This window comes from Jaculus jaculus, chromosome 12, assembly GCF_020740685.1.
Source record: "Jaculus jaculus isolate mJacJac1 chromosome 12, mJacJac1.mat.Y.cur, whole genome shotgun sequence".
Classification (NCBI taxonomy): Eukaryota; Metazoa; Chordata; class Mammalia; order Rodentia; family Dipodidae; genus Jaculus; species Jaculus jaculus.
In genome coordinates this window covers 24,844,928-25,132,673 of record NC_059113.1, presented here as the reverse complement: position 1 = coordinate 25,132,673, position 287,746 = coordinate 24,844,928, and the positions used below count along the sequence as shown (strand labels likewise).

The 287,746-nt window shown below is 46.2% G+C and overlaps 3 protein-coding genes and 3 non-coding genes across 16 annotated transcripts; 5 read left to right on the top strand and 1 right to left on the bottom strand.

Annotated features, from left to right (window-relative positions):
• The first annotated feature begins 51,899 nt into the window (after positions 1 to 51,899).
• On the top strand, positions 51,900 to 52,007 carry LOC123453848. The gene has a single exon (XR_006633026.1). It is a non-coding gene; the product is annotated as a U6 spliceosomal RNA (small nuclear RNA).
• A 51,489-nt stretch (positions 52,008 to 103,496) lies between these two features.
• Positions 103,497 to 103,572, top strand: LOC123453915. The gene has a single exon (XR_006633085.1). It is a non-coding gene; the product is annotated as a small nucleolar RNA SNORA8 (small nucleolar RNA).
• Positions 103,573 to 103,732: 160 nt separating this feature from the next.
• LOC123453914 lies at positions 103,733 to 103,810 on the top strand. Its single transcript, XR_006633084.1, has one exon. It is a non-coding gene; the product is annotated as a small nucleolar RNA SNORA8 (small nucleolar RNA).
• A 65,326-nt stretch (positions 103,811 to 169,136) lies between these two features.
• Positions 169,137 to 175,591, top strand: LOC105944994 (basic salivary proline-rich protein 1-like). Its single transcript, XM_012951936.2, has 5 exons — positions 169,137 to 169,338; positions 169,582 to 169,666; positions 169,725 to 169,872; positions 174,895 to 175,123; positions 175,242 to 175,591. The coding sequence occupies exons 1-5, from the start codon at positions 169,137 to 169,139 to the stop codon at positions 175,589 to 175,591; spliced, it is 1,014 nt and encodes a 337-aa protein (XP_012807390.2).
• A 217-nt stretch (positions 175,592 to 175,808) lies between these two features.
• Positions 175,809 to 243,187, top strand: Fgfr1 (fibroblast growth factor receptor 1). 9 transcript variants are annotated; one of them, XM_045131204.1, is made up of 18 exons: positions 175,809 to 175,954; positions 187,616 to 187,791; positions 221,326 to 221,592; positions 222,755 to 222,838; positions 223,118 to 223,290; positions 230,604 to 230,727; positions 231,644 to 231,834; positions 233,740 to 233,884; positions 235,909 to 236,105; positions 236,865 to 237,010; positions 237,432 to 237,553; positions 237,908 to 238,018; positions 238,388 to 238,578; positions 240,955 to 241,077; positions 241,299 to 241,369; positions 241,634 to 241,771; positions 241,938 to 242,043; positions 242,151 to 243,187. In XM_045131204.1, the coding sequence occupies exons 2-18, from the start codon at positions 187,701 to 187,703 to the stop codon at positions 242,325 to 242,327; spliced, it is 2,457 nt and encodes an 818-aa protein (XP_044987139.1). In that variant the 5' UTR covers positions 175,809 to 175,954; positions 187,616 to 187,700; the 3' UTR covers positions 242,328 to 243,187. The 9 variants fall into 9 exon arrangements, with proteins under 9 accessions (XP_044987139.1, XP_044987138.1, XP_044987137.1 ...); XM_045131203.1 differs by having other exon boundaries at positions 175,810 to 175,954; positions 235,909 to 236,111; XM_045131202.1 differs by having other exon boundaries at positions 175,810 to 175,954; positions 222,755 to 222,844.
• Positions 243,188 to 247,592: 4,405 nt separating this feature from the next.
• On the bottom strand, positions 247,593 to 286,754 carry Letm2 (leucine zipper and EF-hand containing transmembrane protein 2). 3 transcript variants are annotated; one of them, XM_045131209.1, is made up of 10 exons: positions 286,416 to 286,754; positions 285,651 to 285,729; positions 283,370 to 283,823; positions 279,522 to 279,665; positions 273,022 to 273,159; positions 271,028 to 271,228; positions 266,632 to 266,754; positions 249,623 to 249,736; positions 249,400 to 249,492; positions 247,593 to 247,879 (listed from the first exon to the last, which is right to left on the bottom strand). In XM_045131209.1, exons 2-10 carry the CDS (start codon positions 285,695 to 285,697, stop codon positions 247,826 to 247,828), a joined length of 1,368 nt encoding a protein of 455 aa, XP_044987144.1. In that variant the 5' UTR covers positions 285,698 to 285,729; positions 286,416 to 286,754; the 3' UTR covers positions 247,593 to 247,825. The 3 variants fall into 3 exon arrangements, with proteins under 3 accessions (XP_044987144.1, XP_044987145.1, XP_044987146.1); XM_045131210.1 differs by having other exon boundaries at positions 286,661 to 286,721; XM_045131211.1 differs by lacking the exons at positions 247,593 to 247,879; positions 249,400 to 249,492; positions 249,623 to 249,736; ... (2 more) ...; positions 273,022 to 273,159; positions 279,522 to 279,665 and having other exon boundaries at positions 283,317 to 283,823; positions 286,416 to 286,746.
• Between the last annotated feature and the right edge of the window lie 992 nt (positions 286,755 to 287,746).

Sequence of the window (287,746 nt, the reverse complement as noted above, 5' to 3'; positions counted from 1 at the left end):
AAGGGTGAAGGAGATAGACCCAGAGAACACTCAACTCCTGCCAAACCAGAGATCCAGAGAAACAGAGTCTCCCAAGACCTCATCACTGGAGTAAACCTAAAACAAACCCAACGTGGCTCAGGGAAATTTACCAAAGAGAGGGTGGAAAGATTGTTAGAGCCACAGCTTGGGACATTATGCACAGAGACACTGCCTCTTCCCCATAACTGATGGCTACCCCCACAAAGCACGATCCATAGTTCCCAAAGAGGAGGGTCCCTTCGGAAGGGGGAGGACCAGGAGGAGGCTAACGATGATGCCAAAAAGGCTGTTTACACAGTATGTACATAGCTAATAAAAAATAATGAAAAGAAAAATTTTTTTAAATAATAATAATAAACTGAGAAAACGTTCAGACTCCCAGAAAGTCACGGTGGCAAAAAAAAAAAAGTGGGGGGGGTGCTGGAGAGATGGTTCAGCAGTTAAGCGCTTGCCTGTGAAGCCTAAGGACCCGGTTCGAGGGTCGATTCCCCAGGACCCACGTTAGCCAGATGCACAAGGGGTGCACGCGGTTGGAGTTCATCTGCAGTGGCTGGAGGCCCTGGCACACCCATTCTCTCTCCCTCTCTCTCCCTGTCAAATAAATAAAAAAAAAATAAATTTAAAAAAAAAGAAAAATATTTTAAACTAAAAACACCTTTGCCCTCACTTCATGTAACCAACCGTCTTGCACTAAGGCTTTCCGTCATTAAGTCAGCCAGCACTGAGCTCCCGCCACCTCGGGCTAGGCCCTGTCTACAGACAGGGACGCACAATGCCAGACGGGAGGCGACAGCAAACACTGAGCTCTCTTTCTCGCTCCTTCCTCCCTCCCCGCCTTCTTTTTCTTCTTTTCCCTCTCTCTGTCTTGTCTCCTCTCTTTCTCGAAGCCCCTCCTGCTGCCCCTTTGCACCCCCATCGCTGGGCCGCTCACTACTCCGACAATGTTCTTTTGATGGCGCTGAGACTGTTTGCTTACATCTTCCACCTTTTGTCTTAATTTTATCCCGTGGCTCTGCACTGAATAAAGCTATCCGTTTTTTTTTGTTTTGTTTTGTTTTTTGTTTTTCCAAATGGCGGCCTTTTAAGTACTTGAAAACAGTAATCAAGTCCCACAGAGAGCTCTCTATAGACTTGTGGCCGCCTTGGAGGGAGCCTGGGTTGGCACTGCCCTGGGCCCGTGGGGGCCTGGGAGCCGGCGAGCCGGTGGGGTGGCCGTCCAGTGGCCAGGCGGAGCTGCCCGCAGCCTGGCGGCGTTCCCGGGTCGCCGGCTGGGCTCCGGGCCGGCGGTGCTGCCCCCGCGGCAGGTCGGGGAGCGAGGCCCCGGAGCAGGAGGAGGAGGCCCGGGAGCCCGCCGCCGCCGCCGCCGCCGCCGCAGCCCGGGAGGAGTGGCACGGCGCTTTGTGTTCTCTTTGTTTCAACCAAATGCAGTTTTCCAAGTCATTGCTGGCCTGACGCAATAGGGCTTGCTGGGCCTCCGGGGCGTAAATCTTCCTGTCAAGGGGCCAGTTTTCAAGCTTTTTCCTGCACGCCCCAAGCTCGGCTCCTTCTCCCCGCCAGCCCAGCGGGTCTTGAATTCATTAAGGTCTGGGCCACTTGGCCCAGCTTGCCCCAGTGCTGGCCAGCGCGGTGGGCTCCGGGCACAGGCCTGGGGCCCTTTTCCCGGGAGGCTGGGCTTGCCGCGGAAGAGAGGTCAGGGGGTGTGGAAGAGGAGAAGGAGAAAAGTTGATGAGGAGAGATGAGAAGAGCAGAAAAGTGACACGACCTTAGTTATCTGCTAGTGGGCTGGGCAGCTCGGAAAGGAGAGAAAAAGCCACAAAAATCTGAGTCTCCGAAGGACCAGGATATGGGATCGGCACGTAGGCTCGACCCCGCACAGCTGTGCGAGGAAGTCTGTTCTCAAAAAAATATTTTGATTCCCGGCCGCAGAGAGAGTAAAGTCCCTTTTTCAAGTTTAAAAAAAAAAAAAAAATCCTCCGCACTTTCTTCTTTCCATCCTTTACTCCATGCACTTGTTTCCATTTAAAATGTAGAGAAATAATTTTTTTAAAAAAAAACACTGTTTTTCTTCTCTCTCCTGCCTGCCTCTGGTTCTCCCTCCACCAGGTTCCCAAGACCCAAGTGGTTGAATACAAACCGCCTTCTCACTCCTCTTCTCCTCCTGCCTCATCATCAGAACGCCACCAGTCATCTAGGTACCCTAAGTGAACAAAGGGGACAGTACTCCGTACATCAGAAGGTCAGCCCCAGAGGTGGGACTCAGGAGAACTCTGAACTGAACACCCTCCACTGGCAACACCGAGACTCCCTCCTTGACCCTGTCTTCCAGTGGCTTCCCATAGAGGAAGGTCATTCAAAGCTGCATGTGGTGGCTCATGCCTGCAATCCAGCATGCCAGAGGCTGAGGGCAGGAGGATTATGGAAGTGTGGACCAGCCTAGGACGCACGGTGAAACCTAGCCTGTAAAGATAAAACACAGAACAACACTAACAACAGGCAAAATCTTCCAGTGGGTCCCCTTTATGCTCCTTTCAAGGCCATCATTAACCTTCTGGTGCCTCTACTAGCAAAACGTACCCTTAGAGGCAACCTTTACTTGGAATCGTTCACCTCTAAGGGTGAATGGAAAACCCTGTTTGGAAGCTGGGCACGATGATTTACACCTTCAATCCCAGTACTCAGGAGGCTGGCAATCATGGTTAATTTGAGGCCAGTCTGGGCTACAGAGTAACTTCCAGGTAAGACTGGGCTAGAGGGAGACCCTGCCTCAAACAAACAAACACCTGTTTTGGGTCACTCCAGGCCAAGTTGCCCTTCTGTCTCCCCTCACTGAAGGGGGTTGACATCACCAGAAGCGGCGTCCTCCGGGGGAAGGTGTGTAAGAGACCATGTTCTTGTCATGTCCCCTATGGACTCTTTCTAGACAGCTGGACCATAGCTTCCTCCCTCTCCGCCAGCCTAGACCACAGCCCGGGATGGAGAGAAGGCCGGGGAAGGCCACCAATGATGGCCAAGAGCACTTGTCACACCTTTGCCAATGCCCGTGCCAGACTCCAAGGGTCTGGCCACACAAAAGTCAAGGGTGCTCATTCCAAGCAGATTGGCTGGACACATTCCTGCGTGGGCACAGAATTCTGGTGGGGTGTCCCAGATGCCTTGACTGTGTGATTTCCCATGGAACCATCCCTAGGCTTCTGCCCATGCTGCAGAAACAAGAAACTGCACCTCTTCGCCAGACGTGATTGCCTGGCGGGAGGAATTTGTTGTGGACTTTATTACTTGTTTATTTATTGTTTATCGTCTATTTTTTTTTCTTCTGGTGCTGGGGATTGAACCCAAGGCTTCAAGCATAGTGGACAAAACACTCTACCACTGTGCCACATCCCAACCCCGTCTTGGCCTTATATGTGCACTCTCCCCCCACCACCACAAAGAGTTCTTTGGGGGACTCGGTTAACATATCACTATCGAATGGCATCTTTTCCCCATGTGTCCAGATGTGCATGAGGCTGAGACAGGCAGGGGACACTGGGTCACTCCAGATGTGCATATGGTGAGGACAAGAAGAGCACACTGGGCCAGGCCGCACTCCTGAGGCCTTGTCTGCATTCGCACCCCTAGGTGCTTGTGCAGTTGCCTTTTGCCAGCCTTTTCTCACTGCAGTAGTCTACAGGTGGAAGGCAAAGAGGCTTATCTTCTCTAACCCCACACAGAGGTCTTTGGGGGACCTGGCAGAAGCTGAGGCAAGCTCCAGTTTGGTTTGGTTGGTGGTCACTGCCCCAGAACTAATGTGCTGCAAACACGCCCTTCAAAGAGAACTGCTGTCTTTGAAGCTTATATAGACCAGCCCAGAATGCCACAGCCTTCCTGACAGGATCCCAGAGGGAGCCATGGGGCAGGAAGAAGAGTAGAGAGCAGGATAGAACCCCGCTGCTCTGCTCCCAGCCTGGGCCTCCTTGCTCAAGATGGAGAGTGGTTTTGCGAAGCACCCTACGTTTTGTGATAATGGGTACCATTTGGTGAGGAACGAATTCTGTCTCAACCTCTGTTCTAAGCACTTTGCATGTTGGATTTCTTTCATTCCTATTCCCAGTCTTATTTAAAGATACAGAAACAGAGAGGTTCTGCAGTTAGCCCAAGATCACGCAGCTGACAGATCCAGGACTCCACCCTAGTCTAGCTGACTTCCAAGACCACCCATTTTAACATATGGCAAAGTGATTTTACTTCGATGAAACCTTGGCAATAAGCCTTGATCTACATGTGTATGGGATGCATGTGCTTGGGGCCAAATGGAAACCCAGTCTATGTCTACAGTAAGTCATACTACAGGGCCAAGGAACATCTCTTAGAGAATAAGTAAAAGGAGTCCTCTCACTTGGAGCTTCTCCTCCCTGCTCCCCAGGTGCACGTGTGTTTGGTGGGAAGACGTCCGAGTATACACAGTGTCCACTTCTACCAAAACAAACGCTAAGGACAGTGGCTGGCCAGATACGCCTTCTGCTTCCCAACGGTTTCTGAGAACTGGCTGCAGGTCGTCCTACTTCATTCCTGCTTGAGAGTATTAAATCTAGAATGTGAGTATGAAACAGAATTAAAGAGGAGTAAGTTGTGAGCAAGATGAACCTAATAAGACTAGACTAAGTACATATCTAATGTACAAAACTTAGTGGAGGGAGGGAATATGAATGTATTGCTTCATTTTCTGTGACTATAAAAGAAAATACCAGAGGTGGGATAACTTTAAAAAATAAAATAATAAAAAAGAGGTTAGCCAGGTGTGGTGGTGCATGCCTTTAATACCAATACTCGGGAAATTGAAGTAGGAGGATCAATGTGAGTTCTAGGCCAGCCTGGACGAGGGTGAGATCCTGCCTTGATAAAAAAAAAAAAGTAATAATAATAAAGAGGGCTGGAGAGATGGCTTAGCGGTTAAGTGCTTGCCTGTGAAGCCTAAGGACTCCGGTTTGAGGCTCCATTCCCCAGGACCCACGTTAGCCAGATGCACAAGGGGGCGCACGCATGTGGAGTTCGTATGCAGTGGCTGGAGGCCCTGGCGCACCCATTCTCACCCATTCTCTCCTCTCTCTCTCTCTCTCTCTCTCTCTCTCTCTTTCTCTCTCTCTCTCTTTCTCTCTCTCTATCTCTATCTCTCTGTCACTCTCAAATAAATAAATAACAGTAAAAAATATTTTAAAAAATAAAAGAGACAGGGAAAGAAGAGTAAAGAAAAGAAAACAGAAAAGATTAGTTCAGTTTCGGAGGTCTAAGAACATAATCCCAGCACCTGTTACTTGGTGAAGAAGACCTCTGGCTACATCACAACCTGACGCATGGCAGAATGTGAAGGCGTGCGTGAAAAGAAGGGGTAACTCGGTGAGACTGGAAGTCAGAGATCTGGAGTCAGACTTGCTTTTTTATAACATCCCCCCCCTTGCAGAACTAACTTCGCAAATCCTTTCTGAGCCATTCCCTTAATGACCCAATTGCTTTCTACCAGGCCTCACCTTTTAAAGGTTCCTTTATCTCCCAATTTCACTGGAGTCCAAGCTTCTAGCCATGAACTTTTGAGATATATTCTCAAGTCATATCCAAACCATAGCAGTGTGTGTGTGTGTGTGTGTGTGCACATATGTGTGCACACGGGGGCATGCACATGCCCACATACCCTCACTGTGGTAGGCAGACTGAGGAAGGGAAAAAAACCCTAAGAAATTGAAGACCCTTGAGACTCTACTTGTGAAAAAAGGCAAGTGTTATTTTAAAAATAACCAGCCCAAACAAGTTGGCATCACACTGTTTATAAGTGCTCTATCCATTTTTGCCACCCTTGAAAGTTGAGTGCAACACAAGCCGTCCCTGGGAGACAGGGTGTACCTGTTGCTCATGCTTAAGAAAACTATAAATGAAGATGCAGTTTAAATCTGCATTTTCCACATACATGCACATACACGTGCACCTGCACACACATGAACAAACACACATAGAGACAAGCATACATATATGCACAAAGGGCTCAAAGGACGCTGGGGACCATGTAGATCAGCCCTTTACTTTACAGGCAAAATGACAGAGACCTAAAGAAATAAAGTTTCAAGCAGAACATGGTGATACACACCCTTAATGCCAGCACTCAGAAGGCTGATGATGTAGGAAGATCGCCAGGAGTTCACGACCAACCTGGGTTACAGAGTGAGTTGCAGGTCAGCCTAAACTAGAGGAAGACCTCGTCTAAAAAAAGAAAAAGAGCTGGTGTGTTGATGCATACCTTTAATCCCAGCCCTCAGGAGGCAGAGGTAAGAGGATTGCCATGAGTTCGAGACCAGCCTGAGACTACCTTGTGAATTCCAGGTCAGCCTGGGCTAGAGTGAGACCCTACCTCAAAAAAAAAAAAAAAAAAAAGATGAAAAGAAAAAGTGAGAAGGAAAGACAAAAAGGAGAAGGAAGGGAGGGAGGGAGGGAGGAAAGGAGGGAAAAGAAAACGAAATAAAGTTGCAATGGGTAAGCCGCTTAGCCTCTCGGCTTAGTGGTTATTTGTCTCCATGGAACTGGAATTACGTTGTAGGACAAGTTCTCAGCCTAAGAACATCCTTGGGAACCAGCCAAAGAGCCAGAGATGGTGACAGGAACAGCAATAAGGATTTGGGCCTTTGTGCTCTAGTGAATTAGAAAGGGACCAGGCTCCTCCAGTTATGTTTAGTGAGGTTCTATAGCTGCAAACAATGGGAAAGCGGGTGCTTTGTGAAGGGCAGGGAGTTTGGGGAGACTGTGGGCTCCACCTGGCTCCCCGGCACCATTCATACTTACTTCCCATCTGTATTATAGGCTGCAATGAGGTGAAACTTTGTATCACAAAATTCATCCATTTTAAGTGTGGTATTTGATGAACTTCCGTAACTGTATCTAGTTCTGTATCCAGCAGGACATCTTATAGTTGTGTAAAATGTAGACAGTTTCCCATCACTATAACATACCCACTACTATATAGATGCACCCCACCTTGTCCCAGGTCACCACTGTAGATGCGCCCCCACCCCCACTTTGTCTCAGGTCACCACTGGCCTATTTCCTGTCACTGACACTTTTTTAACATTTTGTATGCATGGAATCCTTTCTGACGTGGCAGATCTGCCCTGCTGCCCCATGTGTTAATATTCCATTCCTTTGCAGTGATGAGCAGAGCCTGGGCATGCCACAGCCGTCCATCCATAATGGTCTATACACACACTTAGATTCTTCCCAGTTTTGAACTTTTGAACACAGCCCCTACGAACATTTATGTACAAGTCTTTATGTGAACATATACCTTCATTTCACTTGGGCAAATATCTAGGAGTGCAACTGCTATGTCACAGTATATGTAAATGTTTATTTCATAGGATTTTGCCAAACTTCTCCATACAAGTTTGTATTTCATTGTTCTGCATTTTTCCCAACATGCCCTATTTGTTTTTGTGAATTTTATTCTTGTCTTTGTTGCTGCTGTTTTCTCTTTGAGGCAGGGTCTCACTCTAAGTCAGACTGACCTAGAACTCACTCTGTAGCACCAGACTGGCCTCAAACTTACAGCCTCCCAAGTGCTGACACTAAAGATGAGCGCCACCACCATGCCTGGCTTCTTGTTTTGTTTTGTTGTTTTTTATATATATAAATTTTTTATTTTATTTATTTATTTATTTATTTATTTGAGTGCGACAGACACAGAGAGAAAGACAGATAGAGGGGGAGAGAGAGAATGGGCGTGCCAGGGCTTCCAGCCTCTGCAAACCATGGGACCTGGGGAACCGAGCCTCGAACCCGGGTCCTTAGGCTTCACAGGCAAGTGCTTAACCGCTAAGCCATCTCTCCAGCCCTTGTTTTGTTTTTGAAACAAGGTCTTGCCATATAGACCAGGCTAGCCTTAAACTCAATCCTCTTGCCTCTAGCTCCTGAGTGCTGCGATTGCATGAATATACCACTGAGTCCAGTTTAATGCAGTTGCAGTCTAGTGATAGTCAATAGTACTTCATTGAGAGTTTCATATGTACTCATTAATATTGATGCTGACATCTCTTCCCATTGGCCATGCCTACGCCTCCTTGTGAAAAGTTTCTATTCATATTCTTTGCCTTTTTTTCTTTTTACTGCTTGCTGCTTGTCTTATGACTGACCTGTGAGTGTTCTTTGTATATTCGAACAATCTCAGTGTTGAATATACACTTTGCCAACACTTTTTCTTAGTCAGTGCCTGGCTTGCCTTTTGTTTTCTTAACTGTCTTTTGGAAAGCAAAAGCATTTCATTTTTCTGAAGATTCTTTTATATCTTTGTGAAATGTTTACTCTTTTTTTTCTTTGATTTTTTTTAAATCTTTTTTTTTCAATTTATTTATTTATTTATTTGAGAGCGACAGACACAGAAAGAAAGACAGATAGAGAGAGAGAGAGAGAATGGGCGCGCCAGGGCTTCCAGCCTCTGCAAACGAACACCAGACGTGTGCGCCCCCTTGTGCATCTGGCTAACGTGGGACCTGGGGAACCGAGCCTCGAACCGGGGTCCTTAGGCTTCACAAGCAAGCGCTTAACCGCTAAGCCATCTCTCCAGCCCTTTTCTTTGATTTTTTGAGGTAGGGTCTCATTCTAGCCCAGGCTGACCTGGAATTCACTCTGTAGTCTCAGGATGGCCTCGAACTCATGGTCATCCTCCTACCTCTGCCTCCCAAATGCTGGGATTAAAGGCGTGTGCCACCACACCAGCTCTAAAATGTTTACTCTTATATCTTCTCATTTTCTTTTATATTTCTTTTTACTCTTAGTTCTCAGATTTAGGTCTCTGATTCGTTTCAAGTCTGCTTTCCTGCGTGGTTTAAGGTAAGGAACAAGATTCAGTTTATGTTTTTTAGGTGGGCAGGGGAAGATACTAAGTAGTCCCAGTACCATGTGTTTAAAGGATTATCTTTTTTCTGTTGACTTCATTTTAGTCAAAATCCAATTTACAGGGCCAGGTTTAGTAGCACACGCCTTTAATCCCAGCATTTGGGAGGCCAGGGGAGGAGGATCGCCATGAGTTCAAGGCCACTCTGAGACTACAGAGTGAATTCCAGGCCAGTTCAAGCTAGAGTAAGATCCTAAAGTAAATAAATAAAAATTAAAAACAATCAATTTACAGCTGGGTATGTTGGCACATGTCTTTATTCCCAGCACTTAGGAGGCAGAGGTATAAGGATTGCTATAAATTCAGGGCCAACCTGGGACTACAAAGTGAGTTCCAGGTCAGCTTGGGCTAGAATAAGATCTTATATCAAAACAAACAAACAAAAAAAAATCAATTTACAGCCATGTAAGTTGAATGCAGGCACACATCTGTAATTTCAACACTTCTGAGGCCAAGGCAGGAAGATGGGTGATTTCTAGGTCAGCATGAGTTCCATAGTAAACCTAGTCTAAAAAAGGAAAGAAAGAAAGAAAGAAAAAATATCAGGGACTCTATCCCCCCACCCAACCCTCTGTCTGCTGCCTGCTCATGGGCAGGAATTTTCTGTACTGTCTCCTTTTCTCCTAATCTAATAAAGTCTCTATAAACCCAGACCCAGAAAGCCAAATGTCACATGTTCTCTCTCATATGTGGATCCTAGCTACAAACGATTGGACTTCTTTGTGAGTTTGGGATAAAACTCAATAGCAGAGGCCAGTAAGCTAGAAAGGGGATATAAAGGGAATAGAAAGGGAGGGGAACTTAAGAAGATAGCATTGTATATATGTAAGTAGAAGAACAGATTGATAGGGGTGGAGAGGCCTAAGAGAGGTCAGATGAAGGGATCGAGTAAAGGAAAGGTGAGGGAGGGCTAATCAAAATGGAAGAGGGTATGAATAATTCATATGGAAACCTACTTTTTTGGACAATGGAACACCCAGAAGCCATAGATTTTTACTAGAAAATTTTCAGTGCCAGGGATGGGATACCTTTCAGTGAGTTAGCTGTTGGCCAGGGAGGTCCCTGATGGTCCCTGATGTCCCCAAAACTTTACAGGTCATTGCCTAGGCCCTTGGTTTCCCACCATGAATAGATAGTAAGACCCTATTGCTGAAGACTCCACATACTTGGGCTTCAAAGTCCCTGAGAAATCTTGCTGGGGCTGAGCTGAGAAACTCCTCCATGTAGACCAGCTAACAGAAAGCTGGAAAAAGCTATGCTGCATGCAGTTCAATGGGAGAAAAAGTCATCAGTGGACACTGCAAGCCTTATGTTTGGCCAGCCAGACCAAATGAGCCAACAGGTGCAATAGTTGCATGTCTGTTATGGGGAAAACTAACTGCTCTCTATTTGGACTGGAGACCCACTCCACAGGAGAGAATACATGCCCAATACTGAAAACATGCAACATGGGTAGTCATGAACCTTAGGGGTCTAACATATCTGCTGGTATCTGACTAAATGTATATACTGTTCTTACCAAACTGCCTCATAAGCACTTTTCTTAATGTTCATATTAATGCTACTCTGCTTTTGGTTACAGAGGCTTCTCTTTTCAGATGGCACTGACCTTGGGTTGACTCAGAAGGCACCATAGTGCTGAGAAGTGACAGAGGAGTGCTCAGCACTGAAACATCTCTACCACACAAGGCTCAGAGTACATTGCAGAAGAGGTGGTGGAAAGAATATATCAGCCAAAGGAAGGTAGAACTCCTTACAATCATACCCAGCTGTAATTTTTTTTTTTTAGGATCCATGACCTCACAGCACCTGACACTATCTACACAAGACCATCATAAGAGGAGGAAAAGATTATGACATCAAATAAAAGAGAGACTGATTGAGCTGGGCGTGGTGGCGCACGCCTTTAATCCCAGCACTCGGGAGGCAGAGGTAGGAGGATTGCTGAGAGTTCGAGGCCACCCTAAGACTACATAGTTAATTCCAGGTCAGCCTGGACCAGAGTGAGACCCTACCTCGAAAAACCAAAAAAAAAAAAAAAAGAGAGAGAGACTGATTGAGAGGGGGAAGGGGCATAATGGAGAGTTGCAAAGAGAACAGTACGAGGGAGGGAGGAAATTACCATGGGTTATTGTCTATAATTATGGAAGTTGTCAATAAGAAATTAAAAAGTGTCTACAAACCTTAAAGAAATCAATTGACAATATTAGGATAGTGAAGCTATCCTGTATGGTGCTATGATCATGGATACATGCCAGTCTACATTTTGAAAAAAATGTGTGTGTGTGTGTGTGTGTGTGTGTGTGCGCACGCGCGCACGCGTACCAGAATTTCTTACCACTGTAGTCAAATAGCTGTTCAGCTTTATGCAGGTGGTTGGAAATTGAACCCTGGAAAGCAGGCTTTGCAAGCAAGCATTGAGACAGAGAGAGGGAGAGAAAGAGGGAGAGACGGAGAATGGGCACGCCAGGGCCTCTAGGCACTGTAAAAGAATTCCAGATGCATGTGCCGCCACCTGGTGAATCTGGCTTATGTGGTACCTGGAGAATCAAACCTGGGTCTGTCTTTAGGCTTCGCAGGCAAGTGCCTTAAGCACTAAGCCATCTCTCCAGCCCACAAGCAAGCATCTTTAACTGCTCATCCACTACAACCCCACCAATACACATTCTTCTCAAACCCACAGCATGCACACCACCAAGAATGAACCGTAGTGTGTGGAGCCGAGAATGACCTTAAACTTTTGAACTTCCTGTTTTAACCTTGGGAATGCCGAGATTATAGCTATATGCCAGCCCAGTTGTACATAGTGCTAGATATTGAACTCAGGGCTTCATGCAAGCCAGATAAGCCCTCTTCCACTTGGGCTACTTCCTCAGCCCCTACATTCCTAACATTTTACAGGATGCTTCAAGTAAACACTATGCCATCTCACATGTTAGGAAAACCTTGCAACTCTGTTGGCCCATATATCCTTGCCCCACCCCGTAACTATGTTCAAGCTGAAACATACATATAGCATTTCTTTATTTCCTGTAAATGTGGGTCTGCCGGCAGTGATTTTTTTCTTTCCCCTGAAAATGTCTGCTTTTAACTTGATTCTTGAAGAATATTTGCATTGGATATAAAATTCTGTATTTTTCTTTCTGCCTTTTAAAAATATTTCATTTAAAAAATATTTCATTCTCGAGCTGGAGAGATGGCTTGGCTGTTAAGGTGCTTGCCTGCAAAGCCAAAGGACCTAGGTTTGACTCCCCAGGACCCTCGTAAGCCAGATGCACAAAGGGGTGCACACATCTGGAGTTCGATTGCAGTGGCTGGAGGTCCTGGCACACCCATTCTTTCTCTATTTCTCTCTCTCCCTCTCTCTCTCTCTCTCTCCCCCCTGCTTATTTCTGTATTTCTCTCTCTCTCTCTCTCAAATAAATTAATTAATTTAATTAAATATTAAAAATGTATATTTCATCCTTATGCCAGGTGTGGTGGCACATACCTTTAATCCCAGCACTTGGGAGGCAGAGGTAGGAGGATCGCCATGAGTTCAAGACCACTCTGAGATTACATAGTGAATTCCAGATCAGCCTGGGTGAGACCTTACTTTGGAAAACAAAATACAAATACGGATATATATATATATATATATACATATATATATATATATATACACATACATATATTTCATTCTTCTAGCCTCTGTGTCTTCTGATGAAAATCAGCCCTGAGCTGTTGTTCCCTTTGGGTAGTATGTTATCTTTTTCACTATTTTCAAGATTTTCTCTTTCTCTCTAACTGTCCACAGTATCACAGTTTGTGTCTGACATGCTGGCCTCTGCACACCCATGTGAGGTGCTACATCTACACACACACGCGCCCACACCACATATTACACCACTGCCGTGCACATACAAAAAGTGGAAAAGTTCTAAGAGGCACAGGCTGGGGTGTCATGCCCAGAGGCACTGTCTCCTCCCAGTAACTGGCAGCTGCTCCCACAACACATAACCCACAACCTCATGTTCTTAAGAAACAAATAAAATATATAATAAAATAAAGAGGCAGGGAGTAGAATAAACCAAGAGTCTCTGATGGAGAGTCAAGAGTCAGAGCCAGGCATGGTGGTTCACATCTGAGTCCCACACTGGTAGAATGAAGCTGTGGGATCATAAGATCAGGACCAGCCTGGGCTGCACAGTGTGCACTATATTAACCCTCTACCTCACCCCCACACACCTAAGCACAGAGAGGGAGAGGGGGACAGAGGGCACGCTGGGTCACTCAGTGCATGTGCAGCTTCTGCAAGTCACTTCACCTTTCTTTATCAGTTCAGAGACAAGGCTGTCGTAGATACATGAAGTTTCTGCCTGGGAATGTAGCTCAGTGATAGAGCACTTGGCCTAATATATGCAAGGCTCTGGGCTCAATCCCCAGCTCTGCACGCACACCACAAAAAATTTCTGGGGCTGAGAAGATTGGTCAGTGGTTAAAGGCACTTGCTTGCAAAGCCTGCCAGCCAGGGTTCAATTTCCCAGCACCTCCATAAAGCCACATGCCAAAGTGGTCCATGCATCGGAAGTTCACTTGCAGCGGTAAGAGCCCCTGACGCGCCCCTACTCATTCCCCCTCCTTCACTTCTCTCTCTTCCTATCAAATCAATAAATAAAAAGATTTTTCAAAGACATTTCTAAAGCCAGGCATGGTGGCACATGCCTTTAATCCCAGAACTGGGGAAGCAGAGGTAGGAGGATCACTGTGAGTTCAAGGTCACTCTGAGACTACATAGTGAATTCCAGGTCAGCCTGGATTAGAGACTCTACCTCAAAAAAAAAAAAAAAAAGGGCTGGAGAGATGGCTTAGCGGTTAAGCGCTTGCTTGTGAAGCCTAAGGACCCCAGTTCGAGGCTCGGTTCCCCAGGTCCCACATTAGCCAGATGCACAAGGGGGCGCATGCGTCTGGAGTTCGTTTGCAGAGGCTGGAAGCCCTGGCGCGCCCATTCTCTCTCTCTCCCTCTATCTGTCTTTCTCTCTGTGTCTGTCGCTCTCAAATAAAAAAATAAAATAAAAAATAAAAAGAAATGGAAAAAAAAAAGCCAGGCATGGTGGTGCACGCCTTTAATCCCAGCATTCCGGAAGCAGAGGTGGGAGGATAGCCGTGAGTTCAAGGCTTTCCTGAGAATACAGAGTGAATTCCAGATCAGCCTACAGAGTGAAACCCTACCTCAAAAACCCAAAAAAGAAAAAAACAAAAGTTTCAAAAGTAAGGAATGTATTACCATGATAAGGTATTCACGGTGATTTTACATGGTTATATAGGCAAACATCGTTAAATTTTAATGTTTGCTATTAATCACAGTTAGATGTACATACATGCACATGCACAGGGACTATGGCGCCCGTGCGGAGGTCGGAAGGCAGCCTTGGATGTCCATCCTCACCTGCCACCTCGTTTGATGCACGAGCTGCTGAACTTGCCGGGCCAGCTCGCTTGCAAGCTTCTCTGCCTCTCATCTCGTTGTCGATGTGCAGGGAGTCAGTGTCTGGCTTTTTGTGTGGATTCTGGGGATCTGAACTCAGCTCCTCATGCTTACGTGTTACGTTCTTCATCTGCTGAACCATCTCCCCAGTCACTGCTATCTCAAATGTCTGGCAAGCAAGCCTGGTTTTCTATGTTGCTGAGGTGAAACTACGCAGCATTTTGAGAAGTCCTGACTGAAATAGAACTATGAGTAAATAATAGGACAGTTGGCATATGTAGATGGCAAAAGCTGTGAACGTGGTATGTGTAAGACTGACATTTAGTTAAACATGGAGCTATATATTCTACAAGAAAGTTCTTACAGATCAGAAGTGCTAGAATTCTGTGGGTCCATAAAGATGTTCACTAGACTGGCCCAGCAAGGCTCTGCAAGAGGATGGGGAGGCAGCTTGTGGAAGCATGAGAGAAGCTGGCGGCTCTGCAGATCCCAGGAGAGGAAGGAGGAGACCCATCACTCTTGAGAATGGCCTCTGGCTCCATGTCAGAATACCCTTATGTCCACTAGCCACTGTCTCACTAGCTCTTGGCCATGATATGTCCATCCCCATCCCCACCCCCAGTTAATCTCCTATGACAAAAGACCCAGGTCTTAATACACACACCACCTCCTATACTCAAGGAGTCAATGGTAATAACTATCAATTTGGGAATCTGCAGAATCTTACCATTAATCTTGGCTCCATTCTGTGTGCCAGTTTCATACTAGGATTTAATAGAAGGTCACCTTTGACCATAAGTGGCTGGTAGCAACTATTAAAAAGGCAAGGAGGGGCTGGAGAGATGGCTTAGCAGTTAAGGCACTTGCCTGAGAAGCCTAATGACCCATGTTCGACTCTCCAGATCCCAGCTAAGCCATATGCATAAAGGCAAAGGTGAGGCAAGCACAAGGCCACACATGCCCACTAGGTGGTTCAAGTGTCTGGAGTTTGATTACAGTGGCTGAGGCCCTGGAATGCCAATTCTCTCTCTCTCTCTCTCCCTCTCTCCCTCTCCCTCTCTCTCTCTCTCTCTCTCTCTCTCTCTCTCTCTCTCTCTCTCCCCTCAAAACAAAAAGAAAAAAAAATTAAGTGCAAGAAGCATAAAGATGCCAGAGACATAGTCTCACAGACACCCCCTTTGCACTGGGAAGCCCTAGAGTTCATCTCTAGAACACCCTGTTGTATGTCTCCCAGCTCCTATAGAAACAGATGCTTTGGTGAGACAACCCTTCCATTGCCAGGGTTACCAGCATTGATATGATGGGCTTCAGTCTCCCTCCTTGGAACTTAGAGGTCTTGACCCTCAAGCTGTCCTCTGCTTGGGTCCCTCCTTTTCGACATGGCAGGTGTCATCCACCCTTGTCACAGGAGAAAACTGAAATCCAGACAAGTTTATTGGGAGAGGAGATGCCCTTCTTTCAGCTCAGTAGTTTCCCACTGAACTGCAGTGTTTTGACCATGTTATTCTTAACCACCTAGAGCTGAAGGAACAAAAAGGCCACTAGTCCCCCCTTCCTGACAGCAGACTTTTCTTCCATAGCACAGCACGTGCATAGGTCAGCTTTCCCCAACTGTAACAAATGCCGGAGTTGAATCAACTTATAAAGAGAAAAGGTTTGTTCTAGCTCTCAGTGATTGCAGTCCATGATTAGGCATATACATGCATACTTTAGGCTCCTAATGGAGCTTCTGGAGCCTATCAAGGCATCTCATGGGCAGGAAGTAGAAGAAAGAAGATGGAAGCCGGGCGTGGTGGCACACGCCTTTAATCCCAGCACTAGGGAGGCAGAGGTAGGAGGATCGCCGTGAGTTCAAGGCCACCCTAAGACTACATAGTGAATTCCAGGTCAGCCTGAGCCAGAGTGAGACCCTACCTCGAAAAACAAAAAAAAAAAAAAAAAAGAAAGAAAGAAGATGGTACTAACATCCCACAAAACTCTTCAAGGTCTTGCAGTCATTAGGCCCCACTCTTAAAGTTTCTCTTACCTGTTGATAATGCCAGTCTAGTGACTGAACCTTTATCACAGGCACGTATGAGGGACTTTCCATATCCAAAGTATAGAAGTAGGTTTAATATGCAACAATGTTTCCCACATCTCCCCAACCTGTATGACAGTCTCACCATCCCCTACCAATCCAAGAGGAGCGAGACTTCTGTCCCGCTGTGAGCACTGACTTGCTGGAACCCGGATTACAACCCATTGCTTGCTCTTCTGCACTGAGGAACCCGATACACTAAGGACTGTTTAATGCTAGCAACCCTCACACGCTTAAACAGAGCTTGCTAACGGACACACAACTAATATTCCTTAGACTAAATATTGTCCATAACCTCCACTACTCCCCGAGGACATGGTTTCCAGATCCCTACAATGTGACCACTGTTGTCTTCAGAAATGATTTCATGTGGCTCTCGGAAGTGAGTACAGGCCTGAAGCTACCACTGCTGCATAGATGTACCCACCTTAGCACAGTAACCAGGAGAACTTCTCCTAGTACCATATTCTCTCTGTGAGCACCACAAGTCATTGAGTGATACTGGTAAATGTCAACGAAATGACCAGTTACGTACCTCAGTTTTTATGTATATTTGGTATGCTTTTCAACCTTGTCTTGTTTTGTTTGTTTTAGTGAGAGAGAAAAAATTGGCACGCCATGGCCTGGACAGTACAATCAAACTCCAGATTCTTATGCCACCTAGGGGGCATGCGCGAGCTTGTGCTTGCCTCACCTTTGTGCATCTGGCTTACATGGTTCTGGAAGCAGATTGAACATGGGTCCTTAGGTTTCGCAGGCAAGCACCTTAACCGCTAAGCCACTTCCCTACCCTCAACCTTATCTTTTAAACTCTTTGATGTTGATGTTGGTTACCTGCTTACCTCTCCATGATCTTTGTCCACATGCCTCTTGGTGACTGTAAGGCACATCCCAGGTTACCTTCCAGTAGGCCTAACTTTCTAAAGTTTTCACATGCTCCGGGTACAGGGGGCCTTTGGGGAATGTTCCAAATCCTGCCTGTAGAGTGTAGAGGTTTCAGCATATGAATTTGGGAGCAGCATAGTAGATCCAATGTTCAAGCAGTAGATCCAATGTTGAAGATCCAATGTTGAGGATCCTTGACTCAAACTATTCATACAGATGAGGAAACTGTGGCCCTGCAGCTCAGGCCACATGTTGTCAACCCACCTCTTGAGAGATTCTCATGTCAAGGGTACCAATCACATCTCGGGATTGATAGAGAGCTCTGTGACGCCCCCAGGCTAGGCTCCGTGCCAAAAGCACACATCGATCACCTCAGTCCTCTGCTCTTCTGGATCTCCCAAACTTCTGAATCAAGCCCAGTGGTCTAGTAGACCCTGGAAAGTGGGTACAGTTGCCAATCCTCAGATGCTGGAAGACCTTGCCATCTTGCCAGGAATCCATTGTTGGCTTGTTCTTAACTAAGTGGACCTAGGGTGGAGTGGGGCTGAGCACTCTAAGTGATGACAATGGTCTGAATTTTCATGCAACATGGGAGAAAAATGAAGTGCTAACATGTGTGGGATTGGCTCCAGGGTGACAAGAGCTCTGAGAAGAGATAAATTAGAGCAAGTTGGAGAAGTCATCAAGGAAGTTGTGGGACTGGGGTCAGACCTAGAAGGAAGTGTGAGACCTGGACATGCCGAGGGGAGGAAGACATCATGGGTGGTAATAAGGGTAGACGTGGTGACAGTACATTATGAGCAAAAGGATTAGAATCAACCCAGATGTGGGGTTGGGAGGGTGGGAAGGGGCCAGCATTTGTGTGTGGTGGCTGAAAAACACTCTGCCAAAGAGTCGCTTTGCTAGAACAAATTTCTCTGTCCTGCCTTCTGTCCTCCCCATTCAATTGGCGTAGGTGGGAAGACCCAGAGCCTCAGTAGTTTGCAGGAATCATCCCAACAATATTTGTTTGCAGATGACTTTTTGTCCCCTTCTTACCAGGTTTCCCCCATTATCGGTAGCCGGTTTTGGGGGTAGTGGCAGAGAATCCCACTTACTGGGTCCAAACGTCTTGGGCTCTGAGGTCTAATGCAAAGGGCTAAGGTGGGAGGGGAGGAGGCTTGGCTAGCAGGTCCTTCCTTCTTGGATCTAAGAAGTGGGCAGGTCCCAGGCAGCTGCACTGAACACTTAGATTGTGTAAAAGGCCGACTCAGCCCTCCTTCCTGCCAAGGACAGCAAGCTGTGCTCTCAGTGGTTTGATGGGTGGACTCACAGGAAAGCCTGCCCAGAGCACAGGCCTAAGCCTGTGCAGACCCACAGGAGCCAGCAGCTTCTGTTCTCCCTGGGCAGCACCAAGCCCCCTCAGATCTATATTCCCCTCAGCCCCAGGCCTCAGTCCCACTGAGCACTTTGTTACTGACTGAACAAAACTCAAGGAATAACATGGCAGGCCTGGGCTGAGTTGGGGTCAGGGGAGCATGGTGATGACATATACAACTTCCAGCAAAGCCCCAAGGGTGTTTGGCCCACTCACCCCCATCAATGCCACACTCAGCCACATCACACACATTCTCAGCATGCTACTAAGGTCACACTCAAGTGGACACTGGTTAAAGAGGATAGTAAGTCATAACAGGACACCCATATAAGACAGTTACTTTTTGGTTAGCAACCCCCCCACACCAGAATGAGATAAATTTGGGAATCAAAAATGTCTAATGAGCAGATAACCCTGCTATCTTATTTAATTTGTTCTGAATAGCTAGTTCTTGTCCCTTGGACTGCCTCTTTGCTCATACGAATCCTACCCATCCCTTAGGCTCATCTGTCTGGAAAGCACTCCATCTTCAACCATGTCTCAGAGGCATGGATCCCAAGCCTCACACTGCATGGCCCACCTGGCATCCAGTTGGGTACCACTGGATGAACCCCTCCCATGACCTCTGAGAAAGATGATTGAGGGTATTCACACCAGAGCACCTAAGACAGCTTGATTGTCAGGAGGTAAAGGATGACTGTAAGGAATCAAATAGCAATACCTCTCCCCAGAAGGAGGTGAAATCAAAGCTCAAGATGCATCCCAGGGACCAGCCCTGGGTCCAGCCCTCCGCAGCCCCCACACAAACAGAGAAAATCAGGGGATCCCCTTCGCTGCAGGTGGCATGAAAGGATATGACCAGCCGGGTGAGGCCTCCAACAGCCGAGAGTCTGCTTCTGAGCTCTTTGTAAGTGAGACTCAGGAGTCCACATTTAATTAGAATTCCTGCTTAGGATGAAGGCTTGCAGCTGAAAGCCCAGGCCTTGAGCCATTGGTCATGGCCCATAAAGGCCACACATGAGTCACAGAGCACAGGTGGGGTCGGCCTCCCTTGGGACAGGAGTCTCAGAAGTCGTTGTGATCCCAGCCTGCAGCCTCGGATTCCCCAGGGCTCTGCCAAAAGCCCCTCTCTGCAGGCCACATGTGCAATGACACCTGACAAGGCTCTGGGCCACAAGTGTCCCTTGGGAGGGGTCTCTCTCTCCCTCTCCCTCCCTCTCTTCCTCTCTCTCTCTCTCTCTCTCTCTCTCTCTCTCTCTCTCCATGCCTTCTGAGAGGCCAGGGTGGCCTCATCCCCCCTTTGATCCCAGATGTAGGGACTGCCATTCAAACCTGCATGTGTCCATAATGGCTGTGGGGGTTGGTAGAAATCAACCTGCCCCACAAGACCAGTAGTTTGAAAAGATTTATATCAAACAAAATTTGGTCTTAAAACTGTGAAATGCTCAGTAAGCCGCATACCAGGTTTTCCCCAACGATGGAGTCGGTGGCGGTGTGCAGCTGCAATGCTCTGCCGGGCTCCGTAGCACTCCCCACGGGCCCGGGCGGAAAGTCAGAACGCCAGAGGGAGGAAGGCTGCAGCTTCACCAGCTCCAGCACCTCAGAGGTCAGGCCTCCAGATGAGGGAGCACTGCCTGCACAATAATTCAGTGACCCCAGAGCCACTCAATAGTCACCCCATGACAGACATCCCAGAAGTCACCTGAGACACCACCTCTGATACTTCACCCCTTCCATTTAACATTCGACACCCCGTACCCATGTTTTCCCAGGAAAGTTACCCTTTAAAGGATTGTCAGTTATTTGTACTTTAGCGTGAATGAAATATATAGGACCTAACTACCTTAGACACTTAGGAGACAGGAGCTTAGGGTAGGAAGGTTCCAAAGAAGGAAAGATCAGGGGCTGGAGGAATAGCTTACTGGGAGAGCATTTGTCTAGAATGTTTAAGGCCCTGGGTTCAGTCCCCAGTACTGGAAGAAAAGATGGAAGATGAGCAGAAACTAGCCTCTGGCCTGACACAAAGACAAATTAAGTCATTTAAGTCAAAGGAAGTTCTACTCATGCATCGGTGACGTTTGGTCAGGGGCAGGTTTGGGGGGTCAGATTACTAGGGTGTGTGTCCTAAAGTGATCACTTACTAGCCACAAACTAACTTAGCTGTGTATCTCCCCACCCCCCACCCCCAGGCCCCAGCTGTAAAAGAAATTCTTGGCACCACCCTCCAAGGCTGTGTAGCAGGGAAGGACAGCGTGTGGTAGCCGTGCGCAGGAAGCACGTGAACTGCTACGACAACCTGCAGCGTGGGGGACACTCACGGCCTTCTCATTCCCCTGCCCCAGCATGCGGTCTTCCATAGGCAGGCTTTGAGAGAAGCATCCTCACGGACAGCAAGCACCTCTTTGCTTCCTAGAGTGGGTAGGCAGGAAAGTTCACAGCAAGCTCTGGAGAACCCGCCCCGCACAAGGTCCTCTGCCCCCACTGCTTCGCCTGCAGAAAGCCTCGGCATGGGATTACCAACTTTCTGTCTTGCGTGCAGATGAGGTGGCCTGCTAATCAATCAATCCCCAAGCACTAGGAGCTGGTACTAATCCCTCTCCCTTTTGCCCTTCCAGCCTATTGTGTGCTGCACTTAATTAACTAATAGCTGAGATTTGGGACCTCTGTCTCCTGGGAGACTCCTCTCCAAGTCCCTTCCCCCCCCCCCCCCAGAACCCTTCCTTGATTATCTTACTAACAGACTCTCAAGGTGGATTGGCCTGGCCAAGAAATGGTCAAGAAATCTAAATGTGGAAATAAGAGGTCACTATGCTAATGGAAATGAGTGATAAATAAATACATTCAATTTAATTAGCTAAAACAATCTGTCATTCCTCAAATGTAATGCCTCCCTATCGGGTCTAATCTTAATGCTGCTATTAGGGAAAGGTCAATAAATCCCATTGTTGATCTAAGAAGGAGGCTCACTGCTTGTTCTCTCTACCTGCTTACATAGTCTCAAAATGTTCAAATTCTTCAAAGTCTAAGCCTTCCTCAATCACTTCTTCATCAGTCATCCCACAAAATCATGTACTGAACACACGCCATGCCAGGCACACAGCACAGCAGAGGTTACAGCCTCCAGAAGGAATACTCCCTTGGGACACACAGCAGCAGTCAGCAAGAAAATATGACAGCTTCTGGTTCTGTTTATTTTTAAGCTTGCCTCTGTTGATTTCTATTTTTGTGTTTCCTTTATGGTGACTAATATATGGTTGCAGAAGTACATAGATATTATTTTTAAATTAATAAATATCAAACATTGAGGACACATAACTCAAAAAACATGTAGCATTCAGGATACAGAGTCAGGGGGAATCAAGAGTTTGAAGCTAGCCTGAGGTCCTTGTCATGAAAGAAAATTTATTCACAGTATATCCAGCAAAAGGCTTAGAGAACACCACATGTGTGGAGGAGATGCCCTGGAGAGCCTTTGCCATGGCATTGCCCATGACCCTGCCAGGAGCTATCAGAATCTCCAGAAACAAGGGAAACCACTCAAAATCCTGAAAAGCTTCAGGTACTGGTGATATTAATCCTACCTCTCCCTAATGCCCAGTGGCAACTGGCCACTCTGACTTCTGGACACTCTCAGACCCTTTGCCAGCCTGTATTTCAATGTCCTGAGGACACAGCAGCACCCAGGCTGACCTGGAATTCACTATGTATTCTCAGGGTGGCCTCACCTCTGCCTCCCGAGTGCTGGGATTAAAGGCGTGCACCACCACGCCCGGCTCAATTATCTGGTACTTTAGAGTAGACTAAAATGCAGATTGTTGGAGTCAGGTTCATATTTCTGGCAGAAATCACCTGACCAAGAGAAGATTTGGGGGGAAAAGAAGGTATTTTGTTGTTGTTTTGTTTTTGACTTAAAGACTCGAGGGGAAGCTCCATGATGGCAAGGGAAAACAATGACATGAGCAGAGAGTGGACATCACCCCCTGGCCAACATAAGGTGGACAATAGCCACAGGAGAGTGTGCCAAACACTGGCAAGGGGACATAAGCCCGCCCCAGCAATACACTGCCTGCAAGAGGCATCTATTCGCAAATCTCCATCAGTTGGGAACCTAGCATTCAGAACACCTAAATTTATAGGGGGACACCTGAATCAAACCACCACACAAATTATACTGGGGATTCTTCGGGATAGATTTTTATTTCTCCCTCCTGAGCATCTCAGCTCATCACAGGTCAGTGCTTCCATGCCTGGGATGATCTAAAGCCAGCTTCTTCTTTGAGAAAAAAAGAAAAAGTACTTCTGAACTTCTCATTCTCATACCTTTAAAATTATTTATTTACTTAAAAGCCAGGCGTGATGGTGAACGCCTTTAATCCCAGCACTCAGGAGGCAGAGGTAGGAGGATTGCCGTGAGTTCGAGGCTACCCTAAGAATCCAGAGTGAATTCCAGGTCAACCTGGGCTAGAGTGAGACCCTACATTGAAAAACCAAATATACGTATATGCTTATTTATTTGAGAGAGAGCAAAAGAAAGAGAATGGGCATGCCAGGGCCTCTAGCCACCGCAAACAAACTCCAGACGCATACGCCACCTTGAGCATCTGACTTTATAAAGGTACTGAGGAATCGAACCTGAGTCATTAGGCTTTATAGGAAAGTGCCATAACTGCTGAGCCATCTCTCCAGTCCCCAAGGCCCTGCTTCTTAAACTATGACTTACTGCCTCATATGAATGTGGGGATTGAAGAAAATTTGGCAGCAGTATAAGGTTTCTGGACCTGTAATGACCAAAAACTAATTCAAAATCAAATATACAATGGAACCATTAGTTCTGGCAGCACAAGCTGGTGGTCCATCAGAAGACCTCTCTTCTGCCTTGGTTCTGTGTGTACAACACACACAGTTTGTATCACACACACACGTCAGACTGCATCAACAAGTACTGCTTGAAACATCTCAGCTCAGATTTGTGACTATTATGTATTATGAACTATAGGGTTCTCACTGTGCAGGCAATTTTCTGTTCTTTTAGAAATATAATGATTTAGGGCTGGAGAGATGGATTAATGGTTAAGGCACTTGCCTATGAAGCCAAAGGACCCCGGTTCGAGTCCCCAGGACCCACATAAGCCAGATGCGCAAGGTGGTGCATGAGTCTATAGTTTCTTTGCAATGGCTGAAGGCCCTGGCGCACCCATTCTCTTTCTCTCTATCTGCCTCTATCTCTCTGTCACTCTCTCAAATAAATAGTCTTTTTAAAAAAGAAATATAGCTGGGCATGGTGGTGCATGCCTTCAATCTCAGCACTCAGGAGGCAGAGGTAGGAGGATTGCTGTGAGTTTGAGGCCAGCCTGAGACTGCATAGTGAATTTCAGGTCAGCCTGGGCTAGAGTGAGACCCTACCTCAAAAAAACAAAATAATAATAATAATGGTTTAATGATGGAACACAAGACGGTCAACATTTTCCCACCATAACTCCTCAGCATGTATCAGATTAGTGCATATGTTGGAAAGTCTGATTTTAAAAATTGCTATTTGAGCTGGATGTGGTGGTGCAGTCTTTAATCCCAGCACTCAGGAGGCAGAGGTAGGAGGACCACCGTGAGTTCGAAGCCACCCTGAGACTACATCGTGAGTTCCAGGTCAACCTGGGACAGAGTGAGACCCTACCTTGAAAAACCAAAAAAAAAAAAAAAAAAAAAAAATGCTCTTTGAAGCCACTGCCTCTTGGCTTAGTCTGCCCTTCAGAGGGTGTTCCACATGCTCACCTGCTAAAATGAACTTTGGCTACCTGCTGTCTCTGCCTGTGCCCTGGTGGGAATTCTTCAGGGACACAAGACCTGAGACTGTGACCACAGGTGGAAGGAGGTGCCCCCCCTCTCTGGTTGAGAACACTGCGCCTCCTTTTTCTCTCTCAGCACTTGGCAAAGACACTCCTCACCTCCTGTCTCCTGAGTGCACTGGGTCTCTTCTGCTTGCTGCTGGCTCACTGCTACAGGAAGCCTGGTCTCTCCTCTCTGGCATGGGCAGCTTGTCTCAGCTTTCCTTTCTCTGCTGCCACCCTAACCCCGGCTTTAATCTCTGTCCTCCCACATATATCTACTTCACTTCTTTCTAACCTGAGGACTGCTGCTGCCTCCTTGAGTTCCCGTGAGAACCTGGGATGGCAAAAGCCCTTGCCTTCCCCCTTCTCCGATGGCGTTCCCTCAGAGAAAACCCTGAGCCCTTTTGTTCCCTTGTGACTGGTGCCTCCTGTCCCTGGCATTTTACCTGTTGTCAGATGACTGGGGAGGGGCCCAAGCTACCAGGACCCCTGTATTCTCCAAGGTCAGGTTTATATCACCTGGAAAAGGGGACCACAGTTTTCCAGGAGAAAATCCTATGGTTCTAGAGCTTATTTTGATATTGCATTGGCAACTGTCTGGAAGAAGAGTCTAGATATTGCAGGGAAAGAATTAGGAAAGGTAGAGATAATCCAAGGAGACCTGTCCACATTGGATCACAGGGCCAGTACCCTTCGGGACTTCCAGAGGGCTCCAGGACCATCCCACTCCTGAAGGACTGGACCACACAGGGGAGGTGTGAACACCCAGACAAGAATACAGGGGACACCTCATCACAACAAATTTCTAATACCACGGGAAATCAGCTCTTTGTTCCCATGGTCATGAGGGTGTCCTGTATAAGAGAGCTTCCAAAGGTCCAGCCTGCCACTAGCCATGTTCTGTGAAAGAAAATGGGTTTCCCTCAGACAGGAACTAGAAGCGAGGTGTTTGTCATCTTTGTGTCACAAAAATAAATAAATAAGGAGAAAAGTCAACTGAAATATCCCTAGTCACTTGGCCTGGTAATTTTTAGACATATAGAGAGTCAGAAAATCATGGTAAAAGTACATAGTGTAGGAAATCTGCTCACCTCATGGGGGTGAGAGAGAGAGAGAGAGAGAGACCAAGAGCGAGCGCCAGCCAAGCACTCAGTGTTAGAGGGCTTGGTTCACATGCCCCAGATCTTGGGCTCGATCCCCAGCACTGCAAAGAAACATCTGGAAATGGACGATGACACTATATCAGTTCCCTGGGGCTGCAGCAATAAAGCGCCAGAGACTAAATGGCTTACTGCAGCAGAAATGCATTGCCTCAGAGTCTTGGAGAAGTTTCGAGATCAAGGCGTCCCCAGAGGCTTACGGAAGAAGTCTTCCACGCCCCTGCTCAGCCTCTCCCTGCTTGTCAGACCTCTTTGGGTTCTTTTGTTTGCAGAGTCATCACGCTAGTCTGTCTCACTATTTCACAGCCATTTTGCCCATGTTTGACTCTTCCTATAATGCCATCATACAACAAATTACATATGCAACAACCCTGTTTCCAAGTAAGGTGGCATTCTAAGATAGTGGAAGTGAATATTTCAACCTGTGAGGTTTTTTGGGGGGGTGACACAAAATTCATCCCATAGTAGACACTGCTTCCTGTTTCTCGATCAGGGATTTCCAAAAGTTCAAGGCTTACTGGGCTGGCCAGCATCATCTAGGCTTGAAGGAAGGAGACGTAAAGTGCCCGCACCTGCCACCCTTCTCCCTGTGTCTGTGGCTGCTAGAGGCTGTCACGGGGACCTAGAGTGTCCTGTGGTTGTGCAGGAAGAATTATGTGACTAGCAGAGGAATACAAACCCCCAGGGCTCTGGGGTAGCCATACAGCCAGGTTGCAGGACCCACCAGTCAGAAAGGCTGTTCTTGCCCATTCTGTGTTGTTACGACAAAACAACCTGAGTTACCCTGAGGGTAACTTCCAAAGAGGATCATTTTGTCTCAGGATTCCAGGGGATGGTCAGAGCAGCATGGCATCAGCATCCTGACCAGAGCCCCCTGGTGGCATCGCGTCATGACAGAGAATTAGAAAGGGAACCAGCCACATTCAGAAGGGACCTTGCTTTGGAACTCCCCATTCTTGCAGAGCTAGTGGACTCACAGCACCAGAACAAACCCGACCCGATTACCTTGCACTGGGTCCCACCTCAGGTCTCATCAGCTCAATACCCCCACATCAGGGACCAAACTTGTGGTACATGAACCTTTAGGGGACACACCTACCCAAACCACAGCAGTGAACTTACCACACCAGAAACTCTGATGCCCCCCACCCCCCGAAAGGCAGTGTCTCACTTGGAGGAAAGCAAGGAAAAACTTCAAGAAGGACCTCAAGCCTTTACCTTGACAGGGTGCGTTCAGGTGAGGAACTCCACTTCTGTCTTTCCTTTCTGCTCCCCAACCCCTTCTAGGACAAAGAAAGGGAGGCGGTGGGGTGGGGGGTTCTCCTTGTAGCTGGGAACCACAGCTCCCACCAACTCTGCAGGATGGAGGAAACAAGCCTTGCCCTTTGGGAGGAAGTTTTGAACCGTGAAAAGGATTTTCTTAAATCCTGGGATGAGATTGAACACATGATTGAAAGCAACAGGAAAGACTCAGCACCCATGCAGGAGGTGATTAAGGGATGTGCTAACCAGCAGGTCCAACAGGTCATATCATTAAATAAAAACTTTCAAAACATGCGATTTCAAGATCACACTCCAATAAATTAAGACTCCTCCAGCCACGAGTTATAATGCATTTCTCTGAATGTGATTTGTAAACATGTCACAGCCTGTAGATAGGCAGTGCCCTTCATGAGCCTGGGAGCCCAGCTCAGACAGCTGGCTGTCTTCCTGTAGCCATGATGTGCCCAGGTGAGAACAGGGGCCAGCCCCTATCACTCCAAAGCCAGCCATGGAGGACCCTGGCAGTGGTCCATACAGGTCTTTGACAGCATCAATCCTCAGAGGGTCAGCACCCCTCCCTTCAGACTGCAAGTGTCAAAAGTCAGAGAACTTTCTTCAAGAAGCCAAGACTAGGGGCTCAGCAGTTAAGGTGCATGCCTGCAAAGCCTACGGACCCAGGTTCGATTTCCCAGTACCCGCGTAAGCCAGATAGATGCACAAGCATATGTGTCTGGAGTTCGTTCACAGTGGCAAGAGGCCCTGGTGCACTCATTCTCATTTCCTCTCTCCCTCTCTCTCTCTCTCTTTCTCTAATAAATTAATGCATTAACTTAATTAAATAAAAAAGAAGGCAAGACTAAGGGAAGGAAGGCTGTCAAGCTAGCATGAAGCCACTCCCATTATGTTATATACAGGACTGTGCTTTGCAGAATAACACAGATGAAGGAGCAAAGAGCTTGGGGCGCTTGATTTCTGGGGCGGGTGCTCGGGATGCAGCCTGACAGATGCCATACCATGGAAGTGAGTTGGAAGAAAGCATAGGAGGAGGGCTGGAGAGATGACTTAGCAATTAAAGCTCTTGCCGACAAAGCCAAAGAACCGAGGTTACAGTCCCATGTAAGCCAGATGCACAAGGTGGCACATGTGTCTGGAGTTCATTTGCAGCGGCTAGAGGACCTGGTGTGCCCATTCCGCCTCCCTCTCTTTCTCTTTCTTTTTCTCTTTCTCTTTCTCTCTCTCTCTGTAACATTTTTAAAAGTAGGAGGAGGAGCTTGCACTTTGCTGATGGTCGACAACAGCAAAATAAAATTGGCTGGAACACAGGGTCAATTCAATGAGAAATAACCTGGGGGCTGGAGAAATGGCTTAGCGTTTAAGGCATTTGCTTGCAAAGCCAAAGGACCCAGGTTCGACATGTATCTGGAGTTCATTTGCAGTGGCTGGAAGCCCTGGTGCGCCCTTCCCCCCGACCTCTCTGCCTCTTTCTTTCTCTCAAATAAACAAATAAATAAAATATTTTTAAATAAAACAAGGTAAAATGTACTTGGGATTTTTGTGATTTGTTTTTCTTCTGGTCGTGATGAGAATTAAACCCAGGGACTCACACATATTAAGCAAGCACTCTACCACTAAACTCGATCCCTAATACTTCTGATGCTTTATTTTGAAAGTGTCACAATCCTATAGTCCAAGGTCACTTTGAACTTCTAATCTTCCTGCCTCAACCTCCCAAGAAGCTGGGAATTCAGGCATGGGCTAACATGCCCAGCCTGGGATTTTGATTTTATTCAGGTATGGTAAGACCAACAGATCAGGAGACAACTGCCATTCGAAAGATAGTTCAAGGCTGGAAAGATGACTTAGCAGTTAAGGCTCTTGCCTGCGAAGCCCAAGGACCCATGTTTGACTCTCCAGGTCCCTTGTGACCCAGCTGCACACGGTGACACAAGCATGCAATGTCGCACAGGCACACAAGATGGCACATGCATCTGGAGTTGATTGCAGTGGCTAGAGACCCTGGCACACCAATTCTCCCCCCCACCCATAAAAAAAAAGTAAAACAAGGACTCGAGAGATGGCTTAATGGTTAAGTCACTTGCCAGCAAAGCCTAAGGACCCAGGTTCAATTCTCCAGATCCCACGTAAGCCAGATGCACATGGTGGCACATGCACTTGGTGTTCATTTGCAGTGGCTGGAGGCACTGGTGCGCCCATTCTTTCCTTCCCCCCTCTATCTTTCCCTTTCTCCCTAATAAATAAATAAAAATAAAATAAAATATTTTTTAAAAGTAAAACAAAAAATAAAAATAAAAAGATAGTTTATTGCATAGAGTTCCCAAGAGGAAATTCACACCCACTGGAGGGCATACAGGGCCATCCTGGAAGGCCGAGGGACTGCCGGGAAGTCAGGGCGAGTGGGGCATGTTGGCCAGTTTGGTCGCCTTGGGAAGGAACAGGCAAAGCAGAGGAAGCAGCTAAACAGGTTTAGGACTGGATAGTTTGGGTAACTTGGGAGGGTTCCTCGTTGTCCAATACCTGTCCCGAGGTCTAATTTAGGAGGGGGCACCATGTCCTCTGCTGTGAGAAGCTGACAAAATGCAATAAGAACATGGACCTTGAACCAACTGGTTTACATAGGAAAGGTATGCTTATAGGCAAGTTTTTGGAGGGTGAGGGGACAGATTGGGGAACCCTGGAAGAGATAGGCCTTTCTGGACCCAAGATACCAAAGTATCATAAAATATAGGAAATAAGAAACATGATGAATACAGAGTCCACAATCCAATACAACAGCAGGCATGGTGGGCAGGCCTTGAACTCCTGATCCTCCTGCCTCCACCTCCCAAGTCCTGGAATTATAAGCATGAAAACCACACTAGGCTCTTTTCTTTCTTTCTATAATTTCAACTCCTCCCACCCCCAGGCAGGGTCTTAACTTCAGCCCAGGCTGACCTGGAACTTACTCTGTAGCGCCAGGCGGGCCTTAACCTGTTGGCGATCCTCCTACCTCAGCCTCCCAAGTGCTGGGATTAAAGGTGTGCAAGAGTATGCTTGTAAGATCATATAGCATTTGAAAAATTCTGATTTTTTTAAAATATTTTTATTTTTTATTTATTTGAGAGACAGAGGGGGCATACCAGGGCCTCCAGCCACTGCAAACAAACTCCAGATGCATGCACCATGTTGTGCATCTGTCTTACATGGGTCCTGGGAATCAAACCTGGGGCCTTTGGCTTTGCACGCAAATAGCTTAACTGCTGAGCCACCTCTCCAGCCCCCAAAATTTCTGATTTGACTAATGTGATATACTTAGATTTACTTCTGCCAGGTTGGCTTGTGTTTTATTTATTTATTTGAGAGAGAGAGAGACAGTGAATAGGTGTGCCAGGGCCTTCAGCCACTGTAAAAGAACTCCAGATACATACACCATCTGGCTTACATAGGTCCTAGGGAACTGAACCTGGGTCCCTTGGCTGTGCAGGCAAGCACCTTAACTGCTAAGCCATCCCTCCAGCTCTAGCTTGTGTTTTTTTGTGTTTTTTTTTTTCAATTTTTACTTGCAAGAGGACAGAGAGACAGACACAGAGAGAGAATGGGCACACCAGGGCCTCTAGCCACTGCAAACAAACTCCAGATACATGTGCTCCATGTGCATCTGGCTTACATGAGTCCTGGGGAAACAAACCTGGGTCCTTTGACTTTTCATGCAAATGTCTTAACCACTAAGCCATTTCTCCAGCCTTGGATTGTGTTTTATATGCACTGATTTTTTTTTCCAACTTCTTATTTTTTACTATTTTAGAATTTTATGCTTTACTTATTTTATTATTTATTTATTTACATACTTATTATTTTATGATTCTCTAGTATTTGTAGCATATCTCAAGTTTGGGTTCTCCAGGAAGCAGACCCTAGACGGAATAAGGAGTGCAAAGTGACTTTGGGGGAGGAGCACGGGGGAGGAAAAGGAAGCAGAACGGGGCTTCTGGGAGCCTTCGGACTGCAATGCAGGTCCCACAGTCGCAGCCAGCCTAGTGGAGAGCTGTGGAATCTCATATCTGGTGCACAATGTCCACCCCCTTACTGCTGTGAGAATAGTATGGCCCTGGCTTGGAGGGAAAGAGGGAGAGAGAGAGAATGGGTGCACCAGAGCTCCTAGCCACTGCAAACAAACTCCAGACACATGTGCCACCATGTGCATCCGGCTTATGTGGGTTCTGGTAAATCGAACCTGGGTCCTTAGGCTTCGCAGGCAAGTGCCTTAAGTACTAAGCCATATCTCCAGCCCCCTTCCTTCTTTTGTTCCTTTCTTCCTTCCTTCCTTTCTTTGATAGACTCTTGCTATAAATAGTTAATTTACAAGGGTACAGCACCACCAAACCCAGTGAAGTTAATTTATTCTTTATTTGGTTTTTAAAAGCAGACTCACTATGTAGACCAAACTAGCCTCAAAGTTATGATCTTGTTGCCTCAGTTCCCGAGTGCTGGGCCGACAGGTGTGCGCCGCCATCCGTGGCTCTCCTTTCATCTAAACACTCCTTCTCTTTTCCATTTGTGCAGCGAGTGCTTTCCGTAGTTCTTTCATATTGTTCATATTGATCAATATTTGTTTCTGAAAATATTTTTATTTTGTACTCATACTTGAATGATAGCTTAGCCAGGCATAAACATTTTTCACCCACAGTCTGAACATTTTATTACATGAATGTCAGGCTTCTATTATTGTTATTGGCAACTTGGGTAATAGGGGCTGGAGAGATGGCTCAGTAGTTCAAAGTACTTGTTTTACAAGTCTGAGCACCAGAGTTCAAATCCTCAGCACCCACATAAAGCTCAAATAGTGGTGCATATGTCTATAACAGCAACATTCCCACAGCAAAGGGGAGATGAAATCCACGGTAGCAAACAGGAGAGATCTTGTCTCAAACAAGGTGGAAGGCAAGGACCAACACACCAAGGTTGCCTTGAGACCTCCATATATGTGCTGTGGAATGCACACACACACACACACACACACACACACACACACACACACACGGTATCTGGTAATCATCTAATTGCTATTCCCTTGTAGACTACTACCATTGCTTTGAAGATTTCTTTTCCACATTAGAAGTTCTGTATTTTTACTACAATGTGTTTAACTGTGGATTTACTTTAATTTATTCTGCACTCTCTCATCAGCTCCTGAAAATGATCAACCGTTACAACCCTTTAAACATTGTCCTTCCCTCATTCTTTTTATTTTTCTTTTTGGAACGTCTGCCTTTTTTAAGTTTATCCCCCATGTCTCTTAACATCTTTTTAGTGTTTTTGTTTGTTTGTTTGTTTGTATGGGTGCATGTGTCACAAGCTTATGTGTGGAGATCAAAGGACAAAACTCTTTCCACCTTTCCTTTATGTTTTTATTGTTATTTTTCATTTGTTTTGTTTGTGCCTCACTCTGGCTCAGAATGACTTGGAATTCACTATGTAGTCTCAGGGTAGCCTCCAACTCAAGGCAATCCTCCTACCTCTGCCTCCCCAGTGCTGAGATTAAAGTCTTGCAGCATCACTCCCAGCTTCCACCCTCTTTTTGAGACAAGGTCTCCCTCAGTTTTTGCCACTGGGACTTGTGAGCTGGGGTCTCATGGCTATGCCTCCCATTACCCTAGGGGTGTTGGGATTACAGATGTGTGCACCACTTTGATCTCAGCTTTCCATGGGCACTGAAGGTTGAAATCAGGTGGGCAGGACTATACGCAAGCACCTTTAATCACTGAACTATCTCCCTAGCCCCTGGATTTCCTTCATTTTTTAATCTTATTTTTATTTTCAACTACTGACAACTTCCATATATACAGACAATATATCATGATCATAATACTCTCCCACCACCCTCTCTTCCTCCTCTACTGTCCTCCTGACACTGAATCCCTTCTTTCCAACTAGTCTCTCTTCTATTTTGATATCATCATTCTTCCTCTACTATTATGCAAGTTTCCTTTAGATACTGTTAACCACTGTGAGGCCATGAATACCATGGCCACCTTGTATTTGGGAGACAGCATTGTTAGGAATGCTACCTTTCCTTTGGCTCTTACATTCTTCCTTCCACCTCTTCTGTGAGGAACCCTGAACCTTAGAGGGTGTAATAGAGATGTCTCACTGTAGTAGACAGCTCCATGATGCTGGGACAAACACCCAACCAAACACAGTTTATGGAAGGAATGGGATTTATTCCAGCTCACGGATCCAAAGAAGGTTCTATCAATGGTGGAAGAAGCTGGCTCCCATTCATAAATCCGAGCAGAGAGAGAGAAACACCACCATCCAGCAAACACCAAAAGGCAGAAAACAAAGCCAGGCGTGATGGCATGTGCCTTTAATCCCAGTACTCGGGAGGCAGAAGCAGGAGTATTGCCATGAGTTTCAGGCCACCCTGAGAATACAGAGTTAATTCCAGGTCAGCCAGAGCTAGAGTGAGACCCTACCTTGAAAATCAAAACAAACAAACAACAACCAAAAAAAAAAAAAAGCAGAAAACAAAAATTCACCAGAACTTAGATTGCTCTCCAAACCTTTGGGCTGGAATCCAGATCTGCCCCCAGTGACACATTAGGGCTGGACTCCAGGATCCATCCCCCAGTGATACCTCCTCCAGCCAAGAGGCTGGAGATCCAAGTTACAAGTTTAATTTTAACACCTGAGTCAATGGGGGGGGGGGGGTATACATTCAAACTACCATACTCGCTTAATGCTAAACACTCCACTATCACTTCTTCTCAGCATTTTGGTGAGTTTTGAAAGCTTGTTTGGAGGTTCAAGCAGAGGAGCGCAGCTATTCATTTGCTTTTGACCAAAGACCTGTCCTCCTCAATTCGAGGAAGGTCGTCCTGTTTGACCTAGCAAACGGCTTTTGGAGGGACACACATGGAGGGGTGAGGAGCGAAGGTGACAGGTGTAGCAGCCAAATTGCCCTCACATCCACTTTGGTGAGTTTTGAGTCATTCCAGTGGTCACCACCATCTGAAAAGAGAAGCTTCTCTAATCACAAGTGAGAGTGCCATTAATATATGGGAGTAAATATAAAACTATTTAGAGGGAAATTTAGTGGGAATAATATGATCATTTAGCCAGACAAATAGTAGGAGTTTCCCCCCTAGGACTTGTAACCTCCTCAGGTTCTCAATAAAGGTAGAAATTCCCTCCTAGAAAGAAAAACAGTTGGTTTCCCCCATAACAGACATGCCACCATTGACCCAGTTAGTATATTGGGCCTGGCTGGGCAGCCATAGCATTTTAGTATTAAATCCTTTGTGGTAAAATCTGGACAGTTTTTCATCTGCAACTTTTTTGGAAGGGGTGTTTTTTGTTTGTTTGTTTTAACTTTCAGTTTATTATCTGCTATCTTGTATAAATATGCTCTTTCAAACTACTATTATAGTTTGATTTCACTCCTATATTTTTATATATCATAGCTGCTATTTTTTAACCACATTTTTTTTCTTTTTATGCATTTTTTAAAGACCTTTTTCTTTTGGTCTTTGGTTTTTCGAGGTAGGATCTCACTATAGCCCAGGTTGGCCTGGAATTTACTATGTAGTCTCAGGGTGGCCTCAAACTCACAGTGTTTCTCCTACCTCTGCCTCTCAAGTGTTGATATTAAAGGTGTACACCACCATGCCTGGCTTCATGCATCTTTTTTAACTTCATTTGAGCATGTTTTCAAGAATTCCTGCTTTGGGAAGCTTGGTCATGTTTTCTGACACTCATGAGATTTTAATTTTAAGCCCATCTTCAGAGACTCCATCTGTGGGGATTCTGTAAAACTGGGGTGGACTATGTCCTTCCAATGGGGTTCAGTCCCCCCAGGCTGTCTGGATCATTAGCCTACACCCACTTTAGTATTAATATCAAAGCTTGAAGACTCCAAACTCAGCTTAGGTACAGGCTGTGATTACCCAAGTCATTCCAGACAGGTGTCCATTTCTGCAGGCTCCTTCTGCTAGTAGGTGGACATGTTTTTATTATTTCACCAAGCACGTAGCCCAGAAGTAATCCTACCTTTACACAAGAGTCCTTGTTCCAAGCCCTGCACGGAAGGCTGTGTCTTCACAGAAGTGGAGACACAGTCCCCTGTGGTCACAACAGGATCCTAAGCCATCCCATCACCAGGGCCTGCTTCAGCCTCTGATCGTGTATTTGTCAGGTAGTGGTCTGGTTTCCAATTCACGCTTCAGTTTTGGCCCTAGAGACTTCTTTTACTGTTCTATGAGCTCGGTTGTGTGTTTAAAAGAGTATCTGTTATATCCAGGACGTCTAGGGAGTTTGTAGCAGAACAGCTCCCAAATTATATGAGCTCACTGCATTGACAAATTCAAGTCTGATGCTTTCCATTCATGTTACTTCCCCAAGTTTGCCTAGGTACTTCATGGACATATTAGTAAATTTATTGCAAAATAAATGGGATAGAGAGATGGCTTAGCACTTAAGGTACTTGCCTGCTAAGCCTAAGAACCCAAGTTCAATTCCCCAGTACCCAACATGAGCTAGACACACAAGGTGGCACAAGCTTCTGCAGTTCATCTTCAGTAGCTGGAAGCCCTGGCATGTCCATTCTCTATCTGCTTCTCTCTCTCTCCTTAAATAAATAAATCTATTGCCTACCTCTTGGCAAATGTTGGTCTCAGCTTCTTCCTGCTAAGTAGTTGTCTTCCTGTCGTTTGAACTTCCTGGGAACAGCTATCTGATTGGACCAGTTCATCCTGTAGGCGGGGCTTTTTAATCACAAGATTCCCATGGGCCTTGATAAGCCCATGAATTGGCTGCTTTTGAATCAGGTCCTATCAAAGGCAGCTGGAGGAAGAGAGAGAGGGTCTTACAGGATAAAACTGTGTCCCAGTATTGCATCAGTCAGGAAAATTTCCATCTGGCTTTCTCCAAAATGCCCATTATTAAAGGCTTGTCCCCAGGGAGGCACCATTGGGAGATGGGAAGACTAGAGAGGCCTAGTGGGAAGTCTGAAAGTCACTGGAGATTGTCCCTGAGAGGACTGTAGGAGATCCTCATCCCCTTTTGCTTCCTGGATGATGCAATGAGTAGTTTTAATCTGCTACATGCACCCACCATGATGCATGGCCTCACTAGAGGGAACCTCCACAACTGACCACATTGACATTTTAGCATCTCTGGCATTTTGTTAGAGTGATGGAAAGAAAGCTGAATAATACAGTTTCCTTAGCTGGACTGACAGACATCACCAGAAGCATTTTTCTTTTCTTTTCTTTTTTTCTTTTTTTAGTTTTATTTATTACTTTGAGAGAGAGAATAGGTGCACCAGGGCCTCTATCTGCTGCAAACGAACTCTAGACACATGTGCCACCTTGTGCATCTGGCTTACATGGGTCCTGGGGAATCGAACCTGGGTCCTTTGGCTTTGCAGGCAAGCACCTTAACCACTAAGCCATCTCTCCAGCCCACCAGAAGAATTTCTAACAGTCATATTCCCAGCACCATTAGAACAGCTACCTTCCTGAACACAACAGCATACTGCCCATGAGCAAATGAGCAAACAGCTACTTGGACAGCCCATAGCCAACTGTGCTGGTTAATGTGGGGTTCAATTTGAAAAACAACTCTAATGAACTGCCAGTCAACATTTTTGTCAATGGTTTACATCTAGGGATCAAAGGGTTATAAACTGGATTCATGACACAAAGCTGCAAGGGACAGAGAACACATTCCAGGAACAAGGTTCGAATGGTTTTAACTGATTAGTATGAATAAGATTAAATTTAATCAGGATTAGGCAAAACCCTGTAGTTAGGTCCAAAATTCCAATTGTGAAATGTAAGATTGCCACAGCCTGACCTGGAAGCAATTCATAGACAAGGACCTGGGTGGCAGGTAGGGACAGGGTCATTAGCCCTGCTCAACTCCTACTTAAATCCTCCCAGCCAAAACCTCCATCCCCTGTGGGCCCACATGATAAATCTCCTTGCTTCACCAGCCTCACCCTGAGTTCTGTTTCTGCCTGTGCTTTTCCCTGCCTCAGCTTAGCGCCTAGAATTGTGGGCTCCATTTGGTTACCTTGGACCTCTTCTCATATCTCTGGTCCTGAGTCATTTTACTTGCAGTTTCTATGTCTCTGAAAAACAGTTCATGCTAGGAACTTTGACAGAAGCCGAAGCTGCACGTCTCCTGAAGGAGAGATCACGGGAAGCGGAGGGCAAGAGGGTGCAGAAGGGCTCTGTGGCTCCAGCCAGAGTATCAGGACCAGAGTGGAGAGATGGCCGTTCAACACATGCCCCTCCGCAGAGTCCTTGCTGTGTGCAAGGTGAGAGGTGCATTTGGCCATACAAGAAAGGGCTGTAGTGATGAGGGGTCCCTGATGCAGCAGAGCAGATTGCCGCATTCTTAGTTAAGAGGACTCAGCTCATTCTACAGCAAATTCCCGTTCCATAAGGCTGCAGTCAAGCTAGTTATCTCTCCCAGGAAGGCACACAAACTAATCCTTTGGACTGCAGAAGAGGCAGAAGACCACAAATTGTCATTCCAAAGGGGTCAGAATGACATCCAACACCGCCAAATACTTTTATACCTGTCCTTTAGTCCTTTGAGCTGGCCCAGCCCACTCACAGGAGATAAAGGTTACCTGAAAACAACGAAACATTGAGAGCAAGTTCTCGGAACCTTGATCCTCTGACTTAGCTCTGGTTCCTTCTAATCTATGCCTGTCTCCTGGCTCTCACACCACCCCAATTACTTACACCCTGGACTTCTGATCTAATAGGCCAGGGAGGTTCACATCTGAGGGAGGCTCAGGATCACTTAAGGACTTCATAAGGTGGCTGCTGATACCCAGTCCCCAGAGTTTTTAATTAAGTTGACCTGGGATTGGTGCAAGAATTTGCATCTCTAAGTGAATCCCTCCTAGCCCCATTACTGTTGCCCTAAAACTGAAAATTCATACCATTCTAGTACTTTGAACAAAGTGACCTGACAACTGATGGTTCTTTTTCTTCTTTTTAATTAATTAGTTTATTTGTTTATTTTTAATTTATGTTTGTTTTTATTTATTTATTTGAGAGCAACAGAGAGAGAAAGAGGCAGATAGAGAGAGAGAGAGGATGAGCACTCCAGGGCCTCCAGCCACTGCAAACCAACTCCAGAAGCGTGTGCCCCCTTGTGCATCTGGCCAACGTGGGTCCTGGAGAATCGAGCCTCGAGCCGGAGTTCTTAGGCTTCACAGGCAAGCGCTTAATCACTAAGCCATTTCTCCAGCCCTTTTTTTTTTTTTTTTTTTTTTTTTGGTGTTTCGAGGTAGGGTCTCACTCTAGCTCAGGCTGACTTGGAATTCACTATGTAATCTCAGGCTGGCCTCAAACTCACTGTGATCCTCCTACCTCTGCCTCCCGAGTGCTGGAATTAAAGGCATGCGCCACCACGTCCAGACCCTTTTATTTATTTTTATTTGAAACAGAGAGAGAGGGAGAGAGACAGAGAGAGGATGGGCAAACTCCAGACACATGTGCTACCTAGTGCATCTGACTTACTTGAGACCTGGAGAATCGAACCTGCTTCCTTAGGCTTCACAGCCTAGCACCTTAACTGCTAAGCCATCTCTCCAGCCCCATGATGGTTCTTGAATTCCTTGGAGGTCTCTTGCCTCCTCTCCAGGAGCCCATCACCAAGTCTCTGGGCCGTTTCCACCTCTGGCTGTGGAACTCCAGTACTTAGCTCCGCCCCCTGAAAGGAACTGGCCTTGTTTGTCTTCCTATGAGGCCTTTCTTAGAGGCTGTAGTCCCACTTCGATGTTTTTGCCAGCCCATATCTATCTGCTAGAGGAGCATGATAGTAACGTCACTGGCTTGCATGTTGCTACATTCGACTGATGGATCAACAGTTACACTTTTCCCAGAAGTGGGTGCATCTTGGCATAGTGCTAGGGTTGGCAGATAAAAGTAGATTTGAATTTCAGATAAATAACATACTTTTTTGTTAAACACATTCTTTTATCATAAGTATGTCCCCATACAATACTGGCTACATACTTATACTTAAAAGCATTTGTTGCTACCTGAAATTCAAACTGGGAATTCTGTGTTCTTATTCATTGAACTTGGTAATGCTACATCAAATAATCCAATTAAATGAAAGTGACCAGTAACTATAAGCATCCATTTGGTCTAGCTTCTCTCTGTCCTGCTCCATGGCTAGGGACGACAGATATCTGATGAAGGGTCACAACTAACCAAGGAAAAACAAGTAGCTTCCCAAAGGCCATCCCAATGCAACTCAATAAATAAAGAAAAAATAGAATGCAGTCAAAAAGGTAACAAGGCCTACCTACCAAAGTTATCAAACAGCCTTTACACAGATGATACTGGACAGGTGAAGACTAGAAATACAGGCAGGGAAGTGAGGGTTGTTTTTTTTTTTTTTAATTTTGTTCATTATTTATTTATTTGAGAGTGACAGACAGAGCAAGAAAGGCAGATAGAGAAAGAGAGAGAATGGGCATGCCAGGGCCTCCAGCCACTGCAAATGAACTCCAGATGCGTGTGCCCCCTTGTGCATCTGGCCAACATGGGTCCTGGGGAATTGAGCCCTGAACTGGGGTCCTTAGGCTTCACAGGCAAACACTTAACCGCTAAGCCATCTCTCCAGCCCAGAAGTGAGGGCTTTAAAGGTAGCTCTTTCTCCATCATTTTTTTTTTCCCCCGAAGAAATGTTCCTAAAAGCAAAAGGAGAGTGAGGAGACTCAGGTCTGATCTACCCCAGAGCTGGTCATCATGCTTGGAGGTGAAGCTCTTGTGAGAGCCTCCCGTGCACTCCCAGGGTCTCTATTCTGCCAAGATTCAAAAAGGAAAGGTCTCCTGGATGCAGACACCATCTGAGCACCCAGAAGAGAAGTGTGGGAGACAATTAAGGAAGCCTTACAGAAACAGTGACAATGAGAAGTCTGCCCTAGAAAGGAAAAGACACATTAAAACACACTTTTAATTTAAAAATAAAATGTCAGAAACATTCACCAAGAGGATTTTAGTCAAACAATGCAGCAATTCTAAGGCAGTAATCACCATACCTTTGAAAGTGAGCACTGATTACCAGTTGTATTTCCAGTGGCCTTGGGGAAATCTCTCTGCAAATATTCCCTTTTTAGTTTAGTTTCAAAGACAACTTAAAAGAGAAAAGGAGGATGCCTGCAGGAGTCAAGTAACAATCGTTTGCCCTGGCAAGACAAGATTTCATCCCAGAACCCGGCTCTCATCTCACAGATGGGAGAGAGCCTGTGTGAGCAGTGTGAGCCACGGATCTGGTAAAGGACATGGCAGAGAACCAAGGTAATGAGTTGCCGCCCCCAAAGTCACACAGAGACACAGGTGGATTTACATGGCACTCCTGCCAGTTGTGACACCGCACAGCACCCCTTCTTCCCTGAGGAGAGCTGAGATCATTGTATGGAAGGTAAGCCGAGCCTCAGGGCCAAGGCTTCTATAGCTGAAGAGTTCACGAAACACCTGCTAAAAGGACGCACATCCCCATCACGCACCATGGGGAAGAGCGAAGATGAATGAGCAGACCCTGATCCTGCCAAGCGTGACGCGGGCCTCCTAGACAAGACTGGCTCCGATCTGCGGCGACAGCATAGAACTCTGAGACAACATAGGGTCTGTCAGCCAGGGCAGGGAGAGGTAGAGAGGAAGACCTGTCTGTGGGCCTCCAGAGAAGCCCTGCTCAAGAAAATGCAAAAGAGCCCTCAGGCCAGCCCTAGGCTGTTGGCAGAAATCCAGATTCTTGGGGGTCTTTTGGGAAAAAGAAAATGCAGAGAGGTTGTGCTTACTGTCTTCTCATTCTGTTTGGGGTTTTTCTGGTTTCCCAACCCACCTGGTCCTTTTTCCACTCCCACTTCTCTTCACAGAAGAAAAACTCATGATGAGAACCCAAGTCAAGGAGAGCAGAGCTGCCTCTGGGCTCTCACAGACTCACCAAGTTCTGGATACCAAGGGCTCCCACGAGGCTCCCTGATTTGGGGGGTGAGGTCAGACTGAGCAGAACAGAACCACTGGGCAGGACCACTGCATAGGGATGTCCAATCTCATTCTCCACATGCTCATGGGATAAAGGATTAGCCAGAGGTCAGCAGATGGCCACAACCAATAGGACCCACTAGCACAGCGATGGCCACCAATCAGCCTGGATCTTCTAGAGCAGTCTCCACTTAAAACGTCATATTGACTCCAGTCAGCCAAATGTCCTGCCAATTATTGCATTTTCATGTCCAGACTACAATTTCAAAAACTGTCCCTTCACATTTGGAATTGGCACAAAAACCTTGTACCAGCCCAAATCTCCCAGCTGTGTTGGTGTGATGGTTAATATTATCAGCTTGATAAAACCTATAATCACCTTGGAGAGCAACCTCTGAGCATGTATGTGGGGGAGTTTCTAAATCCTAAGGGCTGGAAAGATGGCTTAGCAGCTAAGGCGTTTGCCTGCAAAGTCTAGGAACCCAAGTAAGATTCCCAGGTCCCACATAAGACAGATGCACGAGGTGGCACATGCATCTGGAGTTTGTTTGCAGTGTCTAGAGGCCCTGGTGCACTCCTTGTGTGCTCTCTCTGTCTCAAATAAAAAAATAAATAAATAAAAATTAAATCAGGTTAAGTGAGGTAGGAAACTCACCCTAACTGTGAGCAGTGCCATTCCTTAGGCTGGAGTCTGAGACTGAATTAAAGAAAGAAGAAGATGGAGGAGGAGGAGGAAAGACACCTAAGCCCCAGTGTTCACTGTTTTTGCCTCCTGACTGTGGCTGCATTGTGACCGGCTTGCCTCACACTCCAGCTGCTGCAACTTCCTGTCGGGCTGGAGTGTATTCTCAAACTGTGAGCCAAAATAAATCCTCCTTCCTTGTTGGTTTGTAGGGCATTTTGTCAAAGCAAAAAGAAACATAACTAATACAGTTGGGAAACTAGGATTGTTATGCCTAAAAACTGGAAGGTAGGTGTTTTGTGTCTTCATTATCTTCATATGCAACTAAAACTGAGTAGTCTTCAATCAGTGCACCTGCTGGCCATTACAGCCTCTTCCCTAGCTGCTGCCTGATGAAAACCTGACTGTTAGGATCTGGTGGTAGGTGGGTGAGGAGGACATTGGGACCTGGTGGTAGGTGGGTGAGGAGGACGTCAGGATCTGGTGGTAGGTGGGTGAGGAGGACATGGGGATCTGGTGGTAGGTGGGTGAGGAGGACATCGGGATCTGGTGGTAGGTGGGTGAGGAGGACGTCGGGATCTGGTGGTAGGTGGGTGAGGAGGACGCCGGGATCTGGTGGTAGGTATGTGAAAAGGACGTCGGGATCTGGTGGTAGGTGGGTGTGGCAGATATTATGAGTTTATGTTCTCACAAGAGAAAGTCTCTTCAGACAAAAGAAATGAAATTTAATAGGAAGTTAGGGAACTAGGAAATGTGTGAAAGTATATAGGAGATGAAGGTGTTTCTGCAGCACCCTGAAGCTGGAACCACCACCTGCTCTGGCTTTTCCTCACCTGCTCGACTGCATGGAGAAGCACCTGGAACACGAATAAAGTACATTTCTCCAGTGACAGTGAGGGCGTTTTCAGAGAGGATTAATAAAAGAGGCAAAGACCCACCTGAATGTGCGTGGCACCATCCTGTAAGCTGGGGACCCAGAGAGAATAAAAGGAGGAAAGGGAGAAATCGCTCGGAGAAAGGCATCCTATGGCTCTGCTTCCTGGCTGCCCCAGCATGAGCCGCCGTGCTCCCCCACGCTCTCCGCCACGATAGGCTGGAACACCTGGGGCTGGGAGCCAAGAGCATTCTTTCCTCTTTAAGTTATGTCACTTATGGCAGCACTGGAAAGTGTGACTGCTGTGACTCATCAAAGTCCCCTGCCTCTGAGTGAAGGAAACTGCAGTGGTCATGGTCACAGGAGAGTAGGTAGCAAGGAGGTCTGAATGACCCTCTGGAAGAGTCACGCTGCCCTCTCTGAGAAGGGCTGCACACACTTCTGAGGGAGGGGCTGAGGCAGAAGCAAGCACCCTGGTGGCTCAGTGATCACCAAGAGCCCCTGGGCACTGGCTAGAAGTCTGTAGGTGAATTTTATCAAGTATTTTGTCACTCTATACCAGGGATAACGTTAGTCCTGCCCCCACCAGAAATTTATGCTGAGTGGCTGATACCACAGGAAGTCCCAAGGGTCACAGCCTCTAGAGAGCACAAATCACATCTCAGCCACACACAGTGCTAACGTTTGTGGCAGCTCTTCTGCAGAACACGGCCTCTCCCTGCCCAGCTGCGAGCTCGCCCAGCAGGAACAGCTTGCCATGGCCGTCCAAAAGGCAACTCCCAGGTGGTTCCGTGTTGCTGGCTTGGTCACAAGCAGCTCCCTTCCCCTGGACTCACTTCTCTTTACTCTGGTGACAACTGTCTGCCTTCTGCTTTGCCTCAGATTCCTCCAGGAGACATGTCTCACTGCGTTATTCTTGTGTCTTGCCTTTTACAGTGTTTCCATGGATAGATCAATGGTCATGACTCTCAACTTCGTAAGCCCTAGTAGGACAGACCTTACCTGCACCCCACAGGGAAGAATGTGGAGTAAGCCAAGAAAGAAAGCAAGTTCGTTGCCGGGCTTGGTGGCGCACATCTTTAATCCCAACACTTGGGAGGCAGAGGTAGGAGAATCGTTGTGAGTTCGAGGCCACACTGAGACTCCATAGTGAACTCCAGGTCAGCCTGAGCTAGAGTGAGACCCTACCTTAAACCCTCCCCCCCACAAAAAAAAATGAAAAGAAAAGAGGAAAAAGAAAAACACAAGAAAGAAAGAAAGTTTGAAGAAAAAAAAAACTATTTTCTTTGTTCTCTTTGCCTACAGAAGGTGGGCATACTTCACCCCTTTTCATCCTTCCAATAAAACAGAGTGCCTGGGCAGTCTTTGAAGAAAGTCTCTACAGATGGCTATCTCACCCTCCCATGTTTCCTCTGATTTTTTTTTTTTTCATAATGGTCTGAATTTTCCAGTTACACATTGATTCCTTTGATTTTTTTTTTCCTGCCAAAAATACAAAATAAGCCTGAGAAAGATAGCAGTTATATTTCATGGGGGGGAAAAAGTCATTCTGAGCAAGCATTTGGTAAAGAGAGAAAGAATTCAAAATTCTTGGAAAGGAAAGAAGTGAGTGACTTCAAGAGAAATCCCAGGGACTGGAGAGTTGGCTTAGTGGTTAAGGCACTTGCTGGCAAAGCCAAAGGACCCTGGTTCAATTCCTCAGGGCCCATATAAACCTGGATCACAAGGTGGTGCATACACCTGAGTTCACTTTCAGTGGCGAGAGACCCTGGTGTACCCATTCTTTCTCTCTCTCTCTCTCTCTCTCTCTCTCTCTCTCTCTCTCTCTCTCTCTCCCCCCCCTCTCTCTCTCAAATAAATAAAATATTTTAAAAAGAGAGAGAAGCCCCAAAGGAGAAGCCAAAGTCATAGTTGGAGAGATTCTACTAGGAAAGGGCCCAAGCCAAGCTGTCTCTAGAGGTTTGCATCCCCAAGTGACCCTGAGCAGGTCTCAAGTCAGCAAAGATGAGGGATGGGGTGGCAACCATGGGGCACATTCAGGTATTGGGTACAAAGACTTCCTTTCCCAGAGACTGCATATGTGCCAAGGATGAAAAATTTGGCAAGACCTCATTCCTGCCCTCAACAAGCTCACATTGTGATTGGAAGGAACAAATCTAAACTCATGATGTGGTTTGAGAGCTCTTCGGCTAAGTGGCAGCATTGGAGGAAGGGCCCAGGGAGAGACCAGACAGGACCCATAGACTGGCTGTGAAGAGATCAGGTAAGCAACCATGGGAAGGCAAGGGAATACCCTGCAGAAGACAACAGGCCCAGGGCCATGAGCACACAGGTTCTGCACGGGAAGACACAGGTTCTCATGAGGCCTTCTGGGACAGGAGGCTGCAGAGGTGTTTGGCAGTCAAGCTCTACAGGTCATGTTGAGAAGTTTAAGCTCTATTAGGAACGCAGTGAAGAGCTCCTGGCTGCGCTAACACACACCGGTAACGCCGGCACTCAGGAGGCAGAGGCAGGAGTTTCTACGTTTCAAGGCCGACTTAGGCCTGTGCTACACTGTCTGAGGCGCATAGAGTGAGTCTATCTACGTTAAGCAGGGGGCAACAGCAATGGTTTATATCTGGATGGGTCACCTTGAAGACAAGCAGACAGTGGGATAGACAGTGTAGCTGGTAGGAGGTGATGGTAATGGACTTGAGATGAAGGATTGATCCAAAACAAGGGCCGAAAGAACAGAAAAAGATGGAATGAAGCATCAGTGAGACTTGGGGACCAAAGCAGGGGCTGAGGGAGTTGAAGGGAGCAAAGATGGCACCTGGAGCTTGAGAAGAACCCCTGGTGAGAAACACAAGAAGGTGACTGCATCCCAGTCTATAAGGCTTAAGTGTGAAAGTAAAGCCACATATGAGCTGGATGTGGTGGCCCACGCCTTTAATCCCAGCACTCGGGAGGCAGAGATAGGAGGATGCTCATGAGTTCAAGGCCACCCTGAGACTACACAGTGAATTCCAGGTCAGCCTGAGCTAGAGTGAGACCCTATCTCCAAAAAACAAACAAACAAAAAGCTCATATGGCCAGCATTGTATTTGAAGGCTACTCATAATGTACCACAGACCAGAGAGACCTCCAAGCTTAGGCTGAGTCCCGTGAAGTTCTAGGGTTGTGTTACATGTGAAATACAGATCTTTATTTTTGTTTTGTGTGCTTTATTTATTTATTTACTTATTTGAGAAAGAGGGGAAAGAAGCAGATAGAGAATGGGCACACCAGGGCCTCCAGCCACTGCAAACGGAACTCCAGATGCGCGAGCCACCTTGTGCATCTGGCTGACGTGGGCACTGGGGAATTGGACCTGGGTCCTTAAGCTTCTCAGGCAAGTGCCTTAATCATCTCTCCAGCCCAAATACAGATCTTTAAACCCCCAAATCCCATTCAGCATGGAGGGAAGCCCACCACGAGAAAAGCACAAGAACCAAGGCCACCCCAAATAAACAGAGGGCTGCGTCTACCATGTTCTTCCTAGCCCAAGGCTGTCAGCACTGACAGAATGCCTGGCAGAAAGTCCCCATGCCACTGAAGCCAAGGGTTCTCAAGCTCAGCTACGCAGGGAAGCCAAGCACTGAGTTCCACCCAGCGAGTGTGAGTCCCTGAAGCACAAAGTTCGAGGCTTCTGGGTGATCAACGACACAGGCTAGTTTACATTGTGGGCCATGGGCTGCAACTGTGCTCCACCCTTCTCCTCCCTTGTCATATGAGTTCCTAGGAGACAAAAGACGGACTGCCTTCATTTTGGAAGCCTGGTGATGATCAAATGTTCAAGCAAAGACATTTTCTCCCCTCAGCTAATGACCCCTCTGGGGTTTCCACGTGTTTATCTACGTTGGCCAGTGCCTCTTGATTGCCGGGTACAGTTGCTGGGATAGGGAGAAGCTCTTGCAGACAGTGGTTCCAGACAGCTTGGCTCTGAGACAGAAACAAAAGGAAAATAGTCACCCTGCCTCTGGATCTGCTCGGCACTGGGGAGGTGATAGGGTGGGGATCAGGGCAGGATTTCAAACAAGGGCAGTATTTACGAGGCTTTTCTAACCCGCGATAGGATAGTTATTACTGCAAATAGCCATTTTGGCTGCTACAAGTGTGTAATTTCAACCTCTGAAGGAGCATGTTCTCAGAGCTTCTTGTATCTTATTTTGTTGTGCTGGTGCCCTAGCGAGGACCCGGCTCTGGCTCTTCAACATCCACATCCATGATTGGAGGAAGGAGGATCCTTTCCACCCTGAGTAAGGGTTCCTTTTTTCCCACCATGTTTCCAGTCTGCACCCCACTCCCAAAAGTGGTTAGTGTTTTTCTAGCCACCTTCCCTCAAGCATCTTTGAACCTCAAACTCCAGGGACCCCAGTGGTACTTACTTTTTCATTCTAATATCAACGTGCCTGAGCTCATGAGCTATGAAGAAGAAAGAAAGGAAACTCAGAGGTTAAGGCACTTGCCTGCAAAGCCTAACAACCTGGGTTCGGTTCCCCAGTACCCATGTGAAGTCAGATGGTGCGTGCATCTGAAGTTTGTTTGCAGTGGCTGGAGGACCTGGTGCACCCATTCTCTCTGTCTGTCTCTCTTTCTCTCTCTCTCTCTTCTTGCAAATAAATAAATAAATATATCTTTTTTTAAAAGGAAAGGTAGGAGCTGAAGAGATGGCTTAGCGGTTAAACGCTTGCCTATGAAGCCTAAGGACCCCGGTTGAAGGCTCTATTCCCCAGGACCTACGTTAGCCAGATGCACAAGGAGGCGCACACGTCTAGAGTTCGTTTGCAGTGGCTGGAGGCCCTGGAGGGCCCATTCTCTCTCCCTATCTGCCTCTTTCTCTGTCTGCCGCTCTCAAATAAATAAATAAAAATTTTAAAATCTTAAAAAAAAAAAAAAAAAAGGAAAGTTGGGCTGGAGAGATTGCTTAGTGGTTAAAGTACTTGCCTGCAAAGCCTAAGGACCCAGATTCACTTCCCCAGTACCCACGTAACCCAGATGCACAAGGTGGCGCATGTGTCTGGAGTTCATTTTCAGTAGCTAGAGGACCTGGTATGTCCATTATAACCACCCCTCTCTTTCTCTCAAATAAATAAATAAAAATAAAAAGGAAAGGAAGGGCTTAGGAGCTAAGGAAATGACTCAGTGGTTAAAAGTGTTTACTTGCAAAGCCTGCCCACCTGAGTTTGATTCCCCAGCCACATAAAGCTGGAATCTGAGTTGTTTGTCGTGGTAAGAGACCCTGGCACATCCATACACACACACACACACACAATAATTTTTTTAAGGGCAAGATTTATTTTAACTCAATTTTGGAGAATCTAGCCCATGGTCATTTGTTCTCATTGCTTTTGGACCTGTGGTGAGGCAAAATGTCATGGCGAGTACTGAGCACCCAGGCCAGCCTCAGTTACATAGTGAATTTGAGTCCAGACTGGGCTGGCTATATGAGACACTGTCTAAGAAAGAGGGAGAGAGAGAGAGAGAGAGAGGAGGGAGAGCACACCTCCAATGACTTAGTAAATTTCCACTAGACTCCACCACTTAAAAGGTTAACACATAAGGCCTGGAGAGATGGCTCAGTGGTTAAGGAGCTTGCCTGTAAAGCCTAACCATCTGAGTTCGATTCCCCAGTACACACATAAAGCCAGATGCACAGTGGCATATGTGTCGAGAGTTCGTTTGCATTATCTAGAGGCCCTTGTATGCCTATTCTCTCTCTTTCTCTCTGTCTCCTCTTTCTTTCTCTTTCTGCTTACAAATAAAATAAAATTTAAAAGGAGAGAAAAAAAAAGTTTAACACAGGAGACTTCAGGGACCATGCAAAGTCCAAACCACAGTGGAGACCAAGTCATTTGTCTGTGAGTCTGTGATGAGCTTCTAGCTCAGCTACCAGAGCACAGCTGTCCATCCGGTCCAGACTGGAAGCCTGAAAAATAGCAGATCTTCCTCTGAGAAACTCCATCCATCTGCTCTGACTCCCTGAACATAAGTAGAATATCCCCATGATGTTTCTGGAAAAAAGAGGTACATACCAGTATATGTGCATGTAAGAAGTACAGAGCTGGGTGTGGTGGCACACACCTTTAATCACTCGGGAGGCAGAGGTAGGAGGACTTCTGTAAGTTCGAGGCCACCCTGAGATGACATAGTGAATTCTAGGTCAGCCTGGGCTAGAGTGAAACTCTACCTCAAAAAAAAAAAAAAAAAAAAAAAAAAAGCAAAGAAGAAGAAGCATATCCCATCATAGGAGAAGAGGGACTAGGTGGGAAGAAAGGATTCAGCAGGAGGGGCAGGGAGACAGAGAAGGTAATGGGAGGTGAATATGATCAAAATACATTTTATACCATATAAAATGTCAACAAAAAATAATTTTTAGCTGGGCGTGGTGGCACACGCCTTTAATCTTAGCACTCGGAAGGCAGAGGCAGGAGGATTGCCATGAATTCAAGACCACCCTGAGACTCCATAGTGAATTCTAGGTCAGCCTTGGGTAAAGCAAGACCCTCCCTCGGAAAACCAAAGATTTTAAAGTATATACTCGTCTGTACACATGAGGGACACAATAGTATGTGTGTGTGAAAGAGATACATATCAGGATACATGTAAGAGATGCTCACCTAGAGGCATGCATGTAAGAAGCATGTCACTGTTTGTGCAAGAGGCACATACTATTAGGAACACTCAAATCCAATCAGAGTTCACAAGGAAGGAGGTGTGAGCTGGCATGCTGAACCACTACCTCCTCCCTAAGAGAAGACCCTGTGTGGTGGTTTGATTCAGGTGTCCCCCATAAACTTAGGTGTTCTGAATGCTAGCTCCCCAGCTGATGGAGATTTGGGAATTAATGCCTCCTGGAGGGAGTGTATTGTTGGGGGCGGGCTTATGGGCTTTATAGCCAGTTTCCCCATGCCAGTGTTTGGCACACCCTCCTGTTGCTGTGGTCCATCTTCTGTTGGCCAGGGGGTGATGTCCACCCTCTGCTCATGCCATCGTTTTCCCCTGCCATCGTGGAGCTTCCCCTCGAGCCTGTAAGCCAAAATAAACCTCTTTTTCCCAGAAGCTACTCTTGGTTGGGTGATTTCTACCAGCAATGCGAACCGGACTGCAACACCCTGCCTTGGCCCTGACTGTTTGCTGCTATATCCTATTATGAAGGCAGCACCTATGTGGAAGCTAACTGGTCCCTGGGAAGGTGGAGCATGGGTGCTGCCCACCAGTATTAGGCCAGCACTTCCACAGGGCCAGTCAGCCTAAGGCACATAGCTGACTGGCTTCTGCATTTACTACGCTGTTTGGGTTGCCACCATACTAGAAACAATGCTGAGACTGTATCTTTTCTTTTGTAGTTTTATCTACAAGCAGAGAGAGCAGGGATGGGGAAAATGGGCATGCCAGGACATCTTGCCACTGCAAACAAACCCAGATGCATTCTCCACTTTGTGCATCTGGCTTTACAGAGGTGCTGAATTGAGAAGTTGAACATAGGCCATCAGACTTTGCAAGCAAACACCTTTAACCATTGAGCAATCTCCAGCCCCTCTTTTATCTTTTTTTATAATTTGTTTCTTTTTAACTTTATATATTTTAATCATAATCTTCTCCTGTTACCTTCTCTTATCCCTCTTCCCCATTCCTTTTCACTGAACCCAATCTTCTTTCCAAGTAGCCCCTCCTTTTTTCTGATGCCTTTTTTACCAGCTCCACCATCCATGACAGAATATTGATGGGCTCAATATTGTGTGAGTCTTGTGAACTTGACAACAGTCACTGTGAGGTCATGAATGCAATGGCCACTTCATGTCCGGAAGACTCCACAGCACTCCTCCCCATCCTCTGGAGCTTACACTGTTCCCACCACCTCTTCTGTGATGTTTCCTGAGCCCTGGAGGGGGGTGATAAAGATGTGAACTAGCCTCTTCCAGCCTCAGGATGACTAGCATATGGGGATTCTCATTCTTGTCCTTTGGATACTCCAGACTTCCAACGGCCTCAGCAGCTGATTGCAGAATAATTCTTGAGAGAAAAGCAATTTGATACATTTTCACTTAAAAAGAAATTAATGCCAAATCTAGAGTACTCTGTGAGGGCCAAGAGGAGGGAAAGATGTCACACCATTGAAAGGTTTACATAATGTACTCTTAATGAGAATGCGTTTCTGCCAAGTACGGTGTCATGTGCTAGAATGACATACGGAAGTAAGACAGGGCCTGGACTTCTTCATGGTCTTGGTATTGGCTTAAAAGGCAGATGATTTGGTACTGTGTACTAACAGCAATGGCAGAGGTGACAAGGTAGGCCATGTGGAGCATCTAACAATGCCTAAGGATGTCATGAAATTAGCCATCATTCACTATGATCTAAGAATACTTAGTGTGACGAGATATCTGTGCCATTTTCCATTGCTATAAGATATCCAAGACAAAGCTGAGGTAGCATACCATGCTCCTGGACAGCCCTGGATGGCTGTGTAGTAGGTTCCAGGCCAGCATGGACAATATAGCAAGACCTTATCTTAAAAGAAAAAAAATAAAAGGCTGAGCGTGGTGGCGCACGCCTTTAATCCCAGCACTCAGGAGGCAGAGGTAGGAGGATCGCCATGAGTTCGAGGCCACCCTGAGACTACATAGTGAATTTCAGGTCAGCCTGAGCTAGAGTGAGACCCTACCTCGAAAAACCAAAATAAATAAATAAATAAATAAGATAGATAAATAAAATCCAGGGCTGGAGAGATGGCTTAGAGGTTAGGCACTTGCCTGTGAAGCCCAAGGACCCCGGTTGGAGGCTCAATTCCCCAGGACCTATGTTAGCCAGATGTACAAGGGGGCGCACGCATCTGGAGTTCGTTTGCAGTGGCTGGAGGCCCTGGTGCGCCCATTCTCTCTATATATCTGCCTCTTTCTCTCTCTCTGTCCGTCACTCTCAAATAATAATAAATAAAAATAATTTTTTTAATCCATAGAATACACAAGACTAGGCAACATATAAAGAAAAAGGGTGTATTTGGTACACAGTTCTGGGAGTCCAGAAAACGTGGTACCAACATCTGTTCGGCTTCTGGTGAGGACCTCGAGAAGAGCTATTGGTCATGGATGAAAGAGAGGCAGCGGGAGGAGCCAGGCTTGCTTCATATAACAACTTGCTCTTTGGGTAGCCAACTCGGTTCCCGAAAGCAAGAACTCACTCCCTAGAGAAAAGCACTAATCCGTCAGAATGACAGCCTTTGAAAGGTTCCAACACAGGCTGGGGATGCAGCTCAGTGGCAGAGTCTTTGGCCTGCATGTAGGAATCCCTGGGTTCCACCCTCAACCCTACAAATCTGCAAGAAAAAAGAAACCCCAAAAGAGGTGTTTGCTTCTGCAGCACATATACTAAAAGTTGGAATGATACAGAGAAGATTAGCATGGTCCCTGCGCAAGGATGACACACAAATGCATGAAACACTCCATATAAAAAGGGGGGGCCACCACCCCTGTCAACACTTGTACTGTGGACAAACTCCCAAAATGAGTCTGATGAGAACAAACCATGTTCAAGCCATAGCAGAAGGGCCAGCACCAGCAAAGCACTGTGGGAAAGGGACACCATCAAGAATCAACTTTTTAAAAAATATTTTATTTATTTGAGAGAGCAAGAGAGAGAAGGATAGAGGCAGATAGAAAAAGAGAGAATTGGGGGGTAGCCTCTAGCCACTGCCAATGAACTCCAGATGCATGTACCATCTTGTGCATCTGGCCTCACATGGGTCCTGGGAAATCAAATCTGGGTCCTTTGGCTTTGCCGGCAAATGCCTTAACCACTACGCCATCTTTCCAGCCCTCAAGAAACAACTTTAACATAAAAACATTTAAAAATAAATAAATAACTTCCAAACCCTGGACCCTTAACCTGCAGGCTTTTCCTGGCCCAGGAGGAGGTTCCTTTCCTGGTGCCAGCCTATTGAAATGTGCTCTTTGTCCCACACTGGGTCTGGGCACATATAAGCACAGATCCAGGTACGTGGCTTGGAAATCGCACACGTCATCCTCTGTAGGATGCTAAAAATAATTTACCCATCTGCTGCCTTCCATGTCACCTGCCCAGTCAGAATCAGCCAGGTAGGCCTTGCCAGCAAACAAGACAGACTTGGCAGAGGTACATGCCAGGCTCTACAGATTGACCAGCTCCCAAGTTTATCAGGGACAGGTGCCTTGCCACCCAGAGGCACTGCCCAGAGAACCCAGGAGGGCAAGCAGAGCCAGCCTAAGCTGCTGCTGGGCTCTACCGTGACGTAGGCATTCCCTGTGTCATCGCTGTCCCTGTTTAAAGAGGACCCTGACGCTCTCATTCCAGGACAGTGTCCCTGACGTTGAATGTCACACTAAAACTGTCAGAACCCCACCTCTACACGCATTTGTATGCGCCCACATACGTGCCCTCCCTCCACCTTTCTGGGGCCGCTGATGCTCTTCTGTCATTGACTGTCAGGGCCACTTTCCCGATCCATCATCCCTGGCTCCTCCTCAGCAGCTCCAGTTGTTAGTAGAATCATATGCAGACCAATTCCATAACAGTTTCTAGACTTGCTGAACAGTCTTTGAGTTATTAAAAAAAAAAAAAAAAAAAACAGGCAATTGGAAACAGTGGGGAATGGGGACAGGAGGATCAGGAGTTCAAGTTCAAGTTCTCAGCTACATAATGAGTTTGAGACTAGCCTGTGCTACATGAGACTGTGTCTCAAAAAATGAATATATATATATATATATATGTATTATGCATATATATACATATATATATTATTTTTGTTTTTGTTTTTCGAGGTAAGGTCTCACTCTAGCCTAGGCTGACCTGGAATTCACTCTATAGTCTCAGGGTGGCCTCGAACTCACAGAAATCCTCTTACCTTTGCCTCCCAAGTGCTGGGATTAAAGGCGTGCGCCACCACACCTGCCTTACTTTAAAATTTTTTATTTTAAAAAAATTATATATCCATTTTTTAGCTGGGTGTGGTGGCTCATCCCTTTAATCCCAGCAGTTGGGAGGCAGAGGCAGGAGGATCGCTGTGAGTTCGGGGCTACCCTGAGGCTACAGAGTGAATTCCAGGTCAATGTGAACTAGAGTAAGACCCTACCTTAAAAAACCAAAAAGAAAAAAAAAAATTAAGTAAAATTACAAATAATTAAAAGAGAATGAAGACTTATACACGACCAGGTCCCTGAATAGGCTGCAAGTGTGTGTGCTTCTTCCTAGAACAGTCCTCCACTGAAGGACACCAGGGGAAATGAATGTAAATGAATAAATAAGGGCTGCAGAGATCTCTTAGTGGTTATGGCACTTGCCTGCAAAGCCAAAGGACCCAGGTTCGATTCCCCAGGACTCACATAAGCACAAGGAGGCGTATGCATCTGGAATTTGCTTGCAGTGGCTGAAGGCCCTGGTGCACCCATTTTCTCTCTCTCTCTAAATAAAATAAACTTTTTTAAAAATGTGAGAATGAGGGTTGGCGGAGCTCGGCGGGGTCGTGCGTCCGCGCGGCAGCCTTCCCGCCGCCCCGAGCCTGGCGCTCGCCGTTCGAGTCTGCATTGTGGTGCGTGAGGCTCCAAACCCAAGGATCTCCAGCTCAAGGAGCAGCTAGAAAATGAGTTCCCGGGGTGCCTGGACATCTGTGGCCAGGGGCCTCCTCAGAGAACCGGGTTCTCTGAAGTGCTGGTAGCTGGGAAGTTGGTTCACTCCAAAAAGGAAGGTGATGGCTTCGTGGACACCCAGAGCAGGTTTCGGAAGCTAGCTGCCGTCATCAGAGTCGCCCGGCTCAGCGCCAGTGAACCCCGAAGGCAGAGTCCCCAGACCTTCATTGGCCGATCCCCCCCCCCCCTTGGCAGCTACTTCATGACAGGAAAGATCGAAATGTCTACCAGACCCGTGGTCTTTCCTCGATGTTCCTGTGGCCACCGAGTGGGAGCAGAGATCCGCGCCCATGGTCTTCGCCTCTGCATGGTGTGGGTGTCTATCCAGAATCCATCTTTGCATGCCACCCCACCCTTCTGCCCCTCCTGCCCTCTGCCCCTCCCCACCTCTCCCTGAGTGCCCCATGTCTCTCATCTACCCTCCTGCCTCAGTTTTCTTTCTCCAGTGGAAACTGCAAGAGATCAGCACAGTGGAACCTTTACAGCAACATTAGAAATGTTTGACAGAAAAAAAAAAAATGTGTCGGGCTGGAGAGATGGCTTAGCGGTTAAAGCTTGCCTGTGAAGCCTAAGAACCCCGGTTCGAGGCTCGGTTCTCCAGGTCCCACGTTAGCCAGATGCACAAGGGGGCGCACGCGTCTGGAGTTCGTTTGCAGAGGCTGGAAGCCCCGGCGCGCCCATTCTCTCTCTCTCCCTCTATCTGTCTTTCTCTCTGTGTCTGTTGCTCTCAAATAAATAAATTTTTTAAAAAATTTTTAAAAATGTGAGAATGATAAATTCATAACGCCCAATCCACACGCAAATAGCTCCATGTGGCCATAGGGCCTGGAGTCTTCCAGTGAGGGTCATGGTGTCCTTAGACCCCAGCACCATCCCCTTACTTCAGTGTCTCTGAAGCGCGTGGAGTTGCTGCTTACACCTCTTCTCGGTGTGACCTGACCCGGGGAGTCCACAGAGCACCTATACATTCAGTTCGCCATGTCCGACTCACTCACCCATTCTCTCCCAACCCCCTTCACAAACTGTGGCCTTCTAGCCCCGTTTGTCCCAGACCTCCTGCTCTTCAGAAAGCAGCCTTCTCAAGTGGTCTCTCCGATGTCACTCTCCTCCAACTCCAATTCCTCCCTCCAGTCCTGTAACGAAGCCGAGTGAAGAACACGGGAGTTCCACCTCGTCTCCCGCAACAGGTAAGGAAGCAGATGAGACCTGCACGTGCTTGAACCTGCCGAGCACAAGGGGGTAGAGGAGAGCTAGACGGCGGGATGGGAAGGCGCAGCTGGGAGGGAGGCTGTTGCAACAGCTGCTGGTGACATTTTCTGATGGGCTTTCACCTTTCCTCTCAGCCTCAGTTTCCTTTTCCATAAAAGGAGCATGATAAGACCTAAATGAAAAACTTATCAAAACAACCAGGGCTGGAGAGATGGCTTAGCGGTTAAGCGCTTGCCTGTGAAGCCTAAGGACCCCGGTTCGAGGCTCGGTTCCCCAGGTCCCACGTTAGCCAGATGCACAAGGGGGCGCACGCATCTGGAGTTCGTTTGCAGAGGCTGGAAGCCCTGGCACGTCCATTCTCTCTCTCTCTCTCTGCCTCTTTCTCTGTCTGTCATTCTCAAATAAATAAATAAAAATATGCCAAAAAAAAATTAAAAAAAAAAAACAACCAGCTTTGTGCCACGTAAATTACTTATTTGATCCTATACTGTCATTATTCCTTCCTGTGATTGTTTCCCCAATGAAGGAAGAAATTGGGGCTTAATGATTAAGTTACCCGCCCACAGCCACAGTCAGTAAACAAGGCCAGGATCCAGACACAAATTGCTCTTTCTCCACCACCTCTGCTTTCAGTCACCACAGGACGCTGCCTCACCCTTGACCTCAGACATTCCGGTGTTCTGTGAAACCATATCTTTGCCTCAGAGATCACAGCTCCAGCACCTCGTGTGGGGAGTGAAGTATTGCCTCTCCTAATCATGTCCAGGACAGACGTCTTCCCCACCCAGTCTTTCCCCCACCGCCACCCTTGATTCCCTAATGGATGAGCAGGGCAACCGCCTGTGGCCGGAATCGTTGCTTTGTCACTGCCCAGGCCTAGAAGGTAGTGGTCACAGCAGGTGTCTGAAACCAGTAGCCCCTATTCCCTCAGATGTGTGTCCTCAGCTCCATGGAGCATATGTCAAGTGCCTAATTAAACATCAGCTTTCGGTACATGAAGTGAAGGCATCTGCTGCTGCCAGGAAAAGGACCTGGCAGAAGACTGATGTGGGCACATCTCATGACCCAGAAGTGCCCCAGTTCACCACAGGATCCTGCCCTCTTTTATTTTTTATTTTTCTTATTTTGATTTTTTTTTTTTTTTTTTTTTGGTTTTTCGAGGTAGGGTCTCACTCTGGCTCAAGCTGACCTGGAATTCACTATGTAGTCTCAGGCTGGCCTCAAATTCACGGCGATCCTCCTACCTCTGCCTCCTGAGTGCTGGGATTAAAGGCATGTGCCACCACGCCCGGCTTGATGCTGTCCTCTAGAAGTGTGTCTCTAACAAATGTAGCCACAGAGGTCTACCTTGGGTCTTGAACCCTGCTCAGTTAGCCTATTCCGAAATTTGCTTTATGACATGCCATCAGAAACTAATCACTGATAGTCATACATGTACCAAAATTTTTAATAACTGCTTAATATTCTATCTGAGTATGTCAATCCCCATTTTAAAAAACTTCAGCATCCTATCAGCAGATATGTAAGCAGTTTTCACATCTGCTATTCTCAAGATAAAAACACACATTCTTATCTGATTATTTCCTTAAGAGAAATTCCCACAAGTGGAAACAGTGAGCCAAGATATTGCATATTTTATATTTTGTTGTCCTTATCTAGGTCACCTTCCCAAAAAAGAGGCCTGTTGAGTAGTGCATAAAGAATTGTCCTTGCTCTGTGGGTCTCACAGCCCACCGGAGCCGAGTCACTGCGAAGGCCGCGCTGCCTGTCCACATGCTTTCCCCTGGGAGCGGTACAGCTCGTGCCTCGTGCGATCTACGGATGACTGGTTATCTCCAAACGTAGATGTCATTCATGACATCTGAAAACAATTTTTAAAATAATTGAGAACACTACATGACACACACACAAAGATATTATGTTCCAGTTCCAGTGTGAGAATGACTGGAGCTCAGTAGCGGAGTATTTGCCTGGCGTGGGCAGGGCCTGGCATTCAACCCCCAGCACTTAAGAAAAGAAAGGGCTTGAAGACCAGAACTGAGTATGACTTGATAGGAATAACTCTCCAAGATTCCAGAGCCATGTACTTATCTCCTCTTCCAAAACCAGTTTCTGAACTTGGCATTCTAAACTCCTTTTACTTTTTATTTTTTTTTTTTTAGGCAGAATCTCATAACCTAGCCTGTTGAATTCTCAGTTCTTGCCCCCAGCCTCCTAAGTGCTGGAATTCCAGGTGCATACGCTGCTGCATCGTCTATCCTCCAAATCCTGTGAGCATAGCCCCATCATGAAACTTAAAAACTGTTCCCAAAATAAACTCTTTTTTCTCGAATGAAACAAACGTTTTTGCTTCTAAACACAACTTCCTGCTGTACATCTTTGTAATCAGGAATAAATAAAGAGCTGTCACCACTGAGGGAGCATCTGCTGACTGCCCAGCACTGTTCTGAAGAAGATCTTTCAAGCCGTCTTTATACCGTGCCGGTGGTGGAGGTTTCAAGCCATCTTCACACCATGCTGGGTGGTAGAGGTTTCAAGCCATCTTCACACCATGCTGGGTGGTAGAGGTTTCAAGCCATCTTCACACCATGCTGGGTGGTGGAGGTTTCAAGCCATCTTCACACCATGCTGGGTGGTAGAGGTTTCAAGCCATCTTCACACCATGCTGGGTGGTAGAGGTTTCAAGCCATCTTCACACCATGCCGGCTGGTGGAGGTTTCAAGCCATCTTTACACCATGCCAGCTGGTGGAGAATTCAAGCCATCTTTATACCATGCCAGCTGGTGGAGGTTTCAAGCCATCTTCACACTATGCCAGGTGGTGGAGGTTTTAAGCCATCTTTATACCATTCTGGGTGGAAAATGTCTTAGGTCACATTCAGAAGGCTATGAGTTAAGTACCATTTCTTCCCATCTTATGTATGAAAGGAGACTCAGAAATGTTAAGTGACCACAAACCACAAAGCTATTAAAAGTTGAGCTGCCATCCAGGCATGCCTTTAATCCCAGGACTCAGGAGGCAGAGGTAGGAGGATCACCTTGTTTAGAGGTCACCCTAAGAGTACATAGTGAATTCCAGGTCAGTCTGGGCTAGAAAAAGACCCTACCTCAAAAACACACACACAAAAAAAAATGAAAAGTAAAGAAAAAGTTGAGCAGCCGCTGGTCACTGTAAATTCCTAACACTAACACTCATGTACTCACCCCCTAGTCCACATTGCCCAACACCCCCACTTTCCAGTTTCAACAACCCAAATCCCTTCGAGATAGAGCACAGATCCCATCTATCCACCAGCTCTCCACCTTCAACCAACCATAACTTTCCTTTCCTCAATCTTCATCCTGTCTGAACTCTCAAGAACTTGGTGTCTGTCTTGCCAGCTTGCCATTGCTTTTCACTTTAATCCCCCACTCGGGTTAAGGTGCTTGCCAGCAAAGCCTAAGAATTCATGTTCGAATCTCCAGGTCTCACATGAGGCAGACGCACAGTGACGCGACCATGCAACGTCACACATGTGCACAAGGGAGTGCATGTATCTGGAGTTTGTTTGCAGCAGCTGAAGGCCCTGGAGTGCCCATTCTCTCCTCCCCCACCTCTCTCTCTCTCTCTAAAAATAAATGAATTTATTTATTTATTTATTTGGGTGAGAGAACTGGCAAGTTAGGGCCTCAGCCACCACAATCAAACTCCAGATGTTTGCACCACCTATTGGGCATGTGCGACCTTGTGTTTGCCCCACCTTTGTGTGTCTGGCTTACATGGGATCTGGAGAGTCAAACATGGGTCCTTAGGCTTTGCAGGCAGGTGCTTTATCGATTAAGCCATCCCTCCAGCCCCTAAAAATAAAATTTTAAAGAAAAATTAATTCCCTGCTCAGCCAACCATTCTTCAGTACCTTCTAGGTGCCAGACCTGGCAGATGACAAACCAGTGGCCCCAACCTTCATGAGAGAAGGTGAAACCAGGTATGTCTCCCAGACTGCAAGCACTGCTGGGACAGGGACCTGACGGAGGCCCCCGCAGCACAGGAAGCTGAGGAACCTTGGAGCCAGCATTTCTGGATTCATCAGAGCCTCTACATTAGCATCCCAGAGCCTGACCTTCACTCTGTGACCCGCCAGTGATAAGATTCATTCCTTCATGCCCCTATGCAGTTCTCCTCTCACCAGGATGTTGCTCTGGCCAGGGCCATTTATCTATGTGTCCTATCTTCTTGGGGGGGGGGGGGAGAACATGCTTTGCAGCAGGTGCTCAATAATAAGCACATTAAACCCCATCTCTACTCTCAACACAGCTCCCAGAACTGCAGTGTTTATTTTCCCTCCCCAGCAGCAGGGTGAAGGGCCGGAGTCTAACTCTGGAAGCAGACAGCAGAAAAGAGACCACCTGGAGCCTCCGGTCATGGGAACAAGCTATGCTGTTGCACTCAATGCTCCCAAAAGGATCAGAGTTTCGGTAGAGGTTAATAGAAAACCAACCTCTGATTCTACATCAACATGTCTCCTTCAACTTACTCCTCTGCCCACCCCCACGCTCCTCCCTCTATCTCCACACTGGAGTGAAGAAAAGCAGAGGGAGCTGTCTTGTATGGGGGGAGCTAGAGCTGGTGACCCCGCAGCCCCCAAGGTGCAACTCCAGATCCTCAGCAGAGCTTACTCCTCTTCCACATCACCAGGGTCTGATCGGTTTCATTTAGAGACCTCTTTTGTGAAGCAAACACTGGACAGCCAAGGCTAACTTCACATTCCTAAAGCACCCCATGCTTGGCTTAATGCTCTTCTGTCAAATCCTGAATCTTAATAAATTGTTAACAAGAAATGATGTGCTTTAATTTTGTACAGGTCAATTCAGACTATATAGCCAGTCCTGTGAGTCACAGAGAGCCATGTTCTTGGAGACCAGGATGAGAACAAAACAAGATATCCCTTGAGCTGAGAAGATACAGGGGCTGATGTGGGCTGATAGTGACATCTGAGAGCCACGACCAACTGTGCCAGCCACCCAGACCCAAGAGCACAAGAGGCTAAAGCCAGTGACAGCTGGAAGACTGAGGCTAGGCCAGATTGTTTGCTGCCCTTGACTAGCTTTTTCCAAGGCACCAGAGCTACTGGGTCCCAGAAAGGACAGAGTGGTGTCCCCTTCCCCCATACTCCTGTGTGCACCCAAAGTGGATGGAGGCACATCACCTCTCTTACATGGTTCTCTCATCCCCCATGCCCCTGGCTTGGTCTCACTTATACAAATCCTTCTGCTGTTGCTGGGGTCAAAACAATGATGACTAACAGGAAACTCTAACTGGAAGCCCCAGGCCACCAGGACTGATCCCTTCTAAATGTAACCAATTGGGGAGATCAGACAGACCCAAAAACTCATTAGCAACCTCATTCCCAGCAAAGGTTTGATTCCTCCTGGCTGGCATGAAGTGAGGCCTTCCTCAAGGCACAGCCACAGCCTCATTCGCTTTGCATCCCAGTGTCAAGTGCAGGATCTAACCCAAGTTAAGCCACAGAAAGAGGGAGGGAGGAAGGCAGTTTGGTCCCTAGGAGACCCTCCTATCTTGTATGTTCTCCAACACAGACTGTCAGATCAACTGATATCATTCCATTCCTTAAAGACCCTTGTCCTTGAGAGACCTAACAAAGTTCAAGTATCCCTGGGAATGGTAATTCTATGATCATATAAAGGGTGGGTGTTTGGGGACTGATGAACATAGCAGGAAGGCAGGGAGGAGGCCAGAGGAAGCAAGGGAACAACAGTGCTGGCAAATACAGCTGATGCACAGTGGGCCCTAGGGGAGGGCCCTGAGCTGAGCAAGAGAGGCCAGGGTACTGGGGAGGAAGGCCTGGGCCTATTAGGAAGAGGCTGGGTCAGAGGGCCCTGGACCTAGTGGGGCAAGGTGGGGGCAGGAAGACCCTGCACCTAGCAGGAAGAGGCCTGGGCAGAAGGGTCCTGGGTAGAGGAGGGAGAGGCCTGGGCAGTCACACAGGCTGTGTCCTAAGGGTGCAAAACAGACAGCAGGCATTCTCAGTGGCTTTGACCTGCTTCTTGCTCGGTTCTGTTTCTCCTGAGGTCTTGTCCCTGCTAATTGAGCCCTGCATCCTCATTTCTCATGTAAACATATGGTCTCCCCTGCTAGAGATGTGGTTCCTTACATAGTAGGTGAAAATGGGGGTGATGGTGGAGTGCAGATGATGGTGGAATGGGGATGATGGTGGACTAAGGTAATGGAGGAGTGGAGATGATGGTGGAGTAGGGATGATGGTGGACTAGGGTAATGGAGGAGTGGAGATGATGGTGGAGTAGGGATGATGGTGGACTAGGGTAATGGAGGAGTGGAATGATGGTGGAGTGGGATGATGGTGGACTAGGGTAATGGAGGAGTGGAGATGATGGTGGAGTGGGATGATGGTGGACTAGGGTAATGGAGGAGTGGAGATGATGGTGGAGTGGGATGATGGTGGACTAGGGTAATGGAGGAGTGGAGATGATGGTGGAATGGGATGATGGTGGACTAGGGTAATGGAGGAGTGGAGATGATGGTGGAGTGGGATGATGGTGGACTAGGGTAATGGAGGAGTGGGGATGATGGTGGAATGGGATGATGGTGGACTAGGGTAATGGAGGACTGGAGATGATGGTGGAGTGGGATGTTGGTGGATTAGGGTAATGGAGGAGTGGAGATGATGGTGGAGTGGGATGATGGTGGACTAGGGTAATGGAGGAGTGGAGATGATGGTGGAGTGGGATGATGGTGGACTAGGGTAATGGAGGAGTGGAGATGATGGTGGAGTGGGATGATGGTGGACTAGGGTAATGGAGGAGTGGGGATGATGGTGGAGTGGGATGATGGTGGACTAGGGTAATGGAGAAGTGGAGATGATGGTGGAGTGGGATGATGGTGGACTAGGGTAATGGAGGAGTGGAGATGATGGTGGAGTGGGATGATGGTGGACTAGGGTAATGGAGGAGTGGGGATAATGGTGGAGTGGGATGATGGTGGACTAGGGTAATGGAGGAGTGGAGATGATGGTGGAGTGGGATGATGGTGGACTAGGGTAATGGAGGAGTGGAGATGATGGTGGAGTGGGATGATGGTGGACTAGGGTAATGGAGGAGTGGGGATGATGGTGGAGTGGGATGATGGTGGACTAGGGTAATGGAGGAGTGGAGATGATGGTGGAATGGGATGATGGTGGACTAGGGTAATGGAGGAGTGGAGATGATGGTGGAGTGGGATGATGGTGGACTAGGGTAATGGAGGAGTGGGGATGATGGTGGAGTGGGAATGGTGGTGGACTAGGGTAATGGAGGAGTGGGGATGATGGTGGAGTGGGGATGATGGTGGACTAGGGTAATGGAGGAGTGGAGATGATGGTGGAGTGGGATGATGGTGGACTAGGGTAATGGAGGAGTGGAGATGATGGTGGAGTGGGATGATGGTGGACTAGGGTAATGGAGGAGTGGGGATGATGGTGGAATGGGAATGATGGTGGACTAGGGTAATGGAGGAGTGGAGATGATGGTGGAATGGGATGATGGTGGACTAGGGTAATGGAGGAGTGGAGATGATGGTGGAGTGGGGATGATGGTGGACTAGGGTAATGGAGGAGTGGAGATGATGGTGGAGTAGGGATGATGGTGGACTAGGGTAATGGAGGAGTGGGGATGATGGTGGAGTAGGGATGATGGTGGACTAGGGTAATGGAGGAGTGGGGATGATGGTGGAATGGGGATGATGGTGGACTAGGGTAATGGAGGAGTGGAGATGAAGGTGGAGTGGGATGATGGTGGACTAGGGTAATGGAGGAGTGGAGATGATGGTGGAGTGGGATGATGGTGGACTAGGGTAATGGAGGAGTGGGGATGATGGTGGAGTGGGGATGATGGTGGACTAGGGTAATGGAGGAGTGGAGATGATGGTGGAGTGGGATGATGGTGGACTAGGGTAATGGAGGAGTGGGGATGATGGTGGAGTAGGGATGATGGTGGACTAGGGTAATGGAGGAGTGGAGATGATGGTGGAGTGGGATGATGGTGGACTAGGGTAATGGAGGAGTGGAGATGATGGTGGAATGGGATGATGGTGGACTAGGGTAATGGAGGAGTGGGGATGATGGTGGAGTAGGGATGATGGTGGACTAGGGTAATGGAGGAGTGGAGATGAAGGTGGAGTGGGATGATGGTGGACTAGGGTAATGGAGGAGTGGAGATGATGGTGGAGTGGGATGATGGTGGACTAGGGTAATGGAGGAGTGGGGATGATGGTGGAGTGGGGATGATGGTGGACTAGGGTAATGGAGGAGTGGAGATGATGGTGGAGTAGGGATGATGGTGGACTAGGGTAATGGAGGAGTGGAGATGATGGTGGAGTGGGATGATGGTGGACTAGGGTAATGGAGGAGTGGAGATGATGGTGGAGTGGGGATGATGGTGGACTAGGGTAATGGAGGAGTGGAGATGATGGTGGAATGGGATGATGGTGGACTAGGGTAATGGAGGAGTGGGGATGATGGTGGAGTAGGGATGATGGTGGACTAGGGTAATGGAGGAGTGGAGATGATGGTGGAGTGGGATGATGGTGGACTAGGGTAATGGAGGAGTGGAGATGATGGTGGAGTGGGGATGATGGTGGACTAGGGTAATGGAGGAGTGGAGATGATGGTGGAGTGGGATGATGGTGGACTAGGGTAATGGAGGAGTGGAGATGATGGTGGAGTGGGATGATGGTGGACTAGGGTAATGGAGGAGTGGAGATGATGGTGGAGTGGGGATGATGGTGGACTAGGGTAATGGAGGAGTGGAGATGATGGTGGAGTGGGATGATGGTGGACTAGGGTAATGGAGGAGTGGAGATGATGGTGGAGTGGGATGATGGTGGACTAGGGTAATGGAGGAGTGGGGATGATGGTGGAGTGGGATGATGGTGGACTAGGGTAATGGAGGAGTGGAGATGATGGTGGAGTGGGATGATGGTGGACTAGGGTAATGGAGGAGTGGAGATGATGGTGGAGTGGGATGATGGTGGACTAGGGTAATGGAGGAGTGGAGATGATGGTGGAGTGGGATGATGGTGGACTAGGGTAATGGAGGAGTGGAGATGATGGTGGAGTGGGAATGGTGGTGGACTAGGGTAATGGAGGAGTGGAGATGATGGTGGAGTGGGATGATGGTGGACTAGGGTAATGGAGAAGTGGAGATGAAGGTGGAGTGGGATGATGGTGGACTAGGGTAATGGAGGAGTGGAGATGATGGTGGAGTGGGATGATGGTGGACTAGGGTAATGGAGGAGTGGGGATGATGGTGGAGTGGGATGATGGTGGACTAGGGTAATGGAGGAGTGGAGATGATGGTGGAGTGGGGATGATGGTGGACTAGGGTAATGGAGGAGTGGAGATGATGGTGGAGTGGGATAATGGTGGACTAGGGTAATGGAGGAGTGGGGATGATGGTGGAGTGGGATGATGGTGGACTAGGGTAATGGAGGAGTGGAGATGATGGTGGAGTGGGATGATGGTGGACTAGGGTAATGGAGGAGTGGAGATGATGGTGGAGTGGGATGATGGTGGAATAGGGTAATGGAGGAGTGGAGATGATGGTGGAGTGGGATCATGGTGGACTAGGGTAATGGAGGAGTGGAGATGATGGTGGAGTGGGATGATGGTGGAATAGGGTAATGGAGGAGTGGAGATGATGGTGGAGTGGGATGATGGTGGACTAGGGTAATGGAGGAGTGGAGATGATGGTGGAGTGGGATGATGGTGGCCTAGAGTAATTGGTGGAGTGGAGATGATGGTGGAGTGGGATGATGGTGGACTAGGGTAATGGAGGAGTGGAGATGATGGTGGAGTGGGATGATGGTGGACTAGGGTAATGGAGGAGTGGAGATGATGGTGGAGTGGGATGATGGTGGTCTAGGGTAATGGAGGAGTGGAGATGATGGTGGAGTGGGATGATGGTGGAATAGGGTAATGGAGGAGTGGAGATGATGGTGGAGTGGGATGATGGTGGACTAGGGTAATGGAGGAGTGGAGATGATGGTGGAGTGGGATGATGGTGGACTAGGGTAATGGAGGAGTGGAGATGATGGTGGAGTGGGATGATGGTGGACTAGGGTAATGGAGGAGTGGAGATGATGGTGGAATGGGATGATGGTGGACTAGGGTAATGGAGGAGTGGAGATGATGGTGGAGTGGGATGATGGTGGACTAGGGTAATGGAGGAGTGGAGATGATGGTGGAGTGGGATGATGGTGGACTAGGGTAATGGAGGAGTGGAGATGAAGGTGGAGTGGGATGATGGTGGACTAGGGTAATGGAGGAGTGGAGATGATGGTGGAGTGGGATGATGGTGGACTAGGGTAATGGAGGAGTGGAGATGATGGTGGAGTGGGATGATGGTGGACTAGGGTAATGGAGGAGTGGAGATGATGGTGGAGTGGGATGATGGTGGACTAGGGTAATGGAGGAGTGGAGATGATGGTGGAGTGGGATGATGGTGGACTAGGGTAATGGAGGAGTGGAGATGATGGTGGAGTGGGATGATGGTGGAATAGGGTAATGGAGGAGTGGAGATGATGGTGGAGTGGGATGGTGGTGGACTAGGGTAATGGAGGAGTGGAGATGATGGTGGAGTGGGATGATGGTGGACTAGGGTAATGGAGGAGTGGAGATGATGGTGGAGTGGGATGATGGTGGACTAGGGTAATGGAGGAGTGGAGATGATGGTGGAGTGGGATGATGGTGGACTAGGGTAATGGAGGAGTGGAGATGATGGTGGAGTGGGATGATGGTGGACTAGGGTAATGGAGGAGTGGAGATGATGGTGGAGTGGGATGATGGTGGACTAGGGTAATGGAGGAGTGGAGATGATGGTGGAGTGGGATGATGGTGGACTAGGGTAATGGAGGAGTGGAGATGATGGTGGAGTGGGATGATGGTGGACTAGGGTAATGGAGGAGTGGAGATGATGGTGGAGTGGGATGATGGTGGACTAGGGTAATGGAGGAGTGGAGATGATGGTGGAGTGGGATGATGGTGGACTAGGGTAATGGAGGAGTGGAGATGATGGTGGAGTGGGATGATGGTGGACTAGGGTAATGGAGGAGTGGAGATGATGGTGTAGTGGGATGATGGTGGACTAGGGTAATGGAGGAGTGGAGATGATGGTGGAGTGGGATGATGGTGGACTAGGGTAATGGAGGAGTGGAGATGATGGTGGAATGGGATGATGGTGGACTAGGGTAATGGAGGAGTGGAGATGATGGTGGAGTAGGGATGATGGTGGACTAGGGTAATGGAGGAGTGGGGATGATGGTGGAGTGGGGATGATGGTGGACTAGGGTAATGGAGGAGTGGAGATGAAGGTGGAGTGGGATGATGGTGGACTAGGGTAATGGAGGAGTGGGGATGATGGTGGAATGGGAATGATGGTGGACTAGGGTAATGGAGGAGTGGAGATGATGGTGGAGTGGGGATGATGGTGGACTAGGGTAATGGAGGAGTGGAGATGATGGTGGAGTAGGGATGATGGTGGACTAGGGTAATGGAGGAGTGGGGATGATGGTGGAGTAGGGATGATGGTGGACTAGGGTAATGGAGGAGTGGGGATGATGGTGGAGTGGGGATGATGGTGGACTAGGGTAATGGAGGAGTGGAGATGAAGGTGGAGTGGGATGATGGTGGACTAGGGTAATGGAGGAGTGGAGATGATGGTGGAGTGGGATGATGGTGGACTAGGGTAATGGAGGAGTGGGGATGATGGTGGAGTGGGATGATGGTGGACTAGGGTAATGGAGGAGTGGAGATGATGGTGGAGTAGGGATGATGGTGGACTAGGGTAATGGAGGAGTGGAGATGATGGTGGAGTGGGATGATGGTGGACTAGGGTAATGGAGGAGTGGAGATGATGGTGGAGTGGGATGATGGTGGACTAGGGTAATGGAGGAGTGGAGATGATGGTGGAATGGGATGATGGTGGACTAGGGTAATGGAGGAGTGGGGATGATGGTGGAGTAGGGATGATGGTGGACTAGGGTAATGGAGGAGTGGAGATGAAGGTGGAGTGGGATGATGGTGGACTAGGGTAATGGAGGAGTGGAGATGATGGTGGAGTGGGATGATGGTGGACTAGGGTAATGGAGGAGTGGGGATGATGGTGGAGTGGGGATGATGGTGGACTAGGGTAATGGAGGAGTGGAGATGATGGTGGAGTAGGGATGATGGTGGACTAGGGTAATGGAGGAGTGGAGATGATGGTGGAGTGGGATGATGGTGGACTAGGGTAATGGAGGAGTGGAGATGATGGTGGAGTGGGAATGATGGTGGACTAGGGTAATGGAGGAGTGGAGATGATGGTGGAATGGGATGATGGTGGACAAGGTAATGGAGGAGTGGGGATGATGGTGGAGTAGGGATGATGGTGGACTAGGGTAATGGAGGAGTGGAGATGATGGTGGAGTGGGATGATGGTGGACTAGGGTAATGGAGGAGTGGAGATGATGGTGGAGTGGGGATGATGGTGGACTAGGGTAATGGAGGAGTGGAGATGATGGTGGAGTGGGATGATGGTGGACTAGGGTAATGGAGGAGTGGAGATGATGGTGGAGTGGGATGATGGTGGACTAGGGTAATGGAGGAGTGGAGATGATGGTGGAGTGGGGATGATGGTGGACTAGGGTAATGGAGGAGTGGAGATGATGGTGGAGTGGGATGATGGTGGACTAGGGTAATGGAGGAGTGGAGATGATGGTGGAGTGGGATGATGGTGGACTAGGGTAATGGAGGAGTGGGGATGATGGTGGAGTGGGATGATGGTGGACTAGGGTAATGGAGGAGTGGAGATGATGGTGGAGTGGGATGATGGTGGACTAGGGTAATGGAGGAGTGGAGATGATGGTGGAGTGGGATGATGGTGGACTAGGGTAATGGAGGAGTGGAGATGATGGTGGAGTGGGATGATGGTGGACTAGGGTAATGGAGGAGTGGAGATGATGGTGGAGTGGGAATGGTGGAGGACTAGGGTAATGGAGGAGTGGAGATGATGGTGGAATGGGATGATGGTGGACTAGGGTAATGGAGAAGTGGAGATGAAGGTGGAGTGGGATGATGGTGGACTAGGGTAATGGAGGAGTGGAGATGATGGTGGAGTGGGATGATGGTGGACTAGGGTAATGGAGGAGTGGGGATGATGGTGGAGTGGGATGATGGTGGACTAGGGTAATGGAGGAGTGGAGATGATGGTGGAGTGGGGATGATGGTGGACTAGGGTAATGGAGGAGTGGAGATGATGGTGGAGTGGGATGATGGTGGACTAGGGTAATGGAGGAGTGGGGATGATGGTGGAGTGGGATGATGGTGGACTAGGGTAATGGAGGAGTGGAGATGATGGTGGAGTGGGATGATGGTGGACTAGGGTAATGGAGGAGTGGAGATGATGGTGGAGTGGGATGATGGTGGACTAGGGTAATGGAGGAGTGGAGATGATGGTGGAGTGGGATGATGGTGGACTAGGGTAATGGAGGAGTGGAGATGATGGTGGAGTGGGATGATGGTGGACTAGGGTAATGGAGGAGTGGAGATGATGGTGGAGTGGGATGATGGTGGACTAGGGTAATGGAGGAGTGGAGATGATGGTGGAGTGGGATGATGGTGGACTAGGGTAATGGAGGAGTGGAGATGATGGTGGAGTGGGATGATGGTGGACTAGGGTAATGGAGGAGTGGAGATGATGGTGGAGTGGGATGATGGTGGACTAGGGTAATGGAGGAGTGGAGATGATGGTGGAGTGGGATGATGGTGGACTAGGGTAATGGAGGAGTGGAGATGATGGTGGAGTGGGATGATGTTGGACTAGGGTAATGGAGGAGTGGAGATGATGGTGGAATGGGATGATGGTGGACTAGGGTAATGGAAGAATGGAGATGATGGTGGAGTGGGATGATGGTGGACTAGGGTAATGGAGGAGTGGAGATGATGGTGGAGTGGGATGATGGTGGACTAGGGTAATGGAGGAGTGGAGATGAAGGTGGAGTGGGATGATGGTGGACTAGGGTAATGGAGGAGTGGAGATGATGGTGGAGTGGGATGATGGTGGACTAGGGTAATGGAGGAGTGGAGATGATGGTGGAGTGGGATGATGGTGGACTAGGGTAATGGAGGAGTGGAGATGATGGTGGAGTGGGATGATGGTGGACTAGGGTAATGGAGGAGTGGAGATGATGGTGGAGTGGGATGATGGTGGACTAGGGTAATGGAGGAGTGGAGATGATGGTGGAGTGGGATGGTGGTGGACTAGGGTAATGGAGGAGTGGAGATGATGGTGGAGTGGGATGATGGTGGACTAGGGTAATGGAGGAGTGGAGATGATGGTGGAGTGGGATGATGGTGGACTAGGGTAATGGAGGAGTGGAGATGATGGTGGAGTGGGATGATGGTGGAATAGGGTAATGGAGGAGTGGAGATGATGGTGGAGTGGGATGATGGTGGACTAGGGTAATGGAGGAGTGGAGATGATGGTGGAGTGGGATGATGGTGGACTAGGGTAATGGAGGAGTGGAGATGATGGTGGAGTGGGATGATGGTGGACTAGGGTAATGGAGGAGTGGAGATGATGGTGGAGTGGGATGATGGTGGACTAGGGTAATGGAGGAGTGGAGATGATGGTGGAGTGGGATGATGGTGGACTAGGGTAATGGAGGAGTGGAGATGATGGTGGAGTGGGATGATGGTGGACTAGGGTAATGGAGGAGTGGAGATGAAGGTGGAGTGGGATGATGGTGGACTAGGGTAATGGAGGAGTGGAGATGATGGTGGAGTGGGATGATGGTGGACTAGGGTAATGGAGGAGTGGAGATGATGGTGGAGTGGGATGATGGTGGACTAGGGTAATGGAGAAGTGGAGATGATGGTGGAATGGGATGATGGTGGACTAGGGTAATGGAGGAGTGGAGATGATGGTGGAGTGGGGATGATGGTGGACTAGGGTAATGGAGGAGTGGAGATGATGGTGGAATGGGATGATGGTGGACTAGGGTAATGGAGGAGTGGGGATGATGGTGGAATGGGAATGATGGTGGACTAGGGTAATGGAGGAGTGGAGATGATGGTGGAGTGGGATGATGGTGGACTAGGGTAATGGAGGAGTGGAGATGATGGTGGAGTGGGATGATGGTGGACTAGGGTAATGGAGGAGTGGAGATGATGGTGGAGTGGGATGATGGTGGACTAGGGTAATGGAGGAGTGGGGATGATGGTGGAGTGGGATGATGGTGGACTAGGGTAATGGAGGAGTGGAGATGATGGTGGAGTGGGATGATGGTGGACTAGGGTAATGGAGGAGTGGAGATGATGGTGGAGTGGGAATGGTGGTGGACTAGGGTAATGGAGGAGTGGAGATGATGGTGGAGTGGGAATGGTGGTGGACTAGGGTAATGGAGGAGTGGAGATGATGGTGGAGTGGGAATGGTGGTGGACTAGGGTAATGGAGGAGTGGAGATGATGGTGGAGTGGGATGATGGTGGACTAGGGTAATGGAGGAGTGGGGATGATGGTGGAATGGGAATGATGGTGGACTAGGGTAATGGAGGAGTGGAGATGATGGTGGAGTGGGATGATGGTGGACTAGGGTAATGGAGGAGTGGAGATGATGGTGGAGTGGGATGATGGTGGACTAGGGTAATGGAGGAGTGGAGATGATGGTGGAGTGGGATGATGGTGGACTAGGGTAATGGAGGAGTGGAGATGAAGGTGGAGTTGGATGATGGTGGACTAGGGTAATGGAGGAGTGGAGATGATGGTGGAGTGGGAATGGTGGTGGACTAGGGTAATGGAGGAGTGGAGATGATGGTGGAGTGGGATGATGGTGGACTAGGGTAATGGAGGAGTGGAGATGATGGTGGAATGGGATGATGGTGGACTAGGGTAATGGAGGAGTGGAGATGATGGTGGAGTGGGATGATGGTGGACTAGGGTAATGGAGGAGTGGAGATGATGGTGGAGTGGGATGATGGTGGACTAGGGTAATGGAGGAGTGGAGATGATGGTGGAGTGGGATGATGGTGGACTAGGGTAATGGAGGAGTGGAGATGATGGTGGAGTGGGGATGATGGTGGACTAGGGTAATGGAGGAGTGGAGATGATGGTGGAGTGGGATGATGGTGGACTAGGGTAATGGAGGAGTGGAGATGATGGTGGAGTGGGATGATGGTGGACTAGGGTAATGGAGGAGTGGAGATGATGGTGGAGTGGGATGATGGTGGACTAGGGTAATGGAGGAGTGGAGATGATGGTGGAGTGGGATGATGGTGGACTAGGGTAATGGAGGAGTGGAGATGATGGTGGAGTGGGATGATGGTGGACTAGGGTAATGGAGGAGTGGGGATGATGGTGGAGTGGGGATGATGGTGGACTAGGGTAATGGAGGAGTGGAGATGAAGGTGGAGTGGGATGATGGTGGACTAGGGTAATGGAGGAGTGGAGATGATGGTGGAATGGGATGATGGTGGACTAGGGTAATGGAGGAGTGGAGATGATGGTGGAGTGGGGATGATGGTGGACTAGGGTAATGGAGGAGTGGAGATGATGGTGGAGTGGGATGATGGTGGACTAGGGTAATGGAGGAGTGGAGATGATGGTGGAGTGGGATGATGGTGGACTAAGGTAATGGAGGAGTGGAGATGAAGGTGGAGTAGGGATGATGGTGGACTAGGGTAATGGAGGAGTGGAGATGATGGTGGAGTGGGATGATGGTGGACTAGGGTAATGGAGGAGTGGAGATGATGGTGGAGTGGGATGATGGTGGACTAGGGTAATGGAGGAGTGGAGATGATGGTGGAGTAGGGATGATGGTGGACTAGGGTAATGGAGGAGTGGAGCTGATGGTGGAGTAGGGATGATGGTGGACTAGGGTAATGGAGGAGTGGGGATGATGGTGGAGTGGGGATGATGGTGGACTAGGGTAATGGAGGAGTGGAGATGAAGGTGGAGTGGGATGATGGTGGACTAGGGTAATGGAGGAGTGGAGATGATGGTGGAATGGGATGATGGTGGACTAGGGTAATGGAGGAGTGGAGATGATGGTGGAGTGGGGATGATGGTGGACTAGGGTAATGGAGGAGTGGAGATGATGGTGGAGTGGGATGATGGTGGACTAGGGTAATGGAGGAGTGGGGATGATGGTGGAGTGGGAATGGTGGTGAACTAAGGTAATGGTGGAATGGGATGATGGTGGGAATGGGTATTATCGTGCCAATGCTGCAATGTCAAAACCCTTGCACCCAAGGTAGGCTGAAATACAGCTCTTGGCACATTCTCATTCAGAAGTGGAATGAGGGAGGGCTAAATTGCTGTGAGAGATCTTAGTTACTCAGTGGGAAGCCATTCTGTGTGTGAGGAATCTGACCCCACTGTGAGGACTACTGAAAGGATTACACGGCATGGGATGTTTCTATTATATGTTACAAGCAGTTATCATCATAGTTCTATCTCACAGCTCACAACTATGCCCACTCACCGGCTTCAGCTGCCCAGAGCCAGCAGTTTCGGGCTCTTCCCACTTCCACTCCTACCCTGAGTCCACAGGTTGGGGGTTCATGCTACTTTTGGGGCTCCAAACCTGTATAAGAGTACCATGGAGCTCTTGCTGCCTGAAGGGTACAGCCCATGGTGGGTTCATGGGAAGGGAAGCAGCACCTCACAAGTCAGAACACAAGAAGAACAGAGAGGACAGCCACAGCTATTCTACCCTCATAAACACCTGCCCATATTCCCCAGCCTAGCCCCTAGCAGCCTAGAAGTTTCCCTACGTGTGCCCAAAGCAGAAAAAGCATTTTCTTAGAAATCCTAGGGACCAAGGTAGTCTCAAGTATCCCAGAGTTCCTGAGTAGACTGTGTAATAAACATGAAATATCCCATGGGCTGGAGAGATGGCTTAGCAGGTAAGGCAAATGACCCAATTTCGATTCCCAGGACCCACATAAGCCAAATGCACAAGGTGGCACATACATCTAGAGTTCACTTACAGTAGTCGAAGGCCCTGGTGCACCCATTCTCTCTTCGCTCTCTCCCTCTTCCTATCACTCAAATAAATAAACTAAAATTTTTATAAAGATTTAAAAAAAGAATGAAACATCCCAGTTCTACTTCACACTTCTGACCCAGAAGGCCAACCCTCAGGACCTTCCACAGCTCTCTCCAGCTGCATTAACATGAATGGAGGATCACCTCCTTAGAATCACCTCCTGTGATGCCTGGAAACCTGGGGAACCATTCACCTAGGAAGCCCCTTACATACTTCACAATGTCTCTCCTACAGAGGAAACTCATCTCAGGACCAGATGGGGAAAGTGCTACAGGGTGTGGGCTCTAGAGATAAGATCCAACTCACTCCCTCTCTCACTAATTTGTTCAGCTATTCACCTGGCTGAATATTCACTGAGCACTCACTACCAGTCAAGGGCTGTGACAGGATTAAAGTCACAGTGGTAAAGGGCACAGCCTCCTTGCTGAGCTTACAAAATCCATACAACATGGTAACATTTAGAGAAGGGTGCATCACATGTGTTCATGGACAACCAACCCAGAGGAGCACCTCTGCCCAAAAACAGGAGCTTGCCTAGTGTGGTGGTTTGATTCAGGTGTGCCCCATAAACTTAGGTGTTCTGGATGCTAGGTTCACCAGCTAATGGCAATTGGAAATTAAAACCTCCTGGAGGCAGTGCATTGTTGGGGGCGGGCTTATGGGTGTTATAGCCAGATTCCCCTTGCCAGTGTTTGGCACACCCTCCTGTTGCTATTGTCCACCTTATGTTGACCAAGGGGTAATGTCCACCCTCTGCTCATGCCATCATTTTCCTCTGCCATTGTGGAGCTTCCCCCTCGAGCCTGTAAGCCAAAATAAACCTTTTTTTCCCCATAAGCTGCTCTTGGTTGGGTGATTTCTACCAGCAATGCGAACTGGACTGCAATAGGAAAGTGGTGCCGAGGAGTGGGGTTGCTGCTAGACACCTGACTGGGTGGCTTTGGCTGATTTTCAAGAGGAATGTGGGAGCTATTTGAAACCTCAGCCTAGGAGATGTCTTGCAGTGCTGTAAGTAGCTTGATGAAATACTTTGGTCAGAGTTGAAAGGCCTGAATGCAATAAGAGCTATGGACTGTGAGGTGTGGCTTATGAGGGTGAGAAAGAGCTTTGCTTGGACAGGGATAGAAGCAGTTTGTGTGAAAAGCTTGCTGTTATGCCCTTGTTCTGAGAACTTGTGCAGGGTTGCAGTGTATAGAAATGGACTGGTGTGAGCAGAGGGATATGGCACAGAAAAAAAAAAAAAAGACATCTTTGGGCCTAAACTGCTGCTGGTTCACCTGCAATTGTTTGAGAGATTACAACCTTTGAGATTGGGCCAGCTGACCTGCACTGGGGCAATAGAAAGAATGGAGACTCTTTTGAATGGGCCTGAGTGCTCAAGGAGTGTCCTGTTCTTCAAAGTCTGCTTTATTCCCCCTGGATGAACAAATTGGCATCCTACCTAGTATTGTGGAGTATAAAAAATGCAAGAAAGAGAAGGTCATTGAGTTTGCAATGTGGTCTTGTATTTTGGAAATGGCCATGGGCAGTGTGAAGCAGGTTTGCTGGATGCCTACATGGAGAGCTGATGGAGCCCTGAGGATGAACCATGGACTGCAGTGGAGACCCAGTAGAGATGCCCAGACCACAAGATGGCTGCTGAGAACAGCTGCCCACCCCAGATGAAGTTTTCCAGGATTGTGAGTAGCCTAGCTGGAGGGGCAAAATTAGAATTCCAGAAATTTGTTGCTGGTTAGAATTATCGAACATAGAGATTTGTCACTGACTAGAGTTGCTGGCCTAGAGTTTGGTGTTTGCCCTGGTTGTTTTAAATCTTGTATTGGTTGAATATTTCTTTGCTATGCCCAATGCCATCATTTGCAGTGTAAATATTTATTCTGTGCCATTATGATTTTGGAGGGGGGGATTTTTTGTTGTTATGGCTCAGTTAAAAGATCTTGGGGGCTGGAGGGATGACTTAGCAGTTAAGGCATTTGCCTGTAAAGCCAAATGACCCAGGTTCAATTCCCCAGGACCCGTGTTAGCCAGATGCACAAGGTGGCGCATGCATCTGGAGTTGTTTGCAGTGACTGGAGGCCCTGGCCTGCCCATTCTCTCTCTCTCCCTCCCTCTTTCTCTCTGTCAAATAAGTAAATAAATAAGTTAAAAAATAAAATATTAAGAAAAAATATCTGAGGCTATGGGGGTGTATGAACAACATTGGAATTGATTTAAAAAATCTATGAATGGAATTTCAAAGGGGAAAGTGTGGAGGGGAGGGAGGGAATTACCATGGGATATTTTTTTATAATCATGGAAAATGTTAATAAAAATTTAAAAAAAAAACTATGAGGACTTTTAAAGTTGGATGAATGCATTGCATTTTACATCATGTATGGTTCTCAGTTTATGGGGGCCGGGGCATAATGTGGTGGTTTCATTCAGGCGTCCTCCATAAACTTAGGTGTTCTGGATGCTGATGGCAATTGGAAATTAAAGTCTCCTGCAGGCAGTGTATGGTTGGGGGCCAGTTTCCCCGTGCCAGTGTTTGTCACACTCTCCTGTTCTTGTTGCCCACCTAATGTTGGCCAGGGGGAGATGTCTACCCTCTGCTCAAACTATCATTTTCCCCCGCCATCATGGATCCTCCCACTTGAACCTGTAAGCCAAAATAAACCCTCCTCCCCGCCCCCCCCACAAACTGTCTTGATTTCTAACAGCAATGCAAACCTGACTGCAACACCTGGAGAAAGGGAAGCAGAGAGGTGGGAGGATCACTGTGAGCTTGCAACCAGCCTGAGACTACACAGGGAACTCCAGGTCAGCCTGGGCTACAGCGAGACCCTGCCTCAAAAAAAAAAGGCCAAGAAATGAGATAATCCACTGAACCAGTGTATGGAGACCAGGACAGGGGGTAGATCAGATGGGATCAGGAAGAATGAAGAGAATGGGGCGGGTAACTGGATATGGGGGATGCAAGAAGGATGATGACACCGGCTTCTGACTGGAACGACAGGAAGGATGGATGAGTCATGAACAGAGGGAGGGAATACAGGACATGGAACAGGTTGATGGTGAAGTACTGAAAAGTTTAACTTTGAGTTTGGGGATGTAGCTCAATGGACGAGTGCTTGACTAATGTGCACAAGGCCCTGAGTTTGATTCCCAGCACTGCAAGAATGATAATAATAAAAATTTGACCTGTGATATTTTGAGCAGGGTGTGGTAGTACATGCCTGTGATTCCACACTTGGGAGATGGAGCCAGGGAACAAATGAGATTACAGAAAACTTAAGAGATTCTTGCTTAGACCTTGGGTATTAAAGATTTGGGAAAAACTACAAAATGAAGTCATAAATGAGGTCATCCTGCCTGTAAATGACAACAGAGATATGAATCACCAAGTAGAGTTGGGTGTAGCACATAATGCATGAACTCGGGAGTTCTGCCACAGGTTTGAAGCCACATAGCTAGTTCCAGGCCCCCCGGGGCTAACTAGAGTGACCCTGCCTCTCAAAACCTCAAAGGGGTTTAAAGATATATGTACCTGGAAACACAAGGCCAGAACTGCTCCCGGGTGACATTGAGGAACCAGTCTTACCACGTGCTCTGGCTCTGCCTTCTGCAGGGTTAGGTTTACTCTGAGTCCGGTGACCAAACCCCCAGGTTTGCTTTTTCCCATCCAAACCCAGAGGGAAGAAGCCATCAGGCTCAGAGGTCTCCCACAGACATAAGGAACCTTCTTACCCAAAATGACCAGCAAACATTTTCCCAAGACATTGGCTTGGCTGTGGTCCCACCCCTGCCCCCCCCCCCCACCACCACCCTGGACCTAATTTTAGTGGTTCTGCTTAGCTTAGGTCAAAGCCGTTTCCCAATACTTAGAGCTTGGCAGGGTGCTGGCTCTCCACAAAGTACACAGGCAGAGGAATAGATTCCTGAAATAAAAAACAGGGTTGATGGGCTGGAGAGATGGCTTAGCGGTTAAGCGCTTGCCTGTGAAGCCTAAGGACCCCGGTTCGAGGCTCGGTTCCCCAGGTCCCACGTTAGCCAGATGCACAAGGGGGCGCACGCGTCTGGAGTTCGTTTGCAGTGGCTGGTAGCCCTGGCGCGCCCATTCTCTCTCTCTGCCTCGTTCTCTGTCTGTTGCTCTCAAATAAATAAATAAAAATAAACCAAAAAAAATTAAAAAAAAAAAAAACAGGGTTGCTGCCCTATTACCAAGAGATAGGGAGAATGGGCATGGGCACTGGGAAGATGGCATAGCTGTTAAAAGTGCTTGCTTACAAAGCCTGTGGGCCCGTGATTCAATTCTCAAGCCACCCACACAGGCAGCACACATGAAGTGGTGTAAGTGTCAAGAGGCCCTGGTGCACACACACGCACACACACACACACATGCACACACATACACACGCACACATGCACGCACACACGTGCACACACACACACAAATAAGCAATTAAAAAAAAAGAATGGGAGTCTAGAGAGATGGCTCAGCAGATAAAGGCATTTGTTTGCAAAGCCTGATGGCCTGAGTTCAATCCCCTAGTGCCCATATAAAGCCAGATGCACAAAGTGGCCCATGCATCTGGAGTTTATGTGCACTCTAAATAAATAACTATTAAGGGGAAAAAGAGAGAATGAGTATTAGGGAGGCAATCACAGTCCATCCCAAAGGAACGTGGCGAGTGAGTTCATGAAAGGCAGAAGGCTGCCAAAGTGACAAAAATCAAAGGAGGACCTGAAAAGTGTATTTAGGGTATTGGTGGGGGCAGGGAAGAATTCTTCCTGGAAATTACAATCCTTGGGGGCAGTCAAGGGGCTTTACATGGCATGTGTACACATGTGTGACACCCCCAAACAGAAGTCTGGTGGCAGGGCCCAGAACACGTGCTGATTGGAAAAGCAGACCTAGGGGTGACAGGGGATGAGGAACTAGGGTTCTCAGAAGGGCCTTGCCAAGCCTGTTGGATGACAAAGTAAAGGCTGGGGGAATTGCTGGGGGCGTTCCAAGCAGTTGATGGCATAGCCACGGTGAAGCTTAGAAAACCACTTGGCCCCAGTGTGAGCTGTGGTGAGAGAACAAGAACAATGGGGAGAGTGGCCGGCAGCCCCATGGTCCCAGCAGAGGGCTAGGAACGCTAGTGTGAGATATTAAAGAGGGCAAGTCAGCAGGGCTTAAAGCAGGAGATGTGGACGGTAAGATGGGAGGCACTGCGGACATGAAGGCAGGCTGCATAGCCTCAGTCACCACCGAGCACGAAGGCTTTCCAGAACTTTCCGCCCCTCTCCACTCAGTACATCCACTTCTGAGCTGCTTGGAGTTCCGCAGTGCTGCCCCAGTCAGGATGACTAGCTAGTCATCGTGGAAGGAAATTGCATACACACGTGTGGAAAATGCTGTGCAATCCAGCTGGCTCCCCAGGTGGGGAAGGGGGAACTCCAAGAGGAAGGAACTGGAGGGGAGGGATGCCCCCAATGTAACAGAGCCTTGCTGTTTATAAAAACGTGAGGGAAACGAGCATGTAACCCTGAGGAGTGGCTGAGCAGAACAGGATCTGAAACCTTCATTTTGGAGGCAGACCTACAGTAGATGGCAATTTTTCTTCTTGAAAGTGAAATGTCTGCAGTTCCTGTCCCACTGCCTCTAGATCTTGGCTCTGGTTGAATGAGAGGTGCTGGAATCCTTTCCTCGGCAGGTCAGACCGAGTTGCACTCTTGGCTACACTTCCTCGGCCCCAAGCTATGGTCTTGGGGAGAAGAGGAATGGGTTGGGAGATTGATGGAGAGAACACGCCAGGGTAGGAGGCAGGAGGAATAAACAGCTTTTCCTAAGGCATCTGGAAGAAAGGTTGGGAAGGAGGTGCTGACTAAATAGCCAAGTCCTCAGACTCTGCTGTCTCACCCCTGTGTTCTCAAGCCTGACTCCAGGGGAAGAGGAGGAGAAATGTGAGCAGCTCGTTTCCTAGACCCTCAGCCAAAACCTAGACTGAGGTCTGAACAAAAGATACCCCTCACTGACCACCACCCCTGCCTCAGGCCACACAGGCAGAGTTGTCCCACTTGTCCGTCTCTCTTGGAGACTGACCACATTCAACCCAAGGTCTAAAGAAAGAGGACTAGGAAGCAGGAGTGGACAGGGTCAACCAGCAAATGCCAACGCTCAACGCCTGGGTCTTCTCCACCCACGGCCGCAGTAATCTGCAATCTTTGTCCTCAGAAAATGCTCAAGGAAGCCGCACACACCTTTAATCTCAGCACTCAGGAGGCAGAGGTAGGAGGATTGCTGTGAGTTCAAGGCCACCCTGAGACTACACAGTGAATTCCAGATCAGCCTGAACTAGTGTAAACCCTGCCTCGAAAAAAAAATTTTTTTAATTAAAAAATATATATATTAAAAAAAAAAAAACCTGCTCAAGGAAATCTCAGTCCCATAACCTCTCCACCTAGTAGCCAGGAAGGCTACAAGGTCAAAAGTAGCCTTTTGCTCTGACCTTCACCTTCCCTCCCCCTCAGTGAGAACCAAGAATAACCTTTCGCTGAGGGTGAGGGAGGGTAAAAAAAAGATTTAATTACAGCTTCTGTTTCTGGTCTTGATCCTCCACCCCCAGGAGTCTCCATGTTGCTCTGCTGCGCTGCGTCAGTGAGACGACACTGGCCTGTCTGCAGACCTCACAGGACTAGAGCCATCCGAACTGTCCTGGGGCTGGGAGGTGAGCCTCACAGCCACGCTCCTTCATCCTCAGGGCCACTCCTGACCAGCTCTAGTGACGTCAGAGACTTCAGTGTCAGGCTACCTTTTTACAATAAAGTGGAAGAGCCAGGCGTGGTGGCGCATGCCTTTAATCCCAGCACTTGGGAAGCAGAGGTAAGAGGATCGCCTTGAGTTCGAGGCCACCCTGAGACTACATAATGAATTTCACGTCAGCCTGGGCTACCTCGAAAAACCAAAACTAAGTATATAAAATAAAAATAAAATGGAAGATGATTCTAATTCTTTAGAAGAAATGGTAATTTTCTCCCCAGATGTTTCTACACCAGAACCTTCCTTTTCCAAATCTCACCCACACTGCCCACCACACTCCTGCTGCCCTGTGGCTGTGGCCAGGATCGCTGCTGTTGACTGCTTGCACACCTCCAGTCTCAATGACAGCATGTGACCTGCGCTTCATTGTGCCTGAGCCACACAACTTCCTTACATCACTGGCCACACCACTCTCACCTCCAGTTTCCATGGGCAAATTTAAAAGTTGAACAGACCTTCTGAGGCCCAGAGAACCATAAGGAGGGTTTGGGACCAGTGCTGAGAAGCAGGCACCCCAGGACAGCCCACCCTGCCCAAAGACTGAGTACACCATTCTGGGGGTAGGAGGTAGACAAGAAGAGCCCCCCACCCCGGGCCGCTCCAAAGCCTACTAAGCTAGATCACCCAAATCCCCTGCAGGCTTCCAAGAAGAGCCCTGAGACCCTTTCACAAGGGGTAAGCCTGGCACTGATGTTTAAAGTGCAGCATGCCTCGCCGGGCCCAAGCCTTGGCAGTGTGTGGCCGGAATGGAGGGGAGGGAACTTCAAACAGACCCATGGCTTCTGACAAAGGGCACACCAAAGCTGGGTTTGACTGATGTAAGAGAGAGGCAGTATCCAGACAGGCTTTGTCTGGGAACTGAGATGGAGCTAAAACAAACGTCGTACTTTCTGGCATTAACTTGATTTTGCCTTGTGCTGCTGAGGCTGGCGTTCCTGTTTCCTCTTCCTGCTGAGTGCCGGGCCAGACTTCCCGTTCCTTGCCCACATGGCCCAGTGCCTGGTGAAAGACGAGTGACTGGCAGACACACGTCGCGGACATGAAGGCAAGGGGACAGAGAAACGGCAGAAAGGCCTAGCTGGATGCCAGGACTTGGGAACGCGTTACCACAGCCCCTGGCAGAACCTGGCCCACTAGGGTACCAACGCACTTGGGGTCAGGAAGTGGGCAGCCCTCAGGCAGGAAAGAGGATGCCCCCTAGGCCTCTCCACCCAGGCGGGACATGATCCTGCCAGAGGAATCTGCAGAACCTGTCACTCTCTCAGTCTCTCTCTCTCTCTCGCTCTCTCTCTCTCTCTCTCTCTCTCTCTCTCACACACACACACACACACACACACATCTTGTTGCATGTGCCAAAAAAAACATACCAAGGCACTAAATCAGATGGCAGAAAGAAACCCTGTCTCCTCTTTTCCTGTCTGGCTAGATGTGCCACCGGCACTAAATCTAGAAAACCAAGTTTGAGCTTTTTAGCAGTGCTGGGAGCTGGGGTCCTGGGTCTCCCTCCCTGGCTCCGGAGAAGGGAGGCGGCCACCTCCTCCTGCGGGCAGTGAGTGGATCGGGCCTGAAGGCCAGGTGCCCCGGGGCCCTGCCAGCCTGGTGCTCAGCAGCCCGGGCTTACAGAGATGCTGGGAGGCTCAGCCTGGGAATTTTCCACTGCTGGCTTCCATTTAGCGCCGCGCCTGGGCTGTTTACAGTGAAAGCAGGGAGGTGGGGCGGTCCTGAGGCTGCAGCCTGCCTGGAAGGTTCTGTGAGTCCACCTTGCTGTGATGCCCCTAGCTCCTGCACCACCACCACCACCACCCCGTGGGGCAGGTGGGAAACAGAAGCCACTAAGCGGCTTCCCTCCCTCCTCCCTCTGGTGCAAGCGAGGATGCCCCGCTGGGTGAGTGCTCCCTCTCCTCCTGGCGCCGTGCCCTCCTCCCTCTCCCCGGAACTACCTCCCCCTCAGCCCAGAGCTACCATGCCCTCTGGGTTGTATTTTCGTTCCAGGCTGTGGATCCGGGCGTGGGAAGCAGGTAGGAAGCCATGTTTGGGGTGGGGTGGGGGAGGTGAAATGAAGAAATATATTTAGAGCTCACAGAAAGCCAAATATTGGGTTAGAAGCCAGGAACGGAGAGTAAAGGAAAAAACCAAAGCAAACAGCAGAGGAAAGAAATTCCTACCAAACAAGGTTTCTATTCATTCTTCAGACCCCAGGTGCAGAGCCTTCAGGATTGACGCCAGATGAATATAGGACTTTGATATGATTCCACAATGCCCATGGGACCAAAGGGTGTCAGCCCTCTTCCCAAAAGGCTGTTAATATTTGGATTGCCCACATCACCCTAGAGGTCACTGAGGTAGCCCTGAAACCCTTGGGGAGCAAGGGGTAGAGAAGAGGAAAAATGTAAACTGTTCTAGCTTGACCTTAAATAAGTGGACTCAACCTCCCCAGACCTTACCAATAGATTGTAGGGGTTGGATTATGATTCCACATGTCATAACATCTTATTCTTCGATTTCTGCCTAAAACAAGCAATAATGTAAGACCACAGCACTACCTGTTGTTGAAAGGTAGAGCCAAGGAAGGTAGAAGGATGTACTTCAGTTTGCTCCCTGCCCTCAGTTTACTGGCTTGGCCTTCCAGTGAGCAAATTTCTAGGGTCCCAGATGACTTCCCCAGAAACCCAAGAATCCCCTGATGCACTTCCAGAACCTTCTCAGATTACTTCTTAGATAACAGCTTGGCCCCTGCCCCCCACCCCCCACAATAGTAAAGAGTTCCATGCTTCCCAGAAGCCGTGGAGCAGGTAGGAGAGCAGAAGAGATGTCCTAGGTTTCCTGGACAGTGTTTGCTGAGCAGGTGGTTGAGAGAGAGAGAAGAGGTACCATTCCCAGAGCACCATCAGAAGCAGAAGTTGCTAGCAAGGGGAATAAAGAACTTAATTCTAAGAAGCCAAAAGAGTAGAATTCTTTTCCCTTGTGTCCGGGTCTCATGTCTCTCCTGCTTCCCCCAAGTTTTCTCAAAAGACCCCAAGGTTTAGGTGGAATCTGGGCACCTCAAAAGTAGAAAATTTTAATGTGGAAACCTGAGGACTGTCATTTCTTGTATGCTGATGACCCAGTTCTGAGAGACCAAGCCTGAAAGTGGTCCTATCTGCCAGTTAATTCCCTACTATGGAGGTTCCAACTCCCACCAGCAAGGATTCACACATGTATCTGTCAGATACTCATGGAACCAAACCTTGGAAAAGAATCCCAGAGCTGACCACTGACAAAACTGTCAAATGAGGTGAATCCCCCATGACTTGCTCTTTCCCCTGTGTTCCTGTAAGCTCTGCAAATTGCACCACCTTCCATAAGATTTCCTGAAACTTATCTTCACATGTATCTGATCAGTCACCTCTTATCTATCTGGCAAAGCTGACTCTCTGATCTTATCACCTCCACCATCACCACCCTGCGATCAGGAGACTTCTTTCCAGCTAGTCACCCTCAGTGGCTCTCCTTCAGCCCATCCTCTCTAGTCCAGCTGGTGGAAGATTTTTGGAGTGTTTCTATAAAATGTCATCTCACTTGCCCACATGCAGTTTTCCATCATAATCGTTCCAAAAAAAAAAATCTACAACATGTCCACTACCTGGAAGACACGAGTCTGAGTTCACTGTGGCACCTACAAAGGCTTTTCTCCATCTGATGCCAACCTATCGGCTTCCATTTCCCAGTCCTTGGTCTTAAGCACGACAGTCCATAAACAGGGGCTGCTGGACTTCCAGTCAAGATGGAGCTGTAATTTCTATGTTCCAGCCACAAAGCAGCAATGAGCAAAACAGTTAATAGTCCAACACACATAGTTGGGCTGAAAGACAAGGTGAATTTTTTATGAGGCAGAAGCAGAACAGAGTCCAAAACCACCAAAGGGCTGTGATGAGGTGGTGCTGGACTCTGGGTCCCCAAGGATTGTCGGGAATGGTGTTACCTTTGAAATAGAGTGACCAAGAAGGGCACCATGGGCCTTCTGGAGTGAATAATGCTCTCTTTATTACTCTGGGTTGCTGAATCCCACTCCAAAGAGCCCAGCCCCTTTATTAGACAAGAACATTCACCTTGGAGAAGCATCTAGGTATTTATTTATGATCTGGGAGCTTTTTTAATGTTCCTTAAACTTTGATGTAAACATTTTCTCCAAAAAGAAACATTGGGGAGGCTGGAGAAATGGCTCAGCAGTTGAATTCCCCAGCACCCACATAAAGCTGGATACAAACTGGCACATGTATTTACCACCCCAACTCACCTATGTCAGTGGGGAAGAAGAGCGAGGAGAACCTGAATCTTGTGGGCCAGCTAGTCTGACATTTCATGTGCAAAAGCAAGAGACACTATCTCAAAGAAAGCATAAACTGGGCTTAGTGGCACACACCTTTAATCCCAGCACTCAAGAGGCAGAGTTAGGAGGATTGCCATGAGTTCAAGGCCACCCTGAGACTATATAGTGCATTCCAGGTCAGCCTGGGCTACAATGACACCCTACCTTGAAAAACAAAAAAAAAAAGAAAAGAAAAGAAAAAGAAAAAGAAAGATAGAAAGAGAAGAGAGAAGAGAAGAAGAAAAAAAGAAAAGAAAAGAAAAACAGCCTCATGATGGGACAAGCCCCTCACCTTTCCACATCTGGACTAGTACTGGTCTAACACAGAAGATAAACCATGAAACAACACAGATTTTTTTCTGGAATGAGGGAACAACCATGAAACTTTTAACTGCTTGCTCAAGAGGAGGAAGAAGGAAAAATAAGAGAGGGAAGGAAAACCTTTCAAAATGAACCCTCAAATCAAAATTCCAAAATACATTTTAATACTGAAGAGATCTTGTTTGTAAGGTGGTAAAATGGATTAGCCACATATGTTACAGAGATTTGGAAGGTGGACTGGACACTATAGTCATTATTTTCAGGGGAAGCAGCAGGTGTCCTGGTCAGACATGGTTAATATGGAATCTGGCAGGGCTCTGTTCCACAGTCATCAACCCCAGAGCTACAGGGCAAGAGTGGTATCTGCAGAGATATCCTGATATCTGGATGTTAAGAGCAACTTCCTGACTCTCTGGGCCACAGAGATAATGGAGAGGAACTTACGTTCCTCCACCCAATTTTCCTTCCAGTGTTTTTGTTAACATCTGCTATGGTTAGAATGTATTCCCCAAGGGGACTGGGGAGATGGCAAAGAGATTAAGGCTCTAGCTTGCAAAGTCTGCAGGCCTAGGTTTGATTCCCCAATGCCCATGTAAATCCAGAAGTACAAAGTGACACGTGTGTCTGGAATTCATTTGCAGTGGTGAGAGGCCTTAATATGCCTATATTCATTCTCTTGCTCTATCAAATAAATAAATAAAGATTTTTTTTAAACGTGGGGGTTGAAGAGGTGACTTAGAAGTTATAGGTGCTTGGTCACCAACCTGTGACATTCCTGTGAGGCAGAGTATGGAAACTTTAGGAGGTGAGACCCACCCCCAGTGCCACACTTCCTTCAGCAAGACTTTACCTCTCAAAGGTGCTACCACTATCCCAAACAGTGCCACCAACAAGGGACTAAGTATTCAAACACATGAGGCTATGGGGGATATTTTACATTCAAACTACCTCACACATCATAATGAAATAATAGAACACTGGGGATCAAAAAATACCCTACAAATGTCCAGAGTAGAAAAATGTTATACTCAGTATGAAGAATCAGAATGCTTCCTAACTTGTCTTTACATAGAATTTTTTTTTATTTTAAGAATTATTTAAGAATTTTTTTACTTCTTTTTAAATTTTTTATTTATTTGCATGTATATGTGAATATATGAGTGTGGGAGTACCAGGATCTCTTGCCACTGCAAATACCAGTCCAGTTTTAAGTGGGTGGATGGGGAATTGAACTTGAGCCATCAAGCTTTGCAAGCAAGCATCTTTAACCACTGAGCTGTCTGCCCAGCCCAGAAATAAATTTTAAATTATTTTTTCTAAGTATTCTCTCTCAGGAAGCTACCAAAAATAAGAAAGCAAAGCAAGAAAGGGGAAGCCGTGGAATACAAAAAAACAATCCTGGAAAGAGGTGTGGGGAGATGCCAAGGGACAGCTTTTTAACAATCGTAGAAAGCACCCAGTCCAAACTGGAGCCAAGGGAATGCTCCAGCAAGGTTTTCCTCCAGAAGATAAGTGATACATTGCTAAATTTGGATTACTAAAAGGGGATTTTTATAACTAATATAATAATGTGTTTTTAAAATGTATCTGAGTAATAAAATACAGAAAACTGAGCAAATGGAAAAGGAAGATAAGGTGGTACAGACAAGGAAAAGTAGGGTACTACAGGGCTCACCTCTGATTTGTCTAATCAAGGGCATTTGTCTAATCAAAATATGGTCTTAGGAAGAGTAAGGGGCAAATGTATGCCTTGCCGTGACAGTAGAAAGACCTAAAGCATATTGTCCATAGAAGGACATACTAATAATACTGGGAAACAGGGAAGCAGAAATATAAGCATGTCATTTAGAGATACAGAGGGGAACACCAAAAGAACCAGTCAGCTCAGCTGAAAATGGTTGCTGCCAAAAAAGAAAATGAGAGGCTGGGAATATAGCTCAGTTGGTAGAGTAGCAAGTACCACTTCATAAAACTGGGTGTGGATACAAATCACATGATTACATCAATAGATGAAGAAAGGGCATTTGACAAAATTCAACATCGCTTCATAACAAAATTCCTAAAGTAATGAGGAATACAAAGGGGAAAGTGGGGGGGGAGGGTATTACCATGGGATTTTTTTTTTATAATCATGGAAAATGTTAATAAAAATTAAATTTAAAAAATTAGGAATAGAAGGAACATATCTCAACATAGCAAAGGCTATTTATTACAAATCTATAGCCAACATTATACTAAGTGGGGAAAAATTCAAAGCATTTCCACTAAAATCAGGAACATGACATGGATGTCCACTTTCCTCAGTTTTATTTAAGATAGTACTGGAAGTCTTACCTAGAGCAATATGACAAGAGACACAAAGAGATACAAATAAAAAGAAAGAAGTTAAATTATCATTATTAGCAAATGATACGATTCTGTACACAAGGGGCCTTAAAGACTCTACCAGAAAACTGTTAGATCTGATAAATGCTTTCAACAAAGTAGCAGGATACAAAATTAATACACAGAAACCAGTAGGCTTCCTACATACCAATTGAAAAATGTGCTGAGGATGAAATCAAGGAAACACTCTCATTCACAATTGCCTCAAAATAATAATAATAAGGTACCTTGGAATAAACCTAACCAAGGAAGTGAAGGATCTCGCCAATGAAAACTTTAAAACACTCAAGAGAGAAATTGAAGAAAACACTGGGAAATGGAAAGACATCCCATGTTCATGGATAAGAAGAATCAATATTATGAAAATGTTTATCTTAACAAAAGCAATCAGCAGATTTAATACAATACACATCAAAATTCCAACAGAATTCCTCACTGAAAAAAAATCCTAAAATTTATTTGGAAGCCCAAAAAATCTTGGGAGTAATTCTCAGCAACAAAAATAAGGCTGTTGGTATCACCATCCCTAATTTTAAGATATATTACAGAACCATAGTAACAAAAACAGGGTGGTACTGTCACAAAAACAGACAAGTCAATCAATGAAAGAGAATGGAACTAATTGGAAAGAAGGATTCAGTGGACAGTGGATTTGGGAGGGGGGAAATGGGAATAGTGGGAGGAAATTATCATGGTTTATTGTCTATATTCTGGAAATTGTCAATACAAAGTTTAAAAATAAAATTAAGAGGGGAAAACACAGGTGTATAGCCAGGTAGTACAACCATCTGATTTTTGAAGAAAATGTCAAAAATATTCACTGGAGAAAAGGTAGCCTCTTTAACAAATGATTCTGGGAAATCTGAATATCTATATGTAGAAAGATGAAAATAAATCCATATCTCCCTCCATCCACAAGAATGAGCTCCAAATGGATCAAAGACCTTAATATTAGACCTTAAACTCTGAAAATTCTAGAGGAAAAAAGTAGGGGAAACACAGGCAAAGACTTTCTGACAAGAACCCCTGTCACTCAGGAATAGACCAACTATCAACTGCTGGGACCTCATGGAATTGCAAAGCTTGTGTACACAAAGGACACTGGATAGAACAAAGAGGCAGCCTACAGCATGGGAGAAAATCTTTGCCAGCTCTTCATTTGATGGAGGATTAATATCCAGGATCTACAAAGAATTCAAAAAACTAAACAGTAAATATATATATATATATATATATATATGTTTGTTACTGTTTTCGTTTTTCAAGATAGCGTCTCACTCTAGCCCAGGCTGACCTGGAATTCACTATGGAGTCGCAGGGTGCCCTTGAACTCATGGCGATCCTCCTACCTCTGCTTCCAAAGGGCTGGGATTAAAGGTGTGCACCACCACGCCCAGCAAAAGTATTTTTAAAAAATCAAAAAAACAAGAGACAGAGGGCTTTATGCCTGCACCCATGGTACCATACCCACATGGTGGGACCTCTGGGTGCTTTTGCTAAGGACCACATGGTCTCTTACAGCCTGCATTGCCAGTGTGGCAGAGCAGATGGCTGTGTGCTAGGAGCTGGAGTTCTAGCTGAGGAAGATCAAAGCCCAGAAAGATGAATAAAACCATCCTTGGTCCATGTAATAAAGGTGTTTATTGTTTATGTTTTTAAAAAATCAAAAAAAAAAAACGGGCTACAGTACTGAATAGAGACATCTCTAAAGAAGAAATACAAATTGGCAATGCACATAAAAACATGTTCTACATCCGTAGCCGTCAGGGAAATGCAAATTAAAACTACTTTGGATTCCATCTTAATCCTGTCAGAATGGCTATCATTAAGAAGTCAAATAGGGGCTGGAGAGATGGCTTAGCGGTTAAGCGCTTGCCTGTGAAGCCTAAGGACCCCGGTTCGAGGCTCGGTTCCCCAGGTCCCACGTTAGCCAGATGCACAAGGGGGCGCACGCGTCTGGAGTTCGTTTGCAGAGGCTGGAAGCCCTGGCGCGCCCATTCTCTCTCTCTCCCTCTATCTGTCTTTCTCTCTGTGTCTGTCGCTCTCAAATAAATAAATAAATAAATAAATAAATAATTTTTTAAAAAAATGAACAACAAAAAAAAAAGAAGTCAAATAGCAATAAATGCTGGTAAGAGTGTGGGGAAATAGGGACTCTTCTTCATTATTGGTGGGAATATAAATTGGTACATCCATTGTGGATCTCAGTGTGGAGGTTCCTGGGACAGTCTAACTGTGGTCAGAGGAAAGTATGGAAGAGAGGAGGGGCTAGGAGGAAGGTTTATCAAAATTTAGTATGTTGGGCTGGAGAGATGGCTGAGCTGTAAGGCACCTGCCTGTTGACTAGCTGTTTGAATACTAGAAGAACTTATGCAGCCTGTTGCCGGAGAAAAGTCATCAGTGGTCTTAACCAGCAGTGGACCCCGCAAGCTTTACAGTTGGCCTGCCCGGCCAAATGTACCAACTGGTGCAATGGTGGCATGTCTGTTTTGGGGGAAACCAGCTGCTCTCTGGTTAGACTTTAAGCCTGCTCCATGGGAGGGAATTTCTGCCCAGTACTGAAAATCTAATCAAAAGCCTATGGCTAGGGAGATCATAAGGTCTGGGGTGGGGGGGAACTACTGTTATTTGACTAAATGGGAATATTATGCCCACCAAAGTGCCCTCCAAATACTTATGTTTATGCCCATATATAATGCTACTCTTTTTGGTTGAAGAAGCTTCTCTTTTCAGATGGCAATGAGCATGGAGGTGACTCAAAACTCACCAAAATGCTGAAACGAAATGACAGTGGAGTGTGCATCCCTAAATGAGACATTTCTATCACACCCTCCAAGGCTCAGGGTCAGGTGGGGAAGAGGTGACAGAAAGAATGTAAGAGCCAAAGGAGGGAAAGAATGTTTACAATATTGACAAATACTGACAAAGAGACCTTCATGACCTCACAGTGGCTGATGCTACCTATACGAGACCTGCATAATGGGAAGGGAGATGATGACACTAAAATAGAAGAGAGACGTGGAGAGAAGAAGGTGGTGGTCTATGGAGAGGGGATTCAAGAGACGCCTCTGCCAGAACTATGTAGGTGCCAGCCACGTGCCAAATGCCAGCCCTGCGTAGAAGTCAGATAGGTGCTGAGCGCAGGCTGTGAATGAGACTCCTCTAAAGCTCAAACCAAAAAATGCTCTAATCTTGTTTGTTCCACCATCCAAATGACCTATTAATTATAAGAAATTAACCTTTTTCTTTTGCTGGACGTGGTGGCGCACGCCTTTAATCCCAGCACTCAGGAGGCAGAGGTAGGAGGATCACCGAGAGTTCAAGGCCACCCTAAGACTACATAGAGAATTCCAGGTCAGCCTGAGCTAGAGTGAGACCCTACTTCAAAAGACCAAGAGAGAAAGAAAGAGAGAGATTAACCATATTTTTTAATCTCTCCTAGTCAAATGCCTTTATGTTTCAGATTACAGTGACAAGGTTAGCATGCTAATATGCTTGATTCCAACAACATCACTTGGCCAGCTGTTTTCTCTTTCAAAACAGGCTTGTCAAGGGTTGTATTAAAACCAACCTGTTTTAGTTCAGCAATGACCAAGTTCTGCTCTATTCTTATGTACAATCAAATAGTTTTTTAATATTTAAATTATTTTTATTTAAATATTTTATTTATTTATTTGCAAGCAGAGAGAGGAGAGAGAGAGAGAATGAATGGGCAGGCCAGGACCTCCAGCTGCTGCAAACAAACTACATAAGCCACTGTGAAGCTGGCTTTACATGGCTACTGGGGAATCAAACCTGGGTCGTTAGGCTTTGCAGACAAGCACCTGAACCACTGAGCACTCTCTCTAGCCCCTCAAATCGTTTTATTCAAGGTTTCACTTAAGTAATTGTCTTGATTCTGATTACTCAAGTTCATTGCTTATAACTCTCGAGATGTATTCTCTGCTCCAGAATACAACCACATGTGCAAACAGCAGTCTTCATCAGAGAGAAGTGATTTTGAGCTCCAGTGTTCTGCTTCCAGCCTTCACTGATCACTGATTTTCTGCTTGCCATATCTGTGTCGTGCTTCATGGTAACTTCTCACCTTGATTTTATGTATGATTTTTCTTTAATCTCTGAGTCCTTTATGATTTCTATTTTTTAATATTTTATTTATTTATTTGAGTGACAGAGACAGAGAGAGAGAGAGGGAGTGGGCATGCCAGGGCCTCTAGCCACTGCAAATGAACTCCAGATGCATGTGCCCCCCCCTTGTACATCTGGCTTCCCTGGGTCCTGGAGAATTGAACCAGGATCCTTTGGCTTTGCAGGCAAAGGCCTTAACTGCTAAGCCATCTCTCCAGCCCCTGAGTCCTTTACGATTTCTTAAATCCTCCCTGGTCTTTCATTTGAAGGGAATCATTTGGTTTTTATGTTTTGCCTTCCACTGTGAGTGTGTGTGCCTCCTCCAGAGCCCTGTTATCCCCAGAGGTTTCTATGTGATGAAGATTCTCTACATCTCATTTCCAGCTGGGCAAGGAGGAGAATTCTCCTCTGGCTTTTAGCAAACCTCCTCCCTGAATCATAATCCCTCCTATGTAGACCTCATAACTCACAGACAGGCATGATGGCACACACCTTTAATCCCAGCACTCAGGAGGCAGAGGTAGGAGGCTCACTGTGGGTTCAAGGCCAGCCTGAGACTACATAGTGAATTCCAGGTCAGCCTAGACAAGAGGGAGACTTTAGCTTAAAAAAAAAATCATGATTCATGATTTCTCTGTTAATAAAGTCAATAATTCATAATTTATCCTGCTCAGAGTCTGTTTTTTTCAATTATTTGCTAAAATAGATAAGGACCTAAAAGTTGTTCTTCACAGGCCTGGGAGACTGCCTCCTAAACTCCTAAATCTTGCATCAATGACATGTGCAGAGCTTGCTTTACCTAGCACAGAGGGTGAGAACTTAGCAGAGGCAGAGCTACAACAGGCTGACCATGAACCAACAATGACCAAGACTATGTAATGAACAAAGGTTTATTACATGTCTACTAACTTTTGTATTTATCTAAAATTTTTCTACCATGAAGAGATAAGCAAACCAAAAGTCCTTCATGACTTTAAAAGAAAAGATAATCAGAAGACAATATCCTTTACCTGACAAAAGTTAGCTATTGAACTTGGAGGTTAAATCAGTTTTATAGTGACATTTAAAAGCATTGTGGTTCAAGGCAAGAGCTCAACAAAGGAGCCCATTCCCATTGCTTCTACTCACCATTGTTCTGAGGTCCTCGTTAATACGACACAAGAGGGCAAAGGAAGTTGTTTAAGAATTGGGCAGTGAGGCTGGGGAGATAGCTCAGTCTGTCAAGCTGTTTACCATGCAACCCTGAGGACCTGAGTTCCATCCCCAGAACACACATAAAAACATTCTGGGCTAGGCGTGGTGGCACATGCCTTTAATCCCAGCACTCAGGAGGCAGAGGTAGGAGGATTGCCATGAGTTCAAGGCCAGCCTGAGACTCCATAGTGAATTCTAGGTCAGCCTGGGGTAGAGCAAAGCCCTACCTTGAAAGAACAAATTTCTGGGCATGGTGGCCCACATCCATAATCCCACAGCTCAGGAGGCAGAGACAGGAGAACCCTTGGGCTCACTGGCCAGCCAGTCTAGCTTACTCGGCAAGCTCCAGGCCAATGAGACTGTTGCAGCAAAGGTGAATAGCACCTGAGGAATGACCCTTGAGGTTGTCCTCTGGCCTCCATCTGCATACACACATGGGCCCTTGCACACACACGAACAACCTCACACACAAAAATAAGGGAACTGAGGGGAAGAGGCAAAACCCATCCTTATTTGCAAAAGAAATATGACAACATATATAAAATCAAAGCAGCAAACAAAACCTGATCAAGTATTAAACAAATAGACAAGCTAGGCATGGTGGCGTGCGCCTTTAATGCCAGCACTTGGGAGGCAGAGGTAGGAGGATCACGTTGACATCCTGAGTATACATAGTGAATTCCAGGTCAACCTGTGCTAGAGTAAAACCCTACCCCCCCCCACAAAAAAATAAATAAATAAAAATAGGGCTTGAGGGATGGCTTAGAGGTTAAGGCATTTGCCTGCAAAGCCAAAGGACCCAGGTTCGATTCTCCAGAACACATGTTAGCCAGCTGCACAAGGTGGTGCATGCATCTGGAGTTCATTTGCAGTGGCTGGAGGCCCTGGCATGCCTATTCTCTCTCTCTCCCTCTTTCTCTGTCAAATAGATAAATAAATAAAAATAAAATAAGAAAAAAACCTAGTAGAAAATAAATAAACAAACAAACATCATCCTGCCTTAGTCTACTAAGTAGCTGGGACAAGAGACATGCACCATGGTGATTAGCTACATATTTTATAAGGACTTTTAAAGGTCTATTTAAAATGCCCACCCTGGTGCCACACCTATAGTCCTAACTACCTGAAAGTTTGAGGCAGGAGGATCGAAATCAGACTTGAAAATCCAGAAAGACACTATCTGAAAAACAAACAAACAAGATCATTTTACAGAGGGTCCAGTTCTAGCCGATTAAGGTGATCATGCCTCACTTTGTCTTTCCCACTGAATGCCACATCCAAGCCCACGCAGCTAGCTAGTTGGCGCACTTCAAAGTAAAATGGCACAAGTTGGGGCTGGAGAGATGGCACAGTAGTTAAGACACTTACCTACAAAACCTAATGACCCAGGTTCAATTCCCCAGTACCCATGTAAAGCCAGATGCACAAAGCGGCTCATAGGTATAGAGTTCATTTGCAGTGGCTAGAGGCCCTGGTGTACCCATTATCTGTCTCTCTTCTCAATGTCTCTCTCTGCTTGCAAAATGAATTTTAAAAAACTTAAAAAGTAAATAGCACAAGTTAACAGGAAGGATTCTGGAATCACAGGTCGACCTAAATAGAGAGAGAGGGCTTTGGCCCAGAAGTAGACACCAGATGATGACAGAAACGGATCAAAAACAATCCTCCTTTTTAAGCCGGGCATGGTGGCGCATGCCTTTAATCCCAGCACTTGGGAGGCAGAGGTAGGAGGATTGCCATGAGTTCGAGGCCACGCTGAGACTCCATAGTGAATTCCAGGTCAGCCTGGGCTAGAGTGAGAGCCTACCTCGAAAAGTCAAAAAAAAAAAAAAAAATCCTCCTTTTTCTGATGTGAAGAAGAAGGAAAGAGGAAATCTGGGTCAGAAACTCCCTTATTTTGCGTTTGCTTTCGCCCATCCCAGCTGTGGGCCCACAGCATTAACAGAACCTAAAACTCAGAGGGAGACAGAGGAGCTGTGGTCTCCAGAGCGCAAAACAAGTTCCCAGTGCTTACAGCTCTGCTTTGAATGACTGTATTTCTCAACAGAAGCCATGGTTGCAAAAAGGGTGGGACAACATTTTTTTTAATCTATTTATTGAGGGGGTGTGGGGTGTGTGTGTGTGTGTGTGTGTGTGTGTGTGTGTGTGTGTGTGTGTGTAGGTATGTGCATTCCATGATGTACACGGAGAGGGTAAGAGAAGAAACCTGGTGTTAGTCCTCACCTTCCACCTTGTTTGAAGCAGGCATCTGTTGTTTGCTGCAGCCTGTGCCAAGCTAGCTGACCCATGAGGTTCCTGCGATTCTCATCTCTCTGCCTCCCACCTCTCCATAGGCATGTTTGGGATTACAGACCGCGCTACTGCATCCAACTTTGCTGGGCTCTAGGGATCCGAACTCAGTTCCTTACACTTGCTTGGCAAGTGCTTTATACCCACTTTGCCATCTCCCCATCCCTCAGTGCTGGAACAACACTTGTTGTTTATTTTGGTTTATTTTATTTTATTTTTTTTGGTTTTTCGAGGTAGAGTCTCACTCTGGCTCAGGCTGACCTGGAATTCACTATGTAGTCTCAGGGCAGCCTCGGACTCTCGGCGATCCTCCTACCCCTGCCTCCCAAGTGCTGGGATTAAAGTCGTGCGCCACCACACCCGGTTTGTTTATTTTGTTTTTGAGGCTAGGTCTTACACTTGCTCAGGCTGACCTGGATCTCACTCTGTAGTCCAGGCTGACCTTGAACTCATGGTAGTCCGCCTCCCTCAGCCTCCTGAGTGCTGAGATTAAAAGCAAGAGCCATCATGCCCAACTTGGAACATTTTTCTATTTCATTTATTTATTTGCACATGTGCGTGAGTGTGTGTGTACGTGGACACTCCAGGCCACTGCAAATGAACACCAGAGCTTGTGCCTCTTTTTGTGTCAGGCTTACATGAGTAGATTGGGAATTGAACCCTGGCCAGCAGGCTTTGTAAACATGTGTCTTTAGCCACTAAGCCATCTTCCTAGCCCCAGAATAACTTTTTTTTTTTCAAGGTAGAGTCTGTCTCTAGCCCAGGCTGACCTGAAATTCACTATGTAGTCTCAGGGTAGCTTCAAACTCACAGTGATCTTCCTACCTCTGCCTCCCAAGTGCTGAGATTAAAGGCGTGCACCACCATGACATTTTTAAAGACTGAAAAATAAAATAAAATAGGGCTGGAGATATGGCTCAGAAAGTTAAGGTGCTTGCCTTCAAAGCCTAACACCCTAAGTTCAATTCCCCAGTACCCATGGAAAGTCAGATGCATAGGGTGGTGCATGCACCTGTAGTCAGTTAGCAGCAGCTGGAAACCCTGGTATGCCCATTCTCTGTGTCTATCTTCTATATCTCTGTGCTTGCAAGTAAATAAAAAATACTTTTCTCAAAAAAAAAATACTTTTCTCTGTCTCTCTTCTCTCTCTGCTTGCAAAAAAATAAAATATATTAAAAATATAAAATAAACGTGTAATAATTCTGGGTCCAAGTCAATGAGATCCCTATCAAAATTCCAACTGCAGGTTTGAGAAATGGCTCAGCACTTAAAGGAGCTTGCCCGTAAAGCGTAGTGACCTGAGTTCAGTTCCCCAGTACCCACATAAAGCCAGATGCACAGCATGGCACGTGTGTCTAGCGTTTGTTTACAGCGGCTAGAGGCCCTGGTGTGTTCATTCTCTTCTGCTGGGCATGGTGGCGCATACCTTTAACCACAGCACTTGTAAGGCCGAGGTAGGAGGATTGCTGTGAGTGCAAGGCCAGCCTGAGAGTACAGAGTGACTTCCAGGTCAGCTAGAGCATGACCCTACCTTGAAAAAGCAAAAAAACAAAAAATCAAAAATTTAACTGCAATTTTTTGGTGCAGAAAGGCAGGCTTGTGGCTAGGAAGAAGGATCTCAGTTCGAGTCCCCAGGACCCACATAAGCCAGATATACAAGGTGGTACATATGCCTGGAGTTCATTTGCAGTGGCTGGAGGCCCTGATGTGCCCATTCTCCCTCCCCCCTCCATCTGTCTGCCTCTTTTTCTCTCAAATAAAAATACACTTTTTTTTTTTTTTTTTTTTTTTTTTTTTGGTTTTTCGAGGTAGGGTCTCACTCTGGCTCAGGCTGACCTGGAATTCACTATGTAGTCTCAGGGTGGCCTAGAACTCTCAGAGATCCTCCTACCTCTGCCTCCCGAGTGCTGGGATTAAAGGCGTGCACCACCACGCCCGGCTTAAAAATACACTTTTTAAAAAGTCAGCTTTATATGTGTGTGTGTGTGTGGTAGGCATACTTGATGTGGATGGTATATGCATGTATGTGTGTGTGCAGATAAACATGCCTCATTTGCACACATGTAGAGGCCAGAGGAAGATGTCAGATATCTTCCTCTATCAGTCTCCCACACCATTTCCCTGAGACACGTCCCTCCCTGAACCTGGAGCTCCCTGCTTTTCATTTAGACTAGCTGACTAGAGAGTTCCAGCAATCCTCCTGGTTCTACCCCACTCACCGCTGGGATTGCAGGCATGGGCAACAAGGCCCAGCTTTTCATAGGGGCTCAGTGCATGCATGCATAAACATGAGGACCCAAGTGAACTGGACAAGACTGCATGCGTCTGTAATCCCAGTGTGTCTGTACTGAGATGGGAGATGGAGATAGGAGAATCCCCAAAAGCTTGTAGGCCAGCTAAACTGGTATATGCAAGACTGAAAAGGAGACCCCACGACAGACAAGGTGAAGGGTGAGGACCAACACCCAAAGCTGTCCTCTGACCTCTGCATGCATCCTGTGGCACATACACACGTGTGTGTGCATGTGCATCCACACACACAAAGCAAATTGTTATAACAGCTATGGTGTATTGGGCTGGAGAGATGAAGAGAAGGTGCTTGCTTACAAAGCCTAAGGACCCAGGTTTGATTCTCCAGTACCCAGGTAAGCCAGATGCACAAGGTGACACATGCATCTGGAGTGCATTTGAAACTGCTAGAGACCCTGGTGCACTCATCCGCGCTCTCTCTCTATCTTTCTCTCTCTCTTCCTCTCTATCTGCTTCCTTCTCTCTCAAAAATAAATTAATTAATTTAAAATATATGGTGTATTATTCATGCAGTAGACTATCATACAGTGTCTTCATTATATAATTAGGATATTTCATGATATAGTTTATATAAATGAACCTAAGACTATGTTGAATCAATAATATAAAATGAGGCTGGAGAGATGGCTTAGCGGTTAAGCACTTGCCTGTGAACCTAAGGATGCCGGTTTGAAGCTCAACTCCCCAGGACCCACATTAGCCAGACGCACAAGGGGGCGCACGCGTCTGGAGTTCGTTTGCAGTGGCTGGAGGCGCACCCATTCTCTCTCTCTGTGTCTGTTTGCCTCTTTCTGTCTGTTGCTCTCAAATAAATAAATAAACAATAAAAATAATAATAATAATATAAAATGCCCTAACTAATGTTGAATGCTAAAGCGAGTTCATTAAATAATTTTGAAAATATGCAAGCATGTCATGTATTGTTGGTAGACATACATAATTGCTTCAGTGGTGTGTTGGTTATTTTGTCACTGCTGTGACACAATGCCCGACAGAAGCGACATAAGGTAAGAAAGGTTTATTCGGGCTCATAGACTAAGGGGATGTAACTCATCATGGTGACCATGGCGGGACAGCAGACGGCTCTGCGATGATGGGAGAACACAGCTGGGGTTCCTCACCTCTTCTTCTCATTTCAGGTGAGCAGGATGCAGAGAGAGGGGAATACTGACACTCAACTGGCTTTATCCTTTTTGTCCTTTTATTCTGTCCAGCATCCTAGCTCATAGGAAGGTGCCACCCATATTCAGTGTTGTTAATTCTTCCTGAAAATTCCTTCACAAACACTCTCAAAAGTGTGCCTCACTAATATACTAGGCATTTCTTAATCCAATCAATTTGACAACCAGAGCTTACTTTTACAAGTCCCTGTCCCTTGTCGACTTGACACCCAAACACATCACTTTAAACCATAATATTCGACCTCCAGAATATAGGCTCGAGACTATCTCACAATGTAAAATGCATTCATTCCAACTTCAAAACTCCTTATAAGAATCGAGGAGTGGTGGCGCATGCCTTTAATCCCAGCACTTGAGAAGCAGAAGTAGGAGGATCGCTGAGAGTTCGAGGCCACCCTGAGACTACATAGTGAATTCCAGGTCAGCCTGGGCTACAGTGAGACCTTACCTCAAAAAAAAAAAAAAAAAATCCTGATAAGGGCTAAGAGAAATGGCTCAGAGGTTAGAGGCACTTGCATGCAAAGCCTGACAGACCAGGTTCGATTCCTCAGTACATAAAGCCAGATATACAATGTGGTACATGTGTCTGGAGTTCATTTGCAGTGGCAGGATGCCCTGTCACTTTCTCTCTCTCTCTCTCTCTCTATCCTTGTGAATATAAATAAAATTGAAAAAACTCCTGATAGTCTTGATAGTGTCAGCACCATTCAAAAGTCCAAAGTCTATTAAGCCGGGCATGGTGGCACACGCCTCTAATCCCAGCACTCGGGAGGCAGAGGTAGGAGGATCACCGTGAGTTCGAGGCCACCCTGAGAGACTACATAGTGAGTTCCAGTTCATCCTGAGCTAGAGTGAGACCCTACCTTGAAAAACTAAACAAAGAAAAAAGTCCAAAGTCTATTATGAAAGCTTACCTCTTAACTGTGAGCCACTGTCTAAATCAAAAACAAGTTATGTATGCTCAGTATACAATGACACAGTGTAAATATTCCCATTCCAAAAGGGAGAAATGGAAGTATAGCAAGGAAAAGTTAGATCAAAGCAAGATGGAAACCGAGCAGGGCAAATCCCAAGCCCATCAGCATCTGGGGGTTTGGCGGCATCGTCTGGACTCCCGCAGCCTTGGGGAGCCCCACCCCTCCGGGTCTACTTGCAGCACACACAACCTCTTGCGGCAGAAGGAACTACTCTGTGCTGCAGCTTTCCCCGGTGGGCATCCCACAGTCCTGGCATCTCCGTCATCTTGGGGTCTCCACTGCAACTTAGGGTTCATCTTCACAGTTTCACACACAGCCCACTCTGGCATTCTGTTGCAGGAATCCAACACTACCTGGCCTCAGCAGCTTTCTGGAACTTTGCTGAAAGCCTTCATGACCACTCATTATGGCATCTAGCCTATCTGCAGAATGAGCACCGTGTGAATGACACCAAGTTCTACTGTCAGATCAAGATGTAGCCTGGCCACCTTGGACCACAACTACAGCTTCCTCTGGGTGCCTTTGAGACTAAACCTAGGAAAACATTTCTCTAGGCCACAGTTCAGGTCTTATTTCATATAAAATTTTATATTTATTCTTATTTTTTAATTTAGTTTACTTGATAGATAGGAAGAGACAGAGAGAGGAAAAAATGGGTGCACTAGCCTTTAGCCACTGTAAACAAACTGCAGATGTGAGCACCACCTTCTGCATCTGGCTTATGTGAGTCCTGGGGAATCAAACGTGGGTCCTTTGGCTTCACAGGCAAATGCCTTAACCACTAAGCAATCTCTCCAGCTCAGATTTATATTTTTGTAACCTAGAGCCTTCAACAGGTAGAATTGTGCTTTCCAGGCACCTTCCTTACTGTTCCTTTACTAAGTGTAAGATTTCTCCTAAATGGCACCAATCTGTTTGACAGTTGCAGGCACCTTGTCCACACCAGTTCAGTCCACCCTGTCTAAAACTTTACTGAATTAATGCTCTTTTCCTCACCAAACTGTACATTCTTCATAACTTCTTTTGAATTCTCATTATAAACCTTCCATAAACAGTTAACAATAACCATTCCACAGCCTGAATGTCATGCTATCTTGAAAGTTCCCCCACCAAATGATTTAGTCTCACTCGGGTCCAGGCTGACCTGGAACTCACTCTGAAGCCCAGGCTGGCCTTGAACTCAAGGTGATCCTCCTACTTCAGCCTCCCTAGTGCTGGGATTAAAGCCATAAAATACCATAGCTGGCTGTCAATTACTTTTGAATGCAACCTCATTCAAGTTCTATTCATTGCTAGAATGTAACACAAATGACCTATAGCCCCATTCCCAACAGAGTTCTTGTCGTCCTTTAAGACCTGGTAAGCGCAGTACTTGCTGTCTGTATGACTACAGGCACCTCAGACCTCATGCTTACACCAGACTGGCCCGTCCAGTTCTGCTCATAGCTTTCTAGAGCATCTCTAGACTGTAGCTCCAGACTCTTCCACATTCCTCCTGCAAACCAATACAATCAGGTTGAGCATAACAGCAAACCCCACTTCTCCACACTACCGTTCTGTGATAGTTACTTTTCTTGTTGCTGAGACCAAATACTTGACAAAAAAAAAAAAAAAAAAAAAAACTTAAGGGAAGAAGGATTGATTTTTGGCTCATAGTTCCAGAAATACAGTCCAACATGGCAGTGAGTGGCCCTGTGGCAGCAGGAGCATGCAGCTGGGCTCCTCACATCTCATAGGAACAGGGATCAGAGAGAGGTGGCTTTTTCCTTTTGCTTGCCTTACTCAGCCCAGAACCCCAATCACCTTCTGGGCAGACCACCCCTACTCAGTTAATCCTCTCAGGAAGTGCCCTCACAGACACATGCAAAACCTCCCTAATGCCTTAGGTATTTCTTTTTTTTTTTTTTTTTTTTTTTTTCCCCCAGAGGCAGGGTCTCACTCTGGTCCAGGCTGACCTGGAATTAACTCTGTAGTCTCAGGGTGGCCTTGAACTCATGGCGATCCTCCTACCTCTGCCTCCCGAGTGCTGGGATTAAAGGCGTGCGCCACCATGCCTGGCGCCTTAGGTATTTCTTAATCCTATTAAGGTGATTATAAAAATTAGCCAAACAGCATAAAATAGCATAAAACCCTCCAGGGAAGCACAGACACAAGCCAGGCCAGGTGCTACCTCTGAGACAGGAGGGCAGTCCAGGAAAGCGTATGCAAGGTCACTTCAGTTGTATCTGGATTTTCTCATTCTCCTTCTCCTCCTCCTCCTCTGTTTTCTGATATGGTCTTGCTATTGCCCAGGCTGTTTTTGAACTTGTTATAAAGCCCAGACAGGCTTTAAACTCAGAACAATTTTCCTGCCTCATTCTCCCCAGATCTGGGATTATAGGTGTAATCCCAGCTTCTTTTTTCTTCCTTCCTTTCTTTCTTTTCTTTATTTTTTGTTTTTTGTTTTTTTCAAGGTATGGTCTCACTCTAGCCGGGACTGACCTGGAATTCACAATGTAGCCTCAGGGTGGCTTCAAACTCACAGCAACCCTCCTACCTCTGCTCAGAAAAATTGAGCCAGGTGTGGTGGCTCACACCTGTAATCCCAGTACTTGGGGGATTTAGGTAGGAAAATTGCCCTGAGTTCCAGGCCAGCCTGGGATAGAGTGAGACCCTGCCTCAAAAAAAAAAATTAAATTAAATAAATAAAAAGCTAAAAGTTCAATAGAGATGAATGGTACATTCATGGAACTTTGTCATGGTATTATTTGTATTTTGTATATTTCATAATCAAAATAATAATTTCTTCTTAACACATTCCTGCGTGGTTGGTTAAGAGCCCTTAGATATGGGCACTAGAATTAGACAGCACACACTCTAGCTCCATTTCTACTACTCACTAATTCTAAGATTTTGGCAAATTACTTAATTTTTCTTATGTGCACTTTCAGTGTCCTTATCTATAAAATAAAGAAAATAATGGTGCTTTTGTATTCATCAGCTTCCTATTACCAAAAGAAAATACCCAGCCAGGTGTGGTGGCACAAGCCTTTAATCTCAGAACTCAGGAGGCAGAGGTAGGAGGATCACCATGAGTTTGAAGCCAGCCTGAGACTCCCTAGTGAATTCCAGGTCAGTTTGGGCTAGTGTGAGAGCCTACCTTGGAAAAAAAAAAAACAATTAGAAAAGAAAATACCTGAGGTGATTTGTATATGAAAAGGTTCAATTAACTCAGTTCAGAGGGATCCCCATCCAAGATCTAATAGCCTCATTGCTTTGTACCTATGGTGATAGGAGCACATCATGGTGTGAGAATAAGGCAAAACAAGCCACCTTACATGGTGAGCCAAGAAGCTGAGACAGGAAGCAGGCCAGGGTTATACACTCTGTTTTGGGGGCATGACTCCAATGACTGAAAGGCCTTCTACTAGGTCTGGCCTCCTAACCATTCTACTGCTTCCTAAGAGAACCACTCAAGACCATGCCTTTGAGATGCCTTTGGGGGAACATCCAACATCCAAACCGAAACAACTTTCCTTATAGCATTTTTGTAAAGATTATCTGAGTTAAAACAAAAGGTGCTGGAAAGATTGCTCAATGGTTAAAGGGACTTGCTTTCAAAGTCTGATGGCCAAGGTTTGATTTCCCAGTACACCCACATAAAGCCAGATACACATAGTGGTGCATGTGTCTAGAATTCATTTGCAGTGGCTGGACGTCCTGGTGTGTCCATACTCAATCTCTCTCTCTGTCTGCCTCTTTCTCGTTCGCTCTTGCGCTCTCTCCCTTTCTCTCTCTCTCTCTCTCTCTCTGTCTTTCTCTCTCAAATAAATAAAAACTGTTGGGCTGGAAAGATGGCTCAGAAGTTAAGATGCTTGGCTGCGAAGCCTAAGGACCCAGGTTCGATTCCCCAGTACCCATGTAAAGCAGTTGCAAATGATGGTGCATGTATCTTAAGTTCGTGTGCGGTGGATAGAGGCCCTGGCACAAACATTCTCTCTTTATCTGCCTTTTTCTCTCTCTTTCAAATAACTGAATGAAAAATAAAATAAATGCAAATGAAATAAATAAGAATAAAAATGTTAAAAGTAATAATAATTGCACTGCATGGTATCTGCACTCAGCAATTTATTCCTGCTGATGTGTTCAAAGGACAGTGTGATAGAAATTCAATATCTGGCCGGGCGTGGTGGCACACGCCTTTAATCCCAGCACTCGGGAGGCAGAGGTAGGAGGATCTCCGTGAGTTCGAGGCCACCCTGAGACTACGTAGTGAATTCCAGGTCAGCTTGAGCCAGAGTGAGACCCTACCTCGAAAAACCAAAAAAAAAAAAAAAAAAGAAATTCAATATCTGTTATCGTTGGTTTTCTTGGCTTTGTGCCGTTAAACCTGGTATTTCTATTGATACAGTTTTATAATGTTATACTAGAGTGCGTGCTGATAAGCATGATTTTACAACTTTTTGAGAGTGCCAGCAGTTAAGAAGCAGACAGATCAGCTGTCTTACATTGGACCTAAAGTAAATTGCTTCTAGGAATTAGATGTCAGAGGTCTCAGAACTTTGTCGTTCAACCAGAGAGAGACTCAGGAAATTATGGTATATGTCCAATTAATTGCTCAACTGGATCAGTTTTTGCAAGGACTGAGCTTCAGCAGAACTAAGGGGACCATGATGGACAATGAAGGAAGCACATGGGAAATCTCTTAAATAAAAGTTCATTGGCTTTTCACATATTTACAGTTTGTAAAATCAGCATATATTTCTGGCTTGAAGTCTTGCTAGCATTTTCTGTGGAAAGAGAATAAAAGTCAAATTTAGCTCTTTAAAAAAAAATGTGGGCTGGAGAGATGGCTTAGCGGTTAAGCACTTGCCTGTGAAGCCTAAGGACCCTGGTTCGAGACTCAATTCCCCAGGACCCACATTAGCCAGATGCACAAGGGGGCGCACGTGTCTGGAGTTCGTTTGCAATGGCTGGAGGCCCTGGCGCGCCAATTCTTTCTCTCTCTCTCCTCTCTGCCTCTTTCTCTCTTTGTCTGTCACTGTCAAAATAAATAAATAAAAATAAACAAAAAAATTTTATAAAGTAATAATAAAGCTGGCCCTCACCTTTAATCCCAGCACTCCAGAGGCAGAGGTAGGAGGATCACCATGAGTTCAAGGCCATCCTGGGACTAATTCGTGAATTCCAGGTCAGCCCAACCTAGAGCAAGACCCTACCTCAAAAAAAACAAAAATGAAGAAATAAGATACAGGCTGGGGAGATGGATCAGCCATTAAAGGTACTTATTAAAGGCTTCTGGCCTGGGTTCAGTACTCATGTAAAGCAAGATACACAGAGTAGTGCATGCATCTGGAGTTTGTTTGCAGGGACAAGAGGCCGTTATGCACCCATTCTCTCCTCTCTTTCTCAAATATTTATGTATATATATATATATATATATTTTTTTTTTAAGTTTTTTGTTTATTTTTATTTATTTATTTGAGAGTGACAGACAGAGAAAGAGGCAGATAGAGACAGAGAGAATGGGCGTTCCAGGGCCTCCAGCCACTGCAAACGAACTCCAGATGTGTGCGCCCCTGGTGCATCTGGCTAACGTGGGTTCTGGGGAATCGAGCCTTGAACCGGGATCCTTAGGCTTCACAGGCAAGCGCTTATCTGCTAAGCCATCTCTCCAGCCCTATTCGTTTATTTTTTTTAAACTCAATTATCACTCTGCAGAGCCTGTCCTGTGTCTGTCCTGCATCTTTGTGAAGCCTCCCCTCGCACTGTCTTCTCATCCACCAAGCTCAGGTCAGGAGACACCAGCCTCTATTCATCCTGGCTTTCTGTGCTTAACTGTGTAGCTTAGCCATCGGTCTGCTTCCTGACCATTCTGTTTTCTCATTTGTCTTTGCATCCCAAACACCTGACAACAGTGGGAAGGTAAGAATCTTTATAAATAACTAAAAGGTCAAACAAAATAATAAAGAAATGAAAATCCCTTCTTGGGCTCAGCTTGCAAGGCGTGATTGCGCAGGTTCAGTTCCCCAGTACCCATGTAAAGCCAGATGCACTGTTTTAAAAAAAATCAAATAAAAGAAGCTGAATGTGGTGGCACACGCCTTTAATCTTGGAGGCTGGTTAGGACAATTGCTGAGTCTGAGGCCACCCGGAGGAGACTACATAGCAAATTCCAGGTCAGCCTGGACTAGAGCAAGACCTTGGGGGGAAAAAGGAAGAAGAAAATCCCTTATTTTTCAATAAACTCACTGATATTGTTTTTCTCCCCACCTCCTTTCTCTTCTGTTACCAAGGACCATGAATTCCAGCAGACTGGCATACATTCCTGTAATCGTGGAAAAGCACTTTAACAAAGACTCCTGACTGAACAAACACTCTTCTGCTTAATAAAAGAAACTCATCTATAGAAGATAAGCTTAGAACAAAGGAAAGAGTCTCTCTAATGGTGAAATTTCAGATCCTAAGGCACCCTCCTCCATTATTTGTCAGCTCAGAGAAGCACTCACTATCTTAAGTGAGAAATATTGAAGGCTAATGCAAAAACAGGGAAGAAGTTGGGAGAGCTCTCTCGAAAAGTTGTGTGTGAGTCACATTTTTAAAAACAAAAATCATATTTGGACAAGCGAAAGAATGTTTTTAATTTACTGGAGAAGCTGGCTTGGTTTAAATCCTATTGTGAATTCTCTCTTAAGACTGGAGTAAGGAATTCTTTTGTTAAGTAAATATTCAGGCCCTTCCATGCCAAAAGCTTTTGAAATTTTTTTCATTAATTATGCTGATGTTTTCTCTGTTTTAGATGTTAAATGCCTAGAGCTTAATTGTTAATGGGTAAATAAGAGAAGCCACTAGGTCGTTGCCAAAAGAGGCCCAGTAGCTGAGGCTGGAGAACAATGGCTCCTCTGCAAGAGGAGGATAGCAGACCCAGCAGCAGAGCCTCTGCCCTTGGTGGTCTCAGCTGCCCCTGGAAGGAACAACGAAGAGACCAAGTGGGAACTAAGGCCACTTGTTAGTAGAGGACCTAGACCTGGACAAAGGTGTCATGCAGAGGTCTGGCCCATTTCATGACTCCATAGTCTGTGAAAGAGAATGAGGTGGTGCATGTTGAACTATGTACCAGAGAGCCAGGGCCATGCGTCTGGGCCAAGGCTGACCACCCAAGACAGGTAGGTGCTCTATACTAGAATTCCGTGACTACCACTGGGGACTAAGTATGTCACCTTAGGTAACTTATGTGACCTCACTCCTCAAGATTCTTGGTAGCAGTGTGAAGATGAGTGCCTGCTTTATGAAAGGTTTTATGAAAAAAGAATCTATATTGCAGAAAGATGCTTAGGCACAGAGTTAAGTTAGGCATGTAACAGTTAAATAAACACGTTAAATTTCCATGCATCAAATTTATCTTGGGGGCTGGAGAGATGGTTTAGCGGTTAAGCACTTGTCTGTGAAGCCTAAGGACCCCGGTTCAAGGCTTGATTCCCCAGGACCCACGTTAGCCAGATGCACAAGGGGGCGCACATGTCTGGAGTTCCTTTGCAGCGGCTGGAGGCCCTGGCGCGCCCATTCTCTCTATCTGCCCCTTTCTCTGTCTGTCGCTCTCAAATAAATAAATAAATAAAAATAAACAAAAAAATTATCTGGGACAGAGGTGCAAATAAGAGGATATGGGCTTAGAACCCTTGCCTAGCATGGACAGTACCCTGTGTTTCGTCGTTAGCATTGCAAAAAGCAACAACAGAAAACCATCTTTGAGTTGTAGATCTTGGCCAGTTTTCCATACCTATTTAAATAAGAGTTGTAAGTTGCCATATGTGTTTAATTGGCCCGCCTTCTCAACCGCGCATACTTAAATAAGCAGTTTTTCTAATTGCTGCATCACAATGTCGGAGACTCACAGAACATTGGGATTTGTGAGGAAACTCCTGTGTGATTCTATGCAACTTCGTGTTGAATAAGCCCTGGCTTTCCATGTTCGCAGGTTAAGGATTTTCTCCACTTCAGAAACGGGGAACCCCAGGTCTTGGTAGAAGCAGAGCCAGGCCTACCAAATCTTCTAGGCAATGTCTAAGATGATCTTAGCTTTTTTAGGCAAAATAATCTTGAACTAGTTAAGGAATAGCTGATTGTATCTTTACTGAGGATATGGACTTGGAACTGCCAAGGCAAGGTGGTACCCTCTTACTTCTACTTAAGTGGATATGTAGGAAATAAAATTGTCTAAGCAAACAGGGGTGACAGGACCCCGATGTTTTCTCTTGGCTTAATGCAGGAATTGTTCCTGGGCCTATGGAGGGAAATCCAGGTCGTTATACTTTCTTACCTACTGGTCACAAACATCAGAAGGATCTGATCTTTCCTTATCTCTGCCGCATTAGGGAGGCCTTCCTTCCTAGAGAATCAAGACTCCTGGAAAGATTGCTCATATCCAGAAACCCTGACTACAGACACCTGACGTCAGGACTAAACTGGCTAAACCAGCTGCCCATCCGGCAGGCGGGGGAGGGGGGCTCATAAAAACTCCAACCTGGGGGCTGGAGAGGTTGCTCAGTGGTTAAGGTGCTTGCCAACAAACCCAAAGGACCCAGGTTTGATTACTCAGTACCCATGTAAAGCCAGATGCACAAAGTGGAACATGCATCTGGAATTCCTTTACAATGGCTGGGGGCCTTGAGGCACCCATTCTCTTGTTTTTTGTTTTTTGTTTTTTTTGAGGTAGAGTCTCACTCTAGCCCAGGCTGACCTGAAATTCACTATGTAGTCTCAGGGTGGCCTCAAACTCCTACCTCTACCTCTGCCTCCCGAGTGCTGGGATTAAAGGCGTGTGCCACCACGCTCTCTGTCTCCCTTCTCTATGTCTGCCTCTGTGTTCTAATTAATTTTTTTTAATCAACCTGATAGAGAAACTTCTCTTCTCAGATTGTGGTGACCACTGGGATGACCCAAAGGCAACATCGTGCTGAGAAGAAGGGACAGAAGAGTGTCCAGCACTGAAACATCTCTATCACACCCTCCACGGCTCAGGATCCATCGCAGAAGAGGTGGCGGGAAGAATGCAAGAGCCAAAGGAAGGGGAGGACTCCTTACAATGCAACTGTACAGACAGAAATTGGCCTTGATATCTATGGCCTTGCAGTGCCTAGCAATACCTTCACAAGACCCTCATAATAGAAGAAAAAGATGATGGCATCAAAATAAAAGAGAGACTAACAGAGGAGATATGATGGAGAGCGGCATTGTGAAGGGGAAAGTGGGAAGTGGGGGGAATTATCATGGTTTATATATATGGTATATATGTAAGTATAGAAGATTTCAATAAAAAAAATAAAATAAAATAAAAACCTGAATCCTGATGTGGGCTTCTCAAAAACCAGTTTTTGCTTCTGTGGACAAGAGCTCTGCTTTGCTTCCTCCTAAATTCAGGGCTTTCCAAACCCTGTCTTGCTTCCTTGGGCAGGAGCTATGTCTTCCTTCCTTCTCTTAAGCCCCCTTCTCTTAAAGCTCTCCCTCCTAAAGCTAAGTTATAACAAAATCTTTTTAAGCCTTATCTTCTAATCTGTGGATTTTATTCTTCAAATTCATGAGACATGGATCCAGGAATGTCCCCAAATTATCAGTGCATTGGAATATATTGGTACATTGGAAGAGGAACCCCAATGCTCCTGAATCAGATAGAGTGGTCGAAGGTAAGGTTTTCAAATAAGTGAAGGGGGGACAGATATGCTGCCAAAGTTTGCCAGATTCAAAATTTTAGAGTTGAAATGGACATTTTAATTCCAAGCTATAAGCAGCTACCTGCTAGCTAAGCATGGCCATATTTCTAGACACAGAGGTTCCTGCGTCGTCAGCATCGTGGGACAGGCACTGTGAGGGAAGGGTGACCACATGGAACACTCCCTGGCTGGCATATATGTGTGCACGGCCCACTCCTGTTGGCTCAAGAGAGTGCTCAGCCCAGCGCCATGGGTCCAGAGCAGGGTCCTCAGCAGACTGTTGCCTGAAACCCTACTGTTACAGTCAAGTGGGACCCAGACCAGCTACCCAGCCAGAAGTCACCCCTGCCCAGGACAGAAATCCTCATCTTCTCTCAAACATGAGCTACCTATGCCCTTAGGCAGCTCCTCCTCACTGTTTTCTAAAAATCACTTTTGTTTCTACATCACTTTTAACTTGTCAAGGCCTGGCCATATCTCAGATCTCTTCTGAACCTCAAAAACACATCTTCAGAATAGATGGGAAGGGTTCTGTGGACATTTGATGACCCAAGAGGCAGAGAGAGACTCCAGTGAGTATTTGCTTACTAGGGCCATGGAGCTGTTAAGCTGAGAAGGCTCAGCGGCACCGCGCTTGCTTCGTATGCTCTGGGCCTTGCCTTCCATGCCCAGTGTTACAAAAATACAGTAAGAATAATTAACAATAACATATATAGAGAGAAAACTTAAAAGCAAAAACAAACAGTCCTAACCCCACCTGACCTGTGTCCTTCACACTGTGGTCTGCTATTGGCTCTCATTTGTGAGGAATACTCCAAGGGAAAGAGGAAAAGCAAGTTCTCTAAGCTATAGCCGGAGGTCAGATGCAAGCAGGTAGTGACCACAGTTTAAGCATGCTATTACGCATGCTCTTACACATGCTGTTCCTTCTCCAGCCTGATGCCTACTCTGGGGTAGATCCCTACAGGATCTGAGGCCCATCATGCAGGGACATGTGGCACCTTCCTTTCTCTGGTCTTCAGAAAAAACTAGTTCCAGGCTGTGAAGATGGTCCAGCTGTTAAAGACACTTGGTTTGCATAGTCTGTAGACTTCCAGTCCCCCAAATGGAAAGCCCAAAGTGGCATCCAGAGCCCCCTTGCTGTGAGAAGAGACCCTGGCATGTCCAGTTTCTCTCTCTCTCTTTCTTTGTTTCTCTTCCCCCACCCCCATAAATAAATAAAAACATTGAAAAAGAGAACAAGGAGCCAGGCATGGTAGTGCATACTCTTTAATCCCAGCACTCAGGAGGCAGAGGTAGGAGGATCGCCTGAGTTCGAGGTCACCCTGAGACTACATAGTGAATTACAGGTCAGCCTGAGCTAGAGTGAGACCTTACCTTGAAAAAAAAGAAAAAAAAAAAACAAGCTAGTCCCATTCAATACCAAGGTATTTTCTAGGAACACCAGCACTTGCATCTGCTGGACTGCTCAGGAGGTGGGGGTGGGGGGTGGCCCCCAGAGACCTAATCCCCATCCTCCAGCAGGGTCACCTTATCTATGACCCAACCTGTGTCCCCTTCTGCCAGGGCGGTATGAAGGCAGGCAAGCAGGTGGGGAAGAGCAGGACCCCCTCCCTCACACAAGGCTGAGGAGCTTCTCAGAAACAAAGCAGCTCGGGTTGTCCAGGGGCTGAGGATCGCTTGCTCAAGTCCAAAAGCAGCCAGGAAGGGAAATGAGGGAAGAAAAGGGTTGAAGAGTGAACACAAAGAACAGGCAGTTCCAAAGAGCCAAGAATGCAAATCATTTGCAGATGCCGGTGAGCTGCGGCACAGAGTCCTCGACCCCCCCCACCGCCCCCTCCCCACCCCGGCCCCGTGGGAGTGCCTGCCATCGCTGTGGGCACAGGCAGCCGGCCTGTGAGTGCCAGCCGCTGTGAGCGTCCTGCTGAGTCACCCTGGGTGTGCATGGATCGGGTCAGCAGCGAGTCACTGCGCGTGTGTCAGAGTCCACTGGGGTCCGCATGCATTCCAGTGCTGAGCAGGTCAGCTGTGTTTAAAGGACTGCGCGCTCCACGCACGCTACATGACACGCAGCACATTTCTGATCACATCCAAAAAGAGCCATCTGTCCCCTCTTCCTGCTGAACTCCAGACCCCCACCTCCACCCCTTATGGAGCAGCAGTGCTGAATTTTTCAGGTTTCTGGGGGTTGTTTTCAGTCTGAGAGGGCCAGAGGACTGCGGTCTCAGAATCCCACTCCCAAGCCCTCCGCTTTTTCAGGGGGATCACAGCAGACAGCTGGAGCTCCGGAGGCCCAGCGTGAGGGGCCAGCTCCCAGCAGACAGGTAGGCGCAGCGGGAAGGTGTCCTGACAGCCTGCACACAGTAGGTCCTTTCTCGTTTCCGGGCAGGAATGTGGCGACTGTACTCCTTTTCAACAAAATGAAAGGGCGGGCGTGGTGGCACACGCCTTTAATCCCAGCAGAGATAGGAGGATCGCCTTGAGTTCAAGGCCACCCTGAGATTACATAGTGAATTCCAGATCAGCCTGGGCTACAGTGAGATCCTACCTGGAAAAACAAAAACAAACAAACAAAAAAAAAAAACCCTAAAACAAAATGAACTTGGCTCTCCCCTCACACTGAGGGCCTGTTCTAGAAGCTGGAGTGGATGAGTAACTTGGAAGACAAAGCTGAAAAGCTGAGGTGTTTCTAGCCAAACAGTCATAGACCAAGACTCATTCGACCTCTTTCTACAGGCCAGCTCTGCCCCCACCCAACTTCCCTCAGCCAGACCTGCATGATTCAGAAGTGGCTTCTGCGATATCTCAGGAGCCTCCCTGATGTGTCCCTCTGTCCCCTTCCTGGTGGCCACTGCATGGATGGGTTTCACCCAGGACACTGCCATCACGGTGGACACAGGCAGTGTGTGAGTGTCCTGTAGCTCCTGAGGCCCGGTCATTGTGTGTGTGAGAGAGAGAGAGAAAGAGAGAGATTGCTGGGGTACACAGAAATGTGATATATACAGTGTGAGTGAAGTACGGAGTCCTTTAAAAGTAGGGGATTGACTTTAGCAGTTCTTTAAAAAAAAAAAAAAATCATTGTGGAGGCCAGGCGTGGTGGCGCACGCCTTTAATCCCAGCACTTTGGAGGCAGAGGTAGGAGGATCACCGTGAGTTTGAGGCCACCCTGAGTCTACATAGTGAATTCCAGGTCAGCCTGGGCTAGAGTGAGACCCTACCTTGAAAAACAAAAACATAAAATAAAATAAATTATGTGTGTGGCAGGGTCCTTTTGCCACTGCAGATGGAATGCCAGATGCACCACTTTTTTTTCTTTTGTTTTTATTTTTCAAGGTAAGGTCTCACTATTGCTCAAGCTGACCTGGAATTCACTATGGAGTCTCAGGGTGGCCTGGAACTCACAGAGATCCCCCTACCTCTGCCTCCCAAGGACTGGGATTAAAGGTGTGCTTTAGCTGCACCACTTTTTGGTGTCTGGTTTACATGGGATGGGTGACTGGGGAAGTGAATCACTGGTCAGTTGGCTTTGCAGACAAGTACCTTTAACTGCTAAGCCACCTCCCCAGCCCAACTTTAGCAGTTCTGAGAAAGGGCTGAACTGGCAAAGGGTCAGAACCTACTAACTATTGATGAGGTTTGCAGATGGTTGGTCAGTGCCCATTGTCTATTCCATTGGTTCTTTTCAGATGCCTCAGAGTTGACCCAAACTTCAGAGAGATCTCCATCACTGGACTGATTGTTGTTATTTCATATTAATTAAGCAGTTACACGCACACAGCACACTGCCCTGCATCCTGGAGAGCAGAGATTATTATCTCATTTGGTCAGACTCGATGACCTTTCGAATAGTTCCTTGTCACTGATGGTGGAAAGCTGTGGAGCTCCTCAGGGCATGGAGGAGGAGGGAGGAGAAAGGACCCGAGCAATCACTGCCCCAGGTCAGGGCTGGAGCCAGGCTCATCTTCCATCTAGTTCTACACATACCAGGGCTGTATTAAGAATATGCCCTTAGGGCTGGAGAAATGGCTTAGTGGTTAAGCGCTTGCCTGTGAAGCCTAGGGAACCCGGTTCAAAGCTCTATTCCCCAGTACCCATTTAAGCCAGATGCACAGGGTGGTACACATGTGTCTGGAGTTCATTTGCAGTGGCTGGAGGGCCTCATGCGCCCATTCTCTCTCTTTCTCTGTCTATCACTCTCAAATAAATAAATTTAAAAAAAAACATGCTCTAAACTGGGCGTGGTGGCGCACATCTTTAATCCCAGCACCCAGGAGGCCGAGGTAGGAAGATTGCTATGAGTTCAAGGCCACCCTGAGTGAATTCCAGATCAGCCTGGGCTAGAGCGAGAACCTACCCCGAAAAACCAAAAAAAAAAAAGGAGTAAAGTTCTTATATATCACATGTGGAGCAAGAGAGAAGGGGGATTAAACCTAGAGCATAAAACAAGGAGGCAGGGTGGAGCTCTTACCCAGAGACAAGAGGGTATCAGAAGCCCACCTGGAGACTCAGATCTGGGTTTTTTGTGGGGAGTGGCTACGTGAGGAAGACAAGGTCAGCAGGTTACTATGGACAAAGACCAGATTTTACAGCTTTGCCAGTAATCTCAGGTAAGGATCAGTTTCTGTCCTCTAGGAAGGGAGCAAGCTTAATCTAGAGATCTTTCCTGGAGGGCACAACATGCAGGCTTCTGCAAGCTCAGTGGCATGTCCTGCTTTTCGTCAAGGAATAAAAATACCATTTACTTTTCGGGTTCTGTTACCCTGACTGCCTCGCCAATTTCTGTCTCCTGTCAGCATGCCCATTTTCCATCCCCTCCATTTCTCCTCACATTTATATTTATATAAATAATTTTGTTTTCAAGGTAGGGTCTTGCTGTAGCCCAGGCTGACCTGGAATTCACTGTATAGTCTTAGGGTGGCCTCAAACTCTAGGTAATCTTCCTACCTCTGCCTCCTGAGTGCTGGGATTAAAGGCTTACACCACCACATCTGCCTAAGGTTTTTAAATTATCTTTTATTTTATTTATTTCAGAAAGAGAGAGAGAATGGGTTCACAAGGGCCTTCAGCCACTGCAAATGAACTCCAGACACATGTGCCATCTTTGGCATCTGGCTTACTTGGGTCCTCAGGAATCCAACCTGGGTCTTTTGGCTTTGCAGGCAAGTGCCTTAACCACTAAGCCATCTCTCCAGCCCATATATATGACTTTTTTTTTTTAATTAAAAGGAAGTTGAGTGTGGTGGTGCACACCTTCAATCCCAGCACTTAGGAGGCAGAGATACAAAAATCACCATGAGTTCTGAGTTCAAGGCCAGCCTGAGACTACAGAATGAGGTCCAGGGCAGGCTGCACTAGAGACCCTATCTCAAAAAAAAAAAAAGATTCCTGGGGAAGTGCTCACTGGACCACCAGGAAAATGTACCCGCTGGGAACAGAAGGCAGCAAGAACCAAGGAGATTAACCACCCCTCGCACATCAGCCAGGGCCCTGGTGAAAGGACAGAGGGACTGGCAAGATGACAAGAGGATCACTTCTACGGTTATCCTGACCACCTGCACCAGGGTGAGGGAAACAGACACTGAGGACACTCGAAACCATCAAAGCAGAAATCTAGAAATCTAGCCGCTGAGAGTTCAATACTAAAGTAGACTTACACCATAACCCACGCAAGGGATTTTGCAGAAGAGGAGGCAGAAGGATTGCAAGAGCCTCCAAGTGGGAGGGAGTATCCAGAGGCACTGCCCCCTCCAGCAATGACTGACGGCTGCTCTCACAACTCACAGCCCACAGCCCCGTGGTGGACACCAGCAATCCCATAAGGAGGGCCCTCAGTGGAGTGGGGGCAGGGAGGAGGGGAATGATAGTACCAACACATGATGTGTCCATACAAAGTTTCTACTTAATTAAAAAAAAAAATTAAAAGGAGTAACCTGTGTGTGTACACAAACACATATATGCATATAAATGTATGCGTATATTTCAAAACGTGGAAAAATGTCTATATGAGAAAATACATATATAGAAAACATGTGGAAGGATATATGTGAAACTAATTACATTGCTTATTTTCGTGGGTTACATTGATAAAAAAATTTTTGCATATCCTACATTGACAAGAATGAGCTTTTAGAATTTTAATAAGGAAGGAAGGAAGGAACTTTCTTTTCATTGAATTAACCAGTTACATGAAATTTCTGGGACAACTAGCTAATATGGAGGAAACACAGGATAGAATGAATGAGTCTTGGTTGACATTGGCTGAGTTCTGATCCCACTAAGCCAGAAACTGTCTACTTTTGGACATTTTTAGTTCTGAGAGGCAAACAAGTCAATGTTTTGTTTTGTTTTGTTTTATTTTTGCTGGCTGATATTAGGTCTCAGTCACTTAGAATGAAAGATCTTGACTAAAACCACTTCCTTTCAATCTTAGTTTCTACTTTTCAGAGCTTCAGAGCCTCAAGGTTGTTCACTCAAGCCAGACCACGCTAGCCAGTCTCCTAGCTAAGTGTGCAAAGGGACCCTGACATCACTACTGCCCTGACTGCTGACAGCCCTGGCTGCCGCCTTCCAGATTCCCTAGGCCGATGCTTCCCTCAGTCCAGAATGTCTAGCTAGTCTGCCAGCTCTTGCCTGATTTCCTTGCTTTATTTCCAGTCCCTGTGTGTGTGTGTGTGTGTGCGTGTGTACATGCACACTCCCTTTTCTAACTGGCAGGGTTAAGAATCAGGTGGGATTAGTGCTCAGCCCAGTGCTTATGTAAATCAGGATTTGTCCTTTGGGCTGACAGCCTTGTTTGGTTCTGAGATGCTGTGTCAGAGGCCGCATGTGCCACGTCCCCTCTGTGATGGCTGCCAGCTCTCCAAATGTAGAAAGCGATCTGGCTTTTCACATGCGGGCAAGTGATAATGTTGAGCGCTGAGATTACAGACATGCACCACCCATAAAATGTGGTGTTGGGGAATCAAACCCAAGGTTTAATGCATGCTAAGCAAGTACTCAAAAGCAGCCGATGGGGGCTGGAGAGATGGTTTAGCAGTTAAGGAGCATCCCTGTGAAGCCTAAGGATCCAGGTTCGATTCTCCAGGTCCCACGTAAGCCGGATGCACAAGAAAAGCAGCTGATGAGAGGGAAGTTTCTACTTTGGCTTACAGTCTGGTGGGTAGGGGGGGAGCTTTATGATGGTAGGGGGAAGCAAGGCATGAGCAGAGGCTGGACATGACCTCTGTCACAGCAGATGGAAAACAGTAGCAGGAGAGTGAGCCAAAGTAACACTGGCAAGCTAGGGGCTAATAAGCCTCAAGGCCCACCCCCAGTGACACACTTTTTCCAGCAAGACTCTACCTCCCAAGTTGCCACCGGCTAGGACCAAGCATCCAAAACACATAAGTCTATGGGGGACATCTGATTCAGACCACATGTCTACCAATTGAGCTATATATCCAACCCAAGAGAGCACTTTTCCCTACAGTTTCAGCTGAAGAGCTTGCAGTGAGTCCCGTGGGTCCATGGTAGTCAGGTGACCTGTTTGGTAAGGCTAGGCCAGTCCTTTCCAGATCACCTGATATGTTAGTCAGCTTTTGTCCCTATAACTAAATACCTGAGCTAATGACTTAGTAAGGAGAAAACATTGGTTTTGGCTCAGTTTTGGAGGTTCCACTGGTAGGTGGGCCAGGAGGTAATGGCTGGAAACATGCGGCATAGCAAAAGGCTTATATCTGAGTACAAAAGGAATTAGATGAGCTAGGGTCCTAAAATCCTCTTCAGGGGCACACCTCACATGACCTAAGGGCTTCCCAATGGTGCCTGTCCCTCAGAAGTTCTGCCATCTCACAATAGCTTCACCTGGAGAGTAGGCCTTAGACACAGGGACCTTGAGAATATCTAACATCCAAGCTGTAGCCCATGAACTAGAAACGGGAATGGACATTTCTTCTGAAAGTGGAAGGAAAGTATCAAAGGGAGAAGGGAAGGACGTGGGGCAAGCAGACGACAGGCATCCATCACAAGGCCACAGAGAAACCCACCAGGCCTAAACTGTTGGATGCTAGTAGCTGTTGATTGGTATCTTTTATTTTTTTAAATGCATCATCAAGAATTTTATTTTAAGCTGGGAAATGGAACCAGCCTAGATGTCCCTCAACTGATGAGTGGATAATGAAGATGTGGCACATTTATACAATGGAGTTCTACTCAGCGGTAAAGAAAAATGAAGTTATGAAATTTGCAGAAAAATGGATGGACCTGGAAAGGATTATACTAAGTAAGGTAACCCAGGCCCAGAAAGCCAAGCGCCACATGTTCTCTCTCATATGTGGATCCTAGCTACAGATGGCTGGGCTTCTGAGTGAGAATGAAAATACTTAGTAGCAGAGGCCAGTAAGTTAAAAAGGAGATATAAAGAGAAGAGAAAGGAAGGGAGGAGGGTACTTAATAGGTTGATATTGTATATATGTAAGCACAATGATTGAGATGGAGAGGTAATATGATGGAGAATGGAATTTCAAGGGAGAAAGTGTGTGTGGGGGAGGGAGAGAATTAACATGGGATTTTTTTTATAATCATGGAAAATGCTAATAAATTTTTTTTTTTTAAAGAATTTTACTTTACTCATTATCTAACAAGGGACGATGTTAGCACCAGTGCAAAAAAGAAGTGATAACAACACCAAAATCAAAACAAACACATATGGCTGGAGATGTAGCTCAGCTGTAGAGCACTTGTCTAGCACGTGTAAGACCCTGGGCTTGATCCCCAGTGGTTGGTGGTTATCTGTAATTGTTACCTTTTCACAACAATAAGGCACTTGGAAACTGCTCAACACGATGACAGATGTTCTGAAGAACATGAGGACCATCTTCTGCCATTGCCAAAGTTAAAGGTCCAGGGGAGATGCCCAGGGAGTTTCTGAGAACTCTTGTCAGTGAACACTTGGAGTCATCAAGATGTGAGGAGTGCACATTACTTTGGCAATGGCAAGAGACTCCTGATGGCAAGGCAGCTAGGAGTGTCTTGGGAAGAACTTGACCTAGAAAGTCACTTAAGCCCTGCCTCAAAGTAGCTGTATGACCTTGAAAAAAAAAATGCCCAAGGTGTCTGGGATGAGTATAGTCATTATGCAACATAAAGTTCTCAGGCCAGGGCTGGAGAGATGGCTTAGCGGTGAAGCGCTTGCCTGTGAAGCCTAAGGACCCCGGTTCGAGGCTCGACTCCCCAGGACCCACGTTAGCCAGATGCACAAGGGGGCGTATGCATCTGGAGTTTGTTTGCAGTGGCTGGAGGCCCTGGCGCGCCCATTCTTTCTCTCTATCTGCCTCTTTCTCTGTCTTGCTGTCAAACAAATCAATAAAATTAAAAAAAAAAAAAAAGTTCTCAGCTAATGTTATCTCCAGCTTTAAATTCTAATTCCAGGTCAAGGTCACTAATCAGAATAATTTTATGAGTAAATAAACTTTCACTCATATGTGAATGTACAAATAATTAAGCAAATCAACCAGAAAACAGTAAGCTAAAAAGTCATACCAATCCTAACCAACCAAATCTGTGATATTTTAAGCAACAAACTAAATGGTAATAGTAATGGAATGTAAGCCAGGAATAAAATGCAAACTCATGAATTCACACTATAATATCGAGCCATTTACACATCTATCCACACACATATACATAAAAAGCTAAGGGGGAAGCTCTTCCTTTTAGTAAATGCCAAGTAGTTTTTAAAAAATGAACAATGAAGTTGGAAAATTAATCAATATTAAAACAAACATGACTAAATTCCAGTGTTCTAAGCGCAATGGGGTGAACAGCTCACCATAACCTGTTATATATTTTATGAATAACTAGAAGAGAGGGGCTCAAAGGCTCACCACACAAAGCACTGAACAGGAGATGGACACATTCGTTATCCTGGTTTGATCAGTACATATCTGATCTGTGGCTTGACCTATCTTATGGAACCCCATAAATAAGTATAATTATTCCATGCTAATCAAGAGTTAAAATAAGCCAGGAATGGTGGCAGACACCTTTAATCCCAGCATTTGGGAGGCTGAGGTGGAGACTTTGAGGCCAGCCTGGACTACAGAGAGTATTCCATGTCACCTGGGGCTAGAATGAGGCTCTGCTTCAAGAAAAAATTAAAAAAAAAAAAATGTTTAAGGAGACAGAAATGTTAACTAACAATTTAATTACTACATGCTATTATTATATATTTAGTAAATTATCACATTGTACTCCATAAATGTGTAAAATTCAAATAATAGTTTTTTTACTTATTTAGTTTTTGTTTTTACTATTTTATTATATATTATTTTTAAGATTTTATTTTTGTTGGTTTGAGAGAGAGAGAGAGAGAAATAGGCAGGTAGAGAGAGAACAGGTGCACCAGAGCTTCCAGCCACTGCAAATGAACTCCAGATGCGTGCGACCCCTTGTGCATCTGGATTACGTGGATCCTGGAGAATGAAACCTGGGTCCTTTGACTTTGCAGGCAAGCACCTTAACCATTAAGCCATCTCTCTAGCCCCTAATATTTTATTTTATTTATTTATTTTAATATCTTATTTTTAATAATTTATTTGAGAGAAAGAGAAATAGGCAGCGGGGAGAGAATGGGCATGCAAGGGCCTCCAGCAGCTGTAAATGAACTCCAGAAAAGCCAAAGAAAGCTTGCAATAATTGGCCTGTACTATGTTAAAGTTACAAGGTTGAATTTGAGCTACTTTATGAAACAAATTAAACAAAAAGTCAAGGTCACTTGAAACATAAAGCAAAGCTAAGAATGATTCAGTTTAAAAGAGAATAAAGAGGGCTGGGAGGGAACTTCTGTGAAGTTATGTTTGCTGAGGATGCTCAAGGCCCTAGGTTGGATCTCCAGCACTGCAGAAATAAAACAACGAGAGAGTGCTGGGCGTGGTGGCGCACACCTTTAATCCTAGCACTCGGGAGGCAGAGGGAGGAGGATCGCTGTGAGTGTGAGGCCAGCCTGGGACTACATAGTAATTCCAGGTCAGCCTGGGCTAGAGAGAGACCCTACCTTGAAAAACTAAGATAAATAAATAAATTTTAAATATTTAAAAAGAACACCTTCCAAGGTTCAGGGTCTAATGCAGAAGAAGTGGAGGAAAGAGTGTAAAAGCCAAAGGAAGGGTAGGACTCCTTACAACGTGCTCCCTCCAGACATAAAATGGCCTGTATATCCATGACCTCACAGTGCCTGACACTACCTACACAAGACCATCATAAGAGGAGGAAAAGATGACATCAAAATAAAAGAGAGACTGAGAGGAGGAGGGGATATGATGGAGAATGGAGTTTCAAAGGGGAAAGTGGGGGTAGGGAGGGTATTACCATGGGATATTTTTTATAATCATGGAAAATGTTAAGAAAAATTGAGAAAAAAATATCTAAAAAGAAAGAAAGAAAGAAAAGACGGCCGGAGAAATGGCTTAGCGGTTAAAGCATTTGCCTGCAAAGCCTAAGGACCCAGGTTCAACTCGCTGAAATCCATGTAAGCCAGATATACAAGGCGGCACATGCATCTGGAATTTAATTGCAGTGCTTAGAGATCTTGATATTTCAATTCACTCTCATTCCCTTATTTAAGAAAAAAAAAAATGAAAAAGGAAGGAAATTAAGGGAGAGAAGAGCTGGGAAAGAGGAAGAGAGAGAGAAAATAAGGAACCTCTTCCCATTCGAGGGGCACCATGAGCAGTTTAGGTTGAGCACTGTATGAGGAATTGGTGTGGAGACGGTTCTTCACATCCTAGACCTGAGGGAGGGAGTGTATATCTGGAAGTCCCGGCCCAAAAGCTGAGGCTGCAGTGTCCTCTCCTACCTGACCCCCCACTTGCACACCAGAACCCATGCACACATGCTGAAGATCATGCATATACATTACTAATACACTCTCCTATGCACAACTATACCTGTCTCCGACACACCCCTGGGACTCCGTAAGGTTAAATCTCTTACTTGTTCCTTCCAGTTTTAGAGACCAATTTCCTACTCTTCCCCACTCTAAACCTGGTATATAGGGCTGCCAAGTCTGCGGGGACAAGCAGGGAGTTGGACAGAGTGAATGCGTGAACACAGACATACCCTCAGCAAGGACTAGTGTGCTGGGCACAGTCAAGGACAGGACTGCCATGTTGTTCAAGGTACTTGAAGGAGCATCATTTCCCAATTTACTCAAGGATGTCATCTAGGCAACAGAAACCCCACCAGTAAATGGCAGAGAATTCATCCCCACTGTTTGACTTTGTAGATAAAAATATGTTCATGAATGTTCCCACCCCACTGGAAAACTCATAAATATGAGACACTATTGTAAGCAGGTCTGCAATTCTCCAGCCAGTAGACAACTCAAAATCAAGTCTGTCTTGGGAGCCGGGCATGGTGGTGCACGCCTTTAATTCCAGCACTTGGGAGGCAGAGGTAGGAGGATCGTCATGAGTTCAAGGCCACCCTGAGATGACATAGTGAATTCCAGGTCATCCTGGGCTAGAGTGAGACCCTACCTTGAAAAGAAAACGTCAGAGAAAAAGAGAGAGTAAGTGAGCCTCGAACCAGGGTCCTAAGGCTTCACAGGCAAGCGCTTAACCACTAAGCCATCTCTCCAGCCTATTTTATCTTATTTTTATTTTTGAGATTAGGGTCTTGCTCTAGCCCAGGCTGACCTGGAATTCACTATGTAGTCTCAGGCTGGCCTCGAACTCACACCAATCCTCCTACCTCGTCCTCCCAAATGCTAGGATTAAAGGTGTGTGCCATCATGCCCAGCCTCTAGAGCTTTTTAAAACTATACACGCTATCATTTTCCTATATGTAGACAAGAGCCGCCAGAGACCAAAAGTCACAATCACACCCCCGCCCCCAGGCATCTATTTTGAACCTGGGAATTCATGTCTGGGATCCAGATTTGGGGTGGAGGGATTGTTGGGCTCCTTTCTGCACCTGCCTAGCCCCAGTACCATCTGTTCAGCAGGCACTGTTTCCCAAAGGTCGGGGTCAGCCCTCCCCTTGGAGCTCTGTGTGGGCAGGAGAACCACTCCGATGGTCCCACAGATCAGCGATAAAGCCCTCGGTGTTTACAGTATCTGCTTTCGCTCCCGCGGGGCAAGACTGTATCTCTCTGTGGCTGTGTGGCTTTGTGAACAACTGGCCTTGTTGGCACCTTGAGGCCAAGGAGCCCAGCTGCTACCTCAGCCCAGCCGAGGAGGGAGGGAGGCAGGCCCTGGACGGGAGGCCTGTCCCAAGAACAAAGCCATCAGCTCTCTGCAGAGCAGCAGCCTCGCTCTCACACCTGCCAGGTGGGGCCTGGGTTAACTTCTTTGTCCAGCGAATTCAGTGCCAGGCCCAAGAGAGCACCATTTGGGGTTTGTGGCTTTTTAACAGCACAGACTCGTAACACATCTACAAGCAGGACACCTAGGTTCATACTCTCCCACCTGAGCACATTTGCCTGCCTGAGCCTCAGTTTCCTCAGTGGTTAGCAGTGGGAGTCCCGGGATGTGACTCAGAGGTATAGTGCTTGCTTACCATACTCAAGGCCCTAGGATCTATCCTAGGCACTACATACATGCATACACTCATACATACATACGTGATAATCCCCCATGGTGATAAGGAGTAGAGGAAGCAGAATTGGGGCTAGAGAGATGGCTAAGCAGTTAAGGCACTTGCCTGCAAAGTCCAAGGGCCCATGTTTGACTCTCCTGATCCCACATAAGCCAGACGCACAAAGGTGAGGCAACACAAAGTCGCATATGCCCACTAGATGGCGTAAGTGCCTGGAGTTTGATTTCAGTGGCTGAGGCCCTGGTATGCCAATTCTTTCTCCCTCTCTCTCTCTCTCTCTCTCTCTCTCTGTCTCTCTCACTTGCTCTAAAATTTAAAAAAAAAAAAATTCACATAAAAAAGAAGCAGAATTGGGAGGAGGCTCAGGACTTAGATGCTAAGTCCTGGTTTTACAACTCTGGACTAGTGGCTTAACTTCTCTGATCTGTTCCTTCCCACTCTGACTTCACGGACCCATAGGAAGAATGAACCAAGATGATGCTTTAAAACCAGTTAGTGCAGCGCTGGTGTGTCATCCAGTTCATCCAGCATATGCAATTGTGGAAGAGACTGGGGTTACAGAAAGCAAACACAGAGCTCCTCGGTGCAATGGCTTCTGGCGTACTCAGAGGCTGAGGCAGGAGGATAGTATGAGCCTCCGAGTTTGAGAGCAGCCTGGGTAACAGATGAGATCTTGTCTCAAAAGAGAAAAAAAGAAAAGGAAGGGAGAGAAATGAGAGAGACAGAGAGAGAGCACGCTTATAATGTGGTAACTAAAAAAAAATCAAATAAAGTGAAACAATAGCAAAATGGCAGATCCAGTCATTCCACTCAGTAATTCCACCCAACCATTGTAAATGGGGGTCTTCCTCCCTCTTCATGGCATTTCCTGCCAATCTCTCCAGTCTTATCCCTCTCTCTCCATCCCTCCTTTTACCCCTTCCATCTCTCTCTAATGAACTCAGTACCTGAGCCTTTCTTTCTTGGCCTTGAATGCTCCAAGCTATTTATTTCCCTGGGTCAGGCCTTTGCGGTCCTTTCTACCTCGGCCAGTAGGTCATGCACAAGATCTTCAGGGCCTCCTGAACTTGCTAGAAATGCAAACTCCCCATCAGAAGCCCTGGAGTGGGACCCAGGCTGGGGCTCTTGGTACATGCTCAAGTTTAAGATTTAAGAGCTGCTAGTCTGGAGAACCTCTCCCTGCTCCTCCGTCTGCAGTGCCTCCTTCACGGAGGAATTTTTCCTTATGCCTCTTAGAAGAATGTTTGCTGCCACATGACCTGTACTTTATTTATCGTTTGTTCCAAAGAAAGTAGACATACCTTTAAGAGGCCATGTTAAGGTGCTGGGGAGATGGCTCAGCGGCTAAGGCACCCATTGCATGACTGACACCTGAGTTTGGATCCCAGAGCCCAGGTAAAAGCCAGAAGCTGTGGCAGGCTTCCATAGTCCCAATGTGCCCAGGGGCGTGAACAGTGTCTCCATAAATTGCCATGGAAGTGAAGACAGAAGAATTTCCCAGGAGTAATGAACAACGATGAGAAAGTCCCTGCCTCAAAAAACAGGCAGAAGCCAGGCATGGTGGCACACACCTTTAATCCCAGCACCGGGAGGAGGCAGAGGTAGGAGGATCGCCGTAAATTGCAGGCCAGCCTGAGACTACATAGTGAATTTCAGGTCAGCCTGGGCTACAGCAAGACCCCCACCTCGAAAAATCAAACAAACAAGAAAAAAAACTAGTTACAAGAAGACCTAACGTTGTCTTCTGACCTCCACACATGCTCTGTGGCATGTGCCACCCTCACACACAGCAGATAATAACTAAGTAAATCTATAAATAATAAAATAAATAAATAAACTTTTTTAAAGAGGTCAATCTGAAACACCCACTCTATAGGAACAAGCTTGTAGCTGGATGAAGATCTGGGGTGGGGGGGACAGGCTCCAAACACTAGACTTCCTGGCTACACAGTCATTTCAGAAAAAGAAGAGAAATGGCAGCGGAGCAAGTGAGCTGGTTTAAGAGAAGAGAAACTAAGTCCCTTGGCATGAATTCAGCACCTGGGGGGAAGCAGACATGTTGTAGTTGTTTATATGTAAACCTCTGCAGCAGCAAGATGCGGGTGTGTACGTAAGTCTGAATAACAGAAAATGCTGCAGGAGGAGAAAGAACAAAGGGAAATCTAGAAAGATGCCTAGGACATTGGTGGGGGTGGAGTGTTTGGCTACAGAGCTGGGAATTAGCCAGGCCCCATCTGTGCTGGGCAAGTGCTCTACCAATGAGCTCCATCCCCAGCCCTTACGTAGTTTGAGACAGAGTCTCAATAACTTGCCCAAGCAGGCCTTGAACCTTCAATCTTGCCACCTCAGTCAGGCATGAGTCAACAGGCCCAGTCTGGCTGGGGGTAGCGGTGGGGTCTTTTAATGTCTTGTACCACTATCGTTCACAAAAATATCAAAGTTCCCCCAAATGATGGCTGTCCTCTAAATCATTTGTGAATGCATGAGTCACTGGAAGCATATTTTTGACAGATTGCCTATCAGCATGTTGGGCAAACACACTCACCTGACCCAGCAGCTTGCTTCCAGGAAAAGGAAAGGCTGACTCCACAGGTGTGTTTAATCCGGGAGAATGCAACAAGGTCACAGATCAGAAAAGCATCGAAGATGAGAGCTGGGCTCATGACAAGCTGGGGCCTCCCCTCCTCCAGCCCACTTCTAAAGGAGTAATGCAATTGTGAGGGGCCAGAGGAGCCATAAATAGAACAAAGGCAGGAAAAGAAAAATCAATAGCAGTAAAGGGTAGGAAGAGCTGAGTGATGGTGATGTCTGAGCCCTGTCAAGCACAGGAAACTCACAGCCTGGATTGGCAGCAACTGAGCCCCACATCATAGACCTAGTGTAGACTGGGCTCACTAGGCAGTGTCCCCCAAACACTCCATCATCATCATTATCATCATGTTATAAATAAATAAATAAAAGCACTGAGGCTGGGGAGAGAGCTCAATCGGGAAAGTGGTTGCCTTGAGAACCTGTGTTCAACACCCGGTGCATCCGTAGAGATGCTGGGCAGGGTACTAGTGAACACCTATAACCCCAGCCTGGGGAGGCAGAGACTGAGGGTCCCTGGGGCTTACTGACTAACCAATCATACCAATTGGGTGAACTCTGAGTCAGTGAGAGAACCTGTCTCAAAAAAAAAAAAAAAAAAAAAAAGGGCTGGAGGGATTGCTTAGCAGTTAAGGCATTTGCCTACAAAGCCAAAGGACTCAGGTTTGATTCCCCAGGACCCATGTTAGCCAGATGCACAAGGGGCACATGCATCTGGAGTTCCTGGAGTTTGTTTACAGTGGCTGGAGGCCCTGACATGCCCATTCTCTCTCTGTCTCTCTCTTTCTACCCCTTTCTCTGTCAAATAAAATAAAACCATAGACAATATTCCTGAGAATAACACCTGAGGGTATGCTCTGGCCTCCTCGTAAACTGACATGCACGTGTGCATGTGCACGCACGCACACACGTATACAATAAAAGCATTGAGGTGTGAGCCCAGAGTCCTAACCCTATATCTCAAGCCCCTCTTAAACCCCCACATCCAAGTGCCTCCAGAATATCATCTGAAGTGGGACAGGGAGCAGACAGGACCCGTGTTCCTGAAACTGGCTGCTCTTGGCCGACTCACCTGGGAGACAGCCCCTGGGGAAACTTGACTCCCTCCCTCCCTCCCCTGCTCAGTGCAGACTGATGTCTATCTCTGGGAACAGTACAGTGGCCTCCACGGGGCCTTAGTAAAGGTCCACCTTTTTCTTTGGGATGTGTGAGCATGCTACAGAAAGAGGGGACACTTTACAAAGCAGGAAACGGCAAGCATGGGACCCCCCAGTGCTGAAATCCACACTTGTTCCTGGTGGGCTCTCCCCAGGGGGGAGCAGGGACTCCCCTTTATTGATGTACACCCTGAGCCCTGGGACCCAGGATGGCCCCTTTCCTTCTTTCCCACCCCGGAGCATTTTCATTGGAGAATATAAGAGAACTCAATAAATCAAAGTGGTTTCCCCAGCAACAGCAGAAGAAGCAGGTTTACTTATGCCAGGTAAATAATGCATGAGCTCAGACTGAGAAATACAGCAACCAAGTTCATGTTACTAACAGGTTCACTGAGCTGCCCGGCTGGGCTTCTCAGCCACAGTCCCAGGAGGTAAGGTTGCCACTCCCCACCACCCCCTCCTTGCCAGTGAAAGCCCTGTCCACATTCAGTGTTTTTTGTTTTTTCCTTGTTTTTGCTTTTTTTTTGGTCTTTTGAGCTGCCCCTTCCTTCTCTTCATCTGCCCCCTCCTCCACTTCCTCCTCTTCCTTTCCTGGTCTCTCTGGGCTAACACTTATCCCCTAAATCAAGCCACCTCTTCCTTGACCTTGAAGGAGGGTCCAGACACCTGTCTTCCACGGAGCTCCCCCTGTCTTGAGAGGCGAGTGTGTTGAGAGGCTGTTCTGCACAGTCAGGGGATGGAGGAGAGACCACTGAGGGCCTGGCTGCTCTGTCTGCTAGAATAGGGTTCACTTCCAAATCCATTGACAGGCCTGCCAAGTCCCCATGCTCTCTGGCAAGACGGCTCTGCCAAGAAGCAATGTAAACTGAACCGAACTGTGAAAGAACAACTTGTGATAGACTGTGTGCGCCTCCCTCACCCCCAAGAGTGACCGGTACAGCACCTACCTCAGAGATGTCCTGCTTGCTTTGATTCTCACTTGAAGGCCTTTTCCCCTTAAATTTTGTAAATACAAAATTATAGTATAATATAGGTGCAGCACCTCCACCCCACCCCCAAAGAGAATAACTCATTTCAGTGATAATTCAGTACAAGGAGAAACTCTGAAGCACCAATTATAAGAAACTAGAAGGTTGCATTAGGAGGAGAGGTGAAAATTTGATCTTTATCCCAAAAGACTTGCAGCTTGCATGCGAGCTGTCTCCTGAAGTTCCCAATTCTCCACCAGCCCTTCCTCACCAAAGGGATCCCTTCCGTTTTCAGACATTTTAGTTTTTGGAGCCAGTCCTCCAAATTTGATTACGATAAGACCTTTTCAGTGTAGTTTATCCATCTGCCCTAGCAAATATGAAGAGAGTGTCTGGGCCTCTATCGTATGTCTTCACACCACCTTGCACCCAATAGATACCATCTACCTATACTCCCAGCACTCAGGAGGCTGAGGCAGGAGAATCAAAAACTAGAGACCAACCTGGGGTACACTGTGAGCTTCAGAGAAAGAGAATAAGAGGAGAAGGTAGAGGACAGAAGAGAAAAGAAGGAAAAAAGAAAGGAAGGGAGGGAGGGACGAAAGGAAGGAGGGAGAGAGGAAGGAAGGAAGGAAGGAAAGGGGAGAGAAGGGAAGGGACATTAACATAGGCAATAAGACAGATATCTATTGCCTTTTTTAAAATTTTTAGTTATTTATTTATTTGAGAGCGACAGACACAGAGAGAAAGACAGATAGAGGGAGAGAGAGAGAATGGGCGCGCCAGGGCTTCCAGCCTCTGCAAACGAACTCCAGACGCGTGCGCCCCCTTGTGCATCTGGCTAACGTGGGACCTGGGGAACCGAGCCTCGAACCGGGGTCCTTAGGCTTCACAGGCAAGCGTTTAACCGGTAATCCATCTCTCCAGCCCTATCTATTGCCTTTTATTCATAACTGTTCTGATATAGTCACAGTATTATAAGATAGTCTGACAGCAAACAGAGTATAGAAGATCGGTGTTATTGAGCACAAATCTATGGAATGCTCCTCTGAAAAGCCTCCCTGTTCCCCAGGTAGAAAGGAAGTCACACTGACAGCAGAGACTGTTCTATGAGTGCAAAGCGAGGCAAATCCACAGTGAGTGTCATAGCAACCTATGGGTCTGTGAAAATTATAGTAATTTTTCATTAAAGCCTGAAAGTTGAATAGCCCAATCTGTTAGAAACACTATGGAGGGAGAGCAGAAACAAATAGAAGTGGGCTAACTAAAACTTCAGCCACTTGTTGAAGCAGCTGAGATATAATCGTATAGATAAGTAAATATTTAGCCAGGCGTGGTGGCGCACGCCTTTAATCCCAGCACTCAGGAGGCAGAGGTAGGAGGATTGCTGTGAGTTCAAGACCACCCTGAGACTACAAAGTGAATTCCAGGTCAACCTGGGCTAGAGTGAGACCCTACCTTGAAAAAAAAAAAAAAAAAGAATTATTTTACCTGTGAGGGACAGGAAAGTGAGGCACTTGGTCAGGACTACACATGTGTTTGGTTGCTCATCCATCTACTGCTACATATTTATTATACCAGATTCCTGAGAAATAAAAACACTTCCCCAGGGCTGAGAGGGGCAGAGACAGAAAGGTTATTGGAGCTCCCTGGTCAGTCAGTTTACCTGAGAAACAGTGAGTTCCAGGATCAGTGAGAGGAAAATAAGGCAAAAGAATGGTAGACACCCAAATTCTCCCATGGACCTCTGTACATGTGCACATGGGTGTATGCATCTGCACACACACATGCACGCATCCCACATGTACACACACATGTGTGCACACACACACCACAGTCTATATAGACAAATACCAACAAAAAGGAAGAGAAAGAGGGCTGGAGGGATGGCTTAGCATCTAAGGCGTTTACCTGTGAAGCCAAAGAACCTCAGTTCTATTCCTTAGGACCCACATAAGCCAAATGCACAAGGGGACATATGTGTCTAGAGTTCATTTACAGTGGCTGGAGACCCTGACATGCCCATTCTCTATCTGCCTCTTTCTTTCTCCTTCTCTCTCTCTCAAATAAATAAGTGAAAAAATGAAAAAAAATTTTTAAAAAGAGAAAGAAATGAAAATTTGCTCAAAAAAACCAACCAAAGGTGTAAATTAGAGGCCATACTACCCTGTTTGCCGTGGATCATGCAAACGGGTATGTAATAAACACATAGTGGGGATGGAGTGATGGCTTGCCTGTGAAGCCTAAGAACCCCACGTTGAAGCTCTATGCCCCAGGACCCACGTTAGCCAGATGCACAAGGTGGCGCATGCACCTGGAGTTCATTTGCAACGGCTGGAGGCCCCAGCACACCCATTCTCTACCTATCTGCCTCTTTCTCTCTCTGTCAATCACTCTCAAATGAATAAAATAAATAAATAAAAATAAACAAAAAATAGTACAGACTGAAGAATACTTTGAAAAATTGCTACAAAATATGCTGGGATAGAGCTGTGATAGCAGATCAATAAATCCTGCCCAACGGAGCACACAGTCTGTTGGAGGAGATGAATAATTACTGTGGAGGATATTGATAGAGGCAGAGGTCTTGAGAGAAACAGCATCTGACCTGATAAGGGACAGAAGGGGTGGATGGAGACACTTTCATACTCTGTCCTTGTAGTCCATAGTATGGAAAGGGAGCTGCACATCCACAATTTGTTTTGAGCTGAAACCATTCCCTTAGCCCAGATGCTCTGGGAAGAATACAAGGTTAACAACAACAGAAACTAACTTGACTCCACATTTCAAGAAATGCCTGAGCCCAAACACAGACAGAATGAGGAAAAAGTACAAGGGATCAGGAGAAAGACATGAACAGCCTAAGTCTCAAAATTGGGATCAAAGGGGCCAAAATCTGGAATGCTTGACTTCTGGGCTGGAGAGATGGCTTAGCAGTTAAGCGCTTGCCTGTGAAGCCTGAGAACCCTGGTTCGAGGCTCAATTCCCCAGGACCCATGTAAGCCAGATGCACAAGGTGGCACATGCATCTGGAGTTCATTTTCAGTGGCTGGAGGCCCTGGTACGCCCATTCATTCCCCCCCTCTCTCTCTGTTGCTCTCAAATAAATAAATGAAAAATAAATAAATAAACAGAATGCTTAACTTCGTTTCTCTCCTGCCATATAACCTGCTACTTGGAGGTAAGATCTAAAACAGATTTTTAAGATATTATTCCATTCTCTTCTCAGAGTGCCAGCTCTCTGAATAAAGCATAACTTTCAACTTCAATTGTTGTCTCTGCTCATTGCCTCCTGACATGTCAGGCAGCATGAGCTGAATTCTGGTTACAAATCCACTTCAAACAAAACAGTTGGGCATGGTGATATAGAACTGTAGTCCCAGCGCTTAGGAGACTGAAGCAGGGGGATTGCTGTGAGTGCCAGGATAACCTAAGATACACAGAAAGACTATCTCTTATTTACTTACTTGAGATAGATAGATAGATAGATAGATAGATAGATAGATAGATAGATAGATAAAGAGTATGGCCATGTTAAAGTCTCTTGCCGCTGCAAATGAACTCCAGACACATGTGCCACTTTGTGCATCTGGCTTTATGTGGGTACTGGGGAATCAAACCAGGGCTGTCAGACTTCGCAAGCAGTATCTTTAACCACTGAGCCACTTCCCCAGCCAAAAGACATGTCTTAACAAGACAAACCGCATGCTTTTAATCCCAGCACTCAGGAGGCAGAGGTGTGAGGATCACCATAAACTCGAGGCCACTTTGAGATTACAGAATGAATTCCAGGTCAGCCTGAGCTAGAGTGAGACCCTACCTGGGAAATAAAAAAAGAATAGGAACATTATAAAAGGGGGGCTAGAGAGATGGCTTAGCGGTTAAGCGCTTGCCTGTGAAGCCTAAGGACCCCGGTTCGAGGCTCGGTTCCCCAGGTCCCACGTTAGCCAGATGCACAAGGGGGCGCACACGTCTGGAGTTCGTTTGCAGAGGCTGGAAGCCCTGGCGCGCCCATTCTCTCTCTCTCCCTCTATCTGTCTTTCTCTCTGTCTCTGTCGCTCTCAAATAAATAAATTAATTAATTAATTAAAAAAAATTATTTATTTAAAAAATAAACCAGTAGAAACCGATTCCATGAGCAAGGGCTGTGGACTGTGGCCCAAGCATCTGAACAGGGCCCCTCCTGCAGTGGGCCCTCCTTGACCAGAATCCAGCCCACCCACCCCCATGCCTGGCTCCTCTCCCAGCTTTTCCAGAATTCCTTTCTCCTCTTAAAATATCAAGAGCTCCAGTTTAGTTGTACTGACCCTTGTCCAGGCTCCTCCTCCGACTTCTCTGCCAAGAATGAAAACCAAAGGACACTCTCAGCTTGAGCCCCACCTCACCGGCCCCCAAGGGCATTGCCACGCACCTGTCCCACACCCTGCCCAGCCTGCAGAGGAAACCCGAGGCCTGGAAGAATCGTAAGGGGGAACCTGGGACTCCCCTACACACCCCTAACTACAGTCCAGGGCCCAGCCCCACCGGCCACTGCCGCATCACCTCTGGGGTGGGAAGAGACCCTCCACAGTACTGGAGCCCTGTGAAGTCTCCACACGGAGTAGGTCATGGTATCCGCTTCCCAGGTGAGGAAACAAAGGCAAAGAGAGGTGAGGCACACAGGACAGAGGTGGCTGGGGACAGTGAAAGGCAGAGCAGGAATCACTCCTCCTCATCAGTCTAAGCTCAAAACAGCACAGCATCACTATGGCTGCCCACTGTCCCACAGGCTGAGTGACATCATCCTCACACCTGTGCACTGGCCCACAGTGCCTGGTGCTTGCCATGAGGAACCCATCTCCTTCACTGGCCTATTCACAGTTTTGGAAATCGAGGCACACACGATTCTCTTTCTTAGTCTTGACCTACATCAAGATACAAAGAATAACAGGGGCCAGGCATTGCGGTGCACACCTTTAATCCCAGCCCTTGGGAGGCTGAGGTAGGAGAACTGCTTTGAGTTGGAGGCCACCCTGAGCCTACATAGTGAATTCCAGGTTTGCCTGAGCTAGAGCGAGACCCTGCCAAATAAATAAATAAATAAATAACTGTCTAAAAATCTGGGCATAGTGGCACACGCCACTAATCCCAGCACTCAAGAGGCAGAGGTAGGAGGATCGCCCATGAGTTCAAGGCCACCCTGAGACTACAGAGTGAATTCCAGGTCAACCTGGATTAGAATGAAACCATACCTCGAAAAACAAACAAACAAAGAATAGCAGAAGGTGGAGAGATGGCTTAGTCATTAGGGTGCTTGCCTGTGAAGCCTAAGGACCCACATTTAACTCTCCAGATCCCACATAAGCTAGACCCACAAAGGTGAGGCAAGTGCAAGGTCGTACATGCCTACTAGGTAGCATAAGCATCTGGAGTTCGATTGCAATGTCTGAGGCCCTGGTGCCAATTCTCTCTTCCTCTGTCTCTCTAAAGAAAGAAACCCAGAAAGAAGAATAGCAGCCTGGGGAAGTCTGGGCTGTCCTTTGGTCTTGCTTGTGAAGAGCCTGAGACACGCAGCATGCCCAGAGCCGCCCAGAGTCAAGCCTGGGGCTCCTGAGAGGGCAAGAAGGAACAACCCTACCCACTGAGGGGCACCCCTTTCTGCCTAGCCTGGCCCCTCCCCTGCAGGGTTCCCACTGACAGAAGCTTGCGCTATGCTGTGTGGCCTCCAAGACCTCAGCTACCTAATGGGATGTAAATTGGAATTTGCTCCCACAAAGATGTATTATGCATGGACTCCATTTTGATGCACTTAGGAACTCCTCATCCATCACCTTAGCAGGGCCCACGCCAGCAGTTTCTTATCATGTGGTGCCTGCTGCCCGCTTCATCTCCCTTAGCTGTGGGATCCAAAGGTTTGGAACATGGCTGGCTGGAGCAGGAAACCATTTTCCGCATCACCTGAGGTCGCTCTGACCTTGGTAGTGGAGGGCAGACCCAAGACGGAAACGAGGACATTGCTCTGCTCATGTGGGACTGTCCCAGTGAGATCTAGAAGGCCTTGACCACTGGAGCGTGGAGGACTTGCTGGTGGCTGGAGGTAAGGGTTTGGATAGAGAAGGGGAGAGGGGGTGGAGTCTCCCCCACCCCAGGCTGCCAGGGAAAGCTGGAATCCAGACTTGACTCTCCTCCCAGGATCACTTGCTTCCCACACAGACCCCTGCATGTGTAAAGCCCTGGCGCACACGCAGACATAAACATGCAGTCCTAACCCTATTTCCCCTGCATGAACTCATCTTTCACTCACACGCACACACCAGCCATCACACCCACACATACACGTGCAACACACAGTACACACAGGTATGTGTACAAAGAACCAACAAAAGCAAAAACCCACCTCCCGCATCACGCGCATGTAACACACAACTCCACCTCACAAGCACACGCTGCCACATATACACACATACAGACTCACATGCCAGTATTGACTCAGAGGCCACGTGACATGAGCTTTTATTTGTTCACAAAAGGCTAGGGATACAACTTTTTAAGAGTCGCTAGGATACAGACTAACGTGGGTGTTTTTGAATCAGTGAGATAAGTTGCCAAGCTCCGGCACTGATTGGAAAAGTGGGAGTCATGTTTCCTTTCACAGGATTTTCTCATCAATGGAAAGGGGGTTGGGCTGAAGGGACAAGAACTCCAATGGGAAGAATCAAGCAAGCACTGACAGTAAAACAAGCTGCCAGGCACTTGAGAGGCACCTGCCCACACCCATGAGGAATGGGGACCCATACGTAGTCAGCCACTGCTGACTGGACATCTACTGATGAGCTGAGCTCAGAGGAAGGAGACACAGGTGTACTCGCCCTGAAGAGTCCACAGGCCAATTCACAAGAGACGCTCATCATGTGGGGCAGCTTGCCCACCAAGGGCTTTCAAATGATGCACCAGTCTCAGAACAAAACCATCTGCGGTGCCCAGGAAGTGTGACTTACACTTGAAGGTGAGGTTATGGAGGGTGGGCAGAGCGTGTCTCCAAGAACCTCAGTATCTAAGGTCTGACCCCTGAGCTATACCAGGTGAGGAGCTTGGCTTGAGGCTCAATCTCACCTCATTTGAGGAAGGAGAAAGGCCCATTCTTCAAGGCTTACCTCCTCCAGGAAGACACCCACAATCACCTTTTCTCAGAGTCTAGAACATTCATTACCTATTAATACTTTAATCTCTTGCAATTTCAGAAAGACTAAGTGAGCCAGAGTTGAGTTTTCACAAGAAGGCCCTCTGAGGAGCGGGAGGCTTTCTACCAGGGCATCATGCATATTGAGAGCTAACACTCAGAGGGAGGCAAATGTCACTGCCTATCACAGAGGGCTGGAAGGGTTCAGAGGAGTAAGGTGGGACAGAGAGAAGCAGCTTTACCCAGATGGAGGAGGTGGTATGCAAATGGCCTTGGAAACAGGCTGGATGTCTTCTTTCCCTGGCTGTGGGTTGGCTGAATCTAAATTGTATTGATTATGGCTTTGTGGTAGTTATCTTCTCGTTGTTGGGACAAAACACTCAGCTTATGGGAGGAAAGGATTTTTTCAGTTTACAGTCTCGAGAAGGAGCTTCATTGTGCTGGGGAAAGCATGACAAAGCACATTGCCACGGGGGTATCACGTCTCCACAGCAGCTCCTGGCACTGGCAAGCTGGGCTAAACTAGAAAATACCAAAGCCCACCCCCAGTGACACTCCTCCTCCAGCAAGGCTTCACAACTTTCCCAAACTGCCACCAGCTAGGGACCAAGTATTCCAAGCCCATGAGGCTATGCAGAACATTTTACATTCAAGCCACCACAGAAATAAGCCTTCGTTGTCCATCCATTATACCATCCTTTCACTCAACACCTAGTTATTGGCTTACTTGTATACTCATTTATACAGCTTCTAGAAGCCTTCTTCACCCTGGGAAAGGGGGGAGTGTGTTGCAGTTACCTTTACACCACTGGCACAAACATCCGACCAAAACTACCTAATGCGAGGAAAGGGTTTCTTTGGGCTGCCAGCCTCGAGGGGAAGCGCTACGACAGCAGAGAGAAATGGATGGCATGAACAGAGGCTAGACATCAATTCTGCCAAGGCAGCAAGAGACTAAGCCAAACTCCAGCAAAGGGGATGGTGACTAACACCCCCGATGTCCACCTCTAACAACACACATCCTCCAGCAAGGCCTCACCTCCAAAGTTCCCATCAGCTGGGGATTAAGCCTTCAAAATTCATGGAGGACATCTGATTCAAAACACTACAGCAGAGTCCACATCCATCCCACTCCCAGCTCTGTGGACTTGTCATTTCTTTCTTTTTTTTTACATTTTTTTAAATTTTTATTTATTTGAGAGCGACAGACACAGAGAGAAAGACAGATAGAGGGAGAGAGAGAGAATAGGCGCGCCAGGGCTTCCAGACTCTGCAAATGAACTCCAGACGCATGCGCCCCCTTGTGCATCTGGCTAACGTGGGACCTGGGGAACCGAGCCTCGAACCGGGGTCCTTAGGCTTCACAGGCAAGCGCTTAACCACTAAGCCATCTCTCCAGTCCTGGACTTGTCATTTCTAAGGGAAGTTGGAATACCAGTCTGTACCCTAACTCTGTAAAGCTAGATGCATAAAGCAGAGTTCCTGTGCACTGGTGAGAGGCCCTGGTGCACCCATAGTGCCTCTCTCTCTCTGTCTCTCTCTCAAATAAATAAATTTTTTAAGAATAACAAAAAAAAAAAAAAAATCCTGTGTTTTGAGGCAGCAACTTCACTCCGGCTATGCTGGTTATTATTGTCATTGGTAGCAGACTCCCAGCCCAGTGCTTGGCCTGTCCTGCACAACGGACACACGGGAAGCTTTTCTTGGTCATGATAGTTTAGCCAACATTTCTTATTTTTCATCACCTTGGCAGTTTTGTTTTGTTTGTTTGTTTTGAGACAGGGCCCCATGTGGCCCAGACCAGCCTTGAACTCCTGCTCTTCCTGTCTTCATCTTGATTACAGTGATGGGATTCCAGGCAAGCACCATGTGGCTAGCTTCGCCGTTGTTGTCTTGAGAAGGATCTCAGATCTTGGGACTTTAGAAGAGTTTGGGTCAGCCACAGTGTCCTGTGGTATCTACGGGCCTCAGTTCCAGGTACCGAACCCTGCACATGATGAAGTCCCTTATATTTGCATTTTCACAGAAACTATCCTCCCATGTCCTTGAAATCATTTTTCATCATCCCCAGAACCATGTGGATGCTATGTAGATAGCTGTTGACACTGCATTATTTCAGGAATGAGGGACAAGGATGAGTTTGTCTTGCCCAGTACAGACTCCACCACAGGCCTCACTACAGAGCATGCCAGGGTTGGTGGAGCACTCAGAACACAAAAAGTCAAGCGTGGGTTTGTTGTTATTATTGTTGTTTTGTGGGGGATGGGCTGTTTTGTTTTATTTTTCTGAGTAAAGGGAAAGAGATGATTTTTTTTTCCCCCTAGGTAGGGTCTCACTCTAGCCCAGGCTAACCTGGAATTGACTATGTAGTCTGAGTGGTCTCAAACTCAAAGCAATCCTCCCACCTCTGCCTCCTGAGTGCTGGGATTAAAGGAGTGTGCCACCATGCCCACCTAACATATTTTTTTTTTATTTGCAAGCAGAGACAGAGAGACAGAATGGCCATGCCAGGGCCTCTAACTGTTGCAAACAAACTCCAGGCACATGTGCCTCTTTGTGCATCTCATCTTACATGGGCATTGGGGAATTGAACCTGGTCATTAGGCTTTGCAGGCAAATGCAAAATCCCAAAGTGTCAGGACAAGCATGCTTAGGACTGAGGCTGGCATCCAAAGAAAAGAAAGAAAAGAAGGGACAGGCATGGTGGCACACACACATGGGAGGCAGAGGTAGGAGGATCATGGTGAGTTCGAGGTCACCCTGAGACAACATAGTGAATTCCAGGTCAGCCTGGACCAGAGTGAGACCCTGTCTCAAACCCCCTCTCCCAGAAAGAAAAGGAAAGAAATGAAAAGAAGAAAAAGTTATACAATCTGAGTATACTCAGAGAAGCCGGCATGCTCAGTGGTGATCTGAGGAGCTGTTCTACTGTGTTTTCTAGAATGTTCCACAACAGGGCGCTGCGCTTCAGCAGCACATATACTTCAGAGCTGGGGATGTAGCTCAGTGATAGAACGCTAGCGTACACAAGGCCCTGGGTTCAGTCCCCAGGACCAACATAATACACCCGCCTAGATGTGGGTCATTGAACTGGACCCTGATTTCACATCTGTTAGAATAGAAGTAAGCCCCACAGAACTGAGACTACTTCCGTCCTCGGAGCTAAGAAAAGGAGCCACCACCCCCTTCCCTCCATCATGAAATTAAGTATCCCGTGAACCACTGAGGGGACAGGGCCAGTGGTTGCAGCCGGGCTGGGAAGTGAGCACAGGGTCTTTTCCAAAATCAGGCCTTGGCAGCCTGGCTCCACCTGGCCCAGTTGACATTTCTCCCAGCTTTTGCCTCCTACGGAAAGGTCACCTTCCAGGAAGGCAAGATCCAAGAAAGGGGAGAGTCTTGGCTGGGAATTAGATATTCCAGGTGATTAGTCTCCGCTCGCATCTCTCCAGAGCCAATCTGAGAAACCGCCTCTTCCTCCACAGCCCGGTTCAGTGGCCCCTGGGGAGCCATGGAACTGCCACTGCGGGGGCCCTTCAAGAAGTTGCCTTGACAACTCATCCTTCCAGGTGTGGGAGAAGGCAGGCACCTGCTTGAGAGCTGCCTGTCGGGGTGCTCTCACCTAACGCATGCCCGCATTACACGGCTTCCTAGACGGCCACCTCGGTGGCCAGCCCCCTCCTTCCAGAACCCAGCCCTGGCGAGCCGCGGGCAGCGCAGAGCACTGAGCTCTGGGAGCTCCACGGAGCTGGCAGGCTAACTCGGCATGCCCAATGCCGTGAGGCCGTTCAAGATGTCTAGACAGGAAGGCCGGCCGGGAGGAAAGCAAGGGCATCGCCCACCCCCCACCCCATACACACACCGGAGCCCGGGCCGCCTCCCGCCGCACCGCTGCCTCCAGGGTCCAGAGCATGGGTCCTGGGGGTCCAAGCAGCAGTTCACAGCAAATCATCGTGGGATTAGAATGTGCCCTGACCCAGGCAGAGCACCACGAGGGTGAGCCGGGTGGGGCATGCACGCTGGGGCAGTGTAGATTTCATGTGACCGTGGGCCCACGTGACCTTGAGATTGAGGCTGGAAGAGTGAACTTGGCAGGAAGCCTTCAGAACCAGTGTCAGGCACGCTGTGAACGTTAGTGAACATCAGAGAGGAGGTGGCCGGGCGAAGGTACTGTGACGACCTTGCACACACCAGGGTGCCTGTCTCTCGATATCCACCTTGATTAAAATAGGGTTAATGACATACCCGCCTCCGTGCCCCATGAGTTATTATGAGACCGTTGTAGTCAGGTTCACATTGCTGGCAGAAATCACCCAACCAAGAGCAACTTGAGGGGGTAAAAAAGGTTTATTTTGGCTGACAGGCTCCAGGGGACTCTCCACGATGACAGTGAGCGGAAAGTGGACATCACCCCCTGGCCAACATCAGGTGGACAACAGGAACGGGGGCGCCGTGCCAAACACTGGCAAGAGGAGACTGCCCCCAACAATATACTGCCTCCAGGAGGCATTAATCCCCACATCTCTATCAGCTGGGAAACTAGCATTCTGAACATCTAAGTTTATGGGGGACACCTGAATCAAACCACCACAGAGACACAGATGAAATGTACAAGAAAGACCTCTAAATTGGGCGTTGTGGTGCATGCCTTTAATCCCAGTACTTGGGAGGCAGAGGTGGCCATGAGTCTGAGGCCACCCTGAGACTACATAGTGAGTTCCAGGTCAGCCTGAGCTAGAGCAAGACCCTGCCTCAAAGAGAGAGAGAGTGAGCACTCTAGAAAGGGCTTGAGACTTGATTAAAAATGATGTTTATGCCGCTCAGCTTTGGGAATGTTCAGTTCCACTGAATTGGAAACTTTTTTTTTTTATTTTAGCGAGAGTGAGAGAGAGAGAGAATTGGCCCTCCAGGTCCTCAGCTATTGCACTCACACTCCAGACACTTGTGCCACTTAGTGGACATGTGTGACCTTGTGCTTTCCTCCCCTTTGTGCATCAGGCTTACATGGAATCTAGAGAGTCAAACATGGGTCCTTAGGCTTTGCAGGCAAGCGCCTTAACTGTTAAGCCATCTCTGCAGCCTGTGACTTACTTTTACCTGTCAATGATTGAGTTGTTTAGACTGAGAAGAGTCAGGGTCCCCCACTCTCACTCTGTTTTCCTTGGAAGGGTCTCACTGTGTAGCCCAGGCTGGCACTGAACTCACCACCCTCCTGCCTCTACCAAGTTCTGGGATTATACATAGGCACCTCCACACCTGGCTTGGGAAGAGGCTTATAAATCCTTTAGCCCAACAGTGTCCTAGAGAGAAATTAGAGCAGGTGAGTCAGGAACCTCAGAGAGAGAGGTACCAGCATGACTTGGGATCTGAACTGGGGCAACAGTTCAGGCTCTTGGCCCACACCCAAGGCTCTACGTGTCTGCCACTCTCCTCCCCTCTTTGCAGAGCCTATTCATGGGCAGTGACGCCTCCCCTCTGACACCAAGGATATGGCATTCTTCATCCACTCTTGGGTGTGTGCCTACTCTCTGCCAGCCGATATACAACTAAACACCCGGTGCCACATTCTGAGATCTTGAAGGAAACACAAAAGAGTGAAAGACACAACAGAAAAGATAAGGAGACACACCTCTGGAGTTCTGCCAATCTGGGTCGGCAGCGTGCCTCCAAAGCCGCCCTCAGTCTGCTCGGCAGCCTGCTCATCTCCCTCATTCAAGCTGTTCTGCAAGCCGTCTCCTCTGGGAAGCCTTCTCGGATCTGCTACTCCCCATGGCAGCTCTTTGTTTTTATTTATTTTAGAGAGACAGAGAGAGAGCCCCAGGGCCTTCAGCCACTGCAAATGAACTCCAGATGCATGTGCCACCTTGTGCATGCGCATTTGGCTTACATGGGTCCTGGGGAATTGAACCTGGGTCCTTTGGCTTTGTAAGCAAGCACGTTAACTGCTAAGCCATCTCTCCAGACCCCTAGCAGCTATTTGGGCTGGGCCTGTCTCACCTACCTAACCTTCCACTTGGAGGCTTTGGCCGTGGCCTCCACACCCAGCTGTGGGGCTTCCTCTGGTGTCTGTGCAGGCACACTTCCCTGACTCACTGGCAGGCACTCTTCTCCAACTCCATCGTGAACTGGAATATATTTCTTGTTAGGACTTTAATGTCTCTCTCTCTCTCTCTCTTTGAAGTAGGTTCTCGCTCTAGCCTAGGCTGACCTGGAATTCACTATGTCATCTCAGAGTGACCTCAAACTCATGGCAATCCTCCTACCTCTACCTCCTGAGTGCTGGGATTAAGGCATGCACCACCATGTCTGGCTCAAAGTAAACCTTTTAAATCTTTTATTTATTTAGAGAGAGAGAGGGAGGGAGGGAAAGAAAGAGAGACAATGGCCGCACCGGGGCCTCTAGCCACTACAAGTGAATTCCAGATGCATGCACCACCATGTGCATCTGGCTTACATGGGACCTGGAGAGTAGAACCTGGGTCCTTAGGTTCCACAGGCAAGTGCCTTAACTGCTGAGCCATCTCTCCAGCCCCTTTAATGTCTCTTGATGTGTCACTCCCTGCTTTCACTTGGTCATGAGTGTGACCTCTGCTTTTCTGCCCCTGTGGAGTTTGTTTGAGACACTTATAGCTCAGTCTCATTCTCAAGAAGGAGAATCTAAACAACAACAACAAAAATCAGGCTAGGCATGGTGGCACACACTTTTAACCCCAGCACTTGGGATGCAAAGGTAAGAGGATCACTGTAAATTCGAGGTCACCCTGAGACTACATAGTGAATTCTTACCTCTGCTGCCTTTCATTGACTCAACATTTCTCTGTGTGTGTGTGTGTGTGTGTGTGTGTGTGTGTATCTTCTCCATAGAAATTGTTCTTCATCTCTTATGATTTGAATCTAAAATGTCCCCCACAAGCTTAAGTTGTGAAGCTAACAATTGGTGGCACTATTTTTTTAATATTTATTTATTTATTTGAGAGAGAGGGAAGGAGGGAGAGAATGGGCACATTAGGGCCTTTAATCACTACAAATGAACTCCAGATGCATGCACCACCTTATGCATCTGGCTTACGTGGGTACTGGGGAACCAAACTTGGGACAATGGTAACTTTAATTCATTTATCTTCATTGTTTCCTAGCATTGCATGAGCCTGTTTTGTTGATCCATTTTCTTGGCAATGAGCCTTGGGTGACCTCCGCTACTTAGGCTCTGTGACCTTCCTTATTCCCACCCCTGGTTGCACAGGTGCAGAATTTCTCCAGGGTGTGCTCCAGCCGTGAAACAGTTACCAGGGCAGGAAGAGTCACTTCCAGCTTCTAGTGTGGTTGCACCAATTTCACACCAGCAGCACGAAGAGCTTTTCTCCTTTACGTACAAGCACATGCCTGTAATCCTAGTACTCAGGACGGGAAGACAAGACTTGGACTACATAGAGAGTTTGAGGCTAGCCTGGGTTACATAGCAAAACCCTAGCTATGAGTAAATACATAAATAAATAGACAAGCCCCACTTAGAATGGCTATCATGAAGAAAACAAATAACAGCAAATGCCAACCAGGATATGAGGAAAAGGAAGCGTATACGTTGCTGATGGGAGTGTAAGTTGGTCCAAGCACTACAGAAACTGTCAGGCAAACAGTGGGTCAGCTCAACAGCAGAGACAGGCTTCACTGGGGGAAGCCAGAGAAGGGCTCCAACCACGCATGTCAGAAGCCACTTCCCTTATAGAGTAGGCGACACTTAACGGGGTGGTGGGGGCCACTGTAGGGAAGTGATAAATCAGACAGGTGATTTGGGCCACTCCAGGGAAGTGATGATTGGGATGCGTGTTCTGGGTCATTCTTGGGAAACAGAGAGTTACAATTGTGAAATGGCAATCAGAGTAGAAAGTGGAGACATTCTGGTTCTAACAGAAACTACTATGGATATTTCTAAAAAATAAAAACAAAAAATAAAACTACCATACGACCCAGCTAGAGCAGGCCTGGGTGTATACCCAAGGGATTGTCAGTCAACTCACCACAAAGATAGCTGGTGTCCCTGTTTATTGCAGCACTTCACAATAACTGAGTTACAGAAGCAGGCTAGGTATCGCGTCTATCGTGGATGAATGAAGGAAATGTGTTTTACGCGCAATACACAGTGGAGTTTTTCCAGCCATAGAGAAGAAAATTAGGGCCAGGGAGACGATGGCTCAATGGGTAAAGTGTGCAGGCATGAAGACCTGAGCTTGGAACCTATGTAAAATGTCCAGCATGAGCCGGGCATGGTGGCGCACACCTTTAATCCCAGCACTCAGGAGGCAGAGGTAGGAGGATTGCCATGAGTTTGAGGCCACTCTGAGACTCCATAGGGAATTCCAGGTCAGCCTGGGCTAGAGTGAGACCCTACCTTGAATCCACCCCCCAAAAATGTCCACACACATATGATCCCCACTGGGGAAGTGGAGACAGGGGCTTGCCAGCTAACTAGTCTAGCCAAATTGGTGAGCTCTAGGTACTGTGAGAGACCCTGTCTCAAAGACTAACATGGAGAGTGACTGACAAAGTCACCTAACATCATCTTCTGGCCTCCACACATGCACCCACACAGACATCTGGGTCCCCACACATATGTACATGCATATCACACATGCATACACATGAAAAAATCTTATATTTGATATTAATAGACTTACAAATTTTTGCCAACCCAATAAATTTAAAATGGTATATATTTACATTTCTTTGATTCATGATAACATTGGAAGTATCTTTTTTTAAAATATTTTTTGTTCATTTTTATTTATTTATTTATTTGAGAGTGACAGACAGAGAGAAAGATAGATAGAGGGAGGGAGAGAGAATGGGCAAGCCAGGGCTTCCAGCCACTGCAAACGAACTCCAGACACGTGCGCCCCCTTGTGCATCTGGCTAATGTGGGAACTGGGGAACCAAGCCTCGAACCGGGGTCCTTAGGCTTCACAGGCAAGTGCTTAACCGCTAAGCCATCTCTCCAGCCCTGGAAGTATCTTCTTATGCTTTGTGGCCATTCATGCTTTTTCTTATTCTAGTATTAGGGTTTCATAGCCAGGAACTGGAGAATGCTAGGTAAGCACTCTACCACTGAGCTGCACTCCCAGGCCATTTTGTTAACATGGCAGAAAGCTGACCAACCCAGCATAAAAGAGGAAGTGTGAACCCAAGAAATGTAAATCGACACCCTTTTTTAAAATTTATTTTTATTGGGTATAAACATACTTAGTAGCTAGACACCCTCTTGTACTCACTGGGGTTGGCAAAAAATTTTGAAGTTTATTAATATCAAACCATGATGAGAATTTTTTAAATATTTTATAATTTAGTTGAGGGGGGCAGATAGGGAATGGGTGCACCAGAACCCCTAGCCACTGCAAATGAACTCTTGATGCATGTGCCACCCTGTGCATCTGGCTGATGTGAGTACTAGGGAATCAAACCTGGGTTCTTAGGCTTCATGGGCAAGCACCTTAACTGCTAAGTTATCTCTCCAGCCCTGAGAATATTTTACTGATATGAGGGAGATGGTGTCAGTTTTTCTTCTTTTAATATATTTTTGTTTATTTATATGCAAACAGATATAGAGAGAAAAATGGGTGTGCCAGGGCCTCTTGCAGCTGCAAACAAAATCCAGAGAAATGTGTCACATTGTGCATTCGACTTTATGTGGTATTGGGGAACTGAACTATGGCTGGCAGGCTTTGCAAGTAAGTGCCTTTAATTACTGAGCCATTTCTCCTCCAGCCTAAGTCAGGTTTTGTTTGTTTGTTTGTTTGTTTGTTTTTGTTTTGTTTTGTTTTGTTTTTTTGGTTTTTCAAGGTAGGGTTTCACTCTAGTCCAGGCTGACCTGGAATTCACTATGTAGTCTCAGGGTGGCCTCGAACTCAAGATGATCCTCCTACCTCTGCCTCCCAAGTGCTGGGATTAAAGGCATGCGCCACCACGCCCAGCCAAAATAGAATGAGACCCTACCTCGAAAAACCAAAATGAAAAAGAAAAGAAGAAACCTCTTGGTTTTTCTACCAGGACAAGCAGCCAAAGCGCAGTTTGATGCTGTGGGAAGCCACTGGGTGGCCTGCCTGAGGACAGGGCACAGAGACTGGGAGTCTATGCAGCCTTTGAAATAAGGATGAATTCTCACTTTCCCTTTGAGAAGTCTGATGTGCCCTTTTAGAAGTTTTGAAAGCAAGGTAGGTAGCTGGAAACAGTAGAGAAGAATTTTGAGAACTTGCTGAGCACTTGGTCTTATATTTAACTTTTTGCGTTTGTTCTCTGCTTCTATTCTACAGATGGGGAAGGTGAGACTCCAAGAAGCTAGGCAACTGCCTAAGTTGCAAAGCTGTTTACCACCACGACTGAACCAAATTCCTTTACCTCAGCATTGGAGCCAAAATCTGCCAGATGCCAAAATTCATTCACATCTAGCCTAGCAGATATCTGAACGTAATAAATAAATAATCAGGGAGAAGGGGCTGAGGAAATGGCGCAGCAGGTAAAGAAGCTTGCTTGCAAAGCCTGCTGGCCTTGGTTCAATTCCCCAGTACCCATGTAACACCACACGCACAAGGTGGTACATGCATCTAGATCTCATTTTCAGCAGCAACAGACCCTGGTGCACCCATACTGTCTTTCTCCCTCCCTCCCTCTCTCTCTCTCATATAAATAAATCAGGGTGCTGGAGAAATGGCTTAGTGGTTGGGGTGCTTGCCTATGAAACCTAAGAACGCAGGATCAATTTCCCAGTAACCATATAAACCAGATGTACAAGGTAGCACATGTATCTGGAGTTTGTGGTGGCTGGAGGCCCTGGCATACCCATATTCATTCATTCATTCCCCACCCCCTCATAAATATTTAAAAAGAATAAATAATTTTTTAAAAAATAAAAAAAAAAATTAAAATTTCTGCTAACCCAGACTACTGTTCTTTGCTTTTGGTACTTAGTCCAGGATAAATTAATCTTTTGGAAGACAATTTATATGCCAGGTGAGCACAGCAGAGGGCACTTCGTATCTATTCTCTGATCCAGACAGTTGGCAGATGAGGTGAAAGACATCAAACCTTGGCAGTCAAGGTTTGACATCTGCCCTTCAGCTTGTCCACAACAAAATTTTTAATTACTACAACCAAGGCTCCCTTTTGCGTGACTGGTGTGTCCTCCCTTCCCTCTCTAAACACTTTTGTTCCAGAGGATAGCCAAAGTGACTCCCAGCCTCTCGGCAGAGGATGACCTTACTGTGGGCCGCAGCACAAAGACCTGAATGGGCTCATTTCAAGCTGAGGATCTTCTGGCCTGCATTGATCTGCAGACTGGGCTGAGAGCCCTCTAAGCTGGCCGGAAACCGCCTCGGGGCGGGGAGAGCCCCGTGTTCTTCCTTACATTTTGTCTGCGTGTTTGCGCCCCAGGCAAAGCGCAACCTCTGTGTTGGACTGCGCTCCTCCCTCCAGGATCGGGACACACAGCTGGCAGCCTTCCTCCCAGACAATGACAACGCCCAGGGCTGGGGGAGAGGGCTCATTGCTTGGGCTTGGAGGCTGGAAGGCTAGGTGAATATGTTCTTCAATTCAGTAGCCTGCTCCAGAGAGAAAGCTAGGAAGGTTCCAGAACAGGAAGGAAGCTTCTCTTTTCTCTAGCAGCTTTGCTTTGGGACGTCAATCCCCCCACCTCCCTTCCTTATCCAGAGGGGTCAGAACTGAGGGTTTTCCCAAGGCACTTGTGTTCCGAAACTGACCTCAGGTTGTTCTAGGGCTACGCTACCCTCTGTCATCTCAAACGTGGCCTCATGACTTGTCCTTGTGCCCACCCCAGGCTCCATAGTCACCTCTCAGCTTCAGCCAGCCATGTTGCTCAGTCCCTGATCTCTGGGGACTAGGGCAGAGCCCATAGCTGCTGAGAAACAATGGACCAAAAGGGGTGGAGAGTACCGCACAAAGAAAGAGAAGGGAACAGTTTTTCCCCCAGGAAGTTTAATTTAGATCAAGTAAGCACAATGATAAGCCAGTTAAATACAAAATTTATAAGCCAGCAAGCCACACAAAAATCATCTAATGCAGGTCAGACCTGTGGAGTCTGAGCCCAGTGCTGTGGTGTGTGTGTGTGTGTGTGTGTGTGTGTGTGTGTGTCTATGGAATGCATGCATGTATGTTCATATGTGTATGGACACAAGTGTTGTACAGGTGCATTTATATGCATATGTGCATGGTGAGGCCAGGTGGTTGAGGTTAAGTGTCTTCCTCAATCATTCTCCACCTTATTTTTTTTATTTAATTTTTAAAACATTTTTTAACTTTTTTATTGGCAACTTCCATAATTATAAACAATGAACCATGATAATTCCCTCCCTTCTGCCACTTTCCCCTTCATAAGTCCACCCTCCATAATATCCCTCCCCCTTCTCAATTAGACTCATCTTTTCCTCCTATTATGATGGTCTTGTGTAAGATGTCCAGACACTTTGCATCTGGAAGATTGATTGCATTATAAGCAATCCTACCCTTCCTTTGGCTCTTACATTCTTTTTTTTTTTTAATTTTTATTTATTTATTTGAGTGAGAGGCAGAGAGGGAGAGAGAAGGGGAAAGAGAGAATGGGCATGCCAGAGCATGCAGCTACTGCAAACGAACTCCAGATGCTTGTGCCCCTGGTGCATCTGGCTTACATGAGTCTGGAGGAATCAAACCTGAGGCCTTTGGCATTGCAAGCAAATGCCTTAACCGCTAAGCCATCTCTCTAGTCCTTGGCTCTTACATTCTTACCTCTTCTGCAATGGACCCTGAGCCCTGGAAGCTGTGATAGAGCTGTCTCAGTGTTGAACACGCCACTGTCATTTCTTCTTAGCACTGTGGTATCTCTTGAATCATCCCAGAGGTCAGTGCCATCTGAAAAGAGAAGCTTCTCTAACCAAAAGTGAGAGTAGCACTAATATATGGGTATGAACATTAAGAGAAGTGCTTATAGGGCAGTTTGGTGAGCATAATGTATGCATTTAGCCAGACAAAAGCAGGCATTATTTCCCTAGGGCTGTGGACTCCCCCACCACAGGCTTTTGACTAGGCTTTCAGTACCAGGCATGTATTCCCTCCCATGAAGTGGGCTTACAATTCAATGACATAGCACTTGGTTTCCCCCATAACAGCCATGCCACTGTTGCACCAGTTGGCACAATTGGCCTGGCTGGCCAATCTTAAGGCCTGAAATGTCCACTGCTATTTATCACCATGGATGACTCTCCCATAGGGCTGCATGCAGCATAGCTTTTTCCAACTTTCTGTCAGCTGCTTTCTGTCAGCTGGTCAGCAGGGTGAAGGTTTAAAAAAAAATTTTTATGAGAATTGGTGCACCAGGGCCTCTAGCTACTGAAATTGAACTCCAGACACTTGAGCCACCTTGTGCACATGCATTACCCTGTGAGTCTGGCTTACATGAGTTCTGAAGAGTTGAACCTGGGTCCTTAGGCTTCACAGCAAGTGCCTTAATTGCTAAACCATTTCTCCAGTCCAGAGAGGAGGTTTTCAGCTCAGCTCCAGCTTGATTTCTCATCCTACCTTTTGTTTGTTTGTTTGTTTTGTTTTGTTTTATGAGGTAGGGTCCCACTTTGGCCCAGGCTGACCTGGAATTCACTATGTATTCTCAGGGTGGCCTTGAACTCACAGTGATCCTCCTCCCTCTCCCTCCCAAGTGCTGGGATTAAAGGCATGCACCACCACACCCAGCCCACCTTATTTTTTGAGACAGACTCTCACCAAACCTGGTGCTGACCAATTTGGCTAAGACTAGCTAGCCAGCAAGTCCTAGGGATCCTCTGCCTTCCCAGTGCTGTGATTATAGGCATGTGCCATCACACCCAACTTTGGTGTGGGTGCTGGGGATCTGAACTCAGGTCCTCACACTTTCTTGGCAAGTGCTTTACTGAGCCATCTCCCCAGCCCCCAATCCTGACTTTGAGGAATAACTTTGCAGAGAAGGCCAGCACTTAGGGTAGATCAGGTATGCAAAGGAAATCCAGAAAACTGGCAGTGGGTGGCTAGAGACTTTATATCACTAACTGGGTGTAAAAAGGCAGAGAAAAGGAAAGTTAGCACAGAGCAATCATTTGACTATAAGAGATCTTGTCATCTTCCTCACATTTCACAGAGCCACTTGCATAAAACCTGTGGCATGCAGAACTCCAAAAATCCACCCTATGCTGCATAGACTCTTCTACTTTGTCAGGTCCCATGACTTTCCCAGGCCTGTTTCTCTCCCACCTTCGGAACAGGTTCAATTTGATTAACGCATATTTTGTATGGATACAACATGTGTGGGTACCCTCTTTTCCCTCATCCCTGCCCCCTTTCCACTGGGGACCCTCCTCTGTGGGGTTGCAGTTATTCTCCATGGGTTTGTGGATCATATGTTGTAGGAGCAGCAGACTGTTTTGGTTTTTTTTTTTTTTTTTTTGAGAGGGGGAGGCAATGCCTCTGGGCATGATGTCTCAGCCTGTGGTTCTTACAATCTTTCCGTCCCCCTTCCCACAAAATTCCCTGAGCCGTGGTATGTTTTCACGCTACTTCAGTGCCAAGCTCTTGGGAGGCTCTGGATCTCTGCTTTGGTGAGTGTTGAGTATCCTTAGGATCTGTCTCCTTCACCCTGGCACTGATTATCAGGCTCACCATGGAAGCAGCATTCTTGCTCATCTCCCCAATTCTTTTGTGGCTTCAGCTGTAAGGTGGCTGATGTGTGAGGGGTAGTTTCTCTCCTCGGGTCTTGCTACCTCTGAAAAAGAAAAACAGATTCTCCAACAGAGAGTGAAGTCAGTATAGTTTAAATGGGATAAGCATTAGTAGTTTAGGGAGAATTTGATGTATGTAGCCCCTCTTTTAGACAAAAACAAGTGAGAGCTTGACACTGAAGAGCATAATCTTTGTCTCCATAGGATTCTCAACTTTTTTTCTTTATTTGCAAGCAGAAAGACAGGAAGAATGGGGGCACCAGGGCCTACAACCACTGCAAAAGAACTCCAGATGCCTACTCTACTAAGTGCATCTGGCTTTATGTGGGTACTGGGGAATCCAACCAGGGTCGTTAGGCTTTGCAGGCAAGCACCTTAACCACTGAGCAATCTGTCAAACCCAAATTATTATTTTTTTATTTTAAAACTTTTAATTTTATTTATTTGACAGGGAGTAAAAGAGGCAGATAGAGAGAAAAAGATAGAAAATGGGTGTACCAGGGCCTTCAGGCAATGAAAATGAACTCTAGAGGCATATGCCACCATGTACATCTGGCTTATGTGGATCCTGGTGAATCGAACCTGGGTCCTTTGACTTTGTAGGCAAGCACCTTAACCACTAAGCCATCCTCCAGCCCCCCCCCTTTTTTTGAGGAGTACTGGGAAATCAAAACCAGGGTGTTGTTCATGCTAGACAAACACTGTGTCACTAAGCTCCACTGTCCACTCTTGGGAAAATAGCTATTTTTGTTTATTCTTGATAGAGTGACTATGTTATATTGGCTCTCTTGGAGTTTATGTATATAAAGCTGGCAGCAATCCTGCCTCTGCCTCTAGGATGCTGTAATTATAGACGTGTACTACCACACCTGGCCAGAATGAACTTATTATGCTACCCAAAAAAGAGTGTTTTGTGCTGGAGAGATGGCTCAGTGGTTAAAGGTACTTGCTTAAAAAGTCCATTGGTCCATGTTCCGTTTCCCCAATGCCCATTTTAAACCAGATGCACAAGTGGCACAAATGCCTGGAGCTCATCTGTAGCAACAAGAAGCCCTGCCATGCCCATCCTCCCTCTCTCCCTTGCTTGAAATATATTTAAAATATCACCACCACTATCAGTCTAAAAATGGAAAGACATCTAGTACTAAAAAAGCAGATGAGAGGCTGGGAAGATGGCTCAGTGGTTAAAGGCACTTACTTGTAGAGCCTGTCTGACTCAACTAGGTTCAACTTCCAAGCCACCAACATAAGCTACATTCAAAAAGTGGCATGCAGGGCTGGGGGGATGGCTTAGTGCTTAAGCGCTCGCCTGTGAAGCCTAAGGACCCTGGTTCAAGGCTCAATTCCCCAGGACCCACTTTAGCCAGATGCACAAGGGGGCGCACGCGTCTGGAGTTTGTTTGCAGTGGCTGGAGGCTCTGGTGCATCCATTCTCTCTCTCTCTCTCTTTCTGTCTCTCTATCTATCTACTTCTTTCTCTCTCTGCCAGTGGCTCTCAACTAAATAAAAGTAACAAAAAAGGTGGTGCATGTTTTTAATCCCAGAATTTGGGAGGCAGAGGTAGGAGGATTGCCATGAATTCAAGGCCATCCTGAGACTACATAATGAATTCCAGGTCGGTCTTGGCTAGCGTGAGACCCTTAACTCAGAAAAAAAAAAAGTGGCACACACAGCTGGTGTTTGTTTGCAGTGACAAAAGGCAAACCACTCCCCCGCCCCACACATTGTGCGCACATGCACACACAAAAAATAAATAATTTTTAAAATAGATGAGATTACTTAAAGAAATAAATGTTACTATGTGGAAGAAACCTTATAGGATTTTACTTCTCTCATTTCTTTGCAAGCTACTAAAACTTCATCCTCTGAGGAAAACCAATGCAACAATTTGGGACGGGGGGCTGGAAAGATAGCTCAACAGTTAAAGGTACTTGCTTGCAAAGTCTGATGGCCCAGGTTCGATTCTTTAGCACCCATGTGAAGCCAGATACACAAAGTGTCATATGTGTCTGGAGTTCTTTTGCAATGGTAGGAGGCCCTGGTGCACCCATATTCACTCTCTCTGTGTCTGCCCCTCTCTCCCTGTCTCTATCTCTCACCCAAATAAATAAATAAATACATTTTTAAAATAATTTGGGCTGGAGAGATTGCTCAATGGTTAAGGTGCTTGTCTGCAAAGCCTAACGATCCTGGTTGGATTCACCAGAGCCCACGTAAAGCCAGATGCACAAAATAGTGCACGCATGTGGAGTTCTTTTGCAGCTGCTAAAGGCCCTGGTGCCCCATTCTCTCTGTCTCTCTTCTTTCTGTCTCTGCTTGCAAATAAGAAAGGGGGGAGGGAGGAAGAGATGAAGGAAGGGAGGAAGGGAGGAAAGAAGGAAAGAAAGAGTGAGTGAATGAATTTGGGAACTGAAGCTAGGTGTGGTGGTTCATTCCCAGCATTTGGGAGGTTGAGGTAGAACGATTACCATGAATTCAAGGCCATCCTGGACTACAGAATATATTCTAGTTTAGCCTGGCCCATAAAAAGACCTTGTCTCAAAAAAAAAAAAAAAAAAAAAATTCTGGAAAGGTTATATATACTAAGTGAGGTAACCCCAGGCCCAGAAAGCCAAATGTTGCATGTTCTCTCTCATATGTGGATCCTAGCTACAGATGACTGGACTTCTGTGTGAGTAGGAAGAAAACTCATTAGCATAGGCCAGTAAGCTAGAATGGAGATAGAAAGGGAATAGAAAAGGAAGGGGGAGGGAGGGACTTAATAGAATGGTATTGTATATATGTAAATAGAACAGATTAATGGAGGTAAAAAGGCCTAAGTGAGGTCAGGGGAAGAGATTGAGTAAAGGAAAGGTGGAGGGAGGGCTAATCAAAATCTAAGAGGATATAAATAAGTCATGTGGAAACCTACTTTTTTGGACAATGGAACACACAGGAGCCATAGTTACTAGAAATTTTCAGTGCCAGGGATGGGACACCCTCCAGTGAGTTGTTGGCCAGGGAGGTCTCTGATGCCCCCAAAACGTTACAGGCCATTGCTGAGGCCCTTGGTTTCCCACCAGAACTAGATGGTAAGACCCTATTGCTGAAGACTCCACATACTTGGGCTGTAAGGCCACTGAGAAATCCTGTTGGAACTGAGCTGATAACCTCCTCTATGTAGACAGCTGACAGAAAGCTGGAAAAAGCCACTCTGGGGCTGGTGAGATGGCTTAGCAGTTAAGCGCTTGCCTGTGAAGCCTAAGGACCCCGGTTCGAGGCTCGGTTCCCCAGGTCCCACGTTAGCCAGATGCACAAGGGGGCGCTCGCGTCTGGAGTTCGTTTGCAGAGGGTGGAAGCCCTGGCATGCCCATTTTCTCTCTCTACCTGTCTTTCTCTCTGTGTCTGTCTCTCTCAAATAAATAAATAAATAATTTAAAAAAAAAAAGCCACTCTGTATGCAGTTCAATGGGAAGAGAGAAATCACCAGTGAAGTTACTCAACAGTGAACACTGCAAGCCTTATAATTGGCCAGCCAGGCCAAATGAGCCAACAGGTGCAACAGTGGCACATCTCTTATGGGGGAAAAACCAACTGCCCTCTAATTTGACTGGAGGCCCGCTCCATGGGAGGGAATACATCCCTGATACTGAAAACCTACCACAGGGGTAATCATGAGCTCTAGGGGTATAATGTCTGCTGGTGTCTGGCTAAATGTATGTACTGTGCTCACCAAACTGCCTGGTAAGCACTTCTCTTAATGTCATACCCATATATTAATGCTATTCTCACTTTTGGTTAGAGAACCTTCTCTTTTCAGATGGTAGTGACCTTGGGATGACTCAGAAGGTACCAAGGTGCTGAGAAGAAATGACAGAGGAGTGCTCAGCACTGAAATATCTCAATCACACCTTCCATGGCTCAGGTGCAGAAGAGGTGGCAGAAAGAAATGTAGGAGCCAAAGGAAGGGTAGGTGTAGCTGACAGCTTCAGGTTCACTGAGATGAGCTTCCAGACCAGGCACAGTTATGGAAGAAGGGACTTATTGAAGCTTACAGATCCAGGGGAAGTTCCATAGTGGCAGAAAAATCTGGCCTGTTTTTACAGGACCAAACATACAGAGAGAAGCACAAGCCAAAAGCCAGAAGCCACACAGCACAGCACACTTCAGGAACTCCAGCTAGGCACACTTTTCATATCTTTAGATTGAAATCTCAAACCCACCACCACACCTTAAGGTCCTCCAGTGAAACCACCTCAGGCCAGGTGGCTCCAGACGCAAACTACAAAGTAATAAAACACTGAATATATTGGGGGCCATCTATTCAAACTACCACAGTAGGACTCCTTACGGCATGCTCCTCCAGACACAAAACGGCCTGGATATCCATGACCTTACAGTGCCTGACATTACCCACACAAGACCATCACAATAGGAAGAAAAGATCATGACATCAAAATAAAAGAGAGACTGATTGAGAGGGGGAGGGGATATGATGAAGAGTGGAGTTTCAAAGGGGAAAGTGGGGGAGGGAGGGCATTACCATGCGATATTGTTTACAATTATGGAAGTTGTCAATAAAAAAATTAAAAATAAAAAAAGAATCTGGGAACTAGCCTGGAGTGGTAGTGCGAGCCTGTGACCTCAGTACTGGGGCGGTGAGGGCAAAAGGGTTGTGAGTTCGAAGCTAGCCTCCCCCAGAGCAGTCTTCTAGCTCTAAGGGGTCTATGCATTTGATTTGAACAGTCAAATGACTTCTCTGTGCTAACCTGGACAGCCAACCTTCCCTCTCTTTGTGCTCCTCTACAACAAGAGACATACAGGCCCTGAACCATATGCTCATCCCCAAGTCCAGCTATTTCCACTGGCATAGAAAGCGGCATTTTTGGGCTTCAAAGTACAGATCAGAGCTCACGTACATTAAATGAAGGACTTTGTGTATGGAAGTGCTATAAGGCTGTCCACCATCAGCAAGACACAGGACCATTCCCAAGAGACTCACTATCTCACTGGAAGAAGAATGGGGAAACTTCTCAGCTTTCTGCCTGTAGCCCCAGGCCAGGACCTTCAGGGTGACAAGAAACCCTCAGAAGTGCTGGAGAGATGGCTTACAGGTTAAGACACTTGCCTGCAAAGCCAAAGGACCCAGGTCCAATTCCCCACAAAGCACCATAAGCCAGATACACAGAGTGGCACGTGCATCTGGAGTTTGCAGTGGCTAGAAGCCTTGGTGGGCCCATTCTGCCCCCTCAACCCATAAGAAACCTGCAGAGGACTTGCTAGGCAGCTAGGGCTGCAGAGAACATTGAGGGCCGTACAAGAGGAATAACTGCGTGCACTGCCGGAGTCATAGGCTCGCTGGCCATTCTTTGAGCCGGGTCATCCTCTGCTTGCGAAGTCTGCTGAGCTGAGTTCCATCCAGCACCCACGCAAAGCTGGACGCAAAGCCGTGCACTCGTGTGACCCCAAAGCACGTATGTCAATGAGAGATGGAACCAGGAGAACCCGGAAGCTTCCAGGCCAGCTAGTCTGTACAGTACGGTAGCAAAAAAAAGAGAGAGAGAGAGAGAGAGACAGAGATACCCTATCTCTAAAGAAGGTGGAAGGAAAGGATGGACACATTGAGGTTGTCCTCTGACTTCTACATGACGTGTGTGTCCATAGTCACACACACACACACACACACACACATACACATTTCTTTTTCTTAAGTTACACATGCAGTCCTTAATACACCTCATCCCAAGAAGGCTACAGGCTCTGGAATTTAGTCCCAGCTAAGCTAGGAGGTAGGGGTGCTCTTCTTGGGATGGTCATTGTGGTCACAGAAACAACTCCCCGCACAACCCAGGAGCCCTGGGGCTACAGAGAGACAGCTGCGCTGGTTGCACATGGCGCAGGGGACTGTTGTCTAGAGACAATGCAGCCCATGTGACAGGCCCTAATGAGTCCCCTCTGGTATCCCACAATGGCCCAGCTCAAAGGCTCCCTGAATAGGTCCCTCTCTTCCAGCAGCGAGAGAGCCTTGTGGCAACCTCTTCTCTTATTCAGCATCCTATGCCTCTCTCCCTTCTTGTTGTCTGTGTCTTTCATCCACTTTTATTCCCCTGTCCCCTTTTGACCTCCTCCTTCCACACACCTCCTGCCTTTTCTTTCTTCCACAGAGAAACATCTCCCTTCAAGCCATACCCCCAGCCTGCCACTGAATCTCCCTCCCTGTGGACCCTCTCTCCCTTTCCAGCTGCCCCATCCCAAGGGGCTGCTTTTAAGTCATGCTTCCCCTGCTGCTGCTCAGAGTTGACAATTGGGGCCATCAACAAGTCTTAGTGATTGAAAATAAAAGAACCTGTGATGTAAGTAAATTGTACACACTGCCACTCCACCTAAGTCATTTTACAGTTACAGTCTAGGAATACTACCACAAGGAAGGGTTAGAAAGATGGGATTCAGAAGATGCGTGGAGAGGTGTATGTGAGTGGGCGCACGCATGCGTGCCTGCATTCACCTTTCAGTTCCCACGTCCTAGATTTTCAGAGGGGCCATGAGCAATCATAGCTGACCCAGCCACCACCATGAAGGTCCTCTCCTGCCCAGGCCACACATAGGGCACTTTCTGATGTCTTCTGTGTAGCCTGGTGAGCTGGCCTGGGCTGCCCATGGGTCTGTGAGAAGCCCTATTACTGGGGAGAGGCACCTTTTCTTCCCCTTGTCAATTTTATGCTGCTCTCGCTTTGCCCACCTCTAGGTTCCACTCTGGATGAGTGGGGATTAGTATTCGGATACTTGGGAGTACCAGGCTCATCACCCCAAGGAGCCTCTCTAATGTCCCCACCCAGACTGGTCCCAATCTGGGACTAAGGAAGTAGCAGATTGCCTCTTCCTTCACCTTACTGCACTCTGTTACCATCACTAACGGGTTTCCTCTCCCCTAGTCCCCTCAGTGTCTGGACCTGTACCTGTGTTTTACAAAATGTGGTTAGGGAACTCTGAGGCTCCTCCTTGGCTCTGTGGACAGATTCCTTAGAGGAGGCTTTCTGAAGAGGAAGAGGAAGGCCAGCATTGTCCATCTAAGAGGAAAGAATCAGCACAGGGCATAGAAGCCAGGACTAGGACTCCATGATCTTTAGCTTGACATCATTCATCTAGTTACTTAGACACTGGAGATCAAACCCAGGACATCTCAGGCATACTATGCACATGCTCTGCCACTGAGCACACAGCCCAGCCCCAGCGGCTTTCATTAGCACCGGCAAGTTAGGGCTAGAGATGTAGCTCAGTGTATTAATGCACTTACTTTCTTGTTGCTGTGAATACTTGATCAGAAGCAATTTAAGGAACGAAGGGTTTCAAGGGGACTGTCCCATCATAGTGGGGAAGACATGGCGGCAGCAGGAGGAACACAGCTGGTCATATTGTGTTCTCAGCCAGCTCTCTCCTTTATTTATTTAGGTATTTATTCGATTTTTGAGATAGGGTTTCACTTTAGCCCAGGCTGACCTGGAATTCGCTATGTAGTCTCAGGCTGGCCTTGAACTCACAAGAGTCCTCCCACGTCTGCCTCCAAGCGCTGGGATGAAAGGCTAGCTTTCTTCTTTTTTTATACAGTCTGGGACCCCAGCTCATAGAATGGTGCTGCCCACAGTTAAGGTGGGTCTTCCTACCTCAGTTAGCCTAGTCAAGGCTTGCTCTCCAGGTGATTCTAGGGCCTGTCGAGTTGACAGTCAGTACAAATCATCATATCTAGCACGCGTGGGGCCTTGGATTCAATGTCCCTCAAGCTAGAAACAGACAAATAAACCCCTCGCTGTGAGGATCTGAGAGGAGAGAAAGACAGAGACTGTCAGGGAGGTTACTGAGCAAAAGGAATTGACCCATCCATCCATGTTCTTCTCTGTGCTTACCATCTCTCCCATCTCAGCCCCTCTTCATTTCGTGTTTGTTTATGAATCCTGAGTACAGGTCCAGACACTGAGGGGACTAGGGGAGAGGAAACCCGTTAATGATGGTAACAGAGTGCAGGAAGGTGAAGGAAGAGGCAATCTGCTACTTCTTTAGTCCCAGATTGGGACCAGTCTGGGTGGTGACATTAGAGAGGTGCCTTGGGGTGATGAGCCTGGTACTCCCAAGTTTCTGAATGCTAAGTCACAGAACAATGCAGACCTTACTATATGGTATGCCATGTTCACAGCAGAGGACTTGGTAGAAGAGCTCTGTAAAGACTATCTATGGGGCTGGAGAGATGGCTTAGCGGTTAAGCGCTTGCCTGTGAAGCTTAAGGACCCCGGTTCGAGGCTCAGTCCCACGTTAGCCAGATGCACAAGGGGCCGCACGCATCTGGAGTTCGTTTGCAAAGGCTGGAAGCCCTGGCGTGCCCATTCTCTCTCTCTCCCTCTATCTGTCTTTCTGTCTGTGTCTGTCGCTCTCAAATAAATAAATAAAAAATTTAAAAAAAAAAAAAGACTATCTATGATTAGTGAGCCCTCCCATGTAGGATGTGACACGCACAGGACTTTAGATGAATGGTTTCAGCTATCTTTGTTTTTTTTTTTTTTTTTTTTTTTTTTTTTGAGGTAGGGTCTCACTCTGGCTCAGGCTGACCTGGAATTCACTGTGTAGTCTCAGGGTGGCCTTGAACTCACAGTAATCCTCCTACCTCTGCTCCTGAGTGCTGGGATTAAAGGCGTGCGCCACCATGCCAGGCGGTTTTAGCTCTCTTGATGACCCCATATAGTTACTCCTTGGCTTGCTATGGTGTAAACCCATAGTAAGTTGAAAATATCACAAACTAGAAGAGCATCAAGTGTACCTGACCTACCGTCCATCCAACTGGGCCACAGAGCACACTGCAGTGGGAGCTGTGGCTTCCTAGCACCATACTGCATACCACTAGCCTGGGGGTCAGGGACCTCAAAATGCAGCATATGGGTTTTACACTGTTGTAAAGTTGAGAAGTCATTAAGTCAAACTGTGATAGGCCAGAGACCCTCATTACACTTTTACAGTTGGGAAAATTGTTCCCTCCCTGAGTGGCTGTTCACCTTGCCAAAGTAATAGAAGGAAAATAATGCTTGAGCTGGGTAGACCGGCACTTACCTGGGCTCCAGAAGAATGCTGGGAAGCTAGCTGAGTAGACCAATGCAAACACTACAATAGCTGTTCTGTTATTCTGTATTATGATTAAAACCAGTGAAAGTCTTATTTAGAGCTTCCAAGGCGGTTGAGATTTTAGTAACAGACCACTTGAAACAGAAACAGGAAGACACAGCTACTCACCAGTCCCAGCGCAAAGCACCCACCCAGGCCAGGAGCAGCCTAGCCCTCTGTCTGGATAAAGTCGTACGTGTATTTATTGTCCCTGTGTGTTCCCTAGCAATTCTTAACCTGTCGCCACCAACACGATAATCTGATCTGAAAGAAAGAAAAAGAAAGAGAGTGGAGTATCTATAGAAACAAACATCATCAAATGTCCTGGCTCCCTTCCCAGGGCTTCAGGAAAAAAAAAAAAAAAAAAAAATGCTGGAGGAAAGAAGCCACAGAGCAAGCCGCCTCCGCAAACCTTTCCTGAGTCGTCCAGTCGTGAAGACAAGACAGGCAGCTTCCATGCTGATTGCCAGCCTGCTGCTGCTGCTGCTGGAGAGAGGACGCCCCTGGTAGAAGGACAGACTCAGTGACAAGGAGACAAGAGTATGTTGGATGTTTGTCTTCCTTCGCCACCATAACATTCTGCACTGTTATAACAATCTTATTCCTCCATAGTTTTAATAATGTATTCTGTACTTAAAACCTTGGTTTTGAGTCATGTATGAAGTTCAGCTCTAATCTGGGCAGCTAATGACCTTCATTCTGCTTTTTGTGTTTTTTTTTTAATATTTTATTTATTTGAGAGTGACAGACACAGAGAGAAAGACAGATAGAGGGAGAGAGAGAGAATGGGCGCGCCAGGGCTTCCAGCCTCTGCAAACGAACTCCAGACGCGTGCGCCCCCTTGTGCATCTGGCTAACGTGGGACCTGGGGAATCGAGCCTCAAATCAGGGTCCTTAGGCTTCACAGGCAAGCGCTCAACCGCTAAGCCATCTCTCCAGCCCTTTTTGTGTTTTTTTGATGTAAGGTCTCACTCTAGCCCAGGCTGACCTGTATTTCACTATGGAGTCTCAGGGTGGCCTTGAACCTAGGTGATCTTCCTACCTCTGCCTCCCAAGTGCTGGGATTAAAGATGTGTGCCGCCACGCCCGGCCTTCGTTCTGCTTTGAGCCATTAGAGACAGAAGGACCTTTGACGTGTGGGGGCGGGGGGCGTCCCAGGCACATGCAGCTTCTGATGAGGGTGAATTGGCAACAAAGCAAAGAGCAAAACCACTTCTTCAGCCAGAATACTGCTGCCCCTCTCCTCTGACAGACCAAGGGAGAAGGAAGGAAAGGCAGAGGGGATGGAAGAAGACAAAAATGAAAAAGACAAAAATAAACTTGAAACATACCTAGGAGAAAACACATCTGGTTTGAAGGAATTTTTTCATCTCAATTCTCTGTGGGCCTATTCATAACAGAGATATGGTTTCTTAAAATACATTTTCTTTACTGGCTGGTTGAGTCTCCTTAAAATGCCTGCCATATTTGCCCTGATCCCTGCTTTACATGAACTCTTTAAAATAATTTTTTTTTGTTTATTTATTTGCAATCAGACAGAGATAGAGATAGAAGAGAGAGAGAGACCAAGAGTCAGAGAGAATGGCTTCCAGCTGCGGCAAATGAATTCCAGATACATGTGCCACTTTGTGCATATGGCTTTATGTGAATACTGGGAATAGAACCCAAGTCATTAGGCTTTTCAGACAAGTACCTTAACAACTGAGCCAGCTCTCCAGCCCCAACATATGAACTCTTAATTCTTGACCAACATTTTTTGTTTGTTTGTTTTTTGTTTTTTTGGTTTTTCAAGGTAGGTTCTCACTCTCTAGCCCAGGCTGATCTGGAATTCACTCTAAAATCTCAGGGTGGTCTTGAACTCATGAGATCCAACTACCGCTGCCTCCCAAGTGCTGCCATTAGAAGTGTGTGCCACCATGCCCAGCTCAGGTTTTAGCATTTCTGCCATCACCCTCTGGTCTCTTACACACACACACACACACACACACACACGGCTAAGTCAAAGATCTGACAAAACAGAATGGCTTCAGGGAAGAGACAATGATATGGATTGAAGTCCCCTCTGCTACTCAAACTGTTCACAGTTCTTTTTGGTAAAGTTGAAACGTTTTTTAATATATGAATTTTTAATTTTTTATTAACAATTTCCATAATTATAAAAAATATTCCATGGTAATGCTCTCCCCCCCTCCACTTTCCCCTTTGAAACTTCATTCTCCCCATCTCAATCAGTCTCTCTTTTATATTGATGTCACTATCTTTTCCTCCTATTATGATGGTCCTGTGTAGGTGGTGTCAGGCACTGCAAGGTCATGGATATCCAGGCCATTTTGTGTCTGGAGGGAGCATGTTGTAAGGAGACCTATCCTTCCTTTGGCTCTTACATTCTTTCCACCACCTCTTCCTCATTAGACCCTGAGCCTTGGAAGGTGTGATAGAGATATTGCAGTACTGAGCACTCCTCTCACTTCTTTCCAACACCATGATGTCTTCTGAGTCATCCCAAAGTCACTGCCATCTGAAAAGAGATTCTGTAGCAAAAGTAAGAGTAGCATTAATATAAGGGTATGAACATTAAGAGAAGTGCTTGCCGAGAAGTTTGATAAGCATAGTACATACATTTAGCCAGACAGCAACAGACATCACACCCCTAGGGCTCATGACTACCCCTGTTTTAAGTTTTCAGTATCAGGGATGTATTCGCTCCCATGGAGCTGGCCTCCAGTCCCATTAGAGGGCAGTTGGTTTCCACCATGACAGACATGCCACTATTGCACCCTTTGGCTCATTTGGCCTGGCTGGCCAAATATAAGGCTTGCAGTGTCCACTACTGAGTATTTTCACTGGTGATTTCTCTTTCTCCCATTGAACTGCATGCAGAATGGCTTCTTCCAGCTTTCTGTCAGCTGGTCTACATGGAGGAGGTTATCAGCTCAGTTCCAGTAGGATTTCTCAGTGGCCTTGCAGCCCAAGTATGTGGAGTCTTCAGCAATAGGGTTTTACTGTCTATTTCTGGTGGGAAACCAAGGGCCTCAGCAATGCCCTATAATGATTTGGAGACATCAGGGACCTCCCTGGCCAACAACTCACTGGAAGGTCTGAAAATTTTCTAGCAACAATCTACGGCTCCTGTGTGTTCCATTATCCAAAAAAGTAGATTTCCATATGATTTATTTATATCCTCTTAGATTTTGATTAGCCCTCCCTCCACCTTTCCTTTATTCAATCTCTTCCCCTGACAATAAATTTTTTTATATTTCATTTATTTGTGAGGAGAGAGAAAAGAGAAAATATGAACGGGTGCACCAGGACCTTTTGCCGCTACAGGCAAACTCCAGACCCATGCGCTGCTTTGTGCATCTGGCTTCATGTGCTGTAGTCACAGCTTACTGTTGCTGGGATGACCATGCAAACCAAACACAGATTATGGGAGGAAGGAATTGATTTTAAACTCACAGATCCAGGGAGGAAGTTCCATCAATGGTGGGAGAAGCTGCTTCCATACATCCAAGCAGAGAGAAACAACCAAACAACCAGAAAAAAAGAAAAAAAAAAAACAGCAAGCACAAACCTGGCAGGCAGTAAGCAGTAGGGACCCAACGAGAGCTCACACTTCTCTGCCTACCTCAGGGCTGGACTCAAGTGTCATCCCCAGTGACACCTCCTCTAGCCAGGCAGCTGGTGATCCAAGCCACAAGTTTTTGTCTGAGTCTATGGAGAACATACATTCAAACTTCCACCCATGGGTACTGGGAAATCGAACCCTGGCTAACTCAGGCTGGCAGGCTTTGCAAGCAAATGCCTTTAACCACTGAGAAATCTTCCCAGCTCATAATTTGTTTTTTTAATTTTAGAGAGAAAGAATTAATTGGCATACTAGGGCCTCAGCCACTGCAATCAAACTTCAGATGCTTGTGCCACCTAGTGGTCATGTGCAACTCTGCACTTGTCTCCTCTTCTGTGCGTCTGGCTTACACGGGATCTGGAGAGTCCTACATGGGTCCTTAGGCTTCACAGGCAAGTACCTTTTCTGCTAAACCATCTCTCCAACCTCCAGCCCTTAATTTTAAAAAAAGCAGCCTAATGTGAAGGGGTGAAGGGATGGAAAGGCTCTGGAGTGAGGCTCTTTGGATGTCTAGGCTTGCTTTTTCACCTTAATGCTGTGAACTCTAGCTTCTGGATACCTCAGCTTTCTCATTGTGAAATAGGTGTTGGTAATCGTGCCTGACTTGCCACAGTGTGTATAAATGAAATAGCTTGTGTAAGGCATTTAGCATGCTGCCAGCTCACAGCCAATACCACTAAATATTAGCTACTGGGGCCTCAAAACAAAATAACACACATACTCTTAGGCAGGGAGATCAAATCTAACACTGCTTTTTGTATAGAAACAAGCTTATATGTTTGACAGAAGAACAAGGGGATTTAGGAACATAGCAATGAATGTTGCCCTCTACCTAGACTTAGCAAGAAACTTCTTGGAGGAGCTAAGAGGACTTAGCCAGCAACATTTGCTTTTCTAGATAGTCCTGAGAAGTTTCCCCAGATGAGCTGGCAAAGGAAATGCCCACACTTCCTTCAGCTGCAGATTGAAACCACATATAAGGGCTGGGAGTGCTTTTCTAGCAGCAGCCCTGAAAAGAAAGAAAGTTGGGGATGGGGAGGAAAGGAAGAAGTGGGAAAGAAGAAAGAGGACAATTAAAAATATATATTACCCATGTTGTTTTCCCCCTCAGAAAAGGGGCTGTTTGGATGAGTGGTTGGGGTTCTAGTCACTATGAATGAGAATGAGGGATGCATTTGAAGGGCTGAGAGGAACCAGTTAAATGCCACCCAAACGGATGCCCATCTGGCAGGTCATCTTTTTATGATCTTTCTTACTGTCTAAAGACCAAAAGCATATTACTTAGTGTGCACTTGCTTTTTAAGAAACTAAGCAAGGGCTGGAGAGATGGCTTACCAGTTGTGGTGGTTTGATTCAGGTGTCCCCCATAAACTTAGGTATTCTGAATGCTAGGTTCCCAGCTGATGGATATTTGGGAATTAATGCCTCCTGGAGGGAGTGTATTGTTGGGGGCGGGCTTATGGGTTTTATAGCCAGTTTCCCCTTGCCAGTGTTTGGCACACCCTCCTGTTGCTGTAGTCCACCTTATGTTGGCCAGAGGGTGATGTCCACCCTCTGCTCATGCCATCGTTTTCCCCTGCCATCGTGAAGCTTCCCCTCGAGCCTGTGAGCCAAAATAAATCTCTTTTTCCCAGAAGCTACTCTTGGTTGGGTGATTTCTAACAGCAATGCGAACTGGACTGCAACACCAGTTAAGGCATTTACCTGCAAAGTCAAAGGACCCAGGTTCGAATCCCCAGTACCCACATAAAGCCAGATGCACAAGTGACACATGCATCTGGGGTTCATTTGCAGTGGCTAGAGGCCCTAATGCACCCATTCTCTCCCTCTCTCTCTCTCTCTCTCTCTCTTTTTCTCAAATAAAAAAAAAAAAAAAACTTGCCGGGCATGGTGGCTCACGCCTTCAATCCCAGCACTCGGGAGGCAGAGGTAGGAGGATCACCATGAATTCGAGGCCACCCTGGGACTACATAGTGAATTCCAGGTCAGCCTGGGCTAGAGTAAAACCCTACCTCAAAAAAAAAATAAAATAAAATAAAAAATAAAAAACTAAGCCAGGCCACTAAGGTGGTAAGCATCTTTAATCCCAGCACTTGGGAGGCAAAGGTAGGCAGATCATGTGAGTTCAAGGCCACCCTAAGACTACATAGTTAAGTTCCAGGTCAGTCTGGGCTACAGCAAAACTCTACCTTGAAAAAAGAACAAGGGCTGGAGAAATAGCTTAGTGATTAAGGTGCTTGCCTACAAAGCCAAAGAACCCAGGTTCAATTTCCCAGGACCCAGATGCACAAAGGGATGTACGCATCTGGAGTTCATTTGCAGCAGTTGGAAGCCCTTGTGTGTCCATTCTTTCTCTCTCTCTCTCTAATAATAAGAAAGAAAGAAAGAAAGAAAGAAAGAAAGAAAGAAAGAAAGGAAGGAAGGAAGGAAGGAAGGAAGGAAGGAAGGAAGGAAGGAAGGAAGGGAAAGGAAGTCCCAGGTGTGGTGGCATGCCTTTGAATTTGAGGCAACCCTGATGCTACATAGTGAATTCCAGGTCAGCCTGAACTAGAGCAAGACCCTGCCTCAAAAAAACAAAAATAACAACAACAAAAAAAAAAAAATTCAAAGGATACAAATGTATGGATACAAATGGCTGGAGAGATTGGTTAAGGCACTTGCCTGCAAAGCCTAACAACCCAGGTTCAATTCCCCCACATAAAGCCAGATGTACAAAGCGGTGCATGCATCTGGAGTTTTGGAGGCCCTGAAGTACCCATTCTCATTCTCTCCGTCTGTCTCCTCTCTCTCTCTACTTGTAAATAAGTAAAAGAAAAAAAAAGGAAGAAAGAAAGAAAACAAAGAGCAATCCTCTTATGCCATACCCCTAAAGAAAGCCACCATTACTTGGCTAAGAGACTTTCTTTTTGTTTTAAGGTAAAAAAAACAAAACAAAAAAAAAAAAACCTTGGTTAGCAAGAAAGAACATGGCGAAAGTTTCACGTGCCAAATGGAAGAATGTCAAAGCCTCCTCTCACCACTGAGCCACTGGCCATTCAGTACAGCAAGCAGTACCGTGAGTCTTTCCAAGGATTCTCAAGCAACGATGGCAGCCCTTCATTCCTAAGGATTCAACATCTATCAACTCAATGAGAATGGAAAATATTTTCTTAACTCATACAAGCTTTTCTTGTCATTATTCCCTAAACAATATAGTGCAATAATAATTTTACACAGCATTCATTTTATCTTAGGTATTAGTCATCTAGAGATCTTTTGAGGGTAGAGGAGTGTATACATAGCTTATATGCAAATACTATCATTTTATGTGAGGGACCCCAGCATCTATAAATATTTTGTCTTGTTGTTGTTGGGTTTTTTTGTTTGTTTGTTTGTTTTTGTTTTTGTTTTTTGAGGTAGGGTCTTGCTCTAGCCCAGACTGACGTGGAATTCACTATGTAGTCTCAGGGTGGCCTTGAACTCATGGCGATCCTCCTACCTCTACCTCCTCCTCCCAAATGCTAAGATTAAAGGTGTGTGGCTTTTTTTTTTTTTTTTTCTAAATTTAACAGAAGGAAAGGGGGAGAGGGAGAGGGAGGAAGAGAGAGAGAGGGAGAGAGAGAATGGGCGCACCAGGGCTTTCAGCCACTGCATATGAACTCCAGATGCATCTGGCTAACGTGGGTCCTGGGGAATTAAACCGAGGCCCTTTGGCTTTGCAGGCAAGCATCTTAACTGCTAAGCCATCTCTCCAGCCCCTGGGTTTTTTGTTTGTTTGTTTGTTTTTGAAGTAGAGTAGGCATTAAAGGTATGCCCACCATGCCTGGCCATCTTTGGATTTTTGGTATCTACCAAGAGGTCAAAAAGACAATGCACCTTGGATACTCAAGACAATTGTATTACAGATAATAATAACTGTTACAGCATTGATTTTAAATACAAAATACCAAACTCATTATCTGTGTAGTCCATAGGGGACTTGGTAAAATAAATCTTTTACAACCACAATTGCACAATTAGGCATCTGTTAAAAGAATTAGAAAGATCACTATGTATCAATAGGAAAGGGGAAAACATGAAGCTTTGTACTATGTAATGATGCCTTATGTAAAAAAACAGGGCCAAGCACAGTGACACATGCTTTTAATCCCAGCATGTGGGAGGTAGAGGTAGAGGATTGTCATGAGTTCAATGCCAGCCTGAAATTACATAGTGAATTCCAGGTCAGCCTGGACTAGAGCAAGACCCTACCTTAAAAAAAACAAACAACAGGAACACAAACATATATGCACAAATATAGATACCTACATATATATAGAATAAATTCACAGAAAAGAATTATTGAAACCAGGCATGGTGGCACATGCTTGTGATCCCAAAGCTTGGGAGTAGAGGCAAGAGGATGTCTAAGGCCAGCTAGGGCTTGCTATATGAGACCTTGCTTCAAAAAACAAACAAGGGCTGGAGAGATAGTTCAGCAGTTAGGTGCTTACCTGTGAATCCTAAGGACCCAGGTTCAATTCCCCAGTACCCATGTAAACCAGCTGCACAAGGTGTCACATGCATCTAGATTTCATTTGCAGTGGCTGGAGGCCCTCGTGTGCCCATCCTTTCTCTCTCCTTCTTTCATAAATAAATAAATAGATAAAATATTTTTTAAAAATTAAGGCTGGGGAGATGACTCAATGGTTAAAAGTACTTGCTTGCAAAGCCTTTGGGCCTTAATTCAATTCCCCAGTAACCACTTAAAGCCAGATGAGCATTTGTTTGCAGCAGCAATAGATCCTAGTGTGACACACACACACACACACATTAATAAACAAATAAAAGTTTGAATAAAAAAATTAAAGTTCATACCTGTCTAATGTTGACAAATATTGGATGGCTTCCAAATGGGTTTTCTGATGCACACTCCCACTGATAGTGTTTTTTTTAATATTTAATTAATTTATTTATTTGAGAAAGAAAGATGGCGGAGGGAAAGAAAGAGAAACAGAGGGAGGGAGGAAGGATGGGCACCCCACGGCTCCCTGCCACCAAAGAAACTCCATATGCTTGTGCCATTTTGTGCATCTGGCTTTATGTGGGCATTGGGGATTTGGATCTGGGCCATCAGGCTTTGCAAGTAAGTGCCTTTAACCAGTGAGCCATCTCTACAGCCAGACAGTGGTTTTGAATGCATATTTTCCAGTCTTTAAAAATGCATCTTTTGCCAGGTGTGATGGCTCACATCTTTAATTTCAGCACTCAGGAGGCAGAGGTAGGAGGATCACTGTGAGTTCAAGGCCACCCTGAGAGTACATAATGAATTTCAGATCAGCCTGGGCTAGAGTGAGACCCTACCTAGAAAAACCAAACCAACACAACAAAACAAAACAAACCAACAACAAAAAACCGCAGCTTTTAAAAACCCAAATAAAAGAATTAGGTGGGGATTTTTTTGTTTGTCTTCCCCTCTTTCTTTCTTTCTTTCTTTCTTTCTTTCTTTCTTTCTTTCTTTCTTTCTTTCTTTCTTTCAACAGGGTCTTATGTAGCCAGCTTAGCCTCAAAATCACTGTGGCTGAGGATGACCTGGAACTGAACTTCTGATCTTCCTGCCTGTGCCTCCCAAACTCAGGAATTATAAATTTATGCAGTGATAGGGATTGAACCCCGGGCCTCTGGCACGCTGGGCACTCTACTGAGCTGCATCCCCCACCTCAGCCCCATTATGTATTTTTAAGTACTCAAAGTTCACCCAGCCCAATATCACCAGAAGTTCTTAACAACCCAGCAGAAATCATCTACCATGGATGGAATCCACTTCAAAGTTCAGTCCCCAAAGATCCCAGTCTAACCCTGAACCTTTGATCTTTGGCTCTAGGCAGGGAAGCAAAAAGCTAAGTTCTCCACCCCAGAGGGCTTCTCAGAAATGCAAATTGTTTGCTCTTCAGCCACTGTCTTCCCTATCACCTCTTCGTCCCAGATCCTGGATGAATGAGTAGCTTTAGCTGGGAAAGGTTTGCAGGTTGTTGGTGGGAGGGCGCCCTGAAGAAAGGTGGGGGACAAAAAGCTAGCTTGTCTGCAGTTACCATGCTGAGGGAACCAGACACCATGTTTGTACAGATTCACCGAGGTTTTAGCTTCTCCATATGTGGTCGTTTTATTCTTATTCCACAAACCTTTAACAAAACTTTTTTTTAAAGGTCTATCTTAGGGTACTACAAGGAAAAGGAAGATTAGTGTGGAAAATATACTATTTCCTGCAGGTGGTGTTAGGGAACAGAAAATCCCGAGCAGGAGTGGGAGTGAATAGTAAAGCTACAAAGATACCTAACAAAATAGGCTCCAAAGGAGATGGTTTGGTGGGGGGGGGGGGGAGACTGGGTAGATGGTTCAGTGGTTAAAGACGCTTGCTTGCAAAGTCTGTGGAACCGGGTTCAATTCCCCAGCACCCATGTAAAGCCAGATGCAAAGTGGTGCACGCATCTGGCATTTGTTTGCATCAACAAGAGACCTCGCTCTGCTCCTCGCAAATAAAGAAAGAAGGGGGGGGCGGGGAGCTGACTTGGGCCAAAGGAAAGTTCCTTGGCTAATAAAATACCCGTGATTCCCTGCTCGCATTTATTGAGCATCTATAATGTGGTAGGCACCGTGCCAAGAACATTGCTGAAACCCTGCAGTTAGTGCCTTTTAGCAGTCCTTACGGTGACCCTCACAAGGCAGACTGATGGAATTTGCCCCAAATCACACAGCTGGGAAGTGGCAAAAAAAAAAAAAAAAAAAATGACCCACACTCACATCGGACACAATGTCTTCCTAGTCACTGCCGCCACGTGTCCCTGGGCGAATGTGACTGTTCAGGCAGCGTCTGTCATCTTTCTAGGTTCAGGCATCTCTTACTACCCCTTGAGTCATCATTTTTCCTCATCTGTCCTCCTCCCCCCCCCAAAAAAAAGACAGCGAGCTCTAGGAGGCCGCGCCGCTCCATCTCGCTTCAGGGGTGCCGCCGCACCTCTTGGGGCTCCCCTCCCCGCGGCCAGTTGGTAGGCGTGAACGAAGGTTATTTACAAAAACACCAGACCAAACCAGACCCTCCCTTCCCTGCCCGGCTGAAGCTGTCCTGGGAACGGCCAGGGGGTGGGTCACCAAATGGCGGCCAGATGGTTTCTAACTCCAGGAGCCCTGGGGCAAAAGGCACCCGGCGGGCCACCTGCTATTGGGGACCTGGGAGCCCTGCGTGCGCAGCCGCCTGGCCGTGCGACCCTGCGAACCAGGCGGACCGGTTCCCCGCGGCCCGGGGGCAGGCAGCGTGGAGCCGTCCTCCGCCTCATCTTTCCCGAGCAGGGAGGAGGTGGGGGTACCCATCCCTGGACGGCTGGGCACCCCAACACACACACACACACACACACACACACACACACACACACACACACACACCCCACACCCCAAAACCCCTGCTCGCAGGCGGCGCGCAGCGGGTGGAAGGCGCAGGGCCCGGGCCGCAGGCGCGGCCGCGAACAAAGCGGCGGCCAGGGCTTTGGGGAGAGCTCGGTTTCCCCGCTCGCATTCAGCCCCGGCTCCTCTCCTCCCCCAGATCCCGAGGCCACAGGCCCCCGACTGGTTATCAGGTCCCGGAGCGCGAGGGCCTTTGTCTCCCCCACGGCCAACCCGCCGGCAGGGCGAGGGGCCTACAAATCCTCCCTGACCCTCCCGGCTCATTGTTATCTCTCGGGGAAGATTACGTTTCCGAGCCGAGGCCACTGCCAGGCGTCCCCAGGGCCCGCCGGGGCCCACCGCGCCCTGTGGCCTGCAGCGCTGGCCTGTCCCCGATCGCCTCCCCAAGCGAGCGGAGGAGCAGGGCCCCAGCGCTGAGCTGGGGCTGGGGGTGATCTGGCCTGTCGCCTTCTCCATTCCTGCCTTTCTAGCTGTTTCCCTGAGAACAGGTGGAGCGACGGCTAGCAAGCTGACCACTCTGACCACTCGTGCTCTTTCTGGCTAAATCTATAGAGGAATCTATTTAACAGCGAGCTTTATGCCCCTCGAAACCAGATAGACACTTAGATCTTTCTGTTTAAGTAAAGGTCATACTCTTCGACCGCTTAGGTTCCACAGACTCCTCAGATGGTTACAAATCGACAGAAAAACAAAAAAAAGGGCTGGGTTATAAAATTATTATAATTCTAAAAATATGTATATTGCAATATTTTATACATAATATACACACATACTGAATTCTTGGGGATTGAACCCAGATCTCACACCTTCTGCACAAACACTTCACTGCTGAAACATGTCCCCTGCCTAGTGTTGCATCAAAACCTTCTTGTTTGGGAGGTTGGGAGGATGGTTCGGTGGTTAAAGGTACTTGTTTGCAAAGCCTGCCAGACTGCGTTCAATTCCCCAGTACCAGCCCTGTGTCAAGCCGTATGCACAAGCTGGGGGGTGTTCATTTGTATGGAGTTTGTTTGTAGCAACAAGGGGCCCTGGTGTGTTCATACTCTTTCTCTCTCTCTCTCAAATAAATAAAAATATTTTTTAAAGCCTATTGTGGGGCTGGAGGGATGGCTTAATGGTTAAGGCATTTGCCTGCAAAGCCAAAGGGCCCTGGTTCAATTCCTCAGGACCCAGGGGACCCATGCATCTGGAGTTCATTTGCAGTGGCTGGAGGCCCTGGCCAGCCCATTCTCTTTCTCTCTCCTTATTTCTCTGTCAAATAAATAATATATTTAAAAAAAAAAAAAAAAAAAAAAACCTAAGTGGGCTGGAGAGATGGCTTAGCAGTTTAGATGTTTGCCTGCCAAGCAAAAGGGCCCAGGTTCGATTCCCCAGGCCCCACGTAAGCCATATGCATAGGGTGGTACATGCATCTGCAGTTCATTTACTGTGGCTAGAGGCCCTGGTGCACCCATTTTTTCTCTCTCTCTCTATCCCTCTCTCTCAAATAAATAAATAAAAATGAAGTATTTTTTTAAAAGTCTTTTGTTTTAGCTGAGCATAGTGATACAACTTTAATTTTTTTATGTATTTATTTATTTACAAAAGAGAGAGGCAGACACGGAGAGAGTGAGTATGGGTGCACTAGGGCTTCTGCCACTGCAAATAAACTACAGATTGTATGTGCCACTTTCTGCATCTGGCTTTACTTGGGCACTAGGGAATCAAACTTGGGTCCTTAGGCTTTGCAGGCAAGCACCTTAACTGCTGAGCCATCTCTCCAGCAATGTAGCATAACTTTTAGGAGGCTGAGGGAGGAGTTGAGGGAGGAGTTTGATGCTAGTCTGGGCTACATAATGGGAGCTTTTCTCTAAACAAATACATTAAAATATCCTTGACTTATAAAAGTATAATACACTCCCATTTAGGAACAAAGTGGGAATGTAATAGTCAATACTCAGTTCTGCATTTCTGTAGCTTGTCTTCCCAATCTTATCACCTCAAATGACATTTCTTTCTCTGCTAACTCAAGTTTGTCACACTTATCTAGTCTCCAAATAACAGGTGTATATATGAAAACTTTTTCTTTTTTCTTTTTTAAAGTTTAGCAAGACTTTATCAAGAAAAGGAAACAGAGCATGGTGGCACACACCTTTAACCCCAGAGGTAGGAGGATAGTTATAAATTCAAGGCCAGCTTGAGACTACATAGTGAATTCCAGGTCTGCCTAGGTTAGAAGGAGACGCTATCTTGAAAAACCAAAAGACAGACAGAGAGAGAGAGAGAGAGAGAGAGAAAGGGGGGAAAGTACAGAGAGCAAGAGAAGGCAAGAGGGATAAAGCCCCTTAAATTTATATTTGTGTGTGTGTGTGTGTGTGTGTGTGTGTGTACACATGCACAGTGCCTGTGTGGTAGTCATAAAAACAATTTTGAGGTGTCTGTACTCTGCATTCTTTGAGACAGGGTCTCTTGCTGCTGCAAACAAACCACCAGACTACAAATATCAGACTAGATTGTCATAGGCATTGGTATGTATGAACCACTTTACTTCAGGCTTTACAAGTACCTTTGGCCATTGAGTCACCCCCTCAGCCCTATATGGGAACTCCCAAGTGGATTCTGAGCGAGGTGAGATGTACAGATGGGATCGCTGCCCTGGAACGGTTTAGAAGGCAGCAGTACAGAAAGCAGAGAGTCAGAGGACAGCCAGCAAAGCTACGTTAAGCATCAAATCAGTAGATAAAGCAGGAAGCTAGAATGGGTTCCAGCAGGCCAGAGTTGGCAGGGAAGGTGTGTCTGGCAGCTTCCAATGGAGGATAAATAAGACCTGACAACCAGGAGCTGAAGGGTTGATGAAGAGTTCAGGAAATGCTCATGGGGGTGGGGCTTCAGCAATGGCTGGAGTTCATTTATTTCAAACATGAGTGCCTGCTTTTAAAAATTGGTTTTTGAGACAGGGTCTCATGTAGCTCAGATTGCCTTCAATGTATCTCTAAGGTTGACCTTGGACTTCTGATCCACCTATTACTGCCTCCCATTCTGGAATTATAGGCAAGCATCATTGCACCTGGTTTTATGTGGTGCTGGGATCCAACCTGGGACATGTTAGGCAGGCACTCTACTGACTGAGCTGCATCTCCTTTTTTTTTTGAGATATGGTTTCATTCTAGCCCAGTCTGACCTGGAATTTGCTATGTAGTCTCAGACTGGCCTCGAACTCTTGACAATCCTCCTACCTCTGCCTCCCAAGTGCTGGGACTAAAGGCATGCCCCGCCCCAGTTTGATTTTTTTTTTAATTTATTTATTCATTTGTTCAACGAGTATTTATTGAATAATTGAATATTTTCAATATTTACTCTTCAGCTAGTCAACACCTTTCTTTTCTTCCTTCTCTCCCTCCCTCCCTCCTTCCTTTTTCTTTTTTCTGGTGCTGGAGTTTGAACCCAGGATATTGCTTATGCTAAACACCAGTTCTACCACTGAGCTTTGCTAAGCATGGCGGTTCATGCCTGTAATTTCAGCACTTGGGGATTAGAGGTTGGGGATTGGTTTAAATTCGAGCCCATCACACCACACACACCCACACACACACCCCCACCCACCCACACATACACACACAGGATCTGAGGAGATGTCTCAGTGGTTAAAGGCACTTGTTTGCAAAACCTGCCTGCCTGGGTTCAATTCCCCAGCACCTGCAAAAAAGTGGCAGCTAGTGTTCATTTGCAGTGGTAAGAGACCCTAGTGCATGTGCATGCGCACACATGGACACACACACACACAGGTGCAAATAAATAAAACTATATTTTTTGTTTATTTTTATTTATTTATTTGAGAGCAACAGACAGAGAAAGAGAGAATGGGTGCACCAGCCACTGCAAAGGAACTCCAGGTGCATGCACCACCTTGTGCATCTGGTTTACATGGGTACTGGGTAATTGAGCCTCGAACTGGGGTCCTTAGGCTTTACAGGAAAGCACTTAGCCACTAAGCCACCTCTTCAACCCATAAAAATATATTTTAAAAAAACAGCACAGGGACTGGAGAAATGGTTCAGTGGTTAAGGTGCTTGCCTGCAAAGCCAAAGGACCTAGGTTCAATTCCCCAGGACCCACATAAGCCAGATGCATAAGGTCTGGAATTCGTTTGCAGTAGCTGGAGGTCCTGGTACATCTAGTCTTTCTCTCTCTGCCTCTTTCTCCCTCTCAAATGACTAAATAAATAAAATATATTTTTTAAAAAAAACAGCACAATTGAGACAGGTTTGGTGGCTCATATCTATAATCTCAGCAGCTGAGGTTGAGGTAGAAGGGTTACCATGAGCTGGAGGCCAGCCTGGGCTAGAGTGAACGCCTGCTGAATAAAACCAAAACAAGATAAATAGATACACCCACAGGTTTTCTTCTTCTCTCCTCTTCTTTTGTGCTGGAGATTAAACCCAGGGCTTTGGGCAATAATCATTTCTCGGAGTACCTAATATGTAAGTGCATTTAACCTCTGAGCCACCTTCCCAACTCTTAGAATGCCTAATATATGACATTATGTTGTCCACTATTCTTTTATCTGGTGGTCACATGGAGAATATCTTAGAGACTCTCATCTTACATTTGGAGGGAGTTGACTGGCCTCATTTGGTATTCAAGCTTCCACCCTATTCTCAGTTGAAGGGTTGGAACGAAAGAACAGGCCCTCCCATTAACTTGACTTCTACTCTTGTAACAGTTTTGGTGGACTCGTTACTCAATTTCATTCTCATGACAGCCTTGTAAGGGAGATTCACAGGATATCTCCGACTTGTTTATCAGATACATGACAATGTCTAAAAACGGAAGTATCCGTCACACCTAGTGTGGTATATTTCCCACCCTACCGGTGGTATCCAACTAGACTTCAGTCACTGTGGAGGCTTAGGGGGAAAAAATACAGAATCTTGACTCCTTGAGATAGGTTGATTCTTCATGTCTAATCAGGCCCAAGAATTTGTATTTTCCAAAGCTCCCCAGGGGACTCATGTCCATTTGGATTACAGAACTACTGATCACGTATCACCGTGGAGGGACATGGTTTGGGCTACTTTGCCTGGGTTCCATAGCATAGGGGTGTGTGTGTGTGGGGGGGTTATTCTGAACTGGCTGTGGTTAATTCCTAAGCTAACAATCACCCTTTCTCTTCCACCCCTGAGTACTCAGTGAAGACTAGAGGCATCAGGAGGCCAAGAATGGCATTGTAGAATGTGCAGGGTTCATTCCAGAGTAGACCACAAAATACAAATTATGCGGCTGGGGAAAAGCGGACATCCAAGGAAAGGGTCTGAGGGGGTGGTCGACCCACTCGTGAGTAAAAACAGGTTGTATTGATTACGAACTATGTAGCAGGGCCTCATTTACTCCTCCGTTATATGTGGAAAGTACTATAAAGCCCTTTTTACACATGGGCAAACTGAGATCTAGAGCCCAAAATCATCTCCCTAAGGTACACGGACGCCAGAGTCCTGGCTGCCAAGTACAGCTTCAAGGCGACAGCGTTTCTTCTCCTCCCGCCCCCGCCAAGTTGCTGATCGATCCACTGCCTGAAATTCGGGAGCTCTCCAGGCGACGCTCAGATCTGGAGAGATGCGAGCGCCAAAGGCAACCAGACCGCAGGGAGGGACCGGCCGAGCGCGGGGCAGCTCTGCCTCGTCGGGGCATCTCTCCGGGCCGCGGCTCGGGAACTACAAGACCCAGCAGGCAGCTGTGGGGGGGAGGGGAGGGGAGGGGAGGGACCAGCGCGGGGTGGGAGCGCGAGTGAGAGCGCGAGCCCTCGCGCCTCGCCGGCCACAGCGCTCCGAGCGCTCCTTCGGGCACCGGTGCGGCAGCCTGGGCAGCAGGCGGCGCCGGGCGGGAACCCCCCGAGGCGGGTGCCAGCACCGTGCGCCCCAGGAGCCCCGGGCCGTTGCCTGGAGCTCGGCGACCACGTCCGCCCCTCACCGCCCCGCACCGAGGCTGGCTTAGCGCATTGCGGCGACCTCGCCTCCTCCTCCTCCTCGCCGGGCCGCGAGCGCGCGCCGCAGCTGGAGAAGCGGCGCGGACGGAGGACTTTTCTCGCGTCCGAGGGCGCTCCGCACCAGTTGCAGCACGCCGCCGCGCCGGGCCCGCGCCGGGCGATGGAGCTGGGACTGACAGAAGTGTGAAGCGCCGCCGGCCGGGTTCCCGAGAGTGGGGGCGCACGGTCTGGAGACCACCCACCCCCTTCCCCGGTGGCGGAGGGAGCCCTACATCTCCCCCCACCCGCCCCGCCTCCGGGGCACCAGCTTCGGCTCCATTGTTCCCGCCCGGGCTGGAGGCGCCCTGCTCCGAGCGCCGCAGACCAGCCGATCGTCGGTCGCGCGGGGGGGATGTGTGTGTGAATCCTTGCGAGGCGCCCCCCCCCCTCCGTTAGGACCCGAACGGTGTTCGGCCGGGGACGACGAGACTTGAACGGAACACACCGGCAGCCGCCCGCGCGCCCGAGTCACGGAGAGCTCTCCTGAGACGGAACCGCAGCGCCAAGTGAGGTAAGAGCCGCGGCGCCCCCAGATCCGGGGCGGGCTGGGCGTTCCGAGCGGTCCGGGTTCGGGAGCCTCCGGGCTGCGGCCGGCGCCTCCCTCCGCGCCTCGCCCGCCCCTCGGGTCCCGGCTCCGGCTCCGGCTCGCGCTCCCTCCCCGGCGCCCCCCCGGCGCCCGCTCGCTCCCTCCTTCCTCCGCCCGCGTCCTCGCGGCGCCCCCTCCCCGCGTGCGTCCCGCCGCTCCTGCCAGCGGCCCAACTTTTCTTCCTCCAACTCGTGCTGGGGAGCAGGCGAGGCGGGCCCCGGGGTGAGTCTAGGCTGGCTCGGGGTCGCGGAGAAGACGGTGGAGACCCTCGGCTCCTACAGCCGAGAAGGGCGCGGGAGTGGGAGCGAGGTGGTGGTGGTGGTGGTGTGTGTGTGTGTGTGTGTGTGTGTGTGTGTGTGTGCGCGCCCCTGTCCTTTTCGGTTCTCCTTGTGAGAATTCAACCCCAACTCTGCCGGCAGCTTTGGGTGGAATGCCCCAAATCTGGGATCTGTTTTTTTTTAAGTGTCCCCCCCCCTCCCAAGTCGGGTCCGGTTGGGGGCGGTAGGTGGGGGGCATGAGCAGGAGAGGAAGTGGAGGGGATGGTTAGCTTGTCTTGGAAGAGGCTTTAAGGAGGTGTCGTCACTAAATGGCCGAATTTTTTTAGCGGGGAGCTGGGGCATCTAAGGCGGATCGCGGGGGGGTGGGGAGGGTGATGTTCTAGCCCGAGGATTCCGGAGGGGTCGGAAGTTCGGAGAAGGGGAGGGGGACCTGCGGGTGAGGTTAAGTCCCCGCCGCTCGGGGAGGAGGGGGCAGGGATGAGGGTTTTGTCCGGTGCGGTTCCCTACACTCAGACGCTTGTTGCTTCTCTGGCCTAGACCCCGCTTCCTGCGCCCCCCTCCCATTGTGTCCCCGGCGGGGATGAAGAGAGAGGCTAGAACCCACATTTGTGAAGGAATTTATTGACGTTGCAAATGGAGTTTGTAATAGACACCCCCCCCCCATCCTCCATGAGGCAGCCGGACACCTTTTTTTTTTCACTCGAGTGTGAGTGGGAGGGAGACCTGCTTCTCTGTCCTAGGCCTAGAAACTATTAACCCAGTTGCAAAGCATTTCTGCAGTGTTGTTCTCCCCCACCCCCATTTCCCAGATGTAGCAGCCGCATCTGGTTCCGTTTCACCCCACACGGGTACACCGCAGCCGCATTATTAACATCCCTCTGCCTCCCCTCCCCCTCGCCTAAATGAAAACTGGTATTCTGCAACTTGTCCTTCGACTTCTCCTTTTAAAATTTCTTGAGACTTGGAGGGATTTTTTTGAGATTAGTAGGGTAAAAAAAAAAAAAAGACAAAAAGTTAGTGGATACCAAGTTGTTGGGATTCCACCGAACTAGTAATTTATTCTCCACTGGCAGTGGAACGCGATGGGAGAGTGTACTGTGCCCAAGAGTCGTCTTGGGAGTTAGGGCCAAGGTTGGGGGGGAGGGGGTACTTATGTATTAGTATCTCGTCTACATAGAGGTGGCCTCTGACGGTGGGTCTGCCTCAGAATTGGCCCTGACATGTTCTGGAGTCTTCCCTTTAATTAGAGCGGGAGCGGAGGGCACGTCTGTCTGTCCGGTGCGGAGCCGGCGGGCCCGCCCCTCGCCACGCGTCTGCGTCTCCTGCGCTGCGGGCGCGGGGCGCGGCGGGTGCCGGGGGCGCCCTGTGTTTTTAGCGACTTACTGGGATTGCGCCCTGAGAAGGCAACGTGTTTGCCATTTCAATCGCGGCTTACAGGTTTGAAAGAGGGGTCGGGGGTGGAGTGTCCAGTTTTGTTTTGAATGTGCTTCTAGACTGGAAAGCATCCTAGGGTCCAAAGTTGCTTGCAGCTAGGTCCCGAGAGTTGGAGCTTTTCACTGGTTCATTTCCAGTCTTTCAAATTGAAAACACTTCTCTGGTTTCCTTCATGGGGCGGTAGTTTTGGAGGCTGTAATGAAATCGCACTTTCTCTAGACATGGTAATTAAAGTGACTGTTTCCTCCGCAGATGTGCCCTGCCCTTTGCACCTCCGGACCAAAGCTTTTTTTGGAATAGCATCTAAATTGTAGAACCTTTGCCTTGATACGGCTGAGTAGAAAGTAGCCATTTTCCTCCCTTGGCCCAGGCTCTGGGTTTCCTCTCTGGAGCTTGTTTTAAAGTAGTCGGCCCCCGGGGACGCCCATGGTCGGGCTAATTACCCCAGCCTGGGTGGTGTCTCTTCCTTTTAGTGACCCAGGGCCTCCGAGATCACCGCGGTCGGTCGTCCGATGGCTTGCTTCCTTCCCTAACGGCTTGTTTACATAATTCCCCACAGTTGGTTGGGAGACGCTCCAGGGTTCCCGCTGACCCTGAGTGCCTGGTGTTGGGGACAGGGAACGTTAGCTGGAGCTTGGCTCCAGCTGCGGTAGTTGTGTTCCTGCATCAGTGACAAGCTGCGTACACTTAGTCATAGCTGAGTGTGTCAGCTTTTTAATGAGGGTCATCCGGATCGAGAGCCACTTTGGACACATGTACTTTCACTGCCTGCTTTTACCCTTGCCTGCAGAAATGCCAGTTTCGGAGGCATTTTTCACAGTGGGGGATTTGGATCAGAGGGCACCACTTCCTTTGTTGCAGGATACACGGTGCTTGGGTGCTTCTTTTCCTCTGGCCATGAATCATGTACGAAAATTCCATTTGGTGCCCCTCAAATAGCAACTGCAGCAAAGGGACAAAAGAAATAGAGAAGAGGCATCGCAGATGATAATATTCCCTCCTCGGGAGAGGATTAGACTATATTGAGGCATCCCATGCCCAGGCTAGGTTTATTCTTGGTGGACTCCAGAGGGTGCGAAAATTGAGTTGAGCATTGGGTAACCTGACTCTAGCCTTGGATACTAAAGAAAATCCATAGGCTTTGCTTTGAGTGATACACGTTTTGTTTATTTGTGGTATTGACCTGAAGTAAGACTCCCAAACTAAACCAAAGGAGATTTGTGCTTGTGAGCTTCGGGTTTTAGTAGCCGGCTTCTCCTAAACCTGTTTCTTTCCCTCCCTCCCTCCCCCTCTTTCTCTCTTTCTCTCTTTCTCTCCTTCCTTCCTTCCTTCCTTCCTTCCTTCCTTCCTTCCTTCCTTCCTTCCTTCTTTCTTTCTTTCTTCCTTTCTTTCTTTCTTTCTTGTCTCAAAATGGCTGTAAAGAGCTTCCTGGGAAACCAGACATGGTGGCTCATGCCTGTAATCCCAGTTCTCAGAGGTGGAAGTCATAAAGGAGTCCAAGGCCATCCTTGCTACATATAGATTTTGTGGCTAGCCTGGGTCTCAGAAGACCCTGCCTCAAAAATAAGTAAATAAGGGCTGGAGAGATGGCTTAGCGGTTAAGCACTTACCTTTGAAGCCTAAGGACCTATGTAAGCCAGATGCATAAAGTGGCGCATGCATCTGGAGGTCATTTCCAGTGGATGGAGGCCCTGGTGCGCCCATTCTCTGTCTCTCTGCCTCTTTCTATCACTCTCAAATAAGTAAATAAAATATTAAAAAATCTTTTAGAAATAAGCAAATAAATAAATAGGTTTCCTGGGAAGTGTGGTCCTGTTGCTGCTGCAGGAAAAGGAGCTATAATTGATTCTCGTTTTTTATTTTGAAAGGACTTCACTCCCATCATTTGAGAGTTTAATTTCCTCTTGGGAAATTTGTATTGCATTTATCTTCCCCAGAGCTCTGTGAAAGGTTTGAATGCACTAGGGAGGATTGGTAACTCCAGATGTGGAACTTTAGAGAAGGTTCTGGTGTTTCCAGAGGGGATTAAATACCAGACATGGGATAGGATATTTGTTTTTCCCCCAGAGGTTACATTTTTGCCTCAAACAAAAATTCTTTCCTAGACACCACTCCTCCAGTAAGCAGTCATGTTTGGTTTCCCTCCCAGCCCCCAAAATAAATAGTGCTCACCTGAGTAAAGACCTCCAAGAATATGGTAATACTTTGCTCCTAAGTCCTTGTCTTTCACATCTAGGTTTCCTAGAAACATAGGTTCCCTCCCTTCTCTTCCCCCTCTCTTTCTTTGTTCATTTGATCCACTGATTCTTTCATTTATTTATTTATTTATTTATTTATTTATTTATTTATTTGGTGGCTGAGAGAAAGAGGGAGAGAGGGTGAATGAATGAGCATGGGCGTGCCAACATGGGCAATCCAGGGCCTCTTGCTACTACAAACAAATTCCAAACACATACACCACTTTGTGCATCTGGTTTTAAATGGGTACTGAAGAATGGAACCCAGGTCTGCAGGCTTTGCAACCAATTGTCTTTAACTGAAGGGGCATCTCCCCAGGCTGGCCTTAAACTTGATATTTCCTCAGCTTCTTTGAGTGTGGCATTATAAGCATGCACCACCACACCTCACTGTTACTAATTTTTTTTAAATATATCTTTCACGTGAGAAGACATTTGGAGCTGGGTGTGGTGGTGCATGCCTTTAGTCCCAGCACTCATGGGAGGCAGAGGCAGGAGAATCGCTGCCTGAGACTACATAGTGAATTCCTGGTCAGCCTAGCCTAGAGAGGCACCCTACCTTGAAAAGACCCCTCCCCCCAAAAAAGAAAGGACATTTGGCTGGCCTTCCTTCCTTCTTCTTTCCCTCCCTTCCTCCCTTCTTTCCTTCCTCTCTCCCTCCCTCCCTGCCTCCCTGCCTCCCTGGAGACACAGAATAAGCAATTAGCATTTCTTTTGGACAGAGCTGCCCAGCCTTTTCCAAATGTTTATTAAAGTACTTAGGCTGCCTCATGGAGGGAAGAAAAGTGACCATTTCTGTTAAATAGTAAGTCTTACTCCTATCTGAAGAACTTCATAGTTCAGTGTCACAGTTGGTATTCTTTGGAGTAGAGCTGGCTACTTAGGAAGGGGAAGGTGGCTTTCCCTCAATAGTCTTATATCTCTTTTCTTCAAGACTTTGTACAGGTTGAGGAATCTGAAATCCCAAATGTTCGTGTCATGTTGGCAGTGCAAAGCATTTTGGGTTTTACATTAGGGTTACTCAACTGGCAAAGCTAATCCAAGTATTCTAAAACCTGAAAAATGTCTAAATTGGAAATACTTCTGGTTCCAGACATTTCAAAAAGAACCTTTGTGTTTCCTCTCAGTCAGGCTTGTATTTTCATTCGTAGATCCATCAAAGTATGCCAGCTGTGTACATACCAAGAGCTGAGGGCATAGACAAAAGTTAGTTAGGCACAGAGTCTGCTCTGAAGAAAGGTGCAGTTTCATGGGGAGAGAAGAAGATGGAAGACATAAATGGCAATCAAGTAAGGTGGCAAGCACCAGGGGAGAGAGGCTGGTAATATGTTTGGGAAATCAGGGAAGTGGGGCCCACAGGCCTGGGAAGATGGCTCAGCAGGTCAAGGAGCTTGTTTGCAAAGCCTGACAGCCTGGGTTCAGTTTCTCAATAGTACCCATGTAAAGTAAGATGCACAAAGTTTTGCCTGCACCTAGAGTTCATTTGCAGCACAAGAGATGCTAGTGTGCCCAGTATTCATTCATTCATTCATTCATTCATTCTCTCTCCCTCCTTGCAAATAAACAAATAAATTTTTTAAAATTATTTTTATTATATTTTATTTGAGAGCGACAGACACAGAGAGAAAGACAGATAGAGGGAGGGAGAGAGAACGGGCGCACCAGGGCTTCCAGCCTCTGCAAACGAACTCCAGACGCGTGCGCCCCCTTGTGCATCTGGCTAACGTGGGATCTGGGGAACCGAGCCTCGAACCGGGGTCCTTAGGCTTCACAGGCAAGCGCTTAACCGCTAAGCCATCTCTCCAGCCCACAAATAAATTAAAAAAAAAAAAAGAAAAGAAATGGGGTTCGCTACCTAGAAAGGCTTGTAGAATAAAAGTTTTTTAGATGGGGCTTAAGGAAGAGGAAAAACTTAGCCTATAATAGAGGGAGGAAAGCAAAGAAGGAACAATTGCAGGAGGTGTGGAGATGGCCTCAAGCTATGCTGTCTACTAGAAATACAGTAGGCGCCTCATGTGATTTTAGATATCCTGGTAGCCACATTTGAAATTAGGTGAAATTAATTCTAATTCATTGGTTTAGATTTCAATAATTATTTTCTTTAAATTAGTATATTTGTATTAATATGTCTAAAATATCATTTCAATATAAAAAAATGGAGTGTGCTGGAGATGGAACCTGTACCTCAGGTGTGCTATGTATAATGCTCTACCATTAAGCCACACCCCTAGCCCCAGTATTAAAAAAAAGCTATAGAGCCGGGCATAGTGGCGCACGCCTTTAATCCCAGCACTCGGGAGGCAGAGGTAGGAGGATTGCCATGAGTTCAAGGCTACCCTGAGATGACACAGTTAATTCCAGGTCAGCCTGGACCAGAGTGAGACTCTACCTCGAACCCCCCCCCCAAAAAAAAAGCTATAGAGATATTTTGAATTTTATCTTATTTTGTTTTTATTTATTTATTTATTTGACAGAGAAAGAGGGAGAGAGAATGGGCACATCAGGGCTTCCATGCCACTGCAAAGGAACTCCAGATGCTTGCGCCTCCGTGTGCATCTGGCTACCATGGGTCCTGGGGAATCTAACCTGGGCTTTGCAGGCAAACATCTTAACCACTAAGCCATCCCTTCAGCCCTATTTTGAATTTTTTAATGCCAAATGTTCAAAACCAATATATATTTTCACCTAGTACATCCCAGTTAGCAGTGGTCACATTTCAAACACTCAGGAGTCACATATGGCCAGAGACCACCAGATGAGCCAGCTAACTCTAGTATGTAAAGTGAGAAGAAATACCTCTGGAAGAGTAGAAATTTTGTCTTCTGCTAGGAGAGCACCGTCAAGGAGTGACTAACTAGCACTCTGTCAAGAGGAGAGTGTACTTAGACGCTCCTGCATTGCCCATTGGATCCTCATAACCAGCATTGATACGAGCAAGTGGGGAACTGAGGCCCAGAGTAGGTGATTGTCCCATAGTGGTAGTGTCATAAATGAAAGGGTAAGTGGTCATTGATTGATTGCTTTCTCCAGAGAACAAGAAGACAAAGGCTTGGCCCTGAACTCATCAGCTAGTTTTTCTTGCATCATAATGTGTGTGTGTGTACGTGTGTATTTGAGTTTTCGAGACAGGGTCTCACTCTAGCCCAGGCTGACCTGGAATTTACTATGTAGTCTCAGGGTGGCCTTGAACACTCATGCAATCCTCCAACCTTTGCCTCCCGAGTGCTGGGATTAAAAAAGAGTGTGCCACCACACCCAGCTTAAAAAATATTTTATTTTTATTTACATATGTGTTTTATTACAGAGAGGCAGCTATATACATAGATAGATAGAGAGTGGGCACTTTAGGGCCTCTAGCCACTGCAAATGAACCCAAGATGGATGCACCACCATGTGCATCTGGCTTACATGGGTTCTAGGGAGTTGAACCTAGGTCCTTAGACTTCACAAGCAAGCAACTTAACCACTAAACCATCTCTCCAGCCTTCTTGCATCATTTAAAGATAAATTTATTTATTTACTTATTTGACAGAGAAAGAGAGAGAATGGGCATGCTAGGGCTTCCAGCCACTGTAAACAAACTCCCAATATATGTGCTCCTTTGTGCATCTGGCTAATGTGGGTCCTGGAAAATTGAACCTGGGTCCTTTGGCTTTGCAGGCAAACAACTTAACCGCTAAGCCATCCCTCAGCCCACATCATTTTTTAAAAATATATTTTAGTTATTTATTTGAGAGAGAGAGAGAGAAAGAGAGAATGGGTGCGCCAGGGCCTCCAGCCACTGCAAACAAACTCCAGATGCATGTGCCCCTTGTGCATCTGGCTTATGTGGGTCCTGCAGAATTGAACTGGAATCCTCTGGCTTTGCAGGCAAATGTCCTAACCGCTAAGCCATCTTTCCAGCCCTCTTGCATCATTTTTGATATGAAGATTTGATGTTCATAGAGTCCTTACTGTTAGAATTAGGAAAAAGTGCAAGGTTCTGTGATCTAGTCAACTACCGTCCCACTAGTCCCTGTGCATCTTCTGTTGGATAAGTACTTTAGAGGACTGTCATTTTCGTATTATGCCCTTTGGATCCTCGAAGCATGGCAGGTATTTTAACCCTTCCACAACTGTGAAAGCTGAGGTCGTGTGGTTCTCTCTTTGCCCCTCCTGCCCTTGCCATTGAGACCTTGGTGCTGAGGCAGAATGGGCTGTGACGCTTGGGAGCCCTGACTGACAGTGGAACCAGCTGCAAGGGGAAACCTGCGTTTCCCGCGAGGCATCGTTGTGACTTGCATCACGTCACATCTGTCAAGCAGTTCAGGAAGAAGGCTGTTGCTAAGGCCTTCTGAAGAATTCATTAATTAGTACAAGATGGTAAGGTGGCAGTCCCAGGAGAGTGCAAATAGCATTTGAACTAGTGGTTTGTGTCACTGCATTTTTCTACAGGTTTGTGGAAGGGGGCATGTCCCTCCTTTCTCTAGGAGTTGGTACCAGGAGGCCAGGTTTTGGCCTATACCAGCTTTGTGTTGCAGATGTGAAACTAGAAGACTAAACAGTATGAGAGAGACCCCCCTTTTCTCTTTTTGGAAATGAGTCTGAGGGAAGCTGCCAGATTAGTTTGAAGTGCATAGATCACAGGGCTAGAAGAAAACATGGCCTGTAGCCAGCCCACAGCTGTGAGGAGACGGGTGGGCAAGCACCTCAAGGAAACAGTGATGGAGGTAGAAGCCGCCCGCTGTATCTGAATCAAACTTAACTCACCACAACGATGCCCGCCACCTTTTCTCACCTACTCTTTTTAGATTCTAAGCAGTTAGTACTTTGGGTTACTCGGTGCCTCAGGTTTTATTGTCATGTGCACTTTTTGGGGTGACAGGCTTGTTAGGTGTTATCGTTGGAGTATGCAGTAAGATGTGGGTTTGGAGATGTACTCAGGTGAGTCACGCTTCTGTGAGATTGTACTCCATCCTATCTCCCGAATGGCCTTGTGTGATCTGCTTCCTGAACTTTTTGTCCACTAATGAGGTAGATGGTAATCAATAACTTTTCATTTCCAGAGTTTATATGGGTTTGTCCTTATCCACTGGTTTCTTTTCTTCTTCTTTTTTTAAATTTTTATTTTATTTTTTTTTTTGGTTTTTCGAGGTAGGATCTCACTCTGGTCTAGGCTGACCTGGAATTCACTATGTAGTCTCAGGGTGGCCTCAGACTCACTGTGATCCTCCTACCTCTGCCTCCTGAGTGCTGGGATTAAAGGCGTGCGCTACCACCCCCAACATCCAGTGGTTGCTTTATCATATGGAGCCAGTTTTGATTATTTTTGCTTTGTTCTTCTGTGCTAGGAATGAACCCAGGGCCTCCACATGCTTGGTAAGCATGCTTCCCTTGATCTATACCCCAGCTCTAGAGTCAGGCTTGGTAACCTCTTATTGGCATCTTCCCACCTTGTACATAAGCAGAGTATTGAAGTTCTTGGAGCCTGTTTCTCCATCATTCAGCATCAAATAGCAGTACTTCCTATCCCCTACAATGTACTGGAAAGAATAAATGAAGCTTATTCAGAGTGAGTATTTAGAAATATCTTTCTTTCTTTCTTTCTTTCTTTTTTTTTTTTTTTGAGGTAAGGTTTCACTCTAGTCCAGAAATTCACTATGTATTCTCAGGGTGGCCCTGAACTCATGACAATCCTCCTACCTCTGCCTCCTGAGTGCTGGGATTAAAGGGGTACACCACCATACCTGGCTCTATTTCTTTCATTTCTAATCCCTCTCCTAAATTAAAAAATGCAAGAGAAATGTTTACTTGTCCTTTGGTTTGAGCTTATTTAAATGTTTAGTAAGTTTTAGGAGAAAGCATATGTATTGCTGCTAGCCAAGCATCGGGAGTGGGGGGGGGATTCTGCTTGCTTGGAGGGGGCCTCTGCCTGCTCGTGAGGATACCAGGGTTCAAGTACCACATTAGGATGGGTTCCAGGAAGCAGGTTCTTTGAATAGTTTGGCTAATTCCCTGGAGCAGTAAGGACAGAGTCACCCTGAAGACAGAGATGGTCACCCACACATAAAGCCTAGATAAAGTGTTGTCACTTAGTAAATGCATCACAGCTAATGATCCTTTTCTTAGGACCTTAGGGAACTATTTTATTGAATTTTACCGCCACAGAACTAAAGAGGGTCAAGGGGCTACAGTGTTCTTTTCAACGGAGACCCTCATAAGCCATCTTTAGTAAGAGCCGGTGAGGGCCTGTGCCTGTCTGCCTGCGTGTCCTTCCCCTCAGGCCCCATGTTAACTTCTGTACTTAGTGCCATTAAACATCGGCTGTCACTACCCAGCATTAGAGATTACTGGTTCCACCACAAAATTCTCTGCTCAGAGACTGGCCATAGGTAGTTGTGAGACTTGAGTTCTCTGTGAGGGAGGCTGATAGAACTGGAGGTACCTGTGATGTATAGTTTTTGAGGCAAAAAGAAAGAACTCCAGAAAGCTAGGGAAAGTCTGCAGGCCCTGGTTCAGTTACCAAGTACTCATGTAAAGCCAGACACACAGAGTGGCACATGAGTCTGCGGCTCATTTATAGCAGCAAGAGTCTCTGATGAGCCGTGTGTGTGTGTGTGTGTGTGTGTGTGTGTGTGTGTGTGTGTGTGTGAATTTAAAAAAATAAAGAAAAAAATCTTGGATTGTACCTTTCGGCTTCTACCTTGCATAAGTTCAGGGAGATTCACCATCTTCCTTGAGCCCTGCAGTGACAAGGAGTTATTTATCTGTGTACTTGGCTCCAGTTTCCTAGTCCTAAGTGTTCCACGATTCTTCATCTTTCTCTCTCTCCTCCTCACCAAAGGAACCGGCTCGTTTTAGGTGGAGTGAAGACTTTGGTTGGAGTAGCCATCAGCATCCTCAGGTCTCTCAGTTAATCGCACAATGCTCGGTGAAGTCCTTGCTCACCATGTGGCAGGGCTGTTTGGGACTTTCACGAGGTCATTTAACTTCCTTGCCTGAACAAGCTTGAGGCTTATACCGCGGAGAACCTTATGGCAATATCCCACTTAGGCGGACACTTAGTCTACACTGAAAAAATGCAGTTATAGAATAGAATGATGGAAGTCAGCTTTCTATGACTGTCACCAAATACTTGAGATGAAAAAGAGGAAAGGTTTATATAACTCATGTTTTGGAGGTTTCACTGTATGGTTAATTGATCCTGTTGCTTTTGGGCCCATATCATGGCAAGAGTATGTAGTAAAGAAATCACTTTCACCTTGTGTTCAGGAACCAAACAGAGAAGAGATGGGTGTGATTGGATAAAGGGTAAGGGTGTGCCTCCAAATGAGCTAAAATGCCCTGTTAGGCTGTCCTCTTAAAGAGTCTACCCCCTCCTCATAGTGCCTGACTGGGTAACAAACCTTTCACACATGGGCCTCTGGGGGATCATGCAGATCCGAGACATAGCATTGAACTAAAGTACTGCTGAGTCTAATTAAGGATCTGCGAGCTCAGTGTTGGGGTTAGCCCACTTCTCCTTTTGCTGCTTTAAGGAACACTTCAAAGTCTCCAGGATGACCATGGTACATGCCATACTTTTTCTCTTTGCTCTTTTTTCTTCTCTGAGTCTCTTTAGCTGTTGTTTTCTTTTCTTTTCTTTTTTCTTTCTGCAGAGTCAGCTTAAAGCGGATTGAGCTCCAGGTGGAGTATCCATGGAGGTGTGGAGCCTTGTCACCAACCTCTAACTGCAGAACTGGGATGTGGAGCTGGAAGGGCCTCCTCTTCTGGGCTGTGCTGGTCACAGCCACACTTTGCACTGCCAGGCCGGCCCCAACCTTGCCTGAACAAGGTAATGCAACAGATGGAAGGTCAGCTGGACTCTTGAGTTGTGGAAACAGGGTGGCCTGGGACAGAGGTGATACAGCCAAACGGGAAGGCTCCTTCTGTGGGAGAGCAATGGGCTCCTTTCCTGAAGGAGAGACATCTGAGATGCATGGGCTAGCTTGGGCCTGACGACATATACCTAAGCAACTTCATTAGAAGCGGGGATCACAGAGGCTGGTAACCTCCATTTTTGCCAGAGATGAAGTGCTTGGGATGGGTTTATGCTTTTCTCTTTCTGAGAAAAGAGCCTGGTTAGGTCCTTGAGTTATATATGATATGTAAAATTGGGTTTGGTGTTGAAGTGGGAAGTAACTGACATGGATTTGGGTTTAGAATTTGGTTTAGAATACAGAGGACATTCTTTTATATAAGAGTTTAATCATGACCACTAGCCTCCAGAAAGTTGTTCCAAAGGCACAGCTGTAAGACTTGGCAGTCATGACAACATGGGACTGAGAACTAGGAAGCCTGATGGCGCATGGAAGTATTACAAGGCCCCGGGGCCTATATGGTGTTGGAAATTCCCCGCGGTTATGAGTCACAGGTGGACTAGCCCACTGCTCGTGGGATTTGCTTGAGTTATGAAACACAGCTTGGGGTTTGTGGGTGCAACACACTTGGTGGCTTCTGGGGTACTTGGAAGATAAATGTTGGGGCATTTCTGCTTTCTAAACGGCAGTGCAGTTTGGGACTCTGGTTGGTCACCGAGAAGGCTGAACAGGTAGTGGGGAAAGGCTCGGGGCGTGCATGCCAAGGTGCCTGTGCTCACCCAGCCATCAGTCTAAGCTGTCCAGGTTGCTGTGTGAACAGTGGGTAAGCATATGTGCACAGATGCTAGAGAAGGCTCAGTGGGCAGTGGTTGGAACGAGCATGCTTACGTTGCATTCAGCAGCAGAGTCATAGATGTGAGCTAGAACATGTTGGACCCAAAGATCAAAGTGGGAGAGGCGGTCTCTGCCACAGGGAGTTTAGTTTACCATCAGGCATGCGAGAGACAAGGACAGATGAGAGATAAGCAAATACAGAATAGACTATCTAAACCACAGTCAACAATATAATGCTGTGGGAATAGCATGTATAGAGCCCTCCAAGAAGGTTCTGTGCAAGTCATCACATACAAATATGGAGTTCACTATGGAGTCTTAGGGTGGCCTTGAACTCACAGTGATCCTCCTACCTCTGCCTCCCTCCTCCCTCTGCCTCCTGAGTACTGGGATTAAAGGCGAGAGCCACCACGCCCAGCTAGTGGTTTTGTTTTCCTTTTTTTTTTTTTTATTTTTAGATTTAATTTAATTTTTTAAAATTTGTATTTGAGAGAGAAAGAGGCAGAGAGAGAGAATAGGCATGCCAGGGCCTTCAGCTGCTGCAAACGAACTCCAACAGCATACCCCACCTTGTACATCTGGCTTACGTGGGTCCTAGGGAATCTAACCTGGGTCTTTTAGTTTTGCAGGCTAGTGCCTTAACCACAAAGCCATCCCTCAGCCCTCTTTTTGGTTTTTGAGGTAGCATCTCACTCTAGCCCAGGCTGACTTGGAACTTACTCTGTAGTTCCAGGCTAGCCCTGAACTCACAGCCATCCTCCTACCTCTGCCTCCCAAGTGCTGAGATTGAAGGTGTGCACCACCATAGCTGGCCTTAAATAGGGGTCTTTTATCCTACTAGTTTATGCTTTTGAGACAGAGTACCACTGTAGCCCAAGCTGGCCTTGAACTTAACTATCCTCCTGCCTCAGCCTCCTCAGTACTAGGATTACAGGCACATACTGGCAAATGTAGGGGCCATAAAAGGGGCTAAGAAAGGGTATTCAAGGTGAGCAGTATGAGTGAGGGTTTAAGATAGGTAGAGAGTGGTTTGTCTGCTGAGTAGGTAGTTGTGGAAAATAACACCTAGAAGAGTTGGAATTTAATTGGCACTTGAAAGGCTTATGTCATGCATGCTGAGGAATGGGTAGGTAGTTAAGTGAGTTCTTGCTGGGAAATATGTGTAGCTTACTGACATGATCAAGCTTTCAGAATATCAATTAGTTTGGGGCTGGAAGAATGGCTTAGCGGTTAAGGCATTTGCCTGCAAAGCCAAAGGATCCCAGTTCGACTCTCCAGGATCTACATAAGCCAGATGTACAAGGGGGCACAAGCATGTGAAGTGGCTGGAGGCCCTGATGTGTCTATTCTCTCCCTGTCTCTCTCTTGTGCTCTCTGCTTCTTTCTCTGTCTCCAATAAATAAAATATATTTAAGAAATAATTAAAAATTCATTTTTTTAAAAGTGTATCAGTTGTTTGGTAGCTCAATTTGGGTGGATGGGAGAAAGGAGCAGGTGGACTTGGGTCCTTATCTTGCTCTGCCCCTTGATAGCTGCATTACTTAACAGATTATTCAGGCATGGTAAGCATTAGTTTTCTTTTTTGTAGAATGAGAACAATACTAGGGAACAATTGTGATGATACAGATGAAGCACTTCCGTGTAAGGTGTCGGTGGTTATACTGCTAATACCACTGCTGCCTAAAAGACAGATTGGAAGGTTACATTGGGTATGTGGCTAGGAGGCGTGAGATTGCAAATTAAGGAAGGACTGTCAGAATGTAAGTGGAGGAGAAAAGAATAATGGCATTCTGGAAATAGAATCTATGGGTTTAAGTGGGTTGGATGTCAGGTCTCACAAAGAAAGCGAGTAAGGGGCTGGTGAGTCAGCAAGGAGGTTTGAGTGGAGCGGGGACATGTGGGCTAGCCGCTGGAAACCCCTGGTCAGGGAGAGCAAGAGCGGCGCCAGCTTAGATGAGGTTCGAGAATGCATTTGCGATGACGGCTCCTTTCTGGTTTGAATTCCCCTAATGAACAGGAAAAGCAGACAGATACAGATCTTTGCTTAGGCACTTGTGGGTAGGAAGGATGTTTGGGAGTCCTAGCAGAAGAAATTTTCATTTATTTATTTGTTTATTTTTGGTTTTTCGAGGTGGGGTTTCACTCTAGCCCAGACTGACTTGGAATTCACTATATAGTCTCAGGGTGGCCTCAAACTCACAGCGATCCTCCTACCTCTACCTCCCGAGTGCTGGGATTAAAGGCATGTGCCATCATTCCCGGCCAGAAGAAATTTTAGAGGGGATTCAGGAAGAGGTGGAAGGGGTCACTGAAGCTGCAGGGTGTGCCTCCAGCATGGAAAAGGAAACTAAGGCACGTTGGTGATGGAGGTTTGGGCATGGAGGTGGGGTTAAAGGTCTTAAGAAGGATGCCTTAATGCTCTGGGAATAGGAGGGGGGAGTAGGGGAGGTATGTGAGGGCTATTAAGAGGGTGTATAGCAGTGAAGACTGAACCTACCTTTTAAAGAAATCGGTAATTGAAGTATAATGTGCATCCTATAGAATGTGCCAACTTTATATAGTTGAATGTAGTTTCACAAGTGGCTGTGCCTGCATAACACCACCTCAGTCACAACCTCCTCTAGATTTCTTTATAGTCATTCCCTCATCAACCACTGGATTGCCTTCTGTCACCATACATTAGTTTGTCTGATTTAGGATTTCTTGCCATGAACTTTTTTTTTTTTTTTTTTTTTTTGAGGCAGGGTCTCGCCCTGGCCCAGGCTGTCCTTGAATTCACTAGGTAGTCTCAGCTGACCTTGACCTCACTTGCCATGAACTTTTACAATGAGTATTCACTTGCAGATGGCCATGTGGGTCATGGTACCAGTCCACATCCTATCTCTAACAAAATACCTGCAGCTGACTACTTACAATAAAAAGTTTATTGGGCTGGAGAGATGGCTTAGTGGTTAAGCACTTCCCTGTGAAGCCTAAGGACCCCGGTTCGAGGCTCGATTCCCCAGGACCCACGTTAGCCAGATGCACAAGGGGTGCACATGTGTCTGGAGTTCTTTTGCAGTGGCTGGAGGCCCTGACATGCCCATTCTCTCTTTCTCTCTGCCTCTTTCTCTGTCTCTGTCACTGTCAAATAAATAAATAAAAAATAAACAAAAAAAATTTTTTAAAGCTTATTAACTCACAGTTTGGGAGGCTGCGGGAATGGGATCAGGCAGCTGAGTCTAATAAGGGCTCTCGTGGCTACATTACAACGCAGAGAGACATCACAGCAAGAGTATGAGAGGGAGAGATCACATGTTGACAGGAAGTCAGATAGGAAGGGGCCAGTCTTGCTGTTTGTGTAGTGACTTTCTGGGACTCAATTGGGGTCTCATGAAAACTACATTAATTTAGGCCAGGCATGGTGGTGCATGCCTTTAATCCCAGCACTCAGAACTCAGCGAGTCAGAGGTAGGAGGATCACCTTGAGACTACATAGTGAATTCCAGGTCAGACTGGACTAGAGCAAGACCCTACCTTGAAGAACCAAAAAATAAAAAAAACTACATTAATCCTTTCTGAAGGCAGTGTATCCAGTTACTTTCACTAAGCTTTGTCTCTTAAAGGTTCCAACACCTTTTAGCTTTGCCACACTGGGACCAAATCCATAAACCTCTGGAGGACACCTTTAAGTCATACCATTCATTAACAATTTTTTGTGTGTGTGTATACATATATTTATAATGAATGTGTGTGTGTTTGTGTGTGTATGTGTGTGTGTACATGTGTGGAAACCAGAGGGCAGTCTTGGATGTCATTCCTCAGGTATGCTTTTCACATCTTTTTGAGACAGTCACCAGCCTGGTGCTGGCCAGTCAGGCCAGACTGGCTAGCCAGAAAGCTTCAGTGTAAGGCAAGCACTTACCAACTGAGCGGTCTCTTCAGCCCAACAATTTTTTTTTTTTTTTTCCTGGGCAGGGTCTTACTCACTCTAGCCTTGTCTGTCCTTGAATTCTAGCCCCAGGCTGGCCTGGAACTCAAGGAGAGCTTCCTACTTCAACCTCCACAGTATGTTGAAGCAGTTTTGGCTCCCCATAGGGTCTCACTCTATCTGAGACTTGGAATTCACTCTGTAGTCTCAGGCTGGCCTTGAACTCACTAGGCGATCCTTCTACCTCTGCCTCCTGAGTGTTGGGATTAAAGGTGTGCACCACCACGCCTGGCTTCATAATGTGTTTTTTTGTTGTTGTTGGTTTTCGAGGTAGGGTCTCACTCTGGCTCAGGCTGACCTGGAAATCACATGAGTCTCAGGTCATAATTAATGTGTTTTTAAAGATCAAATGAGAATGTTGTGACGGTCTTAATAGTGCCTACAGTCCGTGAGCAGTAAATAGCTGCTCTTGGTTCATTTTCCTGGGATCCAGAGGACACACAGCCATGTAGTTTGTTTCATGGATCAATTGGGAATGCCTTTAGGATACAGCATTGAGAAGACACTGGTCTTGGGACAAGTTTGGTGGAGTCCTTGTCTTAGTGTGGCTTAGTAGGTTCCTCATGAGTTTCGTGGGGCATGGCTGTGACAGTGATATCATAAGGAAAAGTCTGCTTTCCTGCTTTGTAAACTCTGAAGGAACCTCATAGGCCTAACGTGCATTGTAGTCTTGGTGTGGCTGGTTATTAAAATAATGCTGCTGTTGTATTTCAAAACTATGTGAAAAGGATTTGTTCAAAAGGTTTGAACCACTCAAAGCCCGGCTCCCACTTTTGGAAAGGCTTTACAGTGAGTCTGTGTCTGTGTGTGCAGCCCCTCCCCCCATTGACTGCAATCCTAGCAGCCTGCCGAATGCTCCTGAGGGACCTGGGAGGGCCTGCAGTTTCTGGCGTCCTCAGAAAGTTGATTTAATAAGGGTTCCCGGAAAACCAACCTCCCCTCTCCTCTCCCCCTTCCCTTTTCAAGTTTGCCACCTTCCCAAGTCTAAGCTTGTTTCAGATAAAGTCTGAGGTTTGTGGGGCAGTTGAAGCTGTGGCACACGCAGGCCTGGGAGCAGAGGATTCCTTTCACAAGACAAGCACCTAGATGACTGAAGCTTGAGGAGTGCTGTTTTCCTGCGTTTTTCTCTGAAAATAGGGCTTGAGGCGAATGACTATGATGTATGGACTGCTCTGTGGCAAGTGAGAGTAGGGACCTTTCCTTCTCTGCAGGTGAATTAAACACCCAGCCCCCGTGGTAGAGAGCGTCGTGTATGAGACCTCCAGTCTTGAAGTACTTTCCCTCATCTACAGAAACCTACAAACTTAAAAGCGATTTAATGGGCCGAGGTTTTACAGCTCTTCCCACCCACCCAGATTTGAGGCAGTCTGGTGGCCACTTGAAGGGAGGGGAGGTTACATTTAATGGAAAAGTTGCATGTTTCCATTGCTGGCTGCAGGCTCCCTGCATACCGTGTGTGCGCCACAAAGCAGGGCTTTGTCCCTGCGTCCTGTAGAAACCTGCACCCATGGGAGAAAGGCTGAGGGTGGTACCGGGCCCAGGCCTCAGGGGGTAGGGTTCTGGGAATCTCCCACCCCACTGGAGGTCCTGCAGCTGCCCAAGTTATTGCTGTCTAGCTGCCCGGGAGCAGACACACTGGTGTGGCCTGAGGAGCAGTGTCCTATACCTGGCCTGGGACCCATGGAGCACAACCCCTCCCCCCACCACCTATTTGTTTCTCCTTCACACTAGATAGGTGGAAGAATTCCAGAAGGCAAGTGGAATTACGTGGAGCCGAAGGTGATGTTGAATGACCTGTTTGCTCAAGCGAGGGTGGGAGATTGAGGTCTGTAGGGATCTGCAGGGCATTGTAAGCTACCAGGTTTACCTGAAGGACCGACTCCGACCCCTCGCCCTCCCTCCCCAGAGAGGAGAGGAGGCTCCAGTGCCTTTGAAAGGAGCTTGAGTGCTAGGAGCAGGCTGGAGGGCAGCCTGTGGGAATGTGAGGGCGCTCACGTGTCCCGCTCAAGCACAGGGCCAGGGCAGCAGAGCTGCTCAAGGCTGTGCTCTTGGCTCTGGCCTCTGCATTGCTACACCATTAGCTTCACTGATTTTCCACTCTGGCTTTGCCAGCCTCTCTCCAAAGTCAGGGAGGAGGAATTTCTCTGGGAAGAAAGGACAAATGGCTGTCCCGGAGAGCTGGCTAGGGGTGGGGGAAGGGAGGAAGCCCACACAGAGAATCAGGCCAGGGTTCTGTCACCTGGTCTCTGTGAGGCTACCTGGGGGGGGGGGGGTTGGCAACTGGAGAGAGGGGTGGGGGATTTTGCTGGAGCCTGCCCCTGCATCAGTGCGGGTCTGCAGGGCCCTGGTCAGCCAGGAGCAGAGGACCATGCCTGGGCCTTGATGGATGGCCTTGGTAAAGTGAGTTGTGGGGAGTCATTATCCCGGAGGGTGAGGGCCAGGTCAAGAGAGCCTGGCCAGCAGCTGTGCCCTGGTTTTACAATGCCTCGTTACTCTGGGGACACTAGAAACTCACTCCCCTTTAGATACCACCTTTACTTACTTCCCCCTTCTTCCCTGAAGCCTGGAAATGAGACAACTGTTTCCCTCCTGACAGGGAGAGGCCCAGCTGCTCTTCTACTGGCTCTTGCGTTCAGCTGCCCAGGCTTTCTGCTCACTGCGAAGAGATGGCCTTTCACAGATTCATGTTGGACTCTGTCTTCTGTCCTCCTGCTGTACCTACCCCTCTTCTCTGGGCCCCAAGTAATGTAGCTGAAAATCAACTGCTTTACCTGGGTCCCTAAGGGTCTGGGGCCATCCCCAAGCCATTTCCTTTAGGAGAAAGAAGCTTCTGAAAGAGTCTGGGCTGCCAATAACGTTGGATTTGCTCTGATGTGGACAGTTGCCTGGACCCTCCTTACTGCCTGGATGCTACTGGTTGAGCCCCAGGCTTGAGCTCCTGCCGCCCCCCTTCCTGGTCCACCTGCCCAAATGATCCTCACTGCCTTCATTCAGGGCTGTGCCTGCAGTACAGGAATGCTGGAGTGAGCAGTCTGTTCGCTGAAATCCCCACTGCCGGTATTCGGAGCTGTGCCTGCACACAGAAGAATGCTGGCATGAGGGGTCTGTCTGTTCGCTAAAATCCAGGCCTTGAGAATGATCTGTCAGCAAGAGCTTGAAACTCAGTTGCTGTCCTGCCAAGTCTCCTGGGATGGCTTGTGTAAGGGAAATGACTTGGGGGCAGTGGCCTTTCTGTTGCCCTGAAAGAGGGGCTGTGTTTCCCAGGCACTGGGTGTGTGGGCATATTGAGCCCAAAGTGGGTGAGAGGGTTGGGAAGTATGTCAAAGTGAAGACTCAGTACTCATGAGCTGGGCAGAGAAAGAAGGTAGAAAATACCCGGACTGAAGTTTCCAAACAAAGAAAACCGAAAGCTATCCTTTTCCTCTGTTCTAGATTAACTACTCGACTCCGGCTAATTGAAAGGATATTCTGTTTGTTTATTTATTTATTTGAGAGCAATAGACAGCGAGAGAAAGAGGCAGATAAATAGAGAATAGGCGCACCAGGGCCTCCAGCCCCTGCAAATGAACTCCACATGCATGTGCCCCCTTGTGCATCTGGCTTACATGGGTCCTGGGGAATCAAACCTCTAACAAGGGTCCTTGGGCTTCACAGGCAAGCACTTAACTGCTAAGCCATTTCTCCAGTCCCAGACTCTGGCTAATTAATGGTCCATCCCTTCACTCATTTCCTACCCATCTGTCCACATATCTCTTCCTTTTTCCTTGAGTGTAGGATACATCTTACATATAACTGTTGCTCATCCAGCCCTCTTAATCAGAAAGGTACATCCCTATCCTTTTGATTTTACTTATTTAAAAAAAATTTATTTATATGTAAGCAGAGAGAAAAAAAGGGAGACAGAATGAGTGTACCAGGGCCTCCAGCTGCTGCAAACAAACTCCAGATGCATGTGCTACTTTGTGCATCTAGCTTTATGTGACTACTAGGGAATCAAACTCTGGTTGTTAGGTTTTGCAGGCAAGGGCCTTAACTGCTGAGCCATTTCTGCAGCCTTTTTATTTACTGGAATTCCTACTTAATGCTTAGCTTAAGGTTTAGTTTGGGTTTAGATTAAGGTTTTGTTTAAAGGCCACCTCCTTCTTAGATTTTCTCTTATCCCCAAATTATTTTTTAATCTTTTTTGTTTGTTTTGAGGCAGGGCCTAACTGTGTCACAGGATGACTTGGAAAACACTCTGTGGCCCATGCTATTCTCAAAGTCTTGGAGATTCTGTGACATCAGCCTGCCAAGTACTGGGATTAAAGGCTTGTGCCACCTTGCCTAGCTTTTTCTGTCCTTTAAACTTGCAATATAGTCTTCATGTCACTCTGTCTCACAATACATGAAGGTTTTTTTGGTGTGTGTGTATGTGTGTTCAGTTCTAGGACTCAAACCCAGGATGTCATATAGTTTAAACAAGTGTTCCTATTTATTCCATTAGAGCAGGGTTTTATGGGCTTTATATAACCAGAAAGAATGTTGTGGGTTTTTTTTGTTGTTGTTTGTTTTTGGCTTTTTAAGGTTAGGGTTTGACACTAGTCCAGGGTGGCCTTGAACTCATGGGCGATCCTCCTACCTCTGCCTCTGTGCTGGGATTAAAGGTATGAACCACTGTTCCTGGCCAGAAAGAATGTTTTTATTAACTTTTTTGATTGTATTTTTTTTTGGAGAGGTTGGTTTCTTCAAGGTAGGGCCTCACTCTAGCCCAGACTGACCTGGAACTCACTCTGTAACTCCAGGCTGGCCTCAAACTCACAGTGAATGTCCTACCTCAGTCTCCTGAGTGCTGGGCTTAAAGATGTGCACCACCACGCCTGGCTTCGTTGTTGTTTTATTGAGACAAGGTCTCATGTAGGCCAGGCTGGCCCTAATCCTCCTGCCTTTGCCTTCCAGGTGCTGAGATTACAGCCATGGGCTATCATCTCTCTTAAAATATTTGCTTTGCTTTGTGATGGGAATTCACAAAATATATAGAAACTACAGACCTACAGAGAAGGAAGAACACTCCTTGTATTCCCATCATCCAGAAATAATCACAATTGACTTTGAATCTATTCTGGGTTTTCTTCTTGCCTTTGTATTTTAAAAATGGGATTTGGACTGGAGAGATGGCTTAGTGGTTAAGGCACTTGAATGCAAAGCCTAAGGACCCAGGTTCATTTCCCCAGAACTCACCTAAGCCAGATGCACATGGAGGCACATGCATCTGGAGTTCATTTGCAGTGGCTTGAGGCCCTGGCATGTCATTCTTTCTCACTCACTTGCTCTCTGTCAAATAAATAAATATTTTTAAATGGGATTTACACTGTGTGTATTGGTTTATAACTGAAGTTTGTATTTAGTCCTATATAGAATTTTTTGTTTAATAGTTTGTGAGTGAGAACGAAGCAGAGAGAGAGAAGAGGAAGAGAGAGACAGACTTGACACACCAGAGCCTCTGGCCACTGCACACGAATTCCAGATGCATGCACCACCTTGTGCATCTGGCTTTATGTGGGTACTGGAGAATCAAACCTTGGTCCTTTGGCTTTGTTGTCAAGTTTCCTTAACCACTGTCATCCCTCCAGCCCCTATACAGAATTTCCTTTAGCAGCTACATAGTATTTCACTCATGGGCTTACAAAGTCTTTATCCAGTCCCTTTACTGTTGGGAAATAATTGAGGTTGTGTCTAGTAGTTTACCCTGTGGCAAATGCTTTTTTGGTGGTGTAGGGGGGAAAGTTTGGTTTTTGAGACTGGTTAACTGTAGTGAAGGCTGGCCTGGAACTCACTATGTGGCCCAGGCATGTCTTGAAGTAACTGCAATTCTCCTGCCTCAGCCTCCTGAGTATTTAAATTGCAGATGTAAGCCACTTTGTGCAGCTAAACATTGTTTTACCAGTAAAATTTTCCTATGGACCTAAGGGTGGTTACATGTTTAAAAAATTTGACTGCATCACTATGTCAAACTACTCCCCAGAAATAGTACAAGTAGAGCTTTTAAAATAATAATAAACATTTTATGCTTTTACATCTTTTAAAAATAGTTTTAGTTGTTATTTATGAGAGAAAGAGAGGGAGAGAAAATGGGCATCCCAGATGAGTACATTGAGGTTCAGGACTAAGGTTCTACAATTGGTGAGAGTTAGAAATAGGATCCAAACTCTGCTGGGCATGGTGGTGCACGCGTTTAATCCCAGGAGGCAGAGGTGGGAGGATCACCGTGAGTTCAAGGCCACCCTGAGACTGCACAGTGAATTCCAGGTCGGCCTGGGCTACAGTAGGACCCTACCTCAAAAAGAAAAAAAGAAAGAAAGAAAGGAAAGAGAAATAGGATCCAACTCTAATTTATTACATTTTTTTTTTTACATGCTGTGTTACAGTACACACCTATATCAAACTTGGTTCCCACAAAATTCAGGCAGTCTCAGGGATCTGCCTTTACCTGCCTCCAAGTTGTTTGCTTTGTGTGGGTTCCCCTGTGTCATTCTTGGGGTTTTTAGACTGAAGTTGAACTCTTACCGGATCATAGATGTGCACCACCTTGTCCAGTATGACGGTCTGTTTAGTACCATTTGCTATGCTTCAGTCACACGTCTATGAGCTTTCTAAAGAAAGTGGTTCCTTAGCTAGTGATAGAGCAAAGACTTTCCTTTCCCAAACAGACTATTTGTAGCATTCTGGGAATATTGAAAGTTGGTAAATGTCTTCTAGTCCTGTTAGTTGGGCTGTGTAACCTTTTGGGAGAAAAAGTCAAAAGTCTTGGAGCTCCTCACTTGAACGGGTGGGTCCCTTCTACTCCTACCCTTCACCATGGGCCTTACCTAGTAGTACTGACCAGCTTGGACTCTTTTTAGTTTTTGGAGGTAGGGTTTCAGTCCTAGTCCAGGCTTACCTGAAATTCACTATTCTCAGGGTGGCCTTGAACTCATGGTGATCCTCATACCTCTGCCTCCCGAGTGCTGAGATTAAAGGCATGCACCAGGCCAGCATTGACTCTTTTTTTTTTTTTTTAATTTATTTACTTGTTTGAGAGAGAGAGAAGCAGACAAACAGAGAGAGAATGGGTGGCATGCCAGGGCCTCCAGCCACTGCACATGAACTGCAGACGCATGTGTCACCTTGTGCATCTGGCTTATATGGGTCATGGAGAATTGAACAGAGGTCCTCTGGCTTTGCAGGCAGATGCCTTAACTGCTAAGCCATCTCTCCAGCCCCAGCATTGACTCTTAATAGACTTGAAGATGCAGTAGATGACACATAGGAAGTGATATATCCAGAGCCACATCAAATAAAGACAATAGGAGTTGGAGAGATGGCTCAGTGGTTAAAGGCACTTTCTTGTAAAGCCTGTTGGTCCAGGTTCGATTCTCCAGTGCTCAAAATGCAAAGTGGTGTATGATGACATGCATACACTCATACATACACACAAACAAACAAGTAAATAAATTTTTAAAAAGAAAAAAAATACAGACACATTATATAAAGGCATCTTAGCTGGGCATGATGGTACACGCCTTTAATCCTAGAATTTGGAGGCAGAGGTAGGAAGGCTGCTGTGAGTTCAAGGCCACCCTGAGACTATGTAGTGAATTCCAAGCCAGCCTGGGCTTGAGCAAGACCTTACCTTGAAAAAAAGGGCATCTCAAGCCAGATAAGATGGCTTCTTCCTCAAAATGAAAGCATGCATTGTTTGTATATGCTAATATTTATACATATTCATATACAACCATTTGTTACCTTGATGATGTTTTAAGAAATTTTATTTCATTGTTGGGCAAACTTAAGTGTGTTCTTACACAGACTCATAATGTGAAATTACCTAGGCTATATGGTAAGTACGTCTCTTGATCCTAGGGCCACAGTAAGCAGAACAACATGAGATTAAATCAAGTTCAAGAGAAAAAGATGGGAGTCAGGAGATGCAGTAAGGAGGCTGGGAAATTGGCTTAGCAGATAAGAGTATTTGTTACACAAGCATGAGGAGCTGAGTTTAAGCCTCAACACCCTCATCAAAAGCTAGCTGGGGGCTGGAGGGATGGCTTAGCAGTTAAGGTGTCTGCCTGCAAAGCCAGAGGACCCAGGTTCAACTCCCAGGACCCATGTTAGCCAGATGCACAAAGGGGCACATGTGTCTGGAGTTCATTTGCAGTGGCTAGAGGCCCTGGCACACCCATTCTCTGTCTCTCTTTCTCTCTTCCCCACCTTTCTCTGTCAAATAGATAAATAAATAAAAATTAAAAAAAAAAAACAATTTAACTACCTGATGTGGTGGCACACGCCTTAAATCCCAGCACTCGGGAGGCAGAGGTAGGAGGAACGCCGTGAGTTCGAGGCCACCCTGAGACTCCATCGTGAATTCCAGGTCAGCCTGGGCTAGAGTGAGACCCTACCTCAACCCCCGCCCCCCCCCGCCCCGTCAATAATAATAATTTTTTTCAAAAGCTAGCCAGGCTTGCTGGTCAGCCAGTCTGACTGTAAAAAGGCAGTTCCAGGTTCAATGGGAGAATCAAGAAAATAGAGGTAGGAGAGCAATAGCGGAGGCCACCCAGTATTCTCTGGCCTCTGTGTCCATGCAAAAGGGGCATGCACATGTGCATACACCATAGAACACCACATACAATGTGGCAGTTGCCTTCTCCATGCTGAGACCAAACACCTGGCCAGAGGCAGCTAATGGAAGGAAAGGGTTTTATGTCAGCTTGCGGTTTCGAGGATGAGTTTCAGCATGGCAAAGAAAGCATGCTACAAGTAGGTAGCTGGAACATCACATCTTGTCGTATCAACAGGGAGGAAGCAGCAAGAGTGAGCTCACCATTAACACAAGGGGCTGAATTAATAAACCTGAAGGTCCTCCCTGAGTGACACACCTTTAGCAAGGTTCCACTAAGCTATGGATTAAATATGAGGCTTAATCAAAACACATGAGGCCATGGGGAATATTTAACATTCAAACCACCACATACACCAAATAAATAATATTTTTTGTTTATTTTTATTTATTTACATGAGAGCGACAGACAGAGGCAGAGAAAGAGAGAGAATGGGTACATCAGGGCTTCCAGCCAGTGCAAACGAACTGCAGATGTGTGTGCCCCCTTTTGCATGTGGCTAACATGGGTCCTGGAAAATGGAGCCTCAAACCAGGGTCCTTAGGCTTCACAGGCAAGCACTTAACCTTTAAGCCATCTATCTCTCCAGCCCATAATTTTTTTTAAGCTGTAATCAAGGAGGTGTAAGAGGCTATAGCTGTTGTAACAAGAACTTTTTTTTGAAGTTTGAGATAGACTCATGTAGCTGACATTGGCCTTAAATCCTGACTTTTTAAAATTTTATTTATTTATTTATTTATTTGAGAGAGAGGAAAAGGCAGAAAGAGAGAGAGAATGGGTGTACCAGGGTCTCCAGCCACTGCAAATGAACTCCAGATGCATGTGCCCCCTTGTGCATCTGGCTTATGTGAATCCTAGAGACTCGAACTGGGATCCTTTGGCTTTGCATGCAAAGGCCTTAAGTGCTAAGCCATCTCTCCAGCCCTTAAATCCTGATCTTTCTGCCTCTACTTCCCAAGTGTCAACATTAGAGGTGTGAGCCACCTTGCTTGGCTTCATAATGAACTGTTTATTTATTTATTTTTCCTGGGCTATACAGTTGAGGCCTTGTTTCAAGAAAAATGTAAAGTGGGGAGTAGGTGAGAGTTTGTCCAATAGAAAGGTAAATAAAACAAGTGAGAAGTAGTTACTACTACCACATACTGCGCTCTTCTATCATCTAACACAGTGGTCCTCAGTTTGTTCTGGGGGCTGATTAAAAACACATCTGTGCTTTACTCACAGAGCTCTCCGCGGGGCCCAGGCTTTGGCATTCAAACAAGTCCCAGGACATGCTGGTCCTGTTGGTCCTGGAACTACACATGGAGAATCTCTAAAATTAAGTCATTACCTTCCTCAAAGTCTGTGTAGGTATTACTTCCATTTAACAGCCTAGGTAAGGTCAGAGTAGGCAGACAGCTTGCCAAGGTTCCACACATAACAAATGGAGGAGCTGTTCAGACTCAGCTATCAGATGCCACAGCTTTAACCTCTGTACCTGGAGGAGCCAAGATAGACTCTTCCAGGGCCTAGAAGGAGAAAGACGACAGACAGACAGACAGGAGGGGAAGGCAGGAGAGAGCTAAGTGTATATAGGAGAAGGATAGGAGTAAAGTGGCCTTAGCAAGCTTTCTGGGAAGGAAGGAAGAAGGATACCCACCTACCTCAAGTCAGTTATTGCCACCTTTGTAATGCTAATCAGCTCCCACCTACTTAGAAATCTCTGCACTTTTTTTTTTGTTTGTTTGTTTTTCGAGGTAGGGTCTTACTCTGGTCCAGGCTGACCTGGAATTAACTCTGTCATCTCAGGGTGGCCTTGAACTCATGGCAATCCTCCTACCTCTGCCTCCCGAGTGCTGGGATTAAAGGCGTGCGCCACCACGCCCAGCTTGTCTGCACTTTTATTGTCAAGCTTCAGTGTTTACTTGTGGAATTGAGGAATTCCGCTTTTAAACCTAAGACTGAATGACCTCTTTTGGCACCCAAAAGTCATATTAGTATCTGATGGGTATATTTCTTCTCCCCCCCCCTTTTTTTTTACACAGGTTCTTTTGTTGTTGTTAACATTTTTATTTGATAACTTTCATATCTACATATAAATAATATATAATGATCATAGCCCCCTCCCACCACTGTCCCCTCCCCCAGTCCTCCCTCCACTGAATCCGTTCTTTCCAACAGGTAGACAGGGTCTCAGTAAGTAGCTCAAGATGGCCTCGAGTTCAGCAATTCTCCTGTCTGCGCCTCCTAAGTGTTGGTGTGACAGTGTGCCACCATGCTTAGCCCTGAAGGGTACATTTGGCATTGTTAGCCCATCCTCCAACTCCCAATGTATTTATTTGAAAGGTGCATTTGCCTAATTGTTTTCATGGGGCTACTATCTGTGAGCATCAGAAAAGGACAGTGAAGGGAATCCTCGAGTGCCTGGTCTTTGTGTCTACTTCAGGAGAGCCCAGCGGATGGAGGAGAATTAATAACAACAACATCTGTTGCAGGTGCCAGTGGCCAAAGCTCTGACCAGAACAGTCTCCTTTAAGAATTTTTTTTTTTTTTTATTTCCAAGTAAAGAGAGAAAGAATAAGAATAGGCACACTAGGGTCTAGTGCTGCTACAAATGAACTCCGGACAAATGTGCCACTTTGTTCATGTGACTTAAGGTGTCCTGTGTAATCAAACCCAGGCCATCAGACTCTGCAAATGGATACCTTTAACTGCTGAGCAACAATCTCTCCAGCCCCGTAGAGTCTCCTTTCTTTAAGGTCAGGTGGCTCAGGGGTCTTCTTGTCTCACATCAGTCGGAACTCTCATAGTGGGCCGGGGAGCATGGCCCCGGTAAGCCATGGGATCTTGGTTAGAGCTGAAAAGGACCTAGAATTTCTCTACCTGTACTTCTAGCCTTGTTATTTCACAGGAGGACTACAGGTGGCTTGCCCAGAGTCAGCGTGTTAGTGGTTGGGTCAGCCACAGTCTCTGCTGCGCTCAGGTGAGCAGTAACGCCTGTATGTGGCTGGGTTTGAGGACTAGTTGGGACATCTGGAGCTTGGAATTTTGCTCCAGGAGTCTGATGGTTAGAATCCCCAGGTAGGAGAAAAGGTAAACCTGGCCTGTATTTCAGCCTGAGATTACATAGTGAATTCCAGATCAGTGTAGGCTAGAGGCCCTACCTTTAAAAAAAGAAAGGAGGGCTGGAGACATGGCTTAGCGGTTAAACGCTTGCCTGTGAAGCCTAAGGACCCCGGTTCGAGGCTCGGTTCCCCAGAATCCCACATTAGCCAGATGCACAAGGGGGCGCACGTGTCTGGAGTTTGTTTGCAGAGGCTGGAAGCCCTGGCGCGCCCATTCTCTCTCTCTCCCTCTATTTGTCTTTCTCTCTGTGTCTGTCGCTCTCAAATAAATAAATAAATAAAAATTAAAAAAAAAAAGGAAAACTCTGAGCTTTTTTTTTTTTTTTTTTTTTTTTTTTTTTTGCTGAGAGAGAGAATGGGCACACCAGGACTTTCAGCCTGCTGTGAATGAACTCCAGATGCATGCATCTGGCTACATGGGTCCTGGAGATTTGGACATGAGTTCTTAGGCTTCGCAGCAAGTGCCTTCACCGCTAAGCCATCTCTCCAGCCCTATTTTTTTTTTTTTTTTTTTTTGGTTTTTCAAGGTAGGGTCTCACTCTGGCTCAGGCTGACCTGGAATTCACTATGTAGTCTCAGGGTGGCCTCGAACTCTCAGTGATCCTCCTACCTCTGCCTCCCGAGTGCTGGGATTAAAGGCGTGCGCCACCACGCCGGGCTCCCTATTTTTGCTTTTTAATGAGAGAGAGAGAGAGAGAGACAGAGAGAGAAAGAGAATATTGGCACTCCAGGGCCTCCAGCCACTGCAAACTGCACCTTGTATGCATGTATGACCTGGTATGCTTGCGTCACCTTACATGTCTGGCTTATGTGGGATCTGGAGAGTCGACCATGGGTCCTTGGGCTTTGTAGGCAAGCGCCTTAACCACCAAGCCATCTTTCCAGCCCCAACCCTGACCTTTAGTTTCACTCTTCCACCTGTTCTGCAGAGAGCAAGCTTCAGGCAGAAAACTCTGACTGACACTATTAGCCAGTTCCCAACTCCCTACCTGCTTCCCTTGCCCTTCTCACCGGTCTGTTACTTAACTTTAAAAAGAAGTAGAAGTAAGGGTCTTTTTGTATGTATGTGTCAGAGTAGAGCCTCAAGCGTGCTAGGCAAGTGATCTACACTGAGCTTTTTTTCTAATCTTTGGGATTAAAGGTGTGCATCCCCATGCTTGGCTTGTATTTTTTAGCTTTTATTTTGGTGTTTAGAGTAGTGTCTCACTCTAGCTCAAGCTGACCTTGAATTCACTATGGAGTCTCAGGGTGGCCTCGAACTCACTGTGATCCTCCTACCTCTATCTCCCTAGTGCTGGGATTAAAGGTGTGCGCCACCATGCCTTTTTATTTTTTAACTTTCATACATGTGCATAATGTATTGATCATAATTCCCCCTCCCACCTGAGCATTTGTTTATGACGAAATACCACTTTATAAGGAGGCCATTGCCCGTCCACTGCCCCCCTCCCCGTGGGTGGTAGGTACCCTTCTTATACGGGGGCTTTGTGACCTGGCTGCCCCCAGCTACCTCCAGTACTGATTGTGATTTGGGGGAGTCTGAAAGCACATTCTGAAACAGCTGAAGCTCCTACTGGCTCCTATGGGCAAGTTCAGGGAGTGGTGACTTCCAGCCCAGCTGCTGGCTTGTCCTTCCCCAAACCAGCTCTGCCGAGCCTGGGGGAGCCTCTAGGAGGCGCTAGGAGGGGCTGGTTGTCTGGGGGCAGGGCAGTGAATGCTTTCTTGAGGGAACCTGGCTAGACTTTAAAGTCAGAGCCCATGTAAGAGTGGGAGCTGCAGGGTTACCTCTTCCCTATTGATTCCTCTTGCTCCCCTCCCTCCCCCACACTTAATGATCTTTCCATTACAGAACCCAGACCAGGAAGTGCATGACAGGTCGCAGCTGTAGACACATGGCCGGGAGGCCTGGGCTCCTGGCCAGTGGTGGGAGGGTCCGAGCTCCCCTTCTAGCAGGAGGACTCCCCTTCCCCACCCCACCCCCTTCTCCAGCAAACTTAGTGGAGATATTCTTACTGAGGCATTGTTTAAGCAGTTGTACATTGTAAAAATTTTTAATTACTTATTTGAGAGAGAGAGAATGGGCACTAGGGCCTCCAACCAGTGCAAACAAACTCTAGATGCATGCACCACTTTCGCTAAGCCATCTCTCCAGCACCTAAACGGTTGTGCTTTGGATTTGAGCTTAGGAAGTGATTTTTTTCTAGTCAAGGTAGAAGATGCTTCCTGATTGGACCCACTTGTTTTCAGCCCACAGATTTGGGACCTTCACATCACTAAGCTCCTTCATCCCAAAGGGTGGAGGGACGGGGGAGGTGATGGGTCCAGTCTTAATGCTTCCAAATAACTGTTTACCTTTCTGATTATTTAAAAGCTCGGGCCTGGAGAGATGGCTCAGCAGTTAAGGCACTTACCTGCAAAGCCAAAGGACCCAGATTCGATTCCCCAGGACCCACATAAGCCAGATGCACAAGGTGGTAGATGCGTCTGGAGTTGGTTTGTAGCAGCTGGAGGCCCTGGCACACCCATTCTCTCTCTCGCTCTCCCGCTCTTTGCCTCTTTCTCTCTCTCAAATTAAAAAAAAAAAAGTTTGTACATATACTGGGGGGAAGGCATGTCACTGCATTAGCACAGGCCTTGCACACATGCAGTCCTGGGTTCCAGTCACACAGCTGGGCCTGCTTCATTTTCCATCAACCACTGGTGATGGCTCTTTTCACTTAAAGTTGTTCTGGAGATGTTAATTGCCCCTAAACTGTGTCCCAGGGTGCAGTTGTCACACTGGAGTTTCTGTCCCACCACCAGCCGTGTTGTTGGCTTTCTTCCCTGAATCTGCCAAGCCCAGAATCTTCTGTGCCAAGAAATGGTAATACAAACTTCTAGGAGCCTTTGAGCTCAGACTGCCCTTACCTGCTAGCTGCAGGGCATCTGTCCCCAATTCTCAGGTTCCTTCAGACCTTGAGACCCGAGGGAGAGGAGCAAAATGTATTGGGATCACTTGGGGAACTAGGTGGAAGAAGTGATAACGTTCAACTTGGTCCTGGGTGTTTCCAGAAAACAATTGGGGCAGAACTTTTGTTGGGGAAAGGGAGATTTCTTTTGAGACAACTCCTGGATGCATTCCTTTGTTAATCACTTAATTACAGTCCTTCCAGTGGGTCACTAACACCAACGGGGACCAGATTCCTAGAGGGGAAAGTGCAGGTGTGACTCTCCCAGGTGAAGTTTGAGTCCCTAAAAGCACAATTATAACCCTCCACAAGTTCCCATACACTACCTAGCTTCCCCCATCTTTTTTAGGGTTAAGTCAGAACTCTTGATCTGAAGCTCCTTAGTAGGTATCTGCTGGCTTCCTCCTCTTGCCCAACTCCTGGGGAGCTGATTTTGTGGGGGTCACGGAGCGGATGCAAAGGCCCAGGCTGGGGCTCTGTGCTAAATTACAGTGACGAAGTTGGGCACACAAAAGACCAAAATCTTTTTTTAATAAAAACAAAACAAAACTCCAGCCCCAAGCCCTTGGGCTGCTGAATGGCAATGGCTTCCTGTCAGGATTAGCCAGGCTGCCTGGGCATGTGTGCACTGCCTTTCTCCTCAGGAAATACCTTTAGTAAGCCCTGGTGGGGTCCCCATGGCAACTGGAGAGGGGACCTGCTGACAGAAGCCATTCAGCCTGTCCGTTGTTCCTCGGTCCCTTTGTTGTGTGCTTTATTGCCACCCCTCCAGCAAGCACTGCGTCTGCTCCCTCTGTCAGCTGAATGTGGAGTTTTTACATTTTAATGGGCTCTTCCCCCAATGGCCTATTTGCATGCAAAATGTTCCTCCTTGCTCCTTTCCCTTTTCTATTAAAAAAAAAAAAAAAAGCCCCCAGTCCAAATCCTCTGGGTTGAGGCCTTGGAGACTGCTACTGATCCAGGGACAGGCCCTGTTAATTGATTGTTGCTCTGTTTCCTCTGCCACACACCTGTGTTCCCCATACTGCAGTTTCTGTTGTATGGAGGGAACTTCTGTACATTCCAACCCTTGTAAAATCATAGTTGTCACCTGAGATCTCAGTGAGATTCTAGGCTTGGCCTGGTTTGTGCCAGACTAAAGAAAGTTTTCAGTTCCATTTCAAGGCCAAAAAAAACTTCTGCTGAGAGCACAGCATCCCTGCCGTGCTGTTCTGTGTTCCTTTTAAGTTGCTTTCAAAGCCACCCCAAGTTCTCCCCCATCTACAATTGCCCCCTCATTTATCTCTGGGAGTTTGTACCAAGACTATAATCATTCCTAGACCACCATCTCCCTCATGTTACCGAGGGAGATGCCTATCCCAACCACAAGAGTTTAACAAGGATGACAGAATTAGCTCCCCTGAGAAGGGCCAGTTCTGGATTTCGTGGAGGGAGGCCTTGGATGGGTAGAATGGATCTACTGTTCCTGACCTCCGTGAGGAGGACAGACACATGTAGCCCACTCTGCAGCCAGGCAGCATAGCCAGGTGTTAGTGAAGGGGAGATGACTCGGTCGGTAAAGAGTGGTAAATACTTGCTTTGCAAGCATAAGGACCTGAGTTTGGTTCCCCAGCACCCATGTGTCAGGCACTTGTAATCCTAGTGCTAGGGAAGCAGAGATGGGATCACTAGAGCTTGCTGGCTAGTTACTCTAGTCAGTTCAGAGAGCTCCAATGTCAGTGAGAGACCTGTCTCAAAAAATAAGGAACGGGGGCTGGAGAGATGGCTTAGCGGTTAAGCGCTTGCCTGTGAAGCCTAAGGACCTCGGTTCGAGGCTCGGTTCCCCAGGTCCCACGTTAGCCAGATGCACAAGGGGGCGCATGCGTCTGGAGTTCGTTTGCAGAGGCTGGAAGCCCTGGCGCGCCCATTCTCTCTCTCTCCCTCTATCTGTCTTTCTCTCTGTGTCTGTTGCTCTCAAATAAATAAAATTTAAAAAAAAAAAAAAAAGGAACAGCTTAGCGGTGAAGGTATTTGCCTGCGGACCCAGGTTGGATTCCCCAATACCCACATAAGCCACGTGCATATAGTGGCACATGCTTCTGGAATTTGTTTGCAGTGGCTAGAGGTTCTGGCATACACATTTTCTCTCTCTTTCTCGTCTCTTTCTCCCTGACTGAAAATAAATAAATAAATAAATAAACTTTTTTAAAAAAAGAATTCTTGGGCTGGAGGGATGGCTTGGTGGATAAGGCATTTGCCTGCAAAGCCAAAGGACTCAGGTTTGATTCCCCAGAACCCACATAAGCCAGATGCACAAGGGGTCGCATGTGTTTGGAGTTTGCAGTTGCTGGAGGCCCTGGTGTGCTCATTTCTCTTTCTCTCTCTCTCATAAATAACAATAAAAGAATTTTTAAAGAAAAAATGGCAAGGTACTGAGGAAAGCACGTAGCATTTGCTCTGGCCTTTACATACCCATGCCCACATATGCCCACACACATGTAATATGGATAGTGGATGGATAGATAGAGATGGATGGATGACAGTTAATAGATAAAAAGAATATAGTGAAGGCCAGGTGAGTTGCATACCTGTAGTAATCCTTAAATTAGTAGGCCAAGACTGGGGATCTTGAGTTCTAGGCCACCTGGTGCTGTCACCTGAGATCCTTTCTCAATCCCTTCCCACCCCTCAAGAAGAAAGGAGAGTTCTTCAGTTACAAACCTGTAAATGATTTGAAGGTCTAAGGAAGTGATAGAGGCTGTATTTGTTGGAGAGACTAGGACTTTTAAGAGAAGTAAGGTCTTTAGCGTGGGTAAAAGTTAAGGATAAGGTAAAAAACCTCGGGAGGCTGAACCAAGGAGGTGGGGGAGAAGATACGCCTGAGAGACCCCAGATTCTGGAGGAGAGAATAACCTGGGGCTCTCAGAATATGCAGGGACAAAAGACTGCATGCCATATGAGCTTTGGAGCCAGGATCCCTGAGGACCTGTGATCCAAGGAGCTATGTGCCAATGGGAGGGTTGACCAGCCTCTTTGCCTAATATTCTTAATCTTCTCAGTTGAAGGCATTAGAGGCTATCAGCTGTAAGCTGTAATCAAGGGTAAGAGGCTTAAGAAGACAAGTGTCAGGTGACTGCTGGGGGTGGAGCCAGGGAGCTGTCTCCCAGTGGCCAGGGTGGCCTCTGTGTGTCTCACGTAAGTCACCCCTCAGTGTCTGGACCCCCGCTTGCTGGACCACCCTGAGTGAGAAGCATAGGGTAGAGGCCCAAGATTCATTAGATACAACACTGAGATCACCGTTTTTTGACTTGGGGAGATCTTAGCGACCTTCATCATATCATGTTTAAGTGGGAGCCAACACAAGTAACGTGATCATGAGTAAACATGCTTTGTTAAGTGTCAAGTGCAGTACCAAAAAAGGGCATTGTTATTATTAGTCAGAAGTCTGCCACAATGACAGCATGCTCTTGTCACCCCTTGCCTCACCTACCAGTGAGGACAGCTGAACCTGCTCAGCTGAAGGAAGGGGTCCCTGAGCATGGACCAAAAAAACTTGTAAGTTAAAAGCACTCATAAGGTGTGGTTGTGGTGTACACTGTGGGACTGAGAGAAGAGGAGGGAAGGGAGGAGGAAGAGCCCAGAGCATCCACTCTCAGAATCCCATGCAAGGAAGGAGGAGAAACAGGTGCCATTAGACAGGATCAGTGGGTTGTGAACCAAAAGGCTGAGTCACTCTTCAGAAGCAAAGCGCAATAAAGACACAGTGAGGATGAGTGGAGTGTTCTGGCATGTGCTCGTAATCCCAGTGCTCCAGAGGCAGAGTCAGGAGGATTGCCCTGAGTTTGAGGTTACTGGGAGTTACACAGTGAATTCAAGGCCAGCTTGGCTAGACCTTGTCTTAAAAAAAAAAAAAAATCAACAAAACAAAACACACAATGAGGTTGCTTTTCAAAAAGTAAGATGGAGCCAGGTGTGATGGCACATGTCTTTAATCTTTCTACCTCTACAGGGAGGCAGAGGTAGGAGGATCACCATGAGTTTAAGGCCACCCTGAGACCACATAGATAATTCCAGGTCAGCCTGGACTAGAGCGGGACCCTACCTCGAAAAAACAAACCAACCAACCAAAAAGGGAGGTGCATGATTTTGTCTGGATAATCAGGACACCTTGCTTTGAATCCCAGTTATGCCATTTATTACCCAGAGGGTTGTCTTGGATAAATCTTGTACCTCTTTGTGCCTTGCTTTATAGTACCTATTTAAGGGTTGTTGCAGGGATTTAAAAAATAGCTCCCTCTCCTTCCCACTGAACCCCTTCTTTCCAATGAATCCTTCTTTTGTGATGTCATTCTCCTCCTCCTGCATCATCCATGATGACATGTTGATGGGCCCAGTATTGTGCAGGTAATGACAGCTGCTGTGAAATCATGAATGCCACAGCATTCCAAAGCACTCCTCCTCATCTTCTGGCTCTTGCATTTTTATTTATTTATTTATTTATTTTGGTTTTTCGAGGTAGGGTTTCCACTCTAGCCCAGGCTGACCTGGAATTCACTATGTAGACTCAGGGTGGCCTCGAACTCATGGTGGTCCTCTTACCTCTGCCTCCCAAGTGCTGGGATTAAAGGTGTGCCACCACGCCTGGCTTCTTATATTTTTTTCTACTACTTTTTCCACAATGTTATGTTGCAGAGATTTATCAAAGACATACAAGTGAGAAGTATGTTTGTCATACGGTAAACTCCCTCAGCTACAAGATAGAGAAAACACAATAAGGGGCTGGGGAAAAGGCTGGGGGTGGGGTGGGGGCAGGGTAAAGGCACTTTCTTGCAAAGCCTGCCAGCCTGGGATCAATTTCCCACCCACTAATATAAAGCCTGGTGCAAAAAATGGTGTGAGTGTATGGTGTCTATTTGCAGCAGCAAGAGACCCTGATATGCGAATGTGCGCACACACACACACACACACACACACACACACAACAAATATATCTTTAAAGAAGATTATTTTATTATTATTGAATCCAGTGTCTTGAGCATGTGAAATATGCATTCCACCACTGAGTTATACGCCCAGACTATTTTATGTAATCTTTTCTTATTCTTATTTTTTGGAAAATTTTCATTAACAATTTCCATAAGTATAGATAACAAACCATAATTCCCTTGCAGCTTGTGGATGGTACATTACATGGTCAAGCTTTTCTCCTGGCTGCTCTGCTTTTCCCTGTGTGTGGTTCGTAACTCACCAGACTGCTGAGAAGCAACAGGGGGTGAAGGCTCAGCTCTGAGCTCGTGCTGTCACACCTTCCAAGGCCCAGGGTCCCCTGCGGAAGAGGTGGTGGGAAGAACGGAAGAGCCAAAGGAAGGGGAGGAGTGCTTGCGATACTGCCATCAATATTAAATGGTCTTGCTATTCACCACTCAATATTCATGGTGCCTGATACTACCTACACAAGACCTTCATAACAGAGGGGAAAAATGACGAAAAGAGATTGACTAATTGAACAAAACCCCTGATCGGAAACAGCTTATGGAAGGAAAGGGTTTATAGTTTTAAGGGGCATTGCAGCAAGGAAAGCATGACACCAACAGTAGGCATCACATCTTATCATCATCTCAGCAGAGAGGAAGCACCAAGAAGGACCTAACTAGTGAACATCCAGTGGGGCTGGACGAATAAGCCTTGGGCTGGAGGGATGGCTTAGTGGTTAAGGTGCTTGCCTGCAAAGCCAAAGGACCCAGGTTCAGTTCTCCAGGGTCCATAAAGCCAGATGCGCAAGGGGGCACACCCGTCTGGAGTTCACTTGCGGTTGCTGGAGGCCCTGGCGTGCCTGTTCTATATCTGCCTCTTTCTGTCTCTCTCAAATACCCACTCTACCTAACTCTTCCCTCCTGTGTTTTGGATAGTAAGACTTTAAAAATGAGGTTGGCAGCCCTAGTCCTCTGGAGTGCAAGCTCTGTCCCTAACCTCCCCAGTCCATTCATATGTCACTGAAACACAGTACACTTTTATCCTCACAATGCACACTTTAATATTCTGAACTTCAAGCTATAAAGAAGTTTATGAACATTATAATTTGACTCAAACATATTCAGCCTCAGGCTTGATCATCCTGGAATCCAGATACTACATACCCAGACTCTATGTCCATCTCATCTCCCGGGGAATGATGTTTGTGAAGTAGGTGATTGGCTTTGCCACCTCCCCGACAGTGTTTTCATTGTTCCCACTGAGGACTGCTAATCTAATCAGTCTCTTTCTCCTAGAGGTTGGGATGTTGGCTTCAAGAGGCTGAGCAACAAAATGGCTTTTTTCCCCCCTTCATCCTTCAGCCACCTCAATAAAACTGTCCAGTAACTCATGTCTTGCTCATACACCGTGTCTGGTGTAGCTTTAGCCCACTGGTCTTGAATAAGAAAGGGCAGCTTCGAGGCGGCACATGCCTTTAATCCCAGCACTCAGGAGACAGAGGTAGGAGGATCACCATGAGTTCGAGCCCATCCTGAGACTAGTGAATTCCAGGTCAGCCTGGGCTAGAGACCCTGCCTCGAAACACCAAAACAATAAAAAAGAAGAAAAGAAAAAAGAAAGGCCAGCTTAGAGGATGATCCAAAAGAATGCAAAGTGCCTTTTGCCTAAAGAGTGAGGGACACTGTGGCAATTTAGTAGATGAGTAAATGTGGACTGCTGGTGAGTGGAGATGTCTTTAATTCTCCACCTTGGGATCAGGTTCAAGGTCAGGGCTGCTTTGTAGGACAGTGACACAAACAAGGACTCACTCAGTTGGTTACCTTTCTGTCACCTTCTACAAAAAAAAGTAGCATATCTCTGTTTTGTAAATGGAGAGTGCTAACACTTCCCAGGGCCATGTTAGCAAGCCCCGAACACATCACAGCCCCTTGGCTGATTTTTGGCTCCTCTAAAAATTAGCTTTTTGTTAGATGCTAAATTCAGTTTCAGACTCATTCAGTAATTTCTATATTTCTGATATGTTTATTAAGTGCTATGGAAAGAGTATAATAAAAATTCTTGGGCTGGAGAGATGGCTTAATGGTTAAGGCACTTGCCTGTGAAGCCTAAGGACCCAGGTTCAGTTCCCCAGTACCCACGTAAAGCCAGATGCACAAGGTGGCACATGTGTCTAGAGTATATTTGCAGTGGTACACCCATTCTCTCTTTCTCTTTCGAATAAATAAATATTAAAAATAGTTTTAAAAAATCTCTTCTGAGTTGATTGCTGGTTTTAGGAGAGGTAAGACATGGGCACTTGGACAGTTAAGAAATTATGTTTGCTAGGCGTGGCAGGATATGCCATTAATCCCAGCACTTGGGAGGCTGAGGTAGAAGGATCTCCGGGAATTTGAGGATAGCCTGGGGCTAAAGTAACACTCTGCCTCTGAAGGGCGAAAAGAAAAAGAAAGAAACAATATTCCCAAATGTCCATTAGCTATAGCTGGTAGGTCATATACATATACGACGAGATATTATGAAGCCATTAAGAAGGACATACTGCGACAAAGCACAACATGGACGGACCTTGAACATACAAGCCCATCACAAAAGATATAGACCAGCCATGACTTTATTGATGGGTATGTGCAGAATGGAAAAATCTGTAAAGACAGAAAGTGTATCAGTGGTTGTCAAAGTGTGGCATGAGGATGGCAAAAAATAGTCTTAGATTGTGGTGATAGATTTATAATATACAGTTGGCTTTCCATATCCAGAGGTTATGTGTTTGTAGTCAAGCATTGCTGGAAAATATTTGAGGAAAATGTTTTTGTTTCTATTGAATATGTACAGACTTTTTTCTGTGTTATTCCCTAAAGCAATGTATGTAACACCCATGTACATAGCCTTTGCATTGTATTAGGTGTTATAGGTGATATAGAGATGATTCAAAGCAAAGGGAGAATGTGCAAAGGTTATATACAAATGTTTACAATATATAAGGGATTTGTCAATTCCTAGATTTTGAAACTGAAGGAATGGAGATCTTGGAACCAATCTTCATGGATACTGAGGGACAGCTGTACTAAAAGAAATCATTAATTGCAATTAAAATTTTTTTTAACTTATTTTTATTTATTTATTTGAGAGCAACAGAGAGAAGAAGAGGGGGAGAGAGAGGGGGGGGGGAGAGAGGGGGAGAGAGGGAGAGGGAGAGAATGGGTGCACCAGGGCCTCCAGCCACTGCAAATTCAAACTCCAGACGCTTGCGCCACCTTGTGCATGTGGCTAACATGGGTCCTGGGGAATCGAGCCTCGAACTGGGGTCCTTAGGCTTCACAGGCAAGCGCTTAACCGCTAAGCCATCTCTCCAGCCCTAATTGCAATTAAATTTTGAGGAAGGGAATCCTATAGCCCAGGTTGGTCTAGAATTTGCTGTATCATCCAGGATGACCTGAACTCTTTTAATTTAATTGAATTTATCTTATTTTATTTTAGTTTTTCGGTTTTCCGAGGTAGGATCTCTCTCTAGCCCAGGCTAACCTTGAATTCACTATGTAGTCTCAGGGTGGCCTACCTAGTAAATTCCAGGTTAGCCTCGTGCTCACGGCGATCTTCCTACTTCTGCTTCCCGAGTGTTAAAATTAAAGGCGTGTGCCACCACACCCAACCTGAACTCTTTTTAAAAAAAAATTATTATTTATTTATTTATGTGAGAGCAACAGATAGAGAGAGAATGGGCATACCAGGGCCTCCAGACACTGCAAACGAACTGTAGATGCATGTGTCCCCTTGTGCTTCTGGCTTACATGGGTCCTAGGGAATCGAGCCTCGAACCGGTGTCCTTAGGCTTCACAGGCAAGCGTTTAACCGCTAAACCATCTTTCCAGCCCCTGAACTCTTAAAAAAAAAATTTTTTTTTTTTGAGCTGGCTGTGGTGCCACACACCTTCAATCCTAGCACTCGGGAGGCAGAAGTAGGAGGATCTCCATGAGTTCAAGGCCATCCTAGACTACATAGTGAATGCTAGGTCAGCCTGGGCTACAGTGAGAACCTACTTAGAAAAATGGAAAAAAAAATTGGGGGCTGGAGAGATGGCTTAGCAGTTAAGGCAGTTGCCTGTGAAGCCTAAAGGACTCATGTTCGACTCTCCAGGTTCCACATAAGCCAGACACACAGTGATGCGTGCACGCAAGGGGGCACACGCATCTGGAGTTGGATTGCAGTGGCTGGAGGTCCTGGTGTGCCAATTCTCTCTCACACTTAAAAAAAAAAAAAGCCACAGGTGTGGTGGCACACACCTTTAATTCCAGCACTTGGGAGGCAGAGGTAGGAGGATCACAATGAGTTTGAGGCCACCCTGAGACTATATAGGGAATTCCAGGTTAACCTGGGCTAGAGTGAGACCCTACCTTGAAAAACTAAACAAACAAACAACAACAACAAAAAAGTGTGTTGGGATTGCCTCAAAATTTTTTATTTATGTATTTGAGAGGGGGGGAGAGAAAGGCAAATGTATACAGAGAATGGGCGCACCAGGTCTCCAGCCACTGCAAATGAACTCCATATTCATGCACCACCTTGTGCATTTGGCTTTCCTTGTGTACTGGGGAATCGAACCTGAATCCTTAGGCTTCACAGGCAAGCACCTTAACTGCTAAGTCATCTTTCCAGCCCTGACCTGAACTCTTTCTTTTTTCAAAAAAGAAATATTTTTATTTATATATTTAAGAGAGAGCCAGATAGATAGGAAAAGAGGGAGAAAGAATGGGTGCTCCAGGAACTCTAGCCCCTACAAACAAACTCCAGACACATGCATCTGGTTTCTGTGGGTCCTGGGGAATCAAACCTAGGTCCTTTGGCTTTGCAGGCAAGTGCCATAACCACTAAGCCATCTCTCCAGCCCCTGACCTGAACTTTTGATCCTCCTGCCTCTACCTCCCCAGTGCTGGGACTACTGGCTGTACCAATATGCTACGCTAAATGTACCCTTTGAATAGGTGAATTTTGTAGTGGATGTTAACGTCTATGAAAAACTAGACCCACTAGCATAGACTGAAGACTGCCTGGATGTTTTCCATGACTGTGCTTTGAATAACCTAGGCCGGGAGCACACTGGAGAAATGGTAACTGTTCTCAGCAGAAGTAAGCTTTGCTGTCTGTGGAGGGAAAGTTGCTGCCTAGCAAGGAACAGACATGGAGTGGGAGGTGCGTGTGTGGAGAAGGAAGGTTCTGTGGAATGGGTAACACCAGGTGGCTAGGGCCCTTGAAGGCCAACAGGGATGTGGCTCATACTCTGTACCTCTTGATGAAGACGGTAATGTGACGTGAACAAAGACATGGGAACGTGGGGAAGTTAAGTCATAACAAAAGGCTGTATGGGAACGTGTCCCAGGATGGCACGAGGAGTGGGAGGATGAAACAAACTGAAGATAATTTTGAAAAAGCACCAGGGTCAAAGTGATTATATCAGGACAAAAGAAAGCTGGTTCCTGAGGCCTTTTATAGATTAGCAAAGAGTTTCATTTGCAAGTTGTGTCAGGATGACTGACAGGAAACTATGGGACCAAGCAAAAGGGCACAGAGCAGGTCTCAGCAGGGGAGACCAGTGGGCTGCTGTGTCTGTTGGGACCTGTGGAAGGAGGAAGTAGGCCTGGTGAAGTGATCAGCAGCTGGTGCGGATCATGAGCAGCAAAATGTTTCATCAGTGAGGGAAATGCAACTGGATCCATAGGAGAGCTTGCTGCTCTCTTAAGGGTCAGGTCCAAACTGCCTTTCTTCTTTCATTTGGTAAAACCACAAACCATTAAAAATGGAAAGAATATGCCGGGCGTGATGGTGCACGCCTTTAATCCCAGCACGTGGGAGGCAGAGGTAGGAGGACTGCTGTGAGTTCGAGGCCATCCTGAAAATATAGGGTGAATTCCAGGTCAGCCTGGGCTAGAATGAAACCCTACCTCAACCCCCTAAATTTTTCCCAGACCTACAACAGCTTGTTTTTATTATTTATTTATTTGAGAGAAAGAAAGAGGGAGACAGAGAATGGGCGCAACAGGACAGGGCCTCCAGCTGCTGCACACGAGTTCCAGACGCATGTGCCACCTTGTGAACGTGGATCTTTTGGCTGTGCCTGCAAGTGCCTGAACTGCTAAGCCTTCTCTCCAGCCCAACAGCTTGTTTTAATCAGCGTGTGTTCTGCTCACCGTTGTGGCACCCTCCTTGGCTGGCGAGATCCACAGAAATAAATGTGCTAGCTAGTGATTTTCTGATGGTCCAGTCTTTGGGACAGAGCCCTTGGGTTGATGTGGGCCTTTTGGAGTAAAAACCAAGTCAATCCTTGGTGCCTTTCAGTGTGGACTCCCATACTCATTCATCCTTATTCTCCCTCTACTTCCCTCCCTCCCTCTTTTCTAGGCTGTCCCTGTGTTGTCCACAAGGCTGCTCTTGTACTCCTTGGCTCAAGTGATTCCTCTAACTTAGCCTCTTAAAGAGCTGGCACTACAGGTTTGGGATACTCCTTTGTAAGGTTTTCAGCACAAATTTGTAGAGACATTTATAAAGAAGGTCATTATAATTAAGGTGTATGGCTTAGTGGTAGCGTTTCCCAGCATGAGCTGGGTTTTAATCCCTAGTACTCACCCCCTGCCAAAAAAAAAAAAAGCCATGCATAATGGTGCCGGCCTATAATCTTATCACTGTGGAAGCCTAGACAAGTAAGATCAGGTGTTTGAGGTCAGCCTGGGCTACATAGGAAGAACTCTCTTAGAAAACCAAATATAAGAGAATGGGGCCTGGTGTGGTGGTGCACGCCTTTAATCCCAGCACTTAGGAGGCAGAGGTAGGAAGATCACCATGAGTTCAAGGCCACCCTGAGACTACCAAGTGAATTCCAGGTCAGCCTGGGCTAGAGTGAGACACTACCTTGAAAAACCAAAAATAAAAGCGGGGGAGGGGATGGGCAGATGGCTCAGCAATTCCCTAGTACTCACATAGAGCCAGATGCACAAAGTGGAGCATGCATCTGGAGTTTGTCTGCAGCAGCAAAGGCCCTGGTGTACCCAACTTCTCTCTTTCTGCTCACAAATATATAAATAAATATTAAATATTTGATTTATTTATTTGAGAGAAAGGTGGGGGGGTGGAGAAAGGGAATGCCAGGGCCTCCAGCTGCTGCAAACAAACTCCAGGCACATGTGTCTGGAATTAGTTTGCAGCAGCTAGAGGCCTCTATGTACCCATTCTCTCTCTCTCTCCCTCTCCCTCTCTTTCTCATAAATAGATAAACAAAAAATATAAGAAAAACTTTTGAGCTGGGCATGGTGGCACACACTTGTAATCCCAGCACTCGAAAGACAGATTGAGTTCCAGGTCAGCCTGGGCTAGAGTGGCAAGATCCTATCTTAAAAAAAAATAAACAATAACAACAAAAGACTTAAAAATATTTAAAAAAAAAAAACAAAAAAAAAGAAAACCAAATAAAAGTTCTAACATGTGGTACTGGGGAGCTGGCTCACCACTTAAGGATGTTTGCTTGCAAAGTCCTCCAGCCCAAGTTCAATTCCCCAGTCCACATAAAGCTGTACCCAAAAAGTGGCTTAAGTAAGTGTCTGGCATTCCAATCGCAGTAACAGGAGGCCCTGGCATGTGCATACACTCACAAATAAAAAGTTTAAAACTCTCAACGTGGTAGTGCACGTCTGTAATTCTAGCACTATAGAGGTTGAGACAGGACTGTCACTGTTCCTGCAAGTTCAGAGCTATTCTGGACTACATATGGAGACTCCATCTCAAAGAGCTTCAGGGAAACACTGCACATCGCACCCTTCCTCGGCCAGGCTGCCAGCGAGCGAGAGCTTCCTTATAGAAGCTGAAGCTCCCTGCCAGTCTGGACACTGGCTCCTGGAGAAAGAGGGAAAGGAGGACGGGCCCTGCAGGCGGCTGTGGGACCACTGTGCGGCAGAGCTGGGCCTCCACTGAGTGTGGCATCTCAGAGCCAAGGCCACCTGCAGCAAGTCCCATGTGAGACTGGGCAGTGTAGAGATCCAGGTCAGGTGGTAGGCCTGAGGGGCACACATTCTGGTAGAAGAGGCCAGAAGTATGTTTGGCCATGCTAAAAGGGCAGGAACTTCCTTTCTCTTAGAGGAGATGCTCAGAGGGCATGACTGACTCCTGGTAGTGCCGGGATCATGGGCCTTGCTATGGACAGGAGTGACCCATCTCATTCATCTGGGAGGGGTGGGTGCTCTGTGCAGCACCAGATCTTGCAGGGCTGGACACTGTCAGGTTTAGCGAGTGCATCTGCCTAAAATGGGGGTGGGGGCGGCCAGGGTGGCTGTGTTGTGTGGAGGAAGGTGGGGCACAGGGGAGGGTGAGCCTAGGCAGTGGGGGAGGAGGCTTTGTGCATGATGTCTGCTGCCAGAGCAAGTGTGGTGTTGCGGCAGCTGCAGGCCTCCGTTCCTAACACAGGCAGAGGCTCCAAGGCCTTGGGCTTGACACCTGTTCATTGGAGGCTCCCCCGAGTTGACCTCTCCTTGGCCGCCCCTCTCACAACTGCATCTGTTTTGCTGGAGGCGGCGGGGAGGCCCCCACCCTGACTGAATCACGTGGCTCCAGAGCCCCGGTCGACAGAAGTGCCTGCTCTCATCTTGGGTGGTGGCTGCTGGGGTTGTGAGGTTGCTGTTTGTTCGCTAGGCAAATGGCGAGGCTGATAGAGCCAACAGGAGTGGGGGTATTCCTGTGAGAAGTTGTTCTTGGCAAAGAAACCAGCAGCACGTAGAGAAGGAAGGGGGCACTCTGGACTCCAGACCAGTCTCCCTAGGGTGGGGCCGACACACTGCATAATGTAGCTGCAGCTGCTTCCTAACGTGGCCTCTTTCTTCCTTGACCTGTGGGAGAGTGGGTGGAGGAGAAGAGCTGGGGGTCCCAGGTAGCCAGCCGCCGTTTCCTCCTGGCCCGTGCTCCAGCCCCGGCTCCATTGCCTCCAGTAAGGCCTGATCGTGCAGTGCGCTGTGGCTAGCCTAACTCCCTTTCTCTCTCCTTCTCCTCTCCTCCCTTGGCTCCTCTTCCTGCTCCCTGTGGGTGGCTGCAGCTCAGCCCTGGGGAGACCCTGTGGAAGTGGAGTCCCTCCTGGTCCACCCTGGTGACCTGCTGCAGCTTCGCTGTCGGCTGCGGGACGATGTGCAGAGCATCAACTGGCTGCGGGACGGGGTGCAGCTGGTGGAAAGCAACCGCACCCGCATCACGGGGGAGGAGGTGGAGGTGCGGGCTTCCGTCCCCGCAGACTCTGGCCTCTACGCTTGTGTGACCAGCAGCCCCTCTGGCAGTGACACCACCTACTTCTCCGTCAATGTCTCAGGTTGGTAGCAAAGCTCCTTCCACCTCTTGGACTCTCTGCTTTCCAGGGGAGGTGAACCTCCTTCCCACCCATGATCTGCGCCAGCTCCGCTTCAGAAGCTGCTGCCCACTAACACTGCTCCTTGCCCGCTGCGTGGCTTGGCTCTCAGAGACTGGCTAGGTAGGGTAGGCCCCAGGCCAGTGACTTGAGGCTGCCAAGGCTTACTCAGAGATGACTACTGATGTTTGGGGATGTTTAAGACCCTGTGCTTTTTTCCCAGCACAGCTTGCTCAGATCTCGGGATGCCCCATGCCTATGATGAGACCTCCACTGTGAGGGGAAGTCAGGCCCACTGCCTTGTCCTCAGGCTGTGTGGAAACACCTGCTGGCTATCTCGGAGCTGAGCGAGAGCAGCCAGGCAGCAGAGAGCTCTGTGGCTCTAGGAATCTGCCTCTTTAAGAATGTAACTTTCACAAAACAAGGATCCAAGGAAGTAGAGCTGGAACTTGATGCCATTTTGTGCACCCCGGGATGTGGGATTATTACCTCTTCCCAGGCATTATTTACAGCCTGTCCCCAGTTGGGAGACTTACATTCTTTGTGCCCTGCCAGAGCCCAGTAGTGCCAGGAAGGACTATAGAAACCTGGCATGAACTCTGTTGCTGAGTCTGTTCTTAAAGGGATTGCGTCCTTGTTGGGAAGTGGTGTTTCAGGCTCCCATCTGCTCTGGTTAAGAAAGGCAGCCTCCAACTTTGGCAGATCCATGCTAAGAGGGTTCCGACTGCAGGTTGTCCAGCCCCTGGCCTGGAAGCGGCTTCGAGGCACAGAAAGCCCAGACCTATTTGGGTTTCTCTGTGGTTGATGTCCAAGAGATCCAGGTCCCTCGACTGCTACTGTGTGTGCCCAGGTAGTACTCCAAGTTGAGAAGAGCCTTCGAATGCAGGCTGGAATGAAATCCATGGAGCAGCTGGCCCTGCTGGAGCCGTCCGCTGTAAGGCTTCAGGGCAGAGGGCAGTGCCTTGGGCTCGGAAGAGTACTGGAGCAATTCTGAAGCCGATTGTCACTAAGCAAACATCTAGGAAAACACGGAGAAGGGTGGCTGTGTTTACCAATGGCTTTAGGGGATGACTGCTGCAGTGGATGGATGCTCAGAAGTAACTCAGTGCCTCCTATCTTTCCACAGATGCACTTCCCTCTTCAGAGGATGACGACGATGATGATGACTCCTCTTCAGAGGAGAAAGAGAATGACAACACTAAACCAAACCGTAGGCGTGAGACACAGTTTCTTACCTTACTGCCTTTGGGGTCCTGGGAGTTGAGTCCAAGAGGGGAGGCCTGGCTGACGTGGGAGAAGAGAGGCACAGAGAGCCTGCTGGCCACAGTGCCTGGCTGCTGTCCCTCGAAATGGCCTGAAAAGCTTGGGCATTGCTTGTAGGTGTTTGAGCAGATGGGTGGGGTGCCTGCGGGTCCCACCCTGGGCCTTTGCTCCTAAGCCTGACTGTTCTTCCCACCCCCATCTGTCTCTCTCGGCTTTCTCTGGACAGCTGTAGCTCCATACTGGACGTCCCCAGAAAAGATGGAAAAGAAATTACATGCAGTGCCAGCTGCCAAGACAGTGAAGTTCAAATGTCCATCCAGTGGGACACCTAACCCCACTCTGCGCTGGTTAAAAAATGGCAAAGAATTCAAACCTGACCACAGGATTGGAGGCTACAAGGTACAAGGGTGTATGCATAGTGAAAGAGGCTGTCATAGAAAAATCCTTACTCTATGCTTTTATTAGTACCTTGTTTTAGTAGTTTTTTTTTATTTTTAAAATATTTTTTATTTATTTATTTGAAAGTGACAGACAGAGAGAAAGAGGCAGAGAGAGAGAGAGAGAGAATGGGCGCGCCAGGGCCTCCAGCCACTGCAAACGAACTCCAGATGCATACGCCCCCTTGTGCATCTGGCTAATGTGGGTCCTGGGGAATTGAGCCTCGAACCAGGGTCCTTAGGCTTCATAGGCAAATGCTTAACCACTAAGCCATCTCTCCAGCCCAATTTTTTAATTTTTTAATTAACAACTTCCATGATTATAAAAAATAACCCACGGTGATAACCTCCCTCCCCCTACTTACCCCCCCTTACCCCTTTGAAACTCCATTCTCCATCATACCCCCTCCCCATCTCAATGTCTCTCATTTACTTTTTTTGTATACATTTTTTTAAAAATATTTTTTATTTATTTGAGAGCAACAGACACAGAGAGAAAGACAGATAGGGGGAGAGAGAGAGGATGGGTGCGCCAGGACTTCCAGCCACTGCAAACGAACTCCAGATGCGTGCGCCCCCTTGTGCATCTGGCTAACATGGGACCTGGGGAACGGAGCCTTGAACTGGGGTCCTTAGGCTTCACAGGCAAGCGCTTAACCACTAAGCCATCTCTCCAGCCCTCTCATTTACTTTTGATGTCTTGATCTTTTCCTCTTCTTATGATGGTCTTATGCAGATAGTATCAGGCACTGTGAGGCCATGGATATCCAGGCCATTAGTAGGTTTTTGGTTTGTTTGTTTTGAGGTAGGGTCTCATGTAGCCCAGAATCACCTGGAACTCTACGTAGTTCCAGACTGGCCTCAAGCTCACGGTTGTTCTATTTTAGCTATTGTTTTGGTACTGCAGATTGAGCACAGGGCCTTGTGCAGGCCAAGCAGTCTCTACCATTGAGCTACAACCCGAAACCCCCTTTAATTATTACAAATTATAATGGTGATTTGTCAACATGAGTAGGTTATTTCAAGTGAGCATTTGAAAGCTAGTTTTTATGGCTGCGTGATTCTGATATACAAACTTCCCATAATTGAATGAACAGTTTTGTGATAGTAGGCATTTTGTTCTTTTTTTTATTAATGTATAAATAATATTACCACAGATGGCTTCATTTTGTTGTTGTTATGTGTGTGTAGCCTGAGTGTATGTGTATTCATATGTGTGGACACACATGTGTACAAGTATTTGTGTGCTAGAGGTTGATGTGGGGTGTCTTCCTCAGTTGCTCTCTACTGTACCTTGTTTGTTTTTGTTTTTCTAAGTAGGGTCTCTCTCTAGCCCAGGATGATCTGGAATGTAATCTCAGGGTAGCCTTGAACTCACGGCAGTCCTCCTACCTCTGCCTCCCAAGTGCTGGGATTAAAGGTGTGTGCCACCATGCCCGGCTCTACCATACTTTTTGAGGCTCGATTTACTTGAAGTTCACTGATTTGGCTAGATTAGCTAGCCAGCAAGTCCCACATATCCTTCTCTCTGCCTCCCTAACACGGATTACAGGTGTGCTCTGCCAAGCTTTTGTGTGGGTGCTGGGCAGTTCTCGGGTCCTCAGGCTCGCATGGCATGATGGAACCATCTCCCTGGCCGCTTCATATGTATTATAAAATGATTTTCCTCAGGACAGAGTACTTGAAATGAGACTTCCAGGGCTGAAGAGATGGCTTAGCAGTCAAGGCACTTGCCTGCAAAGTCTAAGGGACCTAGGTTCAATTTCCATACTACCAACGTACAGATGCACAAGGTGGCGCATGCATCTGGAGTTCATTTGCAGTGACTAGAAACCATAGAATGCCCATGTATTGTTCTCTCTGTGTGTCTCTAATTAATAAAATTTTAAAAAAGAAATGAGATTTCCAGATCTCAGAATATAAGCTGATGTACCTATTATCCAATTACCCTCTCCTGTCTTCCTTTTACTTGTTCTTTCTTTGCTGGAGATTCAATCCAGGACCTTTGTGCTGCTAAGTTTACTATCACTGAGTTATATCCACATTTCCCGTGTCCTAAAAGGGAAAGCCAGTGTTGGGGATTTATCTCAGTGGATGAGCACTTGCCTAGTAAGCACATGCCCCAGGTTCAGTCCTCAGCATGGGGAAGGGGAGATCCAAAACAGACCAAAAGGTGGGGACACCTAAAGGGAAAACCAATCAACTTCCTATGAGACAGTAAGAAAATGACAAGCTCACTGAACAAGGGTGTCCAATCTGTGTCCTGGGCCACTTGAAGCCCAGGATAGCTGAGTTTGACCAAACAAAAAATTGTAAACTCAGGTGTTTTTTTGTTTTTACTTTATTTATTCATTTATTATTATTATTATTTTTTTTTTTTTTTGGTTTTTTCAAGGTAGGGTTCCATTCTAATCCAGGCTGATCTGGAATTCACTATGTAGTCTCAGGGTGGCCTCAAACTCACGGCAATCCTCCTACCTCTGCCTCCCGAGTGCTGGGATTAAAGGCGTGCACCACCATGCCCAGTTTAGAACATAAGCTTTTTTTTTTTAATTGCTAACAGAGAGGGGGAGAGAGTATGTGAGTAAATGTTGGTGAATGAGGGCCTCTTGCTGATGCAAATTTCAGATATGTGCGCCACTTTGTGCACATGACTATACATGGGTACTAGGGAATTTAACCCTGGCTGACAGGCTTTACAAACAAGCAAGCACCTTAACCACAGATAGCTCCCTGGCCCAAGAGTTTGTTGTTGTTTTTGTTGTTTTGTAACTTGATTTGTGCAGTTTGTGAACCTGAACTTTGGAGTTGATAACATGTGAAAGTGTCACTCAAAATAAATGGTTCCGTGTGCTCTTTGTCTTTGTATGCATGGATGATTTCAGTTATGTGTGCAGCTTCCAGTGTATGGTCTTCTAAGCACTGGCAGTTTGGTTCCATCAGACGTTACATGTACTCATAGTGAAATGCAGTGATGATCAGTAATGTAGTATTAACCTCCTGCTGCAAAACAACAACAACAAAGGTGTTTACTGTCATTCAGAAGACACATAGTGTTCTTATTTGATTATTAAGGGTGCTTCCCCACCTGGGCTGGGCCTCCACACATCAGCTGCTGCCATTGACAGCTAGCCTTCCATTTCACACTGACATGTGCAAAGCCCCAAACTTTGTTTTCTATTTTCCTGCCAATTAATTTTCATAATAGAAGTACATATAGTCTTTTTTTCTTATTTTTGAGGTAGAGTCTCCCTCTAACCCAGGCTGACCTGGAACTCACTCTGTAGTCCTAGGCTGCCTCCAACTCACAGCAATCCTGCTCTCTCTTCCTCTGAGTGCTGAGATTAAAGGTGTGTGCACCACCGTGCCTCGTACAATGTCTGAAAACAACATAGAGCACTGGAGAGAGAGCTCAGCAGTAGAGTATCCTTTATATGCATGCATGAGAACCTGAGCTTCATATCCCATGTAAATAGCTGGGAGTGGCCTTGTATGCCTGTAACCCCGGTCCTGATGGAGCAGAGCCCAGGGACTCCCCCATCCTCTCAAACAAGCTCTGATGTCAGCAAGAGACTCCCACTCAAAATGAGCAGTATAAACACCATTCAGCATTCTGCGCCATTCACCACAGGAGGTGAGCACATGGGGCCCTGCAAAGTTGCATACACCACACCAACACATGTGCACACCACATCATGTGCATAACAGACACATTAGCAAAAAGAAAAGAAGAAGCCGGGCATGGTGGCGCACACCTTTAATCCCAGCACTTAGGAGGCAGAGATAGGAGGATCACCATGAGTTCGAGGCCACCCTGAGACTACATAGTGAATTCCAGGTCAGCCTGGGCTAAAATGAAACCCTACCTTGAAAAACCAAAAAAAAAAAAAAAAAAAGGAAGAAAATAGAACCCCCAGAAGAAAAGTTATGGATGAATGAAGACTGTTCAATAAAAAGTGAACAGATGACTACTTTTTTAAGACACCCTGTTTAATTTGTAGAGAATTCTTAACTTTCTCTAACTATGTGGTAGCATATTTAATAGCAGTTTCTGAAGAAAGTGACAGATTAAAAAAAAAAAGGGGGCTGGAGAGATGGCGTAGTGGTTAAGCACTTGCCTGTGAAGCCTAAGGACCCCGGTTCGAGGCTCGGTTCCCCAGGTCCCACGTTAGCCAGATGCACAAGGGGGCGCACGCGTCTGGAGTTCGTTTGCAGAGGCTGGAAGCCCTGGCGCGCCCATTCTCTCTGTCTCCCTCTATCTGTCTTTCTCTCTGTGTCTGTCGCTCTCAGATAAATAAATAAAAACATGAACAAAAAATATTTTAAAAAAAAAAAGGAAAGTCAATTTGTCAAACCAGATGATAGGTAGGCAAATTGAAAAAATCAGGAACTATGGAAGGATGTCGTGGAGAGTCGAGCACATTTTAAACCTCATGCTCTGGTGATGGGCGACAGCCCTGCTGTTGCAAACATTGTTTAACTGCCCCTTTTATCAGAGGTGTTGATGACAAACATGATGTCACCAAGTAAAGGCCTTCTTTAGTGCCAGTGAAAGATACAACTGAATGAAGAGATCTCTACAAAGCCTGTGTTACAATGATTTTCTTTATCCATTGATACAGTTACTGATGGTGCTCTGGTGATGGTAGATGAAAGAGAGGAACTTAGAAAATTAAGAGAAGATAATGCAGTTATTACCCAGAGTTCATATTTAATGAAGTGCCATTGCACAGTAGTCAATAAAATTTGTGCATAAAAGCATAAAAAATGGATAAGATCATGCAGATCATCACCAAGACTGCATTTCATATGGGACAAGTAATTCAAAATTGCCAGTTATACAATTTCCATAAAAGTGTTAATGCTGACTATGTAAAGATCATTTACTTTTCAGAAGCAAGTTGGCTAAATTGAGGCCAAGTGTTGAAAACATTTTGTGATTTGAGATAAATTGTCAAGTAATTTTTAGTATCCAAAACAAAATTTGTGCCAGAACTTGATGATGAAAACTGACTTGCAAATTTACAATTTTTGGTGTATTTAACCACTCATTTAAATGAGTTAAATACATGTCTTCAGGATGAAAACTATCATGTTAGTACACTCCAAATCATAACCTTGTCTCAAATGAAACTGAAATTATGGCAAGCTAAAGTTAGCACAATTTTATACATTTCAAAATGTTAGCTAAGGGCTGGAGAGATGGCTTAGCAGTTAAGCCCTTGCCTGTGAAGCCTAAGAACCCTGGTTCGAGGCTGGATTCCCTAGGACCCACATTAGGCAGGTGCACAAGGGGGCGCATGTGTCTGGAATTTGTTTGCAGTGGCTGGAGGCCCTGGCGCAACCATTCTCTCTCTCTCTCTCTCTCTCTCTCTCTCTCTCTCTGTTGCTCTCAAATAAATAAATAAAAAATATTTTTTAAAAATGTTGGCTAAACAAAGTCCTGTGAACAGTGAAATAAATACATCACATGCACACACACACACACACACACACACACACACACACACACACACACGACCTTGCTTCCAGATACAAGAATTTGGAAACAGGTTTATTAAGAGTCAAGTTAACCAAAAATACCTGTTGACACCTTGGGAATTCAGTGATCACTGAAATCACTTCCATCAAGCCAGATATTAACATATTAGTTTCTCAAATACAATGTCAAATATCCCACTAGTTTTATGTTGCCCTTTTACTTTAAAATTTTTAAATGAAGTTTTATTAACTTGTTAATTTTCTTTATTAGTGATAGCAAATTTGGGACTTGCTGGACAATTTTAAAACACACTGTGGCTGGAGAGATGACTCAGTGGTTAAAGGTGTTTGCTTGCAAAGCCTACCAGAGCAGGTTCCATTCCTCAGTACTCACCTAAAGCCAGGTGCACAAACTGGCACGTGCATCTGAAGTTCATATGCAATATATACTCCTTCTGTCTCAAAAAATAGTTGCAGCCTGGCATAGTGGCACACGCTTTGAATCCCAGACTCAGTAGGCAGAGGTAGGATTGCTGTGAGTTTGAGCATGGAACTACAGAGTGGAACCCCCTTCAGCCTGGGCTAGAGTGAGACCCTACTTCAGCAAATAAAAACAAAAATAGCTGGGCGTGGTGTGCACGCCTTTAATCCCAGCACTTGGGAGGCAGAGGTAAGAGGATCGCCATGAGTTCAAGGCCACCCTGTGACTACGTAGAGAATTCCAGTTCAGCCTGGGCCAGAGTGAGACTCTACCTCAAAAAAAAATCAGAAGGAGGATGAGAATGAATATGGGTGCACCAGGGCCTCCTGCCACTGCAAATGGAAACACTCAGAACAGGGTGCCATGTAATTAATGATAGTTGTGAGTGCTTTTCTACTCAACTGTCAGGCAGATAGAGAGTATGGGTGCACAAACTCTAGATGCATGTGCCACCACATGCATCTATCTGTTTTATGTGGATCTTGGGGACTCGAAACTGGGTCCTTTGGCTTTGCAGGCCAGTGCCTTAACCTGTCTGTTAAGCCTTTTGTATTTGTAAGAAGATATCTTGATGAAAACCCCTTCTTCAGAGAGATGATCAGTAGTACCTGTGTGTCTCTCATCTCACCAAGCTTTCTCACTCTCATTCAACAGGGTTTCCTTATATATCTAGACTGGCCTAGAACAATCCTCCTGCCTCAGATTCCTGAGTGATGAGATTACAGGTGTGTGCTAGCATGCCTGGCTTCTCATTGCTCCTATATATGAAATCCATGGGGAATCGGAATAAACATTGAAAAGCTCTTAAGTGAACCTATCAGGTTCTTGCTGTCTGCAAGTACCTGAGCTTCTGCTGGGATAAGACAGAGTTCTGGCCCATAAAGGTTTTCCAGCCTAATCAGAGGGCAGATGCCTATGAGCAACCATGGCACAGTGCAGCCAGTGCCTTGGTGGTAGAGGCAGGGGAATGCTGGAGGAAGAGAGAGGTTGTGGAGTGAGCCACGCAGAGCAGTAAGAGAGCCATGCTGGGCAGGAAACAGATGCACCAGAGAAGGTTCTTGGTGAGCTTGGGAGACTACAGAGCACATGTCGTCCAGATCATGGCTCTTGAACACCACGGTGAAGATGTCCATTGCTGGTTTTTGTAACTGGGCCAAGACCTGGGCACTCTGTGCCTTGTCTTGGATACCCCTGCAGGACTGGCCACATGCTGTCTGTGCTGATCTGCATAGACACCTGCCCTGTAGCCTCTTCCTGCATTCTCGAACCCCCAGACCCTCAACAGAGCCCTTTGCTTTGACTGTGTCCCGCAGGTCCGTTACGCTACCTGGAGCATCATAATGGATTCCGTGGTGCCTTCTGACAAGGGCAATTACACTTGTATTGTGGAGAATGAGTATGGCAGTATTAACCACACCTACCAGCTTGATGTTGTGGGTAAGCAGGACAAGGCCAAGGTAACAAAAGGTGCTTAGAGGATACGGCTGGATAGTAAGAACAACTGGGAGTCCAGAATCCTAGGGATGGAGTGAGGACATTATTGGTACTGCAATCCCCACTTTGATCTTCTTTTATTCTTCTAATTCTTTTTTTTTTTCTTCTGTTTGTTTGTTTATGTGAGACAGGGTTTTGTGCTTCACAGGAACCCACTGTGTAGTCCAGGTTGGCCTCAAATGCACAACAATCCTGCCCCAACCTCCCAAGTGCTTGGCTTACAGGCATTGGCCACCTGCCTTGCTCTGAGCCTCTCTGTAAAGCAAAAGAAGAGGGTTAGACAGGACTATGTCCCAGAGCTGTATGTCACTGGGAAGCACAGATGTTGGTAGTCTGTCCTCAAAGACATGATTGGTGGTGTGTTGAGAAATATAGCATAATAGTAGCTGCTGGTTAACAAATGCCAGCCAAGCACCAGGCTCTTTGCCCCATTCCCTACAGGATAGGCATGACAAGACTTGGCTTGAACTGATAGTCTAAGGAAAAGACGATCACCCAGGAAGCCGGTGTTCGGACAAGCTCCTGGCAACACTGGTCCTGGGACATGCTTGAAACAGCAGGAGTCTTAAGTGACTGATTTCAGTTGAGAAGTGGCTGTGACTAAATCATAGTGCTATCCGTTGAGACAAGAGTGACTCGCTGTGTCTGTTAATGTGAGAGTAATGCTGTGAACATGATTCGGGGCTGGAACTCAGTCAGCAGGACCACTAGGAAAGGCACTGCCTATCACCAGGAAAGCCCAGGAGGGGTGGGGGGGACAGTGTGGGAAGGACCTCTTTAGACTGATGCCTTCTGTTAGCGCCAGCCAGGACCAGACATGGCATGATCTGATGAATCAGCCCATCTTCTTCTTCCACAGAGCGGTCCCCTCACCGGCCTATCCTGCAGGCAGGGTTGCCTGCCAACAAGACAGTGGCCCTGGGCAGCAATGTGGAGTTCATGTGTAAGGTGTACAGTGACCCACAGCCCCACATTCAGTGGCTAAAGCACATCGAGGTGAATGGGAGTAAGATTGGCCCGGACAACCTGCCATATGTCCAGATCCTGAAGGTAATCTTGACCGCAGTTTTCACAGGCCAGTATGCTAGAAAGGTGACCAGTGTCCCCTGGTGGCTAAGGTTATTGTTGTCAGGCTCATTGCCCGGGATTCGGGCTCAGCCTTACCCTTCAGGCATTTACTCCATTTAGTATGTGTCTAGCCACAGGCTACTGACAGCACAAGGTGGATGTGAGCTGGGTGAGTCATGTTAGTTGCTGGTGTCTGAAGAGCCTTGAGAGTAACTTCACTAGGGCTTTCGGGTCAGCTTCTCAAGGAAGGCGTTTGGACTCTTGCTTGTTCACTGCCCAGAACCAAAGCCTTCACGGTGTCAGCCCTGCTTGCTTCCTAAGTTACAACCTCTTGGTAACCTTTGGGGTGAATGATAAAGGCATCATTTAAATAATTGGGAAAACAAATCCCACATAAACATTCTAAGCAGTATGAGGAGTAATGGCATTTTCTTCCTTTTTCCGCACCCCCAGACTCTCATTGTCCCTGAGTGCTCCCTTCATCCAGGGAGGTAGTTGGCTAAGCCTCCAGTGGACCTTGGAACAGGAAGTAACCTGAAGCTGGGAACGTGGCTTACCTCCTGTCCCAGAGCTAGACCTCCTCCTCCCCTGCCTTGGCTATGCTCAAGATTTGCCGGCTGTCCCTTCTCTTCTCCACTGGTGCCAAAATTGCTCTGGAAGAACAGGGCTATAGTCCTGGGCCTTGGAGCCTTGTCTCCATGAATGGCCCCTCTCCTAATCTTGGAGGAGGGAGTTTCACGCCCACAGAATGTTTGCTTTGGGACAGTGATTCCTTCTTTCTTTCCCCTTCTGTTACTCCACCCCAGCGTGAGGCTGACTTGTCCTGCTTGAAGGGAAGATTGTAAGTCTCAGAGTTTCCCTTGCCTTGGCTCCCTGAGTCTACCTGAGAGTTACCCAGGAGCAGAGTATGGCCCCATCTCAGTGCTTGCCCAACTGACTGGCGTGTCGTTGGTTTATTCCAGCATTCGGGGATTAATAGCTCGGATGCCGAGGTGCTGACCCTGTTCAATGTGACAGAGGCCCAGAGCGGGGAGTATGTGTGTAAGGTTTCCAATTATATTGGTGAAGCTAACCAGTCTGCGTGGCTCACTGTCACCAGACCTGTGGCAAAAGGTAATGGGGAGATGGATGGGATCCTGTGCTGGGAACTTGATTTAGGCTCCACACTGCTGGGGCAGGCTGGGAAGCCAGCACCGACTCTCCCTGTCTCCTACTGTGTTCCTAGTGCCCAGAGCCATGGAAAAATACCTGGCCTGGGAGGCTGGTTTGGTTTGGTACTGTGTTGGTATCTCTGGGCCCCTCTGTGCCTTATGTGTGTTCCTTGACTTTGTGTTGTGTGTGTGTGTGTGTGTGTGTGTGTGTGCGTGCGCGCACGCACTAACACAGCCTTCTGTGTTAGCAATAGAACTTTTCAGATAGGTTTTAAATGGTGGGTAAAAGAAGGGACTAGACATTCCCTTGCAAACCAGCATCTGCAGGTGTGTGCGTGTGCATGTGTATATGAGAAACAGACTGCCTTCCTTCCCTTCCGTGTGTACCTCCTAACTCTCAACCCAAAACCAAACAGCTCCCACTCTCCAGGCTCCATTTCTCCATGCTGCCCACCGCCCGCATGCTTGGCTGGGCCAGTGGCTGCCATCGTCTGGTGAAGGGTTATAACCAGCCATCATCTTCTCAGGTCTGCTGGAGTGCCTTCCTTAGGGCCTTGGACTTTTCCTCTAACAGGTCTCGCTGCTGGTGGTTTTTGTTTGTTCCTTGTTGCAAAGGAGACGCTGGGGAGCATTTCTTCCTTGGTTTTGGCACCCTTCTCTCTCTCCCTCCTCCACCTCTCTCCTCTCCGAGGTCTCATATCCTGTGCTTGTCCATTTTCCTTCCGTTGTCTCCTAGACTGCTGGAGTTAACACCACCGACAAGGAGATGGAGGTGCTTCACTTGCGAAATGTCTCCTTTGAGGACGCAGGGGAGTATACGTGCTTGGCGGGTAACTCTATTGGACTCTCCCATCATTCTGCATGGTTGACCGTTCTGGAAGGTATACACTGTACTTCTCTCCTTGTCCTGCCTTCTCCATGGGCACAGGGGACGGGGCATGCATTGCAGGGCTGGCAAGACAGATAGAGGGATGGCTCCTGCCTGCCATGTGCCTTTTTCTGCTCCAGTTTTGAGGCTCACCCAAGGGGTCCTGGTTTTACAGGAACATAGCAGCCTCCCCTACTTGTGTCTTGTATCTGGCTCTGCCCCAGCCAATGCAATGCATGTGCAGGCTTCAGGTTTACCTTGTAGCTGGACTCAACTCCAGCACAGGCTCCTTCCATCCTTGGATCCAGCAAGCTTTCCTCATCCACTTGGTACCAAGGGTCTGAATTACCAAGCGTCTCAGCAGAGGCCCTTGACCTCTTCTCCCTGAGCACAGGTGCTCAGCCCCCAGGGGCTTACTGTTTCCATGGAGCACTGCTGGCCCCCTCCTCCATCTGCTGCTGTGTCATACCTTGAGTGAGGCCTGTTTTGGCAGCACAGGAGGCATGATGGTGCCCAGTCAATCTCCCTGGCTGCTCTCATCCTTCCCGTTTTCTTTATTTATTTGAGAGCGAGAAAAATATGCAGAGAGGCAGAGGGGCGAAGAGAGAGAAGGGGCATGCCAAGGCCTCCAGCTGCCGCAAATGAACTCCAGATGAGTGTGCCCCTTGTGCATCTGGCTTACATGGGTCCTGGGAAATCAAACCTGGGTCCTTTGGCTTTGCAGGCAAGCACCTTAACCAGTAAGCCATCTCCCCAGCCCCCTCCTGTTTTCTTATCCCAAGAAGGAAGTTCTATGCATGAGCCAGGAAGGAAGGAACCTGCCGGTGGTGGGCTGGTTGGGCCAGTGTGGTTGCACTTGTATCCCCACGTGTCTGCATGGGCCTGGGAGCTTCTCTGTCCTGTGGATGCTGACTCTGCATTCCTTCCTCTCCTCTGCCATGTTGCTTGTCCAACAGTGTCTCACGCTCTGCTAGTGGCAGAGAAGCGTTCTGTTTCTATCATTGTCCCTGTCTCTGTCCAGTCTGTGCTCCCAGTCTGTGCGTTGTCTTCATTTCCTGACATCAGGGAAAGGAAAAACAGAACACTTCTTCCCTGTCATCAGCTCTGCCGTCTCCTTGTCAGGCTGAGAGAGTTTCCAGGGTACCTCCTTCCCTGTGGCTGGCTGGGGTGTTTTAAAGGGGACGACTGTGGAGGGAGGGCTGGTTGTTCACATACAGGGCAAGGGATGCTTTGTGAGGATGGTTCTAAGGCTTGTGCTGAAGGGAAAGGTAGACCAGCTGTCATGGCTTCTGTGGGAATGGGTGTGAATTCTAGAGGGAAAAGAAGAGAATAAAATAATTCCCTCCACCTCCCATTGCCTTATGTTTTTAAGTCCTACAGGACCTGTGAATAAAATTCTTTAAAATTGCAAAAAAAAAAAAAAAGTTTTTTCATCTAGAAACATGTTTGAAAATTAAATTTGTATTGCCTTTGGTTAGACCAGGTATGAATGTTTAGCTGTCTGGCCCCACAGTGGTGACAGGTGCTTAGTCAGGACACAGGATGGCTCCCGCAGCCCTTTGCTGGTCCTCACCACCCTGTATCAGGTGCTGCAGAATGCAGAAACAAAGGACTGGTCCCATCCACAAGGACCTCCTGGCACCTTGGGGACAAGGACTTGGTAACAATCTGCCCCTGTGTGATAAGTGTATACCCAGCACTGAGTCTAGAGAAGGACCCTGTTCCACAAGGACACTGACAGAGGCAGGTCGGCCACCAGAGTCCCTGAGACTGGAATGAGAGTGGGACCTGTATAGCAAGATAGACTGCTCTAGTCAATCCTGCTCTGGGCTTTGAGTCAGCTTAAGGACATGTCAGAGGTCTCAGGATGCCTGGTCCTTTCAATGCCAGAATTCCAAATCCAGCTGGGATCTGGTTGAATTCTCCTTCCTACAGGTTCCCAGGGGAGTGGTGTGGGGACTAGATTTTTCTCACAGATATGCCCCCTTGTGGGTGGGGCCCTTGGAGCCCACTTACACTCTGTCCATGCTAACTCAGCTCTGGAAGACAGACCAGCAGTGATGACCTCGCCCCTCTACCTAGAGATCATCATCTACTGCACTGGGGCCTTCCTCATCTCCTGCATGGTGGGCTCTGTCATCATCTACAAAATGAAGAGTGGCACTAAGAAGAGTGACTTCCATAGCCAAATGGCCGTGCACAAGCTGGCCAAAAGCATCCCTCTGCGCAGACAGGTAACAGAAAGTAGATAGGGGGTTCGAACACTCGCCACAACCTTCTCTCCCATTCTCCCCGCCCCATTGTGCCCCACCTTCCTACCATTTTGGCCTTTGCTCTCTGATGTCTGGGCCAGGCACAGTGGAATAACAACCTGAACTGCAAGGGCCCCTTTCTCTCACTTGGCACATGTTAAGAGAAGGGACCATCTGTACCAGAAGGTACAGATGTGTGAACACTGCTGACCAAGAAGGTGCCTTAGAGGGTGGGAATCCATTACTGGAAGCAGGACTTTTATAAAGTCATTGGATAAGAATATAGTTAATGGCCTGGAGAGATGACTTAGTGGTTAAGGTGCTTGTCTGCAAAGTCTAAGGGCCCTGGTTTGATTCCCCAGTACCCATGTAAGCCAGGTGCACAAGATGGCACATGCATCTGGAGTTTGTTTGCAGTGGCTAGAGGCCCTGGTATGCCCATTCTCTCTATCTCTAATAAATATTTTAAAAAATAGAATAGTGTTATTGTAGTAAGGGAGGGGTACCTTTGTTCTGCTGTTGAATTGCTGAGAGTAAAAAGAAGTCCAGAAAGAAAGGCTACTTGATGGGGAAATCACTCAGTCCTACAAATTGGGTTTTCTGACCTCATGTGGGCTTTTCACTACCCTGCTGGGGACTAAAGCAAACCAGAGCTGTGTTGAAAAGTCCCGCTGAGGATTTGGATGAGTCTGCTGCTGCCTTCCTCTCTTTGCTAGATGGGTAACCCCACTCTTTCTGTAGGTGTCAGCTGACTCCAGTGCATCCATGAACTCTGGGGTTCTTCTGGTTCGGCCCTCACGCCTCTCCTCCAGTGGGACCCCCATGCTAGCTGGGGTCTCTGAATATGAGCTTCCTGAAGATCCCCGATGGGAGCTGCCCCGAGATAGGTACTACTTCAACTGTACTTTCTTTTCTCTTTTTCTTTCTGTTTTTGTTTTTGTTTTTGTTTTTCAAGGTTAGGGTCTCGCTCTAGGCCAGACTGGTGTGGAATTCACTATGTAGTCTCGGGTAGCCTTTGAACTCACCGTCATCCTTCTATCTCTGCCTCCCGAGTACTGGGATTAAAGTTGTGTACCACCACGCCCACCCTCAACTCTACTGTCTAAAGATCCCCTTGCTTATTCCAGTGGTGGAAGATTTGCGCACTGAGGCCTTCTAGGTAGTGAAGGTGCATGTGATGCCTCCAGAAACACTCCTGCCACTCTCTGGTCTTGGCTGGATAAAATATGGAGAGGTGGAGATAGGCTGTCCTATAAAGATTTGACCTTTACCAGCCCCAACTATCACTGTTCTTTGTTTCCCCAAAAGACTGGTCTTAGGCAAACCCCTAGGAGAGGGCTGCTTTGGGCAGGTGGTGCTGGCCGAGGCCATCGGGCTGGACAAGGACAAACCTAACCGTGTAACCAAAGTGGCTGTGAAGATGTTGAAGTGTAAGTGACATTTCTACCTTGCCAGAACAATTCCTCCCTTTTCTAAGCAAGCTGTGGGCCTGAGCCAAGTACAATACCTTCTCTGTTGCTTTCCTGTACTGCTTATGGGGATTACCTGGGAGTGGAGGTGCCATAGTACAACCTGATGCTACAATCTTCTTGCCAACCTGGGCTGTGTTCAGGTGCTGATTTTTTTCAGCATTTTCCTAGCCCAGCCACATGTTATAGAAATGGCTCCCAGAAGTGTGAAGAGAAAATAAAGTTGGGTGGGAAGTGGGGAGTTGAGAGGCAAGTCCTGGGGCTTGTGAGGTGCACACTTGAAGAATTTCATCCCACTCTGGTTTGTGTGTGAAGCGGATGCAACAGAAAAGGACCTGTCAGACCTGATATCAGAGATGGAGATGATGAAGATGATTGGAAAGCACAAGAACATTATCAACCTGTTGGGGGCCTGCACACAGGATGGTAGGTACTCCTGGGCCCTGGGCTTCCACTGAGAAGTCAGCTTAGCAGGGGATGGAAGTATTTTCAGGACATGTGCTGGCCTTACTGGCATTCATCTGAGAATACTTCACATGAAGAGGGATGCCACTAGGGGTCTACATCAAGGCTCTTAATGTCAACTTCAGTTGAAAACTTTCAGGACTACAATGAGAAGAATTGTTTCTTTCTTTGTGTAGTAGAATGTCATCCCTGTTCCCCTCCAAAGGAAGTAGAAGGGAGGTTACCTTCAGAAAGGGACACAGATGGGACGCAGAGTCAGGAGGGTCTCCTTCCAGTGCCATGGCACTGGCTGACCCGCCGCCTGTCTGATCTTTACCCTTGTGCTCTCAGGGCCTCTGTATGTCATCGTGGAGTACGCCTCCAAGGGCAACCTGCGTGAGTATCTGCAGGCCCGCAGGCCCCCGGGGCTGGAATACTGCTACAACCCCACCCACAATCCCGAGGAGCAACTGTCCTCCAAGGACCTGGTATCCTGTGCCTATCAGGTGGCCCGGGGCATGGAGTATCTCGCCTCTAAGAAGGTATGCAGCCTGAAGCCTCCCCCTCCCCCGGCCAGCCCCCTAGGAAGGCAGGGTCAAGCCAAGCCACGATTTCTTTATACTCCAGCTTAGAACTGGTTTTGGTTGTTTTTTGTTTTATTTTTAATATTTTATTTTCATTTATTTATTTGAGAGAGAGAATGAATGGGTGCACCAGGGCCTCCAGCCATTGCAAACAACATGAACCACCTTGTGCATCTGGCTTACATGGGTACTTTGGCTTTGTAGGCAGGCGCCTTAACTGCTAAGCCTTTTCTCCAGCTCCTTGATGTTTTGTTTTTTCCTTAAAAAAACATATGTTATTTATTAATTTGATGGGGGCGGGGAGAGAGTGGGCCCACCAGGGGCTCTAGCCACTGCACATGAACTCCAGGTGCTTGTGCCACATTGTGCAGCTGGCTTTATGTGGGTACTGGGGACTCAAACCTGGGTCCTTTGGCTTTGCCAGCAAGTGCCTTAACCATTAAACCATCTTTCCAACCCTCTGTTTTTGGTTTTTTGAGGTAGGGTCTCCCTCTAGCCCAAGCTGGCCTTGAATTCACTATGTAGTGTCAGGCTGGCTGCAGACTCATGGCTATCCTCTTACCTCTGCCTCCCAAATGCTGGGAAAGGTTAAAGGCAAGGCCATCAAGCCTAGCTATTTTTTGAGACAGGGTCTCATTGTGTAGTGCAGGCTGGCCTCAAACTCTTGGTCCTTTTTTAAATTTTGGTTTTTCAAGGTAGGGTTTCGCTCTAGCCCAGGCTGACCTGGAATTCACTATGTAGTCTTAGGATGGCTTTGAACTCACAGTGATCCTCCTACCTCTGCCTCCCAACTGCTGGGATTAAAAGCATTTGCTCCCACACCCAGCTCAACTTCTTGGTCCTGCCTCAGTCTCCCAAGTGCTGACGTGGTATTTGGGCACCACCACACTTGGCTCCAGATTATGACTTTAATCATTTTAGAGATGTGGATATGTTGAGCTCTGATCCCTCATGCTCAAGCCTAAGCAGGGAGAGAGAGCCCTTGTGAGCAGAGTGAATGAGGTTCCAATCTGGATGGGCTGTGGATGTGGCTCCGTGGCTCAGCTGCCTTGTAAATCTGTATGCTGCCACTTTCTGCAAAGCCTCGGGCAGCTGTTTTGACTTTTTTTCTATCTTTCTGGGATAGCATCTCATTTTGTAAAGAAGGCTCACTTCAAATTCATTGTGAAGCTCAGACTAGCCTTAAACTCCTCCTACATGTGCCACTACATTCAGCCTTAATTCCCTATGTTGTAGAATTGTTATGGAAATAAGACGACATTTTGTCTGTGAGAGTGCCCAGCAGTTTCGGAGCTCGGTACATGGTATAGTGCCTTTGGACTCTAACCCGGTTCAGACATGCTCTGCCTGTAGGACAGGACTTGGCATACATGCCCACACAGACTGAGCATTTGTCTTTTGGGATACAAATATAAAGCTCTAAATTAATACTAAGAAAGAAGACTTGAAGGAGGGCTTGCTAAAGTGATCAGAGAAGCCTAGAGCTACAGGTATTTGGATGAGAGAAAAAAAAAAGATTTGGAGGATCAAGGAAACATGTTCAAAGGGTACCGTGGTATAGGGGCAGAAGACTAGTGAAGTAAAGTGATGGGCCTGATAAAGAAAAGAGATTTAGGGCTGGAGAGATGGCTTAGCGGTTAAGGTGCTTGCCTGCAAAGCCAAAGGATCCCAGTTCAATTCTCCATGACCCACGTAAGCCAGATGCACAAGGGGGCGCACACATCTGGAGTTCATTTGTAGTGGTGGAGGCCCTGGCACACCTATTCTCCCTCCCTTTCTCTCTCCCCCCCTCCCTCCCTCCCCCTCTCTCTCTCTCTCTCTCTCTCTCTCTCTCTCTCTGCCTCTTTCTCCTTCTCAAACAAACAAATAAATAAATAAAATATTTTTAAAAAGAAGAAGCCTGGCGTGGTAGCACACACCTTTAATCCCAGCACTTGGGAGGCAGAGGTAGGAGGATCGCCATGAGTTCAAGGCCACCCTGAGATTACATAGTAAATTTCAGGTCAGCCTGAACTACAGTGAAACCCTAGAAATACAAAAAAAAAGAAGAAAAAGGAAAGAAATTTAGCCAGTCGTAGTGGTACACACCTTTAATCCCAACACTCCAGAGCTCCAGAGCTGAGGTAGGAGGATCATTATAAAAGTCAAGGCCAGCCTGAGACTACATTGTGAATTGCAGGTCAGTCTGTGCTAGAGGGTGGCCCTGCCTTGACAAATCCCCTCCCACCACCACACCCCCCCCCCCAAAAAAAAAAAAAAAAAACAAGGAAGGAAAGGGATTTAGGCAGCTGAGTGGCGGAATTATTGCCCCTCACCTCCCTCCCTTCTCTGCAGTGCATACACCGAGACCTGGCTGCCAGGAATGTCCTGGTGACAGAGGACAATGTGATGAAGATTGCAGACTTTGGCCTTGCTCGGGACATTCACCACATTGACTACTATAAAAAGACCACCAATGTAAGTACCTTGTTGGGCACAGTCTGCCCTGGGAGCTGCTCCACCAGGAGTTTGCTCCCTTCACTGTCTGCTGTAGTGTGCTGGGTTTTGTTCCTTGAAAAAAAGTGAGGTGGTAGGATGGGCTAAAAGTGGTGCATGCACATCCAATACCCCAGGTCCCACCCAACTGGCTGTCCCCTCACTTCCCTAATCCGCCTTCTATCTCCCTGTGCTGCTTATAGGGCCGGCTGCCCGTAAAGTGGATGGCACCTGAGGCATTATTTGACCGGATCTACACCCACCAGAGTGATGTGTAAGTTTTGATAGACAGGGCAGAAAATTTCTGGCAGAGTCTTGTGTCCCTGGACTGATGAGTCTCCTTCCATCTCGGAAAGAGAAATCAAGTTCTGTCTTATCTCTTCTCTTTATTCCACTTGGAACAAAGTATTCAGCCTTCTGTGCCTTGTCTTCTGGTACCTCCCTTGGAGCTAAGGGCTATGTTGGGGCAAGAGAAGTTCAGGGGGTGGGTCCCTGCCCATGAAACCCCAGTATGGCCTAGCTGTATCCTTATCCACAGGTGGTCGTTTGGGGTGCTCCTGTGGGAAATCTTCACACTGGGTGGTTCTCCATACCCTGGTGTGCCTGTGGAGGAGCTTTTCAAGTTGCTGAAGGAGGGTCATCGAATGGACAAGCCCAGTAACTGTACCAATGAACTGTAAGCCTGAGAGGGTTCCTCAGGTTCTGAGCCAGGCCTGGGGAAAAGATGGGTGTGATGGGTAGAGGTGGAGAGCTGTTGTCTAGAGGAAGTGGCTTTCTTGGCCTTCCACCTTGGGCCCAACTCTGTTTCTGTCCTCCTTCCTGAGTTGACCATTCTGCCACAGGTACATGATGATGAGGGACTGCTGGCATGCAGTGCCCTCTCAGAGGCCTACCTTCAAGCAGCTGGTAGAAGACCTGGACCGCATTGTGGCCTTGACCTCCAACCAGGTAGGGCTGCCCCTGAGCTGGACCTCAGACCATTATCATGTGGGCACATATAAAGACACTGCTTGTTGCAGGAAGGGTTGTGCACCATGTCTCCTCTCTTGTCATAGGAATATCTGGACCTGTCAATGCCCCTGGATCAATATTCCCCCAGCTTTCCTGACACCCGAAGCTCAACATGTTCCTCGGGGGAGGACTCTGTCTTCTCTCATGAGCCACTGCCTGAGGAGCCCTGTCTTCCCCGACAACCCATCCAGCTTGCCAATGGTGGACTCAAGCGACGCTGACTGCCCTCCTCCCAGCCTTCCCCGTTACGTTATCACCTGCGCCCCTCACCCATAGCTCCCTTTGGACTCATAGCCTTTATCTTTTCCTGCTGGCAGGAGCCAGTGTCTACCTGGAGTTTCCTGTGCGCCCCGGCCTCCTCCTCTCCTCAACCCGTGTGAGAGGAGCCTAGGCAGGTGCTTGCTGGTGGCCGCTTCGTTCCCTTCCCGGTGTTGGACCAAGAGCCTGCTCTGCTGCCTGGAGCTGCCTTGAGGTCTGGGGAGCGGGACAGGCAGGCTTGTAAGCAAGAGCTTACCTGAGTGTTCTTGGTGGAGGTTTTACCCTGGTCCGTCAGCTCCTGGTGTTCCGCTGGCCAGCTGCCATCTCCTTGGGCTACTGCAGCAGGAAAGTCATTGCTCAGGCCTCAACTGAAGACAACCTCTGCTCCAGATGGATGGTGCCAGTGGCTTCTTAATTCCAATAATAATTTGCTTTGCTGACCAAATACCTGGTACCGGAGGATGGTGAGGCAAAGACTGGGTGCGATGAAATGGCCCTGGGGCCCAGCCTTAAACTGGGGCTTTGTACATAGCAATGAAGAAAACACAAAGTGTATAAATCTGAGTATATATTTACATGTCTTTTTAAAAGGGTCGTTACCAGAGATATACCCGTTGGGTAAGATGCTCCTGGTGGCTGGGAAGCATCAGTTGCTATATATTTAAAAAAAAAAAAAAGTAAAAGAAAAAAGAAAAAAAAGAAAATGTTTTTTAAAAGGTCATATATTTTTTTGCTACTTTTGCTGTTTTATTTTTTTAAATTATGTTCTAAACCTATTTTCAGTTTAGGTCCCTCAATAAAAATTGCTGCTGCTTCATTTTTATACCGAGTGTGTGAAAAGGAGTGGATATCTAATGCAGAGGAGGGAGACTAAGGGGTCATGAGCTGCCAGTCCCAGGGTTACCCATGCTCACCGCATCTCCTTATGACCTTTTTCCCCTAGGTTGTTCATCCAGGCCTCCTGGACAATTCTCCTACCTCTTATGCGGAAGATGTGGGCATCTAGGGTAGAGAACCCTCCTGCCCATGTCCCAGAGGTCCTGGCAAAAAGACAAGACCACAGCAGCCTGCAATCACATTGTTTTCAGAGGAAACAGGGGCATGGTGGCTGGAGTAGCGAGGGGTAGAGCAAAGAGACACCAAGAGGAAAGCTAAGGGTCTGTAGAAACTCATACCCAGGGGCTGGAGAGATGGCTTAGTGGTTAAGACACTTGCCTACAAAGCCAAAGGACCCAGGTTCAATTCCCCAGGACCCACATAAGCCAGATGAACAAGGTGGTGCATACATCTGGAGTTCATTATGGCAGCTAGAGGCCCTGGAACATTCATATTCTCAATCTCTCAAATAAATAGATAGAAATAAAATTAAAGGGTGGCTGGAGAGATGGCTTAGTGGTTAGGGCGCTCATTTGCAAAGGTTAAATTCTCCATTACCCATAAGCCAGATGCACAAGGTGGCACATGCATCTGGAGTTCATTTGCTAGAGGCCCTGGCGTGCTCATTATCACCCCCCCTTTCCTGCTCATAAATAAATAATAAAAATATTTTTTAAAGTTTTTTTTTAAAAAAACTAAAACCCAGAACCCATACATGTGTAGGGTACCTGTGAGGGAAAACTTGTCATCTAAGGCTAGTTCTTCTTCAGTCCCTTGCTTGCCTTTCCAACCTACTCTGTTCACTCTATTCCCCCATACAGCCCTTCCTGTTATCCATGTGGCCAGACTGTTTGTTGGGTCTATCATAGAGATCCAGGATCAGTACAAACTGCACCCATCCCTTGAGAAAGGGAGAAAAGTTCTGTCTGGGTTTTGTCTGCTTGAAAACGTCTGCCACCTGCTTATGCCACAGTCCTCACCTGTTCAAACCAGTGCCTTCAGCCTCTGTTCTTAATGCTTGCTTTTTTCTGGGTTACTGCTGAATACAAGAGTCTAATATGATGCTTTTATTCTATGGGAAAAATAGGATTGCTGCTTTAAGTTTCTTTTCTGAGCTGGGTATTGGGTGGGGGGCAGCTGCAGTGTTGGCCACCGTTGTAAAACTCTTAGCATTACTTCCTCTGTAAACACGCACCTGTCAGCGTATTACGAATTGTGTTTGTGCTTCAGTAAGGGATACTTTCGTTATCCAGCCAGGAAACAAATTTTAGCTTTTAAATCATTTCCTTGGAAACCATATCACTTTTACTTGTAAAATGGTGGTAAGTGCCATCTCAGCTCTACTTTGATTCAGTGTTGTGTGAACAGAATCTTAAAGGCTTTATGCCTTCAGGAAAGATGTACAAGAAGCATTGAGCACTATCAGCAGTGACGTCCTTAATGTAACTACACAAATCACCCACATACTTCCCATCAAATAAAAGATAGAGAAACTGGTCTGAAAGAAAATGAGGTGGCTGTTTTACTTAGGTGACCAGATCGAGTCTCTTGGGAAAACGAATCTAGCTTATCTAATGAAGTTGTGCTGTCAAAGCACTGGATGTGTTTGATTTCCTGGAGGTTAAAAGATACGGATGTGGGTACCAGATTAATCGATACTGCGTTTCTACGTTTCCTAATTGCCATAGGCTGGAGATCATCTGTCCTATGGCTCTGCTAATGTAAAATATTGATCTTAGGTAAGTAAGATTGAACGTAGATGAAGAAAGAAATCTGTCTTAAATGGTACGAAGTCTGTGTTCATTAGCTGCCACTGGGTGGAGCCAGCATGCTAAAGTCCTCCTTAACGTCAGTGTGTAGTCTGGTCCAAGAAACATTCTGACCTTACCCATAAGCATGTACTGGAAGTGAGTACAAGCCTTGGGCTTGGGTTTAGCATTCCAAAATAATGAGTAGATGTCACCAGTATGACTTGTAATAATTAGGGTATAGACTTAGACATGGCAGGCTGGAGAGATGGCTCAGCAGTTGAGTACACTTCCTGTGTAAGAATGTGGGGGCCTGAGGCTGCCCTAGTTTGAACCTCCAGATCCCATGTAAACAGCTGGACACAGCACGCTCACTTATAACCCCAGTACCACAGAGGAGCAAAGACCCCAAAACTGGCAAAGTCCCACAAGCTCTAGAATCAGTAGAGACTGGGGCTCAAAAACAAGATGGGGCAGAAGAGCAGTGGAGTAGGACACCCCAAGTTCAGCTCCAGCCACTGTAGGAGAGCCCCCCAACCCTGCCTGGCCTGGCAGGCGAGTATATGGGGCACTATCCCATACATACAAAAGAATCAGTCATAGCACAAGCACCCAGCCATAACTGTTAGGTGTCACTACTGTAGAATTCTGTGAGGTGTGGGGTGGGCCATGTCTAACATCACCAAAGGTGGGTGTTAGAGAAGACCTAAGATGGCACCTGATAAGAGTGATAGTGTGCACAGCTAAGGCACCTGCATGCGCAGGGAGAGCAGTGAAAGGAGGGACCTCTGAAGCAACCTGGCATAGCCTTCCACCAGGAAGGACCAGCAAGAACTCGGAACTTAAGAAGGACTTGGGCAGATTCCCACTTCTGGACTCTCACAGCATCCATAGCTGAAGCACATTTGTGGATCTCCCTCCACAGCTCTGCACTGGGATCACAGAGAATCTGCAGACAGTTGCTAATCACCAGCCAGAGCACCACCAGCAAGGTTTCAGCATGGGGCTAGGTTTAACAGTCATGGAACACAACAGCCGAGCACCCCAAGTTCTGAAAAAACAATACTTAGACTGCCAAGATGGCCCAGCAGCTAAGGTGCTCGGCTGCAAAGCCTAACAACCTGAGTTCAGTTCCCCAGAATCCATGTAAAGCCAGATGCACAGAGTGGCACATGCAACTGGAGTTTGTTTGCAGGGGCTAGAGACCCTGGTGTACCCTCTCTGCCAGGCATGGTGCACACACCTTTAATCCTAGCACTCAGGTGGTGCAGGTAGGAGGATCATTGTGAGTTTGAGACCAGTCTGAGACTACAAAGTGAATTCCAGGTCAACCTGGGCTTGAGTGAGACCCTACCTCAAAACAATACTCATGCCTTCTGTAAGGATGGGAAGAGAGATGTCCCAAGTATCTTCTCGGTGAAGATGTCAGTAAAAATAGATGAGGCCACATAGTGAGCTGAAGGCTAGCTTGGGCTATTTGAGACCATCTCAATAAGTAAAAACCAGATGAAGGCCAGTTGCCAAAAGGATCTTAGACCTAAACTGTAGGGAAAGTCAGAAAGAATGGTATGAGAGCCCAAATAGCACATTAATCAAGCTGAAATTGAACCCTTCCCCATATTTTAGTGTCTGAAATACGCACTAAGTAAAATAAATACCCATCATTTTATTTATTTATCTATTTGGGTTTTCAAGGTAGGGTCTCACTAGCTCAAACTGACCTGGTGTAGTCTCAGGGTAGCCTTGAACTCACGGCGATCCTCCTACCTCGGCCTCCTGAGTGCTGGAATTAAAGGCGTGTTCCACCATACCCGGCCAATACCCATCATTTTAAAAATAGGAAGTTTTATTGTGAACCACCTGGCTAGACTAATGGCAATAGCATGATATGTTTATATGGTAGAGATCCAGCAGCCTCCGAAGACTGGAGTTACTTGCAGCAGGGCAGGGGCTCTCAGTGAAGCTGGAGGAGGTTAAGGTGCATGTTGCTGCTGGGAAGGTGATTCCACACAGGGCGGATCTGAGTTCACGCCCATCACAGGTTCACTTCACTGTAGGTAGGCTGAAATGCCTTGACCCATCTTACCTCTCCCCAACACCAAAGGAAGAAAACCCTTGGCTCTTGGTCAGCTATTTTGCCATTGAAAACACTGAACATTAACATCTGAATGTAGTATTTGTAACCTCTGTTTAACAATGACAGACTAACCAGAAAAACACCCAGCTCAAATGGCTAAGCCTTCAACCCTTAATTGTGTTTCCAGCAAAATGGTGACTAATCAGAGCCATATGTGTTAGAAGAGTGACCACCTCCCAGTTTCCTACAGCCATAGGGGCCCTCCAAAGGGATGTCTGTGAAAAGCAAAGCAGCAGCAGAGTCTTTGCATTGCTAATCAGTTTTTCTTCTAAGAAGGTCTTACTGGAAAGGACATCCTGTTTCACAGGGTATGGACTTAGGGTACTATTCCTACTTGGGGTATCACTCTGAAAAAACTGATCACGTGGCCAAGCTAAAAAGTGACAACCCAGCACAATACTAGAGCATTAACCTAGCACGCAAGGCCCAGGACTGAGGGAGGCACAAAGACAGCAAGTTCAAAGACATGGGGATGGGCTTCACACAGTTTAGTAGGATGACACAATGTACAGACTTAGTAGAAGCAGTTCCATGTCTCTGAGTGGTCTGAGCTTGGTGTCACTGCCGGCATCACCTCCCAAAGACTGAATGGCTGGCCCTCTACCTCAAACCGAACACAGAGTCTTAGCTGGAGATCCTTCATGGACGCACTGCCAAGGGCCAGTGGCTAGAGAAAGCAAGCTCCATCCTCAGGCAGTTCTTAAGCTCCTTTCGAATTAGCCTTGCTGTTCTGTGAGGTCTTCGGTGACTTGGCCTGGAGAGTCATAAGACAGGACTTCAGGAATTGGCCTGGAGAGATGAGACTTACCAAGCTGGTTGTGAGCAATGCCCTGTTTGTCAGGTGTCCCTTGTTTCCCTCTTTTACCTCAAAGGGGGGGGAGGGATGGCTCACATCTGTAATCCCACATGTTGGGGTTGAAGCAGGAGGATTACCACAAGACCCAGGCAAGCCTAGGCTACAAAATTAAATCCTACCTCAAAAAATAAAATGGCCACAAAACCAAATCTACCTACTACCTTGGTAATAAACTTAAAGATACATAAACAAGGTTACCATGGGCCTTCAGGTCATTTGAGGTGCTCATCTCTGTCCCATACTCAGATACCCTCCCATGAGTACGTCCCAGCTCATCTCTGTGTCCGCTCTACGACTTGTGAAATGCTTCCTGTCCTCCACCCAAACGGGAAGAGTGGGCACATAAGGATTTTTTATTTCCATGCATTTCTCCTAAAATTTTAATTGCTTTCGTGCTAGCACTTCAAAACATCAGAGGCCTGTGTAAAATACACACCATATGGGAACTATTTCCATTTGGCACACAAGAAAATAAAGATCTGTCTATATTGTAATTAGCTTCTAGTCTTGACATATTTAGATCTGGTTCACCATTACATTGGTTTGTAACTTTTCATTTTTGAATAATTGAGGTGAAAATATAGTGGTAATGAGATGACTGGAGTTCAGCCAACAACTTCCTGTTTGGATGTCATCAAGAATTATGTGGTGTTTCTGCAACACTTAGGATTCTACAGTCTTGCTGTTGTTTCAGGCAACTAGAGGTTGTTTCTCCTTAGATCCTTATAGCTTCTTTAGAGACAGGTGCTGAAGGTACTGGAGGCAGTTGTATAAATTCTTCCTCCAGCGAAGCATTGTGGTGCATGCCTTTAATCCCACCACCCAGGAGACAGAAGCAGAAGGATCACTGTGAGTTCGAGGCCACCCAGAGACTACATAGTGAATTCAGGCCATGGTCAGCCTGAGCTAGAGTGAGACCGTACCTCAAAAACAAACAACAGCAAAAAAAGATTCTTCCTTAAACATCAGAACCGAGAGTTGTGTTACTAGCTGGGCTACCACTTTTTTCCTGGCACAGGATTTGAAGAAGTACATATAACTTAATATTGGTTTATTTGGACAGTACTGAGGATGGAACCCAGAGGTCTTACATATGCTAGGCAAGTCCTCTAACACTGAACTACATGCTTAGTCTGAAATGTAAATTTTTTTTAGAAACAGATCAAACAGTACAATAAATATCCCTTACTTGACACTAAGTTCAGACCATTTAGAGAAATGATACTATAGAACATTATTGTATTGAATACAATGGATTCCAGTTTATTAAGGGAATTAAAAATACCGCATATCTATAATCCCAGTACGAAACTGAGGCAGACCATGCGTTTAAGGCCAGCCTATATATAGTGAGACCTCATTTCAAGGGAAACAAGAAAATGAACATTTACTTTCAGCTTAAGGAAAGTAACTCTAACCTTCTTTCCCGTTTGCTGAGGCGCAGAATTCGCCACGCCCTCTTGGAACTCAGGGGAAGTAGATGATTCCACAGCCGAGCTTGTCTTGGGAGCCTAGGGAGAACAACATTACTTAAGTAGGGCCAGTTGACCCCAAACTCCTTGGGTAGTGGCTGCTCTAGCCACAACAAGAAACAGCATCTATGGAGGGGCTGCAGTTAAGCAAATTTACCAACCCACTTACCTCTATACTTGGTGGTATTTCAACTGGCTTTGGCTTCACGTCTATCAGGTAGAAGGTACGTGACAGGAGCAAAAGAGAAGGAGGGACATTCTCCTTTAGATGGAGGTCCAGCCACTGGAGAATGGAAGGCAATAAACAGGGTGGAGCCACAGAAGGTTCTAATGGGGACTGACTATGGTCATCTACTACTTCTCTTGCTTGCAGCTCCCACCCAGCATGCTCTTAACCCCTGGCAGGACAAGGCAAAAAACACCAGCCTGATGGCATCTAGCAGCCCCAGTGTAAGTACCTAGCAGTGACCCTCACTAGAATGAAGTCACTTCAACTTAACCTAACCGTAGGTCAAAGCAACTAGTGGTAGCTTCTCAGCCAAAAGGAGACAGTGTGAAAGAGAAAATCGGGAGCTAGGTGTGGTGGTGTGTGTCAGTACACACTTCCAGGGAGGCGAGTCAGGATGTGTGGAGTTTGTGGCCAGCATAGATTATGTGGTGAAAACCTATCAAAATAATACAAATTTTAAAAATGCCTCATTAATCCAAAACTCAACAGTGGTGTAAAGGTGAGGTCACAGTTTTTAGTCATCAAATTGACCAAGCCCCCTTTTCACCTTTCTTTTTGCTATGCAGCTCAGGCTGGCCTCAAATTTGTTATCTTTCTGCTTCAGCCTTCTGAGAGCTGAGATTATAGGTATGTGTCACTATACCTGCAATTTAAAAAAAAATTTACAAAAAGCTGGGCATGGTGGTGCATGCCTTTAATCCCAGCACTCAGGAGGCAGAGGTAGGAGGATCGCTGTGAGTTTGAGGCTACCCTGAGACTCCATAGTGAATTCTAGGTCAGCCTGGGCTACAAAGGATCTCAGTTTGACTCTCCAGGATCTACATAAGCCAGCTGCACAAAGGGGAGCATGTGTTTGCAGTGACTAGAGGCTCTGACATGCCCATTCTTTCTTTCTCTCTCTCTTCTCTGCCTCCTTCTCTCTCTCAAATAAACAAATAAATAAAAATTTACACAGTAGACAACACATACTTGTCCTTTGCTTTTTTTCCCACTGAAGTAACTGGGAGATGAATTCTTGTCAGTAGATAATACACTGTACCCTTAAACATCTGTACAGGATTACAGTGTATGGAAATGCTATCATTTATTTGATAATACTATTAGTAAACTTTAGACTAGTCTTAATATTTTGCTATTATAAGTGATTCTGTAATAATAATCTTATACATATATTATTTTGCATGTGGTTAAGGATATAGGATAAGTTGCTAGAAGTAAAACTGTTAAAGGGTATATACATTTTTTCTTCTTTGGTTTTTCAAGGTAGGGTCTCACTCTAGCCCAGGCTGACTTGGGCTATGTAGTCTCAGGGTGGCCTCAAACTCAGTGGTCCTCTTACCTCTGCCCTCCAAGTGCTGGAATTAGAGGTGTGCACCACCATGCCCAGCTCTAGTTTTTCTTCTGGGTTACTGTCACCTAAGTTGGCCTGGAATTCACTATGTAGTCTGAGTCTGGCCTTGGCCTCTGCCTCCCAAGTGCTAGGATGAAAAGCATGTGCCACCACACCCAGCTCTTTTGACTTATTTTTAAATATATTTTATTTATTTATTGAGAGAGAGAGAATGGGCACACCAGGGCCTCCAGCCACTGCAAATGAACTCCAGATGCACGCACCCCCTCATGCATCTGGCTTACGTGGGACCTGGGGAATTGAACTGGGGTCCTTTGGTTTTGCAGGCAAATGCCTTAACTGCTAAGCCATCTTCTCCAGCCCTCTTTTGAATTTTTTAAAAAAGTTATTTATTTTTATTGGAGACAGAGAGAGAGAATGAGCACACTAGGGCCTCTAGCCACCGTAAATGAACTCCAGACACATGTGCCATCTTGTGCCTCTGGCTTATGTGGGACCTGGAGAATCGAACCTGGGTCCCTAGGCTTTGTACACAAGGGCCTTAACTGCTAAGCCCTGATTGTTTAAAACTATTTATTTATTTATTTGAGAGAGAAGCAGAGAGAGAAAGGGCATGCCATGGCCTCTAGTTGCTGCAAACGAACTCCAAATGTGTGCACCCCTTGTGCATATGTGTGACATTGTATGCTTACATCACTGTGTCTAGCTATGTGGAACCTGGAGATTTGAACATAAGTTCTTAGGCTTCACAGGCAAGCACCTTAGCGGCTCAACAATCTCTCCAGCCTTCTGAATTTTTGAGGTAGGATCTCACTCTAGCTCAGACTGACCTGAAACATACTCTAGGCTGGCCTTAAACTCACAGTGACCCTCCTACTTCTGCCTCCTGAGTAGTGGGACTAAAGCCATCTGCCACCATGCCCAGCATTTTTTTTTTTCAAGGTAGGGTCTTGCTGTAGCCCAGGCTGACCTGAAACTCACTATGTAGTCCCAAGGTGGCCTCGAACTCACAGCACTCCTCCTACCTCTACCTCTCAAGTGCTGGGATTAAAGGCGTGTGCCACCATGTCCAGCTTTTTCGGGGTTTTGTTTCTTTGTTTTTGAGACTAGGTCTCACTCAATTTGTAGCCCAGGCTAGTCTTGAACTGGTAGTGATCCCAGTACCTCAGATTCCTAAATGGTAGGAGTAAGCATGAGCCACTCTGTCAGGTAGCATATGCATTGACATAGTTTGAAAAATCATGTCAAGTTAGTCTCATAGAGTGTGTTTTGGCTTTTTTTTTTGGGGGGGGGAGTTTCAAGGTAGGGTCTCGCTCTAGCCCAGACTGACCTGGAATTCACTATGAAGTCTCAGGGTGGCCTCAAACTCACAGTGATCCTCCTACCTCTGCCTCCCAAGTGTTGGGATTAAAGGCGTTTGCCACCATGTCCGGCTGTGTTTTTGCTTTTTAATTAGTAATGCAGGAGTGTCCCTCAAAATCTGAATATGGCATCCCTTTTCTTCATATACCAGTAGGGTTGAGATACTTTATATGCTTACCATTTTAAGTATGTTGCACAATTTTCTTAAAGAATTTTTTATCTGTGTGCTACAGCACACATGTGGAAGTCCGTGTTCAACCTTCTTTGAGACAGATTTGCTGCAACAGAATCTGGCTGGAAGCAGCTTTACATGAGTGCTGGGGAACTGAACCCAGGCCAGTAGGCTTTACAAACAGGTGCCTTTAACCACTGAGCAATCTCCCAAGGGCCCCTTGTTTATGTTTATTGACAATTTCCATAATTATAAACAATATCCCATGGTAATTCCCTTCCTCCCCCCATTTTACCCTTTAAAACTCCACTCTCCATCATATCACCCTCCGCCCCCCAATCAGTCTCTTTTTACTTTGCCGCCATGATCTTTTCTTCCTATTATAATGGTCTTGTGTAGGTAGTGTCAGGCACTGTGAGATCATTAATGTCCAAGTCATTTAGTGTCTGAAGTAGCATGTTGTAAGGAGTCCTACCCTTCCTTTGGCTCTTACATTCTTTCTGCCACCCCTTCCGCAATGGACCCTAAGCCTTGGAAGGTATGATAGAGATATTTCAGTGCCTGAGTCATCTCAAGGTCACTGTCAACTGAAAAGAGGTTCTCTAACCAAAAGTGAGAGCAGCATTAATATATGGGTATGTACATCAAGAGAAGTGCTTACTGGGCAGTTTGGTGAGCATAGTATATACATTTAGACAGACACTAGCAGACATTACACCTCTAGGGCTCATGATTACCCCTGTGGTAGGTTTTCAGTATCAGGGATATATTCACTCCCATGGAGCGGGCCTCCAGTCAAATTAGAGGGCCGTTGGTTTTCCCCATAACAGACATGCCACTATTGCACCAATGGCTCATTTGGCCTGGCTGGCCAAATATAAGGCTTGCAGTGTCCACTGTTGAGTATATCCACTGGTGATTTCCCTTTCTCCCATTGAACTGCATACAGCATGGCTTTTTGCAGCTTTCTGTCAGCTGGTCTACATGGAGGAGGTTTTCAGCTCAGCTCCAGCAGAATTTCTCAGTGACCTCGCAGCCCAAGTATGTGGAGTCTTCAGCAATAGGGTTTTACTATTTCTGGTGGAAAACCAAGGGCCTCAGCAATGGCCTGTAATGTTTTGGGGGAATCAGGGACCTGCCTGACCAACAACTTACTGGAAGGTATCCCATCCCTGGCACTGGAATTTTCTAGTAACAATCTATGGCTCCTGTGTATTCCATTGTGCAAAAAAGAAGTAAGTTTCCATATGACTTATTTATATACTCTTAGATTTTGATTAGCACTCCCTCTAACTTTCCTTTACTCAATCTCTTCCCATGACCTCACTTAGGCCATTTCACCCCCATTAATCTATTCTTTTACTTACATATATACAATTCCATCCTATTAAGTCCCCCCCACACACTCTTTTCTATTCCTTTTATATCTCCTTTCTAGCTTACTGGCCTCTGCTACTGAGTTTTATTCCTACTCACACAGAAGTCCAATCACTTGTAGCTAGGATCCACATATGAGAGAGAACATGTGACACTTGGCTTTCTGGGCCTGGATTATCTAAGTATAATACTTTCCAGATCCATCCATTTTCCTGAAAATTTCATAACTTCATTTTTCTTTAGCACTCAGTAGAACTCCGTTGTATAAATGTGCCACATCTTCATTATCCACTCATCAGTGAGGGACATCTAGGTTGTTTCCATTTCCCAGCTATTGTGAATAAAGAGGCAATAAACATGGTTGATCAAGTATCTCTAAGATAGTGAGACAAGTCCTTAGGATATACACCTAGGAGTGCTCTAGCTGGGTCATATGGTAGATCTGTTTTTAGCTGTATTAGGAACTTCCACACTGATTTCCACAATGGCTGGACCAGATTACATTCCTACCAACAGTGTAGAAGGGTTCCACTTTTTTCCACATCCTCACCAGTATTTATGGTCACTTGTTTTCACCATGGTAGCCAATCTGACAGGAGTGAGATGGAATTTCAACATAGTTATAATCTGCATTTCCCTGATGACTAGGTCTGTAGAACATTTCTTAGATGTTTATATGCCATCTGTATTTCTTCTTTTGAGAACTCTATTTAGTTCCATAACCCACATTTTAAATATATATTTTTATTTATTTATTTGAGAGAGAGAAAGGAGAGAGAGAGAAAGAGAATGGCACACCAGGGCCTCCAGCCACTGCAAACAAGCTCCAGATGCATGTGCCCCTTGTGCATCTGGCTTACACAGGTCCTGGAGAATCAAACTGGGATCCTTTAGCTTGGCAGGCAAATGCCTTAACTGCTGAGCCATCTCTCCAGCCAATTAGTACTTAATTCTTTGAGTTCTTGTATATCTTAGATATGAATCCTCTATCAGATGTATAGCTGGCAAAGATTTTTTAATTGGGTTGTTTGATATCTTATTATTTAATGTTTTATTTATTTGACCGAGAAATAGGGAGACAGAGAGAGAATGGGCATGCCAGCACCTCCAGCCACTGCAAACAAACTCCAGATGCGTGCACCCCCTTGTGCATCTGGCTAATGTGAGTCCTGGGGAATCAAACCTGCATCCTTTGGCTTTGCAGGCAAATGTCTTAACCATTAAGCCACTCCTCCAGCCAATTAGTACTTAATTCTTTGAGTTCTTGTATATCTTAGATATGAATCCTCTATCAGATGTATAGCTGGCAAAGATTTTCTCCCATTCTGTAGGTTACCTCTTTGCTCTATTCAGTGTCCTTTGCCATATAAAAGCTTTGTAATTTCATGAGGTCCCAGTGGTTTATCTGTGGTTTTATTTCCTGAGCAATTGGGGTTATATTCAGAAAGTCTTTGCCAATGCCAATATGTTGAAGGGTTTCCCCTACTTTTTCCTCTAGCAGTTTCAGAGTTTCAGGTCTGATATTAAGGTCTTTGATAATTTGGCCTTAATTCTTATGCATGGAGAAAGATAAAGATCTATTTTCATCCTTCTACAGATACATATCCAGTTTTCCCAGCACCATTTGCTGAATAGGCTGTCTCTTCTCCAATGAGTATTTTTGGCATTTTTGCCAAAGATCAGGTGGCTATAGCTACCTGGACTTATATCTGGGTCCTCTATTCTGTTCCATTAATCTACATGTCTGTTTTTGTGCCAGCACCATGCTGTTTTGTTACTATTCCTCTGTAGTATAGGTTAAAATCAGATATGGTGATACCACCAGCCTTATTTTTGTGGCTCAAAATTGTTTTAGATATTTGAGGTTTTTTGTGCTTCCAAATGAATTTTTGAATTTTTTTTCTACTTCTGTGAAGAATACCATTGGAATTTTGATGGGGATTGCATTAAATGTGTAGATTGCTTTTGGTAAGTTAGCCATTTTCACAATATTGATTCTTCCAATCTAAGAACAAGGGATGTCTTTCCATTTCCTAGTGTCTTCTACAATTTCTCACTTGAGTGTTTTAAAGTTTTTATTATAAAGATCCTTCACTTCTTGGTTAGGTTTATTCCAAGGTACTTTTTTTTTTTTCTTAATGCAATTGTGAATGGGAGTGATTCTCTGATTTCATCCTCTGTGTGTTTGTTGTTAACATATAGAAAGGCTACTGATTTCTGTTTGTTTAGTTTGTATCCTGCTACATGGCTATAGGTGTTTACCAGCTCTAACTATTTGCTGGTAGAGTCTTTAGGGTCCTTTATGTATAGAATTATGTCATCTGAAAATAATGATAACTTGATCTCTTCCTTTCCAATTTGTATCCCTTTTATGTGCGTCTCTTGCCTTATTGCTATGGCTAAGACTTCTGATACTATATTAAATAAAAGTGGTGACAGTGGACACCCTTGTCTTGTTCCTGATTTTAGTGGAAAAGCTTCCAGTTTTTCTCCATTTAGTAGTATGTTGGCTGTAGGTTTGACATAAATAGCCTTTATTATGTTGAGAGATGTTCCTTCTATTCCTAGTCTCTGTAGGACATTTATCATGAAGGGATGTTTGATTTTGTCAAATGCTTTTTCTGCATCTAATGAGATGATGATGTGATTTTTGTCCTTCAGTCCATTTATATAATGAATTACATTTATCAATTTTCATATGTTGAACCATCCCTGCATCTCTGGGATAAAGCCTACCTGGTCAGGGTGAATGATCTTTCTGATATATTCTTGTATTGTTTGCTAATATTTTGTTCAGAATTTTTGCATCTATGCTCATGAGGGAGACTGGTCTATAATTTTATTTTTTTTGTTCTATCTTTGTCTGGTTTTGGTATCAAGGTGATGCTGACTTTGTAGAAGGAGTTTGGTAGAATTCCTTCCTTTACTATTTTACAGAAAAGTTTAAGAAGCATTGGTGCTAGTTTTTCCATGAAGGTCAGGTCAAATTCACCAGTGAATCCATCTGGGCCTGGACTTTTTTTATTTGGGAGTTGTTTTTTGTTTTTGTTTTTTTTTTTATAACTGCTTAGATCTCCATACTTATTATAGGTCTATTTAAGTGGTTAATTTCATCTTGATTTAATTTAGGTAGGTCATATAAATCAAGGAAATCATTCATTTCTTTCAGATTTTCAAACTTAGTGGAGTATATGTTCTTATAGTATGTCTCTATGACTTTTTAAATTTCTCTGGTATCTGTTGCAATGGTGCCTTTTTCATCTTTAATTTTATTAATTTGTGTCTCTTCTCTCTTTCTTTTGGTCAGATTTCCTAAGGGTTTATCAACCTTGTTTATCCTTTCAAAGAATTAACTCTTTGTTTCATTGATTCTTTTTTTTTTTTTTTTTTTGTGTGTGTGTTTTTTCAAGGTAGGGTCTCATTCTGGCCCAGGCTGACCTGGAATTCACTATGGAGTCTCAGGGTGGCCTTGAACTCATGGTGATCCTCCTATCTCTGCCTCCCGAGTGCTGCGATTAAAGGCGTGCACCACCACATCCGGCATTTTTTTGGTTTTTATTTCATTAATTTCTGCCCTAATCTTTATTATTTCTTCCTTCCTACTGATTTTTGGTTTGCCTTGTTATTATTTTTCCAAAGCTTTAAGGTGAAGCATTAAGATGTTTACTTGTGACCTTTCTAATTTCTTAATAGAGGCACTTAAAGCTGTAAAAGTCCCTCTTAGAGCTGCCTTCACTGTGTCCCAAAGGTTTTGAAATGTTGTGTTCTCATTATCATTAGACTCTGTGAATTTTTTGATTTCCTTCTTGATTTCTTCACTGACGCATTCATCATTTAGTAGTGTATTGTTTAGTTTCCATGATTTTGTGTATGCTCTACAGCTTTTCTTTTTTCTTTTTTTTCTTTTTTTTGTCACGGCCTCGAGAGTTTATTCTTTTTTTTTTTTTTTCTCTTTTTAAATTTTTATTAACATTTTCCATGATTATAAAATATATCCCATGGTAATTCCCTCCCTCCCCACCCCCACACTTTCCCATTTGATTCCATTCTCCATCATATTACCTCCCCATTACAATCATTGTAATTACATATATACAATATCAACCTATTAAGTATCCTCCTCCCTTCCTTTCTCTACCCTCTATGTCTCCTTTTTAACTTACTGGCCTCTGCTACTAAGTATTTTCATTCTCACGCAGAAGCCCAGTCATCTGTAGCTAGGATTCACATATGAGAAAGAACCTGTGGCGCTTGGTTTTCTGGGTCTGGGTTACCTCACTTAGTATAGTACTTTCCAGGTCCATCCATTTTTCTGCAAATTTCATAACTTCATTTTTCTTTACTGCTGAGTAGAACTCCATTGTATAAATGTGCCACATCTTCATTATCCACTCATCTGTTGAGGGACATCTAGGCTGGTTCCATTTCCCAGCTATTATAAATTGAGCAGCAATAAACATGGTTGAGCACGTACTTCTAAGGAAATGAGATGAGTCCTTTGGATATATGCCTAGGAGTGCTATAGCTGGGTCATATGGTAGATCAATCTCTAGCTGTTTTAGGAACCTCCACACTGTTTTCCACAATGGCTGGACCAGATTGCATTCCTACCAGCAGTGTAGAAGGGTTCCTTTTTTTCCACATCCCCGCCAACATTTATGATCATTTGTTTTCATGATGGTGGCCAATCTGACAGGAGTGAGATGGAATCTCAATGTAGTTTTAATCTGCATTTCCCTGATGACTAGTGACGTAGAACATTTTTTTAGATGCTTATATGCCATTCGTATTTCTTCCTTTGAGAACTCTCTATTTAGCTCCATAGCCCATTTTTTGATTGGCTTGTTTGATTCCTTATTATTTAACTTTTTGAGTTTTTTGTATATCCTAGATATTAATCCTTTATCAGATATATAGCTGGCGAAGATTTTTTCCCATTCTGTAGGTTGCCTCTTTGCTTTTTTCACAGTGTCCTTTGCGGTGCAAAATCTTTGTAATTTCATTAGGTCCCAGTGGTTAATCTGTGGTTTTATTGCCTGAGAAATTGGGGTTGTATTCAGAAAGTCTTTGCCAAGACCAATATGTTGAAGGGTTTCCCCTACTTTTTCCTTTAGCAGTTTCAGAGTTTCCGGTCTGATGTTAAGGTCTTTAATCCATTTGGACTTAATTCTTGTGCATGGCGAAAGAGAAGAATCTATTTTCATCCTTCTGCAGATATATATCCAGTTTTCAAAACACTATTAGCTGAAGAGGCTGTCTCTTCTCCAATGAGTATTTTTGGCATTTTTATCGAATATCAAGTGGCTATAGCTACTTGGGCTTACATCTGGGTCCTCTATTCTGTTCCACTGATCTACATGTCTGTTTTTGTGCCAGTACCATGCTGTTTTTGTTACTATGGCTCTGTAGTATAGGTTAAAATCAGGTATGGTGATACCACCAGCCTCTTTTTTGTTGCTCAGTATTATTTTAGATATTCGAGGTTTTTTGTGATTCCAAATGAATTTTTGGATTGTTTTTTCTATTTCCATGAAGAAAGCCTTTGGAATTTTGATAGGGATTGCATTAAATGTGTAGATTGCTTTGGGTAAGATTGCCATTTTCACAATATTGATTCTTCCAATCCAGGAACAAGGGATGTTTCTCCACTTTCTAGTGTCTTCTGCAATTTCTCACTTGAGTGTTTTAAAGTTCTCATTGTATAGATTCTTTCTACAGCTTTTCTTGCTATTGATTTGTAGTTTAACCCCATTGTGATCACATAGAATGCAAGGAATTATTTCAATTTTCCTGTATTTATTAAGATTTGTTTTGTGTCCTCAGATATGGCCTATTTTAGAGAATGTTCCTTGTGCTGCTGAAAAGAATGTGTATTCTGCAGCATTTGGATGAAATGTCCTGTATATAACTGTTAGGTCCATTTGTTCTATAATCTTATTCAATCCAGATGCATCTCTGTTTATTTTTTTTGCCAGGATGACCTGTCAATTGATAAGAGTGGGGTGTTGAAGTCACCCACTACCACTGTGTTTTGTGTTATCTGTGACCTTAGTTCTAAAAGCATATGTTTGATGAAGTTGGGAGCCCCCATGTTAGGTGTATAAATGTTTAGGACTGTAATGTGCTCCTGTTGGAGTGTGCCTTTAATCAATATAAAGTGACCTTCCTTATCTTTTCTAACTAATGTTGGTCTGAAGTCTACCCTGTCAGAAATTAGGATAACAACTTCTGCTTGTTTTCTAGGCCCATTTGAAACACCATTTTCCAAGCTATCACCCTAAGATAGTGACCATCCTTTGTAGAAAGGTGAGTTTCTTAGAGGCAACAAGTTGAAGGATCCTGCTTTTTAACCCAGCCTGCAAACTATGTCTTTTGTTTGGGGCATTGAGGCCATTGATATTAAGAGTTATTATTGAAATGTATGTACTTATTTTTGCCACTTTTCTTGTTTTGTAGTTCTTCCGGTTTTACCTTTGCTTTCTTATATTAACTAGTATTTGAGTATGGTTTGTTTTTTTCCAGGTTCCTTATATGTGTGCTTCTCCTTCTCTTCAGCATAAAGGATCCTATCAAGTATTTGCTATAGAGCTGATTTTGTCTTCAAATATTCCTTTAGCCTGCTTTTGTCATGGAATGTCCTTATTTCTCTGTCTATTTGAATGGACAGCTTTGCAGGATAAAGTAACCTTGGTTGACAGCTATTATCTTTCAGAACTTGGAATATATCACTCCAAGCCCTTCTGGCTTTTAAAGTTTGTGTCGCGTAATCTGCTGTGATGTTCATTGGCTTGCCTTTGTATGTGACTTGATTTTTCTAACTGTTTTCAATATATTTTGTTTGGTTTGTATGTTTGGTAATTTAATTATAATATGGCAAGGAAGGTTCTTTTCAGGTTTTGTCTGGTTGGTGTTGTAAAGGTTTCCTGTATTTGCATTGGCATCACCCAATTTTGGGGAAGTTTTCTACTATTATTATTATTTTTTTTAAATGCCTACGATGCCTTTTGGAGTGAAATTCTTCTCCTTCTATTATACCCTGAATTCTTATGTTTGATTTTTTCATAGTGTCCTGAATATCTTGAAATTCCCATTCATACTTTCCTATTAGTTTGTCTTTCTCTCTGTTGGACTGTATCAGATCTGCTACCTGGTCTTCTAGTTTAGATATTCTGTTCTCTCCTTCATCTATTCTACTGGTGAGATTTTCTACAGAGTTTTTCATTTCACTGACTGTATTCTTCATTGCTAGTATTTCTGACTGGTTTTCCTTTATTATTTCTATTTCCTTATTTATGTCTTTTTTTTAAATTTTTTTTATTTATTTATTTGAGAGCGACAGACACAGAGAGAAAGACAGATAGAGGGAGAGAGAGAGAATGGGCGCGCCAGGGCTTCCAGCCTCTACAAACGAACTCCAGACGCGTGTGCCCCCTTGTGCATCTGGCTAACGTGGGACCTGGGGAACCGAGCCTCGAACCAGGGTCCTTAGGCTTCACAGGCAAGCGCTTAACTGCTAAGCCATCTCTCCAGCCCTATTTATGTCTTTCATTGACCTCTTTATTTCATTAAATTGGTGTCCTGTGTCTTCTTTGATTCCTTTGATTTCCTCTTTGATGTCTTTGAACATATTTATAATCATTATTTTGAAATCTTTCTCAGGCATTTCCTCTAAATCAGTCTCATTGGAGGTCATTTCTGATGCATTAATACTTTTTGGTGGATTTATATTGTCTTGATTTTTTTTGTGTTTCTTGTATTATATTATCTTTTTTTATTTATTTATTTGAGAGCAACAGAGAAAGAGGCAGACAGAGAGAGAGAGAATGGATGCACCAGGGCTTCCAGCCACTGCAGATGAGTTCCAGATATGTGCACTCCCTTGTGCATCTGGCTAACGTGGGTCCTGGAGAATTGAGCCTCGAACCGGGGTCCTTAGGCTTCACAGGCAAGCACTTAACTGCTAAGCCATCTCTCCAGCCCTTCTTGTATTATAATGTAGAGATTTTTGCATCTTGGGTTAATTTAATGCTTGGATTTTTCTAATTATCTTCAGTATTTTTAGATGTATAAATCAATTTGATGTTGTATATCTTCAGGGTAAGATCTTAAGGTGCTAGGTGAGTGTGGCTCTTAAGGCTCTCAGAGTAACCACAAAAGTGACCCCAGGTGTTGGGTTTGCATGCTATGAGAGTATTCAAGTAGGCTGAGAGGAAAAAAGTACAGGCAGATTCTAAAATTTAACTAAACAATGTACTCATTCAATGAAAAACAGCACAGAGTATTTATGAAAGAGTAGGTATTATGACAACCAGATCCTCTAACAAAGTCACAGTAACTAAGGATGTATGTTTCACCACACTCTTAATCCTATCAACTGGGAAGCTAAGACTTCTGGTCTGTAGAGGGTTCCAAGTAAAGCCCTTCTCCAATGAAGGACAGAACAGGAAACAAAGGCACTGTAAGTCAGGAAGCAACAAGTTGCAAGCCCAAAATATAGCTCATTTAAGAATGGCAAATCTGACTCAACAGTGGACACTGCAAGCCTTATACTTGGCCAGGCAGGCCAAATGAGCCAACAGTGCAACAGTGGCACATCTGTCATGGTGGAAACCAACTGCCTTCCAACTGGACTGGAGGCCTGCTCCAAGGGAGAGAATACATCCCTGATGCTGAAAACTTAAAACAGGGGTAGTCATGAGCCCTCGGGTTGTAACATCTGCTGATGTCTGTATTAGGGTATATACTATGCTTATCAAACTTCCCAGTAAGCACTTCTCTTAATATCCATACCCTTATTTTAATGCTACTCTCACTTTGGATAGAGAATCTTATCTTTTCAGATGGCAGTAACCTTGGGACAACTCAGAAGGTATCATGGTGCTGGAAAGAAATAACTAGAGTACCGAGTAACATCTCAATCACACCTTCCAAGGCTCAGGGTCTAATGAGGAAGAGGTGGCAGAAAGAATGTAAGAGCCAAAGGAAGGGTAGGACTCCTTACAACGTGCTCCCTCCAGACAAAAAATTGGCTTCAATATCCATGACCTCATAATGCCTGACACTACCTACATAAGACCATCATAAGAGGAGGGAAGGATCATGGCATCCAAATAGAGGAGAGACTTATTGAGATGGGGAGTGGATGTGATGGAGAAGGGAATTTCAAAGGGGAAAAGGGGGAGAGGGGTTATTACCATGGGATATTTTTTATAATCATGGAAAATGCTTAATAAAATTGAGAAAAAAAATTAATTAATTAAAAAAAGAATGGCAAATCTGACCATCCATAAGATTTAACATATAATTTACCCTGATCTGGAAGGTGCAGTTAGCACTTCTGATTCAAGCCTATATACCAGGCTTATTTGGTGGGTACTGACCTGGTGTAATCCCAGTTACCTTTTAGGATGGCTTTGGTCTCAATTATGCTGCGTACCCGCTTGGGTCCCCCTTTGCTGTGCTGTGGGCTCAGGTAGGCTGGCTGGGTCAGTGAGTTGCTGCTCTGATCTCTGTGCTGGGTGCTGTGTAAGTGAGCTCCCTTCCCCCAGTCTCTTATGCTTGCTGGCACTTGTGCTGGCAGTGGGGGAAGGGAGGCTGTGGATGGTGGCTGAAGTTCTCCTGCTGGTCCTCACAATCCTCTTCCTCATGAGCCACTCAGTTGGCCTCTTACCTTCCTCCCTTCACATTTCTTGAGTTTGCAAGGAAGCCAGTATGAGTGGAGAATCCCCTCATCTGGCTCTTCTTGAGGCTCAGGCTGCGCCTTGGGACTGTGAGTACGCAGACCTGGTGTCACCACTGCTGGAGCCACTTCTGCCTGCTTCTGTGGTCTCTAGATGGTCTGAATCTCTCCTAATTCTCTGCTGCAGTTAAGCAGTTGATAATTTCTTTCTTTCTTTCTTTCCTTTTTTTTTTTTTTTTTTTTTTTTTAGTTTTTCAAAGTAGGGTCTCACTCTAGCCCAGGCTGACCTGAAATTCACTCTGTATTCTCAGGGTGGCCTCAAACTCACAGCAATCCTCCTACCTCTGCCTCCCAAGTGCTGGTATTAAAGGTGTGCGCCACCACACACCTTTTTAGTTGTTGTTGTTTTGAGGTAGGGTCTCACTCTGGTCCAGGCTGACCTAGAATTAACTATGTAGTCTCAGTGTGGCCTCAACCTCACGATCCTCCTACCTCTCCTCCCGAGTTACAGGATTAAAGACATGAACCACCACGCCCAGCTGATAATTTCTTATACACTTCACTTTTTAGTAGAAGAGTGTATTTTGCTCATTTTGTTTGTTTGTTTTTTTCCTTTTTTGGCTTTTTCTCCTCTAGGCTGCTTTGGCATAGTTCCTATGCCGCCATCTTAATTAACTGGAAGTCCAGCTCCCCTCCTTTAAAAATTTTTTGTTTTGTTTATTTTTATTTATTTATTTGAGAGTGACAAAGAGGCAGAGAGAGAGAGAGAGAGAATGGGCGTGCCAGGGCCTCCAGCCACTGCAAACGAACTCCAGATCCATGCACCACGCCCCCTTGTGCATCTGGCTTATGTGGATCCTGAGGAACTGAGCCTCAAACTGGAGTCCTTAGGCTTCACAGGCAAGCGCTTAACCGCTAAGCCATCTCTCCAGCCCCAGGCCCCCCTTTTTTGAAAAATATTTATTTTATTTATTTGACAGAGAGAAAGAAAGAGAGAGGATGAGTGTGCCAGGGCTTCTAGCTACTGCACACAAATTCCAGATGTATGTGCAAAACTTGTGTATCTGGTTTTATATGGGTACTGGGGAATCAAACCTGGGTCCTTTGGCTTAGCTGGCAAGCACCTAAACCACCAAGCCATCTCTCCAGGTCCCCTTTTTTGTCTTTATGACTCAATCACCCTGAAATCCAGGCTATGTAACCCAACTGACCTCAAACTCATAGCAAACCTCCTGCTTCAGCCTTCCAATTGCTAGGATTAACCAGTACAAACATTCACCTTCCAATAATAGTTGTTCTAATGTGTAAGAGGAAATAGCTACCTAGCATTGTTTCAAAGTTACAACACACTGGGTCCCAACCTGAAATAATCCATACACTTTACCTCAGTTTTTACAATTATAAATATGAATGCTGGGCATGGTGGCACACACCCTTAATCCCAGCACTAGGGAGGCACAGGTAGAAGGATCACTGTGAATTTGAATTTGAGGCTACCCTGAAACTATATAGTGAATTTCAGGTCAGCTTGGGTTATAGTGAGATGCTATAATGAAAAAAAAAAAAAAAAAAAAAAGGAAAAGAAAAAATGCAATTAGAAAAATGAGAACTTAATAGTGAGTTATTCCTTTGTTTTAAAGCATTGATGCTTTTAGTTAGAATAGAAATGTGTTAGTGCTTCTTGGCCTTTTGGCTAAGATCAAGTATAGCATACAAATGTTCAATGTGATGGGCCTCATACTGATTTGAAGCACTAAGATGGAAAGCGCCCTAGGCAGGCCATTAGTCAGTGTCTGGAGTCTGAACAATCGGGCACTGAGGACAGTCCTTGAGTCAGAAGCTCTGAAAAAACCCTTAATGTATAGAGGAGGCAAATTCAAAGATGGCCCCAAAATTTCCAACCCTGGAATATTCCTCCCAGTTATTCAAACACTAGATGCTTTATAAAGGGATTTTGCAGATGAAATTAAGGTCCCAAGTCAGGTGATCTTGGGACAAGTATATTATCCAAATTGGTCCTACCTCATCACATGAGACCTAGAGGTCCAAAATGGGAAGTCCAAGATTTGAAACATGAGTGAGATCTGGGAAATAAGAAGTCCATGGCAGGCAGTACAGATGGAAGAAGGGGCCAAGAGGTAAGGAATACAGGTGGCCTCTTGAAGCTAATAGTAGCTGGGCTGGCAGCCAGTGAGGGAAGAACTTTGTCCTTCCTACAGCTGCATGGAACTAAGTTCACCACACAAACTGAAGTCATTTTGAAATTCTTCCCCACAACCTCTAGAAAGAAACACTGCCTGTACTTCTGATCCTTGGAATTGTGAACTAATAAATGGAATGAGTGGTTTTAAGCCACTGAGTTTGCGGTCATTTGGAATACTGCTATAAAAAACTAATACAGAGCTAGATGGCTCAACAGTTAAAGTGCCTGCTTGTAAAGCCCGATAGCCTGGGTTCAATTCCCCAGTACCCATGTGAAGCCAGATGCACAAAGTGTCATGTGCATCTGGAGTTCATTTGCAGTGGCAAGAGGCCCTGGCATGCTCATCTTTTTTCTCTCTCCCCCTCTTTCTCTGTACTACCATGCCCAGCTAAATAAAATTTTTTTAAGGCCAGGCTTGGTGACACATGCATTTAATCCCAGCACTTGGGAGGCAAAGGTAGGAGGATTGCTGTGAGTTTGAGGCCACCCTGAGACTACATATTGAATTCCAGGTCAGCCTGGGCTACAGCAAGACCCTACCTTGAAAAAAAAACAAAAAAAGAAAAATCAAAAATTGTGGACTGGCCGGGCGTGGTGGCGCATACCTTTAATCCCTGCACTCAGGAAGCAGAGGTAGGAGAATTGCTGTGAGTTCAAGGCCATTCTGAGACTACATAGTTAATTGCAGGTCAGCCTGGGCCAGAGTGAGACCCTACCTTGAAAAAACAAAACAAAACAACAACAACAAAAAATGTGGACTGTAAATTTTAAGGAAAAAGTTCCAACAAAGAGGGCTGCTACTTGCCTCTGAAAGCTGTTGTCGAAGCTGTTCTTCAGTAAGGCCCAGTGATCTCATCCCTCGGGCCCTGCAGGCAGCTTGTAGTTCTGACACACTCAAATCCTTCACTCCTTCATTGGCAATTATCTGCTAAGAAATGTAAGGTCCACACTGAGTTGTGGTCAGGGAAACCCCTGATGCCTCCAAAACATTACAGATCAGTGTCAAGGCTCTTGGTTGCCCACTGGAACTATATGATGGGACCCTTTTACTGAAGACTCCATATACTTAGGCTGCAGGACACTGAGAAATCAAGCTGAAGCTAGCTGTCAACAGGGAAAGATCTCTGCAAAATGCAGCCTTTTGGGAGCAAGAAGTCATCAACATTGTTAAACAGTAGGTAACCCTGCAAGCCTTACAGCTGGCCAGTCAGACCAAACATGGTGCAATAGTGGTATGTTTGTTATGGGGAATCCAACCACTCTCTGATTGGACTGGAGGCCCACTGCATGGGAGGGAATACATGCCTGGAACTGGAAACCTAGTCTAAAGCCTATGGCTGGGAAGGTCCTAAGCACTCGGGGGAAAACGACTACTGTTGTCTTGCTAAACGCACATATTATACCCACCAAACTGCCCTCTAAGCACTTATGTTTATGCCCATATATTAATGCTACTATCACTTTTTGTTGGAGAAGCTTTTCTTTTCAGATGGAGGTGACCACTAGGGTGACTCAAAACTCACCAAAGTGCTGTAAAAAAGTGACAGTGGGGTGTTTAGTACTGAGACCTCTTTATTATACCCTCCAAGGCTCAGGGACCATTGCTGAAGAGATGGCAGAAAGAATGTTAGAGCCAAAGAAAGGGAAAGAATGCTTGTGATACTGTCATCTGAGACATAGTGGCCTTGATATTCTGACACTACCTGCATAATAGAAAAAAAAAATGATGGCATAAAAATAGAAGAGAGACATGCTGAAGAGATAGCTTAGCAGTTAACGTGCTTGCTTGCAAAGCCTAAGGACCCAGGTTCAATTCCCCAGTAGCCATGTAAGCCATATGCACATGGTGGTACATGCATCAGGAGTTGTCTGCAGTGGCTAGAGGCTCTGGTGAACCCATTTTCTCTCTCTCTCTTTCTATAATAACTAAATTAAAAACAAAAATAAAGTATTTTAAAAATATTTTTATTTTTTATTTTTTAATATTTATTTTTGTTTATTCTTATTTATTTGAGAGCGACAGACAGAGAGAGAAACAGGCAGAGAGAAAGAGAGAATGGACGCACCAGGGCTTCCAGCCACTGCAAACGAACTCCAGATGCATGCGCCCCCTTGAGCATCTGGCTAACGTGGGTCCTGGGGAATGGAGCCTCAAACCGGGGTCCTTAGGCTTCACAGGCAAGTGCTTAACCACTAAGCAATCTCTCCAGCCCTTATTTATTTTTTTGAGAGAAAGAAGCAGAGAGAGAGAGAGAGAGAGAGAGTATGGGCATGCCAGGGACTCCAGCCACTGCAAATGAACTCCAGACACATGTGCCACCTTGTGCATCTGGTTTCCGTGGGTCCTGGGGAATCGAACCTAGATTCTTTGGCTTTGCATGCAAGTGCCTTAACCACTAAGCTATCTCTCCAGCCCCAAAATAAAATATTTAAAGCTGGGTATGGTGGTGTACCACTTTAATCTTAGCACTTGGAAGGCAGAGGTAAATTCAAGACCACCCTGAGACTATATCCTGGGTTAGAGTGCAACCCTACCTCAAAAAAACAAAAAATATTTATAAAAAATAGCCAGGTGTGGTGACATACACCCTTAATCCCAGCACTTGGGAGGCAGAGATAGGAGGATCACCATGAGTTCGAGGCCACCCTGAGACTACATAGTGAATTCCAGGTCAACCTGAGCAGCAGTTAAACCCCATCTTGAAAAATAAAACAACACAAAACAATTTTTTTTTAATAGAAGAAAGACTAGCTGGAAAGAAGGGATTGAGTTGGACGGAGGAAAAGACAGAGTGAAGAGAAGGAGTTATGATCACAGTATATTGTCTATATTTATGGAACTTGTCAATAAATAGTTAAAAAGAAATGTAAGGAATAGTTGGATCTTTTGTTGTTGTTGTCATTTATTTTTATTTATTTATTTGAGAGCAACAGACAGACAGGGAGAGAAAGAGGCAGATAGATAGAGAATGGGTGCACCAGGGCTTCCAGTCATTGTAAACAAAGTCCAGATGCATGAGCCCCTTTGTGCATCTGGTTTACGTGGGTCCTAGGGAATCAAGCCTCAAACTGGGGTCCTTAGGCCTTAGGTTAGCACTTAATCGCTAAGCCATCTCTCCAGCCCACACTTGGATCTTTTGATTTCAATTTAATTCCTACATTCTAGCAAAATCAATAGAAGCCTAGAATCTGATTTCTTGACCTTTTATTTCCTTCGCTGATTGCTGCAAAAGCCAAGGCTAAAAAAAAAACAAAGCAATTTAGGAAATTAGCAACTGAGATGAAGGGAATATTACTAACAGGCATTACAGAGATTTTATTATTATTTTAGTTTTTTTGAGGAAGAGTCTCACTCTAGCTCAAGCTGACCTAGAACTCACTCTGTAGTCCCAGGCTGGCCTCGAACTCATAGCAACTCTTCTACCTCTGCCTCCTAAGTGCTGGGATTGAAAGGTGTGTGCCACCATGCCTGATTGAGATATTAATTCTTCCCCAACTTTTTTTTGTGTGCATATATATATGTACCTGTGTGCAAGTGTATATAGAGGCCAGAGGTCAATGTCAGGGCATCCTTCTCAGTTGCTCTCCACATTATTCTTGCTGAATGCATAACTTACCAATCTAGCTAAACTAGCTAGCCAGTGAACCACAAGGACTCCATCTCTACCTCCCTGGCACTAGGCTTCCAGGAATGCAGTACCACACCCAACATTTTACATAGTTGCTCGGGATCCAAACTTAGGTTCTTACGCTAGCTCACTAAGCCATCTCCCAAGTCCCTCTCTCCACATTTTATCAATAAAGTGCTTCCTATTTTGATGTGTATTTCAGTTGGTTATGATATCAATTTTCCCCTTTGAAGGCATGTTTAGGGTTCATTAGAAAAGAGATTTAATTTGAAAAACTTTCAAGGTACCACTTGTTCCAGTGCTATCCCAGGAATGACCCTAATTCTCTTGTCACCAAGATCTTCAACAAATAACAGTTTTTGCTTGATGTGATCCAACTATGATATTTCTGGGACCAGTATTGTTGATTTCAAAGTGCTAAGAGCAGTATCTGAAACCTAAATGAGGCCAATAGGTTCATGTGTTCTCTGGGGAATCTTTTCCCTTAAATATAATGCTTTATAGCACTTAATTTAAATTAAAAAAATTGTTTTCTTTTTTTTTCTTTCCCTGAGATAGGGTTTCACTATAGCCCAGGGTGGCCTGGAACTCACTCTAGCCCTAGGCTGGCCTTGAATTCACAGCAGTCCTCCTATTTCTGCATCCCAAGTGTTAGAATTAAAAGCGTGACCACAACACTTGGCCTTCTTTCCTTGTTTTTTTTTTTTTTTAATTTCTTTCCACTTAAAAAATAATATGAGCTGGGCATGGTGGTGCACACCTTTAATCCCAGCACCCGGGAGGCAGAGGTAGGAGGATCGCCAAGAGTTCGAGGCCACCCTGATACTACATAGTGAATTTCAGGTCATCCTGAGCCAGAGTGAGAACCTACCTCGAAAAAAAAAAAAAAAAATGTGTGTGTGTGTGTGTGTGTGTGTGTGTATGTATTTGCAAGTAGAGAGAGATAGAAGAGAGACAGAGAGAATGGGCATGCCAGGGCTTCTAGCCACTGCAAAAGAACTCCATATTCATGCCCCACATTGTGCATCTGGTTCATGTGGGTCCTGGGGAATCAAACGCAGGTTGTTAGGCTGAGCCATCTCTCCAGCAACTCCTTCCCATCTTCAAAGGAGTCTACTTAGCTTGGTGGAAACGGCGCCTTCTGCCAGGTGGGTAAGCCTTGCTCCTCCTCCAGGACGTATGCTTCATACCCTTCTTACTAGAGCACTCACCCAGCACAGTGTTTACTTTGGTACCATCTCTTCAGTAGGGAACACAATTGTGAGATACAACCTGCCAGGAATCCACTGAGCTATTATTTCCTTCCCAGTAGGTTCCAACTGCTCGAGATTAGTCAGAGCTAATACAACTACATTACCAGAAACTTACAATGGTCTTCTCAAGAACATGGATCCTAGTATAATGAACCTTGCTTAAAATGAAGAAACAAGGTTCAGTTTGTCACAGTAATGGTTGTTTAAACCACTTGTTCTATCACAGTCAGTCCATGACAGACTCAACCAAGATGCTATGCTTTGTCACAAAGGGATTCTAAGATGTCCCAGACCCCCATAGCTCAGCCTCAGCTCTTACTTCATCATCTGCTTTTATAGACTTCAGTGCCATCAGGAGCTGAAAACGGAGCAAATTGTTGGTTCCGAAGGCCTGCAGTTCCAGCAGCTTGCAGAGGGCAACCAGCTGGGGTCGATCTAAATGTTCCAGTGCTAGCTGGTCCTCAAAGAGTTTAGAAAAGCGAACAATCTCCTTCGTGCTGGGCTTGTGGCCTGTTTGGACCTAAGTAATGGGACAAAGACTAATTAAAATATATTTCCTGGGCTGGAGAAATAACTTAGTGGTCAAGTTGCTTCCCTGCAAAACCCAAGGACCCAGGTTCAATTTCCTATGACCCATGTAAGTCAGATGCACAAGGTGGAACATGTGTCTGGAAGTCATTTACAGTGGCCAGAGGTCCTGTCATGCCCATTCTCTCTCTCTCTCCCCCTACCCCCTTTCATTATCTCTCAAATAAATAAAATAAAAACTAAAAAAAAGAAAAAAAGAATTCATATAATCTTCCCAATAGAGGCTTTATATCCTGAAAATGTATTCCATGGTTCAAACAGAAATAAATCTCTGGGGCTAAAGAGATGGCTTAGTGGTTAAAGAGCTTGCCTGAAAAGCTTTCTGCCTGAGTTCAATTCCCCAGTCTGCAAGTAAAGCCAGATGCATAAAGTGGCACATGTGTCTAGAGTTTGTTTTCAGAGGCTAGAGGTCTTGGCATGCCCCCACACACATACTTTCTCTCCCTTTCTCAAATAAATAATTTTTTTTTAATTTTTGGTTTATTTATTTATTTGAGAGCAACAGACACAGAGAGAGAAAGAGGCAGAGAGAATGGGTGCACCAGGGCCTCCAGCCACTGCAAACGAACTCCAGACGTGAGTGCCCCCCTGTGCATCTGGCTAACATGGGTCCTGGGGAATTGAGCCTCGAACTGGGGTCCTTAGGCTTCACAGGCAAGCGCCAGCCCATAGAAATAAAATATTTTTTAAAAAGAAATCTTGGGGCTGGAGAGATGGCTTAGCGGTTAAGCGCTTGCCTGTGAAGCCTAAGGACCCCGGTTCGAGGCTCGGTTCTCCAGGTCCCACGTTAGCCAGATGCACAAGGTGGCGCATGCGTCTGGAGTTCGTTTGCAGAGGCTGGAAGCCCTGGTGCGCCCATTCTCTCTCTCCCTCTATCTGTCTTTCTCTCTATGTCTGTCGCTCTCAAATAAATAAATTAAAAATTTAAATAAAAAAAAAAAAAAAAGAAATCTTGGCCTGGAGAGATGGCTTAGCAGTTAAGCGTTTGCCTGTGAAGCCTAAGGACCCCAGTTCGAGGCTCAATTCCCCAGGACCCATGTTAGCCAGATGCACAGGGGGGCACTCACGTCTGGAGTTCGTTTGCAGTGGCTGGAGGCCCTGGTGCATCCATTCTCTCTGCCTCTTTCTCTCTCTGTCTCTTTCTCTGTCTGCTTCTTTCTCTCTCTGTCTGTTGCACTCAAATAAATAAATAAAAATAAATTAAAAAAAAAAGAAATCTCTGCCTAAAGTCAAATTAAATCACCTGAAAAATCAGTAATATTTCAAAAGTTTGGCTAATTCTACTGATCTTTCCAAGAAAGTCTTACAGTCTTCAGCCTATACTTTGTTGTTATTGGTTTTGTTTTTTTCAGGTAGGGTCTCACTCTAGCCCAAGCTGACATGCTGATTACTTTAAAATGGGTTTTTCTGCAACCTACTGCAAATGTTTATAATGTTGCATAATTATAACTTTTTTTTTTTTTTGAGGTAGGGTCTCACTCTAGCCCAGGCTAACCTGTAATTCACTATGTAGTCTCAGGGTGGCCTCAAACTCACACCAATCCTCCTACCTCTGCCTCCCAAGTGCTGGGATTAAAGGCATGAGCCACCACGCCCACTCTGCATATTTATAACTTAAATATTTGCAAGTTCAAAGATTCTGGACAATTTGAAAGATACGTAATGGCATAAATGTTTCATGTAACTCCAGCCCAGAAACTGCTGGGATCAAAGAGATTGTGGCACCTGTTTGACATAGGAGGAAAACTGTGACGAGGCATCTCCCAACTTGGCTCTGTTCCTCTTCGCCATTTCTGTCATTGTTTCTTGAAGGAATTTCGCTATTTCCAACTTTGCAGCCATTTTCTTTCTCTGCTTTTCTTCCTTAATAGAAGAGGAGAAAGTGAATCCTTCATAACTGCAACTTGGTACCGACACAATAAGTAATGGCCACCCTGTTACTCTCATCCTGTAGCACACTGTATGAACACTGTCTGCAGGCTTCATTAAATAGGTTTTGTGAGAACCAGAAGAAATTTAGCTTCTATTTGAAAATTGTCTCCTTAATCTTCTGTTTATTTCTCATGAACGCAATGATCGTAACATTTGATAGCTTCCTCAATAAGAGATTTTTTTTCATTACTTAGAAAGAGATGCTCTCTCTAACTCATACAAATCATCTAGGCTGTTACTTAAGCTAAACCCTGGTCTGTGATATCAGATTGGAAGCTTGGAAAATTGACTCTATGCCACAGTGGCTTACAGTGTAAGTAGAAAGTGACATAACTAATAATACGGTAAGTTAAAGGATAAAATAGACTTGAAAACAGCACAAGATATAAGAGGATTAAGTGTACATTCTTTTATTTTATTTATTTGCCTGTGTGGGTTGGGGGACAGGGCCTCCTGCCACAGCAAACAAATGCTTGTGCCACTTTTTGTGTCTGGCTTATGTGGGTGGCTTGGGAATTGAACTCAGGCTGGCAAGTTTTGCACGCAAGTGCCTTTGACCACTTAGCTGACATCCCAGCCCCCTAAACATTAGCCAGTATTTGTTAGTTGTTGTTCATCATCAGAAATGCAATGTCGTAACATTTTCAAAATAACTATGGTAGGGGGCTGGAGAAATGGCTCAAAAATTAAGGTGACTCTCATAAAAAGCCAGACTACAGCATTCTTGCTCCCAACAGTATAACATCTGAAATGCCATGCTTTCCATCCAGAATAGACAGACTGTGCTAAAATTTCATCCACTCTCTAAAGCTAAATGGATCATACACCTAAATGTAAATTTCAAAACTACAAAACCCCTATAAAAAAAAAAAAAAACAGGAGAAAGCTGGGCATGGTGGCACACGTCTTTAATCCTAGCACTCAGGAGGCAGAGGTAGGAGGATCACCATGAGATCGAGGCCACTGAGACTACATAGTGAATTCCAGGTCAGCCTGAGCTACAGTGAGACCCTACCTCAAAACAAAACAAAAACAACAACAAAAAAAAAAAAAAAAAAACAAAAACAGAAGAAAATCTAGATTACCTGGGGTTTAGTAATGAGTTTTTATCTGTAACATTAAAATCCTGATTCATGAGAGAAAAAAAAATTGATGTCAGACATCATTACAAGTGAAAGATATTGCTCAGAGCATGAAAAGCCACAGGTATAATTATATTTAATCCCCAATGCCACCAAAAGGGGGGGGGAAGGGCCACAGACTAAAATAAAATAGTTGCAAAATGTATATTTGGATAAAAGACTTTATCCATAATATACACAGAACTCAAAACAATAATACAAAAACAATCTAGTTAAAAGTGGACAAAGGGGGCTGGAGAGATGGCTTAGAGGTTAAGGCGTTTGCCTGTGAAGCCTAAGGACCCATGTTCAATTCTCCAGATCCCACATAAGCCAGATACACAAAGGTGAGGAAAGCACAAGGTCACACATGCCCACTAGGTGGCACAAGTGTCTGGAGTTCGATTTCAGTGGCTGAGGTCCTGGCACACCAATTTTCTCTGTCTCTATCTCTGTCTCTGTCTTCCTCTCTCTCTCTCTCTCTAAAATAATAAAAACATTTTTTTTAAAAAACTGGGTAAAAGACCTAACATACCTCCACAAAGACATAGCAATGCCAGGTGAGCACATGAAAAGATGCTCAACTACCATTGCATATCATTTAGATAGCTGAGATCTGAAATGACAGCATATCAGATGCTGGGGAATTATAGAACAATAGAATACAGAATGCTATAGTTACTTTGGAAGGCAGTTTAGCAATTTCTTTCAAAACGAAACATAAACTTACTATATGAGCCAGCAATCCCTCTTTTCCAGGTAAATGTAACTAATATCCATAGAAAAATCTAAACACAAATATTTATAGCAGATTTTTGTTGTTGTTGTTGTTGTTTTGTTTTTCAAGGTAGGATATTGTTCCAGCCCAGGCTGACCTGGAATTCACTATGCAGTCCCAGGGTGGCTTCAAACTCATAGCAATCCTCCTACCTCTGCCTCCTGAGTGCTGGGATTAAAAGCATGAGCCACCACCCCTGACTCTTTTATTTATTTATTTATTTATACTTTTTTGTTTATTTTTATTTTTAGGTAAGGTCTTCCTCCAGTCGAGGCTGACCTGAAATTCACAATATAGTCTCAGGATGTCCTCAAACTCACAGCAATCCTCCTACCTCTGCCTCCCAAGTGCTTGGATTAAAGGTGGTATGTGCCATCATGGCTGGCTCTGGCTCTTTTTAAAAATTTTATTTTATTTATTTATTTGCAAGCATAAATAGAGAGAGAAAGGGTGTATCAGGGCTTCTAGCCACTGCAAATAAACACCAGACAGGTGTGCCACCTTATGCATCTGGTTAAAGGTGCTTGCTTATAAAGCCTGATGGTCCAGATTCAATGCTCCAGTACCCATTGAAAGTCATAAAGTGGCACATGCATCTGAGTTTATTTGCAGTGCCAACACCTGGCATGCCCATTCTCATTCATCCATTCTCTCTCTTGTAAATAAATTAAAATTTAAAAATAAGTAAAAAGCAAATAAGCAACAAGCATAAATGGGAAAAGTTTGTAATCCTGGAATTGTAATGTGGAGGCTGGCAGGTGGCTCATGACTTTGAAAACAGCCTTAGCTACTACAAAGCAGTCTCATTCTCATAACCTGGGGGACATGAGATCCTGTCTCAAAAACCCGAATAAGGGCTTGAGGGATGGCTCAGTGGATAAGGCGTGCCTGCAAAACCTAACGACCTAGTTTTGGTTCCCCAGGACACATATTAGCCAGATGCACAAGGTGGCACATGTGTCTGGAGTTTGTTTGCAGTGGCTGGAGGCCCTGGCGTGCCCATTCTCTCTCTCTGTCAAATAAATAAACAAAAATTTTTTAAAATGAGGGTAGAGCTGGGCATGGTGGTGTACGCCTTTAATAGCAGTACTCAGGAGGCAGAGGTTGGAGGATCGCCATGAGTTCAAGGCCACCCTCAAACTACATAATGAATTTCAGGTCAGCCTGAGCTAGAGTGAAACCCTACCTCAAAAAAAAAAAAAAAAGAGGGTAAATTGACTATTAATATTAAAAAATGTTATTTATTCACACATAGCACTATTATTCAATGTCTTTTCATAGAAGAATTTTGATTGTGTATTACTAAGTGAAAGTGAGTGTGAACAAGTTATACACTGTATGATTTCAACTACATGACATGCTGGAAAAGGCAAAACTACAAAGACAGTGAAAACAAATCAGTGGTTGCCACAGAGTGAAGAGGAACAGAGTAGAGACAGACAGGTGGGTCACATAGGGTTTTTAGAGCAGTGAAACCACTCTGCATAATACATTCTGTATAATACATTTTCTGCATAATGATGGTATGTATGACATTACTACACATCCAACAGAACTGCACACTACAAAGAGTGAACCCAAGTGTTGAGTATGAGATTTCATTAATAATATTGACAATGGTCTTTTTTCAGTTTTGTAAGTTAACTATTATTATTGTTATTGGTTTTCTGAGGTAGGGTCTCACTCTAGCTCAGGCCAACCTGGAATTCCCTACGTAGTCTCAGGGTGGCCTTAAACTCACAGTGATCCTCCTGCCCTGCCTCCCAAGTGCTGAGATTAAAGGCATGTGCCACCACACCCGGCTTAAAGTTGACTATTATTTTTATTATATTTTATTTATTTGAAAGACAGAGTGAGAGAAAAAGAGGCAGAGAGAGAGAGAGAGAGAGAGAGAGAGAGAATAGACATGCCAGGGATTCCAGCCACTACAAACCAACTCCAGATGCGTGCCACTTTGTGCATCTGGCATTACATGGCTACTGGGGGACAGAACTTGGGGCCTTAGGCTTTACAGCCAGGCACCTTAACCACTAAGCCATCTCTCCAGCCCCTTTTCATTAATTTTTATTGTTTGTACATATGTGTATATGCATATGTATGGGAGCATGGGCTTGCCATGGCATGTGTGTGGAAGTTGGAGGACAACTTTGAGGTATTTCTCCTCTCCTTCTGTGGTGGTTTGATTCAGGTGTCCCCCATAAACGTAGGTGTTCTGAATGCTAGGTTCCCAGCTGATGGATATTTGGGAATTAGCGCCTCCTTGAGGGAGTGTATTGTTGAGGGTGGGCTTATGGGTGTTACAGCCAGTTTCCCCTTGCCAGTGTCTGGCACACTCTCCTGTTTTTATTGTCCACCTTATGTTGGCCAGGGGGTGATGTCCACCCTCTGCTCATGCCATCATTTTCCCCTGCCATCATGAAGCTTCCCCTCAAGCCTGCAAGCCAAAATAAATCTCTTTTTCCCAGAAGCTGCTCTTGGTTGGGTGATTTCTACCAGCACTGTGAACTGGACTGCAACAGTGAAGTGGTACCAAAGAGTGGAATTGCTGTTAGACACCTGACTGTGTGGCTTTGACCTTTTGGAGCTGATTTTCAAGAGGAATGTGGGAGGATTTGAAACCTTGGCCTAACTGATGCCTTGCAGTGCTGTAAGTACAGCTTGACGGACTGTTTTGGTCTGAGCTGCAAGACCTGAATGCAGTAAGAACTATGGACTGTGAGGTTTGGCTTATGAGGATGAGAAAGAGCTTTGCTTGGACTGGGCTAGCAGTTTGTGTGAGAAGCTTGCTCTTATGCCTGTGTCCCGAGAAGTTGTGCAGGGTTGCTTTGCATCAAAATGAACTGGTGTGAGCAGAGGGATATGGCACAGAAATCAATCAATCAATCAATCAATCAATCTTTGGGTGAACTGTTGGCTGTTCAGCTGCAACTAAGATTACAACCTTTGAGACTGGGCTAGCTGACCTGCACTGGGGCAATAGGAAGAATGTTGATTCTTTTGAAGGGGCCTGAGTGCTCAAGGAGTGTCCTGTTTTTCAAAGTCTGCTTTATTCCCCCCTGGATTAAGAAATTGGCACCCAACCTGGTATTGTGGAGTATGAGAAATGCAGGAAACAGAGGGTCATTGAGTTTGCAACACAGTCTTGTGTTTTGGAAACGGCCATGGGCAGTGTGAAGCAGGTTTGCTGGATGCCTGCATGGAGACCCCATGGGGCCATGAGGATGAACCATGGATTGCACTGGAGACCCAGTGGAGATGCCGGGACCACGAGATGGTGCTGAGGAAAGCTGCTGGCCCCAAGGAAGTTTTACAGGACTGTGAGTAGCCTAGCTGGAGGGGCGGAATTGGAACGCCAGAGACTTGTTGCCGGTTAGAATTACTGGACCTGGAGATTTGTCACTGGCTGCAGTTGTTGCACTTGAAGCTACAGAGTTTGATGTTTGCCTTGATCGTTTTAAATCTTGTATTGGTTCAATATTTCTGTTATGCCCAATGTCATCTTTTGCAGTATGAATGTTTATTCTGTGCCATTATGGTTTTTTTGAGGCTATTTTTGGCATTATGGCTCAGTTAAAAGATCTTGGTCTATGGGGATGTATAAACATCATTTGAATTGATAAAAACTATGGGACTTTTAAAGTTAGATGAATGCATTGCATTTTACATCATGTATTATCAGTTTATGGGGGCTAGGGGCAGAATGTGGTGGTTTGATTCAGGTGTCCTCCATAAACTTAAGTGTTCTGAATGCTAGGTTCCCAGCTGATGGATATTTGGGAATTAATGCTTCCTGGAGGGAGTGTATTGCTGGGGGCGGGCTTATGGGTGTTATAGCCAGTTTCCCCATGCCAGTGTCTGGCACACTCTCCTGTTGCTATTGTCTACCTTATATTGGCCAGGGGGTGCTGTTCACCCTCTGCTCATGCCATCATTTTCCTCTGCCATCGTGGAGCTTCCCGTCGAGCCTGTAAGCCAAAATACATCTCTTTTTCCCAGAAGCTACTCTTGGTTGGGTGATTTCTAACACCAATGCGAAGCTGACTGCAACACCTTCCATCCTTTTGAGACAGGGTTTCTACTGCTGCTGCTACCTATAAGCTTCTAGATTATCCTGGCTCTGCCTCCTGTCACCACAGGCTCATTGGGACTACAGATACATGTTCCACTTTGCATCTGGCTTTACATGGATACTGAGAACGATCAAACTCAGGTTAGCAGGCTTACAAGCCAGTACCCTTAACCACTGAGTCATCTCTCCAGACCCCCTAATAATGGTTCTTTAGTTGTAACAAATGTTCATTTGTTATATGCCCAATTTTTATAAAAATAAAAACGACTCTAAAAACTAAAGTCTACTCATTTTTTTTTTTTTTAAGTTTTAGAACCTTACATACCTTTTTGGATTCACTTTCAAAAGTAGATGGCAACATTTCTGGGAAGAGCTTCAAAAATACTGGTATCAAGAATTCCATAAAGGGTACAATTATGAACACCATAAATGGAACCAAGCGGAAGAAATCAGCACAAGTTCTCAACAGCTAGAGAAATAAATGCATAAGCAGTAGTTCATTATTTTAGGACATGCCCAAAACCAAACCAAGCCACCACAAGAACCCCTACCAAAACAAAAAAGTCCTCCTTGGTACTTGACAGAAAGAAACCAAGAACAGATATTCTGCAGCTGGAAAGGCGTTTTTTTTTTTTTTTTTTTTTTTTTCTTTACCATAGCTCTGAATATATATGGCTACCTTCAAGGAAATCTATGACAATTAAAACGTGTCACAACAAAACCCCACTTAGGAGGGCCCCAGAGAAATGGGAACAGGGGAGGGGGAATAAAATGGTATAATCTGATTTAAAAAAAATAATGTTAGGTGTGGTGGCACACGCCTTTAATCCCAGCACTTGGGAGGCTAAGGTAGGAGGATTACTGTGAGTTCAAGGCCTGAGACTACATAGTGAATTCCAGGTCAGCCTAGGCTAGAGAGAGACCCTAGCTCGAAACCCTCTCCCTCTAAATTTTTGTTTTTCGAGGTAGGGTCTTGCTCTAGCCCAGGCTGACCTGGAATTTACTATATAGCCTCATGGTGGCCTTGAGCTCGTAGGGGATCCTTCAAGTGCTGGGATAAAAGGCGTGTGCTACCACGCTTGGCTTTTTTTTCTTTTTTTGAGATGAGGGCTCACTATGTTGCCCAAGTAGATCTTGAATTCCTGAGCTCAAATGGATCTAACCTCCTCAGCCTCACTAGTGCTTGGGACTATAGGTATGTTTCACTGAACTTAGATTTAGGTTTTTTTCTTAAAAATAATTTATTTATTTATTTATATAGAGAAAGAGGCAGAGAGAGAATGGGTGTGCCAGGGCTTCTAGCCACTGCAAATGAACTCCAGAAGCATGCACCACCTTGTGCATCTGGATTACGTGGGTACTGGGGAATTGAACCTGGGTCCTTAGGCTTCACAGGCAAGTACCTTAACTGCTAAGCCATCTCTCCAGCCCAAGTTGTGTTTATTTCTAAATTCATATATTAAATATATTAACAGTTTATTTTTTCTAATATATTAAACCTTAAGCCTCTCAACTCTTCTGGTCCTTAAATTTTTTTTTTTGAAAAACACAATTATGGGGGCTGAGAAGATGGCTGAATGGTTAAAGGTACTTGCTTGCAAGGTCTGCCAGCCTGGGTTCAATTCCTGAGCTGCCCGTGTAAGCTGAACACAAGTGGCACAAGTGTCTGATACTCATTTGCAGCTGCAAGAGGCCCTGACACACCCACCCACGCCCATAACACACATACAGATACAGTTTTTAAATATTTTATTATTTATTTGAGGGAAGGAGAGAGACAGAAGCAGATAGAAAGAATGGGCACACCAAGGACTCTAGCCTTACATGGGTACTGGAGTTTCAAACCTGGGTCCTTTGGCTTTGCCAGAAAGTGTCTTAACTGCTAAGCCATATCTCCAGCACAAATAAAAAAATATTTAAATAAAATAACACAATTATAATTTTATAGACAAATATGTAAAAATTTATGAATTTAAATCCAAGGGCTGGGGAGATGGCACAGTGGGTGAACCTGAGTTCAGAATCCCAGTATCCACATAAAATTACAGGGTGTGCCAGCGTACATCTGCCATACCAGAACCGGGAAAGCAGAGACAGGAGGTTCCCTAGGGCTGGCCTGCTAACTAATCTAACCAATTAGGTGAGCTCCAGGGTTAGTGTAAGACTACCTCAAAAAAAGAAGGTGGAAAGCAACTGAGGAAGGCATTCTACATTGAACCCTGCTTCCACACGCATGCATCCACACACACATGCACATGAGTGCACACACATGAACAAGCACACATTCATGTAAAACACACACATAAAAGAGTATAAATTCCAGCCAGCTCCAGATAAATAAAATCAGAAAGAAACAACTTCTCTAGGGCTGGAGATGGCTTAGCAGTTAAGATGCCTACCTGCAAGGCCAAAGGACCAGATTCCCACTCCCCAGGACCCATTTAAGCCAGATGCAAAAGGTGGCACATGCGTCTGGGGTTCATTTGAAGCATCTGTATGCCCTGGCATGCCCATTCTCTCTCTCTGTCAAATAAATAAATTTAAGCAAGAAGAAACAAGTTATCTAGGCACTGGGGGTAATATATAGCTCAGTGGAAAGGCCCTTACGCAGCATGTCCAAGGCAGGCCCTGGGTTCCATTCCCAGTACTGCAATTTCTTACCAGTACCTATGCTGCTCATTTTAAATTTGTTTTGTTTTGTTTTTCGAGGTAGGGTCTCACTCTAGTCCAGGCTGACCTGGAACTCGCTATGTAGTCTCAGGGTGGCCTCGAACTCAAGGCAATCCACTTATCTCTGTCATCCAAGAGCTGGGATTAGGCATGCACTACACCTGGCTGTTTTGTTTTGTTTTTTTTTGAGGGTAGGAGATGGTAGGAATCAAACCCATGGCCTGGAGCATGCCAGGCAAGTTGCTTACAAATTTTGTTGTTTTGTTGTTTGAAGCAGAGCCTCCCTCTAGCCTGGGCCTGGACCTTACTCTGCAGTCCAGGCTAGCCTGAAATTCACAGTGATCCTCCAATCTCAGCTTCCCAACTGCTGGGACTGAAAGCATGCATCACCACTCCCTGCTACTTACTTAGGGATTTTGTTGTTGTTGTTTTGTTTTGTTTTTCAAGGTAGAGTCTCACTCTAGCACAGGCTGACCTAGAATTCACTCTCTATTCTCAGGGTGGCCTCAAACTCACAGTGATCCTCCTAACTCTGCCTCCTGAGTACTAGGATTAAAGGCATGTGCCACCACACCTGGCTGACTTTTTTTTTTTTTTTTGAGGTAGGGTCTCACTCTAGCCTAGGCTGACCTGGAATTTGCTATGTAGTCTCACGGTGGTCTTGAACTCACGGCGATCCTCCTACCTCCTCTGCTTCTCAAGTGCTGGGATTAAACGTGTGTGCCACCATACCTGGCTCATACTTAGGGATATATATATATATATATATATATATATAAATTTATATATACATACATACATACATATATGTATATGTAAAATTTTTTTTTTGAGAGAGAGAAAGCAATAGATGGAAAGAGACTGGGTATGGATGTGCCAGGACCAACTGCCACTGCAAATGAACTCCAGACACATGTGTCACTCTGGGTATCTGGCTTTATGTGGGTACTGGGGAATCAAGCCTGGGATCAGGCTTTCAGGCTCTGCAAGCAAGTGCCTTTAATTGCTGAGCCATCATTCCAGCCCCTACTTAGGGATTATTATGATTTATTTATTTTGGTTTTTTGAGGTAGGGTCTTGCTCTATCACTGGCTGACCTGGAATTCACTCAGTAGTCTCATGTTGGCCTTCAACTCATGGTGATCCTCCTACCTCTGCCTCCCAAGTGCTGGGATTAAAGGCGTGTACTACCACACCCTGCTACTTAGGAATTTTTTTAATATTTTATTTTTTTATTCATTTGTTTGAGAAAGAGGGAGAGAGGAAGAGAGAATGGGTGTGCCAGGGCCTTCAGCTACTGCAAACAAATTCTAGATGCATGCACCACCTTATGGGTCCTGGAAAATTGAACCTAGGTCTTTTGGCTTTGCAGGTAAGTGCCTTAACTGCTAAGCCATTTCTCCAGCCCTATTTAAAGATTTTTAAGCTGAAGGTTAAGTTTAAAGTCTGCCTCCCAAACATCTAGTTTTCATGTCTTCTATCTCAGAGATGATTCTTGCCTACCCTCCGCCTCTCTCGCCTGGTCAGCACTTGTCCATGCAGCAGCTTCCAAACCATTCGGATAGCAACTTTAGTGTCAAGCCAAAGTAAATAAAATCCATTGTAATAATACTTAAGTTCATCCATGATTTTTTGTGACAAAGATTTCTTTCCTTCTTTAATCTTTGTTCCAGTTTCTTCTGTGGGCTGAGGGTTTGTCACCTTTGAATTTCCTGGGGTTTTCTCCGGCTGACGTTTATCAGGTACCTTTTGTAGCCAGCAAGTGGATGTGTGTAGCTTTTGTGTTAGTCTAGTCTGTAAGTGAAGAATTTTATTGCTTGACTGACTGGGATAGGAGTACTTCCTGCTTCCATAGTTTTTCATATAGGTCTTACTTAAATGAGGCTCTGGCACATGAAGAAATGCAAGTGATGGGAAGTAAGGGGTGCAGGCAGAACAGACAAAATGGCTAGGGAACCTGGAAAACAGAACATGAGTGTTCTCAGTTGAGTACATATTATTACAAACTTAAGAAAGATTTTATCTGGTTATAACAAAATAAGTAAGCCTATATGCCACTGATGTTCATTGATGAATGAAATAAAATTTATGTGTGTGTGTGCATGTGTACATGTTTTGTAGGACATCAGACCCAGGAATGTGTTCTACTGACCTATACTCCCAGCTAAAAAAAATGTAATTTTTTTGATAGTGCTGGAAATTGAACTCAGGAGTTCGCACATGCTAGCCAAGCACTCTACCATTAAGCTATACCCCCAGCCACAAAAATGTAACTTCTAATTCTAGTTGAAAAACAGTGTGTCCAATCATTGAATATGTTCTTATGAAAAATATTAATAATTCCCAAGAATAATTTGTTAGTTATAAAAATAATTTGTTCCATCTCGTTTTCTGGTTTTTCAAGGTAGGGTCTCGCTCTAGCTCAGGCTGACATGAAATACATTATGTAGTCTGCTGGGATTAAAGGTGTGTGCCACTATGCCCGACAAATGACTTGTTTTAATTTAAAATATCTACAAGTAAACTTCTTTTAGTCAGGGATGATGTCTGATAGGTTGTCTTCTCTATTAACTATCAGAAAATAGGTGGAAGACTTGCCTCTTTTTTTTTTTTTGTTACAGTCTCACTGTAGTTCAGGCTGACCTGGAATTCACGGTGTAGTCTCAGGGTAGCCTCGAACTCACAGTAATCTTCCTACCTCTGCCTCCCAAATGCTGAGATTAAAGGCATGCGCCACCACACCCTGCAGACTTGTGTTTTTAACCAGTCTAACACAAATATTTTACTGAAACATTTCATGGTGAGGATTGACTAATCATGTAATACTGCTCTGTCCAGGTAGTATTTGTAGACTCCATCAAATAAGAGGCACTTTTTAATAAGTGATGAAATGCCCATCCCCTAAAATTTCTCAAGAGCATTAAGAATTAGAATTGAGCACCCCGGCCACAGATCTTTATATTCTGGCATTGCAGTTAAACTAACACATCAGGTTGTTTGAAAATAATATATATGACAAAGAAAGTTACTGGCAGAGATAGCTTTTTCCATTTTTGCATCCAATTTTTGAAGCGTGCCAAGATTTAAAAAAAAAAAAAAAACTCTTTGAATGGCCAAAAGGGAAAATGTACAATGTATCTGGCATATGGTAAGTTTTCAATGAATATATTTCTGAATACATACATAAATGATAACAGACCTTAATCTGATGGGAACAGGCCCTAGGTCTGCCTTGTTCACTAGCCGTTTTAACTTTGCTTTTTAAACAACAGGGGCCCTCATGTAACAGTCATCAATAATATAAGTATCTCTTTATAACTATTAAGATCTTTTTTTTGAGATAGGGTCTTACTCTAGCCCAGGATGACCTGAAATTAGTCTCAGGCTGTCCTCAAACTCACAGTGATCCTCCTACTTCAGCATCCCAAGAGCTAGGATTAAAGGCACACACCACCATGCCCAGCCTAAAATTACTACATCTCCTATTCTTTGGTGTACCACACCTACAAAATTATTCAGGTTGGGTTTTAAAGCATATAGGACTTTTTGGGAAGCTTAAACTGTCATCTTCCTAAGAATTAACATAATTAAAAATCCACAGATTTTTTTGGGGGGGCATGGTAATCCTCCTATCTCTGCCTCCCAAGTGCTGGGATTAAAGGCAGGTGCTACCATGCCCAGCTTCAACATTGTTTTATATGTATACTAAGCTAATCCTTTTATATACATCTTTGTTAACCTGATGAAGTTCATATACATATGGGGGGTGAATTTCAAAGCTTACCTTGTCCAGAAAATAGCTAATACTGAATTATAGCTGTAGAAGGCCATATTTATTTTTGTTTCAACTAATTAACAGACACCTAGGCAAAAGAAATAAATAATTTAGTATTTTAAAAGACATCAATCAAATGATACAAGGATTTAAATGTTCTTAACTATTGCAAGGGCGGAAATTTTTGCATATACAAGGTGCAAAATCTTCATATTCCTTTCCAATAATCAGAGCGTTCTCTTGGCTCTAGATTTGAAAATTAGTACTTTGAGATCTCAATACATAGAAACGATCTCTAAGACGAGGCTCATGAAGATACTACCTGCAAAGACATTTTTTACTTCTGGTCAACATAAAGTTTTTAAAAATCTTGAATTTATTTTCAATTACTTATATTTTCCTTTCTATATTTGACCAAGCTACCCTAACCGTAATTTCATTTATGTAGCAATGATACTAATACACGATGCCTACTAAGAGTTCAAGTGTAGGTATAACCGAACCCCATGCCGGTGTTCGTCACAGAGCCCAACTGAGCTTCACCAACACCTTTCCTCCTCGGATGCTTTTCAGCCAGAGGCGGGGACTGCTTTCCCGAGAGTGTTAAAGGCGTGCCCGGGTGTCTCACGAATGGAAGCCTCAACGTCAGAGCTAACTTTTCCAGCAGGGCTCAGAACCGCCGGGGCCAGCCCAACGGCGGACGGTGCTTTCCTGGTGGGAGGCCAGACTGACCGCGGCGACCCCCGGGCTCGGGGCCCGGCGCTCCGGGGTTACCTCGGCGTCCCCCGCGTCCGCGGCCCCAGAGCAAACCGCGCCCGGGCTTCTTCCTCCGCCAGCAGCCTGAGCGCGGGGCTGAGGGGCGAACCGTGGCGGTGGGACTCAGGGAATGCTGCCCGCTGGACACGGGGCCGGGGACGGGCGGGCACACAGGCGGAGAGGGGAATGGAAGCTCAGGGCACTGGGGCCGCGCAGGATGCAGCCCCGGCGAACTCGGGCAGACAATGAGCCCCCGCCGCTACCTCCAAGGCCAGCTCGCCCGGAACAGCCGCCAAGGTTATCACAGCTCGGGCCCAATTCCATCCGGACCCGTAAGCTAGAAGGGCCGGAAGCCAAGTCTCTACGGCCCCGCCTCCTGAGCCTCCCGCATGACGTCATCATGAGTGACGACATCACCACCCAATGAGCGCTCGCTCCAGGGAGGGTGAACATCCTTCACCGGAGGAGTGGGTTTCGCCGCAAAGTCGCCTTCCCACGCGGGAAGACTTCCCGTTTGCGTTTAGATTAGGAAGCGTCTATTCTGGGGGACCCAAAGCTGACCTTTTTTTGTTGTTTTTTTTCCTGTTTGTCAACCTTCTAAGCCTGAGGCCAGCCCCTGAGAAACCCTTAAGTTAAGGCCATATTAAAGAAGCTTTTACCCAGGCGTTATGTGTCTGTTGTCGCCATGGTAACCATCTTGGAATCACTAATGACATCACTCGGATGTATTCTCCCCACCACCCTCCTAGACAAGGGGAGGCGAGCCTGGGAGGAAGCTGGGTGTGTGCGGCACCGATGGGGGCTGGGGAAATGGCTCAGCCAGGCGCTTGCTTGCGGAGTCGGCCGGCCCAGGTTCCAATATTCGCCTGCACCCACTTCAAAGCCAGACTCAGAAAGTGACGGATGTATCTGGGTTTGGTTTGCATACACGTGTGCAAATAAATAAAAACATAACACACATATACTAGGAAAGGTGACTTTATGAGTTTCCAGAGGGGAGGAGACGGCCACGGTAACGCGCGGTCGGAAGTAGCTCCGGACTGGAAGCGCTGAGATTCAGTCTACTCCTCGGCCTGGATGCAAGCTCTGGCCGTGGGCCTGACCCGGCAGACTTTGACTTCTGCTTTGATGGAGTCGCAGAAAGACTTAGAAGAGGTGATGGTGGGGCTGGAGAGATGGCTTAGCGGTTAAGTGTTTGCCTGTGAAGCCTAAGGACCCCGGTTCGAGGCTCGGTTCCCCAGGTCCCACGTTAGCCAGATGCACAAGGGGGCGCACGCGTCTGGAGTTCGTTTGCAGAGGCTGGAAGCCCTGGCGCGCCCATTCTCTCTCTCTCCCTCTATCTGTCTTTC

Coding starts and splice junctions, on each gene's coding strand:
- LOC105944994 (XM_012951936.2), top strand. CDS start 169,137: ATGGCGGCCAGATGGTTTCTAACTCCAGGAGCCCTGGGGCAAAAGGCA. Junction 169,667..169,724: donor ACGGCCAACCCGCCGGCAGG/GCGAGGGGCCTA, acceptor CTCTCGGGGAAG/ATTACGTTTCCGAGCCGAGG. Junction 169,873..174,894: donor GCGCTGAGCTGGGGCTGGGG/GTGATCTGGCCT, acceptor CATCTCCCTAAG/GTACACGGACGCCAGAGTCC.
- Fgfr1 (XM_045131199.1), top strand. CDS start 187,701: ATGTGGAGCTGGAAGGGCCTCCTCTTCTGGGCTGTGCTGGTCACAGCC. Junction 223,291..230,603: donor ACAGGATTGGAGGCTACAAG/GTACAAGGGTGT, acceptor TGTGTCCCGCAG/GTCCGTTACGCTACCTGGAG. Junction 241,078..241,298: donor ACTATAAAAAGACCACCAAT/GTAAGTACCTTG, acceptor TGCTGCTTATAG/GGCCGGCTGCCCGTAAAGTG.
- Letm2 (XM_045131209.1), bottom strand. CDS start 285,697: ATGGCCTTCTACAGCTATAATTCAGTATTAGCTATTTTCTGGACAAG. Junction 249,737..266,631: donor TTCGACAACAGCTTTCAGAG/GCAAGTAGCAGC, acceptor TCCATTCTCCAG/TGGCTGGACCTCCATCTAAA. Junction 247,880..249,399: donor CTCAGCAAACGGGAAAGAAG/GTTAGAGTTACT, acceptor ATGACTCTCCAG/GCCAAGTCACCGAAGACCTC.